We start from the raw sequence: 275136 nt of genomic DNA, 5'->3' as shown, positions 1-275136 counted from the left end.
GTGGTTAAACAGGCTAGGCAGATGGTAAATGCAGTAATTCAATAACAGTGGTATATTTCAATAATACAACAAAGTGGGTAGGGTAGGTGTTCACACTTTGCTGCCAGTGAAAGGTCTTGCCTAACGTGCACTAGGCAAGTAGAGAGCAATGCTGCAGGCTATAGTAAACAGTAAACAGTGCAACCAATATTCCCGATAAAGAATAAGGAGCATGCCACAAACTATGGAACCTAACAGCAATTCACTAAACCCTAGCTAACCACTAATCACAGAGTCTGCCGATATTGAGATCCTTTAAATGTAATGGTGGAATGCTCAACTTCCAAGTGAATGCATTTCTAATCCACAAGGTAAAAAAGATCTTTGCAAAGTGTCCCAAAAACAGAGCTCCACCAGAGGCAGTAGCATCCCAGCAATGTAGGCAAATTCCAACACATTAGGAATGGCCAAAGGATGGTCACCACTTAAGTCTTCACAGATGCAGTTTGTCCTCTGATGGTAGATGAAGAGCAGGCGGCGTAGTCTTGGTTGGATGAGGTTCAGGCCACACTGACATTCACTAGAGTTTCTCTCTCTCTCTCTCTCTCTCTCTCTCTCTCTCTCTCTCTCTCTCTCTCTCTCTCTCTCTCTCTCTCTCTCTCTCTCTCTCTCTCTCTCTCTCTCTCTCTCTCTCTCTCTCTCTCTCTCTCTCGGATTTCTGTGCTTTCTGTGAGGTCCTGTAGCCAGCAAGGTGGGATGTAGATCATGATACTGGGGATTCCCAGGTCACACCTCACTGGCAGACCATCTCCCTCTCTGTCTCCCTCTCCTTGGCTTTCACTCGATTTCTTCCTCAGCTCTCTGCCATGCTCCACCTCTTCCCCTGGTCTAGTCAGCAGATGCCTGTCCCCAGTCACAGATGCAGCCAATCACATCCCTCCTCTGTATATGATAGGTAGGGCTAAGTCCCAACCATTGTGGTGGCCAGAGTCCAGCTCCCTACTGACCTGGCAATCAAATGGCTCAGGAGATACAGGCTGCGGCACAACCCTAAAGATGCCCGAGCAATGAAACTCCAAGCTCCAAGGGACCATTGGATGGGCTACATCTATTTGTGTGAGTCCTTAGGAACAGATGTGTGCCCAGGTGTTTGATAAAGAACACTACCTGCCCTATGTTTTATACAGTACTGAACGTAAACTGTAGTTGCATCTTTGAAGAAGCAGTTATTTGTACATATGCATGAGCCTTAAATATCAAAACCTCACCAACTTGTTTTGATAACACAAAACAATTACTGACCCAGTGAATTGACTGGATATTAATGTAACATTCCTAAATGGGCTTAAATATAAAATATAGAAAAGACAAACAGCAGCGCCACTCTTAAGTGTAGACGGTTAGAATAAGGCAGATTTGATGGTAAAATTGCACTCACATAGGTAGGTAACAGGTAGGCATGTCAAGTAATGGAGGTCCAGTGGGAGCAATCGGTCCTTTGGCCACGCTCTGGCTGTTATCCTGCCGCTCCGGTGGTGTCCAGGGCTGATGAAGGAGTGAGCATGCTCCTAACGCGTGCCATCTTGCAAACCCGTTCCATGCGGTGACATCATTCCTGTAAGCCTCCCTGCACCCCTCTGCTACTCCCCGAGCCCTGGACACCACTGGAGCGGCAGGAAAACAGCCAGAGCATGGCCAAAGGACCCGATGCTCCCACTGGACTTCCATTACTTGACATGCCTACCTGTTACCTACCTATGTGAGTGTAATTTTACCATTAAATCTGTCCTATTTTGACTGTCTACACCTAGAGTGGTGCTGCTGTCTCTCTTCTCTACCTGCATTAGGAGTATCTAAAAGCTCTTACAGCTGGCTGCCTCCTCGGACAAGTCCATACTACTATAAGAGCCCCCCACTACAGATGGACTTGGACACCACCTCCACATGGACATTCTACTAACCCCCACTGCTGATGGTCCATCCCCAAACGCACACAGGGTAGATGCTTCTTAGCGCTCCCTCTCCCCAGTCACCTTTAAATATAAAATATAAATAGTTGTTGAAACTATAAAACCAATTTTAAAGTTATAGTCTGCTGTACACATGCATTTGGATTGCACCGATATTGATGCCGATACCAAATATTTGCACGAGTACATGAGCATACATATGCAGTTTCCTGCACCGCTCCTGTATGAACCTAGTTTGGCCATAGTGATTTCAGCCTGGATTCACACAGGAGCAGTGAGGGAAACCGCATGTCATTTGAACAGGAATCGCAGCACATTCCTGTTAAAATTGCATACTATTCTTTGAATTATGATTTGAGCCAATTATTTGGAATGGGCTCAAATAACACCGCAAAGGTATTAGTTATTGGTATCGCCAAGTACTTGAGTACAAGTATCGGTACTCATACTCGCCGGTAAAAAACAGATATCAATGCATCCCTATATTGCACTTTTGTTTTACTTTTAGATATTTACAGTTCACATATGTGTGATACACAATATATACTGAAGGGATTTATATTCATTGGAGGAATGAGGCTTGAATTAAGAATGATCTATCAGCTTAGAAAGCTCTTGTTTAATACCTGTCATTGAACAGGGTTTTATATATTGATAGGTTCAGTGCTGTGCATGATCCTATTTCATAATTATCACATATCAATTGTAGATCTAGCACAGCAGTTTAAAACATATCTGCTTAGTTTTTAGCACAGAGCAATTTCGTATATTTTTGTATAGGCTGGTTTATGGGAACTGGAACAAAAAGATCAGGTTGCATCAAAGTATACATAGTAGAGTATATGAAAGTATTTGGTTTAGCCATGAATAACATGTATGAGTGGGAGAACAACAGGTAAGTAGAAGGAACAATCAAAGTATTAAATAACCCTTTTCTTTCCCAATGTTTCAAATGCTTCTATGTGTTTCTTAAAACCCAGGTATTATTCTCTTGGGTATCACCATTTTGTCTCTTATATAGCATAGAGAAGGTGAAGCCAGGTTCTCAATCACAGCCTATGCATCTAAGGTGCATCTGTCCTTCCTTTGACAGGTATGTGTAACTGCTCACTGCATGTGTCAGCAGCCAGAAAGTAAGGTTAGATATGGAGTCACCTTAGCTACTGACTTTTGATATAAAGTCTAAATTTGAACCTATTGTCTCTTCACATTTACATGAGACTGTGGAGTTCAGAGGAATGGGGCCTTGGGCATATAGCCATAATGCCACTCCCCTCCCCCATTGCAGGCTATGGAATTTATGGAACTTTTTTTTAATGCAGATTTTTTTTAGATTTTAAGCCTCATGCACACAGGACATTTTGTTATCTCCCTTAGACTCCTTCCCTCATGGCACCAGTGTTTTGGAAGAAAAAAATGCTTGAGGGCTGTAAATGCGTATAACACGTTTAGGTGTGTCAAGTGCTTTAGTGTTAATTCATTTAATTGGCCAGAATAATAATTAATTCTGGCCATTGAAAAAAATTAACACTTCATAGCTAAATGTGTCTAGTGCTTAGGTGCATTTAGATATGTGTACACACATAGGTGTGTTTACAGGCATCAAGTGTTTTTTTCTGTAAAAATGCTGCTGCTCCTGGAAGTGCTGGAAGTGGGTTTCTTTTTCTGCCTCTAAATGCCTATGTGTGTGCATGGGTACATAGGCTAACGTGCAGAGGCATTTAGAGGTAAGAAAAAAAATGCCAGATTCTAGGAGCAGCAGAACAAAAATCCAGTGAGCATGATGCCTAAACAGTTGTTAAACTAGGTTCCTTCTGATACCGCGTTGACCTAATGGTGTGACAGTTTAATTCTTGGAATGCACTGTAAAAAAAAGATTAAACACCTCTGCATTCTTCAAAAGATCTGATGAAATTTGAAGATGACATTCTGATCTTTTTTCAAGATTCAAGGCTTCATCTTTGTTGAAATCTTTCTCATTCCCAAATCCTCCACTAGAATCTGCCACACTGTTTCCTTGTACATGTTTATTTATTTATTACAGGTACTTATATAGCGCCATCAATTTACACAGCTCTTTACATATATATTGTACATTCACATCAGTCCCTAACCCTCAAGAAGCATACAATCTAAGGTCCCTAACTCACATTCATACATACACATACTAGGGCCAATTTAGACAGGATCCAATTACCCTACCAGCATGTCTTTGGAGTGTGGGAGGAAACCAGAGTACCAAGAGGAAACCCACGCAGGCACAGGGAGAACATGCAAACTCCAGGCAGGTGGGGCTATGGTTGGGATTTGAACCAACGACCCTAGTACTGCCTGGCAGAAGTGGTAATCATTTAGCCACTGTGCTTACCCTACATGTTCAATTCTGTCATCATTCACACACCCAATCTTCAGTCTATTTATGAGGGTTTACACTCTGTCCACATTTGCCTCCACCCTTTAAGTTTTTGGCTGCCCACTTCTTGCATCATCATGGACATCTTCCTGTCCCTCCTTAAATTGCCTATGCCATTCAAAAACACTTCATCTTGTCATGGAATGGTAACCATAAGCCTGTTGAAACAGAGCTAAAGTCTCACTTGCAATTTTGCCAATTTTCACACAAAATGTGATATTAATCCGCAGCTCCAGATTCCTGTCACTCATTTTATGCCACCAGAACAACAAATGCACATGCTATTTCTTCTACTACTCTGTAAAGACTGCGTCAACTGGTCTGCAACCCAGGCGAGTGCAAGTTAGAACATGCTCAAGTACGAATAGTTGGGTGACTCACCCCCATAGTGCTATGCCGCAGGCATTCCGGGAATTAAATTGTCACAGCTCGCAGCAGTGCTCACAACATGCAATTGCATAAGACAAACACTCTAAATGGGCCAAACTTTTTATCCTGAGGTTTTTTTGTTGCCATTGTTTGTTCTGCATATGTCAGGGCTCCAGGGTATGACCAGAGGTATGTGACTGACGCAGGGAAACACAGACTTCAGATAAGTTATAAACAATATAATTTATTAAAGACTAACAATACAAGCATAAACGCAGTGCAATGCTAAAACATAACACAGTGCAAACGAACCAAACCAAACCACCCACAGATAACAAAACATACAATGCAAGCGTCGTCAGGCAGACCGGGTCATAAACAGGAGGTCAGAACGTATGGGGTAAAGCAGGAGAATGGTCAGACAAAGCCAGGGATCAGAGCAGGAGAATGGTCAGACAAAGCCAGGGATCAGAGCAGGAGAATGGTCAGACAAAGCCAGGGATCAGAGCAGGAGAATGGTCAGACAAAGCCAGGGATCAGAGCAGGAGAATGGTCAGACAAAGCCAGGGATCAGAGCAGGGTCAGCAACGAATCAGACAGGAACAGGAACAGGGTTGCAGGAACAGGATACAGGGCCCAGGAGAAACACACACCAAGGCAGAGTCTGCAGGTCTGGCCATCCCTTAAATACACCAGCATAAGCAGTTTCAGGTGTTTGGCTGGCTGCAAGGTTGAGTCTCTGATTGCTGGGAGCACCCGCTGGCCAGCCCTGGTACTGCAGCCCATAAGGCAGGTGAGTCCCACCATTGCTGGCCAGTCCATTCCTGACAGTACCCTTCCCCCTCAAGGAGCGGCCTCAGGACGCTCCAAACAGTCCTAGCTGGGCAAAATGTTCCACCGCCCGGGTCTGGTAACTGGCGGGATATCAAAGACTGGCACACCGGGCAGGACTCCGGGCAGAGGCACATCGGGCAGCGGCACACCGGGCAGAGGCACACCGGGCAGAGGCACATCGGGCTGGACTCCGGGCAGCGGCACATCGGGCTGGACTCCGGGCAGCGGCACATTGGGCAGGACTCCGGGCAGAGGCACATCGGGCAGGACTCCGGGCAGAGGCACATCGGGCAGGACTCCGGGCAGAGGCACATCGGGCTGGACTCCAGGCAGAGGCACATCGGGCTGGACTCCGGGCAGAGGCACATCGGGCTGGACTCTGGGCAGAGGCACATCGGATCACCAGGCAAAGCAGCAGGCAGTGGGCCACCAGGCGGAGCAGCGGGCATCGGGCCCCCAGGCAGAGCAGCGGGCATCGGGCCCCCAGGCTGGGCGATGGGCATCGGGCCCCCAGGTGGGGCGACGGGCATCAGGCCCCCAGGCGGGGCGACGGGCATCGGGCCCCCAGGCGGAGCGGCGGGCGCCGGGCCCCCAGGAGGGGCGACAGGCATCGAGCCCCCAGGCGGGGCGACAGGCATCGGGCCCCCAGGCGGGGCGACAGGCATCGGGCCCCCAGGCGGAGCGGCGGGCGCCGGACCCCCAGGTGGAGCGACAGGTCGCGGGCCCCCAGGCGGAGCGGCGGGCGCCGGACCCCTAGGCGGAGCGACAGGTCTCGGGCCCCCAGGCGGAGCGGCGGGCGCCGGACCCCCAGGCCGACAGGTCTCGGGCCCCCAGGCGGAGCGGAGGGCGCCGGACCCCCAGGCGGAGCGACAGGTCTCGGGCCCCCAGGCGGAGCGGCAGGCGCCGGACCCCCAGGCGGAGCGACAGGTCTCGGGCCCCCAGGCGGAGCGGCGGGTGCCGGACCCCCAGGTGGAGCGACAGGCACCGAGTCACCAGGCACGACAGTGGGCTCCGAGTCAACTGGCATTACCGCTGGCACTGGGTCAGACAATGGATCGTCTGGCTGGACAGCGGGCATCGGGTCACCAGGCATCAGGTCATTTGGCTCGACAGCGGGCACCGCGTCATCAGGTACCGGATTCTCTGGCTCGACAGTGGGCATCGGGTCACCAGGTATGACAGCGGGCACTGGGTCACCAGGCATCAGGTCATTTGGCTTGCCAGCGGGCACCGCGTCATCTGGCAAGGCAGTGGGCACCGGGTCACCAGGCATTGGATCGTCTGGCTCGACAGCAGGCATCGGGTCAACTGGCCTAATAGGATCATCAGGCTGGATCAGTTCATCAGGCTGGGTAGAAACATCATGCTGGGTAGAGGCATCAGGCTGAGTAGAGGCATCAGGCTGAGTAGAGGCATCAGGCTGAATAGAGGCATCAGGCTGGGTACAGGCATCAGGCTGGGTACAGACCTCAGGCTGAAGTGCGGGTGCCGAGGCACCAGGCTGAACCACGGAAGGCCGGTTCTCAGACGGCAGGCTGACCGGTTTGGATACTGGCAGGATGGTACTGGTTGGAAAGAATTTTCGCTTTTTTCTGGTTTTAACTACTGGGGCACTGCAAGTAAACGCAGGTCTGCAAACGAATGGAGCAGCTGGAGACAGAGAAGAGCTGGAGGATGGAACAGGGGAGTGAACAGTTGCTACAGAGGACTTCTTTACAGGGTTAAAGGCAGGATAGGTGCAGCGAGTGGGAACAGGGTACTGACATGCGGTAGATAGCAGGGCAGGAGGTACTGTTGGGAATGCAGGAATAGAGCTTTGAGGAAATAGATTAGAAGCAGGACTGGGTTTTTGCAAGCTGACTGAGGCTGGGTCAATGACTGGTCAATGACTGGTCAATGACTGCACTGCGTTTATACAATCTCTTAGTATCTGTGGTGAACATGCAGAATAACGCTCCAGAAAGTAATCCACATCATCCTCTAATAACCACACCAGGGACTCTACCTGGTCGGCACTAAATGGCGGCAAAAATTCATCCCTGCATTCGGGGGTACCAGATGAAACCAACTCCACACAAACCTGAATCAATGGCTGCACCTCAGAGAATTCTGTGCCCTGATCTACTAGAACATGAGCGAGCCGTATACATTCTAGCAGTTCATCCCGGGGATACTCCTTCAGAGTTTGATAAGCATACTCCCTGTCATCAAACACTAGCAGATATAAATACACAACCTCATCAAGATCCATCCTTCCCATCAACAAACCAAGATGGCTTCCCTGTGCAGCCACTTCTGGTCAGGATTGGCCTTGGTGTAATGTCAGGGCTCCAGGGTATGACCAGAGGTATGTGACTGACGCAGGGAAACGCAGGCTTCAGATAAGTTATAAACAATATAATTTATTAAAGACTAACAATACAAACATAAATGCAGTGCAATGCTAAAACATAACACAGTGCAAACGAACCAAACCACCCACAGATAACAAAACATACAATGCAAGAGTCGTCAGGCAGGCCGGATCATAAACAGGAGGTCAGAACGTATGGGGTAAAGCAGGAGAATGGTCAGACAAAGCCAGGGATCAGAGCAGGAGAATAGTCAGACAAAGCCAGGGATTAGAGCAGGAGAATGGTCAGACAAAGCCAGGGATCAGAGCAGGAGAATGGTCAGACAAAGCCAGGGATCAGAGCAGGAGAATGGTCAGACAAAGCCAGGGATCAGAGCAGGGTCAGCAACGAATCAGACAGGAACAGGAACACTTCAGCCTGAGGTCTGTACCCAGCCTGATGCCTGTACCCAGCCTGATGCCTCTATTCAGCCTGATGCCTCTACTCAGCCTGATGCCTCTACTCAGCCTGATGCCTCTACCCAGCATGATGTTTCTACCCAGCCTGATGAACTGATCCAGCCTGATGATCCTATTAGGCCAGTTGACCCGATGCCTGCTGTCGAGCCAGATGATCCAATGCCTGGTGACCCGGTGCCCACTGCCTTGCCAGATGACGCGGTGCCCGCTGGCAAGCCAAATGACCTGATGCCTGGTGACCCAGTGCCCGCTGTCATACCTGGTGACCCGATGCCCACTGTCGAGCCAGAGAATCCGGTACCTGATGACGCGGTGCAGGTGAGTCCCACCATTGCTGGCCAGTCCATTCCTGACAGCATATTTAGCTTAGTCACTGAGCCAAGAGCTTACTCATATAGCGGACCTAAACTCTCTCTTTAACTATATTTAACCCTTATGCTGCTAGTAATAGTAAATATCCAACGGTATATTATATGTACTTGTTTTAAACTTTTTTTTTTTTCACATTTCTTCAGTTGCTTCCTGATTTCCCGGTCAAAATGATGTCATACATCCTATGAGTGTTCACTATAATTTTTTTTTTCATCTAGAGGAGAGGAGGAGGGGCTTTCCACCTAAGTACACCCTCCTGCCTGCATGCCTGAACTAAGGGCAGATGGATTCTAGGAGGTGAATGCTAAATGAATCATCTGCCCTTACTCAAGTTTGCCGTGGTTAGAAAAAATAGGTGTGTTTTCCAAAGTGATTTCCCAACAAATTAAATCATGGAGACGTGTATGGATGGGTGAGCTTGCTTTGAATATTAAAACCAAATTAAATAGTGTTTTCAGTTTGTGGTGTTCAGATACAATTTAGTTCTGCTTTAATATAATTTAAATTGGATGAAGGGTTGAATGGCTTAATCATTAAATGCACGGATGGTAACCAATGACCCAGAAAATTCTGTGATGACTTACAGTTGTTGTACATACAGTAATTAGGACCAATAATATAGGAAAAGGAGTCTCAACTGTACTATGTTCAATGGCCTGCACCACATACACAGTTACTTCTGTTCATACAAGCTACTCTTACCTTTTATGTCATTTATACCATTATAAAATCAAGGTTATCCTGGATTTCCTTCTTTATTGAATCTTTGTTGCATTAGAGCTGCCCATAGCACCTTGAAAGACTACTTTAAAGAATTTAAAGTGTAACACCAACCCAAAGCCATGCTGGTAGGTTAATTGGCTCCTGTGTAAATTGATCATAGTATGTAAGTGTATGAATGTGAGTTAGAGACCTTAGTTTGTAAGCTCCTTGAGGACAGGGACTGATGTGAATGTACAATATATATGTAAGATTAGAAACTCTAATGAGCAGGGTCCTCTGTTTCCTCTTGTACCAAATTGTATTGTTACTGTAATGTCTACCTTCATTCTGTAAAGCGCTGCGTAAATTGACAGTGCTACATAAGTAGTACCTGTAATATATATATACATATATATATATATATATATATATATATATATATATACTGTATATATATATATATATATATATATATATCTGTGTTTGCATATTGACATATTCCGTCTCTGTGATAACTGACAATCGATCAGAAAAGAGGTAAATCACCCCTACTGGGGAAACAGTCAGCAGAAATAGAGAACCTGAACAGCACACAAGAAAAATATTTCAACTGGAGTTCCACTTTAAAGGTACTTGTGAGTATAAGTAGGGGTCCACCTTATAATAACATGTGATCATCTCCTACAGGAAGCTGCTTACATTACTTACTTCACTTTGTGAGAATTCCAACCAGTGAAACACAAGTTTACCTATAACAGCTTAAAAGCTGACCATGCATGTGTCTATTCCAATCGATTTCATCCAACAGGAGTTGCAAACACAATGGAAAGTAATCACCAGAAAGTAAGCAATCTACCATATACAAGCTCAGTCAGCCACCAGGATTACGTCACTAGTGAGGTCAACTCTGGGCAATGAATTGACAGCTTCAATAAAAAAGGAAAATTCTGACTAAATTAAAATGGTAAAAAAATGATGCCAATCTTGTAGAAATCAATTGTATTTTTCACTGTGTTGACTGGGGTAATTTTGTTTCTATCACCTTACAGAAGATTGAAAGCACAATTTTATGTCTTCAATAGCTTTGCAATTTCTACAGCAGAATTAACAGTTTGACCACTCAACCAAATGTATCGTCAGTTTACTTGTTGTGTCACAATACCAGATATCATCAGCAGGTGGCTCTTTATTGAATAAGTTCATCTTCGGAACATGTTATATGTTCCACCTGTTTTTTGGGTGGAACATGTAACATGTTCTAACATCTGTACCCCCACACCACCGATTCCCCCCTCCCTGTGACAGTGGGAGGGGGATCTTCTCCCTGCACTGGATGTCACAATCTAAAAACAGAGCAGCTGTGCGGGGCTCCGCCCACACAGCCTCATCATTTATTCAGTTTCCTTTGAATAATTAGCCTACAAATGCTAACAGCCATTGTGGCTGAAGGCTTGTAGTTCTCACTCAACTATGAAGGTGCTGGTGAACTCTTTGGTAGTTCATTGGTCTTCCTGCTCTCAAGTAATTGCCTACCCATATGAGATACAGGCAGGTAGCTATCCTGAGAGCCTGCAGAAGCCTGAGATGGCACCCACGATCTGCTGATCATGCGTGCAATGATCTGCAGGCTCCTTAGAGAGAAATATAATACTGCACATTTTTTTACATGCAAAAAATGTGCATTTATTATTTTTTTAAAAGGTGAACTTAGCCCTTACAATAAATCTGTAATTGCAGATCTTTGCCCCAAATAAAACTCGGGTCTATGAGATTACCCTGTGCCATAAACATAGCTCTTTCTCACACCACACAGATATACACCCAATTGCAAGGTACTTGAGAAACTGGTGGATGGCGCCACAGAAATCAAATAACATATATGTTGCCAGCACACCTTAAAGTAATAGTATTTTTTTTTTAAATAAACATGTTATACTTATCAGCAATGGTTTTGCACAGATTACCCCAATTCTCCTCTTCTTGGGACCCCTGTCGACGCTCTGGTGGAGGGGCAGGGATTCTCTCTGCACTGTCCATCTCCCTCCCCCACCAATCCGCTCTCTCCTCATGGATGGGTGGATATCGGTGCATGTCGGTGGGTTGTCAGACACATGACATCAGTCTGCAATGCGGACGTCCTAAAGTCCGTCACAGTGCACCCAGACTCAGGGGGCCCAACTTGAGATGCTAATATTCCTCCTGGTCCACCCATTGCCCCAGGCTTTTTTAGTCTGGGTGGGTCTAAACATTTTTAATCAGCACTGCTCAGCATATGGTGTGTGTGATCACGGCTCATAACCTTCCCCCATGGTGACCCTGTGCTACAGGTAAGACCTGAGAGAAGGCTGTGTTTTGTTGGAGCTTTTTCTTTGCCTTTTTTTGGGGGAGCTTTGAAATGACATAGGCTGTCTTTCATGCAGTCTATGTGGAACTAGTTTGTATGGAATTTATAGGACAGACTTTTCTGCATGATATAACAACTTGAACAGACTCCCAGGGCTTTTTTTCAGTGGGAACACGGGGGAACGTAGTTCCGGCACCTTCAGCACTGAATGTAATGGCAAGGGGTGCTGGAGCATCCATTATTGCCGACTCCTGGGGGATCTATTGTCACTGAAGGGGATCTATTTTTGTGCGATGGTCTATCATTGCAGGGGAGGTCTATTGTTGCTGGTGGGGAATATATAGATATATTGATGATGGGGGTCAATTATTGCTGGAAAGGATCTACTGTTGTGGTAGGGGTCTATTTTCTATTTTTGCAGGTTGCTGGAGAGTCTTTTGATGCTGGCTGCTGGTAGATCTATTGTAGCTGCTGGGAGTCTATTTTTTTTATTTTGTTTTGGGGCCCAATTGTTGCTGGAAGAATCTATTGTTGGGGGGGGGGTCTATTTCTGCTGGCTGTGGGGGATCTATTTTTCTTCTTTTCTTGTTATCATTAACAAATTCCATACAAATTATTTAGTACAAAATGATACTTGGCTCTGTATACTCTACAAGGAGAGGTACTGGGAGGTGGGTAGGGGGTGGAACCAAGTAACGGTGCTCAGAAGTGGGTAGGGGGCAGAGAAAAGAAGTGACTCAAAAGGGGGGAAGCACCTATTTTTTGTGAAAAAAAAGCCCTGCAGACTACTATATATTAAACATCTTCTCTATACTCTATGAAAGTCTTGGCTGCCTCCTTTCTAAGGGCAGTGAGTTGGCCACTTTTTGAAGATTATTTCTTTGATATTTGATATATCTGATTTAGACTATTTTACTACAAATAGGTATTTACATTTTTAGGCAATATTATATATCTCTGAGATATTTTGGAATATACTGAAGTCCTATAGACATTTTCCAAGCCTTCTATTCAATACAGGCAGGATTATGACCTAGTATTGTATGACCTGTTTTAGTATACCATATATTTACAAATCTAAGAGCTATGTTCTATTTATTTATTTTCAGGACTGGCATCTGTGGCCCCAGTGGCCAGCACATGCCCGGCCCCTTCCCCTCGGGGGAAATCTCTAGGGGTTTGGTCCCTCCATAGCTGTTGGGTGGGGACACTTGCACTTGTTTTTAATGCTTACGGCTTTATGTTTATGTCTGCCGCTATCTATTCAATTGAAGATAAAAGATATATTATGGACTATATACTTTTATCATTTCATTTTTATACATGCTATATGATACTTATTCAATTATATTATAGAGATGTGACATCCTCAACACCTGTGAAGAAAGAATCACGCTTCTCTAAAACACATCAGCTGAATGGAGACACATCATTAATTTCATGTTATTGTGACAGCTTTATACTTGTATGACATCATGCACTGTAAGCCGTATGTATAGTTTTAACAAAATTGATTTTGTAACTTGGATAAAATATATATATATGTTTTTTAATAATAATGTATCTCATTATCCCCTCTGTGTGTCCATAAGACACACAAAGCGGGGCTTGGTTCCGCCCCCACTCAATCCTCGCTTCCGTGACTCACAGAAGCTGGAGCCATGGTCTCTGAGCCAATGAGGAGGCAGAGAGCGGGGACAGCAGCCACTCTCTTGCACATTATTGGATCAGGATTGGGCTCAGGTATTAGGGGGGGCTGTGAGGAGAGCTGCATACTGAAGGTTTTTTTTATATTCATACATAGAATGTATGAAGGTAAAAAGACATTCAGGCTTTACAACCACTTTAATCTTCTGTGAAAAGTATCAACTTTATTGATGTTTAATGTAACTTTAGGACCCCTGGTGGTTCAGCAGCGTTGCACCTTTAGCTTTTATTTGGGTTACCCTGTGTGACACAAAATAGAGGAGTCCCCAACAAGAGATTGCTAGTTTTCCAGAACATTTTCTTTACTGGAAGGAAATGTTCAGATCTTGCATTGGGACCTAGGATAAGAGGTGGCGTTATTTTTATCCCTAAGGAGGCCTGACCATGAGCTTGTCTCCTGACTCCCCTCCATAGGTGCCTCTTTATGGAAAGTGTTACATGCTGCTTAAATGTCGAGATCACATGCCATGTCCTGCACAGGGTTTCATCAATGAAATGGGACTCAATACGTATCCTGACAGTATAGAAAACTTACCTTTTCATCATTATCTACATCAGAAGCTGATCCATTGGTACTGAAAAAAAAAAACTAAACCCAAATGGATGCAGGTCTCCAATGACAGGTGTATAATGATAATATCCTGATAAAAAAGGGTTAAAGCTTTATTGCAGTACCTACAGAGAGAATCAAGCTGCTAGTACATTTTACTGACAGCTGTTTTGATCATTTTTAAGCCATTGTGACTGCTCTGAATCTGAACAGTCTTTTATCCTTAAGTTCCTCATAGAAATACCGTGATCCCTTAATCACATTTACTTCCAGATTTATGGCAAGATGCTTATTTGCTTTGAGACATAAAATGTCAAAGGATGTTTTATAAATTGTGTCTAACACTGACACTCCTCTGTTTGGTGAGGGATTTTGTTACCGAACCTGAAAGAGATAAATTTTTCTTATAAGCATTTTATGCGCTTGGGCAATTGCACCACACACACAAAAGGAACAGAATTCCTGAAGTAGTATCTTCAGAGACTAGCCAAGATAAAAAAAAAACAAACTAGTGGAGTAGATTGAAAAAATGCCAAGGAATATATCAGCTGCACAGTGTGTGTGTGATAAATGGCATTAAATATATTGGAGAACTGCAGAATTAGGGAGTTTCATCACTTTTCCAGAAACAAAAGTATGAAAGGGATCTGCACACAATGCGAGAAGACAGAAATTGACTGCCTGTACAATACCAGGAAAAGCATATTATCTGTTTGCTACCTTTCATTTGTCATTTATAACCTTCCATGGAAGAGATACAGTATACATACAGTAATAGTGCCTGCCAGCACTACATCACTGTTCTATAGCATGACCAAGGTGTGCATAATACATGCCTTCAATAATCACTATCAGCCCTGCAGCTAAAGGCTTCAAAACGCCATATAAATATAGATAGATAAGCATACTCTGAAGGTCTTTCCATTTTCTGAAGGTCACTAGAAGGTCTGTGTAGCACTACCTCCTTAATTTGATTCGAGTCGAATATATTCGCTGCGAATTTAACTTATAAAAAGGGTGTTTCTAGGCTTCAGAGAGCCTTTATATTAGTGCAGAACACTGTACCTTTAATTTAAATGCCCTTGGAGTCTGCTGGGGAAGAGAAATAATACTGTCAGTCAGTATGACATGCAGATGAGTGCCGTTGATCTTAGAATCACCGCACACTTCACTCATTTGGGCAGTCACGGGGCCAAAACCAGAGTGTGGAGCCACAGTGTGGCGGTGGAGGCAGCAGCAATGGGAGGCCGTACAGGGACCCATGACACACTCTGGACCTGGCAGCAGCATGAGGAGGCGGTACAGGGGCCCATGACAGATTACGGGCCTGGCAGCAGCATGAGGAGTTGGTACGGGGGCCCATGGCAGATTACGGGCCTGGCAGCAGCAATGGGAGGCCGTACAGGGACCCATGACACACTCTGGACCTGGCAGCAGCATGAGGAGGCGGTACAGGGGCCCATGACAGATTACGGGCCTGGCAGCAGCATGAGGAGTCGGTACGGGGGCCCATGGCAGATTACGGGCCTGGCAGCAGCAATGGGAGGCCGTACATGGACCCATGACACACTCTGGACCTGGCAGCAGCATGAGGAGGCGGTACAGGGGCCCATGACAGATTACGGGCCTGGCAGCAGCATGAGGAGTCGGTACGGGGGCCCATGGCAGATTACGGGCCTGGCAGCAGCAATGGGAGGCCCGTAATCTGCCAGCACCCTATGACAAAATGGAACCCACCAGCAGTGTGAGGAGACCTGAAAGTGGCACATGGCAGAGTGTGGCGATGGAGACAGCAGCAATGGGAGGCCGTACAGGGACCCATGAGACACTCTGGACCTGGCAGCAGCATGAGGAGGCGGTACAGGGGCCCATGACAGATTACGAGCCTGGCAGCAGCATGAGGAGTCGGTACGGGGGCCCATGACAGATTACGGGCCTGGCAGCAGCAATGGGAGGCCGTACAGGGATCCATGACACACTCTGGACCTGGCAGCAGCATGAGGAGGCGGTACAGGGGCCCATGACAGATTACGGGCCTGGCAGAAGCATGAGGAGTCGGTACGGGGGCCCATGGCAGATTACGGGCCTGGCAGCAGCAATGGGAGGCCCGTAATCTGCCAGCACCCTATGACAAAATGGAACCCACCAGCAGTGTGAGGAGACCTGAAAGTGGCACATGGCAGAGTGTGGCGATGGAGACAGCAGCAATGGGAGGCCGTACAGGGACCCATGAGACACTCTGGACCTGGCAGCAGCATGAGGAGGCGGTACAGGGGCCCATGACAGATTACGGGCCTGGCAGCAGCATGAGGAGTCGGTACGGGGGCCCATGGCAGATTACGGGCCTGGCAGCAGCAATGGGAGGCCGTACAGGGACGCATGACACACTCTGGACCTGGCAGCAGCATGAGGAGGCGGTACAGGGGCCCATGACAGATTACGGGCCTGGCAGCAGCATGAGGAGTCGGTATGGGGGCCCATGGCAGATTACGGGCCTGGCAGCAGCAATGGGAGGCCCGTAATCTGCCAGCACCCTATGACAAAATGGAAACCACCAGCAGTGTGAGGAGACCTGAAAGTGGCACATGGCAGAGTGTGGCGATGGAGACAGCAGCAATGGGAGGCCGTACAGGGACCCATGACACACTCTGGACCTGGCAGCAGCATGAGGAGGCGGTACAGGGGCCCATGACAGATTACGGGCCTGGCAGCAGCATGAGGAGTTGGTACGGGGGCCCATGGCAGATTACGGGCCTGGCAGCAGCAATGGGAGGCCCGTAATCTGCCAGCACCCTATGACAAAATGGAACCCACCAGCAGTGTGAGGAGACCTGAAAGTGGCACATGGCAGAGTGTGGCGATGGAGACAGCAGCAATGGGAGGCCGTACAGGGACCCATGAGACACTCTGGACCTGGCAGCAGCATGAGGAGGCGGTACAGGGGCCCATGACAGATTACGGGCCTGGCAGCAGCATGAGGAGTCGGTACGGGGGCCCATGGCAGATTACGGGCCTGGCAGCAGCAATGGGAGGCCGTACAGGGACCCATGACACACTCTGGACCTGGCAGCAGCATGAGGAGGCGGTACAGGGGCCCATGACAGATTACGGGCCTGGCAGCAGCATGAGGAGTCGGTACGGGGGCCCATGGCAGATTACGGGCCTGGAAGCAGCAATGGGAGGCCCGTAATCTGCCAGCACCCTATGACAAAATGGAACCCACCAGCAGTGTGAGGAGACCTGAAAGTGGCACATGGCAGAGTGTGGCGATGGAGACAGCAGCAATGGGAGGCCGTACAGGGACCCATGAGACACTCTGGACCTGGCAGCAGCATGAGGAGGCGGTACAGGGGCCCATGACAGATTACGGGCCTGGCAGCAGCATGAGGAGGCGGTACAGGGGCCCATGACAGATTACAGGCCTGGCAGCAGCATGAGGAGTCGGTACGGGGGCCCATGGCAGATTACGGGCCTGGCAGCAGCAATGGGAGGCCCGTAATCTGCCAGCACCCTATGACAAAATGGAACCCACCAGCAGTGTGAGGAGGCCTGAAAGTGGCACATGGCAGAGTGTGGCGATGGAGACAGCAGCAATGGGAGGCCGTACAGGGACCCATGACACACTCTGGACCTGGCAGCAGCATGAGGAGGCGGTACAGGGGCCCATGACAGATTACGGGCCTGGCAGCAGCATGAGGAGTCGGTACGGGGGCCCATGGCAGATTACGGGCCTGGCAGCAGCAATGGGAGGCCCGTAATCTGCCAGCACCCTATGACAAAATGGAACCCACCAGCAGTGTGAGGAGACCTGAAAGTGGCACATGGCAGAGTGTGGCGATGGAGACAGCAGCAATGGGAGGCCGTACAGGGACCCATGAGACACTCTGGACCTGGCAGCAGCATGAGGAGGTGGTACAGGGGCCCATGACAGATTACGGGCCTGGCAGCAGCATGAGGAGTCGGTACGGGGGCCCATGGCAGATTACGGGCCTGGCAGCAGCAATGGGAGGCCCGTAATCTGCCAGCACCCTATGACAAAATGGAACCCACCAGCAGTGTGAGGAGACCTGAAAGTGGCACATGGCAGAGTGTGGCGATGGAGACAGCAGCAATGGGAGGCCGTACAGGGACCCATGAGACACTCTGGACCTGGCAGCAGCATGAGGAGGCGGTACAGGGGCCCATGACAGATTACGGGTCTGGCAGCAGCATGAGGAGTCGGTACGGGGGCCCATGGCAGATTACGGGCCTGGCAGCAGCAATGGGAGGCCCGTAATCTGCCAGCACCCTATGACAAAATGGAACCCACCAGCAGTGTGAGGAGACCTGAAAGTGGCACATGGCAGAGTGTGGCGATGGAGACAGCAGCAATGGGAGGCCGTACAGGGACCCATGACACACTCTGGACCTGGCAGCAGCAAGAGGAGGCGGTACAGGGGCCCATGGCAGAGTGGCGAAGCGTAAGCAGCTTAAATTGAAGGCCATACAGAGGCCTATGTTAAAAATAATAACATGTTTGGGGCATGATTCATGGCGGATTTAGTCAGTTGTGTCAGGAACTGGTGGTTTGAAATCCAGACTAATCCACGCCTGATTCATTTTCACAAACGTGAGTCTCTCCACACTTTGGGTGGACAGTCGTGTCCTCCGCGGAGTTACAATACCTCCTGCCGCACTAAACACGCGCTCCGATGCCACGCTACTGGCCGGGCATGACAGCCTTTCAAGGGCAAATTCAGCTAGTTGGGGCCAAAGGTCAAGTTTCGTTGCCCAGTAGTCAAGGGGATTGCCTACCTCGGTTGGCAGGGTGCTGTCCAAGTAGGCCCAAGCCTGTTGTTTGAGGTCCTGCTCCAGGTCCACCTGATGCTGCTGCTGCTGCTGCTGCGGCTGGTTAGTAGTTTCCTCACTGCGCTGGTGAAGAAAGCTACTCATCATCGACTGCAGACTGAGGCAGCCGCTGCTGGTGGAGCTGCCACTGCTCCTACCACCCCACCCCTCCCCTGCTGCCATGGCAGCGGAACGCGAGCGCACAGGGCCCACAGTGTCTGAGGATGGACGTTGGCGCAGAAAGGCAGAGACCAACTGACTACATAGTTGTTTTTTATAGTACGTTATTTTGGCCTCCCTCTCAGCAGGTGTGAAAAAGGCCACCATTTTTGAATGGTAGCCAGGGTCCAACAAGGTGGACAGCCAAAAGTCATCCCTCTGTCTGATGGTTATTATTCGGCTGTCGCTACGCAAGCAACCGAGCATGCTATGGGCCATTTGTGCCAAGGAATGCGAGGGACTCCCTGCCTCCATCTCCACAGCATACTGCCACGGTGCGTCTGGGTCCTCTGTCTCCTCCTCCTCCTCTACCAGATGCTCCTGCTCCTCCACTCCTGTCCGCTGAGTGGAAAAACCACCCATTTCACTCAATAATTCCTGAGAATGTCCTCCTCTACCTCCTCCTCTTCTTCCTGTCCTGCCCCCACAGGGGTCATGTGGCGTTGAGATCTGTGCGCCACGTCTACCGCACCCTGACCAGCCATTGTTAACAGCATTTGTTCCAGGACGTGCAACAGAGGAATGACGTCGTTCATCCCATAGTCCTGCCGACTCACGAATAGCGTGGCCTCCTCAAAGGGCCTGAGCAAGCGGCAGGTGTCACGCATGAGCTGCCAATGGCTGACATCTAAGTTACACAGGGGAGTACCTTTATCCGCTTGTAACATCAGGAAATCGGTGATGGCCTTTCGCTGTTCGTAAAGGCGGTCTAACATATGTAGGGTTGAATTCCACCTTGTTGCAACGTCGCAGATCAGGCGATGCTGTGGAATTCCGTTCTGCCGCTGCAGCTCAAGGAGGGTGTGCTTTGCGGTGTAGGAATGGCTGAAATGCATGCAAAGTTTACGTGACATTTTAAGGATGTCTTGCAGTGGGATGGTGGATTTTAGGAACCGCTTGACAACCAGATTGAACACGTGAGCCATGCATGGCGCATGGCACAACCTTCCTTGACGCAGAGCAGACACCATGTTCTTTCCGTTGTCGGTCAACATGGTTCCGATTTTCAGTTTGCGCGGAGACAGCCATCTGTCGATTTCTCTGTTCATTACACTCAGAAGTTCCTCCCCTGTGTGACTACGTTTGCCAAGGCATACCAGGTGCAGCACAGCGTGACACCGTTGCGCCCTGCACATGTGATATGCCGGTCGGGTAATGGGACTTGGCACGGGGGTGGCGGCTGAGGACACGGCGGAAGAAGAGGTGGTAGAGGCGGATATCTTTTGTGGACCAAGGACGTGCAAACGTGGAGGCAAAAGCGGCGTGACCTGTCCAAGTTGCTGGTGCGGCTGTGCCGGCACCACGTTCACCCAGTGGGCCGTAAATGACATGTACTGTCCCTGACCGTAGTTACAGCTCCACACGTCGGCGCTGCCGTGCACTTTGGCAGAGACCGACATGCTCAAAGACTGGCCCACCATCTCTTCTACATGTGAATGCAGGGCTGGCACTGCCTTTTTGGCGAAGAAATGCCGGCTTGGCACTCTCCACCGCGGTGCGGCACAAGCCATCATTTCTCGGAAAGGTGCTGAGTCCACCACTTGGAAAGGGAGGGACTGCAGCACCAGCAACTTGGACAGGAGGACGTTCAGCTTTTGCACTGTCGGGTGCGTGCTCGCAAACTGTTGTCTCTTGGAAACGGATTCCAAGAAAGACTGCTGACGGAATCCGTGAAGAGGAGTAGCAGGAGAAGGAGCATCTGAACGAGCGGAAGATGCCAACGAGCGACAACTCCCCTCAGCAGAGGTGTTGGAGCCTTGACTGGCTGATAGAGGGCGATTGACGTCGGGTGACGGAGCAAGTAATGGAGCGGGGGCTGGGGCAGGCAGAACCACCGTATCTTTATCACGGTTTTCCCAGGCCACCGAATGGCGATGCTGCATATGCTGACGCAACGCTGTAGTCCCAACATGGGCCCCCTGGCCACGCTTGACTTTCTGGCCACATAGTGGACATACGGCTACATTTACTTCCTCGGGCGGCTTGACGAAAAATTGCCACACCGCCGAGTAGGAAACTTTGCCCCCGCTACTCCTCACTGGCTGACTGCTACTTCGTCCGTGCACACCGGCACCACTACTGGCCGTGGTGGTAGGCTGCAGTGGAGCTGGTGCTCTACTCCGTGGCCGTTTGCCTCCACTGACACTGCTGCGACCCTGCTGCCTTCTGGGCAACCCACCGACTGTTTTGCTCGCTGCCAAGCTGGCACCCTCTTCTCCTGATGATGCGGAAGCAATAGCCTGATGACGACGAGGCTGCCAAGTGCGATCAGCCTCATCATCATCAATTAGGGTCTCCGCCTCACTACTAGCCCCCTCGGCTGCATGTGGGTCAGGAAACAGACCTGTCTCTAGACCGGCTACCGAGCCACTCTCCTCGCCAGTACTTCTTCGCCTGGCTGCTGAAGAGGCGGATGTCTCCCCCCGTTCCTGACCGCCCTCTGTTAGCTCTTCCTCACTGTACAGTGGGGCTGAGCCCACAGCATGCGATACTTCGCTTGGTGAGGGAACACCAAAGGACAGGGGCAGGTAGAGGACACGTGATTTCAGTGGGCTTGCTCCCGGGCCATGCCAACTAATGGTTGTGTCTGACGTACCCACCGACCGTTGGCTGTAGGTGTCAGAGGTGACCTGGGAAGAGGAAGACGACCGAGCCAACCAATCGATGACGGCAGGGTTGTCGGTGGAGACACGACCGCTGGATGACACCGGGAGCACTGGTCTCTGGCTGCGACTAGTGCTGCCTCGACCCCTTCCTCTGCTGCCACGTCTGCTTGCTCCTGAAACATTGCCTCCTCTGCCACTCCTCTGCGTGTTGTCTGACATACTCTTTAATTCAACGATTCTGTGTCCCTGAGTAACAATTCTGTGTCCCTGAGTAACAATTCTGTGTCCCTCAGTAACGATTCTGTGTCCCTCAGTAACAATTCTGTGTCCCTGAGTAACAATTCTGTGTCCCTCAGTAACGATTCTGTGTCCCTCAGTAACGATTCTGTGTCCCTCAGTAACGATTCTGTGTCCCTCAGTAACAATTCTGTGTCCCTGAGTAACAATTCTGTGTCTGTCCCTGAGTAACAATTCTGTGTCCCTGAGTAACAATTCTGTGTCCCTGAGTAACAATTCTGTGTCTGTCCCTGAGTAACAATTCTGTGTCCCTGAGTAACAATTCTGTGTCTGTCCCTGAGTAACGATTCTGTGTCCCTGAGTAATGATTCTGTGTCCCTCAGTAACGATTCTGTGTCCCTCAGTAACGATTCTGTGTCCCTGAGTAACAATTCTGTGTCCCTGAGTAACGATTCTGTGTCCCTCAGTAACGATTCTGTGTCCCTGAGTAACAATTCTGTGTCCCTGAGTAACAATTCTGTGTCCCTGAGTAACAATTCTGTGTCTGTCCCTCAGTAACAATTCTGTGTCTTTCCCTGAGTAACAATTCTGTGTCCCTCAGTAACAATTCTGTGTCCCTGAGTAACAATTCTGTGTCCCTGAGTAACAATTCTGTCTGTCCCTGAGTAACAATTCTGTGTCCCTGAGTAACAATTCTGTGTCCCTCAGTAACAATTCTGTGTCCCTCAGTAACAATTCTGTGTCCCTGAGTAACAATTCTGTGTCCCTGAGTAACAATTCTGTGTCTGTCCCTGAGTAACAACTCTGTGTCCCTGAGTAACAATTCTGTGTCCCTGAGTAACAATTCTGTGTCCCTGAGTAACAATTCTGTGTCTGTCCCTGAGTAACAATTCTGTGTCCCTCAGTAACAATTCTGTGTCCCTGAGTAACAATTCTGTGTCCCTCAGTAACAATTCTGTGTCTGTCCCTGAGTAACAATTCTGTGTCCCTGAGTAACAATTCTGTGTCCCTGAGTAACAATTCTGTGTCTGTCCCTGAGTAACAATTCTGTGTCTGTCCCTGAGTAACAATTCTGTGTCCCTGAGTAACAATTCTGTGTCCCTGAGTAACAATTCTGTGTCCCTCAGTAACAATTCTGTGTCTGTCCCTGAGTAACAATTCTGTGTCCCTGAGTAACAATTCTGTGTCCCTGAGTAACAATTCTGTGTCCCTGAGTAACAATTCTGTGTCCCTCAGTAACAATTCTGTGTCCTTCAGTAACAATTCTGTGTCTGTCCCTGAGTAACAATTCTGTGTCCCTGAGTAACAATTCTGTGTCCCTGAGTAACAATTCTGTGTCCCTCAGTAACAATTCTGTGTCCCTGAGTAACAATTCTGTGTCTGTCCCTGAGTAACAATTCTGTGTCCCTCAGTAACAATTCTGTGTCCCTCAGTAACAATTCTATGTCCCTCAGTAACAATTCTGTGTCTGTCCCTGAGTAACAATTCTGTGTCCCTGAGTAACAATTCTGTGTCCCTCAGTAACAATTCTGTGTCCCTCAGTAACAATTCTGTGTCTGTCCCTGAGTAACAATTCTGTGTCCCTGAGTAACAATTCTGTGTCCCTGAGTAACAATTCTGTGTCCCTGAGTAACAATTCTGTGTCCCTCAGTAACAATTCTGTGTCTGTCCCTGAGTAACAATTCTGTGTCCCTGAGTAACAATTCTGTGTCCCTAAGTAACGATTCTGTGTCCCTAAGTAACGATTCTGTGGCCCTAAAGTCTCTCTGGCCCTAACTCTGTCCCTAATACAGACAGGTCTGTCTCTCTTGAATGACCGGAGGCTAATGGAGAATTGTAAGATGGCCGCAATTTATAGCTCCACCATTACACAGTGCTGGCTGGCTGGCTGCTGATTGGCTAATGCGATCACATGTCATGAATGAATGCATTATGGGTCAGCGCGCCTTGTCTGCGCGCCTTCCCAGAGATCCCCGCTCCGTCGCCACACATGTCGCCGCCATTTTTGGGAAAATTTGATTCGTGCATCCGAAGTTGGCTAATTTTCGGATTTGGCGCGAATCGAATATTTCCCAATATTCGAAACGAATTCCACTTCGCCATGTTCGATTCGCTCATCTCTAGACACCACCATACACTTCTGGCCAGAGTAAACTCTCAATATCACCAGAAAATAGACACACACCAGTTAGAATGAACTGATATTTTGCTTGTAGTATAGTTGAATGCGAGCACAGTAAAGTAACACAAAGTAACAGCCGTGCATATAATAACAGTTATCACTCTTAGTAACTTTAAGCAAAAGTCAACACATACAGCAAAACTCTCTATCAGTTCTAGAAGTCCAAGTCAGAATTTAACCAATGGCCTCAACTCTGAGATGTTTTTTTCTCCTGTGAGCAAAGGAAAAAAAAACTACTAAAGAGTAATGCTAGCTCACTTTGGGCCCTCAGAAGCTGATGGCAAGGTTCAAATCTGAGATTAGGAAAGAGCTCTTTAATTAAGAATGCTAATCTCCAGGGTGTCACCCATCCTCTGGAACTCCCTGCCCCAATCCATCAGATTATCACCTACTCTCCTCTCCTTTAGGCGCACCCTGAAAACCCATCTCTTCAGGGAAGCCTACCCTACCCCCTGCTAACTTGACCGACCTCCTCCACTCTTCCTACCACTCCATCCCCCACAGCTATCTCCTCCTGTACCACTATCCCCTCCCTCCTAGATTGTAAGCTCCAAAGAGCAGGGCCCTCAATCCCCTCATGTTTTGCATTGTATTGGTATTGTTCTGTCACATGTTCTGTCCCCCTTTGTAATGTACAGCGCTGAGCGAACTATTGGCGCTTTATAAATACTGCATAATAATAATAATAATGTCCCTTTAACTGCAGTGGAAGATCTTCTGCATACTTGCTGGGGTCCAGTAAGCGCACTGCAAGAATTCAGATCTCCTTGGATACAATAGGTGGATGTTCTTTAAAGGATTAATGCAAGAACAGGCACTACCCCTTTAAGCAACATTCAATTTGGGCAGTACCCCTTTTGAAATTGAAACTGAGTTGAAGATTATAAATAAGGGGGTTTGTAGAATGGGCAGAGGAACTTGTTGGCAAAGGTTGATTACTTTATAGGCCACCATAGAAAATGTCAGCAATAGACAGTGTCCCTTGATGAAAGTGGACCAAATACAACAAAAGCAGCAGTGTGACTTGGCCCACAGAGAGCAGACACTGCAGTAGGCTCTGATGACTGGATTATGCTGAAAATGTGTTTAGGCCGGTTGGACTAGGCCCCAGTATGTGTAATTTGTGAACAATGTCAGTAACTAAATAGAGAATGGCTGATTCAAAAGAATGTCAGAGATAACTGAATTGGCTGGAGAATGGGACTTTTGTTCGTTACAGCATCCCTACGGCAGAATGGGAAGTTCTCCAGAATCTTTGGTGATGTCAGCTATTCCTCCTATTCTCTCCATTTTCTCCCTCTCTGTGGCCTGGTGTGGTCATCTGGCGTTCCACACATTTATAAGTCTCCACCCACATGTCAGCTCCTCTGGGAAATGTAATCTCCTAGTTCACTGCCATCCAGTAAAATCCTGTGGTTCAGCCTACAAAATCCATAAAGCTTTTCACTCAAGTGTGTGCCACTGAGTTGCAAGATACTGCCACCTTGTCTCTTTTAACATACTGCAGCCTGAACAATAGCAGGGTGTTATGCACTCACCCCACTTAAGATTCCCAAAGAACTAACAATCAAACTAAGAATATTTAACATAACATATGTACATTTGGCAAGGAAAGTAATTCCCTTAATTAGGAGATACAGCAATTGGCAAATGCTCAATATTAATCAGATTTTGCAAGAGAATCCCACCAAGGATTAAGGGACTCTGCTTGATCAGGAAGTAAGGTAACAGGTTTGCAGACCCCCTCTGGGATGGTGTCAGCAAGAGGGCTTACCGATTCTTGGATACGCTCCAATGTACTGCACAAAGGAGCCTCCACGATTCTTTGGCTAGCATGAATGGCTTCTTCCAAGCTCTCAGCCAATAAGTCATAAGTCAGTCTCTTGGGTGCTCTGGACTCCTCCTGGGTGTAGATGTTGCCTCCCTCCTCTGAGGTATTCTCTTCCTCCACTCTCACAAGCTCAAAGGCTTTCTCAATTTTGGGCTCCACTTCAGAACTCCCTGGTAAATCAATTATAGGCTCAGGAGATGGAAAAAAGTCTTCAAGGGCAGGATCTAACTGTAGAGTGGGCTCAGGAAGTCCTGCAGGGTTCTGCAGCTTTTCACTAGAGTGTGTGCCACTGAGTTGCAGGACACTACCTCCTTGTGTTTCTTTTAACATCCTGCAGCCTGAAAAAAAAAAAAAGCAGAAATGAAGGCACCATAATCAGGAGCAATTTACCATAAAACCTGGTAAGTTACTACTGATTACTGCACGAATTTAGGCTTATCTAAAGTGGAGCTTTGGTCAAAAACTTAAGTCTTGATAAATCACTTGATACTGACAGGCATAGCCATGTAAAACATTACAAATACGTGCATATATTGTTTAAAATCCAGTAACACCCTGCTCTGAACATGTTCAGTTGCTTTCCGTTTTTTTGGCACTGTGCCTAAAATCAGCCACTAAAGGCCAAATTGATGACAGCCTAAAGATTTACTGCTGTTCGGGGGCTGTGGGGTTTGGCTAAAAGGCAGCCTCCAGCAAGAAGAAACAGGAACAATGCTTAAAGCAATTTATTATTAATATTATACAGGATTTATATAGCGCCAACAGTTTGCTCAGCGCTTTACAATATAATGGGAGACAATACAGTTCAATACAAGAGGAATAGGAGGGCCCTGCTCCTCGGAGCTTACAATCTAGGAGGGAGGGGCTAGTGGTACAAAAGATAGTAACTGTGGAGGATGGACTGGTAGGAATAGTACAAGATTCCATTATTAGCTGACGGCAGGTTAGGCTTCCCTGAAGAGAGAGGTTTTCAGAGATCGCCTAAAAGTAAGCAGAGTAGGCAATAGTCTGATAAATTGGGGTAGAGAGTTCCAGAGGATGGGGGAAGCTCTGGAGAAGTCCTGGAGACGAGCATGGGAGGAGGAGACAAGGGAGCTAGAGAGCAGGAGGTTGTGCGAGGAGCAGAGAGTACGGTTTGGGTGATATTTGGAGACAAGATTGGTGATGTAATTTGGGGCAGGGTTATAAATGGCTTTATATGTTATTAATGTTTTGAATTTTATTTGTTGGGAAATGGGAAGCCAGTGAAGGGATTGGCAGAGGGGTGGCTGATACAGAATGGTTAGTAAGGTGGATGAGTCTGGCAGCAGTATTCATGATAGACTGAAGAGGGGATAGCCTGCGATGAGGTAGGCGAATGAGGAGGGAGTTACAATAGTCAAGGCGAGATATAACAAGTGCGTGAATAAGTTGCTTAGTGGTTTCCGAGGTTAAGAACATCTTGGAGATGTTGCGGAGGTGGTCTACAAGATTTAGACAGTGATTGGATTTGGGGCTAAAAGGTCAGATGGGAGTCTAGGATTACACCTAGTACCCTGGCATGAGGGGAGGGACTGATAATTGTGTTATTGATCGTGATGGAGAAGTCAGGGGAGGGGGCATGGGCTGGAGGGAATACTAAGAGCTCAGTTTTGAAAAGACTGAGTTTGAGGAAGTGGAGTGACATCCATGCCGATATGTCGCTTGGTAGGTTAGTAATGCGAGAGGAGACTGAAGGGGTGAGGTGAGGGGTAGAAAGATAGATTTATGTGTCATCAGCATAGAGATGGTACTTAAAGCTGTGGGAGTTTATCAAGTGACCAAGGGAGGAGGTATATGTCACGATCGCCGCCACCAACATGCGACAATCACACGACTGCGACCAACAATAATACGTCACGCCCGCGGCGTCAGACCCCAGACCTTCTCACCAAACTCGTGACCAAAGGACCGGCCGATCTAAAACCGCGGTGTGACGCGCATAACAAGGCCACACCCAGCTGCACCCTGCACAGCGATTGTCCAGCTAATGGGCTACAATGGGTGCCTGCAGCCTGAATGCGCTTGTTACTGGGTCAGGTTAATTACACAACTAACCCTCTACTGCCGCCACCACCACTTTGGTCGGAGACTGGGAAACTCCCATTATCAAATATACACTATAATGATTGAAATATTGATCTATATAACACGGTCCGCAGGCCTGTTATACAGAGATTATAACAAACAGTAGCGTCTCTTCAAAGGCAGGAATTCGTGAATTGTATGTAAGCGCTTAGAAACAGTTTAACATTTTCAGAAAGAAAGATTTATTACTAAAAGAGTGAAACAGGTGCAATAAAATATTTACAAATAAAATGTAACATATATATATATATATATATATATATATATATATATATGCATATAAAGACCCACAACACAGCAAAGAGATAATAGGAAGGAAGTTAAAGGATTAAGTTACCTGCCAATACGCCTTGGTTTGTAAGAAGATTCAAGTTGCAGAGCGGAAAGGGTCTTTGATCTCCTCTGTTACGATGTTAAGATCAGGAGATATGTTTAGCTCTCTTAGGCTTGTTAGCCTGTCTTTTTAAAATCCCTCTGCAGGGGGGGGGGGGCGGCTCTGAACACTGGCCACTACGCTGTTTTGGGAGGGGTCAGTCGGGAGAACTCTAAATTAGAACCAACATCTGTCATAATCCATGACATGAAACATAGGGGAAAAAACCTGACTTGAGGAATGTTCATTTCACTCTGTCATCTTTGACTGTTAGGTTTTATGAGGTTACAATCTCTTTCAATTCCTGGTAGAAGCTGCCTTATCTGTTTTATGATGGGTGAGCCTACACAAGTTTCTCGGGTCAGTGCTTCCCAGTTCTCTGGGAAACGCTGGCCTGATCAGGACTTAGGTGAGGAAAGTTACACTATCGCAGACTGCTCAGCATCAAACTAGGGATGCCTTAACCTGCGGTTGACCCCCCTAACCAGCACACACCAGCTGACACTGGGCCTCTCAGGAAGGGAGGGGGTAGGGAATGATGGATCGACGAATACCTCCGCGTCCAACTCTGATGAGCCAGTTTGCTACAGTGTAGATGGAGAAGAGAAGGGGTCCAAGGACGGAACCTTGAGGGACCTCTACAGAAAGAGGAAGTGGAGAGGAGGAGGCAGAGTTATAGGTAAGAAGCGCTGCGATAGGTAGGAGGAGAACTAGGATAGAGCAGAATCTTGGAGGCCAAGAGAGTGGAGTTTTTTGAGGAGGGGATGGTCAACTGTATCAAAAGCCGCAAAGAGGTCAAGTAGTAAGAGTATGGAGTAGTGGCCACTGGTTTTAGCTGTTAGTAGATCATTAGTGAGTTTTAGTAGGGCAGTTTCAGTGGAGTGTAGTGAGCGAAAGCCAGAAAAAAGGGTCCAGAAGATTGTCGTGAGTGAGGTAGGAGCTCAGGCGATTGTAGACTAAGCGTTCTAGGAGTTTAGAGGGAGATGGGTCTTAAATTGTTCAGGTTGGTGGGATCCAAGGAGGGCTTTTTAAGTATGGGAGTGATGTGTGCATGCTTTAAAGGGGAGAGAGAGGGAGAGATTGAAGATCTACAACTCTCTTTGTGGTCCCCATCACTGGTTGCAAATTGATGAACAGCAAGGACAAGTCTTGCAATAGGTCATACAATAGAAGACCACTTAGAAAAGCATTCGTAATGAGAACTCAGCCTTGTTCTTGACATCACAGTGATATTGAGTGTAATTGTATCAGAACTGATTTCCTTGTCAGACTCAGGGTTAACCAGTTCCAGTACTGAATTAGTATGAATTGTTACGGGATCATTATTTTAGAAGTCAGATGGGAACATAGTTACACAGTTAGTCTGGCTGAAAAAAGACAAACGTCCATCCAGTTTAACTATTAAAAAAAAAAAAGTTATAATCCTATACCCACAGTTGATTCAGAGGAACGCAAAAAAACCCAGCAAAGCATCCTTCCTGATCCCCCGAGAGGCAATCGGATGTTCCCTGGATCAACTTTACCTATAAATGTTAGTATCCAGTTATATTCTGTGTATCTAAGAAAGAATCCAGGCCTTTTTTAAAGCAATCCACTGAGCTGGCCAGAACCAACTCTTGAGGGAGTCTATTCCACATTTTCACAGCTCTCACTGTGAAGAAACCTTTCCGTGTTTGGAGATTAAACTTCCTTTCCTCCAGATGTAAAGAATGCCCCTTTATCCTCTATGATGACCTCAGGGTGAATAACTCTATACAGAGTTCACTATATGAACCACTGATGTATTTATACAGTCAGGTTCATAAATATTGGGACATCGACACAATTCTAACATTTTTGGCTCTATTCACCACCACAATGGATTTGAAATGAAACAAACAAGATGTGCTTTAACTGCAGACTGTCAATTTGAGGGTATTTACTGTGAGGGTATTTACATCCAAATCAGGTGAATGGTGTAGGAATTACAACAGTTTGCATATGTGCCTCCCACTTGTTAAGGGACCAAAAGTAATGGGACAGAATAATAATCATAAATCAAACTTTCACTTTTTAATACTTGGTTGCAAATCCTTTGCAGTCAATTACAGCCTGAAGTCTGGAACGCATAGACATCACCAGACGCTGGGTTTCATCCCTGGTGATGCACTGCCAGGCCTCTACTGCAACTGTCTTCAGTTCCTGCTTGTTCTTGGGGCATTTTCCCTTCAGTTTTGTCTTCAGCAAGTGAAATGCATGCTCAATCGGATTCAGGTCAGATGATTGACTTGGCCATTGCATAACATTCCACTTCTTTCCCTTAAAAAACTCTTTGGTTGCTTTAGCAGTATGCTTTGAGTCATTGTCCATCTGCACTGTGAAGCAGCATCCAATGAGTTGTGAAGCATTTGGCTGAATATGAGCAGATAATATTGCCCAAAACACTTCAGAATTCATCCTGCTGCTTTTGTCAGCAGTCACATCATCAATAAATACAAGAGAACCAGTTCCATTGGCAGCCATACATGCCCACGCCATGACACTACCACCACCATGCTTCACTGTTGAGGTGGTATGCTTAGGATCATGAGCCGTTCCTTTCCTTCTCCATACTCTTCTCTTCCCATCACTCTGGTACAAGTTGATCTTGGTCTCATCTGTCCATAGGATGTTGTTCCAGAACTGTGAAGGCTTTTTTAGATGTCGTTTGGCAAACTCTAATCTGGCCTTCCTGTTTTTGAGGCTCACCAATGGTTTACATCTTGTGGTGAACCCTCTGTATTCACTCTGGTGAAGTCTTCTCTTGATTGTTGACTTTGACACACATACACCTACCTCCTGGAGAGTGTTCTTGATCTGGCCAACTGTTGTGAAGGGTGTTGTGAAGGGTGTTTTCTTCACCAGGGAAAGAATTCTTCGGTCATCCACCACAGTTGTTTTCCGTGGTCTTCTGGGTCTTTTGGTGTTGCTGAGCTCACCAATGCGTTCCTTCTTTTTAAGAATGTTCCAAACAGTTGTTTTGGGCACGCCTAATGTTTTTGCTATCTCTCTGATGAGTTTGTTTTGTTTTTTCAGCCTAATGATGGCTTGCTTCACTGATAGTGACAGCTCTTTGGATCTCATCTTGAGAGATGACAGCAACAGATTCCAAATGCAAATAGCACACTTGAAATGAACTCTGGACCTTTTATCTGCTGATTGTAATTGGGATAATGAGGGAATAACACACACCTGGCCATGGCACATATGCAAACTGTTGTAATCCCTACACCGTTCACCTGATTTGGATGTAAATACCCTCAAATTAAAGCTGACAGTCTGCAGTTAAAGCACATCTTGTTCGTTTCATTTCAAATCCATTGTGGTGGTGAATAGAGCCAAAAAATTTAGAATTGTGTTGATGTCCCAATATTTATGGACCTGACTGTGCATATTGAACATATCCCCCCTTAATCTCCTCTTCTCAACTGAGAATAAATTTAGTTCCTCTAATCTTTCCTCATAGCTGAGCTCCTCCATACCTCGTATCAGTTTGGTTGCCCTTCTCTGTACTTTCTCCAGTTCCCCAATGTTCTTTTTGTGAATTGATGCCCAAAACTGAACTACATATTCCAGATGATGTCTTACTAATGATTTATACAGGGTAATATGATATCTCTCTCTCTGGAGTCTATACCTCTTTTAATACAAGAGAGGATTTTGCTCACTTTATAAACTGCAGCTTGGCATTGCATGCCATTATTAAGCTTGGGATCTACCAGAACCCTAAGATCCTTCTCCACCATTGATTCCCCCAGTTGTACTCCCCCCTAGTATGTATGATGCAGGGAATGACCATCAAATGTCCAGAAAAGCACAAAGTGCTATTAATTGGGATTGGAAAACTTCCTGATGCTTCCTTTTCTGTTACTGACATACTGTACATATAGAAGGGTTTTGTTTGTTTGCGTATGTATCCCAACACTGTTATTGTCTGTGTAAAAGTGAAAAGAGCCTATTTCCCATTTTATCGCTCAGCAATTTTAACAGCCAACATAGCTACATAGAATTCAAGCCTTGGAATGGTATGTGCTAGTTTTGGGGCCACCTTGGCCTTACCAAGGACAAAACTCAAACTTGCGTTGTTTCTTGGATCTATGACTGAGGTAGGCTACCACTGCTATTTTTTAATGGAAGCATCGGAGAAAACATGGATCTATTTCCTGGTGACATTCTTTAGGAATGCAAGAGGTCACTATTTCAATTTGTTCTATTTCTTTCAGGGACGTTTTCTATGTTGTTTCTCTCTAGCTAGTAGGGTATCCCAAGCAATGTTCTCAGAAATATGCTCTTAGAAGTGTCTTACCCTGGTTAGTAAAGGGTTCCATGAAACCCAGAGGATCGTAAACACTGTTCACAGCAGACTTCTCATTTTCTGAAGGGCTTGTCACAAGTTGATACTTGCTGACATGAACGAGTCTTGTTTGACATCCCAATCCTGGCTACTTTGCATAAGTGAAAGATCTGATCCTAGCTTAAATCCCCTTATATTAACAGCATGGTTGTCAGAAGGAAAGGATTTTATTACCTTGTCACTGTTAGAGACAATTATGTGAAGCCCAAGGTTAGCAGTGGCAAGCATATTCCAAGCTCTCCCGAGAGGATCAATTGCTTCTTCTGTAGGCAGAGACTTGACCCCATCGATTATGTTGAAATTGTTTTCCACAAATGCACATGCGTCAGATCCAAATTCTTTTTTACCTTCTTCCTGTCCCATAAATTGCTACAGAAGAAGGGCTGTTACACAAAACATGTACTTTTATTTGGTAGTCTATGACTTAGTCACTGACATTGCTGCTGTAATACCATCAGAACCTGAAATAGTGGAACCTATGCTGAATGTCGGTCATAACAGCAACTGGTTCTTGTCTGAACCCCTGGAGGTTGTTGTTGTCGTCACACTTACCCTTAATGCAGGTGGTCAAGCAGCCTAGCTGGCTTCTGTGTTCTTCACCTATAGCAGTCCCCTTTCCCATAAGGCAAGCAGGCCTACTGGTTCTCAGTTGCCCCCAGGCCTTATACACAATCCTATAGTGCCTGGCCACCACCCCAAGGCAGGAACGAACTGAGCACAGCAAATAGGTACTTGCGGTTGGCAGACAGGTGGAGTAGGTCAATGACAGTTCAGGTACAAGGCAGGCAAGGTTCAGAACAGTCAAGGACCGTAGTCAAAAGGCAGGCAGAGTTCAGAGAATAGTCTATATCCGATCTAAGATTGTCAACAAGAGAATCCAGACAGCAGAGCAGGACACACAGACAGGGAGCTTGAGCACATGTAACCAGTGCTATCACAAACATAAGACAGCAGGCTTGGCTCTCCAGTGCAACGGCTATAATCAATTGCTCAATAGGTGATATCCAGTTATTGTTCGCGATTGATTAAAAAAATTGTTACTTATACTTTAAATGTGTTCCTACCAATAATATTATGAAGTCAAAAGGCATGAAACAACAAACAATGAAAAGTCTTTTCATGACAAAATCACGATTATGATGGACTGCCATGTCCACAATAATCCTCCACGTGTGTAGTGAAATAGACTCTCGTGCCCACCACCACAAAAAACAAACCGCTCCTTACCGAATAGTTAGACCCCAGATTATAGGTGGTCTAACAGAGCATGATGCTGAGTATATCTTACTTGTAACATCCTAAATGGAAAGGTGACACAGATTTTCAGTATCTCTCCTCCTCCCTTATTAGGATTCGCTAAAGGATAATACTCCAGATAGTATGATAACGTACAAATGATTTATTAAAATGAATTAAAAAAACCACAAACTTCAAAGACAAATGAGCATGTAAGTCATAAACATTGCTGGTGCAGGCTCCAGACAGGCGTGGGTGACGTCACCACAATTTCCACCCATCCCCGATGTACGTTTCATCTCAACAGACATTGTGCAGGGGATCAGGTATAATCAAATGCTCTTTATTAAAGTTTGTGTGGTACAGTCATGTAAAAAGGCCGTATGTTTCGGGCGTCAGGCCTTAATCATGGCACCACAATCATAACCCATGATTAAGGCCTGACGGCCGAAATGCATTTGCAGCAGTAAAATCAGTCTGTATATGCAGTAAAGCATGCTTGTTATATTCATTGTGGAACTTAAGGGTTTAATCCTCTGCATTGTGTAAAAAGGATGTTTGATCCTGTCTTCTCTGATCCTCCCCTTCTTCCACATTTCCCATTTCATCTTCTGATAGAACATAGCCTTGAGGGCCCTCTGCACATGCTCACTTTGGGGTGTACTGCTACAGAGTTTTTTTCTTTTTCTTGGGAGGGTGCATGTGATCAGCACAGGCCAATCAGCACTGCCCAAGACAGAGGGTCAGGGTCAGGGGCGGACTGACCATTCGAGCACTTGGGCACTGCCCGAGGGCCCAGGGTCAGTAGAGGGCCCCATGAAATGCCCCTGGTACCTTTTTTATAGGCTTGAGTGTGGGCAAGGACACCAGGGCCCATTGATCCCCTATTGCCCGGGGGCCTCATGATTTGTCAGTCCGCCCCTGGTCAGGGGTGTGCAATCTCATAAGACAGTGAAAGGAGAATGAAATCTCCTCCTACCAGCTTTAACCAGTGCTATGCTGAACACTGATAAAAGTCATAAGACTGTATTATACTGCTGATAATAAAAGGTATTTAGCAGTTTATATTTACTAAAATAATTGCACTTCCATGTTCTGTGTACTGTGGGAGACCAGATATAGTGAATGCAGGGTTTAGTAACATGGGATAAATACAAGGCACTGTGCCCCAACAATCACCCTATGTGAGCTGGAGTTCATTCCAAAATTCAGATCCAAACCATGGGAAGTGATGACAACGGCTGGGCCTTAATGCATTTTGCAGAATTGCATCATCAGGAAGCTCATGAGCTTTTGGTGCTAACAGGGCTGGAGAGGTAAGATGTTCTGAGACCAGGGGCAGACTGACAACTCATGGGGCCCCCGGGTAATAGGGGATCATGGGGCCCCCATGTCCTCAGCCACACCCAAAAAATCCTATAAAAAGGTACCAGGGGCATTTCATGGGGCTCCCTACTAACCCCGGGTGCTCAGGAAGTGCCCGAGAGCTCAAATGGTCAGTCCACGCCTGTCTGGGACCTCTGTGGGTATAGGGCAGAAGTGATGTCAGCTTGGGTGCAGACTGCCTGTGAGCACCACAAGTGGCCAGTTTTGGATTTGACATGCAAGATATTAACCACTTGCCCTCCTGAGGATTTACCCCCTTCCTGACCAGGCCTTTTTTTTGTGTTACAGCGCTGCATTACTTTAACTGACAATTGCGCGGTCATGCAACACTGCACCCAAATGAAATTTAAGTCCTTTTTTCCCACAAATAGAGCTTTCTTTTGGTGGTATTTGATCGCCTCTGCGGTTTTTATTTTTTGCGCTATAAACAAAAACAACCAATTTTGAGTAAAAAAACTATATTTTTGACTTTTTGCTATTAAAAATGTTATCATAAATGCAGGGCAAAATGTATTCTGCTACGTCTTTGCTAAAAAAAAATCCCAATATGTGTAAATTAATTGGTTTACGCGAAAGTTATAGCGTTTACAAATGGCGGTATATATACTGGAATAATTTTGTACTAATAATGGCGGTGATCAGCGACTTATAGCGGGACTGCGGCGGGCATTCTGACACTGGGGGCAACTGACTTGGTGTCACCGACATCCCCAGTGACACCAATACAGTGATCAGTGCTAATATAAAGCACTGACACTGTACTAATAGCACTGGGCAGGAAGGGGTTAACATGTGGGGCAATCAAAGGGTTAACTGTGTGTGCTGTCTGTGCTATGCAGAGCCATACAAAGCAGTGTGCAGGAGCTGACAGGGGAGAGAACTGCATTGTTTACATACAGTTTTCCCTCCCCCCGTCGGTATTACTTGGCGAACACCAGGTGCTGGAGAGTAATCACCGGCCGGGACCCGGTGATTGACAGCCGAGGCCGTGAAGGTGGCACGGGTACAGAGCGTGCACCCCCTACTCGGAACTGCAGGTGATTATGCGCACCCGTGCCGCCCTGTAGCAGTATTTCTGTTTTAGGGTGGACAGGAAACAGTTAAGGTAAAAAAACTGTTAGCCCCCGGACATTTGCATGCCAGGCAACTTGCAAATCATAGCCAAGTCGCACCCTATTGTCCGCTATTAGAGTGGTCATATCATTGCAGTTCCGACTTGGTCAGAGCTGCACCGATTTCTAAAGTAGTGCACACACTTTTCATGTGATTTCCACACATCTGTGCCAGGTGTCTTGCAAATCGTAAGGAAATTGTCAGGTCACCCGATTTTGAAATCGGCTTTGATGTGACCGGGGACTTACTTACCTGAGACCTCATATGATCCAGTGCTGTCTGCAGTGGCTCTCTCCATTCACTTCCTAGTCGCACAGACTTTGCGGAGACAGTGGGAGATGCAGTGCGTTAAATCCTGTGATGAGGGAGTGTGGGGTGGAGCTGAGATCTGCTGTCTCTGTCTATATATGCAGGCAGCAGGGCTCAGGAGAAAGTCTGAGCAAGTGCCCCCATAGAAAGAGGCTTGCTATAGAGGCACTCTCCGGTGAGGAGGAGCTGGGAGCACCAGCGGGGTACCTCAACAGAGGATGTTTGGTGTTGCTCTGTGCAATTCCACTGTACAGTGCAGGTAAGTATATGTTATACAAAAATACATTTACAATCACCTTAAACCATATTAAAACAAAAATGACAAACAAAAGCAAAAAAACTAATTGCCAGGGTAGTGCAGCCTGCGTGAGCCGGGAAGACAACAGATGTATCTCCCCTCCCCAGCTCTGTCTCCAATGAAGGGAACCCGCCACATAAATCTCCCCTCCCCCCACTGTCTTCTATGGGGGAGGGGAACCCGCCACATAAATCTCCCCCCACTGTCTCCTATGGGGGGGGAACCCGCCATATACATCTCCCCTCTCTGTCTCCTGTGGGAGGGAACCCGTCACATACATCTCTCCCCCCCCCATGGGAGGGGACCCGTCACATACATCTCCCCCCCTCCTGTGGGAGGGAACCCCTTAACATACATCTCCCCCCCTCCTGTGGGAGGGAACCCCTCACATACACCTCCCCCCATTCTGTCTCCAGTGAGGGGAACCCGCCACATACATTTCCCCTCCCCCTGCTCTGTCTCCTATTTGGGGAACCTGCCCTATATACCTCCCCTAGCTCTCTTCTGTGAGGGGAACCCACCATATACATCTTCCCTCCCCCAGCTCTGTCTCCTGTGGGGGGAACCCGCCACATACATCTTCCCTCTCCCCAACGTCTCATATGGGGGGAACCCGCCACACACAAGCCACCTCCCTCACATGACGGACTCCCCCATAGAGGGTCTCATGTACTCTGAGCTCCCAGCCCGAACACATGACCGCCATGGCCTCCCGGAAGCCCCTCCTCCACCCACGTCCCGCCACTTTTGAAGTCTCCGCCCGGACCCGAGGAGCTGTGTGCTGGAGCCGCCATGGCATTACATGTCCGATCCGGGAACCAACCTCCGGGCAGCGGGGACCCCGGCATGATGCAGCACATGGCTGACTGGAGCCGGACCCGAGCCGCACTGCGGGATCTGGAGGGGAGACTACACTGCTCTGTATGGTACGAGAGACTGGAGGGGGAGGAGGGGGCGCTGCGTGAGATCCATTCCTCAGTGTGTGTCATAGGAAGGGGATGAGGATAGCAGCCACTGTGCGGGGTCTGTACTGGGGGCTGTGTACGATCCGGGGATTCTGATTGGTTGCTGTAGTGAGAGTGGACCTGTCATCTTCCAGAGCGGAGACTGCTTGTGTATATATAACCCTGACACGGGGGGGGGGGGGGAGTCATCGCAGCCTGTCTGCTCACATGATCACTGGTGTTCACAAGGGGCAGTACCTACCGAATCATTGGGTGTACTTAGAGCAGGAAGTAAACACCTTGCTGAGGGCTCTGTAACATACAGCATGGGGGATGGAGTGTACAGGGGGCTATACAGCCAGGGGGCTACAATGCCAGAGGACTGGGCAGTACAAATAGGCAATGTACAACTTTTTTTTTTTTGTCAAATTTCAGAGTTCCCCTTTACATCATGGTTTCCCTTTTGCATCAGGTGTCCCCTTCAGGGTTCCCCTTTACGCCAGGCGTCTCCATCGGGGTTCCCCTTTACACCAGGCGTCTCCATCGGGGTTCCCCTTTACGCCAGGCGTCCACTTCGGGGTTCCCCTTTACGCCAGGCGTCCCCATCGGGGTTCCCCTTTACGTCAGGCGTCCCCATCGGGGTTCCCCTTTACGTCAGGCGTCCCCATCGGGGTTCCCCTTTACGCCAGGCGTCCCCATCGGGGTTCCCCTTTACGCCAGGCGTCCCCATCGGGGTTCCCCTTTACGCCAGGCGTCCCCATCGGGGTTCCCCTTTACGTCAGGCGTCCCCATCAGGGTTCCCCTTTACGTCAGGCGTCCCCATCGGGGTTCCCCTTTACGTCAGGCATCCCCATCGGGGTTCCCCTTTACGTCAGGCGTCCCCATCGGGGTTCCCCTCTACAGCAGGCATCTCCGTTGGGGTTCCCTTTTACAGCAGGGTTCCCCTTTACATCAGGCGTCCCCATCAGGGTTCCCCTCTACAGCAGGCATCTCCATTGGGGTTCCCCATTACAGCAGGGTTCCCTATTAAAGCAGGCATCCCCATCAGGGTTTCCCTTTAGAGCAGGCGTCCCCGTCGGGGTTCTCCTTGACAGCGGGCGTCCCCGTCGGGGTTCTCCTTGACAGCGGGCGTCCCCGTCGGGGTTCTCCTTGACAGCGGGCGTCCCCGTCGGGGTTCTCCTTGACAGCGGGCGTCCCCGTCGGAGTGCCCCCATAGCTTTCAGTGCAGGCAGGCAGATGTCGGGATGCAGAGAAGCTGCAGCTGTGAACGCAGGAAGTTCCACTTCTATCTCCCAGTAATATTGGAGGTGGGGCATGCCTGTGACATCATTGGTTGATAAGTCTCTGGTAGGCCTATCAACCATTCAATGGAGATGATGGGAGGAGCCTACACTGGGGCATGGCTTGCTGGTTGACGGTCCTGACAGAACTGTCACTAAGTCCAGGCTCAGACCGCAGTGGGCCATTCGATAATACGTACTGTACAGCATATGAAGAGGAATTCAGAAAATGTCTACCATACGCTTTTGAATCCCATCGTTCCTTCGCAGGAGAAATGTCAGATACATAATTGTGGGGCATATCTGTGTGCGGAGGGCCACTGAGACCAGACTGTCCATACAGACTCTTCATCCTTGGTGCAGCTGAGCTAACTCCCCACCACTGCATCTGTCACACAGACAAGGTAATACTGCAAGGAAGCAAAGAAGGGGCGCACTCTCCTCATGCATTACTGTGATAAAGACATTTATTTAAAAATGACAAAAGTGTATACTCACAGACCAAGATTCATAAGACAAGCTAGGAACCAATGTGACAGTCCAAGCAAACGGTAGTCTAGCAGCAGGGTATGCCAACGTGTTTTGGGAGACGTACTCCCTTCAGAGCTCTGAAGAAAAGACTACGTCTCCCGAAACGCGTTAGGATACCCTGTTGCTAGACTACTGTTTGCTCGGACTGTCACATTGGTTCCTAGCTTGTCTTATGATCACATGACAAAATGTGGAAAATTTGAAGGGGTATGAGTACTTTTTCAAGGCACTATTCCTTCCACTGAAACCAATGAGGGGGCACTATTCCTTCCACTGAAACCAATGAGGGGGCACTATTCCTTCCACTGAAACCAATGAGGGGGCACTATTCCTTCCACTGAAACCAATGAGGGGGGCACTATTCCTTCCACTGAAACCAATGAGGGGGCACTATTCCTTCCACTGAAACCAATGAGGGGGGCACTATTCCTTCCACTGAAACCAATGAGGGGGGCACTATTCCTTCCACTGAAACCAATGAGGGGGGCACTATTCCTTCCACTGAAACCAATGAGGGGGCACTATTCCTTCCACTGAAACCAATGAGGGGGCACTATTCCTTCCACTGAAACCAATGAGGGGGGCACTATTCCTTCCACTGAAACCAATGAGGGGGGCACTATTCCTTCCACTGAAACCAATGAGGGGGCACTATTCCTTCCACTGAAACCAATGAGGGGGCACTATTCCTTCCACTGAAACCAATGAGGGGGCACTATTCCTTCCACTGAAACCAATGAGGGGGGCACTATTCCTTCCACTGAAACCAATGAGGGGGCACTATTCCTTCCACTGAAACCAATGAGGGGGAACTATTCCTTCCACTGAAACCAATGAGGGGGCACTATTCCTTCCACTGAAACCAATGAGGGGGCACTATTCCTTCCACTGAAACCAATGAGGGGGCACTATTCCTTCCACTGAAACCAATGAGGGGGCACTATTCCTTCCACTGAAACCAATGAGGGGGCACTATTCCTTCCACTGAAACCAATGAGGGGGCACTATTCCTTCCACTGAAACCAATGAGGGGGCACTATTCCTTCCACTGAAACCAATGAGGGGGCACTATTCCTTCCACTGAAACCAATGAGGGGGGCACTATTCCTTCCACTGAAACCAATGAGGGGGGCACTATTCCTTCCACTGAAACCAATGAGGGGGCACTATTCCTTCCACTGAAACCAATGAGGGGGCACTATTCCTTCCACTGAAACCAATGAGGGGGGCACTATTCCTTCCACTGAAACCAATGAGGGGGCACTATTCCTTCCACTGAAACCAATGAGGGGGAACTATTCCTTCCACTGAAACCAATGAGGGGGCACTATTCCTTCCACTGAAACCAATGAGGGGGCACTATTCCTTCCACTGAAACCAATGAGGGGGCACTATTCCTTCCACTGAAACCAATGAGGGGGCACTATTCCTTCCACTGAAACCAATGAGGGGGCACTATTCCTTCCACTGAAACCAATGAGGGGGCACTATTCCTTCCACTGAAACCAATGAGGGGGCACTATTCCTTCCACTGAAACCAATGAGGGGGCACTACTCCCTCCACTGAAACCAATGAGGGGGCACTACTCCCTCCACTGACACAGATGACGGGGCATTGATCCTCCTCTTACTGACCACAGGGACTATGTAATTGTTTTACTTGCACTGGCCACCAAGCCTGAGACATTGTCTGCTCCCACTGACACCAGGGAGCTTTCTACTCCCACTGGCCACAGTCTGGCCCCCCCCCCCCCCTAAGGTCTTAAGGATAGTAAACCAGCCCTTTGTTAAGAAAGTTTGGGGACCCCTGGCATAGAGGAATACTTTAAGCATTACATATAGATATTGTTGTTAATGCTAGCGTTGTTGTTCTTGTTATGGCTGCTAATAACTAGAGCGACAACAAAATGTCAGCCTTTTGCTGAATTTACTCTAAGCACAGTCAGGACAAATGAAAATTGATGGTGGAAAGCTTAGAGTATCCAATGTGTCTTGTCAAGTGAGTTGTCAAAAAGCTTAGCAAATTGGCAAACTTGTACTTTCTTTGAAGAGATGAGATAAAAAAGTGCAAATCAGCTATACTAGCACAGCTAAAGAGAGGGCGATTAAAGTTGCAGTCTTTATTATGCAATATGATTTTATTTCTCTTTGTATAGTTGTGGAATACCACGTCTGTGGTCTCTTTAATGTGCTCTTTTTTCATTCAGCTTTTTTTTTTGTCCCTTCCTACAGCATGTTGATGTTGAAGCAGCCTGTATGTTTGGGTGGATGTGAACATGTGTTTTGTAGGTAAGTTACAGTTTTCTTTATCATCATAGATAGTTTGAAGGTAAATATTTTTCTGAGAAAATGTTTTGCCCAACAGATGAGACCACATGTTGGTTGTGTGGATTTAGATTGCTGTTCTGTATTTGGCTTCTTTTGCTACTCCTATATCAGCAGTTGTTTTGTTCGTTTTCTGACAGCGGATTCCCTACCCTACCACTCCAAAATGTTTCTTCAGGCTAGGTTCACATCTATGCATGTGCATTTGATGCGTTTTTGAGGCCCGTTTTGCAACGCTGTTTGTCATGTGTTTTTTTTATGTGTCTTTAATGCATAGTTAATGTGTTTTGCATTTGTGGGATGTGTTAATGTTGCATAGAAGAGGTGTCTGTTGGTCATACAGGTAAATGCACCAAAACACATGTACACACACATTTTTCATGTGATTCCATTGAAGTCTCTGGGGCCAAACACGCACCGTGCTGCAGACGCTGTACCGTTCCAAAAACACACTGGTGGAAAATACATAGATGTGGTCCATAGGAACTAATGTTAAACGGGCTGTATTGCGTTTCTGCAAAATGCATAGGTGTGAACCTAGCCTTAGGTGTACTATGTGATTCCACTCTCACATTTAAACTTTACAGTCACACACCAACTACCTCCTGTCACTTGTGTCCTAAAAACATGTGCTGCATCTGTCCCTTCCTCAGGAAAGGGCAATTAAAATGTTCTAGTCTGCCCCTCACAATATGCTATTGCAGCTATCTATCCCCTCTGTCATCTGTTCAAGAACAGACTTTGCATCAGTGGAATCTATGAAGAACTAAAGAAAAGAGTGGCATTAGGACCACTGTTGGCCTTGAAAGGAGCCTGTAAGGATAGAGCCATAATAGCTGCCACTGAAGGTGTGAGGGTCTTTTCCTCATGCTTGCATTAACACTTACCCCGGTTCACATATATTCGGCCGTGCGGGCCACGTTTTGCATGGGTACAAGAGCCCATTCATTTGAATGGACTTCCGTGCCCGTGACACGCAGGGAAGAAGTCTCTGCACTTCTTTGGAAAATGCAACCCGCATGGGAACCTCGGTTCCCAATACAGTTGCGTTTTCCAGTGCGAGTGGCATGCCATTAGAACTAATGGCATCCGCCCGCTGATCCGCATTTCTCCGTGCGGGTGGTGCGGCTGCACGGATTTTTGTACGGATCTTCAGCAGCACCCGCACAGATGTGAACCTAGGGTTAGAGAACCAGTGAATATTTGTCATATCTTGAATTTCTCTTATTTAGTTGTTAGGCCTCATGTACATGCACACAAACTTTTAGAGGCGTTTGGAGAGTTTATATGCAGGGAAAAAAAACCCTGCCAGTGCATCCAGGAGCAGTAGAGTTTTCACAGAAAAAAATTATTGCCGTGTGTAAACGTTAATGTTAGGCACGTTTAGCATTTGAGTGTTAATTTATTTCCAAGGCCAGAATTAAAAGTTTATTCTGGCCAATGAAATGAATTAACACCCAAACGCTTGATGCGGGTAAATGCGTATGAACGCATTACACACTTTTACAAACATCAAAATTTTTTGGCCATTTTTTTGGCCAAAATGCTGCTGCCAGAAGGAGGCTTCTAGGAGAGTTATAGAAAATATCCAGAGTGCATGAGGCCTTAAGGTGCATCTTTACTTTTTAGGCCAGATTTAGATCTTTGTAGTACTTTACTGTATGCACTTTAACATGCCTTATGGTAAGCAGCCCCATTCTTTTTGAATGGGCTGCTAATGTACCATTAACAGACCTACACTTGAGGGGAATGTGCATCATTAGGGTGCTAAAACAAAATACCTGTTGTCAGCATTGTGTTGAGGCAGGAGAACTGACAGATTTTTTTTTTTTTTTGCCGCTTCGAAAAAAAAAAAAAAAATCCAAGAGGTGCTGGGACTTTGTAGTTCATGCAAAGTAGTGATGGGACAAAAACATTTGGAAAGTTCAGTGGCTCAGTTTTAAGCTGCTCACAACAGACAAGGCTACCCTCCCAGTGGGTGCAAGTAAGCAACCACTAATAAAAGTTGGGCCAGACCAAAGGATAAAAAGGTCCAAATTGCAGCTTGCTAAAAAAAAAAAAAAATTTCAGGGGTAAACAATACTCCTCCTTCATCAGGGCTACAACAAAACACAACATAATGTAAATGCAAATATAACTGGTATAATCATAAGTTTAACAGTCATAGAAAATCAAGGTGTGTGTGTGTGTGTGTGACAAGATGGCCTGAATTCTTCTGGGAATTGACAAATATAAGTCTTGGATGGTGGATAATGGAGTCTGATACCACTCTTCATGCAAAAATCGTTTGCATATTCTCGCAGAGATGCCGGAGGCAGAAAACGAGCCCAAACCTTGTTCTCCAAAATTGATCATAGTGGCTCTGATATTGAGGTCCAGCGACTGCAGCGCTGAGGAAAGGTGCGAGATTTTGTCAGCATGCTCGTCATACCACGATTTGACAGTGTCAGCTGTGTGAATTGGAGCGTAATCGTCTTGGGAAATGGTGCTGTCTTCGGGAAACAATGTCTGCACCATGGGGTGCACATAGTCAGCCAAAATTTGTACATACAGTGCATCCAAAAAGTATTCACAGCACTTAACTTTTGCCACATTTTGTTATGTTACAGCCTTATTCCAAAATGGATTAAATTCATTTTTTTCCCTCAACATTCTACATACAATACCCCATAATGACAACGTGAAAGAAGATCGTTTTGAAATCTTTGCGATGTTATTAAAAATAAAAAACGATCAACGACTTATAGTGGGACTGCGGCGGGCATTCTGACACTGGGGGGAACTGACTTGGTGTCACCGACATGCCCAGTAACACCAATATAGTGATCATTGCTAATAAAAACAATGAGACTGTACTAATGGCACTGGGCAGGAAGGGGTTAACATGTGGGGTGATCAAAGGGTTAACTGTGTGCTGTTTCACAGTAAGCTGTGTCTGCTTTCAACTGTAAGCACGCTGCTTTGTATGGCTCTGCTACGCAGAGCCATACAAAGCAGTGTGCTGGAGCTGACGGGAAATAAATGTATTGTTTACATACAGTTCTCTTCCCCCGTCTTCAAAATATTGAAAGTTCCCAATTGTGACTGGTTTTCATTACTGACCAGGAGTTGGGAAGGTTGGGAATTCCAACTTCACGGGTTGCATCCCTTTATAGATCAGTGAACCACTGAGTAGTGAAGCAAGGATAAGGATGACAACCCCAGAGCTTGCACATTCAATAACAAGTCAGCAATCCTAGTTCTCATGTTTGACAGGTTCCCTTTAACAGCAGGACTCCAAAGTTTTTATTTCCGTATAAGTAACACAAGGCACTTGCTAAATATAGATTACTGTTTATTTGAATCACATTATTTACAAGTGACAGAGCAATGCTTTGTTCAAATAAACTAGAGTCAAACATCAAAATTACACAGTTCAAAATAATAAATAACATTTCCATTTGGTATTTTTGAGCTATGAACAACCCTTGGCTATTTTTTCTTTGTGTTTTGAAGGACTTGTGTGGATGACAAAGTTGGAAATGAATGTCCCTTGTGCCATACACCAGTCTGGGTAAAAGATGTGCAGATCAACAGGCAACTTGATAATATTATTCAGCTATGTAGTAAGCTAAACGGCCTACTGGATAAAGGAAAACAAGATGGTGAGTTCTGTTTTATTTATATATATATATATATATACATATACATATCTCTATCTATCTCTATCTTCCTTTTTGTGTTCTGAATATTGACATTTTACACACACCCAGTACATATGCAGTATATTTAATTGCTATATTGAGGACCGGTTCACACCATAGAGACACAGGCTGGATGTGTTTCTGCATGTGCGACTTTGATGCATTACCCTCCTTTTTCTTCTCCCTAAAAAAGGACATGTGCATTCCAGTGCATTTTTTTTATGTGTTTTACCTTGTTCCAGTACAGTTCAGTGCAAAAAAAAAGCATGTTATACTTTTTTTTTTTTTTTTTTTCGGAACAGGAAAGCACTGGAACTGACCGCACTGGTGTGAACTATGCCATTGAAAACCATATAACCTACTATCCATGCATTTTTGATGCAGAAAAAAACCCCCACTGGACTGAATGAGGTGTGAACCGGCCATAATGAAAAAAAAAAAAAAAGAGAAAGTGTGTGTATATACAGTGTGCGTGTATACACCAAATTCCAAAAGTATTGGGACGCCTGTCTTTACACACATATGAACTTTAATGGCATCCCTGTCTTAGTCCATAGGATTCAATGTTGAGTTGGCTTACCCTTTACAGCTTTAACTCTCCTGGGAATGCTGTCCAAAAGGTTTACGAGTGTGTCTCTGGGAATGTTTGATCATTCTTCCAGAAGCGCATTTGTGAGGTCAGGCACTGATGTCGGACGAGACAGCCTAGCTTGCAGTCTCCGCTCTAATTCATCCCAAAGGTGTTCTGTCAGGTTGAGGTTAGGCCTGTATGCAGGCCAGTCAAGTTCCTCCACCCCAAACTCTCTCATCCATGTCTTTATGGACCTTGTTTTGTGCACATTCATGTTGGAACATGAAGGGGCCATCCCCAAACTGTTCCCACAAAATTGGGAACATGAATTTGTTCAAAATGTCTTGGTATGCTGAAGCCTTAAGAGCTCCCTTCACTGGAGCTAACGGGTCAAGTCAGGCAAGTACTGTTCTCCTGGCAACTGCCAAACCCAGACATGTCCATTTGATTGCCAGACATAGAAGTGTGATTCATCACTCCAGAGAACACGTCTCCTCTGCTCTAGAGTCCAGTGGCGGCATTCTTTACACAACTGCATCCGACGTTTTTGCATTTCACTTGGTGATGTAAGGCTTGGAGGCAGCTGCTCGGCCATGGAAACCCATTCCTTGAAGCTCTCTATGCACTGTTGTTGTGCTAATCTGAAGGCCACACAAAGTTTGGAGGTCTTTAGCTATTAACTCTGTAGACAGTTGGTGACTTCTATGCACTGTGTGTTTCAGCATGCGCTCTGTCATTTTACATGGCCTACCACATTGTGGCTGAGTTGCTGTTGTTCCAGTTGCTTCCACTTTGTTATAATACCACTAACAGTAGACCATGGAATATTTAGTAGCAAAGAAATTTCACGGGATTGCACAGGTGGCAACCTATCATGGTACCACTCTTGAATTCACTGAGCTCCTGAGAGTGACCAATTCTTTAATAAATGTTTGTAGAAGCAGTCTGCATGCCTAGGTGCTTGATTTTATACACCTGTGGCCATGAAGGTGATTGGAACACCTGAATTCAATGATATAATATGTATAATCACACACACTGATCAGCTATAATAATAATTATCATTGCTTATCTTGTTACAATTGTATCTGAACGTCTGTGGGATAGATTAGGCAGCAAGCACACATGTTGTTCCTGAAGTTGATATGTCGAAAGCAGAAAAAAATGGGCATCGCAGTTTACTGTGTTTGGGGCTGTGTAACTGCACACTGGTCAAGGTGCCGATGGGGACCCATGTCCACAGCCACACAGCCTACAAGAGAACAAATATCAGGACTGGACCACAGAGCAATTGAAGGTGGCGTGGTCCAATGATGATCAGGTGGATGGTGGGGTACGTGTGTACCACTTACCTTGGGAAAAGTTGGTATGATGCTTTTGGCAATGTTATGCTTGAACACCTGCTATTCATGTGGCTGTTGCTTGATGTGTACCACCTACCTAAACATAGGTTTGATGAACACAACAACAAATTCAAGGTGTTGACTTTGGTCTCCAAATTCACCAGATCTCAATTTGTTTTGTGTGATGTGCTGGAATAAAAAGTCCAATCCATGGAGGCCCCACCTAGCAACTTACAGGACTGCTACTGATGGCTTGGTGCCAGATACCACAGCATACCTGCACAAGTCTAGTGACATCAATGCTGTGATGTGTCAGGGCTGTTTTGGAGACAGAAGGGGATGAAAAGGGGACCTACTGACTTATAGGTGGGTGGCCATAAAGTTATGGCTGATAAGCCAATCATATGGCAGCAACTCAATACATTTAGGCATGTAGACGTGGTGAAGACAACTTGCAGAAGTTCAAACTGAGCATCAGAATGGGAAAGAGGGGATTTAAGTGACTTTGAACATGGCGAGATACTGCTGGTCTACTTGGAGTTTCACACACAACCATCTCTAGGGTTTACAGAGAAAAAGAAAATAACCAGTGAGTTGCAGTTGTGTGGACAAAAATGCCTTGTTGTCAAAGGAGAATGGGCAGACTGGCTGCTGTGACATTCAGATGGCAGGGTCAGAATTTGGCATAAAACTACATGAAAGCACAGATCCATCCTGCCTTGTATCAATGGTTCAGGTTGTTGGTGGTGGAGTGTGGGGATATTTTCTTGGCACTAGCAAGGTGTACCTAATAAAGTGGCCTGTGAGTGTATATTAGACACACACTTCTAGCTGGCAGGGTTGTGGGCAGTGTGTATATGTCATCTAGGTTACTGTGTGGCTTATGAGCTTTTCTCAGGGACCTCATAAGTTTTTTGTTCTTTTGCCCTGGAGCCCAGAGGCTTTATAGAGCTTTGGGTGAGAAAAGGTCTCCATCTCTAGATCCACATGCCTAGTAACCCTGTCCACAGGGCTTTTTAAATGTGAGCCAACTGCTGCTCTGGGCTTTTTTTCTTTCGCTCTACTATGGGAGCCTATTTCTGCATATATATGCTGACAGAACACTAAAAAAGGTAGAAGTTTTGCCTACTTGGGGTTGGGGCATTCTGTTAGTCATAAACTGACTTGAGTTTAGTTAGTGGTTTGGATGAATGTGTTTTATAATGTGGACTCTCTGTGCAAAATCCTTCTATGTTGTAACTGTGGCTGTTTGCTGCCTAGTTGAATAAAAGTGCAGCACAAACCTGCTTGAACTGTTCTGGGTGTTTCTGTGTTGGTTTACCACTGCCAATACCACTTGAGCCTATCCACCTTACAGTGTGTGGGGGTGTAACACAGACACAGTATGGATTTGATGCAGTATATTGTTTCTGTATGTTATGCTTTACTGATATTGTCATCTTTAAAAGATGGTTCTTGGAATCTGCATTTCCAGTCAGTTCAAATGTGGGTTTGCCTTGACCTACATTATTAAATGACAAAATACACTTTTGTCTGCCTGGTCTTATAACAGAAATTGGTTGAAGTTCAGTATGACCTGATCATAAGATATATCAAAATACTTCATCAGAGAAAGCGCTTGAGATTCAAACTGCAAAGGGCTGCAAAGGTTTTCTAAAGACCTGGCTTCCATCTGACCACATTAATAGCAATTGTGTACCAATGAAAAAATTTGACACAAATGCTACTGTCGTTAACCACTTCCATACCGGGCACTTTTACCCCCTTCCTGCCTCAGCCAATTTTCAGGTTTCAGCGCTCACACTTTGAATGACAATTGCGCGTTCATACAACATTGTACCCAAACTAAAATTTTATCATTTTCTTCACACAACTAGAGCTTTCTTTTGGTGGTATTTAATCACCGTGGGGTTTTTATTCCTTGTTAAATTAACAAAAAAAGACCAAAAATTTTGAAAGAAGAAAAAAACAAAACACGTTTTTCTTTGTTTCTGTTATAAAAGTTTGTAAATAAATAATTGTTCTTCATAAATTTAGGCCAAAATGTATTCTGCTACATGTCTTTGGTGAAAATAACCCAAATTAGTATTTATTATTTAGTTTGTAGGAAAGTTCTAGAGTTCACAAACTATGGTATAGATCTGAATATTGATCAGTCCTGAAGTACTGACAGCCAATGTCAGAACAGTACAGATATCCCCCAAATGACCACTTTTTGCAAAGTAGACAGTAGAACGTATTTCATAACTGGCATTGCGAGTTTTTTGAAGTTGTAATTTTTTTCTCATAATTTTTTGGAAATGAATAAATATTTTCACTATTCTTTTTTTTTTTTACATACTGTCACCAGTGCAGTACAGCGTCATCATATAACTGGTATGGCGGTGATCAGGGACACTGACTGGTGACAGTACGAAAAAAAAATAATTGATACATTTTTTAAATTTTTTTTTTTATTTTTCATTACTTTTTTTTTCCATATTTCACTATGACCAAAGTAGTATAATGTTACCATAGTAACATTGTACTACAGTAACATTGTACTACTTTGGGGAAGTGATCAGTATTTTTTTTTTTGCACACAATTTGCTTGTAGCAAAGAATTTCTTTGCTATAAGAAAGCATTTACCTGAATGAAATTGACTCATTCAGGGTTTTTTCTTTTTTGTGCTTAGCTGTGATTTGGCCACAGCTAATCACATGACACAGCTGGGCTGTGATTGGCCCAGCTTGTGCATGTGATCGCTGTAACCATTCACAGTTAGCCACACTTGTATACAATGGATGGCATGAAAGGAAGCCATCCATTGTATACAACTGTCATGTGACCAGCTGTGATTGGTCACAGCAGGTCACATGGTACTGGCAATGGGGCTGGTACACAGATCTGTCATCGGCCGTGACAGATCGCACCGCTGCGCGGCTCTGCGGGCAGGCAAACTGCGCATGCCTGAAAGGACGCCATATGGCACCCACCCAGAGGGACGAGGTGCTCGCCCGGCCACCATCTGGTCATACACCGGGCGGGAACCAGTTAATAGTTGGGTATCTTTCTAAGATTTTTGCAATCCTTATACAGTGGACAAATAACTTTAGGATGCTGGTTAAAACAATTCACAGGCCTTTTGAATGATCACTGTTGGGTTACAGTAATTTGGCCTGGTTTGGAATTTTCCTGATTGGTTAGTGTTCTTTTGCTGGTTCAAAGGAAACTTGTGCAGAGAGCGATCCAGGAGCTGCTGTTCCCAACTCCTATAGTGCCTGAGTTACGAAACACAAACTTGCAGCATGCAAATTCATGCAGCATGTTCTGCCTACTTGTCCTGAATTATTCAGAAAGTATTGGTACCTCTGGGTCAGCTTGAAAGCCAGAGAACTAACTTTTTTTTATTTTTAACTAGAAAAGGTCAGCAACAGCAGTAGTGCTGGTACTTGGACTATCTGCACAGTGCTTGATTGCTTGTTGATACAAACTTCTGTGCTTGTACACTTATTTAAAAGTTATTTAATAGCAGATGTTATTTAAATTATTATTTAAGTTCTTAAATGTTATTTAAAAGCAGAATTTTCACAACTGTTCATTGACAGATAAAGATTATTTTTCATGATTGGGTTATACTTCCACCTTCAGGAAAGCACTTTGGGTACAAAACAGAAACCATGTATCGGGTCACATGGGAAACCAGATTTTTGCCTCTCCAAATTTGGCAAAGTTGATATATGGCTTCTTCAGATGCTGGTTTTAGAAGTGTGGTCCTGAAGACTGTGGTGTAACATTCTCGACTTGGAAATTTGTATTCACCATAACATCCTCTTTCTCTGACTTCATTGATGGACACAGCACCAGCCTCTCCTGGTGTGTGTGTGTTTAAATGCATGACTATTTTAAGCAGAACTAAAATAAGAAAAAACATTTTGTATCATGTGGAATAGAACACACTTACTAGCAGGACCTGGACTGCTTCTGGTGGCACTGTGGTTCCCTGAGTTGAGGGTTGTAGTTCCACTGTCCACTAGCAGGAGCACACCAGCGATTAGGCTGATGTGAATAGTAGCGGCAGGGATCAGAGATTCCTGCTGTGGCTCTCCTGCGGGTAGGTGCAACCGCCGGCTACATTCACTATGACAGGTCACCAGCGGCTACAGGTGTGTGTGGTGATCGCTGCTGGACAGCAAGACATGTCATTTCAGTGAACAAGGCCAGTGGCCACACCTACCAGCTGGGAGCTGCAGGAACTGCCACTACAGTTTGTACTATTGGTGTGAATGTAGCCTAACACTTCATGTCAGTGTTTTGCTTTGCTAGCCAGACACTGTGTACCATTTATTCTGCTTCTCATCTTTCTCTGCAGCCTGTACCCTGCTGCCTTATTTCTGCTCCCTTTTACCTGATCCCAGTCCTGGGATTCCAATGCACTATTCCCAATGCGCACATTCCTGCAGAAATGGCTGTAAGTGTAAGTGGGTGCTGCACCGATCACGGGCTGGAACCGTGGACCATTTCGGAGCCTTGCAGATGCCTGATAAGGGATCCTGCGAAGCTAAAAACGTTGCTTCTGCTATAACCGTGTGATCGCTGAATGAAGTTTTGGATCCATTTTGCAGATCTATGGTGTACTAGTTTTCTTGCTCTGCTCCTAGTCCAGGTCCCCCCTTCCCATCTGTTCACTGCATCTCCAGTTTAGCCTGTTCATCTGTGTTCCCCATTATTGTATATATTACATTACAGCTAGGTTGTTACGTATTTTGTCACTTGGTTTATTGTTGACTTGAATCTTTACATTTGCTGTGTTTCGTGTTTGCTGGTGTTTGGATGGATTTTGCTTTCACTGTAAATGATCTTAATTAAAGCATACACACTCTGTTTCCTAAAATGTAGCCGTGTAGATCTGGTCATCCCTGCTGCTGATCCCTGACACTTAGCTGGTTGGTTGCAATCTTCTTTACAATGTACATAATTCTGTGTGTGCACAGACCAGTGAATATTCTTGATTCCAGCAATGCACATGAACAGGTTTCAGGCCTGTCCAAACTCAGAAGAAGGTCTGTAGAAGATGTTGACACTGTAAATGGTGCTTGCAGATGTAGAATTGCTGGAGTGGTGGTGAGTATTTTTGAACTGTTCCTCTTTAACTGAGCTCTCTTATGCTATGAGGGGTTGTTCCACCAGCAGGGACTACCCCTAGGCTGAGCTTTAGTTTGGTACCTAGAACCCTACTCTTGCGGGTGGCAGTATAACTTATTCATTTATTCATTAAAAATAGAGCGAGCTGTGTCTGTCATTGAACTCTGTTTTTCAGTGAGTATAAAACAAAACCTAATATTTAGCAAGCACATTTTGCCCACATCCCACTACAAGATTATGTTTTTGGGCAAAATTAAACTAAGCATTCAAGCAACAATGACATCAAGCAGAAATTCTATCAAAACGATCAGAAGATCCAGAGATAGGCAAGTCAATAGGACAAGACTTCATATTGGTAACTGATGCTTAAAGGACCTAAGGGAGGGCTTGGGAGTGCACACTGGAAATGTTTTTTACACTGTGGTCATATACTTGATTTTGAATTATCAGGGTTAATGATCAGTGGTAATAAAAAGCACTTGACACTGTACTAATGACACTGGGCAGGAAGGGGTTAAAATCTGGGACGACCAAACGGTTAACTGTATACTGTTTTACAAAACACTGTGCTGTGTGTGTTTTACTGTGTAAGCATGCTGCTTTGTAAAGCAGCAAGCTGGTGCTGACAGGGGAGAGATGTGTATTGTTTATATGCAGACCTCTCTCCTGTCAGTGTTCCTCGGTGATGGTCGGGTGCTGGTGGGGAATCGTCGGTTGGGACCCGGTGATCGACAGCTGTAGCCGCCAATGGCAGTGCGGGTAGGGCGGCGAACGCTCCTTCCCGAAAACACATAATCACGTGTGTGTGATTTTGCACAGCTTCACAGCTTGCTGCCCTGTAGCAGTAGCAGTCAGGAAGCAGTTAAACCTTCTTTCCTCTTTTTTTCCTTCTTTACTAAAATAACAAACATGGTATACTTACCTGCTCTGTGCAGTGGTATTGCACAGAGCAGCCTGGATCCTTCTCTCCTGGGGTACCCTGCTGGCACTCCAGGCTCCTCCTCTTTGGTGGGTGCCCCCATTGGGGACATCCGTGCTGGCTCGCTCCCAAACCGCCCTGTTTGCGTCCATTTGACACAGAGCAGGTGGCTCGGCCCCTGCTGGCTTGGCACAGCATTTGATTGACAGTAGTTTGAGCCAATGACTCCACTGCTATCTGTCTGCCCAGGGAGGAGGGAGACAGCAGTGAGACCTGCTGCTCTTCGTGCATATCGCTGGATTGGATTGGGCTCAGGTAAGTATGAGGGGGCTGGGGGGGATCCTGCAGCTCAGAAGATTTTGGGTGAAAAACCTTAAGGCTTTAGAACCACTTTAATTTAAATTCAAAATTATTTTTTGGTATTTTCAGGCACTTCCTGTTATAGGGTGGCAGTGCTCTGTCCTTAAGAACAGCGCTACAATTATTTAAAAACTATTAAACATATATCATCCTAAATAAAAATAATAAAATAACCTGTTCAAATGTCCATCTATCTCATCTATAGTCACAGCAAGCCTTTCTCCTCATGGGATTTACTGTAGATAATATCCATCCACTCTTCTGTCCTCTGCCCCTCCTCTCCTCCTTCCAGCTATTAACACTTATAAAGCAGAAACAACTCTGAGGGCATTCCATAAAATAAACATAATTAAATTAAAAACATTTAAAGGTATTTATATTAAACATAAAATATTTTAAAAAAGTAAACATTTCACATAAAATTCCTAAAATACTGAATCAGGTGGGTTTATAGACAATACAGTTCTAGGGTAAAAAACTATACTTCAAGCGAACGGTGTGTGTTTTAGTTGTCTTATCTTTTTTTCCCTGATGGCAATGGGGCAAACACTATCCTAGATGGGTTGGATCACTACTAATAGCTTTTTAATTGGCTGGTATTTGCTGTGTCCAAATTCGATAGATATGTACTTATTGATCCCCTACTGTTTTCACCACGAGACAGGCACGTCTTATCCTCTGCCGTGCAGCTAGCATACCACACTATAGCACAGTGGAGAATACAACTCACAATGGTGCAAATACAGAAATTGACCAGAAACCTTAAGGGCAATCCAGCCTGTTTCAGTCTCCTAAGGAAAAACAGTCTCTGCTTCGCTTTTTTTTTCCCCATTAGAAAACAAGTACCATGAGACCTCCCTTGTAATATGAACACACAAAACTGTACACCCTTTCCACCTCGTCACCACTCCTATATACCGGGCAATGATTTATCTTTCTTGATCCCCTTTAAATCACTATTATGTCTTCCGTTTTTGCAGAATTAAAGTGATACTAAACCCAGGCCCCTGCATTCACTCTATCTGGTCTCCCACAGTACACACAACATGGAAGTGCAATTATTTTAGTAACTATAAACTGCTAAATACCTTTTTCTCATCAGCAGTAAGAGCAGTTTTGTGACTTCTATCAGTGTCCAGCTGAGCACTGGTTAAAGCTTGTAGGAGTTTCCATTTTGCTTTAGGAGTATGCAGATTCCCTAACTTCTGTCTGAACAGTGCTGATTGGCCCTGTGCTGATTACATGCACTCTCACAAGAAAGTAAAAAAAATCTCTAGCAATACACACAAAACTGAGCATGTGCAGAGTGTCTACACAAGATATGTCTTATCAGAGGGTAAGAGGGGGGGCACTGGAATAAAGGGAAGAATCAGAGAAGACAGGATCAAGCAGAATTGTTACACAATGCAGAGGATTAACCCCCTAGGTTCCACAGTGAGTATAACAAGCATGCTTTACTGCATATACAAACTGTTTTTACTGTTGTGGGTTTAGTAATACTTTAAGTATTAAATAATTTTCTGTGCACTACTCAACCAAGTGCTGAATTTCATGCCTATAAGCGGTCCTATCATCTCGTATGAGTCCAACTGCAGTGGTGTCAACAGAAAACTTCATTATAGTATTTGATGCATGTACAGTATGGGAGTACAGTCATGTGTAAACCGGGCCAAACTCGACACCCATCCCTGTGGAACCTCTGTATTCAGAATAGGTATAGACATTATTACAGTATTAATAGACCATAAACCGTATTAGACATTTCATCTACTATTCTCACCATTTCAGGCCTATTTGTTAGGAATTTCAGAATCCACGAGCAACGCAGTGGGTATATGCCCAAAGCATTTTTTTTTTCTTCACTAGTTTATTAGGAATTACTTAGTGAAATGATGATCTAAAAATCACAGAATAACATCCTAACATACTCCGTGTTCGAGTGGTCAGGATGTGTCAAAGTAGTATGCAAAGCAATAGAAGTTGCATAATTTGCATGATAAACAGTTCAACAGGAATGCTTTCTGTAAGATGTGATAACAAATCTCTCAAAACACTTCATGATGATAGGAGGAACTGGAAGATTGTCATTTAACCACTTGAGCTCCAGAGAATTTACCCCCCTTAATGACCAGGCCTCTTTTTGCTACTCGGCGCTGCACTAATTCAACTGATAATTGCGCGGTCATGCAATGCTGCACCCAAACAAAATTTATGTCCTTTTTTTCACACAAATAGAGCTTTCTTTTCGTGGTATTTGATCATCTGAGCGCTTTTTATTTTTCACGCTATAAACAAAAAAAGCCAAAAATTTTGAAGAAAAACAATATTTTTTACTTTCAGCTATAAAAAATATATAGTAAACTCAAAGTTGGTTATAAATTTAGGCCAAAATGTATTCTGCTACATGTTTTTGGTAAAAAAAATCCCAATAAGTGTATATTGATTGCTTTTTGTGAACGTTATAGCGTCTACAAACTATGGTATAGATACTGCAATTTACGCCATTTTTTTTGCTATACAGCGCTGTGCTAGTTTAACGGACAAGTGCGCGGTCATGCAATACATAAATGAAATTTACATCCTTTTTTTCCCCACAAATTGAGCTTTCTTTTGGTGGTATTTGATTGCCTGTGCGGTTTTTATTTTTTGCGCTATAAAAAAAAAGGCTGACAATTTTGAGGAAAAAAAACAATATTTTGGACTTTTTGCTATAAAACATGTCCAGTAAAAAAAAAATTTAAAAATCAAATTAAGTCATAAATTTCTGCCAAAATGCATTCTGCGACATGTCTTTGGTAAAAAAAAAACCCCAATAGGTGTAAGTTAATTGGTTTACGTGAAAGTTATAGCGTTTACAAATGGCGGGAAAGATACTGGGATTTTTAGGTTTTTTTTATACTAATAATGGCGGCGATCAGGGACTTATGGCAGCGATCAGCAACTTATTGCTGGACTGCGGCGGACATTCTGACCTTGGGGGGTACTGACTTGGCGTCACTGACATCCACAGTGACACCAATACAGTGATCAGTGCAAAAAAAAACACTGACACTGTACTAATGGCACTGGGGAGAAAGGGGTTCACTTAATTTTGCAGGGAAGGGTTATCTGAGTGAGGGGGGTGCTTTACTACGGGGTGGGGGTGTGTACTGAAGGGAACACCGCTGATCGGGAGAGGGAAACTCTTCTGTCCCGGTCAGCGTGTTCTCGAGCTGTCAGGGAAGTGACAGATAGCACAGCTACTGCAGCTGTGCTCTCTGTCACTGATTGCCGCCGATCGCCGGGTCATAGCCATCGGCGGGACAAGCAGGGCGGCGGTGCGCCTCGTGCACGCCCCCTACCTCTTTACAAAACACACGTTTTAAAACGTGGTTTTGCCTGCCCGTGCCGCCCTGCCGCCGTATTTCTACAGTGGCAGGGCGGCAAGTGGTTAAGCATGTTACTGCTGATTTTTTAGTTATTGGGACAATAGTAGTAGATTTAAAACAAGACGGTACTGCAGCTTGTCACAATGACAAAATAAATATATCAGTAAAAACAGCTGTTAACTGATATGAACATAACCTCAACAAAAGGCTTCATGTACACAGGATGTTTTAAAACGTTCCTCCTCTTTGGCAGAAAAATGTCTGATGCTTGTCAAAGTGTTTAATGCTCTTACAAGTGTTTAGGTGCATTTACAGGCGTCTAGTGCTTGGGCGTTAATGTAATTGGCCAGAATTACAATTTTATTCAGACCATTAAAATGAATTAACGCTGAACATCTTAACGCGAGTAGATGCGTTTGCATGCGTCAAGTGGCTTTTGTTTTGTTTTTTTTCTGCCAGAACACTGCTGCTCCTTGACACACTGGTCCATGGTGCATGGACACATAGGATAACATGGAGGGCTTTTTGGAAGCAATAAAAAGAAACACCTGACACCCCAAAATGTGGATGTAAAATGCCCTGTGTGCATGAGACCTAAAGCCTTACACCCTGTCTGGTCCTGCTGCCTTTCTGATGTCAATCTTCCTCAAACTTGATCGGAACTCGTGTTTTTAATACCATAATCGTTACAAACCTGTGTATTGATAGGTTTAAAATCCACCATTGCTTTAATCCTCATCCACATGCCAGGAGAGTTTTGATTCTCAAAATAAAATTCAATGCACTGTTTTTTTTATATACAGTGCCCTAAAGTATTCATACCCCTTGAAATTTTTGCACATTTTGTCATGTTACAACCAAAAACAATGTATTTTATTGGGATTTTATGTGATAGACCAACACAAAGTGGCACATAATTGTGAAGTGGAAGGAAAATGAGAAATGGCTTTCCAAATTTTTTACAAATATCTGAAAAGTGTGCCGGAATTTGTATTCAGCCCCTTTTTATTCTGATACCCCTAACTAAAATCTAGTCGAACCAATTGCCCTCAGAACTCACTTAATTAGTAAATAGAGTCCCCACCTCTGTGTTTAATTTAATCTCAGTATAAATACAGCTGTTCTGTGAAGCCCTCAGAGGTTTGTTAGAGAACATTAGTGAACAAACGGCATCAGGAAGGCCAAGGAACACACTAGACAGGTCAGGGATAAAGTTGTAGAGACGTTTAAAGCAGGGTTAGGTTAAAAAAAAATATCCCAAGCTTTGAACATCTCACGGAGCACTGTTCAATCCATCTTCCAAAAATGGAAAGCGTATGGCATAACTGCAAACCTACCAAGACATGGCCATCCACCAAAACTGACATGCCAGGCAAGGAAAGCATTAATCAGAGAAGCAGCCAAGAGGCCCATGTTAACTCTGGAGGAGCTGCAGAGATCCACAGCTCAGGTAGGAGAATCTGTCCACAGGACAACTATTAGTAGTGCACTCTACAAATCCAGCCTTTATGGAAGAGTGGCAAGAAGAAGACCATTGTTGAAAGAAAGCCATAAGAAGTCGTTTGCAAGAAGCCATGTGGGGGACACAGCAAACATGTGGAAGAAGGTGCTCTGGTCAGATGAGACCAAAATTGAACTTTTTGGCCTCAAAGCAAAACGCTATGTGTGGCGGAAAACTAACACTGCACATCACCCTGAACACATCATTCCCACCGTGAAGCATGGTGGTGGCAGCGTCATGTTGCGGGGCTGCTTTTCTTCAGCAGAGACAGGGAAGCCGATCACAATTGATGGAAAGATGGATGGAGCCAAATACAGGGCAATCTTGGAAGAAAACCTGTTAGAGTCTGCAAAAGACTTGAGAATTGGGGCGGAGGTTCACCTTCCAGCAGAACAACGACCCTAAACATACAGCCAGAGCTACAATGGAATAGATTAAATCAAAGCATATTCATGTGTTAGAATGGCCCAGTCAAAGTCCAGACCTAAATCCAATTGAAAATCTGTGGCAAGACTTGAAAATTGCTGTTTACAGAAGCTCTCCAACCAATCTGACAGAGCTTGAGCTATTTTGCAAAGAAGAATGGGCAGAAATGTCACTCTCTAGATGTGCAAAGCTGGTAGAGACATCCCCAGAAAGACTTGCAGCTGTAATTGCGGCGAAAGGTGGTTCTACAAAGTATTGAAAGTGCTTAATACAAATACACGCCACACTTTTCAGATATTTGTAAAAAAATTTTGAAAACGATTATCACTTTCCATCCACTTAACAATTAGTCCTCATGTAGGTTTTTTTTTTTTTTGTACAGCCAGTAAACTCCCCAGCATGTTATCCTATGTGTCCATGCACACATAGACTGTAATCCAATGTTTTTTTGGCTGGGAAAAAAACCCCAGGACTAGAAAGTTTCTAGGGGAGTTTTTTAGCTGTAAAAACACTCTAGCGCTGAAGAACGCGGTAAATCGCTGCAAACTGGCGTTTTTGGACTTTTTGTTTTTTATTAAAAAAATATATATATATATATATATATATATATATATATATATATATATATATATATATATATATATAATTTGTGTGTGTAAAAAATGCAGCAAAATGCCGCTACACACTAATGCAAAAATGCTGAAAAACTCATGATTTTAATGTGACTTTACACAGCTAACATTACCAGTGTTATTAATACGCCCCATGTGCATGGAGTCTTATTTGCCACTTTGTGTCGGTCTATCACATAAAATCCAAATAAAATACAGTTATGTTTTTGGTTGTAACATGACCAAATGTGGAAAATTTCTAGGGGTATGAATTAGGGATGCACCGAAATTTCGGTGGCTGAAACATTTTGGCTGAAAACACCCCTTTCAGCCATTGGCCAAAATGAAAAAAAAAAAAGCACCGATACAGGTGCCGAAAAAAACCTCTTTCCTCACCCCTGCCTGCCGTCACCGCCGTCCGCCCCTTGGTAGTTCTCAGCCTTACGTGAAAAACCATCGATCCCGGCACTGGGCATAGAGTGAAGGAAAGATGGCTGCCACTCAACTCTATGCCCTTGGAAGACCGGAGTGATGTCACTTCTCATACCGGCCATTTTTGTTGTTTAAAGGCACTAGATCAATGCTTTTTTTTTTCATCCAGTGCTTTACATTGTAGAGGAGAGATGTGGGGTCTTGTTGACTTCATATCTCTCCATAAAGAGAACCTGTCATTAATTATTTATATCACAAGGGATGCATGCAAAAATTTTTTAAAGGGACAATGCAAAAAAAAATTAACTAAATAATAAAAAAAAAGTTTCAAGTGCCCCCATCCCCCCATGCTCGCACGTAGTGGTGAACACACATGTAGGCCATGCCCACATATGTAAATGTGAGGTATCGCCACAAATGTCTGCGCAAGAGCAATAATTCTCACACTAGACCTCCTCTGTAACTTTACACTGCTAACCTGTAGAAATTTTTAAAGCATCACCCATGGAGATTTTTAAGTACCGCATTTTCAAGCCATTCCATGAGCGTGCACAATTTTAAAGCGTGAAATGTAGGGTATTTTACTCATCGTAACATGCTCTTTCATATTTTACAAAAAATTTGGGGTATATATTGTTTTTTTTTTTTTTTCCTGTTGTTTTTTTTAATCAGTGTATATTTTTTTCCAAAAAATATATATTCATTTTTAAAAACTGCGCATTTCAGTTTTCGGCCAAGTGCATTTTGAATTTTCGTTTTCGGAACCAGAATTTTCATTTCAGTGCACCACTAGTATGAATACTTTTTCAAGGCACACTTAAACTCCATAATGCCTTTCTTTAATTCATCCCAAGTTTCCTGCAGGCCATAGTCTCCTGATCTAAAGGTCACATCTCCCGCTCTAAGCTGAGCCCTCACTTTACCATCCAGCCATGGCGTTTGATTTGTGAACACCATAATGTAGTTTTTGTAACAGTAGCATCTCCATGCAGAAGTGAATATAGGCTAGAAGAGATGAAGCTTATTCCTCTAAATCTGCATCCTGTGGAAATACATACCAATCCGTCAATTTTAAAATACTGTTGTAAGAGTGAATTTGTGTCCTCACTCCAATCCTGTATAGTTTTAATGTCTAGTTTTGTTCTACAAACAGGGCTTATAACATGGGTTTGTCATTACAGAGGTGTGATCTCAAAGACCAAGATATGGAAACAAAGTGGTTGTATATGCACAGAAACCTTTGTATATATACCTGATCTAAAATATTGTTCTTCCTTGTTGAAAAGAGCACATCCTTATGAAATTTAGCTCTGCATTGTTAAAATCTCTGACCTCAGTCCCAACCCCCTCTGGATGCATGTTCAGCTGTGTGTTTATAGCATCATATAATTCCTCCAGAGCCAGCTTAGAATTTGCCTGTGGCGGTATATACACAGTCACAATTATAACATTAGTAAAGTCTCTCGGTATAAAAAATGGTCTACATTTAACAGATGATATTCCAAATACAATGAACAATATGTCATGACAATATTGATAGTGGTGCTCCATTTATTGTTAAAGGATAAGATCACCTTTTGCACAAAAATAATAAATGCTCATTTTTTTGCAGGTAAAAAAAATGTGCATTATTATTTTTATTTGCAAGAGCCTGTAGAGCATTGCACCAGTGGTCTCCTGCAGATCTGTCAGTATATCTGCTTTCCTGTATGGGATGCACCAGTAAACCGATATTATGACCGGTAGATGCAGTGAACTACCAGAGTGCTCCACAGTGCCGTGGTAGTTCATTGAAAACTACAAGGCTGCCTGTGAATGAATGACGTGGCGTGGGTGGAGCCCCGCACAGCTACACTGTTTTCGAATCTGGCAGTATGGGGAGTACTTCTGTTCTGTCAGTGGGGGAGGTAGTGGGTGGCAGCTGCAGCATTGGGAGAATGTTGCATGTTCCACCCTACAAAAAGGGTGGAACATGTAACGTGTGTGTGTGTGTGTGTGTGTGTGTGTGTGTGTGTGTGTGTGTATATAGAGGGAAATAAGTATTTGATCCATTGCTGATTTTCAAAATTTGCCCACTCACAAAGAAATGATCAGCCTAAAAATCGAACGGTAGGTGTATTGTAACACAGAGACAGAATAGCAACAAAAATTCAAAAGAAATGTATTTCTAACAAATTATGCACTGATTTGCATGTTCATGAGGGAAATGACATGACTTAGTACTTGGTGGCAAATCCCTTGTTGGCAATCACAGAGGTCAGACGTTTCCTGTAGTTGGCCACCAGGCTTGCACACATCTCAGGAGGGATTTTGGCCCACTCCTCTTGGCAGATCCTCAACAAGTCATTTAGGTTTGGTGGCTGACATTTGGCAGCTCGAATTTTCAGCTCCCTCCACAGATTTTCAATAGGATTAAGGTCTGGAGACTGGCTAAGCCACTCCAGGACCTTAATGTGCTTCTTCTTGAGCCACTCCTTTGTTGCTTTGGCCGTGTGTTTTGGATCATTGTTATGCTGTAACACCCATCCACGACCCATTTTCAATGCCCTGGCTGAGGGAAGAATGTTCTCACCCAAGATTTGACGGTACATTGCCCTATCCATCGTTCTTGATGCGGTGCAGTTTTCCTGTCCCCTTAGCAGAAAAACACCCCCAAAGCAGAATGTTTCCACCACCATGTTTGCCAGTTGGGATGGTGTTCTTGGGGTCATAGGCAGCATTCCTCCTCCTTCAAACATGGCGAGTTGATGCCAAAGAGCTTGATTTTGGTCTCATCTGACCACAACACATTCAACCAGTCCTCTGCATCATTCAGATGTTCAGTGGCAAACTTCAGACAGGCCTGGACATGTGCTTTCTTGAGCAAAGGGACCTTGCAGGCACTGCAGGATTTCAATCCTTGTCGGAGTAGTGTGTTATCAATTGTTTTCTTGGTGACTGTGGTCCCAACTGCCTGGAGATCATTGACAAGATCCTCACATGTAGTTCTGGGATGATTCCTCACTGTTCTCATGAACAATGACACTCCACGAGGTGAGATCATGCATGGTGCACCAGACCTAGGGAGACTGACAGTTGTTTTGTTTTTCTTCCATTTGCGAATGATTGCACCAACTGTTGTCACCTTCTCACCAAGCTGCTTAGCGATAGTTTGGTAGCCCAGTCCAGCCTTGTGTAGGTCTACAATCTTGTCCCTGACATCCTTGGACAGCTCTTAGGTCTTTGCCATGGTGGAGAGTTTGTAATCTGATTGTTTGATTGCTCCTGTGGACAGGTGTCTTTTATACAGGTAACACAATTAGATTAGCAGCACTACCTTTAAGAGACTGCTTCTAATCTCAGCTTGTTAGCTGTATGAAAGACACCTGGCAGCCAGAAATCCTGCTAAATGATAGGGGATAAAATTCTTATTTCCCTCATGAACATGCAAATCAGTGTATAATTTGTTTTGAATTTGTTGTTGCTATTCTGTCTCTGTGTTACAAGACACCTACCAATTGATTTTTAGCCTGATCGTTTCTTTGTGAGTGGGAAAACATTCAAAATCAGCTATGATGGATGCTCTGTGTCACCTCGCATACGTTCACATTTGGGAGACTAAGGTGAAGTCCAGTCTAGGTTTTCCAGGGCACTTTGGCAGAGTTGGTTTTGGACTGGATTTTGCGGTCCACTGATGACCACCAGCAGGTGGTATAAATAAAGCAGGACTGGAGCAAGAAGTTGCTCTTGGCCTGGGACTCGGGGAGCCATACCTGAGAGAGTTGTGGATGAAAGAGTTTGCTTTGTACAAGAAAGGAAAAGGTTTGCACACCGTTTTGGTGATGACAGGGAGAAGCCCTTCACCTGTGAGATAGGAATCTCCTCTGTTTAGTTAGTGCCTGGATGGTGAGGGTTTACATTCTGTTTTGTTTTTTTTATGATGCATGCAACCTTTTGAATAAAACTGGCTACAAGTCAGATTTTAAAGAAAGGCCTGCCGTGTGGACTAACTTTTTCCCAGGGAAGGTGATCCCTCACCTTCCCTTACCAAAAGTCTACAGTCCTATCCAATCAATAGACAGAGCAGCCTGACAGCTCAATCGCCTCATCAGGTATAAAACCATCCAGAAAGGTCTCTGTGAGAACATTCACACAGCTGGTCAATCTTTGTATAGTAAACCTCAGCCTGAGTTCCTCAGAGGCCAGCAATTACTATGGAAAGGGCTTGGCAACGCAGGTCTATATGGGCAAGCCAAGCCAGGACACGGAACCAGCAGCAGCAAAGAGTAGTCCTGACCTCCCACAATACATGCAGTCCACACAACACTTTCCTTCTTGCAGCAAATAGCCAGCGGCGTCTCTCGCTCATAGCAAACAGTCCGTTTCTCACATTACTGTACAGAGCACCCAGCCACTACATCTGAATGCTCCACCATCTTGGCTTGCCCAAAGTGAAAGGGAGTATAATCCCTTCTGCAGCATATGCACACTGCTTCTCCAGCTAAAGGGGGCAGAGGTTAGGAAGGGACCCAATCTCATGTGTAAATAAGACCTGTATGCTTTTACCAACTCTGTGTCATCCAGTTTGGGTTTCCATCCAAGCTAGAAAAAAAATATGCAAGAACAGACCTGTAAAAAGTGAGTTGCCTAACCATAACCATAAGGTGAATACTGCAGTAATAAAATATGTGCTCAGTGAAAGTACATCTTTCACTTTATTGACTTGAGTTAGGGACACTGTTGTGCCTTAATTGTTAGTTGCACATTTTTTATTTTAATAACGCTTAAAGAGAAGTATGGGAGTAAAAAATAAACAAAAAACAATCATAATCGATCCAATGCTGCAGCTGTCTCCCGCTGCCTCTAAACCAAGAACCACTGATCACTCAGTTCTTGGGTCTGCTTGGATCAGAGCAGTGACTGTCGGTCACTGCTCTATGCTCTGTCCCTCCTGCACTCACTGGAGTGCGGGGCTTTGCAGTGGATGAGAGAGACTGGCTTAGGCTCTCAGCGTCTCACTGAGAGGCTGGGCCAGCCACTGCTCAGGTGTTTGGGTGGATCCAGACACACTTGTCGGGGATCCCTGCAAAGCCTAGACCAGCTTTGTGACATCAGCCAGCAGCGGGATGAAGACTGCTGTTGACTGAATCTGGGTCACAATCGTGCAGAACTAAGTGCAGTCCTGTGATCCATAGAAGTACAGCCAAAAGAGCTTGGTAATACTTCTCCTTCAATGCAAGTAAGTGTAAATCGAGTTAAAAAGGAAAAAAAAAAAAGGGGGGGGGGGGACTGAGCCTGAACGACTAGATCTGAGACGTGGATCAGTTACATCACTAATGCAGAATTTAGGTTGGCAGAATGTGTGTCACCTACTCTGAACCTTTATATTGCTTTATGTTAATTCATGTATGGTGTAAACAAGTATGCAATCACTTTTAAAGTCTTTCCCACTGAAGACCAATAATTACTAGTTACAGTGTAGTTTGTTTTTATATTGAAATTTAATATTCTTTGTACAAAAACAATGGCTTCAGAAACTGGGTTTTTTTTTTTTGTTTTGTTTTTTTTACTTAAAATGTATGTAGTTTTTCAACTATAATTAATTGTAATGGCAGACAGTGCCTAGATCAGCAGTACCTTTTGTTAACTTCATTTATTCACAAGGAGATAATTAAATTGTGAAATATGTAAATATGCTTTGATGGTAATTATTCCTTTGTTATCTCTTTGTGTTCTTTTATCTTCTTTTTCACTGTTATATTTTTGTCATGGTTGTCGTATCATCTCTAAAACTGACTTAACTTAGTCATATCAAATCATATTTGTAAAAGGTCTTAGTTGTGATAACAGAACAATTAAAAGCATCATCTTTTTTTCATAGCTGTATGCTACTATTTTAAAGCAGTCATGCATTCTTTGAAATATTAATTTATTTTATTTTTATGTCCCGCTAGCTTATTTGCCTTCTGTAATGCTCTGCACATCAGTACACAGATTAAGAGAGGAAAGGTCGGCATCATAAACAAAATGACATTGCCTAGGTTCTAGTAAGATATGACATTTCCTCTGTCTTCCTTCCCCCAGTCATCACTTACACAGAAGACTGCACATTGTAACTTTTTGAAAAGTGAGAAAAGGGAGCACTGCATAATACATGTGCCAAGATGATCCTGGATCAGGACTGATCAATTTTCAGAGATATACCATAGTTTGTAGACTCTTATCTTTTACACAAATCAATATCCGCATATTGGGATTTTTATTATACGCATATTGGGATTTTTTTGTCAGTGCGTCATATGGAGTGGCCGGTCCGGTATTTCTGCTGCCGACAGTGTCAGAATACCGGGCTGGCCGCTCAGCTCTTCTCTGCAGCAGGACCTTACCTGTTCCTCGGTCCAGCGCTGTGCAGTCTTCCCACACCAGCATCTTTAGTGTGGGAACCCGACTGTGACAGCCAGGTGCCCACTGCGCATGCGCGAGAAGCGCTGCACTTTGTGAATGGCCTGGCGTCTTCTGGGACCTGTCATGTGTCCCAGAAGACGCCGGGCCATTCACAAAGCACATCGCTGCTCGCGCATGCGCAGTGGGCACCCGGCTGTCACAGCCAGGTGCCCACACTAAAGGGAAGACAACTCCACGGAAGTGGGAGCGGGTACCTGTCAAATTCAGGTACCCACTCCCCCTCCCTCCCCAAAGGTCCATAGTCTCTGGTCATCCCCTGTACTACGTCCGCAGTCTCTGGTCATCCCCTGTGCTACGTCCGCAGTCTCTGGTCATCCCCTGTGCTACGTCCGCAGTCTCTGGTCATCCCCTGTGCTACGTCCGCAGTCTCTGGTCATCCCCTGTGCTACGTCCGCAGTCTCTGGTCATCCCCTGTGCTACGTCCGCAGTCTCTGGTCATCCCCTGTGCTACGTCCGCAGTCTCTGGTCATCCCCTGTGCTACGTCCGCAGTCCATTGGTTCAGAATATTTTTTTTTTTTCTCCTCTAAAACCTAGGTGCGTCTTATGGAGCGAAAAATACAGTACATTTCATTTGGGTACAGTGTTGCATGACTGCGCAATTGGGAGTTAAATTAGCACAGTACTGAAGAGCCCTGGTCATGAAGGGGGTAAAACCTTCTGGAGGTCAAGTGGTTACAAGGTATTTCCACTTTAACAGCAACACTGGGATAACACCTACTTTATATTTTATATAGGGATGCCCCAACATTTCGGTGGCCGAAACGTTTCGGCCAAAAACTCCCCTATCAGCCTTTGACCAGTATGAAAATAAGCACCGATACAGGTGCCAAAAATAACCCTGCACCTTGCAGCCTGCCTACCTCTGCCACCATCCGCCGCCGCTCGGTGGTTCTCAACCTTACCTAAGAAACCACCAAACGATCCTGGCACTGGGCAGCGTGACAGCTCGTGGGGATAGAGATGCCGGTAACTGGCATTTCCTTATTTACATGAGATTAGCTGTGATTGGACACAGCTGATCACATGACAGAGCCGACGTCTTCAGCTCTTTCCGTTGATCGGTGTTCCGCAGTGTCTGAGGGACACAGCGCACCACTGATCACCGCTCTGCGTGCCCCTGGAGCTGTGCACGTGCGGTTAGAGTGGGAGGATTATTATTTTTTGTTATTATACAGGATTTATATAGCGCCAACAGTTTGCTCAGCGCTTTATATTATAGTGGAAGACAATACAGTAACAATACAAGAGGGATTTGAGGGCCCTGCTCCTTGGAGCTTACAATCTAGGAGGGAGGGGTGAATGGTACAGTAGGTAATAACCGTGGGGGATGGAGTGGTTGGAAGAGTAGAGGATTCCAGTATTAGCAGAGGGCGGGATAGGCTTCCCTGAAGAGATAGGTTTTCAGTGATTGCCTAAAAGTAAGTAGAGTAGGCGATAGTCTGATAGATTGGGGTAGGGAGTTTCAAGAGGATGGGTGACGCACCTGGAAAAGTCTAATATGTCATATGACGTCCTCTCAGAACGAGAGAACTACCTTGCGCCCGTCATTTCCTTTTGACAGGAAGGAGGCGGTTAAAGAAGTGGAGATCTACCTGAACAACGTGGGAAAAAGTCAAGTCACCAGGCACAGTGTCTCCTCCACACACCTGATTTAAACCTCGAATTACCTTGCTACCGTGTTGCAATTGTGTGCATTGCATGGCAATCAAAGGTTTAAATCAGCAGCAGGCAGCAGCCAAAGGTGTACATGTGCCACTGCAGGAATTACACCCCGTTGCTTTTGGTGGGTGATGCCGCTTGCCAATCATGACCCATTCAAGTAAAAGGGGCCACTCTGCAAACGCCCTGCAACTGCATGCTTCTGCAGGGTCCAAGGGGTTAAAGCAGATGGTGAGAAAGCAACACAATACTTCCTTCTGTAACCTCTTGTTTGCTGTACTATGCAAGGTTGCAGAGCGACGTCATTTACTTGAATGGGTGATGCTTGGTGGGTGCTACACCCACCAACCATGACAGGACGTATAACTCCTGCTGCGACATGTGCACACCCTTGGCCACTGCAGCTAAAGGGGTTAAAGTTAGGACGGGTAGTAAAAACACATCTTAACTATATGGATTTTACCACCCCCAAACTGCAAATGTAAATGAACCCTTACTGTTCTGAGCCCCCTATAAGGCTGCTTTCACACTGATGTGCTGCGGTTTACCTGCACTGCGGGTGCAGCACAGTGCATCTGAGACTTTCCTGAGTTAGCTGCGCTTTGCGATACACTTCTATTATATCCTGCAGGTGTGGAGCATTTTCATAAACTGCACCAAATCCGCAGGATATACTGTAATAGACGTCTATGGCTAAGCACAGCAAACCCACAGGGAAGTCTCAGGTACATTTCACTGCACCTGCGATGTGGGTAAACCGCAGCACATCAGTGTGAAAGCAGCCCTATGTCTTCATGCTTCACACTGACTTGAAGATCTTTTTTTCCTGCTGCTAGAACCACTCTGGAGGCCGCTAACTGAGATAAGAGGTGGAGTGCAGTTGGTATTGCTCCGCATGGAATAGCAGCCAGCACTACATCAGCTTATATGGCTCTTGCTGTATACTACAGCTCCAACTAGTCCCTATGCATTGCACTCTGCTTGATGCTCTGGGTTGGCGGGTCAGCCAGCCCAGACCAAAATCTACTGGTCACCTGGCTACCATTTACTGGTAGATCACGATCTACTGGTTGCTGAACCCCATGCTACACAGAAGGGGGATCGATCCCCATCCGTCTGTTTTTAGCAGATTGGATAATGGAGGGTCTGATTAGGTCTTCCTAAAAAAACAAAACAAAAGCAAAATAAAACAAAAAACTTGACAGGCTGACCCGATCAGTCCAGGGCCTTTTAAAAATAAATAAAAGGGCTCACACTGCAGTGCTCTGTAGAATGGCCATGTGGCTGGCAAGTGGCCTGTACCTATGGAGTAGTGCTGCAAGATGGATTAGAACAACTGCTATTTCCACTGCTTTGCAAGATGCATTGCCCCTAAACAAAATCCCTCATCACAGCTCTTCAGACTTTTCCCTTACAATTGTTGGGATCTAGGGATGGTCACTGGATCCTATTCTGCAGTAAACGTCTGCTGAAGTATCACCTGATATCGTCTGCCTGATATCCCCTCCCTCCATTGTCAATGTGCTTCTTTCTCATTCTCAATATCTGAAAGGAAAAAAATAAGTGAATGTGGGGAGAGGGGCAGTTATTGCAAAAAGGTAGTCCAAAAAGAGACTGTTGGGTCTTTTAACTGTTGTGCGACTGACCAATCTGTACAAAGTTTAGGGCTTTAGTATTGTTTGTGTGTGTGTGTGTGTGTGTGTGTGTGTGTGTGTGTGTGTGTGTGTGTGTGTGTGTGTGTGTGTGTGTGTGTGTGTGTGTGTGTGTGTGTGTGTGTGTGTGTGTGGTTGTGTTTTTTTTTTTAATACATAATAATTGAAAGACCCACCAGTCTCCTTTAGGACTACCTCTTTGAGTACATCCATAGAGTGAAGGGTTAAGCACAAGCTAATGAGTGCTTGTGGCCATTTTCAGAGTGCAGGCAATACGGGTTGAGCCGCCCCATTCCCCAGCATGGTTTCTGGGCTCTACCCCTCTTCTTGGGATCCACATCAGAGGGCTTCAGGATGGTGAGCGGAAGAAGACCAAGGAACATCATTCCCTGATCTCTGCAGTAAATGAGAGATTGTTTATTATAATTATAAATAATTTGGACTTGAGAATTTGTGCATTGGTTTGATCTGATAAGGTGTTCTAAAATACCCAATCGTTTTTTCTGTAAGATCTCTTAGCCATTGGTATATGAGTGGTATCATAGACCTAAGATTGTTCCTTGATCAGACTAAAATCAGATGGATTGGGCCTTGATCAACTCAAGTCTACAGTCACCTTTACAGTACGATGACTGGCAGTTTTCCACACTGGATAAATGCCAGTCACTACTATGGCACAAAGAAAACAATTGTTTTCTATACGCCCTGTTCACACTGAGACACAGCACACTGAGAGACACCACAGTTGCAGTGATATGAATGACATGTTGCTTTTGACACTTCAAAGAAAATGTAAAAACAATGAAAAAAGTAAATAATCTGAAATGCCCCCTCACTACAGCATCTTATAACTAAAAACTGACAGCTGTTTGCACAGTAAATGCTTCGCTGTGTGAATGAGTCCTTTAATGTTTTATTTCTCATCCAAAAGATTTTCCGTGTCAGTCTGCCAAGGTGATAAATTGGATGCCTTTCACAAACTTGTTTAGCGTTTTGGAATTGGCACAACTATTCATGTTGGCGATAAGGCTCCGTTCACACTAATGCGTTTTGTAGTGCTTTTTGCAGAAAGGCACTGCAGTCCATTTTAATATGGTTTCCTATGGGACATGTTTACATCTGTGTTTTTTTGAGCTTCTGTGTTCTTGGAAAGGGTCGGGGGCTTTTTTTAAAAGCAAGAAGCAGCGTTTTTGCTACAATAGAGTTCAATGGAGAAGCTGCTGAAATGCATGGTAGTGCGTTTTTGCTGCATTTTGCATTTTTTTCTGCCAAGCAACAAAAACATTTCCACTTTAACAAACATAAAAACTGAACAAAACGCGTCAAAAATGCGTGTAGAAAAACGGAAAACAAATTGCAACAAGCACTGGAGAAAGCATTCAACACAAAATGCATACATGTGAACCAAGCCTAATGCAGGCCATAGACTGGTCGAAAACCGGACTTTTTTTTTTTTTTTTTTTTTTTTTAAATGAAAAATCGGTCGTTCAATAGGCCGACGTTACCACCAATGGTGAAAAAAATCGACCGATTTTCATTCTGTCTACGGCCGGCATTTAATTACTTCTGTCCCTGCAGAGAGATCCGCTATTATATTTGACATTAAAAAGTATAGCGGTTGCAACAATGTATCTACAGTTGTGGCCAAAATTATTCAACCCCCAATGCTGTAAAGGGGTTTAGGGACTATAGTGTACATTTGGAATTGTATTCAGAATCAAATCCTACAAGGACGTTGTAACTACCCAAATGCAACTAAAATGACATCAATTGTTTATGTAATACAGTAGTAAATGGTTCTTATGTGGTTTCTTCATTGCCACAATTATTCAACCCCTTAAAGACTACCACTCTGAAGAACAGAGGTTCATACAGGTGCTTTCCATCAGGTATTGAAAACACCTGTGGATGTCACCGAGCAGCAATCAAGCATAATAAGCACCAATTAGGCAGCTTTAAAATGACTGTGATACTCAGCTCCTTCTAGACATTTACTGGTGTGGTTACAAACATGGTGAAGGCAAGAGAATGGTCCAGGAAGACAAGAGAAGAGGTGATTTCTCTTCACAGGAAGGGCAATGGCTATAAGAAGATTGCAAAGATGTTAAACATACCAAGAGACACCTTAGGAAGCATCATTCGCAAATTCAAGGCAAAGGGCACTGTTGAAACGCTACCTGGTCGTGGCAGAAAGAAGATGCTGACTTCGACTGCTGTGCGCTACCTGAAGCGTAGAGTGGAGAGAAGTCCCCGTGTGACTGCTGAGGAACTGAGAAAAGATTTGTCAGATGTGGGTACAGAAGTTTCAGCCCAGACAATAAGACGCACACTGCGTAATGAAGGCCTCCGTGCCAGAACTCCCAGGCGTACCCCCTTGCTGTCTCCAAAGAATAAGAAGAGTCGACTGCAGTATGCCAAAAGCCATGTGGACAAACCACAAAAGTTGTGGGATAGTGTTCTGTGGACTGATGAAACAAAATTAGAACTGTTTGGGCCCATGGATCAACGCTATGTTTGGAGGAGGAAGAACAAGGCCTATGATGAAAAGAACACCTTGCCTACTGTGAAGCATGGTGGAGGGTCAATCATGCTTTGGGGCTGTTTTGCTTCTGCAGGTACAGGGAAGCTTCAGCGTGTGCAAGGTACCATGAATTCTCTTCAGTACCAGGAGATATTGGATGGAAACGTGATGCAGTCCGTCACACACCTGAGGCTTGGGAGACGTTGGACCTTTCAACAGGACAATGATCCCAAGCATACCTCCAAGTCCACTAGAGCATGGTTGCAGAGGAAAGGCTGGAACATTTTGGAGTGGCCATCGCAGTCACCAGACTTAAATCCGATTGAGAACCTCTGGTGGGACTTAAAGAAAGCAGTTGCAGTGCGCAAGCCTAAGAATGTGACTGAACTGGAGGCCTTTGCCCATGAAGAATGGGCGAAGATACCCGTAGATCGCTGCAAGACACTTGTGTCAAGCTATGCTTCACGTTTAAAAGCTGTTATAACTGTAAAAGGATGCTGTACTAAGTACTAAGATTGAATGTCACTTGGGGGTTGAATAAAACTGATAATGCTGTGAGCACAGAAAAGACATTTGTGGTTATTTCATTATAACTGTTATGTTATATTTGTCTGACCTACAAGTGCCTCTTTAATGTAAATGTAAGCAAGATGACTGAATGATCAAAAGCAATGTCAAACTGGCCAAAACACTCAATTTCAGTGGGGGTTGAATAATTTTGGCCACAACTGTATTTGTATCCATTTCTGATGGTTTTATTTGGATACAAATAGATACATTGTTGCAACCGCAATACTTTTTCATGTCAAATATAATAGCAGACTGGAATTCTTCTTCCTTTTTCCTCCTCCTCCTTCTTCTTCCTCTTCTTCTTCCTCCATCTTCTTCCTCTTCCTCCTCCTCCTCTTCCTCCCTCCTCTTCTTCTTCCTCTTCCTCTTCTTTTTCCTCTTCCTCTTCTTCTTTTTCCTCTTCCTCTTCTTCTTTTTCCTCTACCTCTTCTTTTTCCTCTACCTCTTCTTCTTCTTTTTCCTCTTCCTCTTCTTCTTCTTTTTCCTCTTCCTCTTCTTCTTCTTTTTCCTCTTCCTCTTCTTCTTCTTTTTCCTCTTCTTCCTCTTCTCCCATCATTGCCGCGAAAATCGGCCAATTTTTTTCCAACTTTACAAATATAAAAAAAAGTGCCAAAATCAAGAAAAACGGCCGACCAATTAACCCATTAACAGTGCAAAAATTGGCTTTTTTTTTTTTTTTTTTTTTGACCCATCTATGGCCTGCCTAAGATGGACGTCTCAGTCTGGACTATTCTTTTCATATAGTAAATGGCCCCTACTATGGGGTTATTTACGAAGCCTAGAGAGTGCAGCTCTGTATAGAAAGCAATCAGCTTCCAGGTTTTATTGTCAACGTTTAATTGAACAAGCTGAAGTTAGAAACTGATTTGCTACCACACAGCTGCACCAGATTCTGTGGGCGCCAGTTTTAGTAAATCTACTCCTATATTTTCATATGCCTCATTGAGAAAACCAAGAATGTCTTTTCTGTAGCTGTAGATAAAATAGTCATGTCCTTCATTTGTCAGCCAAAACTTGCATATTTCAATTAGTAATGAACTGAATGCAGGGTTCTTTCTAGAATCTATCTTGGTACTGAAGGTTTTAGGATCCAGTCAACTGAATCTGCATTCTAATTTCTTTGAAATTTTAATGCACAGCAAGAATCTTTTAGCAGTAGAAATGTTGAAACATAATTTTAATTCAAACATTTGATATTAGAATGAATTGTTGTACACAGTACAATATTTGTTACTAAACCCAGGACCCTGCATTCACTATATCTCATCTCCCACAGTACACACAACATGGAAATGAAATTATTTTAGTAAATATAAACAGCTAAATACCTTTTCTCATCAGGTAGAGCAGTCTTTTGACTTCAGCAGAGCACTGGTTAAGGCTTGTAGGAGGAGTTTTCTTTCTGCTCTAGAAGGATGCAAAACCCCTGACCCTCTGTCTGGACAGTGCTGATTGTCCCTGTGCTGATCATATGCACTCTCCCAAGAAAAAAAATTATCTAGCAATATATTCCAAACTGAGCATGTACAGAAGGGCTACAGGTTCAGTCTGTCTTATCAGCATGGACATTTGAACAAGAGGAGGGGCAGAGAAGTCAGGATTAAACAGCCTTTTTACACAATGCAGAGGATTAACCCCTTAGGTTCCACAGTGAGTATAACAAGCATGCTTTACTGCATATACAGACTCATTTTACTGTTGTGGGTTTAGTAACACTTTAAGTGTCTTGTAATTTTTTCAAGATTGGTTATTGTTCAGAACATTTTTCTCATCTTGCTTAGCTTTCCAGTGTACCCATAGCTTGAAAAGGTCCAGTAGCATTGCTTACAAACAAGACTTTTATTCTTTGCTCCAGGATTGGGTAGCTCCACTGCTCAGCTTTTTCGCTAGCTCTTGCTCCATCTTGGCCACATCCATATAGCAATAGAGTTTGGGTCAAGAAAGATCTTTGTAAGGGCTCGTTCACACTTGACTGTTTACCAACGCTTGCCAAACGCCCCTATAGTGTTTGGTAAGCGTCGGTCCAGCGTTTGCGGACCGTTTTTTAACGCTCGGCAAACGCCGCATGAGCGGTTAAGCGGCGGTTGCTAGGCGTTTGCCGAGCGTTAAAAACGCCCCACAAACGCCTATAATGAAGTTTGAATGGTGTTACCGCTCCACAAACGCCCTGCAACCGCGTCGCAAACGCCGGCTGGGCGTTTGCGAAGCAGCACCATAGCGTAGAATAGGAGGCTTCAACGCCTCCTGACTCGACCAGAGGTGTCCGTTTTGCCGCGACGCTAACGCTCCCGTTACAACAGCACCATGTGCTGCAATGTGCAGAATTGTCCAAGGCGTTTGGGAAGCGGTAAAAACGCTTCCCAAATGCCTCTCTGCCGCCTGCACACAACGCTAGTGTGAACGTAGCCTTACTCAGGTGTTGCAGTAAAGTGTTCAATTCTCATAATGCAGTTTTGTAATCCATTCATGGATTGAAGAGTCTTGCTGGATGTGCCAGTGGGGAGGGATAAGCATCTGATAAGTGTTGTACAGTAAATTTTTCAGTTGTTAGAAGGAAGCCAGGATGATGGACTGCAGAACAGTTTGGGGAGCAAGTGGGATAGTTGATCCTGCAACTCTGATATAAAGTATGTGGGTATCTATCACAAAATGGTTAGATAAGAGCACATTCCCACCAGATATGTGCCATTTTTCTGTTTTGTAGATAAGCATCTCACCACTGTGTGTCTGGGGTCGAGGGAAAGTAGGAATGGAGTTTACTGGGGCACTTCTATTGTCTCAGCAGGATTTAGAATTTTATTTTCTTTGTTTTACATGGCAGTGAAAGTTTGTGTAAGAAAATAAATGCCCATATTCTGGGCCCCTGTACCAATCATTAGTAATACCTCATCTGGAATATGGAGTTCAGTTTTGGGTACCAATTCACAAAAAGAACATTGGGGAACTGGAGAAAGTACAGAGAAGGGCAATTAAACTGATGAGGCATGGAGGAGATCAGCTATGAGGAAAAATTAGAGGAACTGAATTTATTCTCTCTTGAGATTACGGGGGGATATGATCAACATGTATAAATACATCAGTGGTTCTTATAGTGAACTCGAGTTAATCACCCTGAGGTCATCACAGAGGAACAAGGGGGCAATCTTTATGTCTGGAGGAAAATAAATTTAATTTCCGAACACAGAAAGGTTTCTTCACAGTGAGAGCTGTGAAAATGTGGAATAGACTCCCTCAAGAGTTGGTTCTGGCCAGCTCAGTGGATTGCTTTAAAAAAGGCCTGGATTCTTTCTTAGATACACAGAATATAACTGGATACTAACATCAGGTTAAGCTGATCCAGGGAATATCCGATTGCCTCTCGGGGGATCAGGAAGGAATTTTCCCCCTGCAGGAGCAAATTGGATCATGCTTTTCTGGGTTGAACTGGATGGACTTTTGTCTTTTTTCAGCCAGACTAATTAGGGTGCATTCACACTTTTGCGTAGCGGGAACAAGTGTTTCCACTCACGATTTTGTTGAGTGATTTTGCTTGCATTTTTTTCATCTCGCACATAGAGCAGCCCATTAACATCACGGGCTGCCCTATGCACAAATGTCACCCAAAAAGTATCTCATGCTCCTTTTTTTTTTTTTTTTTGGGCGACAAGCGTGTGCACGTTGTTAAAACTTGCATTAGCTGCAATCGAAAATCACATTGTGTTTTGGGTACCATTAACTACTTGCCAACCGCAGATAGCCAAATGACGGCAACACTGCGGCTGGCCAGTTCTGGGAGGGCGTCATATGACGTCCTCCCAGAACGCGCTCTCCTTCGCGTCCCTGGGGGCGCGCACCCGGTGATCTCTGTGATCACTGTGTCCTACGGACACAGCTGATCACTTGATGTAGTAAAAGGCCAATCACAGCAGCCTTTTACCATGTGATCAGCCATGTCCAATAACACGCTGATCACCGGGAAATGCAATTGCCGGTTCTCGGCTGCGCTTTCCTCACGCTGTCAGAGCGTGAGTAAAGTACTGCAGAGAACCGGCAGTTGTCAGAGCAGGGATCGGCACCGATCATCAGGGCACTGATGATCAGTGCCCTGATGATCGGTGCCCAGCAGTGCGCCCACCTGTGCCCAGCAGTGCACCCTCCTTTGTCCAGCAGTGCCACTCACCTGTGCCACCCACCTGTGCCCATCAGTGCAGCCCAGCAGTGCTGCCAATCAGTGCCACCAGTCAGTGCCTAGCAGTTGCGCCAGTCAGTGCCCAGCAGTGATGCCAGTCAGTGCCACCTATCAGTGCTGTCTATCAGTGCCGCCTATTAGTGCCCATCAGTGCTGCCTCATCATGCACATCAGTGAAGGAGAAAAAGTACCTGTTTGAAAAATGTTATAATAGAAACAAACTTTTTTTTATTTCAAATTGTTTGCACTTTTTTTGTTTATAGCGCAAAAAGTAAAGTGCCCAGCGGCGATTAAATACCACCAAAACAAAAATCTATTTGTGAGAAAAAATTATAAAAATTTCATATGGGAACAGTGTTGCATGACCGTGCAATTGTCAATCAAAGTGCGACAGCGCTGAAAGCTGAAAATTGGCTTGGTAAAGAAGGGGGTATAAGTGCCCTGTAGGCAAGTGGTTAATGCATAATGGCACCCAAAAGTGCAACACACGTTCTGCCACAATTTGGGATCTATTCTGACCGTGGCCCTAAACCGAGGGATGTCAACGGGCTTTGTTTGGGAAGGAATTGATTTTATGGATTTCATTTGCTAGTATGCCAACCAGAAGGATGTAGTTGTTCTAGATTGTAGTAGGCATTGGGATATGGGGGTAGTGCACTGTTTGTATTTGTTCCAGTCAGTGAGACCAGAACTTGCAGCGCAGTCCATCAGGCAGTAGATGGATCTTGCAGAACCAAGGCAGCTATAGATTTCATAGAACTTACTTTAGGATTAAGGAAAGAAGTTTCTTACTTCAGCGCAACAGAGAGTGGAATTAGCAGTTCATTGGTGAACTCCCTGAAGTTACTCTTTAGGCTCCATGCACACTGGCTTACTAGTGTTTAGGAATATTTAGGGTTTTTCCTGCCAGAAAAACTAACTCAGAAACACAAAAACAGAATTTTAGTTTTTATGCCTCTAAACACTAAGCTTAAAAAAACGCTTCTAGACTACCTAATGTGCATGGACACATAGGGGTTATTTAGTAAAACTGCATGGTACAAAATCTCATGCAGCTCTGCATATAAACCAATCAGCTTCCAGGTTTTATTGTCAAAGCTTAATTGAACAAGCTGAAGTTAGAAGCTGATTGGTTGCCATGCACAGCTGCAACAGACTCTGAGTACACCAGATTTAGTAAATCTACCCCATATGATAACATTAGTTGCTTCTTCAAGTAAAATGCTAAACTCCTCTAGGAGCAGTGGTTTTTTAGGCCAGTGTGCATGGATACTCAAAGTGTTACTAAACCCAGGCCCCTGCATTCACTATATCTGATCTCCCACAGTACACAGAACATGGAAATGCAATTATTTTAGTAAATATAAACTGCTAAATACCTTTTCTCATTAGCAGTTAGAGCAGTCTTGTCACTCCTATCAGTGTCCAGCAGAGCACTGGTTAAAGCTTGTAGGAGGAGTTTTCTTTCTGCTCTAGGAGAATGCAGAACCCCTGACTTCTGTCTGGACCATGCCGATTGGCCCTGTTCTGATCACATGCACTCTAGTAATACACACCAAACAGAGCATGTGCAGAGGTTCTCCACAAGATATGTATTATCAAGAGATAAGAGAGGGGCACTTGAAGAAGGGGAGGATCAGAGAAGTCAGGATCAAACAGCATTTTTACACAATGCAGAGAATTAACTTTTTAGGTTGCACAGTGAGTAACACTTTAAACTCTGAATTTCACGTGTTTGTCTGGCGTGTACCTTTAAGACTAAATAACAGCATTCACAGTGTTGGAATTAGCCTTTACACGATAAAGCCACATAACATAATTACACTAGAATCCTACAAGAATTGTTTTTCATTTTCTTTGTGTTCTTTGTTTTAATAATTTCTACTGCAGCACTGCCTTCTTTCACAGAAGTATTTGACACTCTGCTCTGCAAATGGTTGTTATTAACCACTTTTTCTGTAAAGTATCATTACTGCAATTATGTTGGTAATTAGAACAAAAAAAATTAGATTAGGAGACAGTAGGGCATGCCATAAAGATGAGTTTCCTGATGCAAACCAAGGCATTATAAACATGTTTTAGTTCACTTGACTTGTACCAGTTCATTATCTTCTAAAGCAATTTCTATCAGGAAAGCAAACTATAGTTCTCCAGACCCTCACATATAGGCATGTGCTGATGAATCTGTTTGCATATTACTTTTTTTTTTTTAATGAAAACTTGCTTGATTTGTACCAGTTCATTATCTTCTAAAGCAATTTTGTTTATCAGAACAGTGAACTTTATTTCTCAAGCCTTTATTTAATAGACGTGCTTATGAATCTGTTTAGGTCATTTTTTTTTTTTTTTTTTTAAGTGGTAGTAAACTCCGCTTAGTTACTTTTACCTACAGGTCAGCTTATATAAAAGCTGTAGGTAAAATAAATATCTCCTAAACATGCACTGTTTAGGGCTCATGTACACGGGGCATTTGGAAAACTCTGCTGAATGAGTAGGTTAAAAAACGTCAGTTTAGCCGCGTTTGCATACCGCGTTTCTGTGCGTTTGCTTTTAAAAGATTTTTTAAAAGATAACCTCAGGAGACCTTCCCAAATGCCCAGAATGCACTGAAAAATAGTAAAAAATTAACTACTTCAAACATTTTGAGAGGAATAGAGAGAGCAGAAGCAGACAGAGCAGTATGTGTTAAGATGACCTGTCTTTTCTGGTTGTTTTCACTATGGATCCCATCATGAGCATAATGCAGCACGTTCTGCCATTTTTTCCTTTGGTCGAAACCTGGAACTGACTGCGCTGGTGTACTAGGCCCATTTGAATACAATGAAAACGCTTTGCATGCATTTCTGATTATGAAAAAATACTCTGGACAGCATCTGGACATGGAACAGTTAAAAAAATGCTTCTAAACGCTTATAAACGCAGTTAGCCGCGTTTTGCATTTGATACGCTGGTAAAATCTACTCCTGCACGCAAGTTTGGTGCATTCAAAAAAAAAAAACCACTGTAAACTCAACTGCTTGTGAACAACGTAGTGTAAATAAACACATAGGAAAACATTAGGGAGAATTCCGGGGCTGTTGAAAAAAAACGCTGAACAGCTCCTGACTGTCAGTTTAGGAGCTGCAGTGTACATGAGCCCTGTTTTGCAGCAGGTGATGTCCCTGGCGCATGCTCACTGCTGTTAATTGAGGGAACAGTGAATGTGTTGTCAATTCAGAGCTCTGTGCCATGGCTGTGACTCCCGTATGCATGCGCAAGAGTGAAGTCACTGTGGCTCAGCCATTCAAATGGCCGGAGCCTGCGAACCTGGAAGAAAGACTGGGTAAAGACGGAAGCCTTGTCAGCGGTGACAGCCCACCGCTGTATGGCTTCATTTTACAGGTAAGCCATTCATAATATGCTGATATGCAATGCATACTAGCACATTATGCCATTAACCTTTTTTTTTTTTACTAGACTTGCTATCACATTAATGAAAACTTGCATTTGTACCATTTTCTATGGATGCAAGATGTTCACTTTAGTGCAGACCCCAACAGATCATATACTCCCTTTCTTTTCTTTCCCTTCCTTGTTCAGCCCCAGGGGTGAAAGAAAAGCATGGTTTAAGCTAACAATTGCTAGAGTTGAAACTTACGCAGGACTATTGATGAGTCGGGAGGTCTTCCATAACCCAGAAGTTCCAGATATATTCCTTTTAGCTCCCTGCACACAGTGCAGTGGTGGGAAGGGGAGGAAAGAGGAAATGTATAAACTGCTGGTGATCGGGGTGGTAAAGTTACCCAATGCTTCTCTAAATGAGAAAAGCACACGTATACTTTAAAGCCCAATTCTTGTGAACAATTTTTTAAGAAAACTTTTACTTCAATACTCATGTCCTCTTTTGCATGTTGTCCCCTGCAAATACCATAGGGAGGGGAGGACTGGGGGAATAAAACTGGGCTTTAAAGAATCTGCTTCGTACAAAGCATCCATAGCACAAAGCCCAGCTTCATCGAAAACTTTTTCTTCTGTCTTGAATGCAGCGGGGAATGTTTAAACCCCTGTCGGGTTTGATTTGATGCCTGTGTCTCTTTTGGGAATGTGTTCCCTCACCTCTTGTTAGAACAAGAAATGACGGGGAATCTCTCTTGCAGCTGCAAAACCAAAAACACATTTTTAACCACTTGACCTCCTGAGGATTTACCCCCCTTAATGACCAGGCCTCTTTTTGCAACTCGGTGCTGCACTAATTCAACTGATAATTGCGCGGTCATGCAATTCTGCACCCAAATGAAATTTAGGTCCTTTTTTTCACACAAATAGAGCTTTCTTCCAGTGGTATTTGATCACCTGTGCGCTTTTTATTTTTCACGCTATAAACAAAAAAAGGCCAAAAATTTTGAAGAAAAACAATATTTTTTACTTTCAGCTATAAAAAATATATAGTAAACTCCAAAGTTGGTTATAAATTTAGGCCAAAATGTATTCTGCTACATATTTTTGGTAAAAAAAATTCCCAATAAGTGTATATTGATTGCTTTGTGTGAAAGTTATAGCGTCTACAAACTATGGTATAGATACTGCAATTTACGCCATTTTTTTGCTATACAGCGCTGCACTAGTTTAACAGACAATTGTGCGGTCATGAAATATGGTACATAAATGAAACTTACATCCTTTTTTTTCCCCCACAAATTGAGCTTTCTTTCGGTGGTATTTGATCGCCTCTGCGGTTTTTATTTTTTGCGCTATAAAAAAAAAAGCTGACAATTTTGAGGAAAAAAAACAATATTTTGGACTTTTTGCTATAAAACATGTCCAGTAAAAAAAATGTAAAAATCAAATTTAGTCATAAATTTCTGCCAAAATGCATTCTGCGACATGTCTTTGCTAAAAAAAAAAAAAAACAATACGTGTAAATTAATTGGTTTACTTGAAAGTTATAGCGTTTACAAATGGCGGGATACTGGGATTTTTTTTTTTATATTAATAATGGCGGCGATCAGTGACTTATGGCGGGACTGCGTCGGACATTCTGACATTGGCGGGTACTGATTTGGGGTCACTGACATCCCCAGTGACACCAATACAGTGATCAGTGCAAAAAAAAACCACTGACACTGTACTAATGGCACTGGGGAGGAAGGGGTTAACTTTATTTTTCAGGGAAGGGTTATTTGTGTGAGGGGGGGTGTTTTACTAGGGGGCGGGGGTGTGTGCTGAATGGGGACAGGCTGATCGGGAGAGAGAAACTCTTCTGGCCCAATCAGCTTGTCCTCGAGCTGTCAGGGAAGTGACAGAAAGCACAGCTACTGCAGCTGTGCTCTCTGTCACTGATTGCCGCCAATCGCCGGGAGATAGCCAGTAAGGACTGGCTGTGACCCGGCGACTGACATCCGCGGCTGTGATCGGCGGGACAGGTAGGGTGGTGGCGCGCCTCGCACGCGCCCCCTACCTGTTTACAAAACACACAGTTTAAAACGTGGTTTTGCCTGCCCGTGCCGCCCTGCTGCCGTATTTATACAGTGGCTGGGCGGCATGTGGTTAATAGAGCAGTGGGGTAGAGTTAAAAGTACCACAAAATGTTCTTATAGTTGTCTGTCCTGTCTGTTGTATTGTCCAGCCATCGCAAGGGAAAGGAGAATCTAATGTACCCAATGGGGCCACACACAGAGAAGCAAAAATCTAATGTAACCTAACTCTTCCCCACTTTATTTAAATTGATACTAAACCCAGGATCCTGCATTCACTATATCTGGCCTCCCGTAGTACACAGAACATGGAAATGAAATTATTTTCGTAAATAAACTGCTAAATACCTTTTTTCTCATCAGCAGTATATAGCAGTCTTGTGACTTCTATCTGTATCCAGCTGAGCACTGGTTGAAGGTTGTAGGAGTTTTCATTCTCCTATGAGGCTGCATAACCCCTGACCCTCTGTCTAAACAGTGTTGATTGGCCCTGTGCTGATCACATGTACCCTCCCCAAAGAAGAAAAAACTAGCCATACACACTAAACTGAGCATGTGCAGAGTGACTCCTAGAGCCCTGTACAATCAACAGATGGAATGGGGACAGTAGAAGAAGGAAAAGAATCAGAGAAGACCGGCTCAAAGAGCCTTTTTACAAAATGCTGAGGATTAACCCCTCAGGTTCCATAGTGAGTATAATGTGCATGCTCTACTGGATATACAGACTGTTTTTACTAATCTGGGTTTAGTAACACCTTAAAGGCATAAGGGGCACCTTTGGAACATGTTACATGTTCCACCCATTTTTAGGGTGGAACATGTAATATTGCAGCTCCTGCACCTTCTCCCCCTGATCCCCTCCCCACACCCTCTGTCACAATTTTAATAGAGATTTGTAAAGGTTGTTACCCTAAACTTACCCTGGCCCAAAATAGGGGGGCACTGGTGCAACTGCCAAAAAAAGGAACAATAGGCAAGAATGATAAACAAAGTGAAAAGTCTTTTAGGTCCATATGAAAACACAGTTGCATGAAGTTCACATTATGACGGTGTCAGCAGTCTCTTCCAAGCAGGATCTGTGGAGACTCCCACCAGCAAACCATGTATAAACAAAAAGGAGACAAAGCATCACTAAGTGTAGCATTTATTAAAACATATTGGCGAAATGAAAAACAACAGATACATAGTTAGTCTGGCTGAAAAAAGACAAACGTCCATCCAGTTCAACCATTAAAAAAAAAAAAGTTATCCTATACCCACATTTGAACCAGAGGAAGGCAAAAAACCCAGCAAAGCATGATCCAATTTGCTGCTGCAGGGGAAAAAAAATCCTTCCTGATCCTCAGACGCATTCGGTTATTCCCTGGATCAACCTTACCTATAAATGTTAGTATCCAGTTATATTCTGTGTATCCAAGAAGAGAATCCAGGCCTTTTTTAAAGCAATCCACTGAGCTGGCCAGAACCAACTCTTGAGGGAGTCTATTCCTCATTTTCACAGGTCTTACTATGAAGAACCCTTTCCGTACTTGGAGATTACATTTCTTTTCCTCCAGATGTAGAGTGCCCCCTTGTCCTCTGTGTTGACCTCAGGGTGAATAACTCTACACTGAGTTCACTATATGAACCACTGATGTATTTATACATGTTGATCATATCTCCCCTTAATCTCCTCTTCTCAAGAGAGAATACATTCAATTTCTCTAATCTTCCCTCATAGCTGAGCTCTTCCATGCCTCTTATCAGGTTGGTTGCCCTAATATGCGCTCACATTTTAAAAGATATGAAAAAAGGTATCAATAGGTCTTCAGCAGGTGGCGACCTTCCAGGTGGTTGATGGTGCACAAGCCCCTCCGCATAGATGTGATATAAGGTGCTTGGAAGCAAGAGGTTGACCAGGGGGACACCAGGAAGAGGCAGCAGAATCAGCAGACCGAGGGTGTATATCACTTGGGTGGGAATCACTGTGGACAGCAGGGAAGTGCTGCAGGTCCACAAGATGACCGTGATGATGTCATGTGTGATGCGGGCCAGCATCGATTGCTACAGGTCTACGGGAAAGTTGATTCCCATCATCCTGTAGTAATTGATACTGGCCTGCCCTCTACCTATATAAACTGACAATTTTCATGGATGGCCAGGTTATTGATATGCTTTTTAATATCTTTTAATATTTGAGTGCATATTTTTTTTTTTCATTTCACTGATATTTTAATTAATGCACTTAGGTAGTGGCGCTTTTCTCTCTCTCTTTTTGTTTATACAATTTAAAAAGAGCGTGGCCATGCGGGGCTCTGCCTATGTGTCCGTGTCATTTACAGAGTTCTGTGAATGAATGAACTACAAGTATCAATAGCTGTCACAGCTGACAGCTTGCAGTTCATGCATTGTGAGGGCCTGTACGGGAGGTATGGGCAGACCGCTAATGCAATGCCTGGATCCTGTACACTCTCATTCAGCTATCTGTTCGTGGGTTCCATGCCTTACAGGCTGCAGTGTAAAAAAAAAATAAATGCACATTTTTTTTTTTTACCTACAAAACTACACGCATTTATTATTGTTTCACAAAATGTGAACTTAGCCTTTAAAGCAAAAATATAATTGGCTGGAGTTGGACTTTAAAATGTATCAAAGGCCCACGCTGTTCTCGGGAATACCATTTATAGGTAATATTTCACTGCCACATCGGCATATTGCTGTTTTTTTCCAAATGGCCAGGTGTGCATTCCGAAGCACTGCTTTATATCACAGACACAGCCTAAAATATAGAGCAATTTATCCAAGTTGCTTGCAACCATTGAAATGTCAGGACACTTGATCTGGGTCACTGACTCAAAGCAAAAAAAAGGATAGAACTGACAGTCCTGGAGTTTGTGTGCAAAGGTAGTTTCTATATTTCTGTCCTGACACGGTCTGCGTATATAAGTCATTCTGGATGCATGAATTTTTTTCATTTTGTTAAATTGCTTTTGGTGAAAATAAAAAAATAAAAGCTTGTTTTAAGAAGGCATTGTAGTCCCGTTATAACATAGCCAATACATTTTTTTTTTTTACAAATTTTTGCTGCTACGTCACACTATACAGACACAATTTGGGACTGTGAATATTGAGCTTTCGGAATCGTCCTTAGAATTACTATGATTAGATCCAGATATTACCAAGTTTGTTACCACTCTCTATTTCTGTCTTCAGTTGGCCAGGACCAACTCCTTCCACATTGCGAAGCATAAGTGGGTGGCAGATGTTGCCTGAGCTGCTTGAGGAAGGTTGGGAGGAAGCTATGGAGGTCTGTTTTCAAGACCTCTAGTACTGCCAATAAATCTACTCAATTCAAATGTATTCATCATCTTCACTAGACCCTGGCTAAGTTGGCTCATATGGGTTTTGGATATCTGACCTCTTGTCCCCGTTGTGACCTTGAGGATGCAGATCTGCTGCACATGTTCTGGGCTGGCTCGACTCATACATTGTATTGGCAGGATCTTCTTGTCTTTTTTGACATGCCCCTGCATTTGTCAGTTCCTCTTGCCCTAGAAGTGGGTCTTTTGGGAACTTTGAATGATTTCATACGTTTGCTTTTGTTTTATGCTAGAAAAAAAATCTTGTTGAATTGGAAAAATGCTAATCTATCTTCCATACAACAATTCTATTGTATGGTTAACGCTCATCTGCCTAAATATAAGTTGACCTATAAAGGTCAGGCTTGCCCTAAAAAATTTGTGAAAGCATGGCAACCCTGGTTAGACATCTCAGACTCCTTCTGGGGTGATACTCCATTAACTCAGTCACTCTCACATGTCTCCTCAAATTAATCTGGTTCCTACACCACTGCTGTGGTGGCTACGGGCTCTATCTCTCATGATTATGGAGGAGATGGTGGCATACGTATGCTTTGTTTTGTATGAATGTGTGTATTTGTTTTCTCAACCCATCTTGTAAATTTCATGCACATAGCCATAACATTGTCTAAATGCGGGCTCTGCATAGTCCCTACACACTTGTTGTTTTTGGTTTTTGTTGTGTACAACTTATTCTGCCGCTCCTTTTTTGGGGCTCCTGATTGCTTATGTGTCTATTGTAACTTTTGTTAAAAACGAAACGCCTCTTAAAAAGAAGGTTATGTTGTACTTAGTGTTACTAAACCCAGGACCCTGCATTCACTATATCTGGTCTCCCACAGTACTCAGAACATGGAAATGCAATTATTTTAGTAAAAATAAACTGCTAAATACCTTTTATCATCAACAGTATAATGCAGTCTTGTGTCTTCTATCAGTGTCCAGCTGAGCACAGGTTAAAGCTTGTAGGAGGAGTTTTCATTCTCCTCTGTTTTTCGTATGAGGCTGCAGGATCCATGACCCTCTGTCTGGACAGTGCTGATTGGCCCTGTGCTGATCACATGCACCCTCCCAAATAGAAAAAAAAACTTTCTAGCAAAACACACCAAACTGAGCATGTGCAGAGTGACTCCTAGAGCCCTGTACTATCAGCAGATGGATTGGGGACAGTAGAAGGGGAAGACCGGATCAAACAGCCTTTTTACACAAAGCAGAGGATTAACTCCTTAGGTTCGACAGTGAGTATGACAAAAATGCTTTACGGCATATACAGATTGATTTAACTCTTGTGGGTTTAGTAGCACTTTAAGTACTTTAGTATTGGGCGCTTTTGTTACTTTCGACCACTTTACTATAATCTGATGTATTCTGCCTTAGTGGTGCTGAAAGTAAGTCGATTGTAATAGCCCCTTCTGTTCAGATATGCTTCTTTCTCCAGGCAGTACTTGACGTTGTTTGGTTATATAGAACTTATTTTGCATGTGTTGCATTCCACATAATAGCTTAAGATGAGTGTTTAAACGGCTGCCTTTTCCTTTTTTTCTCTCTAATGCAAAATAATCATTCCACAGTGACTGCAAAAATTGTTACCCAGATGGCACCAAACCATTTTCCTTTGATTTTTTAATAAGAGGCGCGTTTATCAAAGAGATTTCTCAACTTACTGTTGGTAATGGGAAATAATTTGAAAGGCACACAGTGTGGATCATTATATTTCTTTGATGCAGATTAATGGCAGCTAAAGCAGCGTTTTGTAATTGCTTCATTTTGCCATAGACTTTTTTTTTTTTCCCTTTGTTACATTACATTGGTGGGAGAACTCTGGTTTAAACTTATAGTTTTTACACGCACGAGGGAAAGATTTGGATGTCTGCCAGTTTCAGAGAAAAATCCACTCATTTTTCAAGTGGCATTGTTGCTTTTGGTGTTTTTTTTTTTTCTTCATAAGGTCCTGTATTATATTCCATTATATCTTAAAGGAAACCTTTAATGAGAGTCAGATAATACAGTCTGCAGGTGCTATTTGCCTGGCTGTCATCATCATGCTCTGAGTCATTTTCAGTTACTTACCCAGACATATATAGTGCTTTTTTTGGCTTTGTGACTCAAAGGTATTGAAGCCAGACACCAAGCATTTTCAGGAGGATGTTAACCATGCCAACCTCCATATTGAATAGAATAAATGTAGCGGTATGACCCTTACCTGAGTATTTAGATTTGCTTTTAGCACAAACTGTGGAGAGGTTCTGCCCCTGCGTAGAGGCTGCTATCTGCTGACTGCTTCAAATGCATATGAAGACAATTCTGTTGCTTACTGTATTTAGGTATATTTAAAAATATAAATCTGTCTGATGTAATTGCAAAGTGCCCCCATCCCTAATAATGAAAATATATTTGGCAACTAGTTGGGACTTTGATGGCAAACAACAATGTTAAAATATAAAAAATCTTATAGTAAATACATAACGACCAGTTCACACTACATGCGCTTCCGTGTGCTTTTTTTCTGCATCCAAAATGCACAGAAAGTAGGTTATATGGTTGACAATGTCATTTTCCTGCACAGAACTGGAATGCGGTAAAACACATAAAAAATGCACTAGAATGCACAAAAACGCACATGTCCCTATTTAAATTGAAGAAAAAAAGAGGGGGAAAATGAACTGGAAAGCATCAAAACCGCATCAGAACGTGCCAAAAACACATCTGGGCTGTTTCTATGGTGTGAACCAACTCTAAAATCTACACCAAACGTGTGGCACATAAAATTAGACAATCCCAATAACACTGATACATATACAGAACAAAGGGCCACTGGAACATGCATCTGAACTCCAAAGGGTTTCAATTCATCCAGAATCTTTATTAATGGGTATAGTGTCCAGGCCTGGATATGAATCCTAAATTATACATAAATCATACGAAAAATGGAGATCATCCCATCAATTATGCATCAATGAAATTATAGATAGACATTCAACTACGCCTATTGCCCATGATATTTGATCTAGAGAGTAAAAAGTAGCCCTTTGCGACACCTAGATCCCCAAGGGACTGGACAGTGGGATACAAAGGGCACAAAGAACCCAAAAGCGATCAGTGTGGACCTCTATGGAAAAAGAAAAGCAAGTAAGAAAAAGGTTTATATGGCTGATGAAAATATATATGCATATCCCCAATCGACCTTCCAGTCTAGGGAAATCGCTTGCAAATCACTTAAGCCCTGTACACACGATGAGAATATCGAACGATATTAATATTCTCATCTCAAATGTGAAGAGGTTACAAAAGTTACAAAAATTCTTGTAAGACAGAAAAAATCAGAAGTGATGTAAAGTATTGTATTTTTGGATGAAAATTGTGGTAATTAAACAAAAATCGTACAATCTGGTGTCATACGAGAAAAATGTTTGTGCTTGTCCCTTTCGAATAATTGCACATGAAATCTGTGTACTAACGATCAGATTATCGTACGATTGCATCAAAAGCTGTATTTTTTTGTATGTGTTTGATTATGTGTACTAGGCTTTACTGATAAATAATGCAGGTCTCAGCTGGAAAAAAAAATGCCAGTACCAAGGTAGAAAGTGTAAGGAGGCCCCTTTGATTGCTAAGTTAAAAAGAGAAATAAAAAAGGGACTCGTTAGTAAACTTTTACCCATGTCTGACTACCTTTCTGCCCGGGAACACTGGCGGGTAAAGTGGAGCTGTTTAGTTTTTATCTAAGATCCCTCAGCACTCACATACAGTTGTGTTCAAAATAATAGCAGTCAGACATCACTAACCTGATCAATCACTGTTTTAATAGAAATGATGTTTCTACATGGCAAATAATTTACTAGCAGGTGTAGTAGAGTAATAGAAATCCAACAGTCATGACATGCATGCTGCTGATTCTGTGTAATTGAATCACTAATTGAAAGGGGCATGTTCAAAATAATAGCAGAGTGGAGTTCTATTAGTGAGGTCATTCATTCTTTGAAAAGCAGGTGGCAATTATTGCCCTTATTTAAGGAAGGAAGGCAGCAAATGTTGTACATGCTGGTTACAGTGCATTTCTCTCTAAAATTCTGAGGAAAATGGGTCGTTCCAGACATTGTTCAGAAAAACAGCGTACTTTGATTAAAAAGTTGATAGGAGAGGGGAAAACATATAAAGAAGTGCAGAAAATGATAGGCTGCTCAGCTAAAATGATCGCAAATGCTTTAAAATGGCAACCAAAACCTGAAAGACGTGGAAGAAAGCAAAAAACTACCATTCGAATGGATAGAAGAATAGCCAAAATGGCAAGGACTCAGCCAACAATCAGCTCCAGGAAGATCAAAGAAGGTCTAAAGTTACCTGTGAGTACTGTTACAATTAGAAGACACCTATGTGAAGCCAAGCTATCTGCAAGAAGCCCCCGCAAAGTCCCACTGTAGAAAAAAAGACGTGCTGAAGAGGTTACAATTTACCAAAGAGCACATTGACTGGCCTAAAGAGAAATGGCGCAACATTTTGTGGATTGATGAAAGTAAGATTGTTCTTTTTGGGTCTAGTGGCCGGAGACAGTTTGTCAGACGACCCCCAAACACTGAATTCAAGCCACAGTACACTGAAGACAGTGAAGCATGGTTGCGCAAGCATCATGATATGGGGATGTTTCTCATACTACGGTGTTGGGCCTATTTATCGCATACCAGGGATCATGGATCAGTTTGAATACATCAGAATACTTGAAGAGGTCATGCTGGCTTATGCTGAAGAGGAAATGCCCTTGAAATGGGTGTTCCAACAAGACAACGACCCCAAACACACCAGTAAACGTGCAACATCTTGGTTCCAGTGGCCAGCCCAATCCCCGGATCTCAATCCAATAGAAAACTTGTGGGGTGACATCAAAAATGCAGTTTCTGAGGCAAAACCAAGAAATAGAGAAGAACTGTGGAATGTAGTCCAATCATCCTGGGCTGGAATACCTGTTCACAGGTGCCAGAAGTTGGTTGACTCCATGCAACACAGATGTACAGCAGTTCTCAGAAACAGTGCTTATACAACTAAATATTAATTAAGTGATTGAAAGGAAAGCAAAATCTTCAAACATTTATCAGTTTATATAGTGAATGTTTGAGTTTGTAAAGAAGAATACAAACACTGCTATTTTTTTTGAACAGTCTAATATTCACTTTTCTTCACTTTTTTTAGAGGAACAACACAAATTTTATATATTTGAATAAAAACTGTTCTGTGAGAAAAAGGGAGGATGCGATTTCAGACCTCTTTCTGAAAGGTCTAGTTCTCTTGTTGTTTCTGTCTGTCTTTTCTCAATGACTGACATAGTCAGAACGCTTGACTGACCTAAAAAAAATATTGAAGCAGTTGGATCACCTTGACAGCCAGGTAGCAAATTCAGAGAGTGGACGGCAATGGCAGCCTACTTTTTTGTTCAGTACAGTTGTCTTAAAGTTCCACATTAAGGGGAATTAATATAATGTGTCTAAGACAAGTTGGATCTCAATTGGTGTTGTTACCCATAGCAATCAATCTGCTTCTGTTCATTTTTGTCCACACAGCTTAAAAAATGAACATTTAAAAGCTGATTGCCTGCACTCCTTGTGAGACAAAGTTTGACACCATTTTTATTTATTCCCTCCATACTGTTTAGTCCTGGTGATGAGGTATATTGGTGCATAAAAATATGCATTGTGAGCCTGCATTTTCTTTGATTTTAAAAGCTATGTTACAATTACATACAGTTTTTAGGCTTTTTATTTCTTTTTGGGTGCTCTTAGCCACTCCACCCCAGAATAGCCAAATAACAACTGTCCCTTCCTAGCATGTGAGATATATTCCCAAAAGTACCCTCTATAACACCATTTAAAATGAGTACCATTTCATAACAATTGCTTGTATTAGAAACTAATGGTGCTTACATAAACTGCTGAAAATGACTTATAATTTACACTTCTCTTGCAGAAAACAAAATGGATTTGTGTCAAGATGCATCACTCAAATCAAGCACCACTGAAGGAGAATGCAATAAAAAAGAGATAAAGATGTGGTTCAGCCCTCGCAGAGGAAAGGCGAGGTATGTCTTGAAAAAAGGAGTCAATCAGCAGATTCCATCAAAACATGAACAGATTCCAGTAATAGAAACATACGAGTTTGTGTCCTCACCTACTGTGGAGCCCATGAAAAAGAAGAATTCAAAACAAAGAAAATCCAAAAAGAAGAAACTAGAACATATCAACCAAGAATGGGGGGTTGGAAAACAAACTCAATATAGTGATGATTTCAAGAAAAGTGATGTGTCAACAAATGTTAGATCTGTCTCATTTTGCAATTCTCCTGTAGTTTTACCATCTCTTAGTGAACAGGAAAATGATGAAAAATGTGGTTCACCAATGAGAAATATCCAGACTAGAAATGAGTACTGTTTTGAAGAACATGCAGAAATTGAATCAAAAAATAGTGAAACGTTGACTGAGGTCAGTCTATTGGAGCCTCAATGTTCTGTGCCAGTTTCTAACACTATTGTATTTAGGTCTTTATCGGATGAAGTCTGTGACACTAAAGATGGCCAGGTAGATGGAAGTAATCAACACAAGGATAATAATGGAGTTGATGATTGTGAAGACGAAGCCAGTAATAAAAAAGCTTTACGAAGTGCAAGGCAAAAAATAGTTTCATATGTAACTCCAAAAAGAGAAACTAAGGTCTTAAAACGCAAAGAAAGCCCATCTCCTTCTCTTTCAAGTACCTCAAAACGTTCAAGAAAAGGGCTTCAGAAACCAGGAGGCCGTTGTAAATCTGAGAAGACAGAAATAAGTGATGCGAGCCTGGAACAACCAAAATTGTTTTCCAAGCCTTCCACACCCTCTTCTAAAAACAAAGATGGAAGAAGAACAAGCCAAACTATCACCAGTATCCAGATGTCTCCAAGTAACCTTTCTGCTTCTAAGAAGAACATCAAGGGAGAGACATTGCTTCATGTTACTTCCATAAAGGTAATCATTGGACTGTATCGTGTGCAACATATAAGATCATGACATTAAAAAATTTGTTTTCTCAGCTTGTAGGTTTTTTTGGCAATTATTGTTTTCTATTTTAGATCAGTGCCAGCTCTATACAACAAAAGATCTGATCATGCAAGGCTGTCTTTAAATTAACAGTATTTAAGCTAGAGCTTCTGTCAGCCAAAAAAACCTGTCTAGCTATTATTTTGGTGGGTTTTAACCACTTGCCTACTAGGCACTTTTACCCCCTTCCTGCCCCAGCCAATTTTCATCTTTCAGTGCTGCCGCACTTTGAATGATAATTGCGTAGGCATGCAACATTGTACCCATATAAAATTTTTATAATTTTTTTTCAGAGCTTTCTTTTGGTGGTATTTAATCGCCACTGGGTTTTTTATTTTTTGCTCTACAAAAAAAAAGACAAAGAAAAATGTTATGTTTTATACATTTTCAATTATAACATTTTGCAAACAGGTAATTTTTCTCCTTCACTGATGTGCGTTGATGCGGCTGCACTGATGGGCATCACTGATAGGGCATTGATGAGGAGGCACTGATGGACACTAATATGCAGCATTAAAGGGTACTGACTGTTGGCTCTGACTGATGGGCAGCACTGTTGAGCACTGATAGGCACTTTTGGAGCTGAACTGATAATCATTGTACTGATTATTAGTGCAGATGTCTCTTTTCACAGTTCCAGGTTACTGGCAGTACTTTCCTCATACTGTAACAGCGTGAGGAAAGTACTGCCGATGACCGGCAAGTGTATTTACATGATGATCACCTGTGATTTGACACAGCTGATCATGTGGTAAAAGGCGGCTGTGGTTGGCCTTTTACTGTGTCATGTGATCAGCTGTGTCCAAAGGACCCAACGAGCATAGTGAGCACCGGGTGTGTGCCGCTGGGGGCGCGTTGTGGGAGGACATAATATGACGCCGTCCCAGAACTGGATGGCCTCCCTGTAGATGCCATTCGACTATAACGTGGTCAAGAAGTGGTTAAATGGAACTAAAGTTTTGCTGTTACTCGCTGTGTGTAGGCAGGCTCATTATTGCAGAAAAGACATGCTATATTCCTTCTGCAATAAAGAACACCTACCTGCTCTCCATGTGCTCCAGCATGTAAACAGAGCTGCGCATGCGCAGTTCGGCTTATGGTGTGAGCCCAATCCCTGTGTGCCGGAATGACTGGCTGTAAGTGTAACTTCATCCTGTGCCAGACAATGAAGATAGCCAAAGAACGGCACACAGAAGAAGATGCCAGCGAGGGACGGGGATCATTGAAGGAAATATAAGTAAAGCTCCCTTTTAACCACTTGCCTACTGGGCACTTATACCCCCTTCGTGCCCAGGCCAATTTTAAGTTATCTGCGCTGTCGCACTTTGAATGATACTTGCATGGTCATGCAACATTGTACCCATATGAAATGTTTATCATTTATTTCACAAAAATAGAGCTTTGTTTTGCTGGTATTTAATTGCCACTGGGTGTTTTATTTTTTGCGCTATAAACAAAAAAACAAAAAATTCAAATTAAAAAAAAAATGTTTTTTTCTTTCTATTATAAAATTTTGCAAACAGGTAATTTTTCTCCTTCACTGACTGACGGCACTGATGGGCACAGGTGGGTGGCACTGCTGGGCCCTTGTGGGTGGCACTGCTGGGCCCTTGTGGGTGGCACTGCTGGGCACTGATCATCAGTATCGATCAGTCCTTTGACAATTGTCGATTATCGGCAGTACTTTCCTCATGCTGTGACAGTGTGAGGAAAGTGCAGCCGATAACCGGCAACTCCATTTACCAGTGATATACTGTGTCATTGAACACAGCTGATCATGTGGTAAAAGACTGCTGTGATTGGCATTTTACCACATCACGTGATCAGCTGTGTCCATTAGGACACAGTGATCACAGAGATCGCTGGTTGCACACCCCTGGGGGCGTGCAAGAGGGTGTGTTCTGGGAGGACGCCCTGTGACGCCCTCCCAGAACTGGACAACCACACTGTAGCTGTCATTCGGCTGTAACACAGTTGGCAAGTGGTTAATTCTGGTTTAAGCAAACTTTGCCACATATATACTGTATCTCACAGAAGTGAGTACACCCCTTACATTTCTGAAAATATTTTATTCTATCTTTTCATGTGACAACACTGAAGAAATGACACTTTGCTACAATGTAAAGTAGTGAGTGTACAGCTTGTATAACAATGTAAATTTGCTGTCCCCTCAAAATAACTCAACACAGCCATTAATGTCTAAACTGCTGGCAACAAAAGTGAGTACACCCCTAAATGAAAATGTCCAAATTGGGCCCAAAGTGTCAATATTTTTTGTGGCCATCATTATTTTCCAGCACTGCCTTATCATTCTTGGACATGGAGTTCACCAGAGCTTCACAGGTTGCCATTGGAGTCCTCTTCCACTCCTCCATGACAACATCGTGGAGCTGGTGGATGTTAGAGACCTTGCGCTCCTCCACCTTCCATTTGAGGATGCCCCACAGATGCTCAATAGGGTTAGGTCTGGAGACATGCTTGGCCAGTCCATCACCTTTACCCTCCGCTCCTTTAGGAAAGCAGTGATCGTCTTGGAGGTGTGTTTGGGGTCGTTATCATGTTGGAATACTGCCCTGCGGCCCAGTCTCCGAAGGGAGGGGATCATGCTCTACTTCAGTATGTCACAGTACATGTTGGCATTCACGGTTCCCTCAGTGAACTGTAGCTCCCCAGTGCCGGCAGCACTAATGCAGCCCCAGACCATGACACTCCCACCACTATGCTTGACTGTAGGCAAGACACACTTGTCTTTGTACTCCTCACCTGGTTGCCGTCACATACGGTTGATACCATCTGAACCAAATAAGATTATCTTGGTCTCATCAGACCACAGGACATGGTTCCAGTAGAAGATGCTTCCTTCTGGGACGACAGCCATGCAGACCAATTTGATGAAGTGTGCGGCATTTGGGCTAAGCACTGAGAAGCTGACCCCACCCCTTCAACCTCTGCAGCAATGCTGGCAGCACTCATACTTCCGTTTCCCAAAGACAACCTCTGAATATGACAGCACAGTGGCTAAATGGTTAGCACTTCCACCTGGAAGTTCTAGGGTCGTTGGTTCGAATCCCAACCACGGCACCACCTGCCTGGAGTTTGCATGTTCTCCCTGTGCCTGCGTGGGTTTCTTCCGGGTACTCCGGTTTCCTCCTACACTCCAAAGACATGCTGGTAGGTGCATTGGATCCTGTCCAAATTGGCCCTAGTATGTGTATGTATGAATGTGAGTTAGGGACCATAGATTGTATGCCCATTGAGGATTAGGAACTGATGTGAATGTGTAATATATATGTAAAGCGCTGCGTAAATTGACGGCGCTATAAAATATGACGCTGAGCTCGTGCACTTAACTTCTTTGGCTGACCATGGTGAGGCCTGTTCTGAGTGGAACCTATCCTGGTAAACTGCTGTATTGTCTTGGCCACTGTGCTGCATCTCAGTTTCAGGGTCTTGGCAATCTTCTTATAGCCTAGGCCAGTGATGGCGAACCTTTTTGAGCCCGAGTGCCCAAACTGCAACCCAAAACCAACTTATTTCTTTCAAAGTGCCAACACTGCAATGAAAACTGAATATCGAGCTTTTGGTTTAGAAAAAACAACTCGTACAGTAGTGCAAACTAATTAACAGTACAGGGATGACCAGAGACTGCGGACACAGTACAGGGATGACCAGAGACTGCGGACACAGTACAGGGATGACCAGAGACTGCGGACACAGTACAGGGATGACCAGAGACTGCGGACACAGTACAGGGATGACCAGAGACTGCGGACACAGTACAGGGATGACCAGAGACTGCGGACACAGTACAGGGATGACCAGAGACTGCGGACACAGTACAGGGATGACCAGAGACTGCGGACACAGTACAGGGATGACCAGAGACTGTGGACACAGTACAGGAGATGACCAGAGACTGCGGACACAGTACAGGAGATGACCAGAGACTGCAGACAGTACAGGAGATGACCAGAGACTGCAGACAGTACAGGGATGACCAGAGACTGCGGACACAGTACAGGAGATGACCAGAGACTGCAGACAGTACAGGGATGACCAGAGACTGCGGACACAGTACAGGGATGACCAGAGACTGCGGACACAGTACAGGAGATGACCAGAGACTGCGGACACAGTACAGGAGATGACCAGAGACTGCGGACACAGTACAGGAGATGACCAGAGACTGCGGACACAGTACAGGAGATGACCAGAGACTGCGGACACAGTACAGGAGATGACCAGAGACTGCGGACACAGTACAGGAGATGACCAGAGACTGCGGACACAGTACAGGAGATGACCAGAGACTGCGGACACAGTACAGGAGATGACCAGAGACTGCGGACACAGTACAGGAGATGACCAGAGACTGCGGACAGTACAGGGATGACCAGAGACTGCAGACACAGTACAGGGATGACCAGAGACTGCGGACACAGTACAGGGATGACCAGAGACTGCGGACACAGTACAGGGATGACCAGAGACTGCGGACACAGTACAGGGATGACCAGAGACTGCGGACACAGTACAGGGATGACCAGAGACTGCGGACACAGTACAGGGATGACCAGAGACTGCGGACACAGTACAGGGATGACCAGAGACTGCGGACACAGTACAGGGATGACCAGAGACTGCGGACACAGTACAGGAGATGACCAGAGACTGCGGACACAGTACAGGGATGACCAGAGACTGCGGACACAGTACAGGAGATGACCAGAGACTGCGGACACAGTACAGGGATGACCAGTGACTGCGGACACAGTACAGGAGATGACCAAAGACTGCGGACAGCACAGGGATGACCAGAGACTGCGGACACAGTACAGGAGATGACCAGAGACTGCGGACACAGTACAGGAGATGACCAGAGACTGCGGACACAGTACAGGAGATGACCAGAGACTGCGGACACAGTACAGGGATGACCAGAGACTGCGGACACAGTACAGGAGATGACCAAAGACTGCGGACAGCACAGGGATGACCAGAGACTGCGGACACAGTACAGGGATGACCAGAGACTGCGGACAGCACAGGGATGACCAGAGACTGCGGACAGTACAGGAGATGACCAGAGACTGCGGACAGCACAGGGGATGACCAGAGACTGCGGACAGCACAGGGGATGACCAGAGACTGCGGACAGCACAGGGATGACCAGAGACTGCGGACAGCACAGGGATGACCAGAGACTGCGGACAGCACAGGGATGACCAGAGACTGCGGACAGCACAGGGATGACCAGAGACTGCGGACAGCACAGGGATGACCAGAGACTGCGGACAGCACAGGGATGACCAGAGACTGCGGACAGCACAGGTATGACCAGAGACTGCGGACAGTACAGAGATGACTGCTGACCTTTGGGGAGGGAGGGGGAGCGGGTACCTGAATTTGACAGGTACCCGCTCTTACTTCCGCAGAGTTTTTTTTTTATCTTACCTGTTCCTTTATCCAGCCGCGCGCTGTCTTCCCGGCTTCTGTAGTGTGGGCGCTCGTCGGACAGCCGGATGCCCAGTGCGCATGCACGAGAAGCGCTGCGCTTTGTGATTGGTCCGGCGGCTTCTGGGATCTGTCATGTGTCCCAGGTACCGCCTTACCATTCACAAAGAGCACTGCTTCTTGTGCATGCGCACTTGGGACCCGGCTGTCACGCACACTACAGCCGGGAAGACAGCGCGCCGCTGGATTCTCCTGGCGTGCCCACAGATAAGGCTCGGTGTGCCGGCTGTGGCACGCGTGCCACGGGTTCGCCATCACTGGCCTAGGCCATCTTTATGTAGAGCAACAATTTTTTTTTTCAATATTCTCAGAGAGCTCTTTGCCATGAGGTGCCATGTTGAACTTCCAGTGACCAAATGGAACACACCTGCTCCTCATTCACACCTGAGACCTTGTAACACTAACGAGTCATATGACACCGGGGAGGGAAAATGACTAATTGGGCTCATTTTGGACTTTCCACTTAGGGGTGTACTCACTTTTGTTGCCAGCGGTTTAGACATTAATGGCTGTGTGTTGTGTTATTTTGAGGGGACAGCAAATTTACACTGTTATACAAGATGTACACTCACTACTTTACATTGTAGCAAAGTGTCATTTCTTCAGTGTTGTCACATGAAAAGATGGAATTAAATACTTACAAAAATGTGAGGGGTGTACTCACTTCTGTGAGATACTGTACATCCAAGCTCCTTTTGCAGTTTGTAGATTTTTTAAGATCTGAAATATTGATAGAAAACCTTAAAGCCCAACTCCATTGCTAAAACAATCAGTGCTTCTGAACAGTTAAATATTCAGTATGTAAACCCATTCACTAACATCATATTTAAGCTTTAAACCTTTAATGTAACTGCAGTTTTGTATTTAGCTTTGAGTTACTCAGCAAGGGTGCTGATTTCACTATTCTGACAGATAACCAGAAGAGGGAAAATATACAGATTTATGTGTTAACTACCATTATGAATATGGAGCAGCAGGCAAGCCAAAATGTGAAGGTAATCTCTTAAAGTACTTTCAGGTAAACCATAAAATACCTCTTTTAATGTTCATAAGTTTTTCTATAGCCCCAGAGAGCGTTGCTATATTTTGCATACACAAGTCTTTCAACAATCTTAATATCCCATAGATAAGCATCTTTTAGATAGCGTTATTCACTATGGGTTAAAACAAAATCTCCACTGAAGTTTTTATTGCCGAGCTTTAAAGCTGCAGTTATTCCCAGCTGTCAGAGCTAAAATTCTTTTATGTGCAGCAATCGTTACAACGTTTTATGACCGTTCTTGGATGCTTATTAGTTCCATTTTTGGCGTCTGATTTGAGTTAATTTAATCTTTTGGAAGGCAATGGGAGCTGTGCTTGATTATCGTGCATTTTCCAGGAAATGCTCCATTGATAAGAAAATTGGTTTGGAACTCGTCTGAGTCTCCAGGAGCATACTAAAAAAAAATTTAAGCTGCCGCAATTAAGCTATCTGCAAGTATTGTGTGACTGACAATAACTGTGCGAGAAACATGAATGAAAGTTGATAACCTGGCCCACAAGAATGTGTTTTTTTTTTTTTTTTTTTTTTTTCGAGACTACGATTTCCCTTCTGATTTCCAGAATTTGCCATTTCCTTAATAATCATCTCATCACTGTTGAAAGAACGGAGGGGGGGGGGGGAAGGTCCTGTGTCAATAAAAATAACCAAATATCACATATTTTGAATTGGAAGCGATTGTCCTAAAAATAAGAGGGCTGCCATAGTGCAAAGGCCGGTTCTTGAGGCATTCAGTTTCACCATTAGTGGCATTATCACCCTTGAGTTTCTATACAAACGTTTTCCAGATCACCTTCAGTGAACCAATGGTATGAGGCCTACACGCAGCACAGAGGAGCTGTGTACACATGTGACTTCTAACCTACTGCTGTCAAAATGGATCTCTGACTTTTTTCCATGCCATAATTCTCAGGAACTGTACTCTTCACATTTTTCTTGTAAACAGCAGTTTTTTTTTGCTAGCCTGATACCTATTCCTGATTGCATAGTGCACCCATTGGCCATTTTCCATACGGACCTCTGATTTTTCATTCTCCTAAACAGCAATTTACTTAGGAGCGGTGTATGAGAAGCGCACGCTAAAGCAAGCCCTTTAAATGAACACTGTTATGTATTGAAACTTTTTTGACCCTAGCTGCCAAAAACCAGATGGGAACAATTTACCAGGTAGAACCTTACACTGTTTTATTGGTATTTAATATTATTCAGGATTTATAAAGTGCAAACAGTTTACACATCACTTTACAAAATAAAGGGAGACAGCACAGATACAAGTCAAGACAAGAGGGTTGGGGGGGGCCCACTTATGATGGCTTGCGATCTAAATGGCTGTCAGTTGATCTACAACCAAATTGTAACATGCATATTCAGCTTTACGTAACCCCTTAAAATGAATGTAAATGCTCACTTTTTTTTTTTTTTTATTGAGAACACGTTATACTTGCCTGCTCTGTTCAATGGTTTTGCACAAAGCAGCTCCTATCCTCTTCCGTGGTCCCCAAGCTGGTGTTCCTGGCTTCTCCCCCATTGCTAGCTGCTTGATATAGGAGCATTCGTGTGGGCTCACTCCTGAGCTGGCTCTGTGTGCATTGTCACGCGGAGCTGGCTCAGCCCCTCCTGACTAACTGTGATTGACAGCAGCCAATGGCAACTGCTGCTGTCTCTGAGCCAATGAGGAAATTGGGATTTTCTGATCATCTGCAAATCACTGGATTGCGATCAGGCTCAGGTAAGTATGGGGGGGGGGGGGATGTGTATGGTGGTGAGCTGCACATGGAAGATATTTTACATTAGTGCAGAGAATGCATTAAATTAAAAACATTCTTCAGCCTTTAAAAACACTTTAAATTGGTTCTAAAGGCTCAAAGTTTTTTACCTTCTCTGTACAGCAGCCCCCCCAATACTCACCTAAGCCCCCTCACGATCCAGCAATGTGCACTGGAGTCTCGGCTATCCCGGGACTCCCTCTTCTCATTGGCTGAGACAGAAGCGGGGGTCATTGGCTCCCACTGCTGTCAATCACAGCCAGTGAGCCAATGAGAAGAGAGAGGGGGCCGGGCCAAGCTGCGGCTCCATGTGTAACTGGATACACGAAGCAGCGGGTGCCCCCATAGCAAGCTGCTTGCTTTGGGGGCACCTGATAGACCGGAGGAGCCAGGAGAGCCTGTGGGGGACCTGAGAATTGGAGGATCTGGGATGATCTGTGCAAAACCACTGCACACAGCCGGTAAGTATAGACATGTTTTGTGTTTTTTTTTGGTTTTTTTTGTTTTTTTTTTATAAATACGCCTTTAGAATCACTTTGAAGGAAATCTGTCATGCTTACTCCATACTTAGTGCTGCTTGGACATTATCAAAGTTCTAGGCATACCGTATGTTTTTTGTCACCTACTCTTTACAGTAGGTATTTAAACCTTTAAAGCAATAAAGCAGCTAAACCAGATAACAGAATAAACTGTCCAGCGCTCCAGGGATCAAATGCCAAAGGAAAGCCAGGGGAACCAGGACCAAAATCGCCTATGAATAGCCTTTCAGAGATGCTGCCCTCCTCAGATAGGGAAATCAACAACTGAAAAAAGAGAAACAGGAGACGCAAACCCCTAATGCATTATCCAAGGTTTATTAAAAGTAAAGAGGATGAAAACATACACCCAAACATGGCATAAATGTAAAGCTCAGTAGAACAGTAGAGATGGCCATAACAGTGGTGGAGTGTCCGAATGTCAGTATGGTCAGCTTGCTGGTGACCAGCTCTGAGGAAAGGGACTCGTCCCTGAAACGTGTCAGCAAGCCGACCATACTGACAGTCGGACACCCCACCACTGTTATGGCCATCTCTACTGTTCTACTAAGCTTTACATTTATGCCATGTTTGTGAGTACATTTTCATCCTCTTTATTTTTAACAAACCTTGGATAATGCACTAGGGGTTTGTGTCTCCTGTTTGCTCTTTTTTCAATAAAGCAGCTAGTCAATTAGACTTTTGTCAGAAGCAGTGGTTTCCTGTTGGAGTCTACAGATAACCTCATATGGTTACGTCTCATTCAGACATGGTTTTCCTTCTGGGATTATCTAATGGTGACCTTGTCCACTTTATTCATAAACCTGTATGTGCTGGCAAAAAGATGTACATGTATGTATGTATGTACAAACTAAAAAAGATAACCTTGTATTTGGTCAGATTAGTTGTCCATAACCCAAGCTCTGTGTAATGTGTGGGACCAAATTTCATGCTTGCTTAGCTAGGCAATTTGATAATGTGTAGTAATCCACTTCAGCCAGTAAGATTTTAGTTACCAAATCAGTGAAGAGGTTAATGGTGCAATAATCTCCTTGAGATAATGGGTAGGGAGATATCTGCAATCAGATGCATGTGGTTCGCACCTTCTTTCCCCTTTTGTTTTATGGAAGAGAGCTCACCTTTTCAATTTCTATTAATGCTTATGAGCTTTGTCAACTTTGACAGTTGTCATTTATGTCTTCTAGGGGGATCCCAACTGATATCAACCTGATGTTTATCTGAATACTGTATTGGACAGTTGGACTGGGCTGTTCATTGCTAGCTTTAGGCCTCATGTACACTGCTGCTCCTAAACGTGCGTTAGGAGCTTTTGCCATTTTTTTGCCAAAGTCCCTGAACTCAGCTCAGTAAAAGCCTATGGGTCTTTGCACATACAGGCTTTTACCAGAGTTTAGGAGCAGCAGAGTTTAGGGACAGTTAAATGTCCTCCTGAACGCAGAAGAATCGCATTCAGGAGAGGAACGTTTTGGCCAGCAAACGCACCTAATCGCTAGCTACTTTTATCACTTGGGCGTTTATTTCAATGGCAAGTACTCTGTTCAATGAAATGAATAAACATCCAAGTTCTAAATGCGGTACCGCGTTTAAGCAGCGTTTTGCGGTTTTCTGCTGGCAGTAGCGTTAATGTCTAATGGCAGTTTCAGTGTACATGTAGCCTCATACAAAAAGCCCAATTGAAGGAATGTGTTGTTATAAAATGAGGAAAGGCATGTTATGTCATGCAAAATAATTTTGCCTGTTTATTGTAGAATATATCTATTAATGCTCATTCTTTGTTCATGTTTGTATATAAAATGTATTTATTTAATTCATGCTACATGTATGCTGCTTTTTGATTCTTCCGATTTTTCTTTTAACACCTAAACCTCACAGACTTACTGTTTCTGCTGTAGAATCTGACATAAAGCACAAAACAGAAGACCAAATGTTATTATAGAGCAGAGTCCACCCTGGAGATACCTGCATCAAACATTTCCGAGACCGGCTAGATGAGCCTTAGGACTGAAATCTGCTAGAAAGAAATGTTCTTTTCATTGCACCATATTCATTACATCTGTAAAGTGCCACAGCCTATGACTCTGCAGTTAGCTGATATTTGTTCTCTGGCAGTTGTACAGCAACACCACTTTGATTTCTAATCATAATAAAGGCTGCACCTCACGGTGGTTGCAGTAATATTTTTAATACACTACTAAAGAGCAGCTGTCTTTTGCTAGAAGTAATAATAAGAAAAATGTGGCGCCTGGCTTCCAGACACATTATCACATATCTAATGCATAAAGCTATCCTGCAATTTTTGCTGTGTTTTCACTGAATATTCATAAGACGCACATGTGACATCACCTACTGTTCTACAATTCATAAGACTGCTTTCATAATCTCACCCAGGGGGACTTGAAGGGAGTGGAGGAGCTTCTCAAGAATGGAGCCAACCCCAATGTGAAAGACAATGCTGGCTGGACACCTTTGGTAATTTTTTAATTCTTTTTAAACCCCAAATCAAACATGATTGACTGATAATTGAAGAGTTATTATTGGGTGGAATTGGGTCATAACTGACTCGCATAGGCCAACTGTGGTATAATTTCTGCATATTACTAAGAACAGGCAATTGTGTCCACATATTTATTGTATGAATGTATCTGCTGGGGATGCGAATGTTGCCGAGCAATGTGTGCTGGGGACCTGTCAGAGCTGCAGTGCAAACATATAGAAGGCATTGGCTCTGAGAAGAGGTGTATATACAGTGCTGTCTGCTGCATCCATTAAAGCAGAGCTTTTACCCATAACAAATTGATAAATAATGTTCTTTAGCAAGGAACATATATTCTACATTAATAATTATGCTACCAAAATTAGTGTGTGCTGTAAATTGCCTCCAGCTTTGTTCCTGTTTCTTCTTCTGCTATTTTCCTGAACCCCAGAGCCCCTGAGCAGCAGTAAATCTTTAGGCTGTCAGCAGATCCACCTCTAGTGCTGGGGTGTCAAGGTCCTACCTTTTCCCTGAGGTTATGTTACTCCATGTGCTGGCGTCCATCTTGGATTCTGCTGTGCATGGTGGGAATCCCTTTTATGCCTTCAGGTCTCTGAGGTCCACCCCCCAGAGGGGCGTGGCTGATGACATATAAGCCTGTGGCCCGCACATGCTCTTTGCACTTGTGTCTTTGTGTTACTATTACTCTGTTCTGACTCTCCTGGTATTCTGATTCGGCTTGTGACTTGACTATTCTTTGTATTCTCCTTTGATCTGACCCTCTGTTGCTGAACCCGGCTCGTGACCTGTGATTCTCGTCTGCTGTCCTGTACTGTTTTGTCCTGTTGTTGTTGACCCCGGCCTGTCTGACTACTCTTTTGTCTCTTCCACCAGCTACACGCCATTGGCGGCGGCCATTACCGCAGCTGAGGTGTCTCGGGGGCCGCGACCTGGTTCCTGGCTGCGTCAAGTCCATCCCCACCATCAGGGGCCCTGGTGAAGGGCAGCCTGGGACTTAGACTCCGCGCCCTGAGGGACTTCGGTCTGTGGGTGGTGGTTGTCGTCAGCCAGTGCGTTACATTGTTAGGCCTGCCTGTCCGTTCCTCAGCTCCTGCCCTGACATGGGGTCAGCAACCCGCCGATCACGGTCAACCGCGGGGAGCGGACAGGTCAATCATGACCAGAGCTCTGCCTCCCCCCAGCCTCCGCTGCTCTCATGTTAAAGGCAGATCGGAGTGCAGGAGTCAGCATAGTGCTGGATGGAGGGTGGGGTCGAGGTGGAAGCTGCTCAGTGATTGGTTTCTAGGCTGTACTAGCAACCAATCACCAGCTTGGCAGCTCCTGCTCACGCTTTCCACCTTGCACTGTGTTGTCTTCTGATCTCTGCTGTTCTCTACACACGCTGACAGGTAGGCAGTGCTACCTGTGTGTGTGATATGAAGGGGACACCGGAGACGCTGTGGGGAAGGCTTAGGAGACACTGGTGGGGGGGCACAGAAGACACTGTGGGGGGAACTAAGGAAACTCTGTGGGAAGGGGGGATTTTGATGAGAAAAGGACAGGGGATACTGCTTTGGGGATGGGGAGGCAGAGCAAAACTGGGGGGGGGGGGGCAGAGAATAATGCTATGGGGCAGGGAACACTAAAATAGCAGGGGGGGTGATGTGACGGAGGGCAGAGAACACTGGTTTGGGGGGTACAGGACACTACTGGGGAGGGGGGAAGGGGCAGAGGATAAGGACAGTGGGAGGATGTGGTGTCCATAGGGGCAGAGGACACTGCTTTGGGGAGGTAGAGGACACTACTGTGGGTGTAGGAGGGCAAAGGACACTACAATGGGGGGGGGTGATGAACAGGCGTCAAAAAACACTATTGTGGGAGGGGGGTTTAAGGGTGCTGCTTGTGGCTTTACTCCATGGTATCCAGGTAGACCTCAACCTCTGAAGGGTTGCCTACCCTTGCTCTAGTGGCTCTGATTTTTATCACATCACCAAATAATAGAGAGCAACTGAGTGAGGGTGAGATAGTGTATTACTGGTTTTTAAGCAGTATAGGCACTTATTTTTAATGTTTTCCATAGCTCTACCTGCAAAAGGGGCCAGTCTGAAGTGATCTAGCAGGAGTTAATTTTCTGACTAAAATGTCAGCTTAAAGGCTACATTCACTTTTTGGCAGAATTCTTCAGCAGATAAATTTAGAGTGACAATTCTTTTTAAAGCTGACAATAACAAATGATGTTTGTTGCTTATCAGGCCTGAGACTCATTAGTGCTGTGAATAACTGGCCAGGGCTGATCACTCACTAGAAGTATTGAGACTTGCCATGCTGTGAGCAGTTGGTCAGGGATAATCACTCTCTGCTTCACCCTTATCTTAAAAATTGCACCAAAGACTCCTGTAGAAATATTCAAAAATGGCAAGCTATACAAGTATATACAGTATATATAGATAACTGCAACAGTTTTTATTCCTTATATTTTTCCTCCCCGATTTTTTTTTTTTTTTTTTTTTTTTTTTTTTTTTTTTTTTTTTTTTTAATGACTGGGTTCACTGAGGGCAGATGAATCCGTCTACGTTTACTTCTTCGATTTCTAAGTCCATCTCCTGTGGCATGCTGGTGATGTAGCCTTCCCAGGATGCATATATGTGGCCAGGGCTATGTTACCATTGCCTTACTCAACCAGGAAGTGGAAATACAGTCATTTTAAATAAATGCAAAAAAAGTTTAAGAATGTCCCCATTTAAGTGCTTGTCATCTCGAACTGTTTCAGTGGTCTATCCAGAACTCGATGGGAAAAAGCTGTCTCAGCTGTAGAATTTTCTCTAATTGCCAACATTGTAAATGCATCTTTCTCATGCATGTCATTTGATCAGTGAGTGCATCACGTAAAAAAGGTGTATTTCCTAGCATCTATCATCTATAATGTATTGCTAGCTTTTTTTTTTTTTTTAATTCCCTGGAGTTTTATCAGACAGATCTGCTGACTGTAGGACCTGATCTTAATTCTTTCTGCTGCTGTTATTACTCTCATGTTCTGGCTGAAGCAGCATACAGTTGTCAGTCGCTGCCCTTAGGACGTGGAGACGAAAAACTTTAAATCTCAAGTAGAAATAATAAGAAATTGTATTACTTATATATGAGCTATATGTTAAGAGGTATTATTGTCCTATCTGTCTAATACAGCAATAGGAACTGTAAAAGCTCAACAGATTGTCCTAAAATGAACCTACAAACCATTAAAAGAAATTGATTTTGTTGTGCAGAGAGGTAATATAGAAAACAGAGTATTATTCCCCTAATGTGGCGTGTGACAGGGTTTGTTTTCCACCTAATTATTAGGTGTATAGGATTATGGTTAGGAGACCTCCTTACATTGCTGGCATAGCTGTAAGGACTCATGTACACTGCAGCTGATAAAGTCACGTTTAGGAGCTGTTCAGCATTTTTTTCAGCAGCCCCTGAACTCACCCTAACATTTTCCTATGTGTCCATGTACACATCTTTGTTTACAGGCATTTGAGTTTACATCATTTTTTTGAACGCAGAAAACTTGCGTTCAGTAGTCGATTTTATCAGTGTTTCAAATGCAAAATGCTTGTTAACACGGCAAATCGCGTTTATGAGCGTTTGCGTTTGAAAATTTGTTTTGACTTTTCCAGTTCCCGATGCTGTCCAGTGCCTTTTTTCATCATGAAAAATGCATGCAAAGCATTTTCAAGGTACTCAGATGGACAAAACACTGAACACAGGATGTTCCTACCAAGCTTGTCACACATTGTAATGACCAATTCACACCTCAGACCTCTCCCACACTTGGAAACAAAAGATATGTTAATGACCATTCACACCTCAAATTCCTCATGAAGATCCCCTGCCAGGTGCCCTTAATGACTCACTCCACGAGCCACCTTTCCCACCCTTGGAAACAAAAGAAATGTTAATGAGCAACTCACACCTAAGCTAATCTCAATACCTACTGCTGTCTCTGCTTCTACTCTCTGTATTTCTCTGAAACAGTCTGAAATAGTTAATAATTTACCACTTTTCAGTGCATTCTGGACATTTGGGAGGTTCTCCTGTGCTTATCTTTAAAAAACGCTTCTAAACGCTAATGCACATAAACGCGTTATGCAAACACGGCTAAACAGACTTTTTTTAACCTACGTTTTCCAGCAGTCAGTTTACATCGTTCAGAAGTGTCACGTGTACATGGGGCCTTAAAGGCCAGGTACTTCATAGGACCTACTAGGGAGAGCAAAGCGCTAATGCCTTCTCCACGTAGATCTACAAAATAGTCCATTTAAAAGAAACCCCTACAGTGGGGAAATATGTACATGCTATTATTGACCTCTCATTCTTAGCATATTAGTAGCCTTTCATATGGATATTTATGCTGTAATTGTTTGGTCATTTAGTCAAAAAAGCACGCAAAGCACAAGTTCTGAGTGTTTCATGCTTGTTTTGGGCCTGTGACTCAGAAAGTTTAGGCAAACAAGCTAGCATTGTCAGGAAGGTGTCAGCAGTGGAGGAGGAGGCATGCAATACAGCTTGGTTATTTATGTAGGTCTGATGTTGAGGTTCCATCAGTGATTTAATTATAGAAGTAAGCGAGGGAAGAGTTGGCAGTCTTGTATGGGATAGCACTAATTCGCATGGGAGCCAGCAATGTGTCTTCTGCATCCCATGATTGGTTTACCATCTTCAGATGACTTTATTATTTCTGATTTTTGAAGATGTGGGTTGGGTTAATGTTCGTACAATGGTTATAGTTTTGTTTGGACTATTATTATGGCTTTGGCTGCTAATGATGGTCACACACAGAAAAATAAAAACCAATCATAGCTTTGAGGGTTTTCCAAAACAATCGGGTTTGGTCAAATTAGTTTGGAATTTCGGCCAGGATCTATAGCAAACTTTTTAATGAAAACCATTGTTGCCTGTTGGGTGCAATACTTGCTTAAATGTCTATCTTTAAAGTGGAACTTTACCCATAACAACTAAAAAAATGTTCTTTAGAAAGGATCATTCATTCCACATTAATAATTATGCTACTAAAAATAGTATGTTCTGTAAATTGCATCCAGCATGGCTCTTTTTTCTCATTGCTGGAGGCTGCCATTTTGCTGAAGCACAGACACCTGAGCAGCAGTAAATCTTTAGGCCATCAGCAGATCAGCTTCTACAAATTCAGCACAGTGCTGAAAAATAGAGAGCACCTGAGCATGTGCAGAGTATGGCGAGACATTGTATTATTGGATTTTAAAAAGTATAGGCACTTATTTTTATGTTTTACATAGCTATACCTGGGGCAGCCTGAAGAGATCTAGCAGGACCTAATTTTCTGATTGAAGTTCCACTTTAAGACCATGATCTTTATAATGCTAGTCATACACCTGGCAAAATTGATTGTTCTACTGAAAAATCATTCCATAACTTTTCTCAAAAGTGTTAATTTTGCACCCAGACAAATAAATAATAATTTTTGTTTTTTAATTATTTTTCCTAAATATATATAATAATTTTTTTATAGAGGGGATGAATCAAGCCCAGCTCTCCAAGGAGACAAAAATAATTTAATAAAACTCAATTAACGATTTTAAACTTGTGTAGTCTGCAGATTTATAATTTTTGCTTGCAAGGTCCATTGAGAGAATGTATGAGAAAGCATTTACACTGATTTTGTTTTTTTTCTAACTTATATGTGTACTATTTTTTGTTTTTTTGTGTTACTAGCATGAAGCTTGTAATCATGGACACTCCGATGTGGTAGAATTATTGATTCAGTACCAAGCTCTAGTGAATACCACAGGATACCAGAATGACACTCCTTTACATGATGCTGCAAAAAATGGCCATGTAGCCATTGTCAGACTATTGCTGAGCCATGGAGCATCCCCAGATGCAGTGTAAGTGTCACTTTTTTTTGTGTAAATTTGTGCAGTGTGAGGGCAAACTAATGTTTCATATCTACGTTTACCATAATTTACCCTCATTTGCATTTGGGGGGAATATTTAAATCGTTACTAAAGGCTATTTTTTTAAAGTTAAAATAATAAAAACATATTATACTCGCATGCAATACCATTGCACGCAGTGGCCCCATTGCTCCTTTTCTGGGGTCCCCCACTGGTGATCATGGCTTCTGCTCTTCTCTGTGAGCTCCCATAGCAAGCGGCTTGCTATGGGGGCACATGTGTATGCTTGCTCCCGAGCTGTGTGCATGTATGTTGCTGCTCTCCATAGACATGAACAGTATGGCTTGGCCCTGCCTCTTCCTCATAGCATTTGATTGATAGCAGCAGGAGCCAATAGCTTCCACTGCTACCTGAGTCCCTGTGTGAAGAGAAAGAGAGGAGAGAAGAGATGCAGCCACGCACAGCACTGGATTGATTGAGGACTCCGGTACGTATTTAGGGAGGTGGTGGAGAGCAGCAAGCTGTTTTATTTATTTTTTTTTTTTACCTTAACTATTTGCCGCCCGCCCTATGGCCGAATGGCGGCCGGCAAATGTCATCAGCCTTCCGGGTGGATGCCATATGGCGTCCTCCCGCACATGAGCAGATTGCGTTCCTGCTGAGCCGCGCAGGGGCGCGATCTGTCACCGGCCGTGTACCTCGGACACGGCCAATGACAGATCTGAGTATCTGCCCCCGTTGCCGGTACCATGTGACCTGCTGTGACCAATCACAGCAGGTCACATGACAGTTGTATACAATGGATGGCTTCATTCATGCCATCCATTGTATACTAGTGTCTAGCTGTAAATGGTCACAGCTAATCACATGCACATGTCATGTGATTAGCTGTGGCCAAATCACAGCTAAGCAGAAAAAAAAAAAACCCTGAATGAATCGATGTCATTCAGGTAAATGCTTGCTTATAGCAAAGTAATTTTTTGCTATAAGCAAATTGTGTAGGAAAAAAAAAAAAATACTGATCACTTCTCCAAAGTAGTACAATGTTACTATGGTAACATTATACTACTTTGGTCATAGTGAAATATGAAAAAAAAATCTTAAAAAAAAGAAACAAAATTTAATAAAAAAAAAAAATATTTTTTTTTTTCATACTGTCACCAGTCAGTGTCCCTGATCACCGCCATGCCAGTTATATGATGACGCTGTACTGCACTGGTGACAATATGTAAAAAAAAAAATAGTGAAACTAATTTTTTTAATTTTTTAATTTTCTGAAAAATTATGACAAAAAAAATACAACTTCCAAAAACTCGCCATGCCTCTTAAGAAGTACGTCAGACTGTCTACTTTGCAAAAAGGGGTCATTTGGGGGATATCTGTACTGTTATGACATTCTGGACCTCAAGAAATTAGATTGGCTGTCAGTACTTCAGGATTGATCAATATTCAGATCTATACCATAGTTTGTGAACTCTATAACTTTCCTACAAACTAAAAAATACATCCTAATTTGGGTTATTTTCATCAAAGACATGTAGCAGAATACATCTTGGCCTAAATTTATGAAGAACAATTATTTATTTGCAAACTTTTTGAACAGAAACAAAGAAAAATGTGTTTTTTTTCAAAATTTTTGGTCTTTTTTTGTTAATTTAGCAAAAAATAAAAACCCCAGCGGTGATTAAGTACCACCAAAAGAAAGCTCTAGTTGTGTGAAGAAAATGATAAAATTTTAGTTTGGGTACAATGTTGTATGACCGCGCAATTGTCATTCAAAATGTGAGAGCGCTGAAACCTGAAAACAGGCCTGGACAGGAAGGTGTAAAATTGCCCGGTATTGAATTGGTTAAAGCAGGGAATGCATTAAGGTTAAAAAAACATTTTGGCTTTAGAACCATTTTAAGGCAGCTCTGTGTTGCATCACTTGTAGGCATTTTTGTGTAACTAAAGATACCTACTTATTATATATCTGAAGTATACCACTGTGCAATTATATAGGGAGAAATGTTTTTTTGATGTGTCAGAGCCGTGAAAGCATTCTTAATTGTTCTGTACTTTTACTGTACCGTTGAATGAGAAATTGATTTAATCATTAGTTTCCTGCCATAATTGCCTCTTGAAAAGCAAGGCTTGTCTCTGTAGCAAAGTGATGAGGAAGAACAGCATTCAAAATTATACCAAGAAAAATGCTCATTATTTCAGTGTCAGATTGTGGGAATTACATTGTTTTTTAGAGTTATTTTAAAGGGTCAACCTGCCAAAAGTGTTATTTAAAGTTAAAATTTAAAGTTGTAAATCCTTGTATATACCCAGTGAGGTGACTAGCCTTAGATATTGCAAAGAGATAAAACAACTTCTTGTACATACGTTGTACCTGTTTATCTGCAGCTATTTGTCCTGTACATTCAAGTGCCGAATTTACACACAATCTCTTAGCTCTGAAAAGCAAAGGACAGGGAGCTGAAGTTACACTCTGCTGAGCTCACTGAGAGCTGATTGAAGGGAAGGGTCCCAAAAACCTTCACTCAGTACATAGGAACAAAGCTGAGGCTGTGCTTCACAGGCTGTTTGCTGGAGTTATTTCCCCCATCACCTTTTACTCTTGATGTCAGGAAAACATGTCAGAAGTGACTCATGCAGATAGCCAAGGAACTAGGCAGCAGACAAAAATTACACTTAGTGCTCCAGATTGGCACAAGCACACACTAATAGAGATTTGCTCTGTACATATTTCATGTCTCCGGTTTACAACCACTCTGAGTTACATGGAAAGTGCTGTTATCTGAACTGTCCCCTAGCTTCTTGTATCACTTTGTGTACTTTTGTGTAAAACACCAAGATTTCACAGCACTGCCACCCCCCCCTTAGAGTCTTAAGCCATACACTAGCAGAATTTCATTAAAAAATGTGACTAATTGTTAGTGGGGTGAAATCGACATACATGTTTTGACTGCAGGGATCAGAAAAATCAAAAGAGCTAGATGCTACATTTTTCAAACACATTTTCAGCAGTGTGTGTGGTTTTCTTTCATGAATTGACATTTATTCCAAAATCAAATGTTAAAAGCACACAAAATTTTACTCTGCATTTGTCAGGTGAACTGAGACTTTTTATATGAATGTTCATACTAATTTTCGTAGGAATGTTCTTTTGATAATCCGCATGGCCAGCTTTACTGCTGCTGCCACAACATAGGCACTGTCACATCTCCTCATTACTCATAAGAAACGGTTATGTGATTTTGTTAAAGTGGTATTAAAGGCATTTTGAAAAAAAATAACAAACATGTTATGCTTACCTGCTCTGTGCAGTGGTTTTGCACAGAGCAGCCCCGATCCTCCTCCTCTTCCTCCACTCTGCCGAGTGCCCCCAGAGCAAGTAGATTGCTATAGGGGCACCCAGGCAGGCTTGCTCCCAAGCCACTGTTCTGCTGCTCCACTTACAACAGAGCCAAAAGTTCAGCCCTGCCCCTCTCTCTCCTCATTGGCTCACTGGCTGTAATTGACAGCATCAGGAGCCAATGGCTCCCACTGCTGTCTCAGCCAATGAGGAGGGAGAGTCCCCAGAGCGCTGAGGCTCTCATACACATCGCTGGATCGCGATGGGGCTCAGGTAAGTATTAAGGGGGTTGGGGGAGCTGCTGTATTCAGCAGGATTTTTACTGTCATGCATAGAATGCTTGAAGGTAAAATTACCTTGAGCCTTTAACACCACTTTAATTTTCAATCTGCTAAACATTTGAATATTCACAGTTCACAAAAAATTATGAGCACAAGTTTATAGAAATTCTAGTACTGTAGTGCCAGTAACCATTTATATGGTTTAAAGGTTGGCCATCATAATACAGAAGCCAATTTCTACCTTTATTGAGGGAATGAAAAGCTAATGCCCTCAGCCATGTACATTGGACCTTAACAAACTTTGCTGCAGATTTCTACCTGTCTCTGCTCTGAAGAAAAAGCTGTTGTCTGCAAAGTGTATCTGAATGGGAGTAAGGTTTTCATTAAACACTGATTATACACTTGCAGTGTTCTAATAAGGAAAATGCAGAATCTTCATCCCTTTAGAAGTGATTACCCCATTGGAAGATATTTAAAGTCTTTTGGGGTTTTTTAGTATTTTGGAGAGGTTTATTTATTTATTTATTTTTTTGTTAGGGAGAACACAGAAAGCACTTCTAGACTCTTTCCAGAACTTTTTTTTAGTTTCTGCTGCCATAATACTTTATTGGAGCAATACATTGTTTTGGGGATTTGAAACACAGTTGCCACAATCAGTAGCTAAAGAAAATGTTTCCAGAAATGAAGCGCTATTTCTGAGCTCTTTCATAAATTCTAGCTGCTTAGCTATTATGATGGTCCTCTCACTACATTTTTAAGCAGGCCATACTTAGGTCGAATTCTGAACTAATTTTCTTTAGAAAATCGAAAATTGTGTGCATTTTGTAATCTGATGGTGCTACCATTGATTTGGAAATTTAACCAACCAAACCTTCAATTTCACCTCATTTTTCATGTGGCTACAGAAAAGAATTTTGGTGGCTAGGATTATTCTTTTCTTTCCAGGTCACAGCTAATGCTCATTTCTTTTTCGATTATATTTCTCATGCGATTCTCCCATCATTGATTAGGAATTCATTTATTTAACAAAAAAAAAATGTCCAACATGCCCAACCACTCAGGATGCTGTGACCCACTAATGGTGTGAAATTCGAACAAAAATTCTTCGTTATGATTTTTGAAAGAATATTTGTTTGGAATTCAACCCATATATGGCCTGCGTTAGGCTCTAATTCTAACCACTTTTCATCAGTCAGGGTAAAGTCAGATGTTAGATCTGCATAGTTGTTCTGGATCAGTGACTCAAGTTTGAAAGCAAGAGGATTGGTAGAATGAAAAGTCAGCTGTGGCAGCGTTCATGTTTATTTCAGGAAAAATGTCTTTTAATCGGAAATGACTGGGTGCATCACATAGATTTTATGACAATCTGAAAAAAAAAAACCTCTGAATAATTTAGAACGTTCTGACAACTGGAAAAGCTCACAGACATTCCTCTGTGTAAGAATAAGTGGCCAATCCTGTGCTCACAGACAATATTGGTTCTTCGAATTGGGTGCCTTGACTAAGGTTCCAAATAAGCATTGTATTTGGAGATTTTGATACTAGAGCAAAAAATTTTAAAAAATCAGCTAGTCTGAACATTAGTTAACCCCTGCATTAAACCGAGAAACCAAGTCTAAACTTGTGTATATAATACATGGCATCAGTTGTCGTATAAAATCTGCTGCTTATGTATTCAGCTGGTGTGCAGTTACTTGGCTGCTGCAGACTCCACTGCAGTGTGACTGTGTGAAGCATTAGTGAGCATTTTTCTTTCTCTCTGTTTGGCTGTATCTTATTGGTGAGACAACTATGTTTTTCCCCCTTCTTTTCAAATGTGTATAGCTGATCAATGCCAGTGTAAATTTGGCCTCCCCCCTGTTTTTCTCCCCTAGTTTTGAGATGACGGGTGAAAGAAAAATTTGTGGAGAGAAATAGAGCAAAGCACATATGTTATGGACCATGTACCCCATCTGATTGATTCATTTGTGATTGCTGCCTGTGAATTTATTGTGTTTTCTGCTTTGAATAGTATCTGTTCCACACATTACATGATGCATGACAAACGGGACCCATATGTCACACTATGTGGGTTTACGCTATTGTAAAAGAACATGTACTCATTTGATTATTCAGTAGAAAACCTATAGGGAGATGCATGTAGAGGTATAGGGTAACCTATTTAGATGCTAAATTGCTTTCTTTTTTTATTCTCTCTGCAAAAAGTAAGACAGTTTTAAGATTATTACATTCCTTGCAAATGCAGATGTGCATATATATATATTTTTATTTTTCTTTAGCAACTTCTCATATGCTGAACTCTAAAGCAACAGATATGGCCAAAAATGTAACCGAATTGTAAACCTCACCTGTTTTATAATGTCTAATATCCTATACCCAAAACTGATGAGAAAAACTGGATATACTGTCTGTCCACAACTTCAGTCCCCCTCTGGCTGTCAGTATTTGAGGACATAATGTGCCACTGCTGCTGCGTTCAGTGTCTGAAATTTTCCCGTTTGACAGAGATCAAATGTTGTTCTGTAATTTGTCCTGTTAAAAATGACACTAAAATTATAATTCTGGTGCAAAGCTTTGCAACCTTGTTGTCAAATAAGATACATGTTGGTTTTCTTTTTTGTTTTTTGTTTTTCCTTTTTTTGCTTTTTTTTAATGCGGCACTAAAAAAAAATGCCAAACAAAACTAATCAAACACACAAATTAGGGTAAACTATGGGCTGATAAAATGTGTTTACTTGTCAACTTGCTTTAAATGACATCATATGTAGATAAAAGATCTTTCCTGGGGCACATGTGCGGCATCCCAAGATGGTGGATGTCTGAATGGTGAGTTTCGCTGATCCTCAGCCTTCACAGACCTCTTGTTACTCTTCTGCAGCAGCCACAGACCCAGGAGTGCTCTTCACCAAGTCAGGATGCCCTCAGGCACCCCCATGGGCAAAATCGGGCATTTGGAAGCTCCTTGCTTAGGGGGGAGATTACCCAACTGGGAGACCGCACAAACCACCTTGAATCAAAGTTTGACGAATTGGTGCAATATGTAAATGTCCTGGAAGAGGATAATGCGAATCTGAAACATTCCATGTCTCAATTACAGCTTCAGAAGGAGGACCTAGAAAACAGGGAGTGCCGCTAGAATATCCATGTTCATCGCATCTCTGAAATGGTCCCTGACTCCCAATTTAAATGCCACCTGCTGTCTCTGTTTACCACTCTGGCCCCCAAAATCCCAGATGTCGATTGGCACATGTATTGGGCCCATAGATCGTTAGACCCAAGGCCTCCTGAGGGCACCAGGCCCAGATATGTTATTGTACATTTTCACTACTTTGACAGCAAAGAAGCCTTGTTCTCTTCTACCCGCAACAAGTCCTCCCTGGAATTTAAAGGGGACAGGCTTCAGATTTTCAGTGATTTATCCCCCATCACTTTAGCAAAAAGACGAGTCTTGAAGCCGGTCACCACTCATCTCCAGCAACACCGTATCGCTTACCAGTGGGGATTCCTTTTTAAGCTAGTTGTCTCCAAAGATAATGCCCAAGTCTTACTTCGTGACCTGTATGAAGCGGACTCCTTCTTTAAACAGTTGGGACTCCCTCCCCTGCCGGAAGAGGCCTTTCTGCAACCTCCTACTCCATCCAGGTCCTCTGCTACTCCAGGCAAGATTTGGACACCCGCTAAACCCGGGAAGAAGAGGATTCCACGCACTCACCAACAACCCAGACAACCCTGGTTTGGTGGGCCCCACCACCTGACTCTTACGTATCAGGTTTCCCGCCCTGTTAATTGGGCTTATATGCCCCAATGTGTGCCTTAGAAATTTTCATTACCTGTCCCTAATTAGTATGTCCTGATTACACCTCCTAAGTGGATTACTGAGGTAGGCACCTGCCGTTTAGGGTCAGCTGCTGTGTTGCTCCCTTGTGCGTCAAGCTTTCAGCCCTGACGACTTGGGATATCTCCAATATCCCGGGTGCATATATTTGATGATATCTTTGTTTCCAGCCATAACCCCTACGTCCCCTGTTCTGTGTGATACATTTGTTTGTACTAGGCCTGTTGCCATGCTAATCACCTGGTTCTTTATTTCTGTTGTTTTCTGTTTTGTCTCTTCCGAAAATCAACCCGATGACTTGGTCAGACCATGCCTCATTGTCACTTAATTTCTTTCTTCCTAACGCCTCCCCTATGGTCTGCCACTGGCGCTTCAATGAGAGTTTTCTGCACTCAGAATATCTTCGAGAGGAGCTCTCTCGGGGTCTGGATGCTTACTTTCACCTTAATGTTGGCTCGGTATCTTCATTCTCAACTCTCGGGGAGGCCCATAAGGCCATCTTCAGAGGCCTATGTATTTCCATGGGCACTCATTTAAAGAAGGCCTCTGTACCAGACAATCCCCTCTTACGCCAATTATCCTTAGCCGAGCATTGATTGCTAGATAACCCGTTTATACTTAGGCTCCAGAAAGTTTCCCATATACGGAATCAAATTAGGGCTCTTGACCTGCATAAAACTGCTCAGTCTCGCCTGGGCTAGGCAAAAATGTTATGAGTTTTTTAATAAACCACATTGCTTGCTTGTGAATAGACTTAAATCTCAAATGTCCCCTTCACTACTGGGCCATCTACTCCAGTCAGATGGCAAACCCACATATGACCCACATGTTCTGGCTACAATATTTGGGGAATAATATGAGAAGCTTTATAATTGCCTAGCCCCTGATACTCCCCCTCCTCCATGTTTGTCATCTTCCTATGTTTCAGTTCTGAACACAGACATTTCCATTATTATTATTATACAGTATTTATATAGCGCTAAAAGGTTTGCTCAGCGCTGTACATTATAGTGGGGGACAGTACATGAGACAATACAGTAACAAAACAGAACACGAGGGATTCAAGGGCCCTGCTCTTTCGAGCTTACAATCTAGTGAGGAATTATTGGATGTTGTCAAACACCTTCCTACTCACAAGTCCCCAGGACCGGACGGTCTCCCTTACTCATATTACAAGTCTTTTATTGGCATCTTAGCCCCCATCTTCTGACTTTTTCGGAATCTCCTGAAGGGGTCTCACCCACACGATTTTACAAGCACATACATTTCTGTGATCCCCAAGCCGGATAATCGCCCTGTAGCCCTATTAAATTCTGACTACAAGATTTTTACGCAAATATTAGCTAGTAGACTGGCCAAATGTATCTCCAAGTTTATACACAGAGACCAGATGAGCTTTGTCCCGGCTAGACACGCCGCAGATAACACCAGGAGGACCATTGACCTTGTCAATAAGTCCCCGAAACCTACTCTCTTGTGGAGCTTGGATGCTGAAAAAGCGTTCGATCGATTAAGTTGGCCTTACATTTGGGTTTACCTGGTCGTTTGTAGCTTCTTTGAGTGCCCTTTCCTCCACTCCCTCTTCCCAGGTCAAATTAGCGTCGTTCTTATCACCTTCTTTTCGGATGTCCAAAGGTACATGCCAGGAATGCCAGCTTTCCCCCTTGTTGTTTACTCTCTGTTTAACCCGGGCTATCGCTATCAGATCCAACCTGGATATGCATGGTATATGCACCCACAATAGTGACTTTAAAATGTCTTTGTTCGCTGATGATATATTGCTGACACTGACGGAGCCCCACATTTCTTTGCCTGTCTTACATCGTTCTTTACAGCTTTTTGGTGCTCTGTAGGGTTATAAGGTTAACACGTCTAAAACCGAAACATCACCACTCCACATACCATCTACCATTTTATCTTCTCTTCAACTGAATTATCCCTATCGCTGGTGCCCCCATGCCTTGGGGTATTTAGGTACCAACATTACCTCCTCTTACCACTCCCTCTATGAAGCTAATTTTCCCCCCCTGTTTCATGCTATCTCTCAATCCTTAAAATCTTGGGACAACCTTGCCATCTCCTTCCTTGGAAGGATTAATGCGCTGAAAATGACCATACTGCCCATCTTTTATATTTGTTTGAGACTATTCCTATTCCCATGTCCAAGTTGCGTTCCCTTCAGAAATCCTTCCTCCACTTCATCTGGCATAATAAATCTCATCGAATTTCCGTACTGTCCTTTTCTCACCTCGATCTATGGGAGGTCTGGGCGCCCCAGACCTTGTGTGTTATTATTTGGCTACTCACCTCCATACTCTTGTCTCGTGGTCCTCTCAGAGCCCCCCTGTCAAGGCTCCCGGTAAGACCAGAGATGTGTGAACTGACACAGGGAAACGCAGGCTCAAGTATGGTGTAACAATATAATTTAGTAAAGGTTATACACAAATATAACATGCACAATATAACAAAACCAAACCTCCCACTGATAAAGGAATGTGCACAGACAAGAACAGTCAGGGCTGGTGAGGTGGAGTGGTCAGGCAGGCCGGGTCAGGAACCATCGGCCAGACAAGACACAAAGGAGCAAGCAGAGCGTAGTCAGACGGGCCGGGTCAGGAACAATCAGGCAGACAAGGTACCAAAGGAGCTGGCTGGAGAGTGGTCAGGAATAGCCGGGGTCAGGACAGGCGGAGTTCATACAGAGTCAGGATCAAAGCAGAATCAGGAATCAGGCAGGAAGCAGACAGGATGCAGGTACAGGGCCTCATGGGAAACATACACCAAAGCACTGACTGCAGGTCTGGCCATTCCTTAAATACACCTCCTGCAATCAGCCTCAGGTGATGGCTGACTGCAGGAGTGAGCTTTTGGTTCCTGAGAGCACCCGCTGGCCAGCCCTGGTACTGCAGCCCACACGGTAGATGAGTCCCACCACCATTGGCGAGTCCATTCCTGACACTCCCTAATAAATGGGCCGAGATTGATTGGCTGGTCTATGACCAATATTGAAATCTCCTCTCACAAACATCTCCTGCTTGGGCCCATGCATTTTACGTTGTCTATATGGAGGCGGTGTAGGGATAGATTTGCCCTGTCTTCTCTGTGTTCCCCCCTGACCAATGTCATACTTTATCCCAGTCTCCCAGATAATTTTGCTCTGGCCCGCATGAGTCCCTGGGCCAAGGCCAATCTATTTCAGTTGCAACACTTGATCCACCCAGTGACCCGAAAGCTTAGACCCTTTTCTGAGATTCAAAAAGCTACTCATCTGTCACCTCACCAGTCACCTCCAAGACCCCCTCTTTAACCCTAGAGAAGCCTACTCTCTTAGAGCACATCTGCAATCAGGGTCCATACCAACGGGACATAATTTCCTCTACCTATAAGTTGCTTCAAGACACCTGTCCCCTTTCTACTGATACACACCTTTTACATGCGCTAATGGCTCCACATCCTTCAATGTGATATTGCTTTAGATCAATGGAGCAGGATTTGGGAGGCTGCCTCCAAATCTTCTATATGTGTAGTTTATAATGAAAACACATAAAATATTGATGTTTTGGTATAAGACCCATGAGGTTCTCCATGTTCGCAATCCAAGTTTTTCTCCTGTCTGCTGGCGATGTGGTGAGGCAACTGGCACCCTCTTCCACATTTTCTGAACTTGCCAACACATTTCTCCTTTCTGGAGAGAGGTCCTTAGCCTTTTGCAGCTACTTTTACAGGCTCATATTTAATGTGAGCCCATCCAATTTTTGCTGGGCCTACCTTTTCCAGGCCTCTCCAAATTTTGCCAGGAAACTATCCTCTCATGTTCAGCGAGCAGGAGAACCATTCCTATGCATTGGCTTTCTACTACGCCTCCTACGTGATCGGAATTGGTGAAGGTTATAGAGTGGAGTACCTCACTGCTATGCATGCTAACTTTGTCCCCATCTGTGAAGCAGTTTGGGAACCATGGGATCTTTCCGTTTCCGATTTGTCTACTCCTTTGTCTAAAAATGCTGGCTAATTCACTGTTATGCACTGACATTGTATGTATCTATATGCCTTTCATCGATGGGCCTATTTTTTTTGTTCTTTCATTGCCTTGTGATCGTTATTTTGCAATTATATGCAACTCTGTTTGTTGTAAGCTCTTTAAAAATCTATAAAAAGTTAATTATTTAAAAAAAATCTCTTTCCTTTTATCTGCAGATGACAAAAATGTTACTTTGTCTATCTTATGAATGAAGTGTTTATAAACACTGTGTCAGTCCATATTTTTTTACGGCAGCAGCTTCTACACCAACTCCCAACTGTCATTTTGACAGCCAGGAGTTGCTGACAAATGCAAGGGGGTAGTGGGGATAGGACAGGGCATAATAGACATAATACACACCGTGATTACGTTTTTTGAGATGTGTATGGCACATCTAGTGTCCACAACTGTTTGAAGTATAACTCAGGAATGAAAATATAATATATTGCAGCTTACTACTCCTTAGAAATGGTGCCTGCATTATTTTTCTTTATTCAGAGTAGGAACATTTTCAGCAAGTACACAAAAAGTCCTGTTGATATTGCCAGGAGTGCACATCCTTAGCACTTTTTGTGAGCTAAAGTGGAAGCTAGTTTCCTTCTATAAATTACTAATCTCTTTATCTCCCAGAGATGGACAAAGGCAAATATGCTTGAAATCCTACCTGGGAGACTAGCTGATGAGCAAAAAAAGTTAAGTATTAACGATCACTGATATAATGTATCTATCGCTACTTTGTCCTTACGACACATTCATTGACACGCCTCAAATTTATGTTTCTGTTATGTTTTTTGCATACGTATAATGCCTTTTCAAATTGTAGTCTTTGAAAACTGCCACAAGCTCCATACAAATTATGCTGAGTGCCTTAGCACCTTTGCCTCAATGAAAAAGTAATTATCTGTCCAATTTTCCTTGAACAATCTTCCTTCATACACAACTTTTTCTTTTTTTTTTTTTTGGGTTCTGTTTTCTTCGAAAGAAACAAAACAAATTATAGTTGGGGGGGGGGCTGATTTCAAATATATATGTACTGTGTGTGGGGGGGGTAGATAGGGGACTGTGGGGGGCCTTGGGGAGGGGCACAACTGAAATGGGGGGGCTCACCCCAGCCTGACATCCCCTAGATACATCAATGCTTCATTTACTTGCCTGGTGCTATCTAGATTCCCTGCATTCACTACTGACAATGCTATTGCAAACAGGACAGCCCCAGCATTCCTCCAGACATTCCTGTGCCTGCCCCCATGGCTGCTGTTTCAAACACTACATCCCCAGCATCCCTCCAGACATGAATGGACCTGGCTTGTCCATGCCAGGCGCTGCAGCTGCTATACTTGCATGGCATCCTTCCAGACATTTCCCAGCTTAATGCTTGACACTCTTGGCCTGTGGGTTGGACACCCCTGTATTACATTCTGGTATATGGTTTTAGGTACGCTTTAACTCTATGGGGTTGAGCACTAGTTCTAGTTGCTTTCAGAGAGCCAAAGCATGCTGGGACTGGAATTTTGCACTTGGAACTCTTCGGATTAGGTACACAGGGTAAGTGTAAAGCACATTATAACATTACCCTTTTCCGTGACCACTGAGTTTTTGACTTATGGAGTTCTTCTAATTACATTTCACAACCTTTGCTTTTTAATTACACCTAAGTATCTGCTCAGTAACATTCCAAATACTGTATTTTGAAATTGTGGGGCTTTTGTCATGCAAATGGACCTCTTGATAATTTCTATCCAGATCTCCACAGAAGAGATGATGAGGTGGTCGTTTCAGGTGCCGTGTCTGAAATCTTAAAGATTCCACAGTTCTGCTGCTTTCCCCGCCATTCATAACATTCCCCCTGTGTAGGCAAGATAGCAAACTGCAAATGGAAAATGTGATCTGGACCATTGGACCTATTAATTGCCCCGCTGGTCTAGTTAATTTTTTTTCCCTTAAGTTAATCTTCTGCACAGAACTAATTTATATTTTTATAGCGGCTTTTCTTCACATACCGTCTCTAGTTTCTGTGCCTCCCCCTGGCCGAGGCACAGCCAGCCAAGTCATTGACAAATTAGATCTGCACATTTTGCAATTTCACAGTTGTTCGTAAACACTTGAGCTGAAATGGACTGTCCTGCCTGCTTTTTATGCACAGCAGGACTGGTATTAGCAAAAGCTGTTTCCATTCTCCTCTTTTCACTAGGGATATGAAATTCTAGTGGGTGTGTGCAGCTGGATTTAGTTATTCTAGACAAATTGGAGCTTTGCATTAAGTACTCCATGGTTAAGGGGCCATGGTATCCTTTCTCTAACACCACATTTTCTTTGAAATCGAAATGCAGGAAATGTTTTGCAAGTTACATGATTTTAACACTGTGGGCCACAGAGAACTATATACAAAGGGCGAATGATCACTTAATCCTGGCAAGCAGGAAATAAAAAGCAAGGGTAGTGTAACACTGTTTTCTTTAATGTAAAAAGCATACTTTCTGTTGTCAGTTTTCAAATGTTTTCCTCCTGCATGTGGTTTTTCGTTTTTAGCTTTACATTTGCTATTAACCCTTTCACTGCCAGGTCCATATGCCATACAGATCTGCATTCCTCCTCTGCTATAAGCTCACTTCAGTGACCATGAACATATGGCAGAAATGTTCAGCAGACACTGCTGAACAGAAGGATAGCTCTGATTAGCAGCTAAAAAGCCTCCGATCCGAGCTATTAACCTAAAATGTGACCACCCCCCTGCTTCTATGCCTTGTCTCTCCTTGTCCCTCCACCTGCCTATGCAAACGGCTAACATGCCCCCCACCTGCAACTGTCCCTTAACCTGCCATAACCAGCCTGCTCTGATTACACCCCCACACACAGATTCCTCCCCCCCCCCCCCCCTGCAAACCCCAATCCCTTTGTGGCTTCCATCCTCTGCCTCTCCTGCCGACTTCCAGTGATGCAGGTCAGCCATAGAGGGATCCATTTGCTAGAACAGATACGCCCCTGCTGCTCCAACCCTGCCTTTAGTTTCCTCCACCTCTCTTGTGTCCGGGTGCTCCTCCCTGCAGCTGCTATCCGGCTCTCCCTCCTCCCCCTCTTGCCGGCTGAGAGCGGAGGACCCCCTTCCTTTTCTGAGAGGGGGGGGCTGGTTCTTTTCCTCAATGAATACAGACAATGATCAGTATAGATCGGTTCTATATTCATTAATCACTGACAGATAGTAAATTGTGAATGAAACATAGTAAAGACTGTGTACTGTGTTTCATTTCATAAATAAAAGGAGTTTATACAAACTCCTATCTCATTCACCTACAGTGCAGCTCAGGCTGCACAGAAAGGGACGGTCTTCAGTTCCTTTCACTGTCTCTCAAAAAAGAGACACCAGGGGGTTTATTTACTAAAGCTGGAGAGTCCAAAATCAGACTCCCTTCTGCATAGAAACCAATCAGCTTCCAGGTTTCATTGCCAAAGCTTCATTGAACAAGCTGAGGTTAGAAGCTGATTGGTTTCTATGCAGAAGGGAGTCTGATTTTGGACTCTCCAGCTTTAGTAAATAAACCCCCAGAGGTCTGTTTAGACCACTGATGTCTCTCCAAAGCCCCCCCAAAAATGTAAAAAAATGTACCTCTACAAAAAAAAAAGCTATAAACTAAAAAAACATAGGGTAGATTTGGACATGCGTCTAAATCTCCCTTGCTTCTGAAGCATGATGGCATCATCAACTTGTCCACTGCCTATTGCAGTTTGGCAGTGGCAAAAACACGCAGTTGAGCTGCATTTTTGCCGCTGCCAAACACCACCCTTAAGCTGCAATTGGCAGTGGACAGGATGATGATGCATCCCAACTGCAAGTCTAAACAAGGCCACAGGGATTACTACAGCGAGGCCATGTCTAGCTGCTCAGGGATGCATAGGTGTTCCATGCATCCCCATGCAGGCAATCCAATTGATGTAAATTGGGACACATTGGTTGCATGGAAATGCACAGGTGTTCTCATGCATTTCTGTGCAGGCAGTCCCATCCATATAATTTGGGACGCAGTGGCTGCATCAAGACAGCCACTGCTCCCAACTTAACATCCATGTGGGTGTATGTCCCTGAACTCACACTGTCTGTGTTTGGGGCCATGGACCTACAACCGCATGGATGTCAGACCTGTACTTGCAGCTGCTTCATCCTGGTTGACGTGAATAGGACTGCCTGCACGGTTTGATAAACATTTGTGCAGATACCGCGGGGCCTTAAAAATCAGTAGCACCTTCTTTTTATTTTTCTGGTTGTGCTTTCAGAAAATACATGGTTTATGGGCTTTTACAAACCTTGAAAGCTGTAAGGTAAAAATAAAGCAATGGAAGAAATTTCAAAAATGGTCTGGCCAGCTGGGTTTAAAAGTGGAGCATAGGGCCTGGCAGCGAATGGATTAAAGTTATATAAACCCAACACATAAATATAATATATTGCAGATTACCAGTCCTTTAATATAAGAGCAAGTAATACATTTTCATCAAGTAAGAAAATATGTGTTAAATTTGCCAGAAATACAGTGACCTTGTCACTTCAAGTGAACTGAATTGAAAATAAAAGCAATGTTATTTTCTGTCTGTTAACTGCTCATCCCCCTAGGTAATGGAGATGAAGACATGTTCTAAGACCAGCCTTGCGGACAACCATAGCTAAATACTTGTACGTCCACAATATATACATTTTTGGAGGATTAGATATGATTTACGGATGGAGCTCTGCATAAATAAAGCTGTTCCTAAAAGGGGGCTCCTGTTTAGAATGGGTTTTCTTTAACTACTTCAATACTGGGCACTTTTACTCCTTTCCTGCCCAGGCCAATTTTGAGCACTCACACAAATTGAATGACAATTGTTCCCGTGCAACACTGTACCCAAACTATATTTTTATCATTTTGTTCACACAATTAGAGCTTTCTTTTGGTGCTATTTAATCACCACTGGGGTTTTTATTTTTTGTTAAACGAAAAACAATTTTAAAAAAAAGGTTTTTTTTTTTGTTTTCTTCGTTTCTGTTATACAATTTTGCAAATAATTGTTCTTCATGCATTTAGGCCAAAATGTATTCTGCTACATTTCTTTGTTGAAATAACCCAAATTAGTGTATATTATTTAGTCTGTAGGAAAGTTATAGAGTCCACAAACTATATGGTATATATATATACCACTGGTATATATCTGAAAATCGATCAATCCTGATGTACTCATGGTCTATCTCATTTCTTGAGGCCCAGAAATGTCAGAACAGTACAAATACCACCCAAATTACCCCTTCTTGGAAAACATGCAATATTTATTAAGAGGCATGGCAAGTTATTTGACATAATTTTTTGCCACAACCTTTTAGAAAATTAATAAATTAAAAAAAAAAGGCAGAATTTTTTTCTTTTGTAAATACTGTTACCAGTGCAGTGCAGCATCATCATCACAAAAATAGAACAGAAAAACGCCACCTGTAATGGCACAAATAGTTTGTGTCCTAGTAGTATCTCCGACTCACTTATCATAAAAGTGTGGATTTATAAACCGGGAAATGCATAATAGACAATATGGTAGTGTGACAAGAGCAACACCACCCAGAGAAAAGAGGTTACTTAAAGATCCACGCGGAGTAATATAGGTTCAATAGTTACAAAGAGTACTTTATTTGATCACATAGATCAGGGGGAGGTTAAACATAAGCACGGTGAACATATCAGACAAGTAAAATCATTTAAAAGCACTTGGTGTCCTCATTTCTGGGTGATTTTGGCACATAGGGAACCATATAAGGCAATGGGGTATTTTCTAGCTATATGATCCTAGGTTTCCATATAATTCAAACTTGTATTTAGATTAGCCATGTATTCTTCAGACGTATTCTTGGTATAAGCCAAGATATGTAGAATAGCTTCCTGGTAAGTGGAAACTGGAACAAAAAAATATGGTGATAAAGAAGCTTAAATAGCACATAGATCACACCATAGCTGCCCCATGCAGAGATAAATTAGTACTTTCATTACCTTCTCAGTAACTTGGCTGTCATACCAGCATGATGAATGTAGAGACTTCCTGGGTAACCACCCCAAGTGAAACAAAGTTCACAGTAACAGGTGATTCTAGAGATATATATAAAATTATATAGATCATGAGCATCAAGCAAAATCCCTGAATAGTAAAAAACGACAAAATAAAGGTATATATTACCATCAGTGAAGATCAAGAGGACTCACGTCGACTTGAAATAAGATCAGGTCCTTAATGCTTGTTCAGTAGTGCATATATAGGTGGGAAGCCAGGTAGTCTCAATACATACATTTCAAAAAGAGTATTCTATATATAGCAGGCACTGTATACCTGAATCTATATACCCAATAAAGGGTTTCCAAAAATTGCTCAAACTGAGATAGTAAAGCGGTTCCTTAAGGATATAGCTATATCACAGCGTACAGCACATGTGTGACATAAAATATATATATTCCTCCAAAGAGGATTTTCAAAAAATTCCCTGAAAAAACAGGAGTACTAGGCACATATAGCATTCCCTATCAACTCCATTTAAGCTCTATGAGTCTAAACAGCAACTGCCGCTAACTGAGCCAAATAAGCAGAAATAACTTGCCACCGGTGGAAGGTATGCTCCTATTTAGGATTGCCATATGCGGACTGCTGTAATAGTAGCCTTATGGTAGTTTTTCAAAGCCTCGTGCCTTCCTAGCATGGAACTGTAACAACGCCGCTCCTTTCCTCCTCGTGGGCACCGCACCCTATGAAGATGCCGAGCGTATTGACGTCATTACGTTGACGCGTTTCGTCCACCAATCACCGCGGACTTCGTCAGAACTGGGAGGGGACTTCATTCCATTGCCTTATATAGTACACTAATTGCATACAGAAAAATCTCCATGTCGCCCTCTTGTGTTGAAAAGATATCACTACATTGAAAAATCCAAAGTGAGTTTAAAAAAGCATATATTGACTGCTGGCAGTACAGAGGAAGGCCTTATTTAAATAAACAGATCGTCTTTAATGAGAATAGAGGAAAGGAGAAGATAATTATGATTCTAACGATAGAGGGGGAGGGGGTACAGGGACCATCAAAGCCAAGTAGAAAATCTCTGTTTTTAATACTATTTTTATTATTATAGAAGTTCAATCTGAGGTAAGGCGAACCCCACCTCAGGTTAGGTTCTCTATTTGGTCCCCTCAGAGCCGTCATACCGAGATTATATTTTACCCAGGGGAACCTTTGTTTCCTTGATTTAGAAATAGCCGTATGGGCAATATAACACAAGAAAAGATATAGATTCAGAATAACTTAATTCAGGAAGACTTTAAAGTTAAGTTCTGTATTTAGTCCATGTGGGACAAGTGCACCCAGAGTATAGATCCAAAATTTCTCTTTTTGGAGAAGGACTTTATCAAAGTCACCCCTCCTAGCTGAAATATTCAGCAGGAAGATCCCTTTGACTTTCAGGCCTTCTGTCCTTCCCCCGTGTACTTCTTTAAAATGTTGTGCCAGGGGATTCTCTTTCTCCCCCTTGCCTCCATCATCAACTGGTGACCAGGGTGATATGTTACCATAGTAACATTGTACTACTCTGGGGAAGTGATCAGTATTTTTTGATTGCCTATAGCAGTAAGACTGAAAAACTTTGATAAGGGCCAAATTGTAATGCCTCGACAACTGGGTCAGAGCATCTCCAGAACTGCAGCTCTTGTGGGATGTTCCCAGATTGCAGTGGTCAGGACTTACCAGAGGTGATACAAGGAAGAAAAAGCAGTTAACCTGCAAAAATGGTCATGAACAACCAAAGATCATTTATGCACAGGGGGAAGGCTGCCCTGCGTAGTCTGATCCAATAGAAGAGCTACTGTAACTCAGATTTCTGAAAAAAGTCATGCTGGTTCCAATAGAAAGGTGCCAGAATGCACAGTGCATTGCAGTTTGTTGTGTATGGGGATGTGTAGTAGCAGATTGGTCAGGGTGTCCTTACTGACCCCTGTCCTCTGCCAAAAGCACTTACAATGGACACATGAGCAATAGAACTGGACCACAAAGCATGAATTCAAGAATGGTTTCAGGAACACAATGAGTTTGAGGTGTTGACTTGGCCTCCAAATTCTCCAGATCGCAATACAATTGGGTATCTCTGGAATGTTCTGTAAAACAAAGTTCGTTCTATGGAGGCCCTACCTCGCAACTTACAAGACTTAAAGGATCTGCTACTGAAATCTTGGTGCCAGATACCACAGCATACCTTCAGAGGTCTAGTGGAGTCCATGCCTCAATGAAATATGGTGGGTGGTCATAATGTTATGACTGATCGATGTATCTGTATGATGGAGGCAACCTTAATCATCTTATGTCACCACTGACTGAAAAATGAATATATCTGTATTAATAATTGGTAGCCAGAGATCTTGTGATCTAGGTTGGGAGAAGAACCAAAGATTTTTTTTGTTTTTTTTAATAAGAAAGTGGTACTTTTTAACTGAGCATAATATGAGGAATTCAGTAAATCCCTGCTGACACTTTTCTGCCAATTCTGAATGCAACCCAATTAATTTTTGCAATGGACCTGCCTTACAGCACGCTAAAAGGCATGGTTGTAGTGTGCGTTGTTAAAAAAAAAAAAAAAAAAAAATAGTGCAAATTTTTTTGGTATGTTGAAGCGGAGCTCCACCCAAAAGGGGAAGTTCCATGTTAAGGCCTCATCCCCTGCTCCCCGTTAAGGATTGGCATCTTTGGGGAGCGGCAATCTGATTTTGACAGGTACCCGCTCCCACTTCCATTGCGATCACCTAGGCGATAGGAAGCAGAAACTGTCCTTCCTCCCTCCCTGTAGTCTTCTGGGACACGTGACAGGTCCCAGGAGACTACGGGACCATTCACAAGGTGCAGCGCTACTTGCACATGCAGAGTGGGCACCTGGCTGTGAAGCTGCAAGCAGTCACAGCTGGGCGCCCACACTTAAGATGCTGCCACCAGTGAGAGAGGATGGGCCGGTGAAACTGGCTGTGGTGAGGACCTTGCTGCTTTGAGGGACAGGCGAGTGTCTGGTTTTTCATTTAAATGGGCTGCCTTAATGCAATGAGCAGTAGAATGTGTGTTATGACAGTGCAAAAGTGTGAACCCAGCCTTAAAGTGGTTGTAAAGCCTAAACATTTTTTACTTTATTGCATAAATAAGGTAAGGTAAAAATGTTTCAGTATGTGTATCACCCCCTCACCCATCTTATACTTCCCTGAGCCCCATCTCAATCCAGTGCTGTGCCTGTCTGCAGTGGCTTCCTATGGTGGCACAGAGGAGGAGACAGGTGCCAGCAGGGGAACCCCAGAAGAGGAGGGTAGGTGCCGCTCTGTGCAATACCATTGCACAGAGCAGGTAAGTAAAAAGTAAAAAAAAATACTTTACAAACTCTTTGATATAGGGCCACTACACATGACCACAATGTCAGACCTACTGCAGATAACCTGACCTGTTTTGCACCTATTTCGAGCAGTCAGATAAATACATTTTGCTTGTTTTGGTTAAATAGCGAGTAAGTATATGTTTAGTACTATGCTCTTTTTAATGGAAAGATTTTTTTTGTTTTAAAGAATAGGTCTTGTTTATATGAGAGTTTGTTTCATTTATTGGATTAAAACAAAACTTGCAGTGCTTTAGTCAATGAGCCAATTCTGTACCTAAGGAAGGAGCTGACTTTATAAAGGTCCAAATATCTGCCCCTTTGATGCATGCCAAAACAGAGCAGTGTGACAGCATTTAATGGGCCGGAACTCCCAGGATGCCGTGGTGAGGCTAAACCAATTATCCGTTAATCTAGAGCATTTGTAATGTGCCAGTTCCCAGTACATTATTAATGCAGGAGAACTGGGGACTTCTATTAGAACGAAATTAATCGGGGTATCCCACAAAACAGCTGATCCAGAAGTTCTGATTTCGCAGTGTGGTTTAACCCTTTTGACCACTGTCGAATCTATATCTGCTGAAATCTGTTATCCAGTGGTAACATTGAGAAGATTATATACTCTATGTATATGTGTGTGTGTGTGTGTGTGTGTATATATATATATATATATATATATATATATATATATATATATATATATATATATATATATATATTTGGTGGCAGGAAATAAAACTAATTTTTGCCTTGCACTATAAGATGTATTTCACTAGGAAAGACATGAAAGCCGTTGCAAAGGAAATTATACAGACACTAGTTCTGGTGCCTGGTTTCTTTTGACTACAGCATAGCTTATCAAAACTGTCAAAATTGTGCAGTTGAGAGTTGCTGAAGCAGTGCCTTAGAGAGCCAGTCATGATCAAGTGGATAAAGAATTTCAAATATTCCTTCCAGAGCTGTCTTTGTGTTTTTTTGGTACAAGATTAAAAAAATAATTTTAGACCTGAAGATTACATAAAACCCCCAAACATTATATATTTTCTGAAATCAGAGACCCTAGAGAATAAAAATGGTAGTTCCAATTTTTTATGTCGCATGATATTACTGCACAATTTCAGTAAAAATGTAAGTTAATTTTAGGGCACAAAAAGAGCAATAAATTACCCTATTTTCTTGAAAAATATAACATGCTAACCTTAAATTTGCGTGCACTTGTGAAATGGCAAGGAATTTCAGTACCCTAAATTTTCTATAGGTGATGCTTTTAAAGCACCTTATAGGTCATCAGTTTAGTGTTGCGGAGGAGGTCTGGTGCTAGAATTATTGCTCTCATCCTGGCATGCGTGGCGATATGTGACGTGTATCGCAATCGACGTTCACATGCGTAGGTGCCCCACCGTGTGCTTTTATGTTTGTAAGTGCGTATATGTGGGGGGGATGTTATATGCTTAGGTGTAACTTTCATTTTTTAGAATAAAAAAAAATATTTATTTATTTATTTTTACGCTTAATTTATTTTCATCACATAGGTGACAGGTTCTCTTTGAGACATCAAAGTTCTAAAAGACCCTGCATGTCTCCCCTGTACTACACTGAATGTAAAGCAGTGCACTTCGCACCGCATTACATTTAGTGAATCTCTCAACAGGGACCCGGAAGTGACATCATAACGTCACTTCCGAGTCAGGACAAGAGGGGAGTGGACGTGTCCGCTTTCCTTCCTCCACTCTAGTTGACGGCGGTGAACTGAGCCTGCAGATAGGCAAGCGGAGCCTGGGAGATAGTTGTCGGGGGGGAGGTTCACACGAGGGGGCGGAGAGGCTGGCATTGTGTTGGAAGCAATTGCAGCCGATTGCTTCCACCTGACAGATGATCCCTGCTGCTTCCCTGCAGCAGGGCTAAAGGTAGAAAAAAACTCTGATAGGAATTCAACATCCCTGTAAGGGTGCATAACAGCGTCAAATAGCAGAGTTTTGCAGTTGTGTTTTACATTCCTTTTACTTACAGTGCATTATTTGTTAAAAAATAAGATGCTCATTCAAAAGTCGGTAGACTGCATGTAAATTATTGCAGTTGAGAGGGCAGCATTTGCCACATAAAAGACAAGATAGCTTGGTTGCACTGAAAAAAAGATAGCTTGGAGATAGATAGATAGATAGATATATATATATATATATAGATAGATAGATATATATATATATATATATATATATATATATATATATATATATATATATATATACACACACACACTCAACTTTAGTTGAGGCTCACAATTTAGTTGAAGCTTGCAATCCTCTTCAGGACTGTGGTTAAAATTACAGGGGTTTTCACAAACATGATTGCACTCTTCTGCTCTGTGGATATTGGTTAATTTGTTCCAAGCTTTGGTTTTGTAATGAGAAAAACTGCTGGAAAAAGCAAAAAGGTAATCAGGTATAATAATAAAATAAAGTATTCTTAAAGTTGTAAAGGTAAAGTTGTAAAGCTATTGGCTCCTGCTTCTGTCAATCACAGCCAATGAGGAGGGAGTAAGGGGTGGGACCAAGCTGCACTCAGTTTACTTATGGACACACACAAGCGGCTTTGGAGCGAGTATGCACGAGTGCTTCTTGCTAGTACACACAAGTGGCTTGCTATGGGGGCACTCAGCAGAGGGGAGGAACCATAGCTTTTGTAAAAATTAATGCTGTGTTTTTTTTTTGTTTTCTGAGTTTTTATTTTTAAAGTAACTGCAAACCAAAGAAATAGTCACTTAGAAGTGCATGTAAATACACTGATACTTGCTAAAAACCCCAAACCTCCAGCACGTGTGTAAATCTGGAAGCTTATGGCACTATTGGTGCATAATGATTATGGAGGACCTTACTGACTACTAGCGAGATTGGAGATGGAAGGGTGGGCCTTGGCTTAAAGTGTAGCTAAATCCAACAGTTTCTTGTTGTTTTGGATAGCACAGGGAAGTTGTAGAGTTTCTGTCGGTTTCCTATTGCTGTCCAACTCCATATTAGGGAGATTCATCCTGTCTATTTTTCCTGGTGATCATTATTACTGAGAATGAAAGTGAGAAAAGATTCAGAATGTCAAGTTGTTACCAGAACAAGAATAGAGAGGAAATCTTCCAATGAATTTGTTCAGGTGACAACTGTATAAGAGGTAACCTCCTCTCACATTGTGTCTGTGTCAAGAAGTATAGGAAATCACAGCACTTGGACACAGGCAGCAAAAATTAAACCTGTCGTTTTTTGTTTTTTTTTTGACAAATATGTATTTATTGATTATTAAGGTGTAAAAAAGAAAATCCAAAGAAGATTACAAGTAGACAACCTAGTCGCCAAAGGCATACTTTGCATTTAGAGATATAAACAGAGTGTCTCGGTATACAGATCTGGAAATGCACTGGGAGAAGGAGAGGATGACCTCATAAAGCATAAAAACTCCGATAACCTGGGCACATGGGAGGATACAGACAAACCAAGAGCCTCTGCTTACAGGAAGTTATAGCAGCCGGGTGACTGAGCTCAGTAAAACAACTACAGCAGAAAGATAAAGAAAGATAGATGAGATGAGACAAGAGCATTAAGGTCAATAGAAACAGGGTGGGAAAACCTGCGTTGTTAGTGGGTATGGAAAATCACAGGGGGAATACCTCCTGAAGGTTTAATGCATAACTAAAAGAACAAAAAAAAATTTCAGATGTACCAGAGGGCAAGGCCATAGTAGTAGAAGTCAGCGAAGGTCATCCACAAAGGCATGAAACTGGGGAGAGTCCTTAAATATTCTTCATGCCAACCAGACCAACGTAAATTTCTCATAGCTGTTTTTGTGGACAGCCACCAGTTTCTCCATGCACATGATGTTGATAAGAGTTTCAAGCCATTCAGGGAACAAAGGTGACAGAGGATTTCCAATATTTTGGGAATTTGTTATTTATTGTCTGAACATAAAAGTTATAGAGGCCCCACAGTTGCCAAATTGGGGCAGACAAGCCCACCAGATATGAAGAATAGTTCCCAGGGAAGTATTGCAGTGCCAACAGGAGTAGCAGGCCATAGAAAGTTTATGGGTGTTGATAAAAAATGAATACCCAGTCTTCTTCTGAAAGGGCTCGGTCCAACTCTGAGGGCTATTTGGTCATGTAAGGGAGGAGACTGTAGGACAATCGATTTAATAGAGTATACATCTTTTAGAGATGATGAGTGGAGGCGAAGTCTGAGGGCGGTGCATAGACAATTTTGGTGAGAGAGAATGGTAATAGCTTTCTAGCTTGAGATACGTAAACCAGAGACCTCTATTGAGGCCATGCCCAGCTTGGAAACATGAAAAGTAGAGCAAAGAACCCACCTCTAAAGCGTGATGGATTTGCAGCCAAAGAGACCTATCCAAACTCCGGAAAGTGTCCAAATGAAGACCAAGGAAAAAAGAGGGGTTGTCCAACAGCAGGATGAGTGGAACTGGGCAAGGACGAGAGAGAATAAGATTTAAGATGTCCATGCCAGTAATCCAATACAATACTGGTAAAGCAGGGCCATTGAGAGTGCAATCCGATCCCTATAGGAGGCACCCAAGGAGCAACCGTAGAATGCACTGGAGAAGCTTCTGTTTCCAATCTGGCTTATTGAGCGGGTGGTGAAGTTTTGTTTTTTGATCTGCTTTAAGAATGTGATATTTGAATACCAGAATAGTCCAGATTTAAGGACTTTGTCTGATATAACATGTGAGCAACCCTATTGTGTCTGCTTTTCTGTTCTGTAGTCACTTTAGTAGGTTAAATTGAACACACATTCATTTTAATAGCTTTTATTTTTCAGTTCATCCAGAATGTAAAACTAGTTTATTTTTCATATTTGCATTTCATTAGAGTTTATTTTGCCGATACCAAGTTGAGTCTCTGGAATACCTAATACTATGGTTTATCTTGGCAGAGCCATGCACTGAAAAATGGAAATGTCAGAATTGCACATGACTGTTTGTATGGGATAGGTACCATAAACATGAAGCCTGCAGGCTGTTGCATTTATGCCGTATCACTAGCAAACAGAAGACATTTGTGTCAGAGGAGATAGACTTTGGCTTCTGTGTTTTATATATCTTGTTTGATTCAGCAGCCTGTCAGCCTGCAGTCCATCTGTCTTGACTGTAATTCCAAGGCTTATGTTTTTGTGTATGTGTTGAGAGTCCAACTTGCAGAGAAACAAGACACGGGAAATAAAACTTGATTCCCGCTAATGTACCTAGTTAAGAATCCAGTCACATATTGTATTTACTTAAAACCCATCTGTGCTTGTTTTACCAGTAATATATTCGGTCTGCGGCCTGTAGACTATGCAGAAACAGAGGAGATAAAGTTGGCTTTGCTGCAAGCACAGAAAAACAAGGAGCCACTTGTAAAGCTGCCATGCTCTGCTGTAAGTATTAAAATCTGCAGGGTTGTGGGAGACTTTTGCCATAGCTTCCCTTGTATGGGACCTAAGTTATTATTGTTTTTTCTTGTTTTAACAATATCTGTTTAAACCTTCATTATAACTTTATATATATATATATATATATATATATATATATATATATATGTATGCCATGCTTTTGCAGCATAGCACATACTTTGTACCTAAAGGGCATCTGTGCTTTCTTCATGCAGGGAAAAGCAATGGGTTCACCTAATTGCCTGACTGCAATAGCCCCCCCTCCACCATTTTAGACACAAAAGTGACAGTGCTAAGTTCCAGGTGCCTGATCGTGCTTGAAAGTGCTTGTGTTAGATTTCACATCGATTCCTGCAGTCCCACAAGGATCCTAGTCTAAAACCGGGTATACACAAAAACTGATAGATCCTTGCATCAACACGGGGATGTGTGATGCAGGGATCTCGTGGATCTCTCTTGCTGTGCTATTGCATTCTGACAGGGCCCCCCCCCCCCTGCCAGAGTACACTGATCAGCGCTTGCAGCAATTGGCTGCAAGCGCTGATCAAATGCTGGTTTTCCATCAAGACCATTCGTCAGAAGCTGACTTTCGATACCTGTGTACCGAGCTTTAAGCTGTACACCATTCCTTGACTACTTTTCCCACTGCTCTGTTGGAGTCTTCCTTCAGTACCTGGTTCTTGCAGTTATAAAGGAGCATGTGGCCTGTTCCTGGGATACAGGCCATGTGAATAAGAGGAAGAAATTATCCCTGTGTAAACTCAGGGGTTAAGACTCTGAAGGAACAGGGGAGGACAATTAATTATCCATATTTCAAGAGAACCTTTAACGTTGCCCTCTTTTAAGTGTATGTCTTGGTATGCCACATGTCTCTGCATTACATGCATATTCCCCAAGCCTTATCTCTTTACAAAAGGTACAAATACAAAAAAAGCTGTTAGCTCAAACAGGAAGTTGGGAGCCCCTTGGATTTTTGGCAAGATCAACAGGCACAGTGCTGTGCAAACATTTTAGGCACTTGTGGTAAATTGCTGTAAAGGGAGGATGCTTTCAAGTAGTATTTTTTTCAACTAACGGAAACAGTGCACAAAGAAAAGAAAAAAAAAAAAAACTTGAATTTTGAAATATCAGCACTTCTATTGTGCACGAAGGTTCCGCCATTTGTCACTTGAACGGCAGTAGTAGGAATTCGTGTCAGGAAGTGGCTGGGCTAATCACAGCGTAGACAGAAGTCAAAGCCCTTTGTTCAGCCTGGCCTTGTGGGAGCTTTCTCTGGCTAACACAGATAATATCGGGCAACTTGTGGTGACTATTCATAGGCAGGACATTTACTCTTAAACATTTAACCCCTTCCCACCACTTCCTCCTGAGCCCTGGTTCACACATATGCAAAGTCGGATGCGGTTTGAACCGCGCTGATTTGCATGACAGGTCAAATAAAATCGTTTTCTGTGGAGCCCGTTCACATACATACTGGCCAGCTGCAGTGTGATTTTGAAAAGGGTCCTCTGCGATTTTCTATGCGGTGCAGGTGTGATTTCCAGCCTTATACACTTTAACAGTTCGCATCAGAATCACACCTGCACCGCTTGAACAAAATCTCACCACATCGGCCATCAAATCACTTCGCATCTATGTGAACCCAGGCTTAAAGGATACGTTCACCTTTTTGAACATGTTCCATCCATATTTAGGGTGTAACATGTAGCATGTTTAGCATCAGACCTCTTTCCCCCTGATTCCCCCCCCCCCCCCATTCTTGTGGCAGGGAACCAGGGATCTTCTACCCATACTCTACATACACAGATCCCTGTCAATCAATGAAACAGTACCGACTGTTAAGTACTGTGGTAGTTCATTGAGTCTTCCTGTCAGTATAAACCTGCGTGCTTGTTTTGTTATGTTTTTGGGGTTGTTTTCGATATGTGCAAAGAGAGATCATACAAATACTTATAAGTAAAACATTTATTACAAGTAATGACAGATACAGATAAAGAAAATATAACAAAATACTTAACCAAAGATGCTGTTTCCGCCACGGTTCCCTCCAGTATATGCCGTGTCCGATGACCAGAACAGACGCATGCTTATTGCAAGCCGTGGGTAGAGACAAACATTTCCAGCCTAGCTGTGTGTCATATACTGGACTTGTGTGCAAGGAAATGGACAACCCACCCCCATGCAAACAACATGATGACCACCTAAGAAAGGAGAGTGAGATGGCTTGTCCATATAGTAACATTCCTTTGTTAAGGTAATCAGACTTAGTCCTCGTATAGCCCTTTAACCATGGTTTCGAGGCATTCTTAAACATAACTGAGCCACAATATTAATAAGGAAATATGTAATATGCAATTTCCCTATCAGTGCTCGTATGATGTACGGGCAGACAGCTCACACTGACAGGCTGCAGGAGAACTGCATGGCACCAGTGACAGTTTACCTTTTAGATGCATATATATGCAGCATATATATTGGCATTAAAGCCCACCTGCTGAGAGGCCACTTCTATGTGTGCAACTGGTGGCTAGTGGTTAAAAAAGGATCGATCAGATTACTTTAATAGAAATATTAGAGGATTTTTCCAACTTCAACTATTACAGTTTCTATAGACCTTTGTGTTTTGTATCAGTCACTGACCTTTTCTAGGGCTGAAGACCCCCAAACTAGAGCTTTCTGCTCCGTCTCTTTAATGAACTGATGTGTCTGCACGTTTACCTGCATTGGTATAACATATTATCATGTATATACATTAAGTTGATATTATACATGCCTTAAATAGGAATATAGTACACCTGAATGGTACGCAATATGAATGTTACAGCTTGTGCTTCTACAGACTGGCAAATCTGTAATAAATCCAAACTGAACCTTCATAATCGTGCTATAAATGGCAGGGAAAACTGTGTCAAATATGGAATATTTATGATTTATAGCTAGGTGGTACCAAATAAAACGCAAGTTAATTTTTAATGGTGTCTCTTTGGATTGTGTGCTTTCCAGCTGAACAGACGCCAGTGTAGAGAAGAAGCTGTTGTCCTTTTGGCTAGCGGCCTGTCAGCCTCTCAAAAGACTAATCTTGCCAAGCTTGCTGCACTTCTGAAGGCAGAAATATGCTCTAACTACAGCAGTTCAGGTGGGTGGCTACATTCTCTGCAAGTGTGACACTTTGAATTTTAAATATGTATTGGCCTGTTTGTGGTAGTTTGGTGATGTTTTCTCCTGTATTTTGAAATTACTTCAAATGAAAATATTGCCATACAGTACAGCATATCCAAATGACAGAAGAGTCGTGAACACGGGCCTCATTTAATGCTAAATGTGACCGGCCTTCTTCCAGGTTTGGAGCTTGCCTGCCGACCCTTGCTGTATAATTGGACACAGCACAGGTTTGGCAGCTGATGTCAGCCAATGATTTTTGCTGAAATCAGCTGATCGCTGTGTCCAATCACACACAGAGTTCTGTGTTTACAAAAACACAGAACTCTGTACATGGAACAGTGATCAGGCTGTTACTTCTCCCTGCAAAGCAGGGATAAAAACAGCCAGATATTAAAGTGAAAGCTGCACACATGACATGCATTACACATTGTTAGGTACACAGGTAACCCTTTTAATTGCCCCTATATGTTAACCCCTTCCCAGCCTGTTTCATTAGTACAGTGACAGTGTACAGTATTAGCACAGTGATCACTGTATTAGTGTGACTATTGATGTCAGTTAGTGTACCTCCCAGCCAGCATCGGCTACGCCAGATCACCCTCCACACTACCACAATCCCACTATAAGTCACTGATCACCGCCATTACCAGTAGAGCATCATAGCTGTGTAAATTCCAGTATACATATTGTACCATAGTTTGTATACACTGTAACTTTCTCACAAACCAATTAATATACACTTATTAGGATTTGGGGGGGGGGGGGTTACCAAAGGCATGTAGCAGAATAAATTTCAGCCTAAATTTATGCAGAAATTTGACTTTCAGTTTTTTTTTGTTTTTTTGGATATGTCTTATAACAGAAAGTAGAATTTTCAACCTTTTTCAGATATTTAATACAAAATAAAAAAACCCAGTGGTGATCAAATGCCACCAAAAAAAGCTCTATTTGTGTGGAAATAATGATATACTTTTTTGGGGGGTACAGCATTGCATGACCGCATAATATCCCATGCTGAATAGGCCATGCCCTGGTCATGAAGGTCAAGTGGTTAAGAAAGTGCATGCAGTCTATTAAACTTTATTAAAGTTTTGACATGTCTAGAGGTAACCTAAACTTGGTTTAACAAACCTGGGAAATTCAAACTGGAGTTGTTTCAATAAATACCACACGTCAAGAGTGATCAGTAGATCATTCCATTCCACTTCCCAAATACTTCTGGTGGTCATCAAGGCAGCCATATTACAGTAATAATAATTATTATAGTATGTACATAGTATTTGTTGAAGCCTAAAATAACAAGACACAAAATGAAGTTATAAGATTTTGTTGTAAATTTATGGTTGTCTTCTTGTCTTTTAGTAACTCACCTTCTTGTCGGGGAGGATCCCATGCTCCGTACCATGAAGTGTATGATGGGGATGTCTGTTGGCTGCTGGATCCTTCAATATTCTTGTAAGTTGTAGAAGTGTTGCCAGCTAATGGCACATGTGGATTATGTATCTAAAGTGAATCTTTCTATTCAGACCCTCTTAAGCAACACTCCCTTGAGCAGCATTGTTGGAGCACTGTGCAGGTAATATGTAAGACCACAGGATATCCATTCTAGAGGCATTCTCTGTGCTGATAAGTAAGCTTTTCTCTTTCCAGCAGGGAATTAACAGTGTTCTTCCACTGATTAAACGTAAGAACTGGAGAGGTCCATTTCTGTGCCATCAGTTTCCTAGTTACAAAACACAGCCTCGTAAGGAAAGCTGTAGAAATTCATGCAATGGATCCTTGGGGAGGATGCCCAATACACCAAGTTTAGTCTGCTTTTTTTCCAGTGATTTGAGCGTGTTTAATTACTGTGGGTCTGTTAGCGCTTCTTTTTGTTTGGTGTCCCTGGAGATGTAATCACTCCCATAGAGTTATTAGACAGTAACAGAGGATAGAGACAAGAAATATAGGTTCTCAGTCCCATGACCATTATGGTATAGGATGTAGTTCATCACACATTTTTCGTGTGGCGGTAACCAGAGGAGTGAATAAAGAAGTAGACTTAAAAACATAGCTCTGCAAAACTACTAACCTGAGTACAGAAAACGAAAAGACAATTCTCCTTGTAGGAGCCTGTAGTGGGGAGGATAAAGTGACTGAATGCTGAGGTCGCCTATGTAGGGCAATGTAAAAGGGAGTACAGTTACTTGCAGAGTTCATCCACTAAAGCAGACAATACCACCCTTTACTATTTATGCAGTGCATAACATCAGTGATATAGAGTGCTGCAGTTTTGTGCATATCTAGCCGGGTTATGGAATAAAGCTTTTACATAAATGAATAAAAGCTGATCTTTGTAAGCCCCCCCCCCCCCCCGCCAATGTTAAATGGTTTGTCTCAAACCTGCTGCTACTTTTGCTGGACAAATTGGTCTGTTAACCTCTTCCCGCCGACATAGTTAAAGCTCACCCGCTTAGAGGCCACATACATGTGACCCAATATAAACAACTCTCTGTGCTGAGAATGCGTGCCCTGCGCACTGCCAGCACAGACACCAGTGGGGAACAGAAAGCTCCCAGAACATGCTACTGATCAGGAACTTTTACGACCATGTGATCACCGTGACAGACAATCACAGCTGTTTCATGACTCAAATGCTCGGTCAGAGACTGCGGACAGGAGACGGTCAGAGACTGCGGACAGGAGACGGTCAGAGACTGCGGACAGGCTACAGGAGACGGTCAGAGACTGCGGACAGGAGACGGTCAGAGACTGCGGACAGGAGACGGTCAGAGACTGCGGACAGGAGACGGTCAGAGACTGCGGACAGGCTACAGGAGACGGTCAGAGACTGCGGACAGGCTACAGGAGACGGTCAGAGACTGCGGACAGGCTACAGGAGACGGTCAGAGACTGCAGACCAGCCAGAGAGACCTGGTCTATATCAAGCACTATCGATGACTGGTTTGCCTACACACATTAGATTGGTGCTGCACAGCCCATTAAACCTTGAAGCTACTCGTAGAGATGGCACCGCGTCCATTAATTCCCAATATAAAATACAATTCATTTCACACTTGCCAGAATTTTCTAGTCTACATCAAGCTTTCACCAATATAGTTAAGCATCCAGCACCTCAGAGAAGACTCACATACTGCGCCTCCTAGTAAAATGAGAGAGTTGACTGAGAGAGTGAAGTTCCCATTGTATACTAGTGTCTAGCTGTGAATGTTCACATGTCATGTGATTAGCTGTGGCCAAATCACAGCTAAGCACAACAAAAAAAAAAACCTGAATGAATCGATGTCATTCAGGTAAATGCTTGCTTATAGCAAAGTAATTCTTTGCTATAAGCAAATTGTGTAAAAAAAAAAAAAAAAAAGAAAATACTGATCACTTCCCCAAAGTAGTACAATGTTACTATGGTAACATTGTACTACTTTGGTCATAGTGAAATATGAAAAAAAAATCTTAAAAAAAAGAAAAAAAATGTAAGAAAAAATAATTAAAAAAAATTAAAAAAAATATATATATTTTTTTTTCATACTGTCACCAGTCAGTGTCCCTGATCACCACCATGCCAGTTATATGATGACGCTGTACTGCACTGGTGACATATGTAAAAACAAAATAGTGAAAATTATTTTTAGAATTTTTTCATTTTCTGAAAAATTATGACAAAAAAAATACAACTTAAAAAAACTCGCCATGCCTCTTATGAAGTACGTCGGACTGTCTACTTTGCAAAAAGGGGTCATTTGGGGGATATCTGTACTGTTCTGACATTCTTGGACCTCAAGAAATTAGATTGGCTGTCAGTACTTCAGGATTGATCAATATTCAGATCTATACCATAGTTTGTGAACTCTATAAATTTCCTACAAACTAAAAAATACATCCTAATTTGGGTTATTTTCACCAAAGACATGTAGTAGAATACATCTTGGCCTAAGTTTATGAAGAACAATTATTTATTTGCAAACGTTTATAACAGAAACAAAGAAAAACGTGGGGTTTTTTTTCAAAATTTTTGGTCTTTTTTTGTTAATTTAGCAAAAAATAAAAACCCCAGCAGTGATTAAATACCACCAAAAGAAAGCTCTAGTTGTGTGAAGAAAATGATAAAATTTTAGTTTGGGTACAGTGTTGTATGACCACGCAATTGTCATTCAAAGTGTGAGAGTGCTGAAACCTGAAAACTGGCCTGGGCAGGAAGGTGTAAAATTGCCCGGTATTGAATTGGTTAATAGGTGCCTGTATGTAGGACTGGACAAATCTTGACATTATTCTCTAAAATGACTCCTTGCAGCCAAACATTTGGAGAGAGTTGTATTGTTTTCTTTAGATACTCTTCTTTCCTAGCTCATTGGATTCTAATCTATTTGGTGACCCCTCTGTGTAGGTGCAGTAGAGGTTTTGAAGCTAAAGCATGCCTAGAAATGTTTCCATTGTGCAATGGCTGGAGTACTTGCCGTTCAGTCTATTTTCTGCTGAGTGCTCTGCCTGTAGGGATCCCAATTACTACACGAAACATTGCTAGGTTGTAATGACTTTGGGAGCATGTAAGTAGTTCTAAGTGAAGACCAGTGGAGCTTCTTTAACTACCAGCGCATCTGTGCAAAATGACTAAATTCCTGTCTTCATTAGGCTAGCTGAAAACAAGGCTGTGTTACAGTCATTTGTGGACTTTGCAGAAGTGTACAATTTAGAACATTTTTATATAAATTTTTAGCAACACTGGTAAATCACAGCTGACATTTATGTGAACTTTTACCTGCCAAATGTTTGTAGTTGTGATTCACACATTCCCTGTATTCTACATAGGCAGGATGGTGGCATCACCTTTCTGGGTAAACTGCTCATCGGACCATATAGAAGCATCATTACACTACTGTGATGAGCAAAGAAATAAAAGGGCTGATATATTTATCTTTTCAGATGAAAATTCTTCTCCAGCCTTCCTACAGTGGTGGACACATGACCAAACGTCTAGGCACTTGAGGAAGGGTGGGGTGGGGAGGGATAAGGGTTCATATTGACTGATTGTTCCCCTAAACAGAAATGGTAAGTTTTTAAAGTGGTTGTAAACCCTCACACATACTCAGTGAAGTGACTGGCCTCAGGTGATACACAGAGATTAAATAAATCCTCCTACATAAGTTGTACCTGTTTATCGAACGCCTTCTTTCTCCTACATCCATATAAGGTGCAGAATTTACACAGAATCTCTCAGCTTTTAAAAATAGGGGGCAGAGAGCTGAAGTTACATCAGTGAGGAGAGCTATGAGAGCTGATAGAGGATACGCCTCCTTCACACAGCACACAGGGACAGAGCTGAGGCTGCCAATCACAGGCTGTCACCATTTTTCTCTTGGTGTCAAGAAAACACATCAGAAGTGGCTCATGCTTATATCAGAGGAACGAGGCATTGGACAGAAAAGGCACTTAGTGCTTTGTATTGAGACAAGTACATACTATAGAGGGATATGTGTTTGCTCGTAGTTCATGTTTGAGGTATACAACCACTTTAAGTTTAGGCGTGCTTTAACATGGTGATAACCATTAGTAGTAGAACAAGATTTAAAAGGTTCTCAGGACATTGACTTTCAGTGTCCTAGCTGACTTTGTAAAACCTCTTGAAACTCCGATATTGCATAGCAGCCTATTCCCATCATGTGGTCAATCCTTTAAACCTTTAAACCCTTTGCTTTGGTTATTATTCTAATCTAAAAGATTGTTTGTTTTTTTCCTTTTCCCTCAACATCTACAGAGTGATTGGACACAGATTTTTATAGCAAAGCTGCTTTTTTTGCAACACTTTCTTATTAGGTGAAGTATGGTGACCGCCAGCTGCGGCACCAACATCTTTATTCTACAGAAAGTGAATATAGTATATATAATATAGTATGCACACACTACTGTGGGCTTGTTTAACAAAAAAAAAATAATAACACACACACACTTGCTGAAAGTATTGGGACACCCCTGCAAATCATTGGATTCAGGTGTTCCAATTCCCTTCATGGCCACAGGTGTATAAAATCAAGCACCTAGGCCTGCAGACTGCTTCTACAAACAGTTGTGAAACAATTGGTTGCTCTCAGGAACTCAGTGAATTTAAGCGTGGTACCGTGATAGGTTGACACCTGTGCAATAAGTCCATCCTTGAAATTTCCTTGCTACTGAATTGTTCACTGTCAACTGTTAGTGGTATTATAACACAGTGGAAGCAACTGGGAACAGCAACTCAGCCACAAAGTGGTAGGCCACGTAATATGACAAGGGGTCAGCACATGCTAAAGCGTACAGTGCGCAGAAGTCACCAACTATCTGCAGAGTCAATAGCTAAAGACCTTGAAACTTTCATCACCAAGTGCAATGCATAGCATCAGATGCAGTGGTGTAAAGCATGCCACCACTGTACTCTAGAGCAGAGGAGACGAGTTTTCTGGAGTGACGAATCACGTTTCTCTGTCTGGCAATCCGATAGATGTGTCTGGGTTTGGTGGTTGCCAGGAGAACGGTACTTGTTTCACTGCATTGTGCTAAGTGTAAAGTTTAGTGGAGGGGGGATTATGGTGTGAATTTTTTTTTTTTTCAAGGGGTTGGGCTTGGCCCCTTAGTTTCAGTGAAGGTAACTCTTAAGGTGTCAGCATATCAAGACAATTTGGACAATTTCATGCTTCCAACTTTGTGGGAAGAGTTTGGGGATGGTCCCTTCCTTTTCCAGCATGACTGTGCACCAGTGCACAAAGCAAGGTCTATAAAGACATGGATGAGCAAGTTTGGGGTGGAGGAACTTGACTGGCCTGCACAGAGTCCTGACCTCAACCAAATAGAACACCTTTGGGATGAATTACAGCGGAGACTGTGAGCCAGGCCTTCTCATCCAACACCAGTACCTGACCTCACAAATGCGCTTCTGGAAGAATGGTCAAACATTCCCATAGACACACTCCTAATCCTTGTGGATAGCCTTCCCAGAAGAGTTGAAGCTGTTATAGCTGCAAAAGGTGGGCCAACTCAATATTGAACCCTATGGACTAAGACTGGGATGACATTAAAGTTCATGTGCATGTAAAGGCAGGCGTCCCAATACGTTAGGCAATATAGTGTATATGATATAAAAAGACTACAATAGATCTAAATACTAGCGAGGAGGTGTACAACAACCTAGGGTGTAAATTCACATTGGTTGTTCTTGTAAAGAGTTACTTATTCCCTGTGCAGTGTATGATAGATATTGCATTTATTTTCCTACTATTCTTAGGCTAACTTTCAGCTGGCTAACTTTTCAGCTCTGCATCACTTTAGCGGTTTTGTGTTTCTGTCATTTCTGCTTAATTGGTAACACTATGAGCTGATTCACATCAGTGTTCCCTCCCACCCTTTTTGTTTTCTTCATCTCAGTTTAGGACATGTGCATTTTTTATGTGTTTTGCAGCATTCCACATGTGTGTTCTGTACAGAAAAAATGCAACATGTTCTACTTTTGTTGACTGCACTGGAACGCACTTCACTGGGCCATTGGAATCCATGTTACACTCTCCATGCATTTTTGATGCAGAATTAAAACGCATTAGACTGCAGCTGGTGTGGACCAGCCCTAAGATGGTGTTCAGTGTTTTAATAGATTTTAATACTGTCATTACCCCGTGTACAACCGTGCAGGCAAGTTACCATTCAGCTCAAACGCCACATATAATACTCATGTGTATAATTTCTCCTGTATTTGTTCAGGGGTGAAGGCCTGCCTAGAGTCACGTGGTCAAGTGCCAGAAGAAGCACATGAGGTAAAGGGTGGACCTCACAGAGCTCGCCTCAACCGAGAACAGCTGGTAAATGTTTTATCTCTTTAATAAAACCTCAGGTTTCTGTGACTAGCAAAAGCTTGTTCTGCTGCAATAAAATCATATTTTAAGGAGCCAATTATAGCCACTGTTAATGTGAGATTTGTGTTCCTTAATAAACAAGTGAGAATATGGTCATTTTTACATTCTTGACATTAACATTCCTATAGTGGAATATTAGCAAGGATTCCCTGAAGTCAAGGGCAGCTTTTGTGTCTGGAATTAAATAGCACAAATTTGGTGACTAACCCACAGGCTGCTTATTGCTTCCAGGGAGTTACGCAATACCCTTGAATTCCTAGGTCTGTCCATTTGCTGTAGCTAGCATTAGGAAATCTCATTCTCATGTTAGATTTTTGTTTTCAGTAACTGCAGTGATTACATCAGGAGCTGTGACACTCCTTGGCGACCAAGTGAACGGGAAATTGTAGTAATGAAACTTCAATTTAAAAATCCTGGAGGCCTCGCAGAGTGAGATCACCTTCTTTACAGTGACCTAGGGGAAGGAATATAGAAGCTCCTTCGCTCACTGAGTTTTAAAACGGTCATCTGTAAATGACTAGTCTGGAACAAGCATGTTTTTAAAAACAGTGTTCAATCCTTTTCTGAATGCTTTTGCAGTAGGACAGTGACTTGCTGGCATACAAGGAGTTAAGTGCAAGATGTGGCTCTTCTTCAGATATCTTTTGGTTACAATTTACAAATTTATTGATCGTGGATATTTTAGCTTTAACTATACAGCTCCAAGACGAGAGATAGCTTCTCCTATACAGCAGTCCCTCTGCCAGCACCTTCTCTCCCATGTCCATTCACAAAAAAGTTTTGGATTTTGTGAAATGGTTTCACAAAATGAAAAGTGTTCTGTGTTTAACCATTTGCTGCCCGCCCTATGGCCGAATGGCGGGCGGCAAATGTCATCAGCGGTCCAGGTGGACGCCATATGGCATCCTCCCGCACATGCGCATATTGCGCTCCTGCAGAGCGGCGCAGCGGCTCGATCTGTCACCGGCCGTGTACCTCGAACACGGCCGATGACAGATCTGAGTATCTGCCCCGTTGCCGGTACCATGTGACCTTTTGTGACCAATCACAGCAGGTCACATGACAGTTGTATACAATGGATGGCTTCATTCATGCCATCCATTGTATACTAGTGTCTAGCTGTGAATGGTCACATGTCATGTGATTAGCTGTGGCCAAATCACAGCTAAGCAGGAAAAAAAAAAAAAAACCCTGAATGAATCAATGTCATTCAGGTAAATGCTTGCTTATAGCAAAGTAGTTCTTTGCTATAAGCAAATTGTGTAAAAAAAAAAAAAAAAAAAAATACTGTTCAATTCCCCAAAGTAGTACAATGTTACTATGGTAACATTGTACTACTTTGGACATAGTGAAAAATGAAAAAAAAATCTTAAAAAAAATAATCTTAAAAAAAATTTTTCATACTGTCACCAGTCAGTGTCCCTGATGATGCCAGTTATATGATGACGCTGTACTGCACTGGTGACAATATGTAAAAAAAAAAAATAGCGACACTAATTTTTTTAATTTTTTCATTTTCCGAAAAATTATGACAAAAAAAGTTAAACTTCAAAAAACTCGCCATGCCTCTTATGAAGTATGTCGGACTGTCTACTCTGCAAAAAGGGGTCATTTGGGGATATCTGTACTGTTCTGACATTCTTGGACCTCAAGAAATTAGATTGGCCGTCAGTACTTCAGGATTGATCAATATTCAGATCTATACCATAGTTTGTGAACTATAACTTTCCTACAAACTAAAAAATACATCCTAATTTGGGTTATTTTCACCAAAGACATGTAGCAGAATACATCTCTGCCTAAATTTTATGAAGAACAATTATTTATTTGCAAACTTTTATAACCGAAACAAAGAAAAACTTTTTTTTTTCAAACTTTTTGGTCTTTTTTTTTTTAATTTAGCAAAAAATAACCCCTGTGGTGATTAAATACCACCAAGAAAGTGGTAGTTGTGCGAAGAAAATTATCAAATTTTAGTTTGGGTACAATGTTGTATGACCGTGCAATTGTCATTCAAAGTGTGAGAGTGCTGAAACCTGAAAATTGGCCTGGGCAGGAAAGTGTAAAATTGCCCGGTATTGAATTGGTTAAGCAAAGGGAGAGGAGAGGCAGGCAGTGCAAACAATACTATAGCTGCTGTGTCAAGCATCCATAGCTGGGATATTTGAATGCTGGAAGTATAGCAATATCTATGGGCACCCAGTTAAACAGTAAATTGGTAAAAAAACAAAAAAAAACGGAGAGCTCCAGGAAGTGGTATACACCTTATTGGGTTTAACTCATTTTGGGATAGCAGATTTAAAAACTTTTTTTTTTTTTCCCTGGAGTTCTTCTGTTGCTATACCACCTTACACATGCATTACATTTGATATTTTCAGTATAGAGTTACTTTGCTATTTTGGTTTTAAAGGTGGGCTGTTCTCATCTGTGTATTATTCCCGGAGTTCTTTAACCCCTTTTGTACCATAGTACTTTTTTTCTTTTTTTAATCAGTGCTGTTTAGGAATGGCACTGGATAAATAACGGTTGGGCTAGTGGTCACAATGTACACATAAACATTGTACTCAGCTAATCTGACGGGCTGGGTACCATGTAATTGCTGTGATTGGCTATCACAGCAATCACTTGGTACTGTTTACTGTGCTGATGCCTCCCCTTACAAAAAGGGAAGGGGAGAGACTGTGTAATTATAAATGGGAACAGAATGAAAGGATGAACAGCTGCAGTTGCTGATCCATTCATTCTCTCTTTGATTAGGGATCAGTTTCATTAACCCTTTCAAGACCCCTCTCCTATCCATGCTATCATTATGATGTCGTGACCTGTATATTAACCCTTTCACCTCCCTAATCCTGCACATCTGAACATTAACTCCTGCATCTCCAGGATGTCACTGTATGAGACCAGTACATTAAATACTTCACCTCCTCCTTCTTCTGTGAATGACTAAGCTCTGTGTTTAACCCGCTCAATACTGACATGTTTCTTAATTTTTTTTTGAAAATTTGTGTCAAAAAAAATTAGTTCACCTTGGAGTCTCTTTTGTTTTTTTTTAAGGGTATTTTGGGGGTTTTCATACTATTCTGGTATTTTATTTTAACAGAAAGTATGGGAAACTGTTTTTTTTTCCCAAACCTTTTGGCCTTTTTTCCTTTTCTATAGTAAAAAATAAATAAATAAATAATCCCAGCAGTTACTAAATACCACCAAAATAAAGCGCCCCAAAAAATTATATAAAATTCATCTGGTTAGTGTTGCATGATGAAATAATTGTCAGCCAAACTATCTTCGCACTGAAAAATGGCTTAGTAATAAAGGGGTTTTACAGGCTGGTACTCAAGTGGCCAAAGCTAAACTTGCAGCCTGTATTAGGTGCTCCTCCGGGGTCCCTCCCACAGCTCTTCTCTCTTCATAGGTTTTAGTGCACAAAAATGGATATATAACCCTTTAACTATTGATAAATATACATTTTAAATAAAGTTTTTTGGTTTTTTTTTGCCTAGAGTTAAAGCGGAAGTACATTGCATCTGAGCACCACAAACCAAAGACTCTATTAACTAACCACCAGCCAAAGAAAAGATTTTTAATATTCAAAGCAAACTCCCCCTACCCATCCATGTCTCCCTGCTTTATTTTGCTGAGAAATCCCTTTGAAGAACAACTCCTAGCATTTTTGTCTGTGGCCATCTTGAGTAAGGACAGATGACATACAGCATTTACTTCCTGGAATCCATCTGCCCTTAGCTCAGGCATTCACGTAGCAGGGTGTGCTTGGCTAAGAACCCCCCCCCCCAAAAAAAAAACTCCTAGGATGTATAAAATAATTTGCTTAGGCCTCGAAACCAATGCTTTCTGCTATAAAATATATCCTCTAAAAAAATTTCTTAATAAAATTAGGCCAAAATGAATTCTACTACCTGTCTTTTGGTAAGAAAAAAATCCCAAAAAGTGTATATTGGTTGGTTTGTGTAAGTTGTAGTGTCTACAAACTATGGTATATACACTGGAATTTTTCATTTATTTAATACTAGTGATAGTGGTGATCAGCGACTATGGTGGGACTGTGATAGTGAGTGTCAGATTGCCTGTCTGCACAGACACTGAGTGGTTACTGGCTGACTGCCACTGACCTCGCCTGTGACACTAATATAGTGATCAGTGCTAATATTATACACTGTCACTGTACTAAGGACACTGGCTGGGAAGGGGTTAACATCTAGGAGCAATCAAAGGGTTAACTGTGTGCATAACAATGTGTAATATGTGCTCCTTTTACTACTAGATGTGTTTGTGTTTTCACCCTGCAAAGCAGGGAGAAAAAACAGACACATTGCTGCTCCAATGTACAGAGTCCTGTGTTCTTAGTATACTCTGTACTGTTATTCACTAAGCCGATCAGCCTGCCTGATGATTTATGACTGGGACCTGCAGACCAGGGGCAGACTGACAACTCATGGGGCCCCCGGGCAATAGGGAATCATGGGGCCCCTGTGTCCTTGCCCAAAATCAAAAAAGCCTTAGCAAAAGGTACCAGGGGCATCTCATGGGGCCTTCAAAAAAGGGGGGTTTGTGAAAAGAGATTCACAGAAAAGCGGCTACATTATGAACAGACCGTGACACTCAGAAAATTTTCCAAAAATTATGCTTTATTACACAGATATAAATATGACATATGGGCGTTAGCCCTGGTTTACCATCACCTCAGTATGAGACAATAACACACAGACCTAAAACCATATAAAATGACATCAAGACCGGTCTAAATGTATGTGCAACAGAAAAAGTGACTGCAAGAGTCTAATATCTCTGTAGTACAAACACATAGGTAAACACTTCCCAAAAGAGGTGTATCCAAAAATTATACCATAGGTATACCATAATATTAAATAATGAATTTACACCAATATCATAATGGTGAATCCCGAACAGGGAATCCAAAAATTATACTATGGATATACGTATATCACATGTATGAGATGCGGTAAGCACAATAAGCGTAAAGAGGGGAACAGTAAGCCTCAGGCCTGTTTGGAAAAAGACATGAATGTCACATATATGATGCAATACATTCCTGTGCCGGCACACGTGGTTGGGGCCCGTTCATCTGTTATGTGAACAGCTGTATCATAAAGCTCTTGAATGGAAATAAGCCCCATTTATTCCCAGGATGGGAGAAAAGGTGCAGATTGCAGCACTCTGCTTGAAATGGTGTCTTCACCACTGTATGTGGACTACACACCACCCTTTGTAGGAAAAGCAAAACATATCCCAAGGAATCTTCTGCCTGTTGAGCTATATGCGGTATGTCCTGTATCCTACACAAAGCACCATAATGTCCCCATCCTGTAGTGAAACAAATAATGTGGGAAGTCACTGACAGAGCTTGCACTCAATAAGATATGTAGGTCATATTGATCACAGAGGACCGTATATCTAATGTCCTGTAACAATCCACTCACCACCTGTGCCGTGGATAAAGGGAATGAAAGAAAAGTCCTTCATGGATATTGCCAAACACGGCCACTGAGGCCCAGGAACCACCGCTGACATCCGCCGATATACCGCGGGTTCTAGCCCCCTCTCAGCGCCTGTACTGCTCACGCTTGCCTCATGGCATGTGAAGATGGCTTCCTCCTTATGGGTCAGCGTGCGTTCCACCTAGTGCGCATGACCGGAAGTGACGTATCTGACGTATGACGTCAACGCGTTTCGCCGATGGGCGTATCTCACTCAGCTTCGTCAGGACCAATGGGACAGCTGCATTTCAATATCCTATTTATAGTGGGTAAAGACCCACCCATTTATGCAAAAGAGGTGACCTGCAGTTGTTCCTAATGGAAGAAAACAAGGGGGGGGGCTAAATACTTAGCACAGCTACTGGTCTTAATTAAAATTAAAAAGGCAGGCGGCTGGAGTCCATAGAGAGGGGAGAGGCTTGATATTTTAACCAAAACATATATTAATCAAAGGTCATAAATTACATATACCAGTCTGTTGGGGCTTTTATCACACTTTAACCAGGAGATGGCGATATAAATCAAAGAATCATGAATTCCATCCACTGAATCGGGTTCTTGGGGAGACAATATCAATTATCAAAAGATACCAACAAATACCACAAGATGGCAATATAATCTGAAAATTCACATGAGGGTCATTATAACAAAAATACCCCAGTTTTTTACATCCATCCACGTGTGTCGGCACAGGAATGTATTGCATCATATATGTGACATTCATGTCTTTTTCCAAACAGGCCTGAGGCTTACTGTTCCCCTCTTTACGCTTATTGTGCTTACCGCATCTCATACATGTGATATACGTATATCCATAGTATAATTTTTGGATTCCCTGTTCGGGATTCACCATTATGATATTGGTGTAAATTCATTATTTAATATTATGGTATACCTATGGTATAATTTTTGGATACACCTCTTCAGGGAAGTGTTTACCTATGTGTTTGTACTACAGAGATATTAGACTCTTGCAGTCACTTTTTCTGTTGCACATACATTTAGACCGGTCTTGATGTCATTTTATATGGTTTTAGGTCTGTGTGTTATTGTCTCATACTGAGGTGATGGTAAACCAGGGCTAACGCCCATATGTCATATTTATATCTGTGTAATAAAGCATAATTTTTGGAAAATTTTCTGAGTGTCACGGTCTGTTCATAATGTAGCCGCTTTTCTGTGAATCTCTTTTCACAAACCCCCCTTTTTTGAATGCCTTTTTTTGGCTACTGAATGGAAATCAAATATTGGGTGACACGATAACTTAATTAACAACCTCTTAATAACTACCTATAATATATATGCATCTCATGGGGCCCCCTACTGACCCCGGGCCCTCGGGCAGTGCCCGAGTTTCCAAATGGTCAGTTTGCCCCTGCTGCTGACTGACTTTTGCTGTAAAGAATGACAGCACAGATGAGTCGGCAGACACACGCCCCCTACCTGAAAATGCTGGATCACGTACATGTAATGGGGTGGGGTCGCTCTGCCGAAGTAAAAGTGCAGTAGGCGGTGTACAACTGACTAAACTTCTGAGTGAATGATCTTTGTAATCTTTTCTATATGACCACAATACAATCATTGTGTCTATACTACAGATCAGGCTTGATGTGCAAAAGTATACTCTAGGCATTATTGTCATTAGCATGTATTTTTTTCAGTTCACTAAACAAAAATCAAAGTTTTTCACAAATGTTTTATTGATTAACTAATTTCACTGTGAACATAGGTTCACAAAATATATAGATTATCCCCTTGTAAACTAAAATGATACTTCTTAGATAAATAAAAAGTTATTCATGAGAAAATTAATTTCACAGCCAAATGCCCATTTCATGCAAAAAATATTTATTTCTCATGTTACTTATGTTTGTGAATTGAAGATTTTAAGGAAAATACAGTAATTGCTTAAAGATACTGACTAAGTAGATCTGGTCATTTTTAGAATAAGCAGATTTCCTTTTCCTGTAGTGTACCCATATTAACCCCTAATTCTTGTGTCTTGGTGGACTTACTGTAGAAGATGTCTTGTATTTTACATTTTGGTATAAATGTAAACATAGTTTTGCCACTAGAAAACCGTTTTGGCTCTTCCTTTAATATTCAGTTGAGAAATTGTAGTTCTTAATACAGATTAATTGCTTTGGGCAACATGAGAATTTACATTTTTCTCCAGCTTTTTGTTTTCTTGATTACACACACAGTCTTAGTCCTGTAATATAAGCAGCTGTAGAATGGTTTTCAACTTTCTGAGAATTATTTTTAAGCACTATGGATAAGTTTCCTGCCTTATGTAATTTTTTCTTTCTATTTTACATAGCTTCCAAAACTACTGGATGGATGTCATTTTTATTTCCTTGGGTCCTTCAAAGAACAAAAAAAGGAAGACTTGACTGAGCTGGTTAAAGCGGCTGGAGGACAAATTCTCATTCGCCAACCAAAGCCTGATAGTGATGTGACCCAGACTATTAACACTGTAGCCTACCATGCTGATTCTGACTCTGATCAAAGGTTTTGCACACAGTATATAATTTACGATAAGACTTCTAAATATGTCCCAGGCAGGGTACGCCAAGGCAAGGTCTGGTTTGCGCCCTCAAATTGGCTTATTGACTGTATCACCAGCTTTCAGCTGCTCCCTGTGCAATAACAAGCCAGACAGACCCAAGCAAGATGCAAATGAAACAGGCTACATATGTGCTGTTCCACAACAGTACATGAAGCATTTTCATATTGCTGACAGTTTTGTAAGTTCTCAATAGAATACATAATAAACAAGGACACTGCATTCCCTACTGGAATAACCTTTTGAATATGACGTTAAAAAAAGGAAAACTGATGGTGATTCTATTTTTTCAGGTTTATAAATGTATGCAACATTTTTTTTAATTCAAGGTGGGCCACTTTTTAAACTTAACCATTTGACGCCCGGCCTATGGCCAAATGGCGTCCGCAAAAATGCATTACCTTTCCGGGAGGCCGCCATATGGCGTCCTCTCGCACATGTGCAGTTCGCGCGCTTGCAGAGCCGCACAGCAGCGCGATCTGTCACCGGCCGTGTACCTCGGACAAGGCCGATGACAGATCTGAGTACCGGCCCCCGTTGCTGATACCATGTGACCTGCTGTGACCAATCACAGCAGGTCACATGACAGTTGTATACATGGGATGGCTTCATTCATGCCATCCATTGTATACTAGTGTCTAGCTGTGAATGGTCACAGCTAATCACATGCACATATCATGTGATTAGCTGTGGCCAAATCACAGCTAAGCACAAAAAAAAAAAACCCTGAATGAATCGATGTCATTCAGGTAAATGCTTCCTTATAGCAAAGTAATTCTTTGCTATAAGCAAATTGTGTAAAAAAAAAAAAAAATACTGATCACTTCCCCAAAGTAGTACAATGTTACTATGGTAACATTGTACTACTTTGGACATAGTGAAATATGAAAAAAAATCTTAAAAAAAAGAAAAAATTATGTAATAAAAAATTTTAAATGAAAAAAAAAAAATTTTTTTTTTTTTCATACTGTCACCAGTCAGTGTCCCTGATCACCGCCGTGCCAGTTATATAATGACGCTGTACTGCACTGGTCACAGTATGTAAAAAAAAAAATAGTGAAAATAATTTTTTTTTTTCATTTTCCGAAAAATTATGACAAAAAAAATACGACTTCAAAAAACTCGCCATTCCTCTTATGAAGTACGTCGGACTGTCTGCTCTGCAAAAATGGGTCATTTGGGGAATATCTGTACTGTTCTGACATTCTTGGACCTCAAGAAATTAGATTGGCTGTCAGTACTTCAGGATTGATCAATATTCAGATCTATACCATAGTTTGTGAACTCTATAACTTTCCTACAAACTAAAAAATACATCCTAATTTGGGTTATTTTCACCAAAGACATGTAGCAGAATACATCTTGGCCTAAATTTATGAAGAACAATTATTTGTTTGCAAACTTTTATAACAGAAACAAAGAAAACGTGTTTTTTTTTTCAAAATTTTCGGACTTTTTTGTTAATTTAGCAAAAAATAAAAACTCCAGTGGTGATTAAATACCACCAAAAGAAAGCTCTAGTTGTGTGAAGAAAATGATAAAATTTTAGTTTGGGTACAATGTTGTATGACCACGCAATTGTCATTCAAAATGTGAGAGCGCTGAAACCTGAAAACTGGCCTGGGCAGGAAGGTGTAAAATTGCCCGGTATTGAATTGGTTAATTAGGGCTATATTTTAAATTGGTGCTGTGCCAGTTCATAAGGAGAGCTATAAGCTGGTGACACAAGACACACTTTTCACACAATGTAAATAACTGTACTGTACCCTACCCTCATTCTCTATGCACCTAGTGCCCATGAAAATTGGGAGATTAGTAAATTAGTATCTAGAGGGAGCTCCCAGAGGCTTAGTGAAATCACTTTAAACAACTGTTGGGGTTAGGTGTTATCCACACGCGTAGTCCTTTGTTTGCAATGAAGCAGCCAACTCATAGACTTGCATTGTGAAGATGAACAGTAAAGTACAACCTTTGGGGTTGATTTACTAAAACTGGAGAGTGCAAAATCTGGTGCAGCTCTGCATAGAGGACCAATCCAATCGGCTTCCATTTTTATTTTTTTTATTTAATTAAAAAAAAAATTGGACAAGCTGAAGTTAGAAGCTGATCGGCTACCATGCACAGCTGCACCCGATTTTGCACTCTCTAGTTTTAGTAAATCAACCTCTTTGTGTAGTAAAGAAGGAAGCAATGGCCAAATATGGCTGCCCCATGTCTATCCATAACACTGTTCAACTAATTTTTATTTTTTGCCAGTTTTGGAAACAAAAGGATCCATTTCTTAATAAATTTCACATTCTGAGTTCAAATATAACAATGAAATTTGTCAATTGGCTCTAGTTTTTCTGTAAACGGAAAGTTTTCTACTATAGGCGTAATGACTACATAATGCACAATAATTATATAGATAGATGTCTTTCCACAAATATAAAGCAAGTGATATTGACTACATAACAAAGCCTAAATGGCATAATATATTGCATAGGATTACCAAGAAAAATTATAGCCATAAGCTAAGTTGAATCATTTTAATACTTAGGATTCTCACTAGTTTTGTCTTCAGTTTGTGTCGGTTTTGCTTCTCTTGGCTTTTCTCTTGTATTCGAGGAAAGGGCTATCTCTTACAACTGCACGTGACTACACGCTTCAGGTTCTTCCTCACTTGACTCAACCATGAAGGATTCTGGTGCTTTAGGAATTGGTAGCCCCTCTCCATGAGGAACTGGACGTATTGCCGATGGAATATTTGGATAGTGCACAGATAACTTTTTCTTCTTATTTAGCCCTTTTACAATTGGAGGCACCATACAAAAGTAACAATTACTAACATGATCTGTTGGCTCTCTCCAAATCATTGGCACAGCGAAAGGCATAGATGCCTTTTTTCCATTTAACCATTGCTCCAGTGCCGTCCCACAAGAATTGCAGCATATATGTGGTGCCCAGCTCTTGTCCTGGTCTCCTATCTTGCAGCCAAAATACAAGTTGTAGGCTTTCTTAATCATTCCTGTTATCCTCCTTTTTTGTGAGATAAAAGTTATTTCACCGCAGATATAGCAGAAATTATCTGCTTTATTCACACAAGTTCGAGGCATTACTGAGTAGCCTATATAAGCATAAAACGAAATGTAAAGACGCTGTCAAACTACAATCAGCTACAGATACTGCAGCTTTTATGCAGTGAAGTGATGCAATTAAAGGCTAATATTGCATCATCTCAGTATACATGACATTTTCTATTGGTCACCAGTATCAATTGCGCAATATGCAGCTGAAGTTGCATCATAATTTTGAATGGCTTACGTCATTAGATGGGTGAATATATCATGGAAACTAGAGCCAATCAACATTTTTTAGGGTCATTTTCGTTTTCAGCACCCCAAAATTATGTAAGATTAGCTAATTTTATGCCCAAAACTTTTTACCTGTTGAACAGTGTAATCGCAAATTGTACATAGAAATAGTTTTCAAACAACATACATTGATAGAATTATAAAAATCACACTGATCTTTTTTTAAAATTTATTTTTAAAAGACAATAGGGTTTCGTTAAATGGCTTCATGTGTTCATAACCTCCTGCAATTCATTTCAGATGTGTGTAAATAGACAAATGACTGGCTTTGCTATCTCAGGTGGCCAATGAGTGAACTCTGTCTACACAATCTTCTCGTCTTTATCATGCTGTTTCTGTTAAAAGTGTGAGAAAATGAGTACGGTCAAGGTAATTTCCCCCTATGTGCTGTGGCCAGAAGCCGTCTATTCTATCTGGAAGGCTAAAATCATTTTCAACTTTAACCAAATGTAGATGATGTATTTTTCAAACTATGACGTGCCCACCTTACTTTATGACACATTTGCCGCTAAAGTATTGACAAACAACCCATGTGAGAAGACTGTAATGGAAGTGGCTTTAGTTGCACAATGAGCACAAAAGCACTGCCACAAAACTAGTATATGGCAGGTCAGGTTGTGTACTTATGCCGTTCTATACAAATGGATCTGAACAACTCAAACAATTGGATCAACCCACAGTACAAATGACTCAGCTGAAGCCCTCAGGTGATAGTGCCCTGCAGCCCTTCTTCCAAGGTGTGAAAACATCAAATAGCAGAAAACAATTCTCACTGTTGTTCAAAACCGTTTAAAGCAATATTAAACCCAAAACCAAAAATGTGATATATTGCAGTTTATCAATCATTAGATGTGGTGGCTGTATTAGTTTTTTTTAGGCTTTCCCCCTCTGTTTTCACCTGGTGATGTGGCCAGTAACACCGGTATTAGAGTACCTCCACTCTGGATGAAGAAGCACAGGAGCACCTTTGGACAGCAGCATTGTCAGCCAGGGGGAGAGGAAAGTGTTAGATGGGCTAGCAGATTTAAGTACACTAACAACTTGAAGCCAAACACCAGCTCATGCTTTATAAGTCATTACAGCAAACATTTTTTTTTTCCTTTTTGGAATAAAGATTTTGCATAAATAAAAGTTGAGCATTGTAAGCACCAACGTCAGTGGTAAATGGTTTGTCTCATACCTGTAACTGATACATCTGAAAGAGAGCTTGTTCATTTGAAAAACAACAGACTTGCTGGGCAGATCACCAAATGCCAATATATGAAATAAAACCTAAAAAAAGAAAACGAATGCAGCCTTCACATCTTAGAATTGGTAAGCTGCAATATAATAAATGTTTTCTTTTGGGTTTACTACTGCTTAACTACTTCCTGCTCGGCCTATAGTAATATAACAGCCGGGCGAACATGTTGTCCCTCCGGGAGGGCGTCATGTGACATCCTACCCAGATTGCGCATTGCATGTGCCCACAGGGCCACGCTGTGGTGAGATCTTTCACCGACTGTGTACCTTGGACACGGCCTTTGACAGATCTGTGTACTGTCCCCTTTGCCAGTACCATGTGACCTGCTTTGACCAATCACAGCAGGCCACATAACAGCTGTATACAATGGATGGCTCCCTTTCATGCCATCCATTGTATACAAGTGTGTTTAGCTGTGAATGGTCACAGTGATCACATGCACAGGCTGGGCCAATCACAGCCCATCTTTGTCATGTGATTATCCGTGGCCAATCACAGCTAATCACAAAAAAAAAACCTGAATGAATCATTTTCATTCAGTTAAATGCTTGCTTATAGCAAAGAAATTCTTTGCTATAAGCAATCAAATTGTGTAAAAAAACAAAAACTGATCACTTCCCCAAAGTAGTACAATGTCACCATGGTAATATACTACTTTGGGCATTGTGTAATACAGGGCTTGAAAAAGCCGCTCACCAAATGCGAGGATAAATTCCTGTGTGGCAAGCACAGATGATGGATGGAGCGGCTGCACCTGCGCTCCAAGCCTCATTGTGAAGCCGAGTTCCGGTTTCCAACTTCCGATTTCCGGCTTCTGCGGCACCGCCATTACACTGGCAGCGCCAGACACCCTCTCCACCACCGCGGGGGACTCGAGGAGAGGTCCACTTTCCACCACCGCGGGGGACTCGAGGAGAGGTCCACTCTCCACCGCCGCGGGGGACACAAGGAGAGGCCCGCTCTCCACTGCCTTGGGGGACCTTAAAGTATTTTTGGGTATGGTCTGTGGAAATTTTGTTCAGTTTATGTATGGTTATTTGTACATTCTTTGTGTACGGTTAGAGGTCCATCCTCCTACAGTTTTTATAAAGTTGAATCTTTTATTAAACACCCTATTGTACATGTTGTATAGCTTTTAGTAGTACCTGAAAACTTGCATAGTACTTTCTCTTGGTGTCTGTACTCAATACGGTAATAATATGCCACGTTAGCCATAGATAGTAGAAAGGATGTGAAAATGTAAGCAACACCTTTTTGCTAGCTAACCTAATATACTTTAGTGCAAGCTTTTTAGAATACCGAGTTGTCTTCACCAGACATGGTGTCTTACCTTTACACATCAGTGACATGAACATACACATAGTATATGCAACAAATGGTCACCAGGGGATACCTCTGGCAGTCTGCCAGGATTCGGTGACAATTGTACTATGTCTAGGGATAGACTTTACAACCAGTTATTAACACGTTGTGTCCTTTTTTAATACTTTAATGGCAGAAAATGTGTTGTGACTTTCTAATATAATAACAGAGATGCTGTGAATACACATTACACGTTTACATAAGTTTCATAAATTAGGTTCTAGGCTCAGTCTGGCCTCTTATCCACTATGAGACTTGATTATGTAAATCAGCTTTCTATTAGACGCTATTCTGAAGAAAAATTTAATTTTATAAGCTTTAAGGGGGCAGGGTTGGGGATGGGCCAGGGGTGGGGTTGGAGGCGAACCCGGGCAAGGCTGGTTGGGGCAACTGGTGGAGAGTAAGGTTTGTGCCTGGCTAGTAGGTCTAGACTCGAAATTTTAAGCCCTGGTGTAATATGAAAAAAAAAAAGATTGATAATTGTTTTTTCAATTTATTTTTTATTTTTAAATTTTTTTTTCCATACTGTCACCAGTCAGTTTCACTGATCACCGCCACACCAGTTATATGATGATGATGTACTGCACTGGTGACAGTATGTTAAAAAAAAAATGTTTACATTTCTTCATTTTCCAAAAAAATTATGACAAACAAAATGACAACTTCAAAAAACCCGCCATGCCTCTTATGAAATACGTCGGACTGTCTACTTTGCAAAAAGGGGTCATTTGGGGGATATCTGTACTGTTCTGACCTCAAGAAATTAGATTGGCTGTCAGTACTTCAGGATTGATCAATATTCAGATCTATACCATAGTTTGTGAACTCTATAACTTTCCTACAGACCAAATAATAAATACTGATTTGGGTTATTTTCATCAAAGAAATGTAGCAGAATACATCTTGGTCTAAATTTATGAAGAACAATTAATTTGCAAACTTTTATAACAGAAACAAAGAAAAACGTTGGTTTTTTTCTAAATTTTAGGGCATTTTTTGTTAATTTAGCAAAAACTTAAAAACCCCAGTGGTGATTAAATATGATCAAAAGAAAACTCTAGTTGTGTGAACAAAGTGATAAAAATTTAGTTTGGGGACAGTGTTGCATCACCGCACAATTGTCATTCAAAATGTGAGCGCGTTCTGAAACCTGAAAATTGGCCTGGGCAGGAAAGGGGTAAAAGTGCCCTGTATGGAAGTGGTTGAAGTAATCTTTTAACCAATCCCAGTCTTATTCAAAGATGGGTCAAGCCTCCTTTTATATCCTCTTCCCTAGTAGGAAAAACAAATAGAGGTAAATATGACTGGAGTCCAGAGGGTTCAAATATACAAAATGAGATTGTACATGGCAAACATTAAAAACCATAAACCATATTAAAAAGCAAACTTAAAGTATGGAAAAAAATGTATAAATGATTGCATTAATACAGTAAGACAGTCACATAGAGGAGCGCTATATGTGAAGATCAATATCCCACCTACGGTTAAGAGTACCCACACATCCGAATTATAGGTAGGATGTTGACCTTCACATATAGTGTTTGTCTATGTAGCTACCTTTCAAAGCATTTTTTATACAGTATATGTAATATATTTCTTCTATATGGCACTGGTTTAATGTTTATAATTTTATTTGTGTTTTGTATATGATTTTTTTTTTTTGCCATGTTTTTGCTTTATTTAGTATACTGTGTGTGGTTTCCTCTGGACTCTTGGTGGATATTTACCGGTATTTCTTTCTCCTTTGAGGGGAATGGACATGTATGGGAGGAGTATACAGCTATAATTAAGGCCAGCATTGTCAAATGATATTTTTACATTGTTTCGTTTTTTCAGAGAAAAGTGCCAGCCTTTTCTACTATTTGAGATTTTAAAATATTCAATTGAGTTTCTGTTGATTTGCAATTATAAAGACTTCTTGTGGCATGCTTGACTATTTTCAGAGCATACTGAATTGCTTTTTACCTACCGTATTTGCCGGCGTATAAGACGACTTTTTACCCCTTGAAAATCTTCTCAAAAGTCGGGGGTCGTCTTATACGCCGGTATACGGCATACTGACACTTTTTAGGGGGGGCGTTGCTGCCGCCGCCCCCCCCCCTTCCCCCAATGGAAGGGACACTAAGTACAGGGGTGGGCAGCGGCTGTTTCTTACCTGGTTCCGGTCCCACGACGATCCGGTCCAGGAAGCGCGGCTGCGCCTTCAGTTCGGCCACTGGATGTTCGTGCGGCTGCTCGGCTCCGCCTCCTCACCAGTGATTGGCCGCCAGAACTGTAGCTCAGGAAAGGCACACAGGCGGCCAATCACCGGCGAGGGGGTGGAGCCGAGCGGCCCCGCGAAAATCGAGTGCAGGACCAGCAGGTAAGTGGTCAGTGTAGAGGTGCTGCTGCAACCACATATGCTGGCTGCAGCAGCACCATACGAGAACAGGGTCAGCAAGTGTCAGTGGGTCAGTGGGAGGAATAGTGCCCCATCATTGCTGTCACTGATACCAATGATGGAGCACTATTCCTCCCACTGATACCAATGATGGGGCACTATTCCTCCCACTGACACCAACGATGGGGCACTATTCCTCCCACTGACACCAACGATGGGGCACTATTCCTCCCCCCCACTGACACCAACGATGGGGCACTATTCCTCCCCCCCACTGACACCAACGATGGGGCACTATTCCTCCCCCCCCACTGACACCAACGATGGGGCACTATTCCCCCCCCCCACTGACACCAATGATGGGGCACTATTCCACCCCCCACTGACACCAATGATGGGGCACTATTCCACCCCCCACTGACACCAATGTTGGGACACCATTCCTCCCACTGACACCAATGATGGGGCACCATTCCCCCCACTGATACCAATGATGGGGCACTATTCCCCCCACTGATACTAATGATGGGGCACTATTCCCGCCACTGATACCAATGATGGGGCACTATTCCCCCCACTGATACTAATGATGGGGCACTATTCCTCCCACTGACACCAATGATGGGGCACTATTCCTCCCACTGATACTAATGATGGGGCACTATTCCTGCCACTGATGCCAATGATGAGGCACTATTCCTGCCACTGATACCAATGATGGGGCACTATTCCTGCCACTGATACCAATGATGGGGCACTATTCCTGCCACTGATACCAACGATGGGGCACTATTCCTGCCACTGATACCAATGATGGGGCACTATTCCTGCCACTGATACCAGTGATCGGGCACTATTCCTCCCACTGGTGTGCATTGGAAGAGGGGTAGTCTTATACGGCGAGTATAGCGCAAACACTAAATTTTAGCAGGAAAAGTAGGGGGGTCGTCTTATACGCCGAGTCGTCTTATACGCCGGCAAATACGGTACCATAAAAAAAATATATAATTTGGTTTTATGACCAGCAATATAAATGAAAATAAATAATTTTATATATATATTTTTATATATATATATATATATATATATATATAAAGAAACTAGTATTTTCAGTATCGAGATCAGTTCATATATGAAGCGAATTAACACAATGCATCCTCAGTGTAAGGTGTAGTTTTATGTAGGAAGTTCTACTGCAGCACATCATTTATGGAACAAAATTTACTTGAAGAATCATGTCATTTTCATAATGAGAACATTCATCAAAAAGTAAGATATAAATTACTGGTTATGTCCTCTAATTAGAGGATAGCTCCAAGCAAAACGCAGAATCTATTCATAAATATGCAGTGATTTATTGTTTATCTGATCTCTTAATGTATCATTTTAAAAGGGAAATGCTATTTTTCATGATTTTTTAAATCAAGTTTTTTTTGTTGTTGTTCAACCCGCTAATTGAATGAAAAAAAAAATGATTCATGTATGGGCTGCTTTCGGCACATTTGCACTGGCAATTAGCGCCAATGCGCATGACAGCAGCAGGAATTTGGTGGTTCCTGCAACTGTTTCTGCCACCTCTAAGAGGCTAGGTGAGCCCTGTACACTGCAATGACAGGTTGGCAACAGCCACAGCTATCCGTGGCTGTCTGCCCAGCCAGCGATTACCTGCGATGGTTGCTGCTAGACGCATGCAAGTTGTCTTTAGTTACTGGGAGCTGTTTGACAATTTTAAATGTACATTGTGCACGTACTGCTAAAGCCCAGGGAAAGTAAATGCATATAGCCTGACATGTAGATATAAGAGGTGTGTTATTCCTTTAGAAAATATGTGCCCTATAAGCCTAGGATCACACTGTGAACAGCACAGGAAATGCACCACATTCCTGTGCAAACCACATGCGATTTCTGTGCAGTGCAATTTGAGCCCATTCATTTTCAATGGCTTAAATTGCACCTCATTCACATCAAAATGGTGTGGGCAGCTTTTTTTTTTTTTTTTTTTTTTTTTTTTTATTCGCACAGGAACCAGATCACATGGGTGTTTATACCCATGAGATCTGGTTCAGGCAAAAGCACAGTGTTTTGTGACCTGCTTTTGGGGTGGTGTTGACTTTCCATTGACACCCACAGCAGATTGCAGAACACAGCACAGAAAACCCACAGGAATCGCTGTGTTTCCCGTACTGTATCAGTGTGAACTGAGGCTAAAGGACATGTGACAAGAAATAACAGCATTGCTCGCTCTACACTACTAGTATGGAGGTGCATCAGTGGAGGATAGGGAGATCAGGACAAAAAAGAAGCCTGAAAGCAAAAGATAGGTGTTTAAAAAAAGGGGGAAAAACAGACTCATGGTATACTTATTGTTTTAGAACAATTGTGCTTAAGGGGGAAGCTTAACTCCTCTGATCTGAATTTATCCCCAGCTCCCAGCAATAATGCTAGATGATACGAATGACATTTGTGTTTACTATGTGAGTGTCCTATGCTCATCTAAGTTCATACAATGTAATTTGCATTTTACTTTACATTTGATGGCTAAAATTACAAAGATTTACCATTCTGCTAAGTTGCATGAAACATACACTTCTGCATTATTTTAATTAGCAAACTTTGTTGGTTAGATTTTGAGGTTAATAGATCAGGGTGCAGAAAAACCTAAGGCTCCATGTACACGGGACACTTCTGAACGATGGAAACTGACTGCTGGAAAACGTAGGTTAATAAACATCTGTTTAGCCGCGTTTGTATACCGCATTTATGCGCGTTTCTGAGTCTTTGCATTTTTAGAAGCGTTTTTTAAAGAAATCTCAGGAGACCTTCCAAAATTCCCAGAATGCACTGAAAAAATGTAAAAATGAACTATTTCAGACATTTTGAGAGACGCAGAGAGCAGTAGTTGTTGAGATTAGCTGTCTTTTTTTTTTTTTTTTTGTATTTGGATGTGTTACAGCTCATTTCCGTGCAGAAATTATTGCAGCAGTGTCTAACATATTTTATTTCATGCGAAACTTCAAAGTATGGTGTACCAGGTCAATTTGAGTACCAGGAAAACACTTTGCATGCATTTTTCATGATGAAATAAGGCTCTGGAAGGCATCTGGAAGTGGAAGAGTTAAAAAAAAAAAAATTACAAACTCTTATAAACATGGTTTGCCGCATTTACACACGTTTACAAGCGTTTGACGTTTGAAACACTGATAAAATCTACTCCTGAACGCAAGTTTGTAAAAAAAAAACTGTAAACTCAACTGCCTGTAAACAACATAGTGTACATGGACATATAGGAAAATATTAGGGAGAGTTCAGGGGCTGCTGAAAAAAAACGCAGAAAAGCTCCTAAACGTACGTTTATCAGCTGCAGTGTACATGGAGCCTAAAAGTTGAATTTGCAAAAACTACAGGAAAATGCGTTTTTCCCAAGTTTACAGTAGAAGCATTTCATAGCGTGCCAATGATGTAGCATAGGTAACTTGCAGCCTTCAAGCTGTTGTGGGTAGTGTGTCTTATAATTAATAGATGTAACACTGCAGGTTGTCTAACCCTGACCTGAATCTTCAGCTCTTAATCTTCCTGACCATTGGAAACGTTTTAGATTGGTAACACTCAAGTGTCCTCCCTCTTTGTGACCTTTTTTGAGATTCTACAGTCACATCACATTGAATGGCACACATAATACTCCCCCAGTCTTTAAAGTCAGAAATCGCATAGCGGCTCCAAATGCATCACACATATACAAATTCTGAACAAAGGAAAATAAAAGCTTTAATTTGTGTGGAACCAGCAACAGTTTTAACAGCATGTAAACAAAAATCCTAGCAACCAAACATTAACAGCTTCACAGATACATTTATTTGCATGGGGTTATACCAATTAAACAATCAAGCTCTGAAGTTGGCATTGCAGTGCTGCTTTTTATGTAACAAATCATTCTTTGAATGTGTTAACTAGCTTGCCAAAAGTAGAGGTTATTGTCTTTGAGCTTCAAATAAACAAACATGTTGAAATCATTTTTCATGTGCATTATGTGCTTCTTTTATGGAACGCATTACATGCAATAATATAAAAACTGTAAAGATACAAGGTTATCACTGCAATTGTATTTTGACTTGCCTACGGCAAATTTGTGTCTTAAAACAAGTGCACCTGTTTCTTATTAAAACAATTAATGGTTTATTCACACAACAATGCACGTGATAATGTGTTTCGGCATGCATTTCAAGCATGCCTTGCTGCAATCTAAAAGAATCCTATTCAGCTGCCTTGAATGGGACTGACAGTGCAATTCTCTGGAAAGCTCAGCTGATTTTTTTTTTTTTTAATTTTTACACAGACCTCATGTTAGAACATGCTCTATCTAAAAACATTACTCTTTGCACTTCATTGCATTTCAGTGTGAATAAGCCCAAATATAACCTCATCGCCTCTGTTATGATTGTCAGAATAGAGAGTCTGTGAAACCCCACCTAATAGGGGTGACTATATTACAACAAAACACAGCTTGTATTAAAAAAACAAAAAAAAATTGGCTGACAACCACTACGGGCTATAGCCGAAAGACAGTTCCATAGACGTCCTCCCAGAGCGTGCCTCACGTGCTCCCAGGTGGCGTGCATCGAGCACGATGTGACCGAAGTGTCCTTTGGACACTGCTGATCACAGATCGCTGTAAAGGGCCAATCACAGTGGCCCTTTACAGCTGATCACATGTAAACAGACTTAGGCTGGCCATACATTATATAATTATCTGCAGATTTTCTGCCCAATTTCCTTTAGATTTACCTTCAACTATGTAGTGCAAGGGCCTGCCTAATTGGATACAACTGAAAGTGTTGTTTAGGTTTGTCCTCCTATTATATGGTTTTTGGTAAATCTAAACCAAAAATCTGCAGATAATTGTATAATGTATGGCCAGCCTTACTGGTTACCTGCTTTTCCTTTCCCCAGCGCTGTCACTGTGTGAGGAAAGAAAAGCCAATACTTGGAAATCCTGACAGCACTTTGTTTACACTGATAATCAAGGCACTGATTATCACTGCAGTCACAGCAGTGCCCATCAGTGCAGCCTCATCAGCACACATCAGTAAAGAAGTAAAGAATAGCAAAATATAAAAGAATAAGTGGTGATTAACCACTTGACAACTGGGCTATAGCCAAATGACAGCTACAGCATGGTTGTCCAGTTCTGGGAGGGCATCATATGATGTCCTCTCAGAACGTGCAGCGCGCACCTGGCGCTGTCTGTGATCGCTGTCTCCTACGGACACCAGCTGATCATATGACAAGGTAAAAGGCCAATCACAGCAGCCTTTTACCATGTGATTAGCTATGTCTAATGACACAGCTGATAACAAAGTAAATAGTTGCCAGTTACAGCATGAGGAAAGTACTGCCGATCACTGGCAAGTGTCACAGAGGGCATCTGTACTGATAATCAGGGCACTGATTATCAGTGCAGCCCAAAAAGTGCCCTGCAGTGGCGCCCGTCAGTGCCCATCATTGCCGCCCATCAGTGCAGCCTCATCAGTGCCTCCTCATAAATTTCCACAAGTGTCGCCTCAGTGCTGCCTATCAGTGCAGTCTCATCAACGCACATCAGTGAAGGAGAAAGTTTACCTGTTTGCAAATTTTATAATGGAAACAAAGAACTTTAAAGTTTTTTTGCTTTTTATCCGTTTATAGCACAAAAAATAAAAACCTCAGTGGCTAATAAATACCACCAAAAGAAAGCTGTATTTGTGTGGACAAAAAGGATAAAAATTTCATATGGGTACAGCGTTGCATGACCGTGCAATTGTCATTCAAAGTACAACAGTGCTGAAAATTGGCCTGGGCAGGAAGGGGGGGGGGGGTAAAAGTGCCCAGTAGGCAAGTGGTTAAATACCACAGAAATCTTGGTCTCAAAAAAATGATACAAATTTCATATGGGTACACTGTTGCATGACCTCGCAATTGTCAATCAAAGTGCGGCAGGACTGAAAATTGACCTGTGCAAGAAGGGGGTGAAAGTGCTCCGTATTAAAGTGGTTAAAGATGAAGTATGATCAAAACTCTTTTGGACATGCCTCTCCTGTGGATCACAGATGGGCTTTTATTTCTGCACTCCTGTGACCCAGATTTAGCCGACAGCTGGCTAAGTGCACTGTCGGTTGACGTCACAGAGCTGGTCCAGGCTGCACAGGTGAGTGTTGGGATCCATCAAGATGCAGCTGGCTCAGCCTTTCAGTGCATCACTCAGAGCGGGGGCCAGCCACTCCTTCCCCCCTCCACAGTCCGACACTCCAGTGAGCACTGGAGGGGCAGAGCAGAGAGCTAGAGATTGACAGTCATCATCGTGTGCTCAGTTTAGACCCGAGTGATCAGCTATCTTTGTTCACTTACTTCTCTGTGTAGAGCCAGAAGGGAACAGCTGCAACATCGGATCGATGTTACTGCCATCTAGGTGAGTATGTATATTCTGTATATGCAAAATCTTTTAAACATTTAATGCCTAAAGGATTAATTGAGCACCACTGGATATCTTAAGACGGGGTCTCTAAACCCAAATCTGGCCTGTGCAACTTGCTTTACAGGGGCATATGACCAGAATAGAATGGCAAAGGAAAGGGTTTTCCTCTATTAACTGGTTTGCAAGAAATCTGAGCAGAGGTTTTCTTCATGTTTACAAATCTGAAAATCTACAGCTTTACTGGCCTGAGACAGAGGTTACAGTGCTTACATTTCATTGGTCCTCTGGAGTATCCTGTGATGGGCATCTGGATTGTGTGTGTAAACTGCAACTTGAGCTATTGAGCTCTATAAACACTGGAAGAACGGTCTGGATAAAAGCGCACAGATGTGTCCCAAAGGAAATAAGTGAATGGTATATGTCAACTATGATTGGTGGGGAAAAAACTCACTGCTGCCATGGTAAAAACACATCGGTTTGTGGGAGGTATGAACAGGAGCCAGGCGCTGTGTAGTTTTGTGATAGAAATAATACGCCTTGTATGGAGGTGTGCCTTTAATAAGTCATATGGTAAAACAATAATAAATAACCAGCCTGTGGCTTTAGGAAGCCAGGTTCCAAGATGGACGGCCCATCCGCTCAGAGGGAAGCAGTGGAGTAGAATGCCTGTCAGTGCAGGGACCACGTTTACCCGACGTCCCAGCGTCCTGGATGACGTCACCACGATGTGGAGAGATGGAGGGGGGGAACTCTTGCTGGAGCCGCAGCTTTAGAAGGAAGAGGCCGGTTGCTGGGACAACATGTTTCGCGCGCATGCGCTTTGTCAAGTCTGTGAAAAGTCCAGCAATCGGCCATTTTATAGGAGACCTGCACGGCAGAAGGGGCCGGCTTAACAACCAAGGGGATAATCAAAGGGATAATCAAGAGCAGACGGCTCGTCTCACAACAGGATCAGATTGCCATCGTGGTGACGTCATCCAGGACGCTGGGACGTCGGGTAAACGTGGTCCCTGCACTGACAGGCATTCTACTCCACTGCTTCCCTCTGAGCGGACGGGCCGTCCATCTTGGAACCTGGCTTCCTAAAGCCACAGGCTGGTTATTTATTATTGTTTTACCATATGACTTATTAAAGGCACACCTCCATACAAGGTGTATTATTTCTATCACAAAACTACACAGCGCCTGGCTCCTGTTCATACCTCTATAAACACTGGCCTTTTTTTATTAGTTGTGGAGAAGAAAATGTGGGCTTCTTTGTTCATTTAAAGTCACCTATTTTACACACCCTTGTCGGGCCATCCTGGTGAGATCTCTTATCCAGGACTCCTTTGGGCTAACCAATACACAGGTTTGAGAGACTTTCTGATGTTTTTTATTTGGTTCCTTTTAGTTTCTGTGGGGTGTGTAAGTATCTCCTCACAGGCCCTGGAGGCTCATTTTGTACACCCAGATTTAGCCGACAGCTGACTAAAATGCGCTGTCAGCTGATGTCACAGAGTTGGTCCAGCCTCTGCAGGTGATTGCCAAAATCCGTCAAGATGCCTGACCGGTAGCTGGCACAGTTGTACACCCTGTCCAAAGACCAGGGAGGTGGGAAAGGTTTTTTTTTGAGAGAATTTTACAACCAACAAAATGTTATTACATGCCTGTACATTCTTGTATCAGGTATTTCTATTGAATCTAGAAATATTTTCTTAGTTTCTTTGTCTGCTTTTCTGCAGTACAATATTCATCACCAAACATACCCTTGAGGCTTAAAAGGTACTGATGAAGGCGTTTGTTCCACAAAATGCATAGACTGTTGATCTCACTACACCCTCGATTAAGTGTATGGGGAATTTAGTCTTTAATCTTTGATATACCTAATGATCATTTTATGTATCATTTTTTGTAATTTACAAAATGTAATTTTCTGATCCGAAAGGAATAGATTTGCATGTCATCTGAAAAAAAACATTGTTTGCTATTAAAGCCATTCACATCTATGCTGTGCGATTGATCCAGTTATAAAAAAAAAAGGGTCTTGAGTGTGAGTTTAGAGCGGGTTTGGTGCGAATTTTATATCCAGCTATGCCAAATCCACTCAGAAATTGCATTGATTTGCATTAGAATTGCACTTTTCACAACAGAAATTGCATCACATTTGCACCACATCAGTGTGAACCTAGCCTGAAGGTGCAAAATATTTTTATTGTAACACAAAAAATAATTAAGACAAAAATAAATCTTGAGTGAGGAAAGTATTCACTGCCCCAAAAGTCGATATTTTGTAGAGCCACCATTTGCTGCAATTACAGCTCCAGGTTATTTGGGGTGTGTTTAACCCATCCCTCAAGGCAAATCTGCTCCAGCTCCTTTAAGTTAGATGGGTTGTGTTGGTGTACAACAATCTTCGAGCCATGCCACAGATTCTAAATTGAATTGGTATCTGGGCTTGGACTAGGCAATTCCAAGACATTTACTGTAAAGGTTTTCCTTTAAACCACTACAGTGTTAGCTTTAGAAGTATGATTAGGGTCATTGTCCTACTGAAAGATGATCCTCAGTCCGAGGCTCCAATCTCTGGCAGGCTGAAACGTTTGCTTCAAAATTGTTGTGCCATCCGTCTTTTCTTCAATCCTGATTAGTATTCCAGTTTCTGCTGTTGTCATGCATCCCCACAGCATGATGTCACCACCACCATGCTTCACTGTGGGGATGTGTTTTCATAGTGATGATAAGTGTTGGGTTTGCGCCACTCATAGTGTTTCCCGTGATGGTCAAAAAGTTCAGTTAAAGCCTCATCTAACCAAAGAACCTTTTTCCATATGTTTGGGAAGTCTGCCACATGCTGTTTGAAGAACTTCAAACTTGTGTTTTCTTTTTCCTCTGCACAATGGATTTTTTCTAGCCACTCTTCATAAAGCCCCACTCTGAAGTTTATGGCTTAAAGTGGTCCTATGGACAAGTCTCCACTGTGGATGGTTTGCAGATCCTTTTAGTGCTAATTTTTATATTTTCATTACATCAAGGATTAATGCCCTGCTTGCCGAGCCTCTGAATGTTGGTGGGCCACCTTCTCTTGCCAGGTTTGTATAGGTTTGTATTTTGTTATAAAAAAAAAAACATCAAATTTTGAACATCCCATGGAGTACCATAATCCATTATAACACAAACCTGTTCTATACCTCTCCACAATGTTGACCTGTTCAGTGAGCGCCTTGGTCATCTTGTTGCTTGCTTAGTGGCGATGCAGACTAGGTTGCCTTTCAGAACAGATGTGTTGACCTTATGTAATCATGGGACTTCTCAAGTTATTTGGTTTGACAACATCCAAGTTAAGGGTTTCATAGTGGGAGGGAAAGGGGAGGGGGACTATTTATTCACACTCAAGATTTCTGAATTTTTTTGGTCCTAATCATTGTATCAAGTTAAAAATTATTTAGCTTTTTCAAAGTCCTAGGCATGTTGTATACAGCACATGTTACAAAGCCACAAAAAAAGTCAACTATAACTAGACAATCTACAATTTCTGGGGAAATTGTGTAAAGTGTTCTTGCCGCAACCTTTACCAAATGATTGATGAAATGTAAGCAGTGCACATTGCAAGCCTGATAGTGAGAAATGCATTTCAGCTTGTATTTTGAAGCTCACAGTCCAGCCTCGTGAGTCATCTGCCTCTTGAGTGACCTTTGGTTGCTGCACCTGGAGAGGGCGGAGTAGGCTCACTGTGCTGAGACAGCTGGGTTGCTATGACAACTCACTCTGAGAGGAATGTCAGCATGTCTGTTCTAAACAGGCTTTTTAAACTTGCCAAGTTCAATTGCGTGCTAAAATTAGTATTAATTAAATATTAAAGAAAAGAAACATAGTGTCTTCTCCGGGATATCAATTATTTATTTTTATTTTATTTTATTTTATTTTTAATTTTATTTTTAATTTTATTTTTAATTTTAATTTTAATTTAATTTTAATTTTAATTTAATTTTAATTTAATTTTAATTTTTAATTTTATTTTTATTTTAATTTTATTTTATTTTTTTATTTTAATTTTAATTTTATTTTATTTTTATCCAGACTGAATAATAACACCATCTCATTTATACAGAAGGAACTGTCATTCCCACTGCAAATATTTTTTATTTATATTTTTCATTCATAGTTTTTGTTTTTTCACATTGATAAATTAATTTATTTTATATATTTACACAAATCATATATTTAAGTATAATTAATTGATGTAATTATTTGATTATCGGTGGTACACTTATGAATTCATTATATCACATAAGGTAGAATATATTGGAGCGCGGTACACTACTGGCATTCGTGAACATTTTTAGTGACAGCAGGGTTAGCTGAACGTTTTGATATAAGATATGTGTAGGTGGGCTTGAAAATGAAAGAGTGATGGCAGTTTACAAATCATGTTCTGATTTTTCCTTCCACACTGCAGCTTTCTCACTTCTCACTCTAATGTGACTCAGCTGCCCCCTGAGTGACCTTTGGTTGCACCTGTGACCTCAGTCAGTCACAGGTGTGTGACAAGCTCTGCTCTAAACACACTGCTCAAACTTGCCAAATTCACTGGCGATTGCCATTTTCAAACGCTTGTAGTTTTAAAAGTATAAATGCTACCGTGAAAAGGTTTATATTGTGACAATCACAAGAAAAAGACCTAAATTTTGATATATAGTATGTCTCTGCAATATTAAAAATGAAGGCACAGTCGCAGTTTAAAAACGTCCCTTAAAATGTCAGGTATCTAGAGTGGAGTTTCAATGAAAGTCAATAGGAGGGGTGAGGTGCAAACACATGGTCATATTCTGAAAACTATCAGGAGTATGTCCTAGCCGTGAACATTTTTAGTGACAGCAGGGTTAGCTGAACGTTTTGATATAAGATATGTGTAGGTGGGCTTGAAAATGACATAGTGATGGCAGTTTACAAATCATGTTCTGATTTTTCCTTTCACACTGTAGCTTTCTCACTCTAATGTGACTCAGCTGCCCCCTGAGTGACCTTTGCTTGCACCTGTTACCTCAGTCAGTCACAGGTGTGTGAGAAGCTCTGCTCTAAACAGGCTGTTTAAACTTGCCAAGTTCACTGGCGATTGCCATTTTCAAACGCTTGTAGTTTTAAAAGTATAAATGCTACCGTGAAAAGGTTTATATTGTGACAATCACAAGAAACAGACCTAAATTTTGATGTATAGTATGTCTCTGAAAGATAACAAATGAAGGCACAGTCGCAGTTTAAAAACGTCCCTTAAAATGTCTGGTGTCTAGAGTGGAGTTTCAATGAAAGTCAATGGGAGGGGTGATGTGCAAACAAATGGTCATATTCTGAAAACTATCAGGAGTATGTCCTAGCCGTGAACATTTTTAGTGACAGCAGGGTTAGCTGAACGTTTTGATATAAGATATGTGTAGGTGGGCTTGAAAATGAAAGAGTGATGGCAGTTTACAAATCATGTTCTGATTTTTCTGATTTTTCCTTTACACACTCTAGCTGTGCTCTGCTGCTCAATGCATTCCTATGGGAAAATTTCGCCACAAAAACCGCGATATTTCTTGAACGATTCGGCGAAACGTTCTACAAAGTAATAGCAATCCGATCGGGAACAATCCGCACGTTTTGATATATTACTTGTATTTGTAGTGTAAAAACTGTGGGAGGAGTTAGCGTGGCAAATATGGCTATAATAAGAATAAGAACTAGACAATCTACAATTTCTGGGGAAATTGTGTAAAGTGTTCTTGCCGCAACCTTTACCAAATGATTGATGAAATGTAAGCAGTGCACATTGCAAGCCTTATAGTGAGAAATGCATTTCAGCTTGTATTTTGAAGCTCACAGTCCAGCCTCGTGAGTCATCTGCCTCTTGAGTGACCTTTGGTTGCTGCACCTGGAGAGGGCGGAGTAGGCTAACTGTGCTGAGACAGCTGGGTTGCTATGACAACTCACTCTGAGAGGAATGTCAGCATGCCTGTTCTAAACAGGCTTTTTAAACTTGCCAAGTTCAATTGCGTGCTAAAATTAGTATTAATTAAATATTAAAGAAAAGAAACATAGTGTCTTATCCGGGATATCAATTATTTATTTTTATTTTAATTTTTTTTTTTATTTTAATTTTAATTTTTATTTTATTTTATTTTATTTTTAATTTTATTTTTATTTTAATTTTATGTTAATTTTAATTTTATTTTTATTTTATTTTAATTTTATTTTTATTTTAATTTTATGTTAATTTTAATTTTATTTTAATTTTAATTTAATTTTATTTTTAATTTAATTTTTATTTTTATTTTAATTTTATGTTAATTTTAATTTTATTTTTATTTTTTTTTTAATTATTTTTATGTTAATTTTATTTTTATTTTTATTTTTTTTTTAATTTAATTTTATTTTTATTTTAATTTTTATTTTTATTTTATTTTTAATTTTATTTTAATTTTAATTTAATTTTTATTTAATTTTTATTTTTATCCAGACTGAATAATAATACCATCTCATTTATACAGAAGGAACTGTCATTCCCACTGCAAATATTTTTTATTTATTTTAATTTTAATTTTATTTTTATTTTTATTTTAATTTTATTTTTTTATTTTTTTTTAATTTTAATTTTATTTTATTTTTATCCAGACTGAATAATAACACCATCTCATTTATACAGAAGGAACTGTCATTCCCACTGCAAATATTTTTTATTTTTTATTTATATTTTTCATTCATAGTTTTTGTTTTTTCACATTGATAAATTAATTTATTTTATATATTTACACAAATCATATATTTAAGTATAATTAATTGATGTAATTATTTGATTATCGGTGGTACACTTATGAATTCATTATATCACATAAGGTAGAATATATTGGAGCGCGGTACACTACTGGCATTCGTGAACATTTTTAGTGACAGCAGGGTTAGCTGAACGTTTTGATATAAGATATGTGTAGGTGGGCTTGAAAATGAAAGAGTGATGGCAGTTTACAAATCATGTTCTGATTTTTCCTTCCACACTGCAGCTTTCTCACTTCTCACTCTAATGTGACTCAGCTGCCCCCTGAGTGACCTTTGGTGCACCTGTGACCTCAGTCAGTCACAGGTGTGTGACAAGCTCTGCTCTAAACACAGTGCTCAAACTTGCCAAATTCACTGGCGATTGCCATCTTCAAACGCTTGTAGTTTTAAAAGTATAAATGCTACCGTGAAAAGGTTTATACTGTGACAATCACAAGAAACAGACCTAAATTTTGATGTATAGTATGTCTCTGCAATATTAAAAATGAAGGCACAGTCGCAGTTTAAAAACGTCCCTTAACATTTCAGGTGGCTGTGAGTGAAGTTTCAATGAAAGTCAATGGGAGGGGTTATTTGCAAACAAATGGTCATATTCTGAAAACTATCAGGAGTATGTCCTAGCCGTGAACATTTTTAGTGACAGCAGGGTTAGCTGAACGTTTTGATATAAGATATGTGTAGGTGGGCTTGAAAATGACATAGTTATGGCAGTTTACAAATCATGTTCTGATTTTTCCTTTCACACTGCAGCTTTCTCACTCTAATGTGACTCAGCTGCCCCCTGAGTGACCTTTGCTTGCACCTGTTACCTCAGTCAGTCACAGGTGTGTGACAGCTCTGCTCTAAACAGGCTATTTAAACTTGCCAAGTTCACTGGCGATTGCCATTTTCAAACGCTTGTAGTTTTAAAAGTATAAATGCTACCGTGAAAAGGTTTATACTGTGACAATCACAAGAAACAGACCTAACTTTTGATGTATAGTATGTCTCTGAAAGATAAAAAATGAAGGCACAGTCGCAGTTTAAAAACGTCCCTTAAAATGTCTTGTGTCTAAAGTGGAGTTTCAATGAAAGTCATGGGGAGGGATGAGGTCCAAACAAATGGTCATATTCTGAAAACTATCAGGAATATGGCTTAGCTGTGAACATGTTTAGTGACAGCAGGGTTAGCTGAACGTTTTGATATAAGATATGTGTAGGTGGGCTTGAAAATGAAAGAGTGATGGCAGTTTACAAATCATGTTCTGATTTTTCCTTTACACACTCTAGCTGTGCTCTGCTGCTCAATGCATTCCTATGGGAAAATTTCGCCGCAAAACCCGCGATATTTCTTGAACGATTCGGCGAAACGTTCCACAAAGTAATAGCAATCCGATCGGGAACAATCCGCACGTTTTGATATATTACTTGTATTTGTAGTGTAAAAACTGTGGGAGGAGTTAGCGTGGCAAATATGGCTATAATAAGAAACGGAATAAGAACTAGACAATCTACAATTTCTGGGGAAATTGTGTAAAGTGTTCTTGCCGCAACCTTTACCAAATGATTGATGAAATGTAAGCAGTGCACATTGCAAGCCTGATAGTGAGAAATTCATTTCAGCTTGTATTTTGAAGCTCACAGTCCAGCCTCGTGAGTCATCTGCCTCTTGAGTGACCTTTGGTTGCTGCACCTGGAGAGGGCGGAGTAGGCTCACTGTGCTGAGACAGCTGGGTTGCTATGACAACTCACTCTGAGAGGAATGTCAGCATGCCTGTTCTAAACAGGCTTTTTAAACTTGCCAAGTTCAATTGCGTGCTAAAATTAGTATTAATTAAATATTAAAGAAAAGAAACATAGTGTCTTATCCGGGATATCAATTATTTATTTTTATTTTAATTTTTTTTTTATTTTAATTTTAATTTTTATTTTATTTTATTTTTAATTTTATTTTTATTTTAATTTAATTTTAATTTTATGTTAATTTTAATTTTATGTTAATTTTAATTTTATTTTTATTTTTATTTTATTTTTATTTTAATTTTATTTTTATTTTAATTTTATGTTAATTTTAATTTTTTTTTTATTTTTATTTTAATTTTATTTTTATTTTAATTTTATGTTAATTTTAATTTTATGTTAATTTTATTTTTATTTTATTTTAATTTAATTTTATTTTTAATTTTATTTTTATTTAATTTTTTATTTTAATTTTAATTTTTTTATTTTAATTTTTATTTTTATTTTTAATTTTATTTTAATTTTAGTTTTATTTTTTTTTATTTTAATTTAATTTTAATTTATTTTTATTTTTATCCAGACTGAATAATAATACCATCTCATTTATACAGAAGGAACTGTCATTCCCACTGCAAATATTTTTTATTTATTTTAATTTTAATTTTAATTTAATTTTTATTTTATTTTTCATTTAATTTTTATTTTAATTTTAATTTTTAATTTTATTTTTATTTTAATTTTATTTTATTTTATTTTATTTTTTTATTATAATTTTAATTTTATTTTAATTTTATCCAGACTGAATAATAACACCATCTCATTTATACAGAAGGAACTGTCATTCGCCCTGCAAATATTTTTTATTTTTTATTTATATTTTTCATTCATAGTTTTTGTTTTTTCACATTGATAAATTAATTTATTTTATGTATTTACACAAATCATATATTTAAGTATAATTAATTGATGTAATTATTTGATTATCGGTGGTACACTTATGAATTCATTATATCACATAAGGTAGAATATATTGGAGCGCGGTACACTACTGGTATTCGTGAACATTTTTAGTGACAGCAGGGTTAGCTGAACGTTTTGATATAAGATATGTGTAGGTGGGCTTGAAAATGAAAGAGTGATGGCAGTTTACAAATCATGTTCTGATTTTTCCTTTCACACTGCAGCTTTCTCACTCTAATGTGACTCAGCTGCCCCCTGAGTGACCTTTGCTTGCACCTGTTACCTCAGTCAGTCACAGGTGTGTGATGAGCTCTGCTCTAAACAGGCTGTTTAAACTTGCCAAGTTCACTGGCGATTGCCATTTTCAAACGCTTGTAGTTTTAAAAGTATAAATGCTACCGTGAAAAGGTTTATATTGTGACAATCACAAGAAAAAGACCTAAATTTTGATGTATAGTATGTCTCTGAAAGATAAAAAATGAAGGCACAGTCGCAGTTTAAAAACGTCCCTTAAAATTTCTTGTGTCTAAAGTGGAGTTTCAATGAAAGTCAATGGGAGGGATGAGGTCCAAACAAATGGTCATATTCTGAAAACTATCAGGAGTATGTCCTAGCCGTGAACATTTTTAGTGACAGCAGGGTTAGCTGAACGTTTTGATATAAGATATGTGTAGGTGGGCTTGAAAATGGCAGAGTGATGGCAGTTTACAAATCATGTTCTGATTTTTCCTTTGCACACTCTAGCTGTGCTCTGCTGCCACTCTAGATGCACCATTCATTCCTATGGGAAAATTTCGCCGCAAAAACCGCGATATTTCTTGAACGATTCGGCGAAACGTTCCACAAAGTAATAGCAATCCGATCGAGAACAATCCGCACGTTTTGATATATTACTTGTCTTTGTAGTGTAAAAACTGTGGGAGGAGTTAGCGTGGCAAATTTGGCTATAATAATAAGAATAAGAATAAAAATAAGAACTAGACAATCTACAATTTCTGGGGAAATTGTGTAAAGTGTTCTTGCCGCAACCTTTACCAAATGATTGATGAAATGTAAGCAGTGCACATTGCAAGCCTTATAGTGAGAAATGCATTTCAGCTTGTATTTTGAAGCTCACAGTCCAGCCTCGTGAGTCATCTGCCTCTTGAGTGACCTTTGGTTGCTGCACCTGGAGAGGGCGGAGTAGGCTAACTGTGCTGAGACAGCTGGGTTGCTATGACAACTCACTCTGAGAGGAATGTCAGCATGCCTGTTCTAAACAGGCTTTTTAAACTTGCCAAGTTCAATTGCGTGCTAAAATTAGTATTAATTAAATATTAAAGAAAAGAAACATAGTGTCTTATCCGGGATATCAATTATTTATTTTTATTTTTATTTTAATTTTTTTTTTATTTTAATTTTAATTTTAATTTTTATTTTATTTTATTTTATTTTTAATTTTATTTTTATTTTAATTTTATGTTAAATTTAATTTTATTTTTATTTTATTTTAATTTTATTTTTATTTTATCTTTATGTTAATTTTAATTTTATTTTAATTTTAATTTAATTTTATTTTTAATTTAATTTTTATTTTTATTTTAATTTTATGTTAATTTTAATTTTATTTTTATTTTTTTTTTAATTTTATTTTTATGTTAATTTTATTTTTATTTTAATTTTTTTTTTTAATTTAATTTTATTTTTATTTTAATTTTTATTTTTATTTTATTTTTAATTTTATTTTAATTTTAATTTAATTTTAATTTAATTTTTATTTTTATCCAGACTGAATAATAATACCATCTCATTTATACAGAAGGAACTGTCATTCCCACTGCAAATATTTTTTATTTATTTTAATTTTAATTTTAATTTTATTTTTATTTTTATTTTAATTTTATTTTATTTTATTTTTTTAATTTTAATTTTATTTTATTTTTATCCAGACTGAATAATAACACCATCTCATTTATACAGAAGGAACTGTCATTCCCACTGCAAATATTTTTTATTTTTTATTTATATTTTTCATTCATAGTTTTTGTTTTTTCACATTGATAAATTAATTTATTTTATATATTTACACAAATCATATATTTAAGTATAATTAATTGATGTAATTATTTGATTATCGGTGGTACACTTATGAATTCATTATATCACATAAGGTAGAATATATTGGAGCGCGGTACACTACTGGCATTCGTGAACATTTTTAGTGACAGCAGGGTTAGCTGAACGTTTTGATATAAGATATGTGTAGGTGGGCTTGAAAATGAAAGAGTGATGGCAGTTTACAAATCATGTTCTGATTTTTCCTTCCACACTGCAGCTTTCTCACTTCTCACTCTAATGTGACTCAGCTGCCCCCTGAGTGACCTTTGGTGCACCTGTTACCTCAGTCAGTCACAGGTGTGTGACAAGCTCTGCTCTAAACACAGTGCTCAAACTTGCCAAATTCACTGGCGATTGCCATCTTCAAACGCTTGTAGTTTTAAAAGTATAAATGCTACCGTGAAAAGGTTTATACTGTGACAATCACAAGAAACAGACCTAAATTTTGATGTATAGTATGTCTCTGCAATATTAAAAATGAAGGCACAGTCGCAGTTTAAAAACGTCCCTTAACATTTCAGGTGGCTGTGAGTGAAGTTTCAATGAAAGTCAATGGGAGGGGTTATTTGCAAACAAATGGTCATATTCTGAAAACTATCAGGAGTATGTCCTAGCCGTGAACATTTTTAGTGACAGCAGGGTTAGCTGAACGTTTTGATATAAGATATGTGTAGGTGGGCTTGAAAATGACATAGTTATGGCAGTTTACAAATCATGTTCTGATTTTTCCTTTCACACTGAAGCTTTCTCACTCTAATGTGACTCAGCTGCCCCCTGAGTGACCTTTGGTTGCACCTGTTACCTCAGTCAGTCACAGGTGTGTGAGAAGCTCTGCTATAAACAGGCTATTTAAACTTGCCAAGTTCACTGGCGATTGCCATTTTCAAACGCTTGTAGTTTTAAAAGTATAAATGCTACCGTGAAAAGGTTTATACTGTGACAATCACAAGAAACAGACCTAAATTTTGATGTATAGTATGTCTCTGAAAGATAAAAAATGAAGGCACAGTCGCAGTTTAAAAACGTCCCTTAAAATGTCTGGTGTCTAGTGTGGAGTTTCAATGAAAGTCAATGGGAGGGGTGATGTGCAAACAAATGGTCATATTCTGAAAACTATCAGGAATATGTCCTAGCCGTGAACATTTTTAGTGACAGCAGGGTTAGCTGAACGTTTTGATATAAGATATGTGTAGGTGGGCTTGAAAATGGCAGAGTGATGGCAGTTTACAAATCATGTTCTGATTTTTCCTTCTACACTCTAGATTTGTCACTTCTCACTCTAGTTGCTCAATGCATTCCTATGGGAAAATGTCGCCACAAAAACCGCGATATTTCGTGAACGATTCGGCGAAACGTTCCACAAAGTAATAGCAATCCGATCGGGAACAATCCGCACGTTTTGATATATTACTTGTCTTTGTAGTGTAAAAACTGTGGGAGGAGTTAGCGTGGCAAATATGGCTATAATAAGAAACGGAATAAGAACTAGACAATCTACAATTTCTGGGGAAATTGTGTAAAGTGTTCTTGCCGCAACCTTTACCAAATGATTGATGAAATGTAAGCAGTGCACATTGCAAGCCTGATAGTGAGAAATGCATTTCAGCTTGTATTTTGAAGCTCACAGTCCAGCCTGGTGAGTCATCTGCCTCTTGAGGGACCTTTGGTTGCTGCACCTGGAGAGGGCGGAGTAGGCTCACTGTGCTGAGACAGCTGGGTTGCTATGACAACTCACTCTGAGAGGAATGTCAGCATGGCTGTTCTAAACAGGCTTTTTAAACTTGCCAAGTTCAATTGCGTGCTAAAATTAGTATTAATTAAATATTAAAGAAAAGAAACATAGTGTCTTCTCCGGGATATCAATTATTTATTTTTATTTTTATTTTAATTTTAATTTTATTTTATTTTTATTTTAATTTTATTTTTATTTTTATTTTATGTTAATTTTAATTTTATTTTTATTTTATTTTAATTTTATTTTTATTTTTATTTTAATTTTATTTTAATTTTATTTTGATTTTTATTTTATGTTAATTTTATTTTTATTTTATGTTAATTTTATTTTTATTTTTATTTATGTTCATTTTAATTTTATTTTTATTTTATTTTAATTTTATTTTTATTTTAATTATATTTTAATTTTAATTTTATTTTAATTTTAATTTTAATTTAATTTTAATTTTTTTTTTTTTATTTTAATTTAATTTTTATTTTATTTTTATCCAGACTGAATAATAATACCATCTCATTTATACAGAAAGAACTGTCATTCCCACTGCAAATATTTTTTAGTTATTTTAATTTTAATTTAATTTTTTTTTATTTTTAATTTTATTTTTATTTTAATTTTAATTTTTATTTTTATTTTAATTTTTTTTTTATTTTAATTTTATTTTAATTTTAATTTTTATTATTTTATTTTATTTTTAATTTTATTTTTATTTTTATTTTATTTTAATTTTATGTTTATTTTTATTTTAATTTTAATTTTAATTTTAATTTTATTTTAATTTTATTTTTATTTTAATTTTATTTTTATTTTTATTTTATTTTTATTTTAATTTTAATTTTATTTTATTTTTAATTTTATTTTTAATTTTATTTTTATTTTAATTTTAATTTTATTTTTATTTTAATTTTATGTTAATTTAATTTTATTTTAATTTTTATTTTAATTTTATTTTTATTTTAATTTTATGTTAATTTTATTTTGATTTTAATTTTTTTTTAAATTTAATTTTATTTTTATTTTAATTTTTATTTTTATTTTATTTTTAATTTTATTTTAATTTTAATTTTTTTTTTTTTTATTTTAATTAAATTTTTATTTTATTTTTATTTTTATCCAGACTGAATAAGAATACCATCTCATTTATACAGAAGGAACTGTCATTCCCACTGCAAATATTTTTTATTTATTTTAATTTTTATTTAATTTTTATTTTATTTTTAATTTTTATTTTGTTTTAATTTTAATTTTTAATTTTATTTTTATTTTAATTTTATTTTATTTTTATTTTTATCCAGACTGAATAATAACACCATCTCATTTATACAGAAGGAACTGTCATTCCCACTGCAAATATTTTTTATTTTTTATTTATATTTTTCATTCATAGTTTTTGTTTTTTCACATTGATAAATTAATTTATTTTATATATTTACACAAATCATATATTTAAGTATAATTAATTGATGTAATTATTTGATTATCGGTGGTACACTTATGAATTCATTATATCACATAAGGTAGAATATATTGGAGCGCGGTACACTACTGGTATTCGTGAACATTTTTAGTGACAGCAGGGTTAGCTGAACGTTTTGATATAAGATATGTGTAGGTGGGCTTGAAAATGAAAGAGTGATGGCAGTTTACAAATCATGTTCTGATTTTTCTGATTTTTCCTTTGCACACTCTAGCTGTGCTGTGCTGCTCAATGCATTCCTATGGGAAAATTTCGCCGCAAAAACCGCGATATTTCTTGAACGATTCGGCGAAACGTTCTACAAAGTAATAGCAATCCGATCGGGATCAATGCGCACGTTTTGATATATTACTTGTCTTTGTAGTGTAAAAACTGTGGGAGGAGTTAGCGTGGCAAATATGGCTATAATAAGAATAAGAATTAGATTTCAAATATGGCAGAGAAGAGCGGTTAAAAACAAACTGCTTCAAATTGCTTACTTCACTGGTGTCTTCACAATTTCTGTGGAAATTGTGTGGTGTTCTGGCCTCCACACAACTGGAGTGGGCAGGTTAGCTTTTGTCTCTCTGCTTCCTGCTCACACAGCTGGGTTCCTATGGCAACTCCCTCCACACCAAGGGCAGAGTCATGGTTATAAACAAACTGCTCCAAGTTGCTGACATCACTGGCGATTGCCATCTTCAAACGGTTGTAGTTTTAAAAGTATAAATGCTACCGTGAAAAGGCTTATATTGTGACAATCACAAGAAACAGACCTAAATTTTGATATATAGTATGTCTCTGCAATATTAAAAATGAAGGCACAGTCGCAGTTTAAAAACGTCCCTTAAAATTTCTTGTGTCTAAAGTGGAGTTTCAATGAAAGTCAATGGGAGGAGTGAGGTGCAAACAAATGGTCATATTCTGAAAACTATCAGGAGTATGTCCTAGCTGTGAACATTTTTAGTGACAGCAGGGTTAGCTGAACGTTTTGATATAAGATATGTGTAGGTGGGCTTGAAAATGACATAGTTATGGCAGTTTACAAATCATGTTCTGATTTTTCCTTCCACATTGCAGCTTTCTCACTCTAATGTGACTCAGCTGCCCCCTGAGTGACCTTTGGTTGCACCTGTTACCTCAGTCAGTCACAGGTGTGTGAGGAGCTGTGCTCTAAACAGGCTATTTAAACTTGCCAAATTCACTGGCGATTGCCATCTTCAAACGCTTGTAGTTTTAAAAGTATAAATGCTACCGTGAAAAGGTTTATATTGTGACAATCACAAGAAAAAGACCTACAGTTTGATGTATAGTATGTCTCTGAAAGATAACAAATGAAGGCACAGTCGCAGTTTAAAAACGTCCCTTAAAATGTCTGGTGTCTAGAGTGGAGTTTCAATGAAAGTCAATGGGAGGGGTGATGTGCAAACAAATGGTCATATTCTGAAAACTATCAGGAGTATGTCCTAGCCGTGAACATTTTTAGTGACAGCAGGGTTAGCTGAACGTTTTGATATAAGATATGTGTAGGTGGGCTTGAAAATGGCAGAGTGATGGCAGTTTACAAATCATGTTCTGATTTTTCTGATTTTTCCTTTGCACACTCTAGCTGTGCTGTGCTGCTCAATGCATTCCTATGGGAAAATTTCGCCGCAAAAACCGCGATATTTCTTGAACGATTTGGTGAAACGTTCCACAAAGTAATAGCAATCCGATCGGGATCAATGCGCACGTTTTGATATATTACTTGTCTTTGTAGTGTAAAAACTGTGGGAGGAGTTAGCGTGGCAAATATGGCTATAATAAGAATAAGAATAAGAACTAGACAATCTACAATTTCTGGGGAAATTGTGTAAAGTGTTCTTGCCGCAACCTTTACCAAATGATTGATGAAATGTAAGCAGTGCACATTGCAAGCCTGATAGTGAGAAATGCATTTCAGCTTGTATTTTGAAGCTCACAGTCCAGCCTGGTGAGTCATCTGCCTCTTGAGTGACCTTTGGTTGCTGCACCTGGAGAGGGCGGAGTAGGCTCACTGTGCTGAGACAGCTGGGTTGCTATGACAACTCACTCTGAGAGGAATGTCAGCATGTGTGTTCTAAACAGGCTTTTTAAACTTGCCAAGTTCAATTGCGTGCTAAAATTAGTATTAATTAAATATTAAAGAAAAGAAACATAGTGTCTTATCCGGGATATCAATTATTTATTTTTATTTTAATTTTTTTTTATTTTAATTTTATTTTAATTTTAATTTTTATTATTTTATTTTATTTTATTTTATTTTTAATTTTATTTTTATTTTATTTTAATTTTATGTTTTTTTTTATTTTTATTTTAATTTTATTTTTATTTTAATTTTATGTTAATTTTATTTTTATTTTAATTTTTTTTTAATTTTAATTTTATTTTTATTTTAATTTTTATTTTTATTTTATTTTTAATTTTATTTTAATTTTAATTTTATTTTTTTTTTATTTTAATTAAATTTTTATTTTATTTTTATTTTTATCCAGACTGAATAATAATACCATCTCATTTATACAGAAGGAACTGTCATTCCCACTGCAAATATGGCTATAATAAGAATAAGAATTAGATTTCAAATATGGCAGAGAAGAGCGGTTAAAAACAAACTGCTTCAAATTGCTCACTTCACTGGCGTCTTCACAATTTCTGTGGAAATTGTGTGGTGTTCTGGCCTCCACACAACTGGAGTGGGCAGGTTAGCTTTTGTCTCTCTGCTTCCTGCTCACACAGCTGGGTTCCTATGGCAACTCCCTCCACACCAAGGGCAGAGTCATGGTTATAAACAAACTGCTCCAAGTTGCTGACATCACTGGCGATTGCCATCTTCAAACGGTTGTAGTTTTAAAAGTATAAATGCTACCGTGAAAAGGCTTATATTGTGACAATCACAAGAAACAGACCTAAATTTTGATATATAGTATGTCTCTGCAATATTAAAAATGAAGGCACAGTCGCAGTTTAAAAACGTCCCTTAAAATTTCTTGTGTCTAAAGTGGAGTTTCAATGAAAGTCAATGGGAGGAGTGAGGTGCAAACAAATGGTCATATTCTGAAAACTATCAGGAGTATGTCCTAGCCGTGAACATTTTTAGTGACAGCAGGGTTAGCTGAACGTTTTGATATAAGATATGTGTAGGTGGGCTTGAAAATGACATAGTTATGGCAGTTTACAAATCATGTTCTGATTTTCCTTTCACATTGCAGCTTTCTCACTCTAATGTGACTCAGCTGCCCCCTGAGTGACCTTTGGTTGCACCTGTTACCTCAGTCAGTCACAGGTGTGTGAGGAGCTGTGCTCTAAACAGGCTATTTAAACTTGCCAAATTCACTGGCGATTGCCATCTTCAAACGCTTGTAGTTTTAAAAGTATAAATGCTACCGTGAAAAGGTTTATATTGTGACAATCACAAGAAAAAGACCTACAGTTTGATGTATAGTATGTCTCTGAAAGATAACAAATGAAGGCACAGTCGCAGTTTAAAAACGTCCCTTAAAATGTCTGGTGTCTAGAGTGGAGTTTCAATGAAAGTCAATGGGAGGGGTGATGTGCAAACAAATGGTCATATTCTGAAAACTATCAGGAGTATGTCCTAGCCGTGAACATTTTTAGTGACAGCAGGGTTAGCTGAACGTTTTGATATAAGATATGTGTAGGTGGGCTTGAAAATGGCAGAGTGATGGCAGTTTACAAATCATGTTCTGATTTTTCCTTTGCACACTCTAGCTGTGCTCTGCTCCCACTCTAGATGCACCATTCATTCCTATGGGAAAATTTCGCCACAAAAACCGCGATATTTCTTGAACGATTCGGCGAAACGTTCCACAAAGTAATAGCAATCCGATCGGGAACAATGCGCACGTTTTGATATATTACTTGTCTTTGTAGTGTAAAAACTGTGGGAGGAGTTAGCGTGGCAAATTTGGCTATAATAATAAGAATAAGAACTAGACAATCTACAATTTCTGGGGAAATTGTGTAAAGTGTTCTTGCCGCCACCTTTACCAAATGATTGATGAAATGTAAGCAGTGCACATTGCAAGCCTGATAGTGAGAAATGCATTTCAGCTTGTATTTTGAAGCTCACAGTCCAGCCTGGTGAGTCATCTGCCTCTTGAGTGACCTTTGGTTGCTGCACCTGGAGAGGGCGGAGTAGGCTCACTGTGCTGAGACAGCTGGGTTGCTATGACAACTCACTCTGAGAGGAATGTCAGCATGTGTGTTCTAAACAGGCTTTTTAAACTTGCCAAGTTCAATTGCGTGCTAAAATTAGTATTATTAAATATTAAAGAAAAGAAACATAGTGTCTTATCCGGGATATCAATTATTTATTTTTATTTTTATTTTAATTTTTTTTTTATTTTAATTTTATTTTAATTTTAATTTTTATTATTTTATTTTATTTTTAATTTTATTTTTATTTTTATTTTATTTTAATTTTATGTTTATTTTTATTTTAATTTTAATTTTATTTTAATTTTATTTTTATTTTAATTTTATGTTAATTTTAATTTTATTTTTATTTTAATTTTAATTTTATTTTATTTTTAATTTTATTTTTAATTTTATTTTTATTTTAATTTTATGTTAATTTTAATTTTATTTTTATTTTTAATTTTATTTTTATTTTAATTTTATGTTAATTTAATTTTATTTTAATTTTTATTTTAATTTTATTTTTATTTTAATTTTATGTTAATTTTATTTTGATTTTAATTTTTTTTAAATTTAATTTTATTTTTATTTTAATTTTTATTTTATTTTTAATTTTATTTTAATTTTTTTTTTTTTTATTTTAATTAAATTTTTATTTTATTTTTATTTTTATCCAGACTGAATAAGAATACCATCTCATTTATACAGAAGGAACTGTCATTCCCACTGCAAATATTTTTTATTTATTTTAATTTTTATTTAATTTTTATTTTATTTTTAATTTTTATTTTGTTTTAATTTTAATTTTTAATTTTATTTTTATTTTAATTTTATTTTATTTTTATTTTTAAAAATAAAATTTATACAGAAGGAACTGTCATTCCCACTGCAAATATTTTTTATTTTTTATTTATATTTTTCATTCATAGTTTTTGTTTTTTCACATTGATAAATTAATTTATTTTATATATTTACACAAATCATATATTTAAGTATAATTAATTGATGTAATTATTTGATTATCGGTGGTACACTTATGAATTCATTATATCACATAAGGTAGAATATATTGGAGCGCGGTACACTACTGGTATTCGTGAACATTTTTAGTGACAGCAGGGTTAGCTGAACGTTTTGATTCTGATTTTTCCTTTGCACACTCTAGCTGTGCTGTGCTGCTCAATGCATTCCTATGGGAAAATTTCGCCGCAAAAACCGCGATATTTCTTGAACGATTCGGCGAAACGTTCTACAAAGTAATAGCAATCCGATCGGGATCAATGCGCACGTTTTGATATATTACTTGTCTTTGTAGTGTAAAAACTGTGGGAGGAGTTAGCGTGGCAAATATGGCTATAATAAGAAAAAGAATTAGATTTCAAATATGGCAGAGAAGAGCGGTTAAAAACAAACTGCTTCAAATTGCTTACTTCACTGGCGTCTTCACAATTTCTGTGGAAATTGTGTGGTGTTCTGGCCTCCACACAACTGGAGTGGGCAGGTTAGCTTTTGTCTATCTGCTTCCTGCTCACACAGCTGGGTTCCTATGGCAACTCCCTCCACACCAAGGGCAGAGTCATGGTTATAAACAAACTGCTCCAAGTTGCTGACATCAGTGGCGATTGCCATCTTCAAACGGTTGTAGTTTTAAAAGTATAAATGCTACCGTGAAAAGGCTTATATTGTGACAATCACAAGAAACAGACCTAAATTTTGATATATAGTATGTCTCTGCAATATTAAAAATGAAGGCACAGTCGCAGTTTAAAAACGTCCCTTAAAATTTCTTGTGTCTAAAGTGGAGTTTCAATGAAAGTCAATGGGAGGAGTGAGGTGCAAACAAATGGTCATATTCTGAAAACTATCAGGAGTATGTCCTAGCCGTGAACATTTTTAGTGACAGCAGGGTTAGCTGAACGTTTTGATATAAGATATGTGTAGGTGGGCTTGAAAATGACATAGTGATGGCAGTTTACAAATCATGTTCTGATTTTTCCTTCCACATTGCAGCTTTCTCACTCTAATGTGACTCAGCTGCCCCCTGAGTGACCTTTGGTTGCACCTGTTACCTCAGTCAGTCACAGGTGTGTGAGGAGCTGTGCTCTAAACAGGCTATTTAAACTTGCCAAATTCACTGGCGATTGCCATCTTCAAACGCTTGTAGTTTTAAAAGTATAAATGCTACCGTGAAAAGGTTTATATTGTGACAATCACAAGAAAAAGACCTACAGTTTGATGTATAGTATGTCTCTGAAAGATAACAAATGAAGGCACAGTCGCAGTTTAAAAACGTCCCTTAAAATGTCTGGTGTCTAGAGTGGAGTTTCAATGAAAGTCAATGGGAGGGGTGATGTGCAAACAAATGGTCATATTCTGAAAACTATCAGGAGTATGTCCTAGCCGTGAACATTTTTAGTGACAGCAGGGTTAGCTGAACGTTTTGATATAAGATATGTGTAGGTGGGCTTGAAAATGGCAGAGTGATGGCAGTTTACAAATCATGTTCTGATTTTTCCTTTGCACACTCTAGCTGTGCTCTGCTGCCACTCTAGATGCACCATTCATTCCTATGGGAAAATTTCGCCGCAAAAACCGCGATATTTCTTGAACGATTCGGCGAAACGTTCCACAAAGTAATAGCAATCCGATCGGGAACAATCCGCACGTTTTGATATATTACTTGTCTTTGTAGTGTAAAAACTGTGGGAGGAGTTAGCGTGGCAAATTTGGCTATAATAATAAGAATAAGAACTAGACAATCTACAATTTCTGGGGAAATTGTGTAAAGTGTTCTTGCCGCAACCTTTACCAAATGATTGATGAAATGTAAGCAGGGCACATTGCAAGCCTGATAGTGAGAAATGCATTTCAGCTTGTATTTTGAAGCTCACAGTCCAGCCTGGTGAGTCATCTGCCTCTTGAGTGACCTTTGGTTGCTGCACCTGGAGAGGGCGGAGTAGGCTCACTGTGCTGAGACAGCTGGGTTGCTATGACAACTCACTCTGAGAGGAATGTCAGCATGCCTGTTCTAAACAGGCTTTTTAAACTTGCCAAGTTCAATTGCGTGCTAAAATTAGTATTAATTAAATATTAAAGAAAAGAAACATAGTGTCTTATCCGGGATATCAATTATTTATTTTTATTTTTATTTTAATTTTAATTTTAATTTTATTTTATTTTATTTTATTTCAATTTTAATTTTATTTTAATTTTAATTTTAATTTTTATTTTATTTTATATTTTATTTTTAATTTTATTTTAATTTTATTTTAATTTTATTTTAATTTTATTTTTATTTTATTTTTATTTATTTTTTTTTTTATTTTATTTTTATTTTTATTTTTATTTTATTTTTATTTTTATTTTAATTTTATTTTAATTTTATGTTAATTTTAATTTTATTTTTATTTTAATTTTAATTTTATTTTATTTTTAATTTTATTTTTTTTTTATTTTAATTTAATTTTTATTTTATTTTTATCCAGACTGAATAATAATACCATCTCATTTATACAGAAGGAACTGTCATTCCCACTGCAAATATTTTTTATTTTTTATTTATATTTTTCATTCATAGTTTTTGTTTTTTCACATTGATAAATTAATTTATTTTATATATTTACACAAATCATATATTTAAGTATAATTAATTGATGTAATTATTTGATTATCGGTGGTACACTTATGAATTCATTATATCACATAAGGTAGAATATATTGGAGCGCGGTACACTACTGGCATTCGTGAACATTTTTAGTGACAGCAGGGTTAGCTGAACGTTTTGATATAAGATATGTGTAGGTGGGCTTGATAATGACATAGTTATGGCAGTTTACAAATCATGTTCTGATTTTTCCTTTCACACTGCAGCTTTCTTACTCTAATGTGACTCAGCTGCCCCCTGAGTGACCTTTGGTTGCACCTGTTACCTCAGTCAGTCACAGGTGTGTGACAAATTCTGCTCTAAACAGGCTGTTTAAACTTGCCAAGTTCACTGGCGATTGCCATTTTCAAACGCTTGTAGTTTTAAAAGTATAAATGCTACCGTGAAAAGGTTTATATTGCGACAATCACAAGAAAAAGACCTAAATTTTGATGTATAGTATGTCTCTGCAATATTAAAAATGAAGGCACAGTCGCAGTTTAAAAACGTCCCTTAAAATGTCTGGTGTCTAGAGTGGAGTTTCAATGAAAGTCAATGGGAGGGGTGATGTGCAAACAAATGGTCATATTCTGAAAACTATCAGGAGTATGTCCTAGCCGTGAACATTTTTAGTGACAGCAGGGTTAGCTGAACGTTTTGATATAAGATATGTGTAGGTGGGCTTGAAAATGGCAGAGTGATGGCAGTTTACAAATCATGTTCTGATTTTTCTGATTTTTCCTTTGCACACTCTAGCTGTGCTGTGCTGCTCAATGCATTCCTATGGGAAAATTTCGCCGCAAAAACCGCGATATTTCTTGAACGATTCGGCGAAACGTTCTACAAAGTAATAGCAATCCGATCGGGATCAATGCGCACGTTTTGATATATTACTTGTCTTTGTAGTGTAAAAACTGTGGGAGGAGTTAGCGTGGCAAATATGGCTATAATAAGAATAAGAATTAGATTTCAAATATGGCAGAGAAGAGCGGTTAAAAACAAACTGCTTCAAATTGCTCACTTCACTGGCGTCTTCACAATTTCTGTGGAAATTGTGTGGTGTTCTGGCCTCCACACACTGGAGTGGGCAGGTTAGCTTTTGTCTCTCTGCTTCCTGCTCACACAGCTGGGTTCCTATGGCAACTCCCTCCACACCAAGGGCAGAGTCATGGTTATAAACAAACTGCTCCAAGTTGCTGACATCACTGGCGATTGCCATCTTCAAACGGTTGTAGTTTTAAAAGTATAAATGCTACCGTGAAAAGGCTTATATTGTGACAATCACAAGAAACAGACCTAAATTTTGATATATAGTATGTCTCTGCAATATTAAAAATGAAGGCACAGTCGCAGTTTAAAAACGTCCCTTAAAATTTCTTGTGTCTAAAGTGGAGTTTCAATGAAAGTCAATGGGAGGAGTGAGGTGCAAACACATGGTCATATTCTGAAAACTATCAGGAGTATGTCCTAGCCGTGAACATTTTTAGTGACAGCAGGGTTAGCTGAACGTTTTGATATAAGATATGTGTAGGTGGGCTTGAAAATGACATAGTGATGGCAGTTTACAAATCATGTTCTGATTTTTCCTTTCACACTGCAGCTTTCTCACTCTAATGTGACTCAGCTGCCCTCTGAGTGACCTTTGCTTGCACCTGTTACCTCAGTCAGTCACAGGTGTGTGAGGAGCTGTGCTCTAAACAGGCTGTTTAAACTTGCCAAATTCACTGGCGATTGCCATCTTCAAACGCTTGTAGTTTTAAAAGTATAAATGCTACCGTGAAAAGGTTTATATTGTGACAATCACAAGAAAAAGACCTACAGTTTGATGTATAGTATGTCTCTGAAAGATAACAAATGAAGGCACAGTCGCAGTTTAAAAATGTCCCTTAAAATGTCTGGTGTCTAGAGTGGAGTTTCAATGAAACTCAATGGGAGGGGTGATGTGCAAACAAATGGTCATATTCTGAAAACTATCAGGAGTATGTCCTAGCCGTGAACATTTTTAGTGACAGCAGGGTTAGCTGAACGTTTTGATATAAGATATGTGTAGGTGGGCTTGAAAATGGCAGAGTGATGGCAGTTTACAAATCATGTTCTGATTTTTCCTTTGCACACTCTAGCTGTGCACTGCTGCCACTCTACATGCACCATTCATTCCTATGGGAAAATTTCGCCACAAAAACCGCGATATTTCTTGAACGATTTGGCGAAACGTTCCACAAAGTAATAGCAATCCGATCGGGAACAATCCGCACGTTTTGATATATTACTTGTCTTTGTAGTGTAAAAACTGTGGGAGGAGTTAGCGTGGCAAATTTGGCTATAATAATAAGAATAAGAATAAAAATAAGAATAAGAATAAGAACTAGACAATCTACAATTTCTGGGGAAATTGTGTAAAGTGTTCTTGCCGCAACCTTTACCAAATGATTGATGAAATGTAAGCAGGGCACATTGCAAGCCTGATAGTGAGAAATGCATTTCAGCTTGTATTTTGAAGCTCACAGTCCAGCCTCGTGAGTCATCTGCCTCTTGAGTGACCTTTGGTTGCTGCACCTGGAGAGGGCGGAGTAGGCTCACTGTGCTGAGACAGCTGGGTTGCTATGACAACTCACTCTGAGAGGAATGTCAGCATGCCTGTTCTAAACAGGCTTTTTAAACTTGCCAAGTTCAATTGCGTGCTAAAATTAGTATTAATTAAATATTAAAGAAAAGAAACATAGTGTCTTATCCGGGATATCAATTATTTATTTTTATTTTTATTTTAATTTTTTTTTTATTTTAATTTTAATTTTTATTTTATTTTATTTTTAATTTTATTTTTATTTTTATTTTAATTTAATTTTAATTTTATGTTAATTTTAATTTTATTTTTATTTTAATTTTATTTTAATTTTATTTTTATTTTAATTTCATTTTTATTTTAATTTCATTTTTATTTTAATTTTATGTTAATTTTAATTTTATTTTAATTTTATTTTATTTTTAATTTTATTTTTATTTTTATTTTTATTTTAATTTTTTTTTTTAATTTTAATTTTATTTTTATTTTAATTTTAATTTTTATTTTTAATTTTATTTTAATTTTAATTTTATTTTTTTTTATTTTAATTTAATTTTTATTTTATTTTTATTTTTATCCAGACTGAATAATAATACCATCTCATTTATACAGAAGGAACTGTCATTCCCACTGCAAATATTTTTTATTTATTTTAATTTTAATTTTAATTTAATTTTTATTTTATTTTTCATTTTATTTTTGTTTTAATTTTAATTTTTAATTTTATTTTTATTTTAATTTTATTTTATTTTTTTATTTTAATTTTAATTTTATTTTATTTTTATCCAGACTGAATAATAACACCATCTCATTTATACAGAAGGAACTGTCATTCCCACTGCAAATATTTTTTATTTTTATTTATATTTTTCATTCATAGTTTTTGTTTTTTCACATTGATAAATTAATTTATTTTATATATTTACACAAATCATATATTTAAGTATAATTAATTGATGTAATTATTTGATTATCGGTGGTACACTTATGAATTCATTATATCACATAAGGTAGAATATATTGGAGCGCGGTACACTACTGGTATTCGTGAACATTTTTAGTGACAGCAGGGTTAGCGGAACGTTTTGATATAAGATATGTGTAGGTGGGCTTGAAAATGGCAGAGTGATGGCAGTTTACAAATCATGTTCTGATTTTTCTGATTTTTCCTTTGCACACTCTAGCTGTGCTGTGCTGCTCAATGCATTCCTATGGGAAAATTTCGCCGCAAAAACCGCGATATTTCTTGAACGATTCGGCGAAACGTTCTACAAAGTAATAGCAATCCGATCGGGATCAATGCGCACGTTTTGATATATTACTTGTCTTTGTAGTGTAAAAACTGTGGGAGGAGTTAGCGTGGCAAATATGGCTATAATAAGGAAAAGAATTAGATTTCAAATATGGCAGAGAAGAGCGGTTAAAAACAAACTGCTTCAAATTGCTCACTTCACTGGCGTCTTCACAATTTCTGTGGAAATTGTGTGGTGTTCTGGCCTCCACACAACTGGAGTGGGCAGGTTAGCTTTTGTCTCTCTGCTTCCTGCTCACACAGCTGGGTTCCTATGGCAACTCCCTCCACACCAAGGGCAGAGTCATGGTTATAAACAAACTGCTCCAAGTTGCTGACATCACTGGCGATTGCCATCTTCAAACGGTTGTAGTTTTAAAAGTATAAATGCTACCGTGAAAAGGCTTATATTGTGACAATCACAAGAAACAGACCTAAATTTTGATATATAGTATGTCTCTGCAATATTAAAAATGAAGGCACAGTCGCAGTTTAAAAACGTCCCTTAAAATTTCTTGTGTCTAAAGTGGAGTTTCAATGAAAGTCAATGGGAGGAGTGAGGTGCAAACAAATGGTCATATTCTGAAAACTATCAGGAGTATGTCCTAGCCGTGAACATTTTTAGTGACAGCAGGGTTAGCTGAACGTTTTGATATAAGATATGTGTAGGTGGGCTTGATAATGACATAGTTATGGCAGTTTACAAATCATGTTCTGATTTTTCCTTTCACATTGTAGCATTCTCACTCTAATGTGACTCAGCTGCCCCCTGAGTGACCTTTGCTTGCACCTGTTACCTCAGTCAGTCACAGGTGTTTGAGAAGCTGTGCTCTAAACAGGCTATTTAAACTTGCCAAATTCACTGGCCATTGCCATCTTCAAACGCTTGTAGTTTTAAAAGTATAAATGCTACCGTGAAAAGGTTTATATTGTGACAATCACAAGAAAAAGACCTACAGTTTGATGTATAGTGTGTCTCTGAAAGATAACAAATGAAGGCACAGTCGCAGTTTAAAAACGTCCCTTAAAATGTCTGGTGTCTAGAGTGGAGTTTCAATGAAAGTCAATGGGAGGTGTGAGGTCCAAACAAATGGTCATATTGTGAAAACTATCAGGAGTATGTCCTAGCCGTGAACATTTTTAGTGACAGCAGGGTTAGCTGAACGTTTTGATATAAGATATGTGTAGGTGGGCTTGAAAATGAAAGAGTGATGGCAGTTTACAAATCATGTTCTGATTTTTCTGATTTTTCCTTTGCACACTCTAGCTGTGCTGTGCTGCTCAATGCATTCCTATGGGAAAATTTCGCCGCAAAAACCGCGATATTTCTTGAACGATTCGGCGAAACGTTCTACAAAGTAATAGCAATCCGATCGGGATCAATGCGCACATTTTGATATATTACTTGTCTTTGTAGTGTAAAAACTGTGGGAGGAGTTAGCGTGGCAAATATGGCTATAATAAGAATAAGAATAAGAATATATATGTGAGATAACAATAAGTGTTCCTTGCTATGCAAGAACACTTAATAAGAATAAGAATATACTTGTGAGATAACAATAAGTGTTCCTTGCTATGCAAGAACACTTAATAAGAATATATATGTGAGATAACAATAAGTGTTCCTTGCTATGCAAGAACACTTAATAAGAATATATTTGTGAGATAACAATAAGTGTTCCTTGCTATGCAAGAACACTTAACTAGACAATCTACAATTTCTGGGGAAATTGTGTAAAGTGTTCTTGCCGCAACCTTTACCAAATGATTGATGAAATGTAAGCAGGGCACATTGCAAGCCTGATAGTGAGAAATGCATTTCAGCTTGTATTTTGAAGCTCACAGTCCAGCCTCGTGAGTCATCTGCCTCTTGAGTGACCTTTGGTTGCTGCACCTGGAGAGGGCGGAGTAGGCTCACTGTGCTGAGACAGCTGGGTTGCTATGACAACTCACTCTGAGAGGAATGTCAGCATGACTGTTCTAAACAGGCTTTTTAAACTTGCCAAGTTCAATTGCGTGCTAAAATTAGTATTAATTAAATATTAAAGAAAAGAAACATAGTGTCTTATCCGGGATATCAATTATTTATTTTAATTTTTATTTTAATTTTTTTTTTATTTTAATTTTAATTTTTATTTTATTTTATTTTTAATTTTATTTTTATTTTAATTTAATTTTAAGTTAATTTTAATTTTATTTTTATTTTATTTTTATTTTAATTTTAATTTTATGTTAATTTTAATTTTATTTTTATTTTATTTTATTTTTAATTTTATTTTTATTTTATTTTATTTTTAATTTTATTTTTATTTTTATTTTAATTTTAATTTTATTTTTATTTTGTTATTTTAATTTTATTTTTATTTTAATTTTATGTTAATTTTATTTTTATTTAATTTTTTTTTCATTTTAATTTTATTTTTATTTTAATTTTAATTTTATTTTATTTTAATTTTATTTTAATTTTATTTTATTTTTAATTTTATTTTTATTTTTATTTTAATTTTATTTTTATTTTAATTTTTATTTTTATTTTTAATTTTATTTTAATTTTATTTTTTTTTTTTTTTAATTTAATTTTTATTTTATTTTTATTTTTATCCAGACTGAATAATAATACCATCTCATTTATACAGAAGGAACTGTCATTCCCACTGCAAATATTTTTTATTTATTTTAATTTTAATTTTAATTTTTATTTTATTTTTCATTTTATTTTTATTTTAATTTTAATTTTTAATTTTATTTTAATTTTATTTTATTTTTTTATTTTAATTTTAATTTTATTTTATTTTTATCCAGACTGAATAATAACACCATCTCATTTATACAGAAGGAACTGTCATTCCCACTGCAAATATTTTTTATTTTTTATTTATATTTTTCATTCATAGTTTTTGTTTTTTCACATTGATAAATTAATTTATTTTATATATTTACACAAATCATATATTTAAGTATAATTAATTGATGTAATTATTTGATTATCGGTGGTACACTTATGAATTCATTATATCACATAAGGTGGAATATATTGGAGCGCGGTACACTACTGGCATTCGTGAACATTTTTAGTGACAGCAGGGTTAGCTGAACGTTTTGATATAAGATATGTGTAGGTGGGCTTGATAATGACACAGTTATGGCAGTTTACAAATCATGTTCTGATTTTTCCTTTCACACTGCAGCTTTCTCACTCTAATGTGACTCAGCTGCCCCCTGAGTGACCTTTGCTTGCACCTGTTACCTCAGTCAGTCACAGGTGTGTGACAAGCTCTGCTCTAAACAGGCTATTTAAACTTGCCAAGTTCACTGGCGATTGCCATTTTCAAACGCTTGTAGTTTTAAAAGTATAAATGCTACCGTGAAAAGGGTTATATTGTGACAATCACAAGAAACAGACCTAAATTTTGATGTATAGTATGTCTCTGAAAGATAAAAAATGAAGGCACAGTCGCAGTTTAAAAACGTCCCTTAAAATTTCTTGTGTCTAAAGTGGAGTTTCAATGAAAGTCAATGGGAGGGATGAGGTCCAAACAAATGGTCATATTCTGAAAACTATCAGGAATATGGCTTAGCTGTGAACATTTTTAGTGACAGCAGGGTTAGCTGAACGTTTTGATATAAGATATGCGTAGGTGGGCTTGAAAATGAAAGAGTGATGGCAGTTTACAAATCATGTTCTGATTTTTCTGATTTTTCCTTTACACACTCTAGCTGTGCTCTGCTGCTCAATGCATTCCTATGGGAAAATTTTGCCGCAAAAACCGCGATATTTCTTGAACGATTCGGCGAAACGTTCCACAAAGTAATAGCAATCCGATCGGGAACAATCCGCACGTTTTGATATATTACTTGTATTTGTAGTGTAAAAACTGTGGGAGGAGTTAGCGTGGCAAATATGGCTATAATAAGAATACAATTTCTGGGGAAATTGTTTAAAGTGTTCTTGCCGCAACCTTTACCAAGTAATGATGACATGTAAGCAGTGCACATTGCAAGCCTGACAGAGGGAGAAATGCATTTCAGCTTGTATTTACCATCTCACAGTCCAGCCTGTGTGACTCAGCTGTGTGTGAGTCATGTTTGGTTGCTATAGAAACTCACTCTGTCAGGAATGTGATTAGCTGTGCTCTGAACAGGCTTTTTAAACTTGGCAAGTTCACTGGCGATTGCCATCTTCAAACGCTTGTAGTTTTAAAAGTATAAAAGCTACCGTGAAAAGGGTGATAGTGTGACAAACACAAGAAAAATACCTACAGTTTGATGTATAGTATGTCTCTGAAAGATAAAAAATGAAGGCACAGTCGCAGTTTAAAAACGTCCCTTAAAATGTCTGGTGTCTACAGTGGAGTTTCAATGAAAGTCAATGGGATGGGTGATGTGCAAACAAATGGTCATATTCTGAAAACTATCAAGAGTATGTCCTAGCCGTGAACATTTTTAGTGACAGCAGGGTTAGCTGAACGTTTTGATATAAGATATGTGTAGGTGGGCTTGAAAATGGCAGAGTGATGGCAGTTTACAAATCATGTTCTGATTTTTCCTTCTACACTCTAGATTTGTCACTTCTCACTCTAGTTGCTCAATGCATTCCTATGGGAAAATGTCGCCACAAAAACCGCGATATTTCGTGAACGATTCGGCGAAACGTTCCACAAAGTAATAGCAATCCGATCGGGAACAATCCGCACGTTTTGATATATTACTTGTCTTTGTAGTGTAAAAACTGTGGGAGGAGTTAGCGTGGCAAATTTGCTATAATAATAAGAATAAGAATAAGAATAAGAATATACTTGTGAGATAACAATAAGTGTTCCTTGCTATGCAAGAACACTTAACTAGACAATCTACAATTTCTGGGGAAATTGTGTAAAGTGTTCTTGCCGCAACCTTTACCAAATGATTGATGAAATGTAAGCAGTGCACATTGCAAGCCTGATAGTGAGAAATGCATTTCAGCTTGTATTTTGAAGCTCACAGTCCAGCCTCGTGAGTCATCTGCCTCTTGAGTGACCTTTGGTTGCTGCACCTGGAGAGGGCGGAGTAGGCTCACTGTGCTGAGACAGCTGGGTTGCTATGACAACTCACTCTGAGAGGAATGTCAGCATGCCTGTTCTAAACAGGCTTTTTAAACTTGCCAAGTTCAATTGCGTGCTAAAATTAGTATTAATTAAATATTAAAGAAAAGAAACATAGTGTCTTATCCGGGATATCAATTATTTATTTTTATTTTTATTTTAATTTTTTTTTTATTTTAATTTTAATTTTAATTTTATTTTATTTTTAATTTTATTTTTATTTTTATTTTAATTTAATTTTAATTTTATTTTAATTTTATTTTTATTTTAATTTTTATTTTAATTTTAATTTTAATTTTAATTTTATTTTATGTTATTTTAATTTTATTTTTATTTTAATTTTATGTTAATTTTTTTTTCATTTAATTTTTTTTTTAATTTTAATTTTATTTTATTTTAATTTTAATTTTTATTTTTAATTTTATTTTAATTTTAATTTTATTTTTTTTTTTTTTAATTTAATTTTTATTTTATTTTTATTTTTATCCAGACTGAATAATAATACCATCTCATTTATACAGAAGGAACTGTCATTCCCACTGCAAATATTTTTTATTTATTTTAATTTTAATTTAATTTTTATTTTATTTTTCATTTTATTTTTATTTTAATTTTAATTTTTAATTTTATTTTTATTTTAATTTTATTTTATTTTTTTATTTTAATTTTAATTTTATTTTATTTTTATCCAGACTGAATAATAACACCATCTCATTTATACAGAAGGAACTGTCATTCCCACTGCAAATATTTTTTATTTTTTATTTATATTTTTCATTCATAGTTTTTGTTTTTTCACATTGATAAATTAATTTATTTGATATATTTACACAAATCATATATTTAAGTATAATTAATTGATGTAATTATTTGATTATCGGTGGTACACTTATGAATTCATTATATCACATAAGGTAGAATATATTGGAGCGCGGTACACTACTGGCATTCGTGAACATTTTTAGTGACAGCAGGGTTAGCTGAACGTTTTGATATAAGATATGTGTAGGTGGGCTTGAAAATGACATAGTTATGGCAGTTTACAAATCATGTTCTGATTTTTCCTTCCACACTGCAGCTTTCTCACTCTAATGTGACTCAGCTGCCCCCTGAGTGACCTTTGGTTGCACCTGTTACCTCAGTCAGTCACAGGTGTGTGACAAGCTCTGCTCTAAACAGGCTGTTTAAACTTGCCAAGTTCACTGGCGATTGCCATTTTCAAACGCTTGTAGTTTTAAAAGTATAAATGCTACCGTGAACAGGTTTATATTGTGACAATCACAAGAAAAAGACCTAAATTTTGATATATAGTATGTCTCTGCAATATTAAAAATGAAGGCACAGTCGCAGTTTAAAAACGTCCCTTAAAATGTCAGGTATCTAGAGTGGAGTTTCAATGAAAGTCAATGGGAGGGGTGAGGTGCAAACACATGGTCATATTCTGAAAACTATCAGGAGTATGTCCTAGCCGTGAACATTTTTAGTGACAGCAGGGTTAGCTGAACGTTTTGATATAAGATATGTGTAGGTGGGCTTGAAAATGACATAGTTATGGCAGTTTACAAATCATGTTCTGATTTTTCCTTTCACACTGCAGCTTTCTCACTCTAATGTGACTCAGCTGCCCCCTGAGTGACCTTTGCTTGCACCTGTTACCTCAGTCAGTCACAGGTGTGTGACAAGTTCTGCTCTAAACAGGCTATTTAAACTTGCCAAGTTCACTGGCGATTGCCATTTTCAAACACTTGTAGTTTTAAAAGTATAAATGCTACCGTGAAAAGGTTTATATTGTGACAATCACAAGAAAAAGACCTACAGTTTGATGTATAGTATGTCTCTGAAAGATAAAAAATGAAGGCACAGTCGCAGTTTAAAAACGTCCCTTAAAATGTCTGGTGTCTAGAGTGGAGTTTCAATGAAAGTCAATGGGAGGGATGAGGTCCAAACAAATGGTCATATTCTGAAAACTATCAGGAATATGGCTTAGCTGTGAACATTTTTAGTGACAGCAGGGTTAGCTGAACGTTTTGATATAAGATATGTGTAGGTGGGCTTGAAAATGAAAGAGTGATGGCAGTTTACAAATCATGTTCTGATTTTTCTGATTTTTCCTTTGCACACTCTAGCTGTGCTGTGCTGCTCAATGCATTCCTATGGGAAAATTTCGCCACAAAAACCGCGATATTTCTTGAACGATTCGGCGAAATGTTCCACAAAGTAATAGCAATCCGATCGGGAACAATCCGCACGTTTTGATATATTACTTGTCTTTGTAGTGTAAAAACTGTGGGAGGAGTTAGCGTGGCAAATTTGGCTATAAGAATAAGAATAAGAACTAGACAATCTACAATTTCTGGGGAAATTGTGTAAAGTGTTCTTGCCGCAACCTTTACCAAATGATTGATGAAATGTAAGCAGTGCACATTGCAAGCCTGATAGTGAGAAATGCATTTCAGCTTGTATTTTGAAGCTCACAGTCCAGCCTGGTGAGTCATCTGCCTCTTGAGTGACCTTTGGTTGCTGCACCTGGAGAGGGCGGAGTAGGCTCACTGTGCTGAGACAGCTGGGTTGCTATGACAACTCACTCTGAGAGGAATGTCAGCATGCCTGTTCTAAACAGGCTTTTTAAACTTGCCAAGTTCAATTGCGTGCTAAAATTAGTATTAATTAAATATTAAAGAAAAGAAACATAGTGTCTTATCCGGGATATCAATTATTTATTTTTATTTAAATTTTTTTTTTATTTTAATTTTATTTTAATTTTAATTTTTATTATTTTATTTTATTTTATTTTTAATTTTATTTTTATTTTTATTTTTATTTTAATTTTATGTTAATTTTAATTTTATTTTAATTTTTATTTTAATTTTATTTTTATTTTAATTTTATTTTTATTTTAATTTTTTTTTAATTTTAATTTTAATTTTTATTTTATTTTATTTTATTTTTAATTTTATTTTTATTTTAATTTTATGTTAATTTTAATTTTATTTTTATTTTATTTTAATTTTATTTTTATTTTAATTTTATGTTAATTTTAATTTTATTTTAATTTTAATTTAATTTTATTTTTAATTTAATTTTTATTTTTATTTTAATTTTATGTTAATTTTAATTTTATTTTTATTTTTTTTTTAATTTTATTTTTATTTTAATTTTATGTTAATTTTATTTTTATTTTAATTTTTTTTTTTAATTTAATTTTATTTTTATTTTAATTTTTATTTTTATTTTATTTTTAATTTTATTTTAATTTTAATTTTAATTTAATTTTAATTTAATTTTTATTTTTATCCAGACTGAATAATAATACCATCTCATTTATACAGAAGGAACTGTCATTCCCACTGCAAATATTTTTTATTTATTTTAATTTTAATTTAATTTTTATTTTTATTTTAATTTTATTTTATTTTTTTATTTTAATTTTAATTTTATTTTATTTTTATCCAGACTGAATAATAACACCATCTCATTTATACAGAAGGAACTGTCATTCCCACTGCAAATATTTTTTATTTTTTATTTATATTTTTCATTCATAGTTTTTGTTTTTTCACATTGATAAATTAATTTATTTGATATATTTACACAAATCATATATTTAAGTATAATTAATTGATGTAATTATTTGATTATCGGTGGTACACTTATGAATTCATTATATCACATAAGGTAGAATATATTGGAGCGCGGTACACTACTGGCATTCGTGAACATTTTTAGTGACAGCAGGGTTAGCTGAACGTTTTGATATAAGATATGTGTAGGTGGGCTTGAAAATGACATAGTTATGGCAGTTTACAAATCATGTTCTGATTTTCCTTTCACATTGCAGCTTTCTCACTCTAATGTGACTCAGCTGCCCCCTGAGTGACCTTTGGTTGCACCTGTTACCTCAGTCAGTCACAGGTGTGTGAGGAGCTGTGCTCTAAACAGGCTATTTAAACTTGCCAAATTCACTGGCGATTGCCATCTTCAAACGCTTGTAGTTTTAAAAGTATAAATGCTACCGTGAAAAGGTTTATATTGTGACAATCACAAGAAAAAGACCTACAGTTTGATGTATAGTATGTCTCTGAAAGATAACAAATGAAGGCACAGTCGCAGTTTAAAAACGTCCCTTAAAATGTCTGGTGTCTAGAGTGGAGTTTCAATGAAAGTCAATGGGAGGGGTGATGTGCAAACAAATGGTCATATTCTGAAAACTATCAGGAGTATGTCCTAGCCGTGAACATTTTTAGTGACAGCAGGGTTAGCTGAACGTTTTGATATAAGATATGTGTAGGTGGGCTTGAAAATGGCAGAGTGATGGCAGTTTACAAATCATGTTCTGATTTTTCCTTTGCACACTCTAGCTGTGCTCTGCTCCCACTCTAGATGCACCATTCATTCCTATGGGAAAATTTCGCCACAAAAACCGCGATATTTCTTGAACGATTCGGCGAAACGTTCCACAAAGTAATAGCAATCCGATCGGGAACAATCCGCACGTTTTGATATATTACTTGTCTTTGTAGTGTAAAAACTGTGGGAGGAGTTAGCGTGGCAAATTTGGCTATAATAATAAGAATAAGAACTAGACAATCTACAATTTCTGGGGAAATTGTGTAAAGTGTTCTTGCCGCAACCTTTACCAAATGATTGATGAAATGTAAGCAGTGCACATTGCAAGCCTGATAGTGAGAAATGCATTTCAGCTTGTATTTTGAAGCTCACAGTCCAGCCTCGTGAGTCATCTGCCTCTTGAGTGACCTTTGGTTGCTGCACCTGGAGAGGGCGGAGTAGGCTCACTGTGCTGAGACAGCTGGGTTGCTATGACAACTCACTCTGAGAGGAATGTCAGCATGACTGTTCTAAACAGGCTTTTTAAACTTGCCAAGTTCAATTGCGTGCTAAAATTAGTATTAATTAAATATTAAAGAAAAGAAACATAGTGTCTTATCCGGGATATCAATTATTTATTTTTATTTTTATTTTTTTTTATTTTAATTTTAATTTTTATTTTATTTTATTTTTAATTTTATTTTTATTTTAATTTAATTTTAATTTTATGTTAATTTTAATTTTATTTTTATTTTAATTTTATTTTTATTTTAATTTTATGTTAATTTTAATTTTATGTTAATTTTAATTTTATTTTTATTTTATTTTAATTTTATTTTATTTTTAATTTTATTTTTATTTTATGTTATTTTTATTTTATGTTATTTTAATTTTATGTTAATTTTATTTTTATTTAATTTTTTGTTTAATTTTAATTTTATTTTATTTTTTAATTTTTATTTTTATTTTATTTTAATTTTATTTTAATTTAATTTTTATTTTATTTTTATTTTTATCCAGACTGAATAATAATACCATCTCATTTATACAGAAGGAACTGTCATTCCCACTGCAAATATTTTTTATTTATTTTAATTTTAATTTAATTTTTATTTTATTTTTCATTTTATTTTTGTTTTAATTTTAATTTTTAATTTTATTTTTATTTTAATTTTATTTTATTTTTTTATTTTAATTTTAATTTTATTTTATTTTTATCCAGACTGAATAATAACACCATCTCATTTATACAGAAGGAACTGTCATTCCCACTGCAAATATTTTTTATTTTTATTTATATTTTTCATTCATAGTTTTTGTTTTTTCACATTGATAAATTAATTTATTTTATATATTTACACAAATCATATATTTAAGTATAATTAATTGATGTAATTATTTGATTATCGGTGGTACACTTATGAATTCATTATATCACATGAGGTAGAATATATTGGAGCGCGGTACACTACTGGTATTCGTGAACATTTTTAGTGACAGCAGGGTTAGCTGAACGTTTTGATATAAGATATGTGTAGGTGGGCTTGAAAATGAAAGAGTGATGGCAGTTTACAAATCATGTTCTGATTTTTCTGATTTTTCCTTTGCACACTCTAGCTGTGCTGTGCTGCTCAATGCATTCCTATGGGAAAATTTCGCCGCAAAAACCGCGATATTTCTTGAACGATTCGGCGAAACGTTCTACAAAGTAATAGCAATCCGATCGGGATCAATGCGCACGTTTTGATATATTACTTGTCTTTGTAGTGTAAAAACTGTGGGAGGAGTTAGCGTGGCAAATATGGCTATAATAAGAAAAAGAATTAGATTTCAAATATGGCAGAGAAGAGCGGTTAAAAACAAACTGCTTCAAATTGCTTACTTCACTGGCGTCTTCACAATTTCTGTGGAAATTGTGTGGTGTTCTGGCCTCCACACAACTGGAGTGGGCAGGTTAGCTTTTGTCTCTCTGCTTCCTGCTCACACAGCTGGGTTCCTATGGCAACTCCCTCCACATCAAGGGCAGAGTCATGGTTATAAACAAACTGCTCCAAGTTGCTGACATCACTGGCGATTGCCATCTTCAAACGCTTGTAGTTTTAAAAGTATAAATGGTACCGTGAAAAGGCTTATATTGTGACAATCACAAGAAACAGACCTAAATTTTGATATATAGTATGTCTCTGCAATATTAAAAATGAAGGCACAGTCGCAGTTTAAAAACGTCCCTTAAAATTTCTTGTGTCTAAAGTGGAGTTTCAATGAAAGTCAATGGGAGGAGTGAGGTGCAAACAAATGGTCATATTCTGAAAACTATCAGGAGTATGTCCTAGCCGTGAACATTTTTAGTGACAGCAGGGTTAGCTGAACGTTTTGATATAAGATATGTGTAGGTGGGCTTGATAATGACATAGTTATGGCAGTTTACAAATCATGTTCTGATTTTTCCTTTCACATTGTAGCTTTCTCACTCTAATGTGACTCAGCTGCCCCCTGAGTGACCTTTGCTTGCACCTGTTACCTCAGTCAGTCACAGGTGTTTGAGAAGCTGTGCTCTAAACAGGCTATTTAAACTTGCCAAATTCACTGGCGATTGCCATCTTCAAACGCTTGTAGTTTTAAAAGTATAAATGCTACCGTGAAAAGGTTTATATTGTGACAATCACAAGAAAAAGACCTACAGTTTGATGTATAGTGTGTCTCTGAAAGATAACAAATGAAGGCACAGTCGCAGTTTAAAAACGTCCCTTAAAATGTCTGGTGTCTAGAGTGGAGTTTCAATGAAAGTCAATGGGAGGTGTGAGGTCCAAACAAATGGTCATATTGTGAAAACTATCAGGAGTATGTCCTAGCCGTGAACATTTTTAGTGACAGCAGGGTTAGCTGAACGTTTTGATATAAGATATGTGTAGGTGGGCTTGAAAATGAAAGAGTGATGGCAGTTTACAAATCATGTTCTGATTTTTCTGATTTTTCCTTTGCACACTCTAGCTGTGCTGTGCTGCTCAATGCATTCCTATGGGAAAATTTCGCCGCAAAAACCGCGATATTTCTTGAACGATTCGGCGAAACGTTCTACAAAGTAATAGCAATCCGATCGGGATCAATGCGCACATTTTGATATATTACTTGTCTTTGTAGTGTAAAAACTGTGGGAGGAGTTAGCGTGGCAAATATGGCTATAATAAGAATAAGAATAAGAATATATATGTGAGATAACAATAAGTGTTCCTTGCTATGCAAGAACACTTAACTAGACAATCTACAATTTCTGGGGAAATTGTGTAAAGTGTTCTTGCCGCAACCTTTACCAAATGATTGATGAAATGTAAGCAGTGCACATTGCAAGCCTGATAGTGAGAAATGCATTTCAGCTTGTATTTTGAAGCTCACAGTCCAGCCTCGTGAGTCATCTGCCTCTTGAGTGACCTTTGGTTGCTGCACCTGGAGAGGGCGGAGTAGGCTCACTGTGCTGAGACAGCTGGGTTGCTATGACAACTCACTCTGAGAGGAATGTCAGCATGCCTGTTCTAAACAGGCTTTTTAAACTTGCCAAGTTCAATTGCGTGCTAAAATTAGTATTAATTAAATATTAAAGAAAAGAAACATAGTGTCTTATCCAGGATATCAATTATTTATTTTTATTTTAATTTTTTTTTTATTTTAATTTTAATTTTAATTTTTATTTTATTTTATTTTTAATTTAATTTTTATTTTAATTTAATTTTAATTTTATGTTAATTTTAATTTTATTTTAATTTTAATTTTATGTTAATTTTTATTTTATTTTTATTTTAATTTTATTTTTATTTTAATTTTATGTTAATTTTAATTTTTTTTTTATTTTTATTTTAATTTTATTTTTATTTTAATTTTATGTTAATTTAATTTTATGTTAATTTTAATTTTATTTTTATTTTATTTTAATTTAATTTTATTTTTAATTTTATTTTTATTTAATTTTTTATTTTAATTTTAATTTTTTTATTTTAATTTTTATTTTTATTTTTAATTTTATTTTAATTTTAGTTTTATTTTTTTTTATTTTAATTTAATTTTTATTTTATTTTTATTTTTATCCAGACTGAATAATAATACCATCTCATTTATACAGAAGGAACTGTCATTCCCACTGCAAATATTTTTTATTTATTTTAATTTTAATTTTAATTTAATTTTTATTTTATTTTTCATTTAATTTTTATTTTAATTTTAATTTTTAATTTTATTTTTATTTTAATTTTATTTTATTTTATTTTATTTTTTTATTATAATTTTAATTTTATTTTAATTTTATCCAGACTGAATAATAACACCATCTCATTTATACAGAAGGAACTGTCATTCGCCCTGCAAATATTTTTTATTTTTTATTTATATTTTTCATTCATAGTTTTTGTTTTTTCACATTGATAAATTAATTTATTTTATGTATTTACACAAATCATATATTTAAGTATAATTAATTGATGTAATTATTTGATTATCGGTGGTACACTTATGAATTCATTATATCACATAAGGTAGAATATATTGGAGCGCGGTACACTACTGGCATTCGTGAACATTTTTAGTGACAGCAGGGTTAGCTGAACGTTTTGATATAAGATATGTGTAGGTGGGCTTGAAAATGAAAGAGTGATGGCAGTTTACAAATCATGTTCTGATTTTTCCTTTCACACTGCAGCTTTCTCACTCTAATGTGACTCAGCTGCCCCCTGAGTGACCTTTGGTTGCACCTGTTACCTCAGTCAGTCACAGGTGTGTGATGAGCTCTGCTCTAAACAGGCTGTTTAAACTTGCCAAGTTCACTGGCGATTGCCATTTTCAAACGCTTGTAGTTTTAAAAGTATAAATGCTACCGTGAAAAGGTTTATACTGTGACAATCACAAGAAAAAGACCTAAATTTTGATGTATAGTATGTCTCTGAAAGATAAAAAATGAAGGCACAGTCGCAGTTTAAAAACGTCCCTTAAAATTTCTTGTGTCTAAAGTGGAGTTTCAATGAAAGTCAATGGGAGGGATGAGGTCCAAACAAATGGTCATATTCTGAAAACTATCAGGAGTATGTCCTAGCCGTGAACATTTTTAGTGACAGCAGGGTTAGCTGAACGTTTTGATATAAGATATGTGTAGGTGGGCTTGATAATGACATAGTTATGGCAGTTTACAAATCATGTTCTGATTTTTCCTTTCACATTGTAGCTTTCTCACTCTAATGTGACTCAGCTGCCCCCTGAGTGACCTTTGCTTGCACCTGTTACCTCAGTCAGTCACAGGTGTGTGAGAAGCTGTGCTCTAAACAGGCTATTTAAACTTGCCAAATTCACTGGCGATTGCCATCTTCAAACGCTTGTAGTTTTAAAAGTATAAATGCTACCGTGAAAAGGTTTATATTGTGACAATCACAAGAAAAAGACCTACAGTTTGATGTATAGTGTGTCTCTGAAAGATAACAAATGAAGGCACAGTCGCAGTTTAAAAACGTCCCTTAAAATGTCTGGTGTCTAGAGTGGAGTTTCAATGAAAGTCAATGGGAGGTGTGAGGTCCAAACAAATGGTCATATTGTGAAAACTATCAGGAGTATGTCCTAGCCGTGAACATTTTTAGTGACAGCAGGGTTAGCTGAACGTTTTGATATAAGATATGTGTAGGTGGGCTTGAAAATGAAAGAGTGATGGCAGTTTACAAATCATGTTCTGATTTTTCTGATTTTTCCTTTGCACACTCTAGCTGTGCTGTGCTGCTCAATGCATTCCTATGGGAAAATTTCGCCGCAAAAACCGCGATATTTCTTGAACGATTCGGCGAAACGTTCTACAAAGTAATAGCAATCCGATCGGGATCAATGCGCACATTTTGATATATTACTTGTCTTTGTAGTGTAAAAACTGTGGGAGGAGTTAGCGTGGCAAATATGGCTATAATAAGAATAAGAATAAGAATATATATGTGAGATAACAATAAGTGTTCCTTGCTATGCAAGAACACTTAACTAGACAATCTACAATTTCTGGGGAAATTGTGTAAAGTGTTCTTGCCGCAACCTTTACCAAATGATTGATGAAATGTAAGCAGGGCACATTGCAAGCCTGATAGTGAGAAATGCATTTCAGCTTGTATTTTGAAGCTCACAGTCCAGCCTCGTGAGTCATCTGCCTCTTGAGTGACCTTTGGTTGCTGCACCTGGAGAGGGCGGAGTAGGCTCACTGTGCTGAGACAGCTGGGTTGCTATGACAACTCACTCTGAGAGGAATGTCAGCATGACTGTTCTAAACAGGCTTTTTAAACTTGCCAAGTTCAATTGCGTGCTAAAATTAGTATTAATTAAATATTAAAGAAAAGAAACATAGTGTCTTATCCGGGATATCAATTATTTATTTTTTTTTTTATTTTTTTTTATTTTAATTTTAATTTTTATTTTATTTTATTTTTAATTTTATTTTTATTTTAATTTTATGTTAATTTTAATTTTATTTTAATTTTATTTTTATTTTAATTTTATGTTAATTTTTATTTTGTTTTTAATTTTATTTTTATTTTAATTTAATTTAAATTTTATGTTAATTTTAATTTTATTTTTATTTTAATTTTATTTTTATTTTAATTTTATGTTAATTTTAATTTTATGTTAATTTTAATTTTATTTTTATTTTATTTTAATTTTATTTTATTTTTAATTTTATTTTTATTTTATGTTATTTTCATTTTATTTTATTTTAATTTTATGTTAATTTTATTTTTATTTAATTTTTTTTTTAATTTTAATTTAATTTTATTTTTTAATTTTTATTTTTATTTTATTTTAATTTTATTTTAATTTAATTTTTATTTTATTTTTATTTTTATCCAGACTGAATAATAATACCATCTCATTTATACAGAAGGAACTGTCATTCCCACTGCAAATATTTTTTATTTATTTTAATTTTAATTTTAATTTAATTTTTATTTTATTTTTCATTTTATTTTTGTTTTAATTTTAATTTTTAATTTTATTTTTATTTTAATTTTATTTTATTTTTTTATTTTAATTTTAATTTTATTTTATTTTTATCCAGACTGAATAATAACACCATCTCATTTATACAGAAGGAACTGTCATTCCCACTGCAAATATTTTTTATTTTTATTTATATTTTTCATTCATAGTTTTTGTTTTTTCACATTGATAAATTAATTTATTTTATATATTTACACAAATCATATATTTAAGTATAATTAATTGATGTAATTATTTGATTATCGGTGGTACACTTATGAATTCATTATATCACATAAGGTAGAATATATTGGAGCGCGGTACACTACTGGTATTCGTGAACATTTTTAGTGACAGCAGGGTTAGCGGAACGTTTTGATATAAGATATGTGTAGGTGGGCTTGAAAATGGCAGAGTGATGGCAGTTTACAAATCATGTTCTGATTTTTCTGATTTTTCCTTTGCACACTCTAGCTGTGCTGTGCTGCTCAATGCATTCCTATGGGAAAATTTCGCCGCAAAAACCGCGATATTTCTTGAACGATTCGGCGAAACGTTCTACAAAGTAATAGCAATCCGATCGGGATCAATGCGCACGTTTTGATATATTACTTGTCTTTGTAGTGTAAAAACTGTGGGAGGAGTTAGCGTGGCAAATATGGCTATAATAAGAAAAAGAATTAGATTTCAAATATGGCAGAGAAGAGCGGTTAAAAACAAACTGCTTCAAATTGCTCACTTCACTGGTGTCTTCACAATTTCTGTGGAAATTGTGTGGTGTTCTGGCCTCCACACAACTGGAGTGGGCAGGTTAGCTTTTGTCTCTCTGCTTCCTGCTCACACAGCTGGGTTCCTATGGCAACTCCCTCCACACCAAGGGCAGAGTCATGGTTATAAACAAACTGCTCCAAGTTGCTGACATCACTGGCGATTGCCATCTTCAAACGCTTGTAGTTTTAAAAGTATAAATGGTACCGTGAAAAGGCTTATATTGTGACAATCACAAGAAACAGACCTAAAGTTTGATATATAGTATGTCTCTGCAATAATAAAAATGAAGGCACAGTCGCAGTTTAAAAACGTCCCTTAAAATTTCTTGTGTCTAAAGTGGAGTTTCAATGAAAGTCAATGGGAGGAGTGAGGTGCAAACAAATGGTCATATTCTGAAAACTATCAGGAGTATGTCCTAGCCGTGAACATTTTTAGTGACAGCAGGGTTAGCTGAACGTTTTGATATAAGATATGTGTAGGTGGGCTTGAAAATGGCAGAGTGATGGCAGTTTACAAATCATGTTCTGATTTTTCCTTTCACACTGCAGCTTTCTCACTCTAATGTGACTCAGCTGCCCCCTGAGTGACCTTTGCTTGCACCTGTTACCTCAGTCAGTCACAGGTGTGTGAGGAGCTGTGCTCTAAACAGGCTGTTTAAACTTGCCAAATTCACTGGCGATTGCCATCTTCAAACGCTTGTAGTTTTAAAAGTATAAATGCTACCGTGAAAAGGTTTATATTGTGACAATCACAAGAAAAAGACCTACAGTTTGATGTATAGTGTGTCTCTGAAAGATAACAAATGAAGGCACAGTCGCAGTTTAAAAACGTCCCTTAAAATGTCTGGTGTCTAGAGTGGAGTTTCAATGAAAGTCAATGGGAGGTGTGAGGTCCAAACAAATGGTCATATTGTGAAAACTATCAGGAGTATGTCCTAGCCGTGAACATTTTTAGTGACAGCAGGGTTAGCTGAACGTTTTGATATAAGATATGTGTAGGTGGGCTTGAAAATGAAAGAGTGATGGCAGTTTACAAATCATGTTCTGATTTTTCTGATTTTTCCTTTGCACACTCTAGCTGTGCTGTGCTGCTCAATGCATTCCTATGGGAAAATTTTGCCGCAAAAACCGCGATATTTCTTGAACGATTCGGCGAAACGTTCTACAAAGTAATAGCAATCCGATCGGGAACAATGCGCACATTTTGATATATTACTTGTCTTTGTAGTGTAAAAACTGTGGGAGGAGTTAGCGTGGCAAATATGGCTATAATAAGAATAAGAATAAGAATATATATGTGAGATAACAATAAGTGTTCCTTGCTATGCAAGAACACTTAATAAAAATAAGAATAAGAACTAGACAATCTACAATTTCTGGGGAAATTGTGTAAAGTGTTCTTGCCGCAACCTTTACCAAATGATTGATGAAATGTAAGCAGTGCACATTGCAAGCCTGATAGTGAGAAATGCATTTCAGCTTGTATTTTGAACCTCACAGTCCAGCCTCATGAGTCATCTGCCTCTTGAGTGACCTTTGGTTGCTGCACCTGGAGAGGGCGGAGTAGGCTCACTGTGCTGAGACAGCTGGGTTGCTATGACAACTCACTCTGAGAGGAATGTCAGCATGCCTGTTCTAAACAGGCTTTTTAAACTTGCCAAGTTCAATTGCGTGCTAAAATTAGTATTAATTAAATATTAAAGAAAAGAAACATAGTGTCTTATCCGGGATATCAATTATTTATTTTTATTTTAATTTTTTATTTTATTTTTAATTTTATTTTTATTTTAATTTAATTTTAATTTTATGTTAATTTTATTTTTATTTTATTTTTAATTTTATTTTTATTTTATTTTTATGTTAATTTTAATTTTATTTTAATTTTATTTTTATTTTATTTTTAATTTTATTTTTATTTTTATTTTATTTTTATTTTAATTTTATTTTTATTTTATGTTATTTTAATTTTATGTTATTTTAATTTTATTTTTATTTTAATTTTTTTTTATTTTAATTTTAATTTTTATTTTATTTTATTTTTATTTTATTTTTACTTTTATTTTAATTTAATTTTAATTTTATGTTAATATAATTTTTTTTATTATTTTAATTTTATTTTTATTTTAATTTTATGTTAATTTTAATTTTATGTTAATTTTAATTTTATGTTAATTTTGATTTTATTTTTATTTTATTTTAATTTAATTTTATTTTTAATTTTAATTTTTTTATTTTAATTTTTATTTTTATTTTTAATTTTATTTTAATTTTAATTTAATTTTTATTTTATTTTTCATTTTATTTTTATTTTAATTTTAATTTTTAATTTTATTTTTATTTTAATTTTATTTTATTTTATTTTTTTATTTTAATTTTATTTTATTTTTATCCAGACTGAATAATAACACCATCTCATTTATACAGAAGGAACTGTCATTCCCACTGCAAATATTTTTTATTTTTTATTTATATTTTGCATTCATAGTTTTTGTTTTTTCACATTGATAAATTAATTTATTTTATATATTTACACAAATCATATATTTAAGTATAATTAATTGATGTAATTATTTGATTATCGGTGGTACACTTATGAATTCATTATATCACATAAGGTAGAATATATTGGAGCGCGGTACACTACTGGCATCCGTGAACATTTTTAGTGACAGCAGGGTTAGCTGAACGTTTTGATATAAGATATGTGTAGGTGGGCTTGAAAATGACATAGTTATGGCAGTTTACAAATCATGTTCTGATTTTTCCTTTCACACTGCAGCTTTCTCACTCTAATGTGACTCAGCTGCCCCCTGAGTGACCTTTGCTTGCACCTGTTACCTCAGTCAGTCACAGGTGTGTGAGGAGCTGTGCTCTAAACAGGCTGTTTAAACTTGCCAAGTTCACTGGCGATTGCCATTTTCAAACGCTTGTAGTTTTAAAAGTATAAATGCTACCGTGAAAAGGTTTATATTGCGACAATCACAAGAAAAAGGCCTAAATTTTGATGTATAGTATGTCTCTGCAATATTAAAAATGAAGGCACAGTCGCAGTTTAAAAACGTCCCTTAAAATATCTTGTGTCTAGAGTGGAGTTTCAATGAAAGTCAATGGGAGGGGTAAGGTCCAAACAAATGGTCATATTGTGAAAACTATCAGGAGTATGTCCTAGCCGTGAACATTTTTAGTGACAGCAGGGTTAGCTGAACGTTTTGATATAAGATATGTGTAGGTGGGCTTGAAAATGGCAGAGTGATGGCAGTTTACAAATCATGTTCTGATTTTTCTGATTTTTCCTTTGCACACTCTAGCTGTGCTGTGCTGCTCAATGCATTCCTATGGGAAAATTTTGCCGCAAAAACCGCGATATTTCTTGAACGATTCGGCGAAACGTTCTACAAAGTAATAGCAATCCGATCGGGATCAATGCGCACGTTTTGATATATTACTTGTCTTTGTAGTGTAAAAACTGTGGGAGGAGTTAGCGTGGCAAATATGGCTATAATAAGAATAAGAATAAGAATATATATGTGAGATAACAATAAGTGTTCCTTGCTATGCAAGAACACTTAATAAAAATAAGAACTAGACAATCTACAATTTCTGGGGAAATTGTGTAAAGTGTTCTTGCCGCAACCTTTACCAAATGATTGATGAAATGTAAGCAGTGCACATTGCAAGCCTGATAGTGAGAAATGCATTTCAGCTTGTATTTTGAAGCTCACAGTCCAGCCTCGTGAGTCATCTGCCTCTTGAGTGACCTTTGGTTGCTGCACCTGGAGAGGGCGGAGTAGGCTCACTGTGCTGAGACAGTTGGGTTGCTATGACAACTCACTCTGAGAGGAATGTCAGCATGTCTGTTCTAAAAAGGCTATTTAAACTTGCCAAGTTCAATTGCGTGCTAAAATTAGTATTAATTAAATATTAAAGAAAAGAAACATAGTGTCTTCTCCGGGATATCAATTATTTATTTTTATTTTAATATTTATTTATTTTAATTTTAATTTTATTTTAATTTTAATTTTTATTTAATTTTATTTTTAATTTTATTTTTATTTTATTTTAATTTTATGTTAATTTTAATTTTATGTTAATTTTAATTTTATTTTTATTTTTATTTTATTTTTATTTTTATTTTAATTTTATTTTTATTTTTATTTTAATTTTATTTTTATTTTTATTTTAATTTTATTTTATTTTTAATTTTAATTTTATTATTTTTATTTTTATTTTAATTTTATTTTATTTTTAATTTTATTTTTAATTTTATTTTTAATTTTATTTTTAATTTATGTTATTTTAATTTTATTTTTATTTTAATTTTATGTTAATTTTATTTTTATTTTAATTTTTAATTTATTTTAATTTTAATTTTTTTTTTTTTATTTTAATTTAATTTTAATTTTATTTTTATCCAGACTGAATAATAATACCATCTCATTTATACAGAAGGAACTGTCATTCCCACTGCAAATATTTTTTATTTATTTTAATTTTAATTTAATTTTTATTTTATTTTTTCATTCATAGTTTTTGTTTTTTCACATTGATAAATTAATTTATTTTATATATTTACACAAATCATATATTTAAGTATAATTAATTGATGTAATTATTTGATTATCGGTGGTACACTTATGAATTCATTATATCACATAAGGTAGAATATATTGGAGCGCGGTACACTACTGGCATTAGTGAACATTTTTAGTGACAGCAGGGTTAGCTGAACGTTTTGATATAAGATATGTGTAGGTGGGCTTGAAAATGACATAGTTATGGCAGTTTACAAATCATGTTCTGATTTTTCCTTCCACACTACAGCTTTCTCACTCTAATGTGACTCAGCTGCCCCCTGAGTGACCTTTGCTTGCACCTGTTACCTCAGTCAGTCACAGGTGTGTGAGGAGCTCTGCTGAAAACAGGCTGTTTAAACTTGCCAAGTTCACTGGCGATTGCCATTTTCAAACGCTTGTAGTTTTAAAAGTAAAAATGCTACCGTGAAAAGGTTTATATTGTGACAATCACAAGAAACAGACCTAAATTTTGATGTATAGTATGTCTCTGAAAGATAAAAAATGAAGGCACAGTCGCAGTTTAAAAACGTCCCTTAAAATTTCTTGTGTCTAAAGTGGAGTTTCAATGAAAGTCAATGGGAGGGATGAGGTCCAAACAAATGGTCATATTCTGAAAACTATCAGGAATATGGCTTAGCTGTGAACATTTTTAGTGACAGCAGGGTTAGCTGAACGTTTTGATATAAGATATGTGTAGGTGGGCTTGAAAATGGCAGAGTGATGGCAGTTTACAAATCATGTTCTGATTTTTCTGATTTTTCCTTTGCACACTCTAGCTCTGCTCTGCTGCTCAATGCATTCCTATGGGAAAATTTTGCCGCAAAAACCGCGATATTTCTTGAACGATTCGGCGAAACGTTCCACAAAGTAATAGCAATCCGATCGGGAACAATCCGCACGTTTTGATATATTACTTGTCTTTGTAGTGTAAAAACTGTGGGAGGAGTTAGCGTGGCAAATATGGCTATAATAAGAATAAGAATAAGAATATATATGTGAGATAACAATAAGTGTTCCTTGCTATGCAAGAACACTTAACTAGACAATCTACAATTTCTGGGGAAATTGTGTAAAGTGTTCTTGCCGCAACCTTTACCAAATGATTGATGAAATGTAAGCAGTGCACATTGCAAGCCTGATAGTGAGAAATGCATTTCAGCTTGTATTTTGAAGCTCACAGTCCAGCCTCGTGAGTCATCTGCCTCTTGAGTGACCTTTGGTTGCTGCACCTGGAGAGGGCGGAGTAGGCTAACTGTGCTGAGACAGCTGGGTTGCTATGACAACTCACTCTGAGAGGAATGTCAGCATGCCTGTTCTAAACAGGCTTTTTAAACTTGCCAAGTTCAATTGCGTGCTAAAATTAGTATTAATTAAATATTAAAGAAAAGAAACATAGTGTCTTATCCGGGATATCAATTATTTATTTTTATTTTAATTTTTTTTTTATTTTAATTTTAATTTTTATTTTATTTTTATTTTATTTTTAATTTTATTTTAATTTTAATTTTATTTTTTTTAATTTTAATTAAATTTTTATTTTATTTTAATTTTATTTTTATTTTAATTTTATGTTAATTTTATTTTTATTATAATTTTAATTTTATTTTATTTTTAATTTTATTTTTAATTGTATTTTTATTTTTATTTTAATTTTAATTTTATTTTTATTTTAATTTTATGTTAATTTTATTTTTAGTTTAATTTTAATTTTATTTTTATTTTTATTTTAATTTTATGTTAATTTTATTTTTATTTTAATTTTTTTTTTATTTTAATTTTATTTTTATTTTATTTTTATTTTATTTTTAATTTTATTTTAATTTTAATTTTATTTTTTTTAATTTTAATTAAATTTTTATTTTATTTTTATTTTTATCCAGACTGAATAATAATACCATCTCATTTATACAGAAGGAACTGTCATTCCCACTGCAAATATTTTTTATTTATTTTAATTTTTATTTAATTTTTAATTTTATTTTTATTTTAATTTTATTTTATTTTTATTTTTATCCAGACTGAATAATAACACCATCTCATTTATACAGAAAAAACTGTCATTCCCACTGCAAATATTTTTATTTTTTATTTATATTTTTCATTCATAGTTTTTGTTTTTTCACATTGATAAATTAATTTATTTTATATATTTACACAAATCATATATTTAAGTATAATTAATTGATGTAATTATTTGATTATCGGTGGTACACTTATGAATTCATTATATCACATAAGGTAGAATATATTGGAGCGCGGTACACTACTGGTATTCGTGAACATTTTTAGTGACAGCAGGGTTAGCGGAACGTTTTGATATAAGATATGTGTAGGTGGGCTTGAAAATGGCAGAGTGATGGCAGTTTACAAATCATGTTCTGATTTTTCTGATTTTTCCTTTGCACACTCTAGCTGTGCTGTGCTGCTCAATGCATTCCTATGGGAAAATTTCGCCGCAAAAACCGCGATATTTCTTGAACGATTCGGCGAAACGTTCTACAAAGTAATAGCAATCCGATCGAGATCAATGCGCACGTTTTGATATATTACTTGTCTTTGTAGTGTAAAAACTGTGGGAGGAGTTAGCGTGGCAAATATGGCTATAATAAGAAAAAGAATTAGATTTCAAATATGGCAGAGAAGAGCGGTTAAAAACAAACTGCTTCAAATTGCTCACTTCACTGGCGTCTTCACAATTTCTGTGGAAATTGTGTGGTGTTCTGGCCTCCACACAACTGGAGTGGGCAGGTTAGCTTTTGTCTCTCTGCTTCCTGCTCACACAGCTGGGTTCCTATGGCAACTCCCTCCACACCAAGGGCAGAGTCATGGTTATAAACAAACTGCTCCAAGTTGCTGACATCACTGGCGATTGCCATCTTCAAACGGTTGTAGTTTTAAAAGTATAAATGGTACCGTGAAAAGGCTTATATTGTGACAATCACAAGAAACAGACCTAAATTTTGATATATAGTATGTCTCTGCAATATTAAAAATGAAGGCACAGTCGCAGTTTAAAAACGTCCCTTAAAATTTCTTGTGTCTAAAGTGGAGTTTCAATGAAAGTCAATGGGAGGAGTGAGGTGCAAACAAATGGTCATATTCTGAAAACTATCAGGAGTATGTCCTAGCCGTGAACATTTTTAGTGACAGCAGGGTTAGCTGAACGTTTTGATATAAGATATGTGTAGGTGGGCTTGATAATGACATAGTTATGGCAGTTTACAAATCATGTTCTGATTTTTCCTTTCACATTGTAGCTTTCTCACTCTAATGTGACTCAGCTGCCCCCTGAGTGACCTTTGCTTGCACCTGTTACCTCAGTCAGTCACAGGTGTTTGAGAAGCTGTGCTCTAAACAGGCTATTTAAACTTGCCAAATTCACTGGCGATTGCCATCTTCAAACGCTTGTAGTTTTAAAAGTATAAATGCTACCGTGAAAAGGTTTATATTGTGACAATCACAAGAAAAAGACCTACAGTTTGATGTATAGTGTGTCTCTGAAAGATAACAAATGAAGGCACAGTCGCAGTTTAAAAACGTCCCTTAAAATGTCTGGTGTCTAGAGTGGAGTTTCAATGAAAGTCAATGGGAGGTGTGAGGTCCAAACAAATGGTCATATTGTGAAAACTATCAGGAGTATGTCCTAGCCGTGAACATTTTTAGTGACAGCAGGGTTAGCTGAACGTTTTGATATAAGATATGTGTAGGTGGGCTTGAAAATGAAAGAGTGATGGCAGTTTACAAATCATGTTCTGATTTTTCTGATTTTTCCTTTGCACACTCTAGCTGTGCTGTGCTGCTCAATGCATTCCTATGGGAAAATTTCGCCGCAAAAACCGCGATATTTCTTGAACGATTCGGCGAAACGTTCTACAAAGTAATAGCAATCCGATCGGGATCAATGCGCACATTTTGATATATTACTTGTCTTTGTAGTGTAAAAACTGTGGGAGGAGTTAGCGTGGCAAATATGGCTATAATAAGAATAAGAATAAGAATATATATGTGAGATAACAATAAGTGTTCCTTGCTATGCAAGAACACTTAATAAGAATATATTTGTGAGATAACAATAAGTGTTCCTTGCTATGCAAGAACACTTAATAAGAATAAGAATATACTTGTGAGATAACAATAAGTGTTCCTTGCTATGCAAGAACACTTAATAAGAATATACTTGTGAGATAACAATAAGTGTTCCTTGCTATGCAAGAACACTTAATAAGAATATACTTGTGAGATAACAATATGTGTTCCTTGCTATGCAAGAACACTTAATAAGAATATATATGTGAGATAACAATAAGTGTTCCTTGCTATGCAAGAACACTTAATTAAGTGTTCTTGCATGGCAAGACCACTTAGTGTTATCTCACATATATATTCTCATTATTATAGCCAAATTTACCACCCTAACTCCTCCCACAGTTTTTACACTACATAGACAGTAATATACCGAAACGTGAGGATTGTTCCCGATTGGTGTGCTATTACTTTGTGGAACGTTTCGCCGAATGGTTCACGAAATATCAGCGTTTTTGTGGTGAAATTGATCCCATAGGAATGAATGGTGGAATGTTCAAAACTAGAGTGGGAGCTGAAAAATCAGGACATGATTTCTAAATTGCCATCACTCCCTCATTTTCAAGCCCACCTACACAAATCGTATATCAAAACGTTCAGCTATCACTGCTGCCACTAAAAATGTTCACGGCTAAGCCATAGTCCTGATAGTTTTCACAATATGACCATTTGTTTGCAACTCATGCCGCCCATTGACTTTTTCACAGTTACTCCAGCCACTCCAACCACACAACAGTTACTCAAGCCACTCCACCCAGTTACTCCGCCCACTCCAGTTGTAGAGTACTGGTGGAGGCAAGAACACTTCACAGAATTTCCCCAGAAATTGTAGCTTTTCTAGTTCTAGGTTGTAATGCAACAAAAGAGGAAAAACATCAATGGGGTAACTTATTTTGCAAGGTACTGTGTGTGTGTGTCTTCCTGCCCTCATACTCTGGTTGGTCATCTAATGTAGCCTTTTTCAACATGGGTGCCTTCAGGTTTTGTCAGGGGTGCCTCGGCAAAATGCCCAAAAATTGTATACAAGCCAGCGGTGGAATGAAGCCTGCCTTTTAGTTACATAAAGGCACAGGTTTTCATTTGCACTATTACAACCTTCTAGCTGTCAACGTCCTAATAACTGATGCCAGCATGGGTTCATGAGAAGGACATCAGGTGCCTGCAAAGCATCCTAGTTTGCCCCCTCCCCTGACCCTCTGTATCGGCATTGGGGTCATATTAGCTGAGTGAGGGAGAAGAAAACCATTGGAATTCTAATCTGTACAAAGTGTGAAAAGGTTTATATACTTTGAAAGAATAAATCGCCTCTAATGTTGGGTACTGCTGCTTTATGTAAAACTATTTGTTTTTTGTTTTTGTTACATTTTAGAAGGGGGTGCCTCAAGATTGTGCATAATTGTAAAGGGTGCTGTGATTGAAAAGAGGTTGGGTAACCCTGATCTAATGTTACATAAATAATCAATAAAATCACTTTGAGTGCTGAAGTGTCATTTCTTAGAAAAATGAAGTTCGAAGATGGATTTACCTACATGCTGAATCTATTGATTTCACATATACAGCATTTACCTGTCATGGTTTAGAAATGGTAAACTGATGTACTATAAGTTTCTGTATGTATGCTAGACCATGTTAGGGGCCGATTGGAAAACAGAACATGTTTATGACTCATTTGCATGATGTATTGCAATAGCAATAAATGTACTAAGCAGTAAAATAAATCTGTAACAAGCCTGTGACTCAACCTTTCAACCAATACTGTGTCCCTAAGTCCCAGACAATAGAACATAGCGCCAGCGGCAGCCCCCGGAAGAGGGTGCTATAGTGAATAAAAAGAACATAATCTGAGCACCTGCTTCAGTTCCTCAGATATTTATCATATCCATGTTACGAAGTTAAAAATATTGCAAACTAGAGGTTTATGCCTGACAAGTCTAGTATGCTTGTTAGCCCCTGCAGAAATTCTAATTGATTCGGAAAGTATTGAAACCAAAGGATTCAATATAATAATAAAAAAAAAAATATTTATCACCACCCACAAGTAGTACAGTGTCACCATGGTGACACTGTACTGCTAGGGTGTAAAAAAAAAAATATATATATAAAAATGTAAAAACAAAATGTTTAAAAATTATAATTTTTGGGTTATTTTTTTTTTTTTTACTAAAAAGATAACAGAATAAATTTTGGCCAAGATTTATGATGAAATATTTTTTTTTTGCAAAATGTAATAAGAAAAACTTTTTTTTTTCAAAATTTTTGATCTTTTTATTTTTTTTGCTATGTAAATGACAAATTCCAGTGGTGCATAAATACCACCAAAATAAATCTTTATCTGTCTAAAAAAAATGCTAAAACATTCATATGGGTACAGTGTTGCATGACCGCGCAATTGTCATTCAAAGTGTGATAGCACTGAAAGCTGAAAATTGGCCTGGACAGGAAGGGGGTAAAAAGTGTCTGGACTTGAAGTGGTTAAAGAGAGGTTTTCAGGGATCTTCTAAAGGTGGATAGATTAGGAGACAGACAGGCATATTGGGGTAGGGAGTTCCATAGGATGGGAGAAGCTCGGGAGAGGTTCTGGACGCGAGCATGGGAGGAGGTGACATGGGAACTAGAGAGCAGAAGGTCTTGGGAGGCTCAAAGAGAGCAGTTTGGTTGATATTTTGAGACCAGGTTGGTGATGTAGCTGGGGGCAGAGTTATGGATGGCTTTGTAAGTTATTGTTAGTATTTTGAATTTTATTTGTTGAGTGACTGGAAGCCAGTGGAGGGATTAGCAGAGAGGGGTAGCAGACACTTAACGGTTGGTAAGGTGGATGAGCCTGGCAGCAGTATTCATGATGGACTGGAGGGGGATAAACTATGAATAATGTGTCATGAAGAAGCACTGAAATCATGTGAAATCAGTCAACCAATTCCCTGCATCCTGTGTATTGTCATCTGGAATAAAGACATTTTCTCTTCATTATCCCTTTGCGGAGTTTGGCTATCCTTCCTTTTCTTCACAATGGCTCCTGCTGCTGCCACCATGTCCAGTGAGGAGAGAGAGCAGAGCTGGGTTTAGATCGGGCTCAGGTGAGTATTTAGAGGGGGCTGGCAGGAGAGCAGATCACAGATTTTTTTTTTTTTTTACAACCTTAATGCAGAGAATACATTAAGGTAAAAAAAAAATACATTCTGCCTTTACAACCACTTAAAAAAAAAAAAAAATTGTATGCTACATTTTCTTTAATTATGGCTAGTCTTGAAACCAGTAAACAAGTTGATTTTTAATGTTATTAAAACTTGTACTCTGACTTCTGATTCTTCCCTGTACTTACACAGTGGGTTCTGCCCCCCACCCCTACCCCCTATGTGTAGATTCTATTACAGATTTTTTAAGCAGCTCCACTCCAGGTGAATCTGAACTTGGTTGGTGCTCTCTGAATTCTCAGGCTTAGGGTCTTGCTGTTGCCTGTGAGGGAGGAACTACTCTATGTTCGTTTTCAAAATGGTCAGCTACAGGAGTACAACAATCATTCATCCACAGAAATCTGTTTAAATGATTGAGCTCTGCTGTTTTTTATTTATATTTTTCTATTATATATATTTTATTTTTTTTTATCCAAGTACTGTCAATAAAAATTATAGTTGTAAATGCTAATACTTTGCTAGTGAAAAGTAAACATAAAGATGGATGGAGGGTCATACAGATGTGAGTATCTGTGAGAATGTAGCTCCTATCTGGACACTGCAGTGTAGGGGTTCTGTGAAAAACATGGGAAGCATTCTTTTCCATAATTAAAAATAAAATGTTCCAAACCAATGGCTGGAAATCAATAACACTTATTTAGGATTATGAATGCTTGCTTTAAGATGCTGTGAAGTTGTTATATACAGTATTAAAACATGCTGTATTATATATTAATTTAACTGAAGGCTGTGATAATACCTCTTGTGCTTTTGACATGGTACTTCAGATTGCAAGAGTGCTTTTGTATCTGCTTCATCAAAGACATATATGGCATAAAGTACCTTGTATACTAAAGTTTGAAGTGAAATGAACTTGTTTATAGGTCAAACATCAAATCAGGTGAAGAAGAAGGTAGATTGTTTTCAAATTATTCAGCACACAGTCTGATGTGAACACGGGTCCACCTCATATCATTTATTTAGGAAGGACTTACAATCTTTCGCCCCTCCGTAACAGTGGCTCTGTCACAAATAAACATTATTTGACTGCACAAGATGTTCTGTAATCATTTCATAATACACCCCCACCAGGGGTGGACTGACAACTCATGGGGCACCCGGGCAATAATGGATCATGGGGCCCCGTGTCCTTGCCCAAACTCAAAAAAGCCTATGCAAAAGGTACCAGGGGCATCTCATGGGGCCCCCTACTGACCCCGGGCCCTCGGGCAGTGCCCGAGTTTCCAAATGGTCAGTCCGCCCCTGACCCCCACTATTAACTGCTGTGATGCTTTCTGTAAATTAAATCTCTATTAACAGCATATATTGACCATATAAAATATTGCATGTGCAGCCACATTAGAAATTAAGTGCATGATTAGATGATTTACAGCGGTCAACACAGGGATCATCATCTGGTTGCCAACATCCCAAAAGCTAGAGTACCAAAGATATGTTCCCCTTTGAAATGTACTGGGACTTTTGAGGCAACACAAACAAAATAGCTTAAACCTATTATTTGCCATTTGAAGACAAAATTTTCCTTATAGTCCTTAAGATCTCTGGAGGATTTTTTCTTCTTTTTTAGTTTCTTCTTTCTAAGTCATCAAATGGGAAATTGATAAGGAGGGTCCTAATGCTACTACATCCATCCAAGTAAGTTCTAGCATTACTATATATGAGAATAGAGAAGGGTTTAAGGGGACCTATGGTAAGCATAAAGTATGTCATTCATCTCAGAATGGGTGTAGGGCCAACAATACACAAACTGGAAGGATGAGATCTCCTGGAAGATTTTCAGTAGATGGCATGTATACCGTACCTATCAATAATAGATTTTATGCCCTCTATAATCTCCAGGATGAAAATATAGGCACTAGAGATATAAGATCTCACCCTGTACAACCCCACAATAGTTATGACCAGGGGACAGGCCCGCAAAAATGGAAGAACCATGATCAGAGGGGGTATTTCCCCAGGTCTAACAATGGGGGTTATTATGGGGATTGTAGTCCCTGCAAACAGTTATGGCGGGGCCAGAACAATCACGTAAGAAGTGGAGGGGGACAGAACGTCTCAGCCCCTTTTCACTCTACATTCCATTCCAATACTAGGAGGGATAACCCATCTGATTACCCTTCTTATAACACCCCCGGTCTCATAAAGATGAAAGGGGTGGCTCCTGGATTTCTTATCAATATCAGGACAATAAGAGATCTTACTATGGGCCTCCTGTAGGCAATTATTGGGAGGGTTATAGTCAATATGGGAAAGGACCCCAAAAGATGTACCATAACCATCAGAACAGATTCCTTTATAGCCAAGGTGGAAAAGAGGGCCCTTTTTTAGGGGAAGGAACATCAAGCAAAAGAAGTATCCATATAGAAGAAAACGACGGGGAAAGAGGGTTCACAGATTCCAAGAAGAGATGGACTTAGACGGACGCAGCATAGGAACCCTAGCTGAATTCTACTCACCCTTCTTCTTCTCTCCCTTGGCTCACAGAAGAGGAAGAACAATATACCATAACCTACAGCAAGTTAACAGGCTCCTTTGCAACGATCTATATATGCGATTTAAATGTTTGTACAATGTGTTAATCTAATGATCTTTTAAGCTTTTTGTAATAAAATAATTCATATATATATACAAAGGTGCAGTGCTGGTAGCAATCTATGTGAAAAATGCAAATAAATATGTGAACAGATATCCAATATTGTTAAAAAAAAATGTACATGAATTATAAATAGTCCAAAGAAAGGTGCAATGTCCAACAATACTGTGTGAATCAATGGTGATTAATGGTGTAAGGTGACATCTGTGAAGGGTACATCTGAGACAATCTTCCACTACTATGCACTCACCAGAAGCAAGAAATAAAAACAGGCTCTTTACAGAAATCCCTCCAAGAGATGTATCCTTTCCACTGCAGGAAGTAGGTATATGGCCAAATAACATCCACTGTGGCTGAGTTCTATATGGGCATTCCTTAACACCTTCCCACCTATAGCAGATTGATGGCTGGGCAGGACACTCCTCGTTGTTACTGGGCGTCAGCACGTACGGCTCCACCCAACACATCCGCGACTCAGAGCAGCAGCCATATTGGTATGTGTTTGTAACATGTTATATATCTTTCCTAGTACTTTTTGAAAAAGTCTGGTCTGGTCTGCACACATGGATCCTTGAGATTTTCACCTATGTGATCAGCATAAATGCTACTTTACCAGTAGCATTCTGGTGAGTGCATAACCATTAGAGGTGGTGGATTCCCTCACTGGATTAAGAGCACTTTTTTGGAAAGTAAACACTAATATTGCTGCCATTTAGTGTTTTTACACTTTACTTTATTATTGGATGCACATATATGTATCACTATATTACTGTTTACACACTTTACTGGGAACTTTGTCCAGGTGTTTATATTATCAATTTTGCACTTAATGACATTTAATATATAGCGCGGCACTTTATTATATATTTCTTATGGGATTTGTTGCCTTTACCCTTTGTACTAGCAGCTTTTAGATTTCAGCGCTCGCCATATATTTTGCATTTATATAGAAATACAAAACATACATGTACATAAAAAAATGTAATCCAACAAAGTTGCAATGAAATCAAAGCAATATAAAAAATATTTAAAAAATTTTGTAATGATTAAAATACTAAAAAATATATCATGACAAATAATAGACAAGCTTTTTCGTTGAAAACTGCCTATATACCATCCAGAAACATGCATCATAATGAGTGATGTGACATGGATAGACCCATAAGAAAAAACTCCCAATGCCATACAAATACCAGTACAGTTAAAAAAGCCCTCCCATGCTACATGGAAAAAGCCATGTATATCAACTGTTATCAATAAAGCAGTTGATATCTATGTCAATGTTATGCCCCAAGGGAAATAAAGTACGCATTTCATAAATCCATTTTGTCTCAAGCATGGACACTGCCCTACGTTTATTATTACCCCTCCAATGGGGGCAGATGAGATCTGTCCCCACAAACTTTAGACAGGAAGGATCTTTATGGTGATGATCTCTAAAATGTTTAGAAAGGGAATGCTCCTTAATTCCCTTTTTAATATTACAAAGGTGTTCTCTTAGGCAGTCCCTCAACCTCCTATTGGTCCTACCTATATACTGTTTTTTGCAAGAGCATTCTAAAAGATATACTACATATTTGCTATTACATGCAATCAAAGAGTCTATCTTATAATCTTTATCAGTAGAGTGGGAAGTAAAAGAATATAATGTTTTTTTCTGAATGTTGTCACATCTGCATATCATGCATTTATTACAGGGAGCAAAACCTTTTAACCCAGAGAAAAATGTGATCTCTTTAGGTGGATCCACTATATTGGGGGCTACCTTATATCTTAAAGGAGGTGCCCATTGAAAGATGACTTTCGGCCTGTCAGGTAAAAAACGTGCCAAAACATGGGTCATCCTTAAAGACTCTCCAGTTCCTATTAAATATTTTCTCTATTTCTCTGTACTGAACGGAGAAACTAGTGATGAAGGGGCAGATTTTTTTAGTCCTATTCTCCTTCATACCCATTAATAGAGATGATCTGTCAGTGTTGGCTGCCTCCTGAATGGCTGCCTCCAACCTCGGTCGATTGTATCCTCTCTCTAAAAATCTACCTCTGAGGATCTCCGCCTGTGAGTAGAAATATATTTATTTCAGGTATTTATATAGCGCAATCAATTGAGGCATCGCTTTACATATATATATTGTACATTCACGTCAGTCCCTAACCCTCAAGAAGCGTACAATCTAAAGTCTCTAACCTACGTTCATTCATACATACTAGGACCAATTTAGACAGGATCCAATTAACCTAACAGCATATCTTTGGAGTTTGGGAGGAAACCGGAGTACCTGGAGGAAACCCACGCAGACACAGGGAGAACATGCAAACTTCAGGCAGGTGGTGCCATGGTTGGGATTATGAACCAATGACCATAGTACTGCCAGGTGGAAGTGCTAACCATTTAGCCACTGTGCTCTAAGTTATGACAATTCCTCCGTATTCTAAAAAAACTGGTCTTTTGGAATATTTCAAAGCCATAGAGGTTGTTGACAGCTGTCTATAGAAATGTACAGTAGCTATTCCTATCTGTGAATTTGAAAAAAAGACTTGGTGATGATGTTAGTACCATCATTAAGATCAGGTCCAGAAAGTTAATTTCCCTGTGATCATACATATACGTCAATTTTATATTAAGGTTTTTATTTAGAGTAACGAAGAAACTGCATAACACTTCCTCACTGCCTCGCCAGAGAAGAAGGACATCATCAATGTATCGCCGATAGAAACACAATTACGGTCATTCTCTAGAATAGATGATATCTTCTTCCCATCTGGCCATAACAAATTTGCCAAGCTTGGAGCAAATTTGGCTCACATGGCAACTCCTCTGGTCTGGAGGTAAAACATCTTATCGAACCAAAAGTAATTATGGTTTATTGCGAAGTCTAAGAGTTCCAATATGAACCTTTTCTGGTGACCTGGAATGTCCTCAGACTCACTCAGATAATACTCAATGGCTTCCATCCCATCAGCATGCCCTATATTGCTATATAAGGAATCTACATCTGCTGTAACTAGGAATGTAGATGGTTCAACTATGATATTTTTAACATCATTTAAGACCTGTTTGGTATCCCTCAAGAAGGAAGGAGTGGAGAGTACTAATGGCTGAAGAAAAAAGTCTATATATTTTCCCACTCTTCAACACAGAGAACCGATCCCATTGGCTATTGGTCTTCCGGGGGGGGGGGGTGTTGTCGGTCTCTATGAATTTTTGTAAGACAATAAAGAATTAGTAAACGGAAGGAGACAAAAATTCTCTCTCCTTTCTGTTGATATCTTCCTTATAACCCCTTTTAATAATATTTAATCACTGGGTCTTTGGGTAGTGGACTATAGGTTTCACTGTCATCCAGAATCTTATGCACTTCTATCATATAATCAACTTTATCTAAAATTACCACGCATCCACCTTTATCCACAGGGCGAATTACCAAATCCTTTTTATCTAAAAGTTGTTTGATTCTAGCATAAATAGTCCGCTGGTTTCTAGGATTCCTAATGTGTAGGGATTCAAGGTCTTTTATAACCATGTCTCCAAAGATGATTATATGATGATGGGTATTCGTGGGAGGGTTGTACAATGATGCATTCCTTAAATGTGTACATTTAATGTCACTGGTAGTGCGTTTACTCTCTGTAGGGAGATTAGTCAGAATATATCTTTTCAAAGACATCTGCCTGGTGAACTTATGAATGTCTACATATGTTTGAAACTTATTAAGTTTGAGTTTAGGTGCAAATTTTAGGCCCTTATTTAACAGGGATAACTCATTATAAAACAGTCCTACTAAGATTAAAAATACCATTCTTGTCTAAGTCTACGTCCGTCTTTTCTTGGAATCTGTGAACCCTCTTTCCCTGTTGTTTTCCTCTATACAGATACTTCTTTTCCTTGATGTTCCTTCCCCTAAAAAAGGGCCCTGTTTTCCACCTTGGCTATAAAGGGATCTGTTCTGATGGTTATGGTACATCTTTTGGTGTCCTTTCCCATATTGACTATAATCTTCCCAATAATTGCCTACAGGAGGCCCATAGTAAGATCTCTTATCGTCCTGATATTGATAAGAAATCCGGTAGCCACCCCTTTCATCTTCATGAGACCGGGGGTTGTTATAAGAAGGGTAATCTACATCCATATGTAATGGCCTACTGCCCCGGTCCACTTACTTTACGTCAAGCTCCACAGCACATTCATGGCTCCGGAATGGATCCTTGACTTGCAGTGAGGAAACATAGAGTAGATGGGCACCAGTCAGTTCTAAATGGATTTCTTGCTTTTTTTTTTTTTTTTTGCTGAACACACTCAAGGGATATGATGTCCAAAATCACAATGTTAACTTACCTGTACAGCAGCCTTCAAGGCCTTCTTACATGTAGAAACCTCATGCTTACAGGTCTTATGCACACATTGGGGTTTATTTACTAAAGCTAGAGAGTGCAAAATCAAGCTCACATCTGCACAGAAACCAATCAGCTTTCAGGTTTTATTGCCAAAGCTTAATTGAACAAACTGAGATTAGAAGCTGACTGGTTTCTATGCAGAAGTGAGCCTGATTTTGCACTCTACATCTTTAGTAAATAAACCCCACTGTGTGGATAAGCATGTAGGCAGGTTTAGTCTACGTTCTCTACCGCAGGTGGCACTCAGACACATTACAGATGGAGAGGAAGTCAGGAGGAATATTCGACTCTATGGCTTTCTGGGTCACTATGGAAACTATCCTGTTGTATGCTGCTACCCCATGTGACTCTGGCAGCCATCTTGGGTCAGAGAGTGTCTATTTAAGACCCTGTCTCCCAGGCTTAGCATGCATTTTTGCAAGTGGGTAGTGCAGGGACAAGTCACCTGTCTGATAGGAACAGTGAATAGTGGTAGGGAAAGGATAGGGACACACTATCCTTCCTGGAATCCTCCCATTTGGGTACATTGTACATTGCACTGTTACAGCTGTGAGTTCCCGGTTGGGTGCCTTCCTACTGGGTAGTTTGTGAAGTTTGAATTCTGACTTTAATACAAGTTCCGTGTACTGCATCTGTACTCTGTGTGTTTACTGTCACTGCACCTCCCCACAAGCACATCAGACCCTCCAAATCTGTAGGTCAGCGGGAAGGTTCTCCTTTTGTCACCGAAGGTCTCTTTAGTAGTTCATGTGCTGCCCCTTTCAACATAATTGAACAGGTAAACATTAGATATTCAAACAATGCCTGCAGATAAAGAACACAAGAAAAATGCCTTTTCAATAATTTATTCAACAAAAATATCAATAGATGTAATGGTGCACTAGGGAAAAAGTAAGTACATCCCTGGCATCAAAAGCTGGCATTGTCAGAAACGACTTTTCTTTGTATTTTGTGTAACAGCCTGCCTCTTACATGGGCTCAGTGGAATTATTGATCACTTCATGCATAATTCCTTCCTTACAAGATGTTTGTGGGTTTCCTTGCATGAACTGTGCATTTCAAAATCCCCCTACAAAATGTCAATGGGAATCAAATTAGGGCTTTATCAAGCACACTTTGATTTAATATATAAGCAACCCCTAACCATAACATTTCCACCACCATCTTTTGCAGTTTATGACATTCTTCTCTTGAAATGCTGTCTTCTGTTTGCAGCAAAGGTGGACACTGTTTCTGTGGCCATACAAATCTGTCTTTGATCAGTCTTCATCACATTGTTCCAGATGGTTTGACTCTCTTAATACACACCTCATGCAAGTCAAACTGGTTTATTTAATGGAGGTTCATCATTTGCCCTCGATCCCCTCATGTTTTGCATTGCATTGGTATTGTTCTGTCACATGTTCTGTCCCCCTTTGTAATGTACAGCGCTGAGTGAACTATTGGCGCTTTATAAATACTGTATAATAATAATAATAATAATTTGCAGAATACAATAGCGAGGGGTTGTTGGTCAACTGAAGTATTTTATAGCTTGTTCATTCCACACATCGTCACAGGGCTCAGTGAAATGTGGATATAATGGTAAATTAACATTTGCCAGCTAATGTTGTAACTCCAGCCCTGTACATGATGTTGCTAATTTCTTCCCAAGGCAGCTACCTTGCACCACCACAACCCCCCCCCCCCCTTCCCCCTTTCACAATTCTTCAGCAACATAAGCTAAGGACTAGTGTACAGAACATTTGAGATGCATTTGGAATACTTTTACCATTTATTATCCAGGAGTTTCCATTGATGAATAGAGGAATGCCTCTGATGCAGTCGGGTGGGTCCGGCAAAACCGGTCAAGCTGTCATGACGGGACCTATTATGGATTTCTTACAAGACTGATAAGTATCGCTCTCATGGCATTATGGGACAGTATGTTCGCTTTGGTTGGATATGGTTACAATTATTAGGAAACCACATTTGCCATTTTATATGCCACTGTTTCACAGTTGGGCAAACAGTATATATATATATATATATATATATATATATATATATTCCGTATGCTGAGTTACCAAGCTCAAGAGTCAATAAAGAGTCAATACGGATACCTTTTGAATGACACTAATTGCTAGTGTGAGGGAGGCCAATAATCTTATGGAGTAAACCTTGAGCAACACACGCACATATGAGTCTGTTAGTACTATCATTATCACCTCCTCTGGACCACATTGTGTTGTTTTTGGATCTACTTGCTTGATTACAGCCACCTTATTCAAATTTGTCTATGTATGGAATCTAGGTTGCAAATACAATTGAACAGCCCTGAAACAGGACAGATTTACTTAGGCCTGTTATTCAACTGGAGTATACCTGTTGAGGAAAATCTGTGCACAAATGTCTACGTACATATCTTTGATAACCAGATATTGTTTATGGTGGACTTTGAAACAACTATCCAGCATTCTGGAAAATATATATTCTTTGTGGCCACCTTTCTAACTTCTATCTATTACTGTCCCCGTTTCCTGAGAGCTCTCAGTAGGAAGTTACGATAAACTTTTTTGAATTTAAAATATGATATATGAATCCTATAGGTCCCTGAACATGATTGTTTAAGGTTTTTTAGTGGAGTTTGTTTTGTCCTGAGTGTGTTCTTTTCTAATTTTAATTAATAAATGAAGTATTTTGTATGTTATTGATATCTGTCAATGTTTTTCTTACTCCTATACAATGGTTGAAAAAGTGATTTGGGTAGAAGTATTGAGCTACATCCATTTTGCCTTTTTTGTTATTTGATGAAGGAATACCCTACAAGAACAGACTGATATCAAATGCCCATCTACACTAATGCTACCAACTAGCCAGTCCCATATAATATTTCCATACCATATAGTGGAGAACCAGTTTGTGTGTTGCTGAAGTATATTTGGGAAATAAAATATGGCCCAATACTTTCTTAAGAGGCATTGCTAGGATTGTGAAAGACCTGGGGCACAACTGGAGAAATAGTTCTGCAATGAGTGTAGTATGCTGCAGTTAATGTTGAGCATGGCCAGGTTGCGCCTAACAGAAGGAGTGGCTTAAAGGAGATGAGTAAAAGTTAAATGAGGGTCATGAGTGATAAGTACCCCCATAAATGTTGGTGGTCAGCGGTGTGGGTTCCCTTTAAGTGTTGATGGTTCATTTTGTGCGTACCCATCTGTCATTTCATCCCATCCTGTACTTGGCTTGCTAGAGGATGTCTCCTGGGGACTACATCCCCTATAGTTCCAGGTGGTTATCAGCAGTCTGTTTTATCTCCTAGGCTGCACAACAGCCAATCACAGTGTACTCTGCTGACCCAGGTGGTGGACGGGTTTTCTCCAGTTGTGGCTGCAAATTGAGCCCTATCTATGCATTCTGTGTCCTCTCCTCTTGTCCCCACTGATGCTCTGCTCACTGGAAACCAAGGAGAGAAGCAGAAACTGTGTGGGCAGTAGCAGCATTAGAAATGACAAATCGGTCTGTGCGATAGGAGGCAATAGGAGCACGGCAGAGTCGGGGCTAGATCTAGTTCGGCACATTTTGAGTATGCAAGTCAGTTTTAGTCACCATTCTTAAGAAAGGATGCCCTTAAAGTGGAGAGGATCTATAGAAGGGCAATGAAACTAGTAAGAAGGCTTGAGGACCTCAGTTATGAGGAAAGACTACTAAAATGAATAATTATAAATATAAACCCTTGTGCAATCACCACTCTGAGTAAATATTAATACCTACAAGAAAATCTAACTATAGGCAATGGTTGTTGCAATATCCTAATATGATCATACCACATAAATGCTAAAACAATAATATTGCAAGGGACAGCGCTACACATAAACAATATCAAATAAATAGAGCTATACATAAAATATCATATCCTATATTGCAATCCTTATAAGATATCAATCCAATCCAGGATCCTCAGTACTACGAACATTATATGAAATTTCAGTCCGGTTCAGGTGTATAAATGGAAGCTCAATGTAGTTCCACCACCTCGTGAGTAACCACCACCTTCAGCCTCTCACCTGATTATTTAGACCTACTCCACTTTCAGTGTAGAAGTGCCTTTAACCCTTTTATCCCTGGGTTATGGGGATCTCTCCTCCTGGTAGGTAGCTCCTCTCTTTCTTTCACAGTCCTACCAGTGCATGTATATGAAGACATAAACTTGACATAGTGCATACTGCATAAAATCTGATTTATTAAAATATTAAAAACATACTTACAAACATGGTGTACTTTCCTGGTGCACCACAGACACAGGTCATACAACTTCCAAAGTGATGAATATGGATGTGGCACCTGGTGGAAACACTGGTGTTCTGAGTGTGCCTCCTCCGTTGCAAGCGTGCATTCTCCGTTCCTCTCCTGTATTAGATGTCTATGCCGAACCCCTGCAACCTTTGTTTCATTTTCTTTACTCCTGACCCCTGAAGATTCTGCACATCCTGGGCATTGTTTGTTTCAGTTGCTCACCTCTGGTAAGTGTCACACATTTCTGTATGCCGGCTCAAATAAACTTAAAGCAGTAAAAACCAAAAGGCCATCAAATCTAAGGACTGGTGAGCTTCAATATAACTTTTTAGTTTTTGCTGCTTTAAGTTTATGTGATCCGGCATACAGAAATCTGTGACACAATAATTTAAAACTAAACATACAGTGAAGAAAATATTAGTCCACAGTGAGTAAGTTAAAGGTGTTAGTTCACTTCAGAAGAAAAACACTCCACAACATCTGTCTTCCTCCACTAACATCAGTGTCACCCACCACCACAGTAAGCCCGCATCCTATCCTCACTGTGGTGGTGGGTGACACTGGTGTTAGTGGAGGAAGATAGAAGTTGTGGAGTTTTTTTCTGAAGTGGACTAACACCTTTAACTTACTCTCTGTGGACTAATATTCTCTTCACTGTATATTTAGTTTTAAATAATTGTATTTGTGTTTTTCTTAAAGGGGATTCATACCTTTTTCACTCAATGTTGACTTTCTTCATACATTACTTACTGAAAATGTCTTTGTGAATAATTTTTGATTATTGTGTCTGATTTACATAATAGTGCAACACCTATTATTGTATCACTTAGAGCTATTGCCAGTCCTGCCAGCAGGGAAACACCTTGGGTAGAGGGTAGAGTATAAATAGTTTTGGTGGAGATTCATCATGGGAAGTCACTGAGGACCAAGCTACATCAAGAATGTAGGCTATAGGGTTTACTTCCTCTGTAGGGATGCAGGACTTTGGGCTGCTTCTCAACTCCCACTGTCTCTTCTTAACTATGAAATGCTTCTGTTGCCAACTAAGAAATGTGCCATCACCAGGGATGAGGATGACTATAAGCATGTCTATATGGATTTTACTGATTGTTCAGTAAAGGGTTGGAACACAAATTCACTTCTGGACTCTTTCTTCTCCTAACCTTCAACTGGAGTATATCCTGGTAATGGGCTTGAGCAAGTGTGGTCTGCTGTTGGGCCTATTGCTGTAAGGAATGCAGTGGGTATGTTGAAGTACAGTTGGAGAATATTGGTTAAGATTGGCCAGGTGGCATTGCAGGGGTTAGCTAATGCGGGGGTCAAACTGAGCAGTCCAAGCCACAGAAGATCTCACTGTGCTTAGGGAAGCCACTTCCTTGTCCAGGCATGAATAGGCTAAGCCTACATGTGGTGATCATACAGTTCATTACATGACATCCCACTATTACACAATACTAGGAATGTCTTAATTTCACAAACGGCTTAAAGTATATGTATATCCAAAACTTTTTTAGTTTTGGATAGAGCAGGTAAGGGATAAAAACCCTGCTAATTTATTTTTGGATTTCTGTGTACCATTGGTGAAATTCCCTTCTGTCCCAGGGAGATGCAATAGGAAGTTAGAGGAAGTCTCTGAATTTTTTTTTCTTTCTTCACTTTCTATATCAGTGACAATGGTCACAGTCCAAATACAACGATGAATATTTCTGGCAGGGAAACAGACAGCAATAAATAAAAACTGCTCTTACCAACTCTATCCAACACACAAAAAATGTTTTGCCTAGAGATATGCTTTTAAAAAAAAATCATCACTGTTATGTACTACTCAACTGAGATAGACCTCAAGCTCAACTTCTAAGCTATGACTAAGCAAAAGCTATAATTCAGCTCACTTGTTATGAGGACACTGTGATCCAGTTATAAATGGTTGAATCTCAAGCTGGGCTTGTAATAAGGTAGCACACAGTATAACATCCAACCAGGTGGGTTTAGCTGCATCCTGTATTGTGCAGGCTGGTTTCATTCTCAGACTGTTGAATCTGGTTAATGAGAAGGTCTACTGAGAGCTAGTGAAGCTAAGAGATGCCATATGTTGCTGATGCTGATATCAGTGGGCTCACCACTCTTCTATTGTGTGACTACTATTTTTAGCATTTTGCACTGATGTGTGTGCATACCGCATCCCGAAGTGCAGCCAGAATATCTGATGAGAAAAGTGACAAAGGTGACACTCATACTAAAGTCCCTGAGGCAACAATTAAGCAGATCATATAATACATGAGATTTATTTATCTGGTCCATTGAATACCTGCAGATAGAAAATGGCTTAAAAGGAGTTTGCAACAGAACAATCACACACACACACATATATATATATATATATATATATGTATATATATATATATAAACAGAATAATGGTAATACACTTCTATATGGATGTGTAATCCTTTTGCAACAACTGCTTTTTGAATGAATTTACAAGGAATCCACCAGGTTTGTGATACTGTGAAATGATTGCATTAAGACCCTATTCTAAGAAGTAATGTGAGAAGGTGGGGAGAATGTACTGTATCTTAACTTTATGTTTTATTCTTTATGGAAGCAAAATGAGGTCACAGGGCTGTAGAAAACCTATGTAGCTTCATTGGCTGGGTGGCATTAGGATGCTTTCCATGAAAAAGTAGGATGGACTGTTGTATCCTGTCATTCATCCTCCTCTCCCCCATTCTGTGAAAACAATGCAAGAACTTTTGTCAATTGAGAGGAAGGGGCAGGCTCTCTCAGGACCTTCTTCAATATACTGCAATATTAGATCTGAAGCTGTTAACCCCCACAGCGCCAGACGTTTAGAAATCCTTCCATCTGTAAAGAGGAGCAGGCATCACTGAATAGAAAGTTTCTACAGGAACTATCAGCCTGCAGAACGTGGAATACTCTTCATTATGGGTAAGTTATGTGACTGCAGCTGTAGAAAAAAATATTTGAAAGAAGAATTTGAGATACACATATTATATACATAGTTACATTGGTCTGTCTTGAACCAATGTAACTATGTATATACCATACCTGGATGATGCCCCTTGCAGCTGAAAATCACTGAAGTAGACAGCGCCGCTCCAGTGATCTCCACCAGCTCCTGGGTCCCATGCTTAACAGCTGACCTGATGCATTCCGAACACAGAAGGGAGGCTGGTCAGCACAGATGCCTTTCAGAGAATAAATGCAAACTATTCTTTGATTGGATGAGGTGGAGAGGTGGGGTGTTGACCTCATCCTCTCCATCTTGTCCAATCAGATGATGATTTGCATTCATTCAGGAAATGTAAATTGTTCTCTAAATGGTGCCCATGCTGAGCAGCCAACCACCTGTGTTCAGAAAGCAGCAAGCCAGCTATTCAGCATGGGACCCAGAAGCAAATGATCATTGAAGTAGCAATTTCTGATTCAGTCATTCTCACCTTCCAGGGTATCAACCAGGTATGCTATACACGTAAGTATATTGGTCCATGTTGGACCAATGTAACTATATATAAATTATCTATACATAGATTTAATCTATAACTTCAGCTTTAAATACACACCTTCAGCGCTTTAGACTAGATTTGATATTGCTGAAGTCAGCATAGGCCCCTTTCACATAGACTCCGTGAGCGGATCCGCCTGCTCAGTGGGGGATCTGTGTGCTGATCCTTTCCGAGCAATCAGTCTGTTTTCATCGGATCTGATCAGATCTGATGCAGGTGGGTGTAAACGGACACATGTCCATTTACTTGTGTCACTCCATAGTGGGCAATAGATGGTCCGATCGGGTCCGCCTGAAAATTGGACAGGTGGACCAGATCAGTCTGCCTGTGTTAAAGGGGCCTTAATCAAAATACAATGCTGACAAATTGTTATGGTTAAAGGCATTTCCATATGTATGCTTTCCTTTATATTAGCATGAAGTGATTCACTTTTTCCCCCTTACTCCAAAACATGATGTTTGGTTGCTTGGCTGCCACCCAAACTGCCAATTCTGCGTGTGGATCTGTCTGTGGTAAAACATCAAAGTTAATTATAGGCTTCTTCATAGACAGAGACTGGTGAAATCGGTTCAGTGTTTTTCCTAAAGCACGTGAGGATCTACTGTATATACACTTATAAATAAGTAAAATAAAAATTGGACCCATAGTTCTACACTAGCAGCAGTGCCCATGAACTCTTCTGGTATCAGTGATTGATCGGCTAAGGCAGTGGACTTCTTCAGCTGATGCGGTTGAAGCAGAATGTTGGGCTTGTAGAGTGCATGTTTTGATTCCATTGCTGAGAAAGACAATCAATGTGCTGGTGTCTTGAGTCATATTATTTTATAAATAGCAAATTGCAGGATTTACATATGGAAGGTTTATAATGCTAGAGAAATCATTTTTAGCCTGCCAGTGCCCACAGTGTAGGCGGAGGTTTTCAATGCTTGTCCCAAGAGATAAATATTTCAGCTGTATGCAAATGACACATTGTGCTTGGAATAGTCGCTGCGCATGAGATGGTAAGGTAATGTGAAATATTCAGAGATGGAAGTCTTTAATATCTTTTGCAAAACAGTATTGTGTAATCATTCTTTATCACTGTATGTTCATTAGGCCAACATCTGGAAAATATGTCTAATTATCTGCCTGATGGGCCAGCAGGAATGCAGCAGAGGTCGACCAGGCATACTGAGAATTGCAGTTCTGGACCATGTTATTTGACTATAAAAACCTCGCCACTACATCTAGGCTCACAGTAGTTCTTTGGGGTTGGAGCAGGGTTGCCAATGACCTGAAGTGAAATTTTTTACTGACAATTCAAACAGTTAGTCAAAATGACCATTTGCAGTGCAAATAGCAATATTTAAGCTACAGGCATGTAGCTATTGTGATTGGCAATGTGCTTAACCACTTCCCGACCAGCCGTTGTTTATAAACGGCCTCCCCGTACCCTGCTTGTGCGCACTCCCAGGGAGCGATCCGGTGCCCGCTGTGTCCTCCATGTCTGTACGAGGTCCCGATCATGTGATCACTGATTGGCCAATCAGTGATCACATGCAAAGTAGTAAGCAAGATGTCACTTCTGACCAGGGGCGGACTGAAAACTCATGGGGCCCCCGGGCAATAGGGGATTATGGGGCCCCTGTGTCCTTGCTCAAACTCAAAAAAGCCTATGAAAAAGGTTCCAGGGGTATCTCATGGGGCCCCCTACTGACCCCGGGCCCTCGGGCAGTGCCCGAGTTTCCAAATGGTCAGTCCGCCCCTGCTTCTGACATCATTGCTTACTACGTGTGAAATCTGTGAATGATCACAGAGGTCACATGGTACAAGGCTATTCACAACAGCCTTTTACCATGTGACAAGCTGTGACCAATCCCAGCTCACTCCGTAGTTCTCAATGGCTGCAAGAATGCAGACAGAGAGAAAGAGAAATGATTGCTTATACATCCTATATGGGTGTAAAAGCAATCAGTGTAACAAAAAAAATAAAAAATCTTCATCACCCCCCAAAAGTAGTACAGTGTCACCATGGTGACACTGTACTGGTAGGGTGACAGTATGTAAAAAAAAAAAAATAATAATTTAAAATAAATTATATAAAAAATAAAATAAAAATGTAAAAAAAAAGTTTCAAAATTATAATTTTTGGTTATAAACTAATTTGGCTTATTTTTTTTTTACTAAAAAGATAAAGGAATAAATTTTGGCCAAGATTTATGATGAAATATTATTTATTTGCGAACTTTTATAAGAAAAACACTTTTTTTCCAAATTTTTGGACATTTTCATTTACATAGCAAAAAAAATAAAAATCCCAGCGGTGAATAAATACCACCAAAATAAAGTTTTATCTGTCTCAAAAAAATTGTAAACAATTCATATGGGTACAGTGTTGCATGACCGCGCAATGGTCATTCAAAGTGTGATAGCGCTGAAAGCTGAAAATTGCCCTGGTCAGGAAGGGGGTAAAAGTGTCCGGACTGGAAGTTGTTAAGGTATAGCAAAAGGCAAAAAAACATATTTCTCCTTTTACATGAAAGTCAGGGTAATATAAACCAGCACAGAGTTCACTCTTACATCAAAGTCTGCAGGGTTCCCCTTTACAGTGCAAGGGGGAAGTCTGCGAATCCTAATGTAAACGAGAACTGTGTGGACCCTAATGTAAAGGAGAACTCTGAGGACTCTAATGTAAGGGGGAATTCTGCAGACTCTGTTATAAAGGGAAACTCTAATGTAAGGGAGTCTCTAGTCACCAGAGCTCCCCCCTTACACAAGAGTCCACAGAGCTCCCTTTTATAGAAGGGTCCACAGAGTTCCCTCTTACATTAGGCTCCAGAGTTCCCCTTTACATCACAGTCCACAAAGTTCTCCCTTAAGCAGAGTCCACAGGGTTCCCCTTTACACTCTGTGGACCCTGATGTAAAGGGGAATGCTTAGACCATCCATGATGTGAATGGGAACTCTGATGTACGGAGGTCTCACCTGAGCCTTCCTCCCTTACTTTAGAGTCTGCAGCATTCCCCTTTGCATCAGCATTCCTGTTTACATCAGGGTACACAGAGTGCCGGCATAGGAGTGTACTGCATTTTATATATGACATTCATTTTTTGTCTCTTACAAGCCTAGAGGCATGTTTCTCTTTTTGACGCATACTGTGCTTGCTGCACTGCATACATGTGATAATTTATATCCATAGTATAATGTTTTGACACTCCCAGCTTGGGATATAACCATTTTGGTAGTAGCATATGTCTACATATTTACAACATGTTATATGGTATACCTATGGTATAATTTTTGCATACACCTCCTGTGGGAAGTGTTCACCTGTGAGCCAGTGCTACAAAGACTTTAGGCTCTAGTAGTCACTGTCTTTTTTGCACAAGCATTTAGACCGGTCTTGGTGTCATTTTATATGGTTTTAGGTCTGTGTGTATTGTCTCATACTGAGGTGATGGTAAACCAGGGCGATTGCCCAAATGTCAAACTTGTATACGTAATAAAGCATAATTTTTGGAAATTTTTCTGATTGTCACACTCTGTTCATAATGTAGCCACTTTCTCTGTGAATTTCTTTTCACAACCCCCCTTTTTTGTACACAGAGTGCCTCCTTGCACTGTAAGGGGAAAACCTGCAGACTGATTTAACGGGGAACTCTGAGGAAACTGATTTAAGGGGGAATGCCAAGAGCTCTGGTGTAGGGGGTAATTCTGGTGACCAGAGGCATAGACCACCTTCTGCAGAGTGAATACACTAAGGTAAGGGGAGTTACTGATATAAAAGTGGGAACTTTTATATCAGTGTCCCCCCTTACCTTAATGTCTTCACTTTCCCCTTACATCAGTGATCCCTCATGACTGGTGACTGGTGAGGGTGTAATAATATTACACTGACAACTGACCTCCTCCATAAAAGTTCAGTCCTCCAGACAGCTTGCTCCTCCTCTGCTTTCAGCATCACCATGTCTGCTCTGCACTCTGTCCTCTTCTCTTCTACAGTGCCCCACCTCCAATCCCAACTCCTGGCTTCCCTGACCCTGCTTCAATTCATAAAAGACACCAAATGGTGCCATCATGTCACAGAGCGCTCACTCCATGTCCAAGCCCAGGCATGCGCAGTTCCGAAGCTTGCCTGAGGCCATGTTTTTTTAATGGTGGCCGCTGTCTGTGGTGGGCATATACAAATCTGCCGATATTTGCAAACTGTATGTAAATTTACTGACAACTGGCAACCCTGGGTTGGAAGGAATTAATATACAGTTAATATTAAAGTGATCTCAATGGGAATCTGTCACTTTGTCCTTTGACAAAGTGACAAGTTCTCTTGAAAACCCTTTCCCTTGCCCACTGACACTCACCTTGATCATCACGTTCCTCTGTTAGAGCCCAGGATGCAGTTCCTGGGCCTGAGCAGCTAATTCCCAGGCCCAAATACTGTCACATAGACAATAGCTATAACACAGACCACCTTGGACCTTACACATGGTTTAGGCCCAGGGCTCTGGTAAATGTACAGTGGTGGAACACAATGAGTGTAAATATCAGTGAGCTGAGGCACAGCTTTCAACTGAACCCGCAACCTTGCCTGAATGGGCAAAGTGATGAATTTCCTTTAAAACAAAACAAAAACTTTTCAACTTTCCTGTACAGTAGGTAAAATTTGCAGCACTCCTCTAGGAAAAATTAATCAGGGCATCTTTGTGCCAGCAGGGTGCTCTTGGAGTGGGTGTGCTTACTTGTGCCTTAGGTAATGCTCCCTAAATGCTGTTATTACTGGAAGAAGTCATGGTGCTATCAGTGATCATCTACAACCATGGACTGCTGTGGATGTTTTGAGTGTCCTTTTGTGCTCTTATGTTGTTATAACAGTTATCTTAAAGCTTGGTCCTACGACCCGGCACATCCAAGCCATGCAGCATGATTTGGCTCTAGAACCAGCATATGAAAGGATTGGGGATTGGGGTGGCTTTGGAAGAGAAGGGACACTGATGTGTACATAGTATTGTGCAGGGTGCTTCTAAATATAATGTGGAAATAAGATGGTATATAAGAAATGTGACACTAAGCAGATATATAATAATATGGTATTCTAAGCTAGTATGTGATAATGTGGCATAGAGCCTTGAGCTAGTATATAATAACATGTAAAGAATACAGGGAGGCATGAAGTATTATTTCTAGCCCTGTTTATTACAACAAGGGATATTTGTATGTTGTGGTGTGCTTTATATACAGTATGCATTGTGGTGTTATTCAAAATGAATGGATGCATTACAGTAAAAAGCTGTATCCCCCCCCCCCCAAAACAAGTGATCCACACATCAGAAGTGTTTGGTAAAACCTGATCAATTATGAGACGGAATGATCACATACAGCAAAAATTTATTTTTGCACCTGTAACAGATGTGGCCAAATGAATGGAGACTATATAAACACTATGCCCCACTGCATTACACTTCAAGCAGAATTTATCTGAAATCTCTGATGGAATCAGTAGAAAACTCAAACAGTTGCTAAAGCAATTGTATTTGAATCTCACACAGTTAAAGTGATATTAAAGGCAATTAACAAAAAAAATGTATTTACCTTCTTTGGGCAGTGCTTTTGCGCAGAGCAGCCCTGATCCTCCTCTTCTCAGGTCCCCCGCCAGTACTCCTGCCCCTCCCTCCAAGTGCCCCTAGAGCAAGCAACTTGCTATGGGGCATCCAAGCAGGCTCACTTCTGAGCCACTGGTCTGCGTGTCCATTCACACACAGCTGCGGTTCGGTTTTGCACCCTCTCTCTCCTCATTGGCTCACTGGCTGTGACTGACAACAGCAGGAGCCAATGGCTTCTGCCGCTGTCTTAGCCAATGAGAAGGGAGAGACCCCGGAGAGCCAGGGCTCTCATGTACATTGCTGACTTGGGATGGGGCTCAGGTAAGTATTAGGGGGGACTGCCACACACAGAAGGTTTTTTTCCCTTCATGCATGAAGGTAAAAAACCTTGTGCCTTTACAAATACTTTAGATAAACCTTTACTTTGCTGATTAAGTCACCAGATTCCACTGACACTAACGTTTCAGATTTGGGTGGGATTTTAAAAGAAGGGTCTGACGTAAAGAGTGTAGTTGTTCAGCATGTAAGCGGGAGTGGGGCCTGGTGGTAGGCACCCAAGAGGGAAAGAACGACACATGAAGGTCCGCTTTTAAAGGAAGTATATTTTCAAGAACATTCCACAATGTAATGGAGTTTATGCAGTGACTTCAGCTGTCAGAAACAGTCACAAATAATCTTGAAATATTTGCAGAGAGCAATGCTCTAGGCCAGTGGTCGGCAAGCCGCGGCTCGCGAGCCACATGCGGCTCTTTACAAGCTTAAATGCGGCTCTTCTGTGTGCCGGGCGCCCGCTCCCCTCCCTCCCTCCTCTCGGACGGGCATGTGCCGGGCGGCCGCCCCCTCACCTCCCCTCCCCTCCCCTCCCTCCTCTCGGACGGCCGCCCGCTCCCCTCCCTCCTCTCGGGCGGCCGCCCCAAAAGTCAGGACTCTGCAGCTGTCAGGATGTAGGCGGGGCAGCCAGGATGTAGGCGGGGCAGCGTGACGAACTCCTCTCCTCTCACAGTCCGCCCTGAAGACCAGAACGGCGCGGGAAGCACGGCGAGAGGAACGCGCGGAGCAAAGGTAAGTGAATTGACACAGGGGGGACTTACTATATGGGGGGGGGACTTACTATATGGGGGGGGACTTACTATATGGGGGGGGACTTACTATATGGGGGGGGGACTTACTATATGGGGGGGGACTTACTATATGGGGGGGACGAATTACTATGGGGGGGATGAATTACTATAGGGGGGATGAATTACTATGGGGGATGAATTACTATATGGGGGATGAATTACTATGGGGGATGAATTACTATGGGGGATGAATTACTATGGGGGGATGAATTACTATGGGGGGATGAATTACTATGGGGGGATGAATTACTATATGGGGGATGAATTACTATGGGGGATGAATTACTATGGGGGATGAATTACTATATGGGGGATGAATTACTATATGGGGGATGAATTACTATAGGGGGGATGAATTACTATGGGGGATGAATTACTATATGGGGGATGAATTGCTATATGGGGGATGAATTACTCTATGGGGGATGAATTACTCTATGGGGGATGAATTACTATATGGGGGATGAATTACTATGGGGGATGAATTACTATGGGGGGATGAATTACTATATGGGAGATGTATTTTCAGTTTTAAAAATGTGGCTCTCAAAATAAATTTCAATCGTGGTTTTGGCGAGATTTGGCTCAGTTGAAAAAAAAGGTTGCCCACCACTGCTCTAGGCCCAACAGCACCTGGCATAGGAGGCAGCTAGCAGGCAGTATGCAACAAGGCACTAGAAGTGGAAAAGTTCCTGACAGCAGCATTATTCTCCCTATCCAGTGGGCTCCTGTCCCTAACCTAGCCACATGGAAAATGTGCACCAACTGCAGGGAGCCAGTGCGATTATAAGCACTGCCCTCACTAAAGATGGCCACGCAGGTCATCTGGGGCAGCAGCGTCTAATCAGACAGCTGCTCACCTGATGACACGTACAGAGACCTAGAAGGAACATGAGTACCTCCTGTCCTCCACCCTCCCTGCATGGTGGTTGGAGACAGCGCCACCTGTGTAAGGAAGTTAACCTACACCTGCCTACAAGCATGTGTGAGTATTACTCTTGCTTCAACATTGGTAAAAAGCTGAGCCTGGCTGATTTAGGCAAACTACATTGGCTGCCAGTCTGTTATGAGTTTCCATAAGGTGAATCTGAAATGTCCACAAGTAAGCAGGAGAAAAATCTGTCTCACTGGTATAGGCTTGGAAGGCAACAGGCAGAATTATTTTGGGAAGGGATTTTCACTGTAGTCAACAGTGACATCTGGTAAATGGAAACAGAGGTAGTTTATATTGTTACATTTATATCTATTAACTGCTCAATTTGCATTGCTATCCCATATCGTAGAGTTCTGGTCCAGCAATAAAGAGCAGCTTGACATATAATGCACCTCAGCCAGCATCTATGCAGGTAATTGTATTGTCTCTGTGCTAACAGCCTTTGCTCGCATACACAAATGTGCGCACAATGCATTAGCCTGTATGTCTGTAGATGTATATATTATATATCTGCACTATAGTTTCATTTCCTGTTCTGTTAAAGGAGACAAACCTACCTGTGGCAATCAAACAAGGTGTTTTTAAACCTGAACTGCAAGTTGATTGGGTCAGATAAATATTCATAGTAATAACAATAACAAATTGCGCAAGGAGTGGTGATACAGCAGCTGACAAAAATGTTGGCAACAAAACATATATAATAAGACAAAGTGCAGCGCTAATTCGCCATAAAAGTGTCATACTCATATAAAATAAATAATCATGCACAGTCCTCAAAAAGAGTCCATAGCGTGCCACTGGAAATCATTATAAAGTCCATATCCATGAAGATCATGGTGCTCCAGAAGAGAGAGGAAGATCCTCCACTGTCAACACACACAGTCCCTTACCAGAAAAGAATGACCATGATTAAAACAGTGTGTAGGAAGAGGGTCCCAGCAAATCGTCTTCACCAGAGATTTTCCACTGCAGCTAACTCAAAAGGCTCCAATAGTAAATACGTAAAAAGAGCAAAAACTCCTCATTGTGTAGTATTCAATAAAATCAGAGATTTAATAAGAGTATCTCACAAACATCAAATAAAATCCAGCATGTACAATCTAGAGAGGTTTCCAACCAACAAGATGGCGGTGATGCGTGGTGTGATGACGTCACAAGGCATGGCCCCACCCTATGTGTTTCGTCACACAAAGACGTCGTTAGGCCCCTGTCACCATTTTTCAATTAGGATGTCAGGAAAACTTGTCAGAGGTAACTAATGCTGATAGCAGAAGAATGAATCAGGAGACATAAATGACACTTACTGCTCTTAACTGAGGCAATTACACACTATAGAAGGATATGGTTTGTTCATATTACATGTCTGGGGTTTACAACCACTTTAATTAATACAACTCCAGCTTAAGGGTCCTATGCAAAGAAAGACACAAGTGTGTTAAAATAAGATTTTTGTACCTACTGTAAAATCATTTCATTGGAGTCCCTTGAGGGACACAGTAAGAGTAAAAATCAGAAGCCAGTGCTTTATATTGCTGCCTTTAGGCAGATTGGCAAAACAAAAACAGAAAGTTAAGCCATTTCACTGTATAACCCTGCCTCCATGCGTCAGTTTTGTGAGCAAGCAATATTTAAGGCCAAAAATTAGAAGAGAGAAACCTGTGTCCTTCAATGGACTCCAAATGGTAATTAGAAAAGTTTTTAGGAATTTATTGTCAATCATTGAGGGACACAAGTACAAGAAGTCATATACAACTAGGATATGCAAAAGCAGTCCCACTGAGGGGTGGGTAACCTCTACTGGGAGATGCAACAATGTGGAAGCAAGAGCCACAGAGCAGTAGAGAACAGATAGGGATAGATCCTTCCTTTCTATCTATATTGTAAAATGAATGGACCAAAAATAGTTCAGCTGAGAATGAGAGGTGGGGCAAGGCAACACCTGAAAATATGAGAACTTGATAAAGACCTACTTTTTGAAAAGAGTAAAATATATTTATATCTATATATCCAATAGTAAAGAAAAAAGGCTTATTCCTAATGAAACTTGCTCTGGAGATTAGACAGGATCAAATGGATAATGTTCCCTAAGGAATTTGGTCAATCAATCAAAAAAAAGAGTGGTGTGCATTACAATAAAAGAATGGGTTGTGATCTGGTGTGCAAAAGTGGTGGGCCCCCATCCCTATCCTACTTTACACAACACAATTAATTTTGCCCATGATACTTTAAATGAGACACACCACTAAATAAACAGGTCTAAAGAAGATAATTTTATTATACTATATATCAATATAAACTATTTCAGATACTTAAAAATAAAAAAAACTCTTTATTTTACAAAATTTTAAAAACATTAAAACAATCCTATAACAAATTAGTTCCACCAGGTGCTAGGTGGTGGAAAAGCTACTGCTATAATTAGTATACAAGTGTAAGTCCAGCATAGCATATCATAGTGGTGGGTTCCACCATCCTTGTGAGGCTGCTGTACATGTTTCTCTGTGTTCCTGTCTTTTCAGGAGCATATAAGGTGCAACAGTATTTCTTGGTTATTGTTACAAAGTTTAATTCCAGCAGTGTGCAACACCAGCAGCATGAAAATGACCCTGGGCGGGTGTGGGAGCAAGGTAAGAGAGGGAGAAACAAGGAGGGCCAGCCCCTGGATTCTATAAACAATTCATTCACTTCAAAAGTCTATCCATAGTCCAAAATCCATATAGCCCATCTGCTGAGTCCTTAAACTGGTCGTAGAGATATCATCCACAGCACCACAGGCCAGTAAAACATCCCAATCCCAGGTTTACCAGCTAGCCTAGATATTCCACAGCATCCACTGATGAAGCCAAACACAGCACACTGCTGCCACCACCAGTAGGGTCCATTGTTATCAAGATCAACAGGATAACTGGATCCTGATTGAAACAAACACTTAAAATAGAAATGGGAGCACTAAAGTCTAACAACAATTGTAAAAAACAGAAGGCCCAAGAGAACTGGGATCTGGGACCATTCTGACCTAGAAAAAACTAGGGGAAAACGTCTGAGGGAAAACTACCTCAGAAGAATCTGCAAGCAACATCTATGTTCTGTGACTACAGGAGGATGTAGACTCATACTCCTCTGGTTTTTGTTTTTTTTTCAATCGTGGGCCTAAAGAAGTCTCTTCTAGACTCCATTTTTGTACACTGTTCTTGCTGACATCGGTGTATGTTTATATGATGGTATGTACTCTATTGTATAATACATGACCTTCATGAAAAGTCGTACAATGTACAATTTACTTACTGTTATTTATTATATTATAGAATCCATTCATACCATCCTCTTCTATAATTTACCACTGATTAAAGATAGCGATCTGAAACGTGTCGGGTATCGCACTGAAGAAGTTGCAGTGGGAGAATGAGGATGCTCTACACACATCAAGCCCATGTCCTGAAGAAGTAGCCATCCCAATTTGTCTTTTTAGATGATCAAATTGTATGATTTTACTATGTTGTAATAAAGTTCCTTTGTACTTTACCTCAGTACTTAGTTGCCTTGAAAGTCCCATACTATCATTGTGGGTTTTTTCAATTCCTGTATATATTTGGGATATTGGCAGGCAACCACTTATTAAGTCTTAGTAAACCTTCAACCCATGATTTGGAAAGGCACACACCTCTTTATAAAAGGCCTCATAGCTACCAATGCATACTGTATCAGAGCAAAAGCCATGAGGGAAAAAGAACTGCCTGCATAACTTGGAGACAGGATTATTGCAAGACCCAGATCTGGGGAAGCCTACAAAAAAATTCTGCTGTACTGAAGGTTTCCAATAGCACAATTGCCTCCATAATTCTCAAATAGAAGACAATTGGCACAACTTGGATTCTTCTAAGACCTGCTCGGCCAGCCAAACTGAACAATCGGGGAAGCAGGGCCTTAGTAAAAGAGATGACCATGAATCCGATGGTCACTCTGACTGAGCTCCAGTGATCCTGTGTGGAGATGGGACAAAGTTCCAGAAGGACAACCATCATTGCAAGCCTCTACCAATCTGGCCTTTATAGCAGAGTGGCTACACGGAAGCCTCTACTAAATGCAAAACAAATGAAAGCCTGCTTGGAGTTTGCAAGAAAGCATCTGAAGGACTCTCAGACTGTGAGGAACAACATTCTCCAGTCTATCAAAACCAAGACTGAACTGTTTGGCATCAATTCTAAAAGTTATGACTGGAGGAAACCAGGAGCCACTCATAACCTGCCCATGATAAACTGACCAAAAGAGACAAAAGGACATTGCTCAGGATTGTGACCTGGAATAAGAAAACAACTACTGCAGAAGTGACTACAGAACTCAATCTCAGTCCCATGAAGACTGAGATTGAGCTCTGCAGTCACTTTTTCAGCAGTTGTTTTCCTATTCCTGGTCACAATCCTGCACAATGTCTTTTTGTTTCTTTCAGTCAGTTGACCATGTTGACCACGCTTATGCTTATCAGACAATGCTTTCCCTGAAACTGTATATGCCGTCATAACCTTTGATACTGTACCTCACAACACGGCAAATAAATCGGTAACTTCAGTAACGGAGGCACCAGCTAAGCAGGCACCAACAATTTGCCCTCTTTGAAGCTCAGTCAGCTCTACCATGACTCCATATTACTAGCAGTTCAGGCAGTGAAATAGAGGTTTCCCACCCATTAGTTGGTGTCTCAGCAAAAAAATATTTCATCACTTCCACTTTCAATGCAAAACATGTTGTCACTTTCACGCCTGTAAATCATGTACTGTTTCCATTTTTTTGTCTAACCCCTGTGTGTGTGTGTATGTGTGTGTGTGTGTGTGTATATATATATATATATATATATATATATATATACATTTTCAAGATTGTAAAAGAGATCAGCCTAATTATACATCTTATCTTGTCTCTATGTATAGTATTTAATTATATTATAATTAGATGGGATGGCCATATTTGCAAGTTACATTACCTACTTGTTTTTTGTTGATCTGCTTAACTCTTTGGAAGTCTACCTCACAGGGTCTGTCTGAATAAAAACAATAAACTCCCTGCACTGTTCTTTTTCATTACAGAGCTGTTTTCTGATCAACTCAAATGTGGTGCTGATGTTTGGAGCTGTCTATTTACTGGTTAAAAAGTGGAAAACATGGAATGCACATTTACCTAATAAAAATAATTAAATATTAAAGTGCATTTATACACTTTACTTTTGTTTTTTGTGGGTTTTTTTACTACCCTCTGTCTTGAGTAATGATTTAAACAGAAATCCAAAAAACAAACATCATTGTAACTGTTCTCTCCTCCAAAGTCTGTCATAATGCTTAACTAAAGATCTCCAAAAATGACAACCAGAGCCCATGACTTGAAACTTTTTCTAGTTTGTGAGTGCAACTTTCATATGGGTAAATGTCCACAGTCATGGACACCAACTCATATTTCGGGTACATCTGCCTACTGCTGTACTACAGCAACAAGACTATTGTGCAGCAATGGAGAGCAGGAGAAGAGCCCTGGAACTGCTCAGTAAAAGCTCTAATTTAGAAAATAACTGTTTATGTGTTTCTGAGTACAGGGAGAGCTGTATATGGTCTTTTGAACTTTATATCTTGGGATTGGCAGCATGCTTTGCAGTGGAAAAATGATTAGAAGTTTGCCTCCCATATATTTGATCTGAATGTTTTCTATTCTTTTCAACCTCTTGTGTCGTTAGATGTTTGCTTGTTTTTACATGATTTATGAAGCTATTTGGATGCACTATGATAAAAAAAATTGTGTATAAATTATAGCAATCAAAGGCTAGTGTGTACACTTTTTATACATGTAGAGTCACTGTACATGGGTGACAGGCTCACGAAAAATGGCTTGCATTTTAGAGCATATTGGAGCATGTATTATATAAATTTGTCATGTACCGTATTTACTTTGCTCGTTAACTTGTAAGGAAGGTTAAAAACAAAGCAATATGATGTAGATATGGGCATATCTACAACCTCTAGTTCCATCAATCCATCATGTACTGGAGATGATATGTTCATCCTGTATGACAATCATGGCTGCCCCTATAGATATAGCGAAGAAAAAGGCATAGACATGAGAGAACTGGAAGTACATTGTCTACAGGATTACCAGGCAACAATAAAGAAAAAAAGCCCAAATAAAAAAATACAGCCACTGCATCTAAGGACTGGTAGGCTGCAAAGTATCTATCTATCTATCTATCTATCTATCTATCTATCTATCTATCTATCTATCTATCTATCTATATCTATCTATCTATATGTTATGGGTTTGGATATAATTTAAAGCAGTAGAGAATTTTATCATGTTCTCCAAGCTTTCTGCATGAATCAATGGCTGTTTGTTTAAAGCAATAATAAGTAAACTCCATATGGTCAATAGAAGTAGCAGAGTTAGCAGTGACAACCTGAGCAGATGAAATGAAGAGGGAAACCAACACCTTCAAGGGAATTTTTTTAATATTGTTTGTTATTTATTTATTTTTATGTTATCTCTGCAACTTTTATTATTATAATTATAAAGTGCAGCGCTAAAATTGTGACTTAAAAATAAAAAAGGGGGAAAAAGCAAAAAAAAGGAAAATTAAGTCCCAATGTAAAAAAAGGTCCCAGTAAAGATGACTTCAGGTGGCCATACACACTGGCCAGAGGTGCATGCAATGTGGCAGAGATGGAGTCCAAGATGTAGTCAGGGAACAGAGGTAGATGCAATCCCTGGATCAGTGAAGATCCTCAGACCAAAGCAGCACACGTTCCACTAGACAGCAAGGAAGAAATCACAGCTCCACCGGAGAAAACCACCACTCCTCCACTCCACATCAGCGGTATCTAGGAGGAGATACTCCCCACAAAGGAATCAAGAAAAATGCCCATGGTGAGGTATAATCGAATAGGTTTAATAAGTATAAGACAGGATGCATCCAGTAGCAATCAAGTAAAACAGTACACGGCTAGCAAAGCAAAAAGCTAGCAACAAAGCAAACAGGACTAACCGTCCTGTCAGATGTAGTGGCCGCCGGAGCTCCACAATGCTCCGACGGCGTGGCGTCAAGGCGTGCGCAGGTTCCTCCTTACGCGTTAAGTGCCAAGCACATCCTCAGAGAAAAGAACCGGTGTACGCCGTGACGTGCAGGTCGGAGCTAAATAGATCAAAAGGCACATGCGCAATAGCCAGGCGCCATTTTGTCGTAGCTCTAAAAAGGTCTGCATGTCCATCCGAGACTACCAGAGAGACAGCAGACGATACAGCAGTTAAAACAGGTGTACAAATATTATTAAGAAAAGTCATACATGAACAGATAATAATAATGAGTAATAGAACCATACAAAAGGGGGAAAATTAAAACTGCAAATATGGGCAATATCATGATTATTTAGAAATCTAAGCCAGATCGCAAGGCGCGTGCGCCCTAGCCAAATGCCAATTAGTCACAGTTCCAAAAAAACAGAGGACACAGTCTACACGCTCATACTAAATTAACAGGAGAGCAAGCAACCATACCTCAATTATGGAATACATGCAAAAGATTCTCCATACCTCAAAAAAAGGTCATTCATAGTGGAGAAAGGAGGTTTAGGGATAAAAAGTAGATAATCATGACATGGGCCAGTAAATACATATACCACAGCAATGTTAATCATGTGATAGCAATAACCACGTAAAGATGTATTAAAGCAAAAATCAAGAAATTAAAATACATAAAAATTGAGTAAAAAATGAAAAATAATCACTGTAAATTCAACTATTGTCTATAAAACAATTTACGTCAAGTTCAACGTTAAGGCCCCGTGGGTATAAAGTATCCAGTTGACAAATGTACCTAGTCTCTAACTGTGAGACAGCTCGGGTTTTGAGAGTGCCCCTCCAATGTGGAACAACAATATCAATTCCAATGAATCTCAGAAGGGAAGGGTCTCTCCCATGATGACGTCTGAAATGTAATGAGAGGGAATGATCTTTAAAGCCCTTTCTAATATTATTTATATGCTCTCTGAGCCGATCACGTAACCTTCTCGTGGTGCGGCCTACATACTGCTTGGAGCAGGGGCATTCAAGTAAGTAGACTACATGTTTGCTGTTACAACATATAAACTTGTCTATGTCATATGTGTTGTTATTAGAACTGGAACGGAAAGTGGTAATTTTCCTTTTTCTATTACCATCTACTTTACAAGCTATGCATTTATTGCACGGATAGAAACCTTTATAATTAAATAAGGCCAGAGGTTTAGCAGGAGGATTAATCACATTAGGAGATATAATATCTCTCAAAGTAGATGGCTTACGAAAAATAACCTCTGGTGAGTAAGGTAAGATTTTGTTTAAGATAGGATTTAAAGATCATTCCCTCTCATTACATTTCAGACGTCATCATGGGAGAGACCTTTCCCTTCTGAGATTCATTGGAATTGATATTGTTGTTCCACATTGGAGGGGCACTCACAAAACCCGAGCTGTCTCACAGTTAGAGACTAGGTACATTTGTCAACTGGATACTTTATACCCACGGGGCCTTAACGTCGAACTTGACGTAAATTGTTTTATAGACAATAGTTGAATTTACAGTGATTATTTTTCATTTTTTACTCAATTTTTATGTATTTTAATTTCTTGATTTTTGCTTTAATACATCTTTACGTGGTTATTGCTATCACATGATTAACATTGCTGTGGTATATGTATTTACTGGCCCATGTCATGATTATCTACTTTTTATCCCTAAACCTCCTTTCTCCACTATGAATGACCTTTTTTTGAGGTATGGAGAATTTTTTGCATGTATTCCATAATTGAGGTATGGTCGCTTGCTCTCCTGTTAATTTAGTATGAGCGTGTAGACTGTGTCCTCTGTTTTTTTGGAACTGTGACTAATTGGCATTTGGCTAGGGCTCACGCGCCTTGCGATCTGGCTTAGATTTCTAAATAATCATGATATTGCCCATATTTGCAGTTTTAATTTTCCCCCTTTTGTATGGTTCTATTACTCATTATTATTATCTGTTCATGTATGACTTTTCTTAATAATATTTGTACACCTGTTTTAACTGCTGTATCGTCTGCTGTCTCTCTGGTAGTCTCGGATGGACATGCAGACCTTTTTAGAGCTACGACAAAATGGCGCCTGGCTATTGCGCATGCGCCTTTTGATTTATTTAGCTCCGACCTGCACGTCACGGCGTACACCGGTTCTTTTCTCTGAGGATGTGCTTGGCACGTAACGCGTAAGGAGGAACCTGCGCACGCCTTGACGCCACGCCGTCGGAGCATTGTGGAGCTCCGGCGGCCACTACATCTGACAGGACGGTTAGTCCTGTTTGCTTTGTTGCTAGCTTTTTGCTTTGCTAGCCGTGTACTGTTTTACTTGATTGCTACTGGATGCATCCTGTCTTATACTTATTAAACCTATTCGATTATACCTCACCATGGGCATTTTTCTTGATTCCTTTGTGGGGAGTATCTCCTCCTAGATACCGCTGATGTGGAGTGGAGGAGTGGTGGTTTTCTCCGGTGGAGCTGTGATTTCTTCCTTGCTGTCTAGTGGAACGTGTGCTGCTTTGGTCTGAGGATCTTCACTGATCCAGGGATTGCATCTACCTCTGTTCCCTGACTACATCTTGGACTCCATCTCTGCCACATTGCATGCACCTCTGGCCAGTGTGTATGGCCACCTGAAGTCATCTTTACTGGGACCTTTTTTTACATTGGGACTTAATTTTCCTTTTTTTTGCTTTTTCCCCCTTTTTTATTTTTAAGTCACAATTTTAGCGCTGCACTTTATAATTATATTCATGTGAGGAATTTTTTTGGTTGTTCCTATGTGTTTCAGCTGCTTGTCCGTTTAAAGCGCTCACTTCTTCCTTTGTTCTAAACTTTTATTATTACCTGGGAGAGAGAGAGAGTGAGTTATGGGAAGGTTACCAGTCTACATTAGGAACTTTTTTTTAAAATTTTACAAAGGTTGTATTAATTTTAAAATGTTAAAACAGAAGTGAGCAAATTGTCATGTACATTAGAACATAACATGGGTGAAAAAAAAGTGTATACAAGGGAAAGATATGGGAACTTTGCCAGTATGTAAGAATGTAGCAAACTGTACAAATGCACCCCGCACAACGATTTTCCAGCTAATGGACCACAATCTATGTACCTGCAGCCTGAGAGCGATTGTTAGTGGGTCAGGTTAATTACGCAATTAACCCTTCGCACTGCCACCACCACCTTTTTGTAGAGAAAAGGAGGAAACTCGGCAATGTTAGCAATAACACTATGATGTCTGAATGATCGTCTGTATACCACTGTCACCGCAGGCAGAGATATATAGAGGTTTACAACACACAGTGGCACTCTTCAGAGACAGGGATTCTTAGTTTGCATTAAAGAGCTTTAGAAACAGTTCAACACTTTTCAGATAATAGGATTTATTACTAAAAAGGTCAAAAGGGTGCAATAACAATATTTACAGAAAAAGATGTAGCCAATATATATATATAAATACAGAGAGCAATAACACAGCAAAGAGTTAACAGAAAGAGGTTTAGGGAGGTAGAGTACTTGCCAAAAGTCCTGGGTTAAGCAGATTCCAGTGTCCTGAGCAAAAGGGTGCCTTGTCTCCCAAAGTTGGTTCTGATGTTAAAAAGAAATTCTTCAACTCCCTGCTCCAAGCATAACAGCCTTTTTCTAGGAACTCAGCAGGGTGTCTACTTAAAGCAGAGAACCAATTGCCTCATTTGGGGAGGGGTGTTGCAGGCTAGAACCAAAATCCCTCACAAGTTATACCAGGGCAATAACCTTCCCTAGGTACATGTAACATTCTATCGATGGGTAGATTAATATGCAGAATCATCTGCTGAACGTCTACATAGCAAACATGCCATAATTTACTATTCCAGCTAGAACTATATGGCTTTCTGCTCTCCTGTACACTTCCAAGAGGGGTGTAAGATATCAGACGACTCGCATTAAACGGAGCTATCCGAATATATGCTTTATGTTTATGTAATTATTTCCTACCTTAAGATATAAAATTATATGGAAAAGTGGGTTTTAAATGTGAGGTCTGTTTTACGGCTAGCTGGAATGTCTTTGAAGCCCCGTGAAGGACTGGTTTATGGTTTTACGATATCTCAGACTGAGAAGCAGACACCCGGGCACCAGCTAATTTGGGATTTATAACCATGAAGCTCTCCAGCTGGGGCTTGATGTCTTTTGAACTCAGCATACACACACAGACTACATTCCTGAGGAGGGGGATTGGAGGGAGAGAAAGATACAAGATGGAGGGTCTTGAGCAAGATGGATGACCACATCCATCTCCGTACGTACGATTGCTACACCCTACAGTCAGCATCATAAAAGGTAGACAAGTATACATGGGCAATGGATGACGATAATGGCCTCGGCAAGGCGAAAAGCAGGTGCAGCCCAAGAGAGGAGAGAAGAGAAAGACAGGAGAGCCCGCATCTGAAAGGCCTCAGAGAGCAATGAGGAAAAAAGGGGGAGGGGTGGAGGGTAAAAAGGAAGGGTATACCAATAAAAGAAGATAGGGACAGAGAAGGTTCCTGCACAGTTCAGATTATGATTCTGCATGGAAAAGGGCTGTTCAGTCCATCAGATAGAGAGTAAGGAGCTTTCTAGGTTGAGATTGTCATTACAGGATACCCATGGGTCTCAAATTTTTGAGAATTATGCATGGGAATCGATTAGTACTGAAGTGAGCTTTTCATGGACAATGGTTGTTATTAGCCGTTGTTTTACCTCAGTAAAGTTAAAGGATAAGTTCACTTTTGGGAACATGTTAAATGTTCCTCCAACGCCCTCCCCTCCCTCTAACAGATAGTACTGGGAGAAGTTTCCCCGTACTATCTGTCAGATTTGAAAACAGCATCACCGCGCAGGGCTCCCCCCACACAGCCGTGTCACTCATTCACAGAGTTCTGTGAATGAGTGCCTGCAATTCCCCGCAGCCTTAGCGGCTCTGGGCTTGTAGTTTTCAATGAACTACCATGGCGCCTCGGAGTGCTGTGGTAGTTCATTGAAGCTTCCTGTCACAATATCTGCTTGCTCGTACATCCCATCTGCCAAGCAGATATTCTAACAGGTCTTCAGGAGACCAGCAAGGCAGCAATGATCTACTGATTGCTGGTACAATGCTTTATGGGTTCCTGCAGACAAAAATAACAAATTACTTGCAAACAAATGTACATTTATTATTTTTGACAAAAAGGTGAACTTATCCTTTAAAGTGGAACTTTTTTTTATTTTCTTCAGTTAATACCTGGTTTTCATGCCTAGGCAAATAATGTCATACATCCCAGCAGTCTTCAGTTGGGCAGGAGGGGTTTCCTTAGCTAAGCACATCCTCCTGCCTGCATGCCTGAGCTAAGGGTAGATGGAAACCAGGGAGTAAATACTCCATGAATCATCTGTCCTTTGGCAAGATGGCCACTCCCAGAAATGCTAGGGGGCTGTTTTTCTAAGTGATTTCTCAGCAAAATAAAGCATGGAGACATGGATGGATGGGGAAATTTTTGAATACGAAAAATTTATTAAAGTGCATTTTTGGTTTGTGGTGCTTGGATACAGTGTAGTTCGACTTTAAGGAATGGTTGGTGCCAAGCCTTTGCAAGAGTCTGCCGGGCTGCCAGAAACACAAACTGCACCAACTTCCTTTGGGCCTTTGTCAAGGAACTTTGTTTAAGGAAGAATTAGTCATTGCCGTCTCCCCAAAAACTCCTATAACTAAAAGTGAAAGAAGAAATGTCAGTATTTTCCCTGGCAACCCATTCAATTATCTTACATTTTTCATGCTGCACAAGAAACATGGAATCCAAAAGCCAATCTCAAATTTAGCTGCAAATACTCATCTAAATACATGGTCACATGCTATGCCTGAGTCTTCTTTAACCAGCTTTCGCCAGCAGTGATTATAAGTGCAGCCCCATCAGTGCTGCCTTTCAGGGCCCATCATTGCTGCCGATCAGTGCCAATCAATGCCACATATCAATGCCCATCAGAGCTGCCTTTCAGTGCTCATCAGTGCCACCTATTAGTGCCTCTTCATCAGTACAGTCTATCAGTACCCATCAGTGACACCTATCAGTGCCAGTCAGTGCTGCCTATCAGTGCCACCTATCATTGCCCATCACTGCTGCCTATCAGTGCCAGTCAGGGCTGCCTATCAGTGTCAATCAGTGCTGCCTATCAGTGCCCATCAGTGCCACATATCAATGCCCATCTGAACTGCCTTTCAGTGATGCCTGTCAATGCCCATAAGTGTCACCTGTCAGTGCCTCCTCATTAGTGCAGTCAATCAGTACCCATCAGTGTCACCTATCAGTGCCAATCAGTGCCACCTATCAGTGCCAATAAGTGCCATCTATCAGTGCCCCCAATCAGTGCCCATCAGTGCTGCCTTTAAGTGCCCATCAATGATGCCTGTCAGTACCCATCAGTGCCGCCTATCAGTGCTGTCTATCAGTGCCCCCCTATCAGTGCAGCCTCATCAGAACACATCAATGAAGGATAAAAATTACTTATTTACAAAATTTTGCAACAGAAACTAAGAAATTTTTTTTTTGCCAAATGTCTTTTTTAGTTTGTTTAGCAAAAAATAAAAAATCCCTGTGGTGATTAAATGTCACCAAAAGAAATCTCTATCTGTCTCAAAAAAATGATACAATTTGGTTTGGGTACCGTGTTGCATGACTAAACAATTGTCATTCAAAATTCAACAGCGCCGAAAGCAGAAAATTGGTCTTGGCAGGACGGGGGTGAAAGTGCCCGGTAGGCAAGCAGTTATTCATCACAGTAGAGGGTCCTTTTTTCAAGTGTTTTCATAGGTCTGGAATGCTCAAGTTGGGGGCATGGTAACATCACTGCAAGGGCGACAAAGAAGGACTGGATACGCAAAGCATCAGTTTTAGCCTGACACACACAAAGCAGCCAGTTAAATGGCTGCAGCATTATTAATGTAGCTGATAACATCACAAAAGCGTAAGGGTAGGTCATATGACACATCACAAACGGCTTCACATTCTTAAGGTTTTATGATGCAGGTTTTATGTGGAGACTAAAACCTGCAATACCTTCCAGTTGTCAGTGTTCTGTTATATTATGATGAGCTTAAACTATATCATGATCCCAAGTAATAATAGTAGTAGACAATTCCTTTTGATTGTGTCTGGATGATATATACTATCCAGTCCATCTTAAAATGTATGCAATTCTGATGATAATCTCCTAGTGGCAGGTTAGTTGTAAGATACAGATCTCAAGAATTGATTACCTGCTCTCTGCATCACAGTGTTATTTTTAAATGTTACTTCATGCAGAAAATGATGAATGAAAAAGACCTATATCTACATGCTCTACAAGGCAAAGAGTTTTTTTGTCTTTTTTCCCCTTATCCTCCTATAAATCCAGCATCACTGTATTTGTTCCCATGATAAGTAAGTAAAAACAGCCTTTCCGGTTTAGGGGACAGGCCTTGTGTGTGACGGTTGGACTTACCAACCAAACAGTGAAGCAACTTATTGTGGCCTAAACATGGCTGCTGTTAGAAACCATGGGGCCCCACACAGCCAACCGGATAGCCCCCCACAAAAAAAAAAAGTTTACTATGCTTCAGTTATGAATGAACACAGTGAGTGATCAGTACCAATCACTCATTGTGTTCAGGAAGGGGCTGGTAAATGTGACGTATTTCGTGGGCCCTTCCCCCACTTTCCATCCTGAAGGATCCTATTGCTTGCAGCTGCCGGTGGAAAGGAGAGGAGGGAAGCCGGCAGTACTGTGGTGGGGGCACACAGGGGAACTTGGGCAGCAAGGGGGAACATACAGTGCATAGGGAAGGTGATGAGTGCGGTGGGTGGCAATTATTGCAGAGAGAAACCTTACAGGGGATCAGTTTCAGTAATTACCTCCCCCCCCCACCACCTCCGCCACCACCACCATGCCAATCACCCTCCCTACCCACATCCGATTCACCCAACTGCCTGGGCCCCATACAGGAGGACTGTTGGTACCCCCTTATCCACAGCCCTGGGCCTAAAGGGCAAAATGACCCTTTACTGAATCTTTATTTGCTATTAGAGAAACAGTTTTTCAGTTCTTGTGCTAGATTTCCATTTGTCTCTCTCTTAAAATATATCTACTGTAAAGGCAAAACTTTTTTTTTTTTAGTTTTGGACATTGTAGATGGATTAGAACACATTTTATGTCCTCATTAGGGAGCTTCACCCAATCTATTTGTCCTGTTTGCCATTATCATCGACAGTGAGAGTAAGGAAAACCCCACGTTTTGGGTTGTCCATAGAAAAGTAATCGAGGGGAATTTTCTAGGGATGCACCAATACCATTTTTTTAACAGTGAGTATGAGTATCGATACTTTTTTTTTGGTACTCATCAATACAAATTATCGACACCTGCCAGCAATTTGTGTTTACACTTCAGCTGTCAGCAGGGGTATTAAGGACGCAGCGGCCCTGCTCTGTAATCACTTCTGCTCTCACACGTTATGGACCAGAGCAATTTTTACATTTCTGCTCTGGATCTGTTTATTCAGCGATAACTTTGTCATTACTTTAAGTGGAGCTCCACCCAAAAGGGGAAGTTCCACTTTAAGCTTTTGTTCCTTGCTCCCCATTAAGTCAGTCCTACTGTAAGAATTATGAGAAGTGGAATAATGACTGTAATCCCTTTCAGAGGGGTGTAAAATTTGCCACACATCAACTAAATGTAGTTTATGTAATAGGGATAACGTTTTGTTTAAACTGATAATCAGGGCACTCCAGCAGTGCCCATCAGTGCAGCTTATCAGTTCCAATCAGTACTCATGAGTGCAGTCTATCAGTGCCCATCACTGCCGCCTATCAGTGCCCATCACTGCACCTATCAGTGCAGCCCTATCAGTGCCTCCTCATCAGTGCCCATTAGTGCCGATTATCAGTGCTTCCTCATCAGTGCAGCCTCATCAGTGTACATCAGTGCATCCTCACTGGTGCCCTTCAGTGTAGCCTCATCAGAGTTCATCAGTCAGTCTATCAGTGCCCATCAGTGCAGCCTCATCAGTGCCCATCAGTGTACATCAGTGCATCCTCACTGGTGCCCTTCAGTGTAGCCTCATCAGAGTTCATCAGTCAGTCTATCAGTGCCCATCAGTGCAGCCTCATCAGCGCACATCAATGAAGTAGAAAAATGACTTATTTGTACAATTTTATAACACAGTACAGAAAAAGTTTTTTTTCCTCAAAATTATCTGTTTGTTTTCATTTCTTTACCAGTGGTGATTAAATACCATAAAACGAAAGCTCTATCTGTCTAAAAAAAATGATAAACATTTAATTTGGGTACAGTGTTGCATGACTGTGCAATTGTCGTTCAAAGTGCGACAGTGCTAAAAGCTGAAAATTGGCTTGGGCAGGAAGGAAGGGGGTGAATATGCCTAGATTAGTGAAAAAAAAAGAGAAAGTATCTTTTTCATTATCAAAATACAGCTGCCATGCGATATAGCTCTTTCCCAGCCTGTGCTCAGGAAAACATCAGCTGGGGGAGCTTCTGGTCTCTCTGCTGTTCAAAAAAAAGAAAAGCAGCCTTTGAAATACTGAGGAAAAATACATAATTAATATCAAATACATTTTTGAAAGTGTCATACAAATATGTATTTGAACTCAAATGTTTAGTATTTATTTGTAAAAACATTCTGTGAGCTGTCTGGGGGGGGGAGGGGTTCTGTCAACCACAGCCCATTTCATGCTCCTCCAGCCTGTGTCTATTTTCTGTATGTGCTTAGAATTACAGGGAGGTGATGCCACCATCAATGTGCAAAATCTTGCCCCCATAGTGTTTAGCTGTATAGTGCACATGGAAGAGGAGGGAGGGAGTGGGTTGGCATTTATCCGTAGTGTACACACTCAATGTTTGATTCTGTAGTCATGTGGGCTGCACAGATAAGAAAAAGGAGGACATGAACAGCTTAGAAAGGAACTGAAACTGGAGCATGCTCAGTAGATGTGACAACAGCTGGTTTGCATAATCTCAGCCTGCAACAGGGAAACAGACAAGAAAAGATGAACAGTGAACAATAGGATCAACTAGGTTTTTTGCAGAATACAGAAATTAAATCCCATGAACAGCATATAATACAGCATGTACTGACAGTTTTTAATGACACTTTAAGTTTAATGCAGGGGAGCAATTCATGGGCTTTCATGGGATGCAGTAAGCAGTAATGTGAATAAATGGCCTAGTGCTTGCATGAAAATATCCTGTGCTGTGTAGCTCAAATATACTAGAAATGATCCCAAAAAACATATTAGATTCTGACTGCATTTTGGATAAACCAAACTGAATCTGAATTTCAGTGTTATGTTTTGTAGTTTGGACTCCCAAATGGCTTTTTTTGGAGAAAGGGACCTCAGGCTGCTCCAAAAGCTGTTTCTGCCTTAAAGCTGAACTCCTGGCAGATAGGAAAGATTTAATTTAATGCCGCTCTGTAATCAATAATACAACATTTTTTTTTAGACAAACAGTGTAAGTACCTGAATCTGACCTGGTACCCGGTACCCAGAGATTGCTCCCCCAAGATGCAGTCCTTGAGCTGCCAAGAAGCATGCTGATAAGAGCAGAATACAAAGTGACAGAGAGATGAGCTCATCACTGTGCTGCTTCTTCTTCCACTGTTCAGTTAAAGGCACGGGTGGGTCTAGAAAGACCTGGGCTCAGAGGGAGCAATCTCTGGGTTGAAAGTGCAGAAAAGCTGCTTTTTTATTTTATCTTTTAATGGTCAGTTGACTTTTATCTTATTTTTGGCTGGAGTTCTGCTTTAACTCTGCAGTTGCCTGGAAACCCTTAGCTTGACTGTCAATGCCACCAGGTCCTACTCTTCTATCTTAATATCCTTGGTTGATTTTTTAAGGAAGTGATTCAGACTGTGTTTTGCCAGAAGGTACGGATTGTAAACTGAATACAGAAGGAACAAAGCTACCTACCAGAGTCATCATGGGCAACCCAGACTGAGCGGATACCCATTCAGAAAGACCTCTGCTGTGTCGCTGGGTCTGGTGAGAGGGCCTTGTGGCCACTACTTGTTACCACTGTTAGTGACTGAGCCATTGGGAACTACCTTCCAACTACCCCATAGCTCTAATACTGCCTGCAGGTCTTGCTGACTTCCTTAACGTGTCATCTGTGGCCTTACAATTCATGCAGTTAAATTGGAACTTTATGGCAAAGATTAGAAATTGACAATCAGGCAGGATTTTTATGGAATGCAGAAAATACATGCTATGTCTCTCCTTTATTAAAGTTATTTACTTGCCTGTCTACCCCTGTACAGTGAGCTGTCCATGTGCAGCTCATTGTACAAATTTGGCAATGCTGAGCTGACATCATCTTGGCCCGGAGACTAGTGAGTGATACCTGGAAACTGCCCCTGAATTCAAATTGAACTGTAAATAAAATTCCTCAGCCAATTACGTACGTGCTTCCAGTGTACGCTGTCACTGAGACTGTAAAAATCATACTGTTTTGCAGCACCTTATACAGCTTTAAGGCATCCCTTAGCATGTTATTTAAATGTTTTGGGTATTTTCAATGTTGCCCTCAAAGCCACATAAAAAGACACTCTCTCCGCTCTATTTTTTTGGAACTGTAGATGTCCCTTATGGTAATACCCAGCATCACATGCTTTTTTTTTTTTTTTACAGTATTTTGCCTAATAGCCCTAAAACTGGACTGAATTTAACTACAAGATTCATCCTTAATAGACTTCAATGGGATTCACCTCTAAATTTGTGTTTGCCGAAATGTTGAACACGATTCCAAACCTTTAGTAAATTAAACCTGGGCAGATTTGCCCATCACTGCTCTCATTCTGCTTGTATTGGTGTCAGTCTTTCAATTATTATATTATTATTATTATACAGAATTTATATAGCCCTAACAGTTTGCACAGCACTTTACAATGTGAGGACAAATAGTCCAGTAACAATACAATTTAATACAGGAGGAATCAGAGGGCTCTGCTCGTTAGAGCTTACAAGTGATACAAAAGGCAATAACTGTGGGGGATGAGCTGATGGAGAAAATACATGTACAGTTGTTAGGTGGCTGTCAGCAATGCCAGTCACTTTGTTTGCTTCCCTGTTCATGTCTATCCATCTTTATCTGTGTCAGTATATATGAGTGTATTTATAAAAGAGAAAAATTTTGTCCATTAGTAACCCATTTTCTGTGTTGAAAGAACAATGGGTTGCACATTGACGATGTCACTAACTATTTTTGAATCACACAAAACATGATGTAGAAGGCTGCTAATGCATTTCACCTATCACAGTCTTAATTGTAATTTCTATTTCATTTAATTTCTAACATAGAGGCAATGCTTTACTAGTGAAGTACATATTGTGCAGCAGCAAAATATGGGGCTAACAGTGGCGAAGGATAAAAATGACGGTGTCGGTGATGGCAGTGAGAGAAAGGGCTGTGAGAGTGCTAGATCATGTAGAGTACATAGTAGCCCTGTGTTAGCTACAACTCTAATGGTTTATACCTTACCTAGGTCTTCTCTGGCAGCTTAATAGAGCAGGGAAAGAGGTGAAAGGAACAGATACGTTTATGCTGCTGGGAAAGCAGGGGCATTAAAGTGAGCCTTTTGATTTGCCCAGCTAAACTTCATTTGGACACAGCAGATGTATATATTACAGCACATGACATAAAGCAATAAATAATGAGTTGGGTATACAGTCCTCTATGAAAGAATATGTTGAAAGCATTTAGCCAAAATCTTTAGCAATGTGTCCTTGGTAAATTATTTCAGCATTTTGCCAGCTGTTGCAGTATAGGGTAATAGAACATGTTTGGTGCCAATGGAATTCTCCATAAGTAGCTATCCATAGTTCTAGAAATATGCCTGCTTATACAATTACCAAGATTTTCAAATTGTTTATGTACACACTAACATAAATCCTGGAAGTTTGTGTGAAGTAACTTCAGCTGCACCTAATATTATTCACATGCTGAAAATGATACCACCTATTGCATTTGGCAGGATGATCTACCAACAAATGCAACCCATTTAAGTACACGGGATTGTGCTGCAACTGCTCTGTGACAGCTTTGAATTCATACAGCACTGCAAGCTTAACCATAACTTCCAACTGTCCCTGCTTTTGAGGGACTGTCCCTGATTTGGTCTGATCTATATAGTTGTATATAAAATGCACCATTTATCTTTCAACAAGGGTTTCCCAGTGCTAAACCTTTCATCCAATTTTCTAAATTGTTGCACTTGTAAACTCCATGGGCCAGTATAAAGGAATAGTAGTGGTAAAAAAAAGCACTTGTAGGTTTAACTAATCTTTTTGTTGTCTAATTGTCCTTTAAGGGGGTGTGGCAGGGAGTGTGTCCTATGTCTACATACATTTGCCAATAGATGTCCCTTGTTCCCATCTCAAAAAGTTGGAAGGTATGGGTTAACACAGGCATTGAGGAGGTGACACATTGCCTCTTAGCTGCCTGTCAAATTCCTCTGAAAAGCTATCACTTTTCAGAGGGGGAGGTAAAATAGCCTCATGTCTGAACGAGGCCTTAGGTAGACAGGAAAACAGATGGAATCAGTTCTGGCGTCTCGGCTCTGTCCTACAGGCACTGAACATAAAGGAATCTGATTCAAGAATCCAGTCTACCTGAAGTCCCACTCAGCTACTTTCTTTCAGCATGTTCTCTCAGTGATCTCTTTCTTCCCAGAATGTGTTGTAGAACATTTCTCGATCTGATATCACACACAATGAAGGCTGGTACATATCTCCTTTTTCGGTAATCCTAACATATAGGCATGGGCGAATTAACGTAGAGGACCAACTCCAGGCCCCTACCGTATTATAGGTCCAGCTGGCCAAAAAACACTGTCTGTGGCAGGGGCTTATAGGAGGAAATGTTTTTTTACATGCTCACTGTATGACAAGTCCAGCTCTATGGAGTTTAATTAGTCACGTGACACGCTTCCGCTCCACCACTAGTTATGGTTGGAGATGTGCTGAGTAGTGAGGAGATAGGTGAAGGTGCTGCTGAGCAGACTGACCGTTTGTTAGCAGAGGCTCACAATAGAAGCCATACTGAACACCTCCCCTCTCTCTCTCACCTCCCCCTCTCTCTTACCCTTGCATCTCTCTCACCCCCTCTTTCTTTTCTACCCCCTCACTCTCACCTCCCTTTCTCTTCCCCCCTCTATCTCTTACTTACCTCCTCTCTCTCCCACCCTCCCTTACCTCCCTCTCACACCCCATCTCTCTTTCACCCCCCTTATCTCTCACCCTCCCCTCTCTTTCTCACCACCCCCCTCTTTTACTCCCCTTCTTTCTCATCTACACTTAGCCCCTCCCTCTCTCTCTTACGCCCCTTTCTCTTCCTTCTTTCTCTCTCTTACCCTCCTTCTCTCTCTCTTTCACCCCCCCCCCCTTTCATCTCTCTGCTCTCCCTCTCACTCCCCTCGCTCTCACCCCCCCTTTCCTATTTAATTTAATTTGTTAATATTTAATTTGTTTTAACAAAATTTGCTTGCATTTGTTTTATTGATTTCCATAAAAAGGCCCACCAAAATCTTCAGCACCAGGCCCATGATTCTGTTAATCTGGTCCTGCATATACTGTAGGTGACCATTATGGGATAGTCTGAAATTGATTGCTAGCAAAGCTAATAGGAATGGAGGGACCTCTATTGGCAGAAAACAGTCTGTGTGACATAGAAAACAATCACTGACACATAAAGTAAAAATGCAAAAGCAAATGCAAAGAAAAACAGTTTTGCCTACACAACAGGTAGCATAGCACATCTGGGGGGGCTACACTAAGATGTGAGCACTGTTTGCCAGCCAAAGGGTTTGCATTGCTCTCTATCCATTCCTGAGATTTACATAGATCTGCCACACAGCACAACACTGTTTAGCAAGGCATAAAACCTATTTTTTTTCTGCTGCAGTTCATGTCTTGTTCTTATCTTAGCTTATGGGCTGAACAGTGAAGAAAAAACAGCAGACTGATAAGGTCACTCTGCTCTCTGCTACTATTGGCATACTCCTTGCACTGCAGCAAAACTAATGGGATCTTTGTACTGCTTTTTCTTCCCCAAGTATGACAATTGTTGTATAGGTACTGCAAGTAGCTTATACAAGGTCAATTTGGGCACTTACACTGTTTGCATATAAAAGCATATATTTAATGATATGTTAATGATTACAGAGCTGCATTATTTTTTTTTATATCACCCCGAAGTTCAGTTTTAAATTTGTCCAGCATGTTTGTCAATGGCCATTAGTAAATTAGTATTTCCAATCATGCTAATCACACTGTACCTCAATGCGATACAGTCTACATTTGTCCTTTTTTGGTCTGTCTGCCAATGGCAGCTTATCCCTTCTATGTCAATCTGTCCGTCCATCATCTGTGTCAATGTCAATCATGCTATCATTAAATATATATGTGTTTTGTCCATCTATTTTCATCCATCTGTATGTGTGTCAGCACTGTGAATATGTTCACCAGTTCTAGACTGTCTGTTAAGTAGTCTCCCTACATCTGTTCAATTAGGTCTCTCCATCATTGCCATTGCCAACCCCAGTCATACTGGGCTGTCAACGCACGTCATTGTTCAGTCCATAAATGTCTGTGTCCACAATCAGTCTGTTGATATTTGTCTTTGTTTATTGATGCGTGTATGTTTGCCTATGGTCTGTTTCAGTGTCTGTCCACTATATGTGTTAGAGGCCGTCTATCCATTAAAGTGGAACTCTACTGAGTTGTACATTGCTAAGCCCTGCCCCATTCATGCTCAGGTCACTGTGAGACAAATTTTACTTTTTAAAAGTTGCAGTCACATGATTACGCCACTTTTCTTCATCTCATTACTGTTCTCAGTCAATAGGTCAGGAGCAGTCATGCTCAACTATCTTTCATCATTTCATCATTAAGGCATGCATCGGGTCTACGTGTACCAGAGGAGGGGAATGTACTAAGACTGGAGCAGAATCCGGAACAATTGTGCATGGCGACCAATCAGCTTATAGTTTTCATTTTCACAGGTTTACTGAACAAGCCGAGGCTTATAGTGGATCTTCACCCTCTGAAACAACTTCCCTCCACTCCACCCATTCTCCCATGCTATGCGTATATAGCACTGTTTTTTTTTTTGTTTTTTTTTACAAAACTGTTCGGTCCTGCCACCCATGCACATAGTTAGCCAAGGCGAATGTTGTGCACACTGCCCACTGTGACTCCTGGGATATGCACATTACATATCCCAGGAGGCATAGCCTTTCATTCAGGAGAGGAGGAGGGGTGGGACTATCAGCAGATCATTGGAAGGCCCGCCGGTCAAACCCAGAATAGCCAGCAGGCCTCTCCATGACATCAGAAAGAGCATGGCAGTGTGGGACAGAACAGTGACAGGGCATGAGAGTATCTCAGCAGGACAATGCTGGATCCACTGGATGGGTGAGTATCTGAAATGTGCAGATACCACTTTCCAGTAAGCGGGAATTGATTGTTAATATGCACAGCTTCTCCAGATTCTATCTGCTCCAGTTTTGGGAAATACCCCCGTTGTGCCCTAGTAACAATGTAGCCATGTCCAAAAACTACAAAAGGTAGGTCAAAGTGGGCAAATTTTTAAAGTGAATCAGCCAATGTTGGTGGGCAACACAAAATTCTGCCAATAGTAAAGTCCACTAACAGTATCTGTATTACAATTAGATCGCCCTTGTAGCCTAGAGAATGATGTGGAAAAGGTTCTCTGTGTAGCGCTACCCCCACAAGACCCATTTGGTAGATTGGGTTTTCTGCCTTGACTCTGAGAACAACCTCAGCTTCACTGACATATCAGGTTAAGCAAATGGATACTGCACTGCTACCAGGAGCACAAATATAGATAACCTGCACAAAACTAAGGTTCAGTATCAAAAAGCAAACATCAAACTGGTTGGTAGTAAATTAACCCAATATATTGTCACTGATTGTAGTAAATAGCAGTATTCACTTAAATGAGTATGTGAAGGATTTGGTCAATCACAGTTCACTAGACAATATGTTCATTAGGCTATAGCAGCATAGAATTGAATTCTATGCAGCCAAATTAGAGTAAACCTGATAATCCACAAATTCAGCAACAAGTAATGCTTTTAGAAAGCAGTAACAGTAATGGTAATCAATACTATGAGAACTCCACAGCAAACAGTAAGCTATATCCAGTTCGGAGTGCACTCTTTATGAATGTCAGACATGAAAGTTAGGACTCCCTAAAAAGCTACTTCTTACTATGGACAATACTTAAAGTTCCTGTGAACCAGCTATCTGAGTGAGCAGTCTTTAGCTCTAGTTCTTCAGCAGGCTAGCATTGGGGCCCAATCTTTATGATGGTGCACATGAATAAATCCCCAGTAAAGTTTGCATTCAGTAAATAATGCAGCTAGTTAGATGGCTAGTCCCTATGTGCTCAGTCTGCTAAGAGCAACAGGTTAATGGCAGCAGTGTCCCCTCTCCAGTCCCAACAATACTGCAACGGGAGTCTCACTGTTCAGATATCAGCTCACTTCTGGATCTACCTGGATCAACTTTGGTCCTCAGCACATGGACCTCTTGGGTTGAAAGACTTGAAAAGGAGCAGTTATCACTCCAAGATTGCGGTTTTGTTTCTGGTGTCCTACACAGCTCCTGACAGCAGCATCTGCTTCCTGGTTCCTAAAGACACACTGAGGCTCAACAGCAAAACCACACTAGGTGGATTACATGGTCTTTTCCTTATGCATCTTGTGAGTTGCCAATTGTGATTTTTATTATTAAGTCTTTTTCCTATATACTTCACTTAGCTGGTACCCTCCACTGTTTCCTTTATATATTGCAGAGATCACTTCAGACTCAATGAGGAGCCACCACAGATATCTTTGGACCTATGAACTTTTTAGTATAGTCCTACATCCCCACAGCATTGTCACCTGTATGATTATGTTGTAGTTTAGCTGTATTCCTACCTGCACCATTCTCAAATATTTTCTGATTGGCATATATGTATGTCGATACCAAGCTGTCTGGCTGTCAATACTACAGCGTGTATTAATATGGCTCAGAATACCTGTCTGTCTACCTCTTAATGTAATTTTCAGATAGTCTGCACATCAATGCAAATCACCTTATCAACATAAATCATAAGTCTGTATTTCTGTGTCTGTTAAATCCAGACTGCCAATATTAGTCTCTCAACCTATAAATGTCTTTTCTGACCATTTTTTTGTCAGGAAAATCAGTCTACCTATCAGTGCTAAATATGCTGACTCTGTAAGTGTCAGTCTGTGCTGTACATCCTACTATGTTTATTTATCTGTCTGTATTGAAGCCAATCACCTAAAATGTGGTGCATGTATAGGAAGAAAGTGGATAAGTACTGATCAATATGCAGAAGAGTAGATAGTATACAGGATTGCTAATTGATTGCCAGATTTGAATTAGTAAGGAATTTGCCCCCAATTTTGAGATATATAATTGGCTGAAATGTCTCTGTGCTTTTCCCGTGTCTTCCTCTGTATGTGGAAATCATTGATTCCAAGAGTACAAGAGTAGGCATCAGTAAGCCCTGGACACTGGTAAATTATTCATATTGATTGGGGCTCAAAATCCGCTGCTCTTCGAGACTATCATGGGAGAACCTGTGTTGAGTTTTTGCAGTTTCTTTTAAAAGAGTATTTCAATTGCACCTCAGGTTATTGCTAGATAAATAAATAAAGGTCTCTACACATTTCACAAATAACTAATGACCAAATACAATACAAGATGGGAAAGCTATGGAGATCTGTTAACTAGATCACAGTGATAGAGAGCTAGTCTGCACTTCTGCTTCTCTATCTTGTTTATTAAAAGGCAAACACAGTTTATACCGTGTTGATTATGAACACTACTGTAATATATTTTTAAAACAAATTAGGCTGTGATTAGATATTAGATAAAGTACACCCCATGGGCCTCTTTGTTTTGCTAACAACAGCCTTGGATCCATTTATTGCTATCCCTAGCCATGAGCCCTTCTAAAGCTATGAAAGTTAATCACAGAGCAGATAGACTGATGTAATGCTGGTAGTTGCGATGTGATGTTATGTTCAAAGATATATTTGTGTTACTTACCAAATCATAATTAGGGAAATGTCAGCACTAGATAGGCTCAGAGATGGAGGGTAAAATGTGAATCATGGAAATTTGATCTTATATCTGATAATTACATTTTTTTAAATAAAAAAGATTATACCTACCTGCTTCCTGCAAGGGTATTGTGCAGAGAGGTCCCTTACCTCCTGTTTGGAGGTCCCCGCTGGCATTGTCCCCACCTCCTTCTTCTTA

General features: G+C 40.3%; 1 protein-coding gene across 1 annotated transcript; it reads left to right on the top strand.

Annotated features, from left to right (window-relative positions):
- The first annotated feature begins 37642 nt into the window (after positions 1–37642).
- On the top strand, positions 37643–160591 carry BARD1 (BRCA1 associated RING domain 1). The gene is made up of 11 exons (XM_089672327.1): positions 37643–38073; positions 42135–42191; positions 45723–45871; positions 92328–93358; positions 104674–104754; positions 110492–110664; positions 136845–136956; positions 139975–140107; positions 141496–141588; positions 147853–147950; positions 155841–160591. Exons 1-11 carry the CDS (start codon positions 37940–37942, stop codon positions 156168–156170), a joined length of 2391 nt encoding a protein of 796 aa, XP_089528453.1. The 5' UTR covers positions 37643–37939; the 3' UTR covers positions 156171–160591.
- The last annotated feature ends 114545 nt before the right edge of the window (positions 160592–275136 follow it).

This window comes from Staurois parvus, unplaced genomic scaffold, assembly GCF_062004578.1.
Source record: "Staurois parvus isolate SC_StPar_1 unplaced genomic scaffold, SC_StPar_1.0 ptg000011l, whole genome shotgun sequence".
NCBI lineage: Eukaryota > Metazoa > Chordata > Amphibia > Anura > Ranidae > Staurois > Staurois parvus.
This window is presented reverse-complemented; position numbering and strand designations above follow the sequence as displayed.

Coding starts and splice junctions, on each gene's coding strand:
- BARD1 (XM_089672327.1), top strand. CDS start 37,940: ATGGCATTACATGTCCGATCCGGGAACCAACCTCCGGGCAGCGGGGAC. Junction 93,359..104,673: donor TTCATGTTACTTCCATAAAG/GTAATCATTGGA, acceptor AATCTCACCCAG/GGGGACTTGAAGGGAGTGGA. Junction 110,665..136,844: donor GGAGCATCCCCAGATGCAGT/GTAAGTGTCACT, acceptor TTGTTTTACCAG/TAATATATTCGGTCTGCGGC.